The sequence below is a fragment of the Sciurus vulgaris genome (genome assembly GCF_902686455.1).
Source record: "Sciurus vulgaris genome assembly, chromosome: 12".
Lineage (NCBI taxonomy): Eukaryota > Metazoa > Chordata > Mammalia > Rodentia > Sciuridae > Sciurus > Sciurus vulgaris.
Window position 1 is genome coordinate 97,343,729 of NC_136473.1, and position 288,358 is coordinate 97,632,086.

The 288,358-nt window shown below is 39.4% G+C and overlaps 2 protein-coding genes across 3 annotated transcripts; both read left to right on the forward strand.

The window, feature by feature from the left end:
- Nucleotides 1–26,572: 26,572 nt before the first annotated feature.
- Nucleotides 26,573–164,557, forward strand: NIBAN1 (niban apoptosis regulator 1). The gene is made up of 14 exons (XM_079107750.1): nt 26,573–26,784; nt 83,744–83,874; nt 87,053–87,184; nt 90,508–90,622; nt 95,287–95,454; nt 133,817–133,932; nt 140,122–140,226; nt 140,533–140,695; nt 147,001–147,188; nt 149,850–150,011; nt 151,525–151,635; nt 153,471–153,578; nt 157,914–158,025; nt 159,791–164,557. Exons 1-14 carry the CDS (start codon nt 26,730–26,732, stop codon nt 160,888–160,890), a joined length of 2,766 nt encoding a protein of 921 aa, XP_078963876.1. The 5' UTR covers nt 26,573–26,729; the 3' UTR covers nt 160,891–164,557.
- Nucleotides 164,558–199,695: 35,138 nt separating this feature from the next.
- On the forward strand, nt 199,696–270,024 carry EDEM3 (ER degradation enhancing alpha-mannosidase like protein 3). 2 transcript variants are annotated; one of them, XM_079108022.1, is made up of 20 exons: nt 199,696–200,077; nt 204,906–204,951; nt 219,290–219,390; nt 219,923–219,962; nt 224,319–224,431; nt 225,349–225,502; nt 230,520–230,654; nt 233,297–233,402; nt 241,180–241,277; nt 242,888–243,013; nt 243,502–243,585; nt 245,141–245,224; nt 245,591–245,715; nt 249,977–250,142; nt 250,366–250,520; nt 251,454–251,610; nt 253,801–253,992; nt 255,214–255,379; nt 258,536–258,721; nt 268,361–270,024. In XM_079108022.1, the coding sequence occupies exons 1-20, from the start codon at nt 199,917–199,919 to the stop codon at nt 268,768–268,770; spliced, it is 2,805 nt and encodes a 934-aa protein (XP_078964148.1). In that variant the 5' UTR covers nt 199,696–199,916; the 3' UTR covers nt 268,771–270,024. The 2 variants fall into 2 exon arrangements, with proteins under 2 accessions (XP_078964148.1, XP_078964149.1); XM_079108023.1 differs by having other exon boundaries at nt 251,457–251,610.
- The last annotated feature ends 18,334 nt before the right edge of the window (nt 270,025–288,358 follow it).

Consider the following 288,358-nt stretch of genomic DNA (forward strand, 5'->3'; position numbering starts at 1 on the left):
TATGAATTTAAATGAAGAATGAGCAGCAGGAGCAAAAGAACTCTGCCAAAAGCCAAGCACTTCATCTAATTTAATTTTCTTCTGCCTTTTTATATATGTTATTTCATAAAGTTGCATATATCTGCTTAAATCCCACAGTTTCAGGGTCAATGATGAGTAATGACAAAAAGAAAAATTTATTTATTTAGTTATTTTTTAAAATTTTTAGTTGTAGATGGACACAATACCTTTATTTTATTTATTTTTTTAAATGTGGTGCTGAGAATTGAACCCAGTGCCCCCAAGCACTATCACTGGGCTGCACCCCCAGCCCAAAGGAAAAATTTAAAAGAAGAAGCAAGATATCATGTTGACATTCTGTACAGAGGCAAGAATGAGTTCAAGTTACAGAAAATTCAACAATAATAAATATATACTATTGAGGCAGACTCTGATTTAAATAAACAATTAAGCTCTTTGGACTGCAGTCTAACTTTTGATGAACTGCTGTGGTAATGTAGGTGTCATTTGACAAGGGGGAGGCAGAAGGTTGAGATAGAGAACGAACTTTGCATCAAACAGCTATTTTGAATCCCTACTCTGCTATTCATGAGTCACTGCCTTAGGCAGGCCAGTTAATCCCCTCTGAACCTCAGTTTCATTAATTATAAAATTAGGATAAATTTGGAATGTTTTCCTGGTTAATGAACTCATATGGCCATAACTTTTACCTCTCTCTTTCTCTTTTTAATGGTGCTGGGGGTGGAACCCAGTGCCTCGTGCATGCCGGGCAAGCATTCCACCCCTGAGCTACATCCCCGGCCCTCAAAGGAGCCTTTAATCAGCATCACATTCATTGGTCATCACATTCCTTTTGACAGGTCAGTGCCTACTCTGGACTAGTTATCATACATTTGAATATCATCCGTGTCAGGATAGGCTCTTCTACTTTAACAGACACATGAGGACGTCTCATTTCATCAATGATGAAATTGTATTTCTCACGCTCGTAGACTGCAGTATAGGTCTGGCAGCTTTCCTTCCTTTTGTGGATAATGGCTTCCAAACCAAGAGCATTCTAGAAGAAGAAGGGAAGGATGAAGGAGGCACACCAGCTTTGTACTTGGAGATCCCAGACACATGTCATTTCTATTCACGGACCAGTGGCTAGAACTGGTCACATGGCCTCAGCTATCTGTAAAGGAGACCAGGAAGTGGAGTGGAAGTTATGGAGTCATTGGTAAGTTGAATCTGCCCCTGCCACATCACCTCTGGTGTTTTGAGGATTAGTCGGGACAGCTTACAAAAGGAATTTACAATTGTATTGGCTGAGTGAGGTTAGACCACAGAGGCTTAAGGAGTCATGTGAAGGATGGCTTAGTTGAGATTATTTTCCTTTTCACCTGGAACCAGTAAAGAAGTGAAAGAAAAGGTGCCCATGAAGTTGATCAAGGATTCAGGTAGCACGTGTTGAATGAGGCATCCCACAGCCTCGGCCTGCCTGGTTCCTACTGAAGCATGTCTCAGATTCAGCAGTCTCAGCAGCCCATGTCGGGAAGGAATATGCCAGGTAGGTTCTAGAGTCTGGAACAAGTGCACTGCCTTTCAACAATCGAGGGTTGGATGGCGGCAACACAAGAAGAAGGAGAAAATTAACAGGTAAGGGTGTGCACTGTTGCCATAAATACATTTCCTGTAGAGTCAAAGTTGCCCATCACACATTTATTCCTTAGTGTATCTTTGGGACTGAATTAGTAGGCATGATTTGAGTTCATACTTTATGCCCATGGTAGAATTTTGCTGAGTGCTATAGGGTATGCTAAAGAAAAACAAAATATAACTTTCTCATAAGGAATTTTTTTTTAACCAATTAGTTATAGCCCCAACCCCTTTTGATTTTTTATTTTGAGATAGGGTCTTGCTAAGTTGCGTATAGCCTCGTTAAGCTGGCCTCAAACTTGAGATTCTCTTGCCTCACACTCCCCACTTACTGGGATTAAAGGCATTGCCACTGTGCCCAGTTTCATAAGGAATTTATAATAGGGAGATGAAGTCAAGTAAATGTGTTAGTCAGTTTCTCATCGCTTAACAAAATACTTGAGACCATCAGCTGATGAAGAGAAAAGGTTTATTTTGGTTCATGGTTTTGGAGATTTTAGGGCATGATTGGTCTTTTTGCTTTGGGCCTGTGGCAGGGCAGTCCATCATGATAAGAGCACATGGCAGAGTAAAACTGCTCACCTCATGAACCAGGGAGCAAAGAGAGGGAGGAGAGGACCAGGATTCCACCATCCCCTACCAGGGCACACCCCCAGTGACCTCCCACTAGGCCCCACCTCTGAAAGAATTCACAGCCTCCTATTAGCCCCACTCTGGGACAAAGCCTGTAATGCATGGGCCCTTTGGGGGCATTGAAGAACTAAACCATAGCAGTAAACCAGTTCACAAATAAGTGGTGAAACTCTACCTACGAAAGAGAGATAACTTAAAAATAGGGTAGTGTAAAACAAGTTATTAATTTTGAGGTACAAATAACCAAAAAAAAAAAAAAAGGAAAGAAAGAAAGAAGAAAATAAAAAGAAAGAAGAGAATTAATTGCCAGGAAAGTTAGTAGAACTCCGGCAGCATTAATTCTCCACGGAAAGTTAAATCACATTTTAGGTTAGATTCAGGTACCACAGTCAAGAAGTACAGAAGTCACATCTGACAGCAGAACTAGCCTTGGAGGCTGAGGGAATTTCAACCCAATTTCTCTGCTCAAGGTGACGTGAGGTGTAGCTCGGGTGTTATGGGAATGGAACGAAGATGAGATATACCCTGAGGCTTCACAGGAAAGTCCCAGGAAGACTAGGAAGGCAGAGCCCAGGGCGTGCCTTACCCAGTGAGGGGCCACGAGAAAGGAAATTGTGCATTGATGTATTCACATCGAGATTATAGGAGGGCTTGCATTCGGTCGATGATTCTAATCATTATCTGTATGTTGTTTAAATCTTTTAAAGATTTTAAAAATGGAATTATACATCTTTATGGGGTACAGAATGATAATTTGATGCTAGTTTAAATTTTAATATTGGATTATGAGCATTTTCTCATATTGTGAAGTAATATTTATAATGTAATTTGTAGCATACAGAGAATAGTGTTTTCAAGTGCTAGAGAATGTGCTGTTTAGCAACACACATTCTTTCATTTAATTCTTAAAAATCCACATGAAGGAGGTGCTATTATTACCACCTTCAGATAAAGCATCACAAAGCTAGGAAAATTTAAAGTCATACAGGAAGTGTCTGATCAGGTCGACGAAACCTTGTTGGTCTGATTTAAAGTTTCTGTTCTTACGGCTTACCTTTCCTTGTATGGCACCATGATGTTCCACCTGCTTATCGAAGGGCTTAAACATTTAAAGCTTTTGATAATATTATTAAATTTTCCAACTGAAAAGTCGTGGCTCAACCAATCGTGTATAAAAGTGCCAGTCGCCCTCAAACCTCCTCTGTAATGGGTACTGTAGCTTTAAAATCTTTTTGGCAAAAATAAGATGGAAAACTGTCAAAAGCTTAGAGTCCCAACAATTGACCAGATTTGTAGTATTCTCTTAGTCTCCTTTGGCATTAGTCTTGAATATAATGTCATGGTTTAGTTATTAGGTGTCCCTCAAAAGCTCATGTGTAAGATGATGCAAGAAGGTTTAGAGGAGAAATGATTGCTTTGTGAGAGTCTTAACCCAGTGAATTAATCTCTCCATGGGATTAACAGAGTGGGACTGAAGGCAGGAAGGGTGTGACTGGAGGAGGTGGCCATTGGGGGCGTGCCTTTGGGGTATATATTTTGCATCTGGCAAGAAAAGTCTCTCTCTGCAGTCTGATTATCATGTGATCCTTTCCCCTCCACCACACTCTTCTGCCAAGATATTCTGCCTCACCTGAAGCCTGAGGAATGGAGCAGACCATCCATGCACTGAGACCTCTGAAACCATGAGCACCCAAATAAACTTTTCCTCCTCTACAATTGTTCTGGCCAGGTCTTTTAGTCATAGCAGTGAAAAAGCTGAATAAAACATACAATAAGAAAATTATATTAATTAATTGTAATTCATTGACATACTTAATATCAGCTCCTCTTGAATCACAGATGCAAATCTATATTTTAAAAAAAGTAAGTCTCTAGGATTTATTTGCTTCAGTTCAGTAGTATTGCTCAGCCAAAGGCTATTACTCTGTCTATTTGGAGATTTTGGCTAATTCATATCTGGATTCTTGCTATAGAGGAGAAAGAAAAAAAATCACTATCCTCTAACTTATTTGTGGACTGAAGTCTTCATGTTCTCCTGCAGCAGTACCAGGTCTGGGTTCATATGTGTATTGGTTTAGAGTGCAATTGTGAAGTACAAGAGAGATTTATGTAAATAAGGTAATAATGAAAATAAAATTTTCTCTACAATAGTAACTATTAAGAAATGAGTTTTAGGCTGGGTGCAGTGGTACACGCCTGTAATTCCAGCAGCTTGGGAGGCCGAGGCAGGAGGATTTCAAGTTCAAAGCCAGCCTCAGCACAAAGTGAGACCCTAAGCAGTCTAAAAAAAAAAAATACAAAATAGGGCTGGGGATGTGGTTCAGTGGTTGAGTGCCTCTGAGTTCAATCCCTGGTACCCCCTCCCCAACAAAAAATGAGTTTTAAACCAGGTGTGGTAGTACAGCCTGTAATCCCAGCTACTCCAGAGGCTTGGAGGCAAGAAGATTGTCAATTTGAGGCCTGCTTGGGCAATTTAGCAAGACCTTGCCTCAAAATAAAAATAATAAGGCCAGGGTAGTCTAGTGGTAGAGCACCCCTGGGTTCAATCCCTTGGCACTACAAAAAAAAAAGTCTTAAAACTATTTTGTATATTATTTTGTTTTGGAGAAAATAAAAACATGCCAGGATTCACTAAATAATGTCTAGAAAATAAGTATTGCTCATTAATTGAAACACAAATAAGGTTATTGTTTGAAAAATAATTTAAGTATTTTCTTGGAAGTATTAAAATTACTTAAAACTAGAAGCACATTCTTTATAAGTAACAAGTCTAAGGTAACCTACTTTGTGTCTTTTTAGCTAAGCCTCAGTATCAATAAGGAAACTTAATTTCTAATTTCAGATAAAAATGCCACAGATGGAGGACTGAGACAGACATCATTACCCTGTACATGTATGATTACAGGAATGAATGGTATGAATCTACATTGTCCATAGAAATAAAAAGTTGTACCCCATTTATGTATAATGAATCAAAATACAGCCTGTAAAAATAAACAAACAAACAAATAAAAAAATACCATGAATGTGAATGTGTATATTAAAATTAAAAGCAGTAGTATATGATAAAATCTTATAGTGTTAAGAACATAGGATAAATGTGTGTGTGTGTGTGTGTATGTGTGTGTGCATGCATGTACATATGTATTTGTGGCACTGCGGATTGAATCTAGGGCCCCAGCCATGCTAGGCAGATACCCTATCACTGAGCTACATTCCTAGCCCAGCAGATTCATATTTTGTTTTTATTTTTTTAGTTGTTGATGGACCTATTTATTTATTTATTTACTTATTTATATGCAGTGCTGAGAATCAAACCCAGTGCCTCACACATGCTAGGCAAGCACTCTCCCACTGAGCTACAACCCCAGCCCAAAAAGACAGATTTTTTTGAATCAGAAAAAAAATTGAAAGTTTTGTCACCGTCTAGCTATTTACTTAGGGGGTGGGCAGGAAGGGACAGTTTTTAGCCTAATTTCCCCAACTATAAATAGGGATGCTAATACCCAACTTGTGGCCAGGTTGTAAGGGTCAAAGGAGACTATGTATCTGAAATGACCAGACATAATAGATGGCTAATAAGTATTACGTACTTCATTATTAAATATGTTCTTGGTAGAGAGATTAGTGACCCATATCTGTAATTATCTAGCTAGTTTGGACTCATCACAACTTGACCTTATAGTAATTTAATTTGCTTAGTTATAACAAGCTGTCATTCTCACTGAGGGTACAATTAGGTGTGAAGTAAACAATCTGTGGCTCATTATTTTAAGCTAACAGTAATCCAAGCCTATCTCCAGGAGACGAATAAAAGAAAATGGAGACAAAAGGTCCCAGGGCAAGAAAATGAAAACCTTTGAAGAATTTTGAGAAAATGAATTGTTTTAAGGCTGACATTTATTTGAAAATGAGAAATAGCATTAGACAAGTGCAGGGAATTTTGTGCTTTGAGTGGACATGGTTTAATGCTAAAGCCTTTAATATATTATTTAATAGCTTCATAGTCTGTTAAATGGCTAAGTGATTTTGTTTTTGTGTATTAATGCAGCAAAATGAAGAGCTGTTAAAGCACTTTTTGATGTGTGAAGTAATATGCTTTTTAATTGCCATTAGTAAGTGTCTTTAATTTAGTGAAATCTCTTCCCTGTCTGTTGAGGGTTTGACTCTCTAAAAGCAGAGAAAATTAGCTTGTTGGTAACCATAGATATTATTATGATCTTTAATAAGCATGGTGATAAAGAATTTGGTAGTAATATGTGAAGGGATAAACATAAAGATTTAGATGAGATTTATAATGTGTAAAAGTGTCTTTACAAGTGGCACCAGAATTTATCTTCAGAAGGAAACTGTCATACTTTAGGAAAGTGCTTGAGGAGATTGCTTGGAGTGGGTGGTGAGACTCTCAGTAGGGCCAGCAGGAAACAGAAGAGGCGGCACAGGTGAGAGAATTCGGGGAAGAAGCGGGTGGAAACACTAGAAATCTTTCATCTTGCCTGGACATTAATCACACTTGCAGAATCTGTCCGAAGTAACCGTTTAGGATGCATAATGCATAAAGATCAAATTTTGCGGTGACACCATCTGAAGGGGTTGGGAACAGGGCTGTAACAGGAGCGCAGTTTTTATATGTTACTGAAATTAAGCTGATCTCAAGTCAAATTAGAGTGTTATAACTTTAGATGTTAAATATAACCCCCTATGGTGACTACAAAGAACGTAGCAATGAAAGACACACAAAAGGAAATTGGGAAGGAATTCAAATGTTTCACTGCAAAAAATCAACAAAGCATAAAAGAAAATAGTAAGGCAAGGCAAGACACGAGGAACCAAAAAAGCTATAAGGCAAACAGAGAATAGCAAAATGACAGAAGACTTTACCATCATCAATTATTTCAAATGTAAATGGATGAAACTTTCTAATCAAAAGACAGAGATTGGTGGAATGGATAAAAAGTGCTATCTGCTGTCATTAAGAGCCTAACATTAGAACCAAAGATACAAATGAGTTGAAAGTGAAGAATGGGAAAGGATATTTCATGCAAATAATAACCAAAAGAGAGCAGGGGTGACTATAATATCAGACAAAATAGATTTTAATTCAGAAAAAAGTTAGAGGAGAAAAAAAATGTTGTTATATGTTAATAAAAGGTTTAATATAGCAAGAAGATGTAATAATTATAAACATTTATATGACTGTGTGCAGTGATGCATACCTGTAACTACGGATACTAGGGAGGCCAAGGCAAGAAGATTGCAAGATCAAGGCCAGCCTGGACAACTTAGAAAGACCCTGTCTTAAAAAAAAAACAAAAAACTTGAGATGGAGCTTGGTGGTTGAGCACTTGACCTGAGTTCAATCTACAGCACCACAAAAAACAAACAAACAAATAAAACCCATTTATACACCTAATAACAGACCAGACCACCAAAATAAATAAAGCAAAAATGGATGGAATCAAAGGAAGAAACAGACAGTTTGAAGATTATAGTTGGAGGCCTCAATACCCTGCTCTCAATTATGGATAGAACAAGACAGAAGATGAACAAGGACTTAGAGGACTTGAACAGCACTGTAAGCCAACTGTATTTCATGGACATATGTAGAGCACTCTACCTAAATACAAAAGGATACATAGTCTTCTTGAGTTCATGTGGGCTTTCCCAAGACAGAGCATATCTTAGACCACAAATTGTCAATATATTTAATTTTTTTTTTATACTGGGAATTGAACCGAGGGGTACTTTACCACTGAGCTACATCCCCAGCTCTTTCTATTTCTTATTTTGAGACCCCACTAAGTTGCTGAGGCTGGCTTCACACTTGTGATCCTTCTGCCTCAGACTCTCAGTTGCTGGAATTGCAGAATATGTCACAATGCCCGACTCAATGTATTTGAAAAGATAGGTATCATATAAAGTATTTTCTATAGCTTTCTGTATTTTCTTTTGCTTTATTCAGCAAAATTAAATTTATAGATTTACAAGCTGGCAAACACATTTACTACAAGGAAACATTACTGTTTGAGGTGGATGGTACTTACTGAGAAACTTCTCAATCAACAGTTTGTTTGAATGGAGGAATATTTGTGATTTTCATCTGTAGAGCATTTAGAAGCTTTTAGAATACTTATTTGGGTCAGAATATGCATTATATCCTCTCAGCTTTTGGGGCATCAGCATGACCATGAGGGCAATGGGGAACATCAGGGGCACCTGACCCTGGCATCAATATTTGGGGACCTTGATCCTATACCTTTTAGTTTGTCTTTTCTTAGATTCATTCCTGTTGTCTCTCCAGCGCCAGCCCCTCTAAACCAAGCTGCCTTGCTCATACAAAGCGTGCATTAGCAGAATCCGGCTTTTGACCTGGGCTTCTGTGATTGCGCTCACTCACTCCGTCTGGATGCTCCTGTTGTCCGGATTAAGCCTGCCCTTCATCCGCTCTGTCCTCCTTTGCTCAATGACCTATTTTCGACGTGTTCTCTGGCCCCTGCTCTTTATTCTCCTTCAGACAGTAACTGTGCACAGGAGTGCCCCTGCACCTCCCTGCACATCTATGCAGGAACTGGACCCTCAAGCCCGTTGCCCACCAGGCCTTCCCAGTACAAAGAAAAATATTGTGTTGGGCTAATTCTTTAGCATGAGTGCAGCTCTGTCTGGTTTTCAGATGAGTATTTATCCAGCCGCCTCCGACTCTCAGATGCCTTTCTGGTCTCCACAGAGTCCTTGGCGCCTGCTTTCAGTTTTCAGTTCTGGCCTCCCAGTTGACCTGTCTCCTTCCTGCCTCCCTGGCAAGCTCCACTGTGTGAGACTTGGACTTAGTCCTGACACACCCACAATGGCTGGTTGCTCTGTTTCTCTTTCCTGATTTTAAAGACACAGTATATAAAAAGGAATGAAGTTCTGATACATGCTACAGTATATATGAGCCTCGAAGACATTATACTAAGTGAAAGAGCCAAACACAAGGGGACAAATAGTATATGATTCTACTTACATGAGCCTACAAATATTATATGATCTCTACATTGAGAAAATTTGCAGAAAAAGAAGGTCGATTAGAAGCTTCCAGTGGTTGGGGTGCGGGGGAGAAATGGGGAGCAATTGTTTGGTGGTTACAAGATTACTACTGTTTGGAGAAATGAAAAAATTTTGGAAATAGTGGTTTTGGTTGCACAACATGAAATATACATTTAAAGATGGTTAAAATGGTAAATTTTAGAATATATATTTAATTTTATATTTCAAATATATTTTTATAATAATAATTTAATAATTATATATATATATATATAATCACAATAAATCAAAAGTAAAAGGCACAATGATACCTCCTTGACCTTTTTTGGTTTCCTGCAGGGCTGTGCCTTTTTACCTGCCTCTCAAACATTAGGGTTCAGCAGTGTTTGACTCCTGTGTTCTTCCTCTGGTCAGTCTCATCTGGTTTGCTAATGATGACTAGTCCTATATTTAGCATCCACTCTCTTCTGAGGGGCAGTCCCAGGCTATTAAGCAATGACTTGGAATCTCCATGTGAGGACTGATGCTCCACTCCTCATCAATCTCAACATCCCCAAGGAGAATCCATTCATTTTTCCCTTCTGTCAATCACCAGTCTTCTCACCAACCTTGGTTTCCCAGACCAGATACTCAGGTGGGCCTCTGCTTCCTTTTCCCACCTCCAGTGTCTCAGAGTCCTGTCTTTCCTCCTTCACCTTCACCAGTGACCCACCATTTACCCTACAGTAAAACCTCGCTGCCGACTTCACCCTCCATTTGACTCTGTGCCTTTGGAAATCCCTCTCTCTGCCTGGGATATTTTAGAATTATCTTCTTTGTTCATGGTGTCATTTTTCTCTTTACCCTCAAGATCTCTGCCTCTTCAACTTCAAGATCTGGGTAGAAGGTTACCTTTTTGATAAGGTTGTTTGTTACCTTCCTCTGCCTTCAGAATAATGGCAGAAGAATCTTTCTGTCCTTCTTACCTAAGGAAGATAGATGTCTTAATCCATTCAGGCTACCATGACAAGGTATCACAGACTAGGTGGATTATAAATGGTAGAAATTTATTTCTCCTAGTTATGGGGCTGAGAGTCCACGATCAGTGTGCCAGCATGCCTGGTTCTGGTGAGAGCCCTCACAAGACTGTAGACCACTGACTTCCGGCGACATCCTCATAGGGTAGAAAAGGGATAGAGAGCTCTCTGAAGTCTCTTTCACAAGGGCACTAATTTCATTAATGAGCTCTCCACGCTTAGGACCTCATCACCTTCCAAAAGTCCCACCTCTGAATAGGATTTTAACAAGAATTTGAAGGATATAAGCATTCAGTTCATGCCTGTGGAAAAGTGTTCTCCTTAATCATTATAAATGGAAGAGTTTTATAAATCATTTTCTTTCAGCCCTCGAATCATTGGGATTGCTTGTTAATTTATGGGATGGTCTCCCCCACCAGATTCTCATTTTTTGGTCATTCTTTTCCAGGATGGAGGCTGTGTCCGGCTCCCAGCGAACACTCTGGTCTGCGGTAGGTTCCCCTTAAAGTCTCCCCGTTTAACCTTGCAGAGATCTAAAAATGTTTCAACACTTGAGGTTCATGTGTTTTTCAGAAAAGTCAATTCATCTTCTGATTTCTCTCTCTTTGCTGTTAGGTGTGCTAATGGATGTTGCCTAACCACCCAGAGCCCTGTTGTAACTGCGGTTCCCTCCAGCATTTTTATTGTGGCTCCAGATGCTTTTCTGATAGTCCTAATTTCCTGTTTCAGTGACTTTAAACCTGCTAGGACAGGCTGGGTTCAGCACATACCTGTAAGTGCCACAACTCGGGAGGTTGAAGAAGGAGGATGGCCAGTTCGAGACCAGCCTGGGCAACTTAGTGAGACCCTGCCTCAAAATACAATTTAAAGGGCTGGGGAGATACCTCAGTGATAGAGCACCCCTGGGTTCAATCCCCAGTACCTAAACCAAACCCAAACAAGGAAACCAAACACACCACCTACACACCTTATTGGGACTCATCTAAAGATAGATATTGCAACACAATCTGGACACAAGCTAAGAACCGGAAAGAAAATCCAAGGGGATCCCTGAAATTAGTGCTTCTGAGGGTATAAAGTTGCAGCACTTTGTCTTCTCCTGATTTAAAGACAACCTCAGTACTTTCATATAGCTATAACTCACAAGGACTTCTAAAATTAAAATGACTCACAATTAATTTTATTTTTAAGATGTTCAATCTATTTGTACTATAATTAGAGTTTGAAAGATTCCAAAGCATATTTCAGATTTACATTTTTGAATAAATGCTGTTAGAGACTCCTATTTGCTTCAATCTTCTTAATACTAGTTTATTTTTGATCTGTTACAAATAATGTAGTTACTGTAGCAGTCAAGAGTTCTCCAGAGAAACTAATAGGCTGTGAGAGTGGGCAACTTCATTTACAAGTCCTGGGACTGGAGAGTCCACGGGAGTGAAACCAGGAGAGAGAAGCAGCTGGAGCAAAAAGAGCTAGGATGTGCAAGAGCGAAGTCTCCAAATAGTGGGGCCAGATAGAGCACCTGCCTATTGTTTCTTTTGCAGTGCTGGGGATTGAACCCAGGGCCTTGTGCTTGCTAGGCAAGCACTCTACCAACTGAGCTTTCTCCCCAGCCCTGCCTCTTTTTTCTGACTGGCCCCATGTTGGTATATTTTCCTCAAATACTTAAAAGATATCACTGCAACTTATGACTAAAAATAAATGACAAAGAAAACCCTTCTGATTATAGAAGGGGTCTGTGAAAAGATGAATGGTTTATGGGATTGCAGGGGTTGGCAAATCTGAAATAGCCAGGCCTGCAAACTGGAGACTCAGGCAAGAGTTGATGTTGCCATCTTGAATCTGAAAATCTGGGGGCAAGCCAGCAGCCTGGAAAAACTCAGGGAAGAATTCTGTATTACAGTCTTGAGGCAGAATTCTTTCTTTTCCAGGAATCCTCAGTTTTGGTATGAAGTCTTGAACTGACTGAATAAAGTCCACCCACAATATTGAGGGGAGTCTCCTTGATTTAAAGTCAATTGATTATAGGTGTTTATCACTTCTACAAAATACCTTCATGTTATTTATTATGTAAGACCCTGTATGTGTGTTGGGGTCCAGGCATGTCATTTCTCTTGTCTGCTAAAAAATTGTTACTCTAATTTAAAAAATATCTTCATACTATCTCAATCAACACATAAAACTGAATCATCACACTCTAGTGGATATATTTATTAGCAGAGGATAACATAAAGCAGTAGTGTATTTATCCAACGTATCTATGCCCACAAAAGTACTGGATGGTAAATCAAAGAGATGTCTAACAAGGTAGGTCCTAGTAGAATTCCTTACTACCTGGGTGCAAGTTAGCTGCAGTAGGAACTTTATAGTGATGTTATTAGAAAAGAGATCAGAAATAAATATAGAACCATTGCTGTGTGAGTTATTTTTACTTTTTCCTGCAATTCAGCCTCGGAATATTTACTTGAGGAAGATTGCACATTTTAAACTTCAGTAGATAGAATTCAGGCTATGGAGAGCTACCATTTCAGTCAGGTTCCTTTTTTTTTTTTTTTTTTTTTTTTTTTTTTTTTTTTTTTTAAATCACTGTGACCAAAAGACCTGGCAAGAACAATGTAGATGAAGAAAAGTTTATCTGGATCTCAGTCCATAGTTGGCTGACTCCAGAGCTCTAGGCCCAAAGTGAGGCAGAACATCATGGTGGAAAGTTATGGCAGAGGAAAGCAGCTCAGGCAGGACGTGGCCACCAGGAAGCACACAGAGAGAGAGAGAGAGAGAGAGAGAGAGAGAGAGAGAGAGAGAAAAAGAGAGAGAGAGAGAGAGAGAGCACCCCCTCACCAGGGACAAAGGTATGGCCCCAGTGACCTACCTCCTCCAGCTACACCCTACTTGCCTACATTTACCATTCAGTTAATCCATTCAAATGGATCCTCTGATTAGCTTTATGCTCTCATATCCCAGTTATTTCTTCTCTAACTTTCTTGCATTGTCTCACACATGAGCTTTTGGGGGATACGTCAAATCTAAACAATAACAGGTATAGACTGAATGTTATGATTTTCTAATTTCCATAATTGAATAGATTGTACGCACACTTTAGAAGATAATTCTTCCTTAGCTATAAAATAGAAATAATCTCTACCTTATATTGTTGAGAATAGAAAATGCATTAAAGTGTCTATACATGCCCAGTACACTGTAGGTACTCAATAAATGTTTCAGTCACCCTTCCTTCAATAGTTCTCAGAAGGGCAGCTGGAGAGAAACCTCAAGCTCATGGAAAGGGTAAACAGATGAACCTCTTTTTGTCTGTGAACTTTCCATGAACCTTCAGTATCTCGTTCTTTCTTTTGTATGTCCATTCATTCATTCATTCATTCATTCATCCATCCATCTATTCATACAATTGTCCTTCACTGATGATATCATGCTTCAGACATGGTGACAGATACTGAGGACACAACTCTGACTGCTCACTGGGGTCCTTGTCCTCAGGGGGCTCACAGAACATGCTAGGTGACCAGGATCACTCACACATAAGACCAGATAGAATGGAAAGGGGTGCCTTCAGGGTTCTAATGGTTTCTCGTGTAATTATCAAAAGGATAATAAAAATCCAGTAGATATAATACAGCTTAAAAATACAGCATGTTAAAGTGAAAAGTAAGAACAGTAGTTGATAAAATGTCTTAATGATAAAATGTGTGTCAGTGATCATTGTTGGTGTTTGTAATATCCGTCCTTATGTTGTAGTAACATGCCTTATCTTTTTCTCTTTCATTGCTGGGGATTGTACCTATTATGTATCATTTTGAATAGCCAACTTGAACAGCTTCTACTTTAAAATTTGTTACTTTGATAATCACACCAAATTAGGAATGGTGATAATTGACATCCTCTGAGTGGAAACTTCTGTCCTTCAGTCCTCGGAATGACTTTAGAATTCTCATCTTGGGAAATGGGAAAACAAAGAGTTTGAAGCAGGAAACCCAATGCCAGAGCCTGTCCTTTTAATCAGTATCTTGTAGGGGAAAAATTTAAATGTCACAACATGCTGAGACCTTACCTTGTGTGTGTGTGTGTGTGTGTGTGTGTGTGTGATCACATTTAATTTAATTTTATTTTTTGCATGTTGCAAAAAAATATGCAATACCCTTATCTGGCTCAAGATTTTAAAGATACAAATGGGTATTCAGTGAAAAAGCTCTGTGTAATAGGTTCTCTACCTACCTGTTCTCCCTCCCCTAGAAAACCAATAAACTTTTATGCATATATTAATTTCTCCAAGTTTTGCACTAATGGTGGGCTACTATGTGACCCTATTCTCTTAAAAAAATGTATCCTAGAGAACTTTCTGTATTTTTAGTTTTTCTACATTATAACACAAAATGCCTCCTCATTATCTTTTCATGTTTGCCTAGTAGTCTATTGTTTGGATGTTAAAATTTACTTACTTGGGCTGTGGTTATGCTCAGTGGTTACAGCTCAGTGGTTATAGCACTTGCCTAATGTATGAGGCACTGGGTTTGATCCTCAGCACCACATAAAAATAAATAAATAAAAATAAAGATATTGTGTCCATCTATAATTTTTAAAAATCCTTTAAAAATTTTACTTACTTAGTCTGTTCACTATTAATGAACGTTTAAGTTTCCAAAAATTTATTTTTACAAAAATAATTTTGTGTTCCTCAGATTGTAAGTATGTAACAACAGATTAGTTTCCTTGTTTAATCTGTACAATGTTTTAAAATTTATGATTTTGAACATATAATACACTTAAATGTTTATAAATATATTCTATAAGAAACTGTACATGTTTTACAAAGATTTTTTTCCCCCTTCTTGTCTGTTCCCCAGCCTTCCTGCTATAGGAAACCAATGTTACTAGTTTCTTGTATATTGTTCCAGAGATATTTCTCCATATCCTCCTCCTTTTTTTTTTTGTTGGTGGTGCTGGGGATTGAACCCAGGGTCTTGTGCATGTTAGGTAGGTACTCTACCAACTGAGCTATATCCCCAGCCCCTATATCCTCCTTTATATAAGTCTTAGCATGCTGTACATATTGCATCTTGCCTTTTAAACTTAATACTAAATCATGAAAGATCTTTCCATAGTAGGACATAAAGGAATTTTTTCTTTCTTTTTTTTTTTTTAAGTAGCTACATAGTATTTATATTCAGTTTTGTGATCACACCAACATTATTTTAACAACATTTTTTTTTTGGTATCTATGCAAAAGTATTTTAATATTGTTAGTTTTCATGATTTTTCTATTCACTTTCCAATTAATCAAACATCATGATATGAAATGATGCAATAATTATATAATTAGATAGCATATAAGTTGGGGATCTCATATATGTGTGGTCTAACTTAAGGCCTCTGATTTCTAACAAGGACACCAGATGATGTTAGTTTCTTGACCATCTGGTTTTATCTGAAGACCATCATTGTTTTTCTTCTTTCTCAGAATGCAACTCAAGGAACTAAAACCATTCTCACTTTATACTTAATTCCAAACACTAACATATCATAGCTTTGATAACTTATATAAGATACTACCATGGACAAGGTTATCAAGCAAAAATATAACAATTTGTATACAGCAACACATAGTATACAGATAACATTCAGATTATTTTTTAAGGATTATTCCAGTGTAATTCACAGAGAAATTTTGCCCATGTTAAATTCTCCATTACAATACACATAAAGAAGAAGAAAAGAAGAAAAGAACCTGAAAGATCTATTTCAACTCCTTTGTTTTGCCATTCAATAAACTTTGGCCAGGAGCTACAACTGGTCTTCTTTTCAGCAAAACCACCAGTGCTAATTTCCACGTTGGTTTGTAGAAAAAGTATTCCAGAAACACTGGGCATAAGAAATCTTCAATGAAATATTTTTGAACTTTCAAATATAAAGAAAGAAGCGCTGACTAAAACAAACAATTCTCTTCATTTTTAAGTCATTGTTTGAAGCTATCTTATACCCTGCCATGTCCTCCCAAGAATGTTTTAACCTGCCCCTTGATGGACTTTTTCCTGGACTTTCAATCTTTGGCTTTTATGAAGAGTGCCACAAAGCATAACCTTGTGCAAGTGCCATTTTACTAGTATACAAATAGCTGCATAGGATACACCCCTAACATGGGCTTGCCACTCTGAGGGGGAAGAGATATTTGTAATGTTGATGAATACCACCAAACTGCCCTTCAGTTGTATCAATTTACACTAGCAACAGTAATGTATGAGAAGACCATTGCCCTAGACTAACTACCCTAGGAGAGGATGTGAACATACTCTCTCAGTGTAGTTTTAAAGTGGCAGTCTCAATTTAAGACTAAGTTGAACATCTTTTTGCATATATAAGAGCTATGTGGTTTTCAATGTACCCAGTCAATATCCTTTAACATTTTCTATTTTGGTGGTTGTGTTTTTTAATAGACTCGAGGGAACTCTGTGTTTGAAAAAATGAGCCCTTCGTCTCTGTTTCAAATCACAACTTTTCCCACTTCATATTTGTCTTTCAACGTGTTATATGTTTTAATGAAGGATTTTTAACGTTTTTTGTCGACGTGCCCATCTTCCTGCATTAGTCAGCTTTGCTTCACTGTGACCAAAATACCTGACAAGAACAACTTAGAGGAGGGAAAGTTTATTCTGGCTTGTGATTCCAGAGATTTAGTTCATGGTTGGTGGAGCCCATTGCTCTGGGCCCGAGTGAGATGGAATGTTATGGTGGAAGTGATGGAGGAGGGGTACTTACCTCATGGCAGACTGGAAGCAGAGAGGGAAGTGGGGAAGGGCCACAGGGAAGAGGCACCCTTCCAGGGTGCCAATGACCCGCCTCCTCCAGCCACGCGCCACCTGCCTACAGTGACCATTCAGTTACTCCATTCAAACTAGAATGGACTGCTGAGGTTACAGCTCTCACCGTCCATTCGTTTCCCCTCTGAACATTCCTGCATTTACATGGGAGTTGTTGGATGCCTCATATCCAAACCACAACACTTCCTTTTTATGGTTTCTACGTTGGTTGGTTTTTGAATATTTTATTATGTTGCTAAGTAAATTGACATCTTTAAAACAAATCAGAGCTCTTAAAAACTTTGCAGGAAGTCAAAAAGAATATGATGGACATAGGTAAGCATGACCTCCCCTCTTCTCTGCCCGTTTTCTCCTCCTTTTATTCTCTTTGAAGTGCTATAGCTGTTTTTCTCTCCATTGAATACATCAAGCTCATTCCCTTCTCAGAAGCTTTGCTCTTGTCTTTGGAATATTCTTCCTCCTACTCTTGCATGGCCATCTCCTTCTCGCTCACCCGCCACTCACATCAGAGTTCTGCACTGGGTAATTTACCTAAATCATGTGGGTCTCCCTCCATCTCCTGTCATTCTCCAGACACCATTCTTCATTAGTATTTTCCTAGCATCGTTTATCAGGACCCCAAATGATCTTATTTTTTTCATTTACATGTTTTGTCGTCGCTAGAATATAAGTCCCTTGAAGACCAGACTTTGCTCTCCAGTATCTCCATTCTCTGAAACATGCCAGATATTTATTAGGTAAGGGGCACCCGATAGATGTTTATTAACTGTCTACCACCTTTATCTCTGTTGTGTGCAGCTGATTTATCTCTTTTGTTCTCCGTTCCTTCACTATTAAGATGAAGAAGCTTGAAAAAAGGTCACTTGAAATTCCCTGTGATTCGATGCCCTTGACTGTGTCCTAGAACCTAGAGCAACTACAGAAAGAATCTTGTTGTGCCAAAGATCTTTATACCTACTGTAGAACACTCATTCATGAAGCACACATTTATTGAGTATTCTGCTGCACATTAGAAATGACCCATATCCATTAAGATAAAATTGCAGCTGTCTCAAAAAACAGACAAAAATCAACCCCCACACACAAACACACACTGACAACTCAGGAGTTTGATGCTATTCTTGCTCTCCAGCAGGTTCTCTGCTGATCCTTTTATGACAATTTTCTCAACATCGCTTAGTTTATGTACACTGGGTTCTAAATTAAAGTTATTATAACTCTTATGGTAGCTCATTTTCAAGAATTTGAAGATTAAGTTGTAAAATCTATATGGCTATAACTTCAATAATACCATGTAAAGCATGGCCATTAATGCTGTAGGTTTTCTGTTAATCTGATTTAATTCTAATCCAAAGTCTGCTATGCTTCTTCATTTAAATGCATCATGACTTGAGCTAAATTTAGAATTATTTGAATCTAATTAGATAAAAGAATAAAATGAGGGTAAGATGGGACTCTATCTATATCTATATATATATCCGCATCATGGTATAAAGCAGGATTCCTAATTATTTTGCCAAAATTCAAGTCAGATGCTTTTAAATCTAAATCGGAATTAGTATATATGGATAGTCAATTATTAATCAAACGCCTAGAATAAGTCCAAACTGACTATAAAGAATGATAAATTACTGAGCAAAGTCAACTGTCATACATAGTAACTGCCATTTGTTGGCATGTGCTGCAAATCATTTATGGAAAATGTCTGCTTTTATTTGCTTTAGTCAACTGTATAAAAATATAATATAGCTATGAAATATCTTAATCTTCATACAAGCAAGCCTTATTTTTGTCAAAATGGTTTTGGTTGGGAAAGAAGACAGAAATCCACTTTAAATTTGCTTAACAAACAAAAGCAAGGAGAATTTATGGTTTCATATAACTGGGTGAGCCAGGACTCAACTAACGAGATGTCATCAGAGAAATCTTTCCTCTCAATGAGACTTTCTCTTTCCAATGGACAAATGTCCACTTAGCAGCTCAAGATTCATATCCTACCAGTTTATCAACCAGGGGAACCCCCGTCTTCTTCAATAGCTGCAATACGGATATCCCGGGCAAGATCCTTGTTGGCCTGGTTTAGAAATAAGCTAGCAGAGTGTGTTTTAAAGGGCCCCAAGCTTCTAGATTACACTTTAAAGGGCCCCATGCTTCTAGATTACATTTTCCTTCTTCTTCTTCAAACATAATTCTGGCTGATCCTAGTTCAATTTTAGGTGGAATGCAATCTGATTACATCGATTCACCTTAAGGTATGCGATATAATTGCTTTATCAGCTGTAAGCTAAATGAATGGAAAATTGGTACAATGTCATAAATGGGAAAAAGAATTTAAGTGGGGTAGATGAAGATAGCTTTAAACAAGTACAGTACAGTAAGTCATGCCAAAGGAGGGGGGCGATATTCTTTCCATACACACGCTGTGAACATCTCTACCCCACTCTCCACACCATTTGGGAGAATAAATATTCAGAGGTATATGGGGGTGGGGAATAATATGGTAAGGGTCTGCCCTCAGGTCAAGAAAAAGGGACACGTGATGGGCCATCAAAAAGCAATAATAAGCTGGATGCATTAGTGCACACCTGTAATCCCTGCTACTCCAGAGGCTGAGGTAGGAGGACGTCAAGTTTGAGGCTAGCCTGGACAACCTAGCAAGACCCTTTCTCAAAATAAAATATAAAAATGGACTGGGGCTGTAGGTCAGTGGTGAAGCAAACCTGGGTTAAATCCTGAGAGAGAGAGGGAGAGAGAGAAGAACAAAAATCGGGCTTTACAAAGTACATTCAAATTCATGTCAAAAAAATTCATGTGAAAATGTGTATTACACACAGTGAGTACAAGTTTGGACTGTAAAAATAGACGTATACCCCAGGAAAAGGTGTGTTCCAGAAGGGCAATTCATTTGAAAAGATTTATTTTAGTACTTGTAAGAAATAGATGAGTAATACTAAGTGACTGATAAACTGAGGGACGTACAGTCAGGCCAATCCGGTTTGGACCCCAGGCGGTGTAATTTACCCTTACTGCCAGGTAGTCTTGGCCCCGCACGGAGTATCACTGGTGGTCCAGCAGGTGGCGCTCTTTCCTAGTACTGTGCACTAGTACTGAACACAGTGTTCTCTCAACCCCCACAGCACAAGGTAGTTCAGAACTTTGCCTCTTAAAGATCCTGTAGAATTCTGGTTGTCTTTGGCAATGATATGGCTATAGTTTTTTACAAAGGCAAGTGTGCTGGTCTTTGACAGATTTGAAGTTGTGTGCCTACACCTTTAAATTTCTCTTTGGTCTAAAATTTGTTACTCTTAGTTCTATGCCTTTATTAGTTTCTACCAAAGCATTTACACTTCTACTTGTGTCTAAGGTCTTATGCAGTGCTAGAGGTCCACATAAAATTGTGAGGATTCATATTTGAAAAGTGCATTGAAGGAGCATTTCTCAACTTCAAAAAAAAAAAACAAAAAACAAAAAACAGATGGCTTCTTTTTTGTTGTTTGTTTTTAGTTATACTAGGAACACAAATGACTTTTTAAAAATAAATCCTGTGCTTATATTCCTAAATGAACTAACATTTGATTATCTACTGTTATATTTTGTATTAATAAATCTCTTTTAATCCTGCAGCAACGTACTTTAGATTTTTTATCTGTACATTACAATTATACATGATAGTGGGATTTGTTGTTCTGAATTCCTCATGCACGTAACAGAATTCGATCAATTTCACCCCCTCATACCTCCTCTTTGTCTCCCCTCCTCCCTTTTCTGGTCCTTTTCCTCAACTGGTCTCTCTTCTATATTCATGAGATCCTTCCCTCTTTTTTCTCGTTAGCTTCTACATATGAGAGAAAACATGATCCTTGACTTTCTGATTCTTGCTTATTTTACTTAATATAAAGTTCTCGAGTTCCGTCCATTTTCCTGCAAATGACATACTTTTGTTCTTCCTTATGGCCGAGTAGATTGTGTGTATACACAATTTCTGTATCCGTTCATCTGCTGACAGATATCTAGGCTATTTCCATAGCATCCTGACTTTAATTCTTTAGGATAAACACCGAGGAGTGGTATAGCTGGGTCATATGTGGTTCCATTCTTAGTCTCCTGAGGAATCTCCATACTGATTTCCATAGTAGTGCAAATTTACAATCCTACCAATAGTGTGAAAGTGTTCCTCCCCCCTACATCCTCTCCAGCATTTATTATTATTCGTATTCTTGATTTTTCAACTCATTTATTTTATTTTTTGTGATATCAGGTGTTATGGTTTGGATGTGAGGTGTCCCTCAAAAGCTCACGTGAGACAATGCAAAGAGGTTTGGAGAAAAAAATGATTGGGTCACAGCCTTAAGCTAATTAGTGAATTAATCCCTGACAGGATTAATTGAGTAGTAGCTGGAGGCAGGTGGGGTGTGACCAGAGGAAGTGGTTTGTTGAGGGTGTGGCTATGGGGTATATATTTGTATCTGGAGAGTGGAGTCTCTCTCTCTGCATCCCAATCACCATGTGAGCTGCTTCTCTCTGCCACACTCTTCCACCATGATGTCCTTGCCTCACTTTGAGGCCTGAGGAATGGAGCCTGCTGTCTGTGGACTGAGCCCTCAAATAAACTTCTCCTCCTCTACAGTTGTTCTGGTCTGAAGAAAACATCAGGGATCAAACCCAGGGTCTCGCACATGTTGGGTGAGTGCTCGACCACTGAGTTACACCCCAGCCCAGTCTGTCCTTTTTTCTAATAAAAGTTTATATCCGCTGGATCTCTTGCAACTTCCTCTCTGAGAATTGTCGATGAGTAGAAGTTGGATTCCATTTTCTACATGTACCCTCTGGAAAAAATTTTATTCAGTTCAGTTTTCTATAGTTTGTACTGTACTGTGAAACAAAATAAAGATTTGAGATAAAAGAAGCACATTCAGGGGTTAAAACAATGAATTCTGGAGCTGGAGCAGACAAGTCCAGGGCTCCAATAACCTTAGATAAATTCCTTACATTTCCTTTTCTTTTTCTTTCTTTCTTTTCTTTTTTCTTTTTTTTCCTTTTGGTACCAGGGATTGAACCCAGGGGCACTTAACCACTGAGCCACATTCCCAGTCCTATTTTGTATTTTATTTAGAGACAGGGTCTCACTGAGTTGCTTAGCACCTCACTATTGCTGAGACTGGCTTTGAACTCTCCATCTTCCTGCCTCTGACTCTCGAGTCACTGGGATTACAAGCCTGCACCACTATGCCCTGAAAATTCCTTACATTTCTTAATCTTGGTTTCCTCATCTGTTAAATAGTAATAATAATGCTTATCTGCATTAGATTTGTAAGATTAAATTACATAACTGATGTAACCTACCACATGTACTTACCAATTAGTCAAGTAAAGAGTTCCTATTCCTTTATTATAGAACAATATGAGGTTCTCAGGGAAGTACAAAGTCTGAGACCATCCCTGCTCTGTAGATGGTTAAATACCCCAAGAAACAGATGTTCCCACTCAAATGAGAACACAGCTAACAAGCTCATAATTCTCCTTGCAAGGGAATCCCCAAATACGTATACTTTAAGGTATTAAATGGCTATTAAACTAATTTTGTCCTTAAAAAGTTTATCTAAATGGGTGAATTTTATGGTATGTGAACTATATGTCAATGCAGATGTTAAAGTCATTATTTTGGTGAATGATATAACCTGAAAAAAGTGGTCATAAGAGTATTTTAATACAAAATATGCTGATACAGTATGGAAATGAACATTGCATAGAAGATTTTCTAAACTAGCTGATTCCAGTCACATGAAATTCAATCTGGTTTCTAAAGTTATTGAATTGCTTGGAGATTCACTTTTAATGTGTGATTAATAAAATGATGCCCACATAGGACTTGCAAATATTAAATACTATGACTAAAATAATGAATTCTTTAATTTTTCCTATAAACCATTGGGAGAAAAGGAATTTTATTTGTTTTGGGAAGAAAACGCAGCAGTTTCTTTCTTAATGCAACACAATGATTTTCAAGATCCAATTAACATTTCACTTTCTCTAGAAAATTGCTTCCTTGGTCACTCCTGCCCTCACTGATGATCATCTTGTGCTCTCAATGCTCCTGGTAGGCATTTTGCAAATTGGATTCTGATCAACAGCTCATGAAGTGTTATTAGTTCCACTTAACTGATGAGGAGACCGAGGTAAGTGCCATGGTTTGGATCTGGGATGTCTCCCAAAGGTTCATGTGTTGAAGGGTTGGTCCCAGATCCACATGTGGTGGAACTCTTAGGAGGTCGGGTCTAATGGAAGGAGGTTGGGTCCTTGGGGGTGTGCCTTTGATGGTAATATTTGGGTCCCAGCACCTTCTTTCTTGTTGCTTCCTGGCAGCCATAGGTGAGCCGCTCCTCTGCCACACACTCCTGCCATGATGTAGTGTGCTTCCACATTCCCAAAGGAATGGAAAGGCAATGGAACCATGAGATCATGGTCTGACACCTCTGAAATTGTGAGCCAAAATAACCTTTCTTTCCTCGAAGTTGATTACCTCAGGTATTTTGTCACAGTGATAGAAAGCTGATTAACACAACAGGCAAGTTAAGCAACTTGTCCAGGTGATGTGGCAAGTTAATTGTTCAAAGTTGGAACTGCCAGGCTATAAACCTGTTAATACTACACCATCCAAATGCTTTCTTGTACCTTATTCTGTATGTCAATGCCAAAATGAGGAAAGAATGGTAGATTGGAATAATCAGTCTTTTCTCAGAGAATTCCTAAAGAAGAGGTGATAAGGTAAAAGTATACTTCTATAGGGAGATCCCAATTCGTTTTCTTCAGCAATAATAATTTTCTGAGACACAATTACAGCAAATTATGTAATGAAAGAGGTTACTTTTATTATATAAAGTGAGAAAATACACTTCATTTTAAGCAAAACTAGAACTTTGACAACATTGACAGAAGAGCTGAACACTGAATAGTTTAAACCATTGAGTAGGTATCTGGACATGCTCTTTATTCATTGAGAACACAGTATTTGATGAGTCCAGAGTTTTTTTTTTTTTTTTTTTTTTCAATTTTTAACATGCTTTTTTTTTTTTTTTGCAGTTTTTTTTTATTGTAAACAAATGGGATACATGTTGTTTCTCTGTTTGTACATGGCGTAAAGGCATTCCATTTGTGTAATCATAAATTTACATAGAGTAATGTTGTTTGATTCATTCTGTTATTTTTTCCCTTCCCCCCTCCCCTCCCACCCCTCTTTACCCTCTATACAGTAGTTCCTTCCTCCATACTTGCCCCCCTCCCTAACCCTAACTCTAACCCTAACACTAACCCTTCCCTCCCCCCATTATGTGTCATCCTCCACTTATTAGCGATATCATTCATCCTTTGGCTTTTTGAGATTGGCTCATCTCACTTAGCATGATATTCTCCAATTTCATCCATTTGCTTGCAAATGCCATAATTTTATCATTCTTTATGGCTGAGTAATATTCCATTGTATATATATACCACAGTTTCTTTATCCACTCATCAATTGAAGGGCATCTAGGTTGGTTCCACAGTCTGGCTATTGTGAATTGAGCAGCTATGAACATTGATGTGGCTGTATCTCTGTAGTACGCTGATTTTAAGTCCTTTGGGTATAGGCCAAGGAGTGGGATAGCTGGGTCAAATGGAGGGTCCATTCCAAGTTTTCTAAGGAATCTCCACACTGGAGTCCAGAGTCTTAATGTTTTATATTTAATTCATTCATTTCTTCAGTGATTATGTATTGAGCACCTACTACATGCCAGGTGCTGATCTAGACATCTGAGATATATCAGAAGACATAATAGACAAAAATATCTGCCCTCAGAGAAAATAAAAATGAAAAAAGAAAACGTGTTTAAAAAAAAACCCAAGAAAGATCAATGACAAAGAAAATTCCTGACTTCATGGAATTTATATATAAATAGGGGAATATATGTTAGATGATGCTAAAAATACGAATAAAAACAAAGGAAAGGCTGTTGTTTAGCCCTGCATTTAGACAGGGAATCAAGGAAAGCCTCTCAGAGATATTAGCATTTAAGTGGAAACTTGCTTGAAGGGAGAGATTTAGAAAGTACCCCGTGGGACTCTCTGGGACAAGATCATTCTAGGCACAGGAAAAGCATGTGCAAAGGCCCTGAGTTTGATGTGTCACAGAAAAAGCTAGAAGGCCCATGTGGCTGGGGCAGAGAGAGGAGGGTGGCAGGTGGTGGTGGGTGAGGTCAGAGAGGAAGCCAGGCCTAGGCTGTGATAAGTGGAGGGCATGGGAATGGTTGGATATTGGACGTATTCTGCAAGTAAGACCAACAGGGTTAGTTGATGGATTGGAAGGAGGGGAGTAAGAGATCTGGTGTGAGATGTGAGAAATATCTGCGTTCAAGTGCTTGCTGATGAACTTCAGAGGCCAGGACGGAGAGCCCCCAGAGTTCTTCTCAGGCTTGGTTGTGGTGTATGCAGACCGTTTGACCTGGAGGTTAAGTCAACAGGAGCTGCTAACATCTGACTGCTAAGTATAGGATGAAGTCCTGGTGACCCTTCTGCCACGCTGATCTGGTTTGGGAGAGGCAGCCAAGTCAAATAGAAGTTGTGGGAAAGAACAAGGGCCCTTTCTAATGACCCACTTTCAATTTGATAAGGAGAGGACCAACCTAAAGGTCTTGTCTAATCTTCCATCTGGTTTTAGGAAGTTTTAGGGCTGGGAGTATAAGCCTCAGCCTTAGTTCTTCCTTAGATTTGAACAGTTCTCTCTCCTTCTCCCCTTTCATGGCCCACCCTATCCTTGGCCCAACTTCTCTGCTGCAGGAGGAGATCCTCACTACAGGTTCTCATGCTCCAGCGTGCAGAGGAACTCCCTGGAGGGCCTACCCCACTGAGCTACACTCCCAACCCCTTCTTTTATTCTGAGGCAGGGTCCAACCAAGTTGTCCAGGTTGACCTCTAACCTGTGGTCCTCCTGCCTCAGCCTCCTGAGTACCTGGGATTACAGGCGTGTGCCACCGTACATGCTTCCTTGGGACAGATCGCGGGGTCCCACTCCCAGAAGTTTTAATTAGAGTGAAGTGTATGTATGTGTTTGGGGGGTGGAGAGGGAGGGTGCTGAGGTTCTCAGGTGGGCCTTGAGAAACGGTGCTTCTACAAGATGGGGTGCAAACAAGGGAATCTTGACTTCCATCTGGTGCGAGGTGAGTGGGGAAGGTTCCAGCTCAGGGAGGTTTACAGTCCACCGGGAAATGACCCTCTAAGATGTCTCCGGGCTGCCCCCAAACTGGTAAAAACGAGTGAAACTCGGGGAGGAGAAGGAGCGGGACTTCTCTCGGGGTTAGACTGGCCGGGAGCTGAGAAGAGAGGCGAGGGCGGGAAGACAGGCCGGGGCCGGCCCCCAGATCCTCAGAGGGCGCGGACCTGGAGGAGGCGCCCCAGAAGGCGACGCCTCTCGGAGGAAGTTTGCCCTTTAATTACAGAGCCCGGTTCCCGTCGCATCAGCCTTCAGAGCAAGCCGTGCGCACCGTCCTGAGCGGCCAGTCCTGTCCCGGGCGCGGGCTGGGAAGTCGCGGCGCTCTGCACGCCCCGCACAGCCACCATGGGCGGCTCGGCCTCCAGCCAGCTGGACGAGGGCAAGTGCGCCTACATCCGAGGTACAACCGCCTGCCGGGGCCCTGGGGCCAGCCGGGTCGCGGCCGCCCACCTGCGCGACGCCATGGGCGCGTCCCCACCGCCCGGCCAGGCTTCCTATTATAGGCACGAGCGCAGCTTCGCGGCGCACGGCCTGGGTGGGGACCCCGGGTGGCGATGGCTTGGGACGCGCCGCAGGACGCTGGGGAGGGACGCAGGTGCAGGATGCCGGGAGGGGATGCCGCTCCCCTGCTCCGCCCGCCTGGGTGTCCGTTCGGTCCCCCGCGAAAACTCCTGGCCTTCTGGTACCTGGAGCTGGATTTAGTTCTGAGCAGTTCTGAACTTGGCCGCAGAGAACAGAGCGGGGATGCCCCTGGCCTCGGAGATTTCCCTGGGGATTCCCGGCCGCCAGGCAGACTTTCCGCCTATGTCACGTTGGCCCGGCTTGGTAAAATGAGGGTCGCCACAGCTTCACTTGAGCTTCATCGGCGCTGGCAGGATCATTTCATCAGAAGCAAAAAAGACAGTGTCGCTAAGTTCCCGGGTTGTAGGGTTCCCTTCCCTTCCCAGAGATGGGGGCAAGCAAATGAGGAACCTGGGCAGGTTTTGTAAGAGTTGCTAAAGTTATTGATGGAGAGGAGCTCATTTGGGGAGATCGTCAGAGATAAAGTGACTCAGTAAAGAGCCAGAGGCAGAAGAAACCAGAAACCAAACTGAACCCAAACGGCAGGAAGTGATGAGTCTTTATCTCCTGGTGTATTTGCCCTCAACCATTACCAAACGTTCGGTGATCTTGTAGATTTAGGGGTGTGTGTGTGGTGGTGGTGGTGGGGAGGTTGTATTTTCTGTCTTCTGAAATTCTTTTAAAAACTAGTTATAACACCCTTAAGTTTTACTTTAATTCTTCCCAATACCTCTGTCTGGTCCTTGAACTTTTTCTTAAGAGAAACACACTTGTTTGGTGTTCTTTTTCCTTATTTGTTTTCTGTGGGCACCACGTTTAAAACCATTTTAAAAGGATATCAGATCAGGGCACTTGAAGGGTAGTGTACTGTAATTGATTTTCCAGATTCCTGCTCTGGCGCTTTTGAAGGTAGAAGATCATCAACGATTGGTACTGTCAGGGAATAAAAAGTGATCACATAACCCTTTGCTATTGTTTATTAAAGGGGGCAAACCATGGGTGTTTTGTTTAGCTAAACTAAGCCCGCCTGGAGAATTTAGCAGCTTGCTTGTTTTCACCAGTATGTAGGGCAGAAAGATGTAGCAGAACTCATAAAGAAGGACTTGTATTTGGCTCTTAGCAACATTATGTTTATGGCATTTATAAGAGTTTGTTTCACTGGCAAGTTTCAAGGCACCTGAAGTTGAAACAAAGCTATGTATACTAATCATCTGAAATTCAGCAATACGAAGATAAACATACTCGAAGACTTCAAGATCATGAGAGCCGCGGTGACTGATGCAGGTATCACACTCATGTAAGAACATATTTCCTCCTTTATTCAGAAATAAATTATTACACATACAAAATGTTCAGGGTGCTTTTGAAGGACTTGTAATGGATGCATTTGGAGGAGTAAAACTGTAACAGATTATGTGACCGCTGGGTTTAATTTTATCTCCTCTTTCTGTATTTGGGAGGGACTTTCAAGGTATGTGTCATGGGGGAGGGGAGAAAAGAGTTAAAGTCAGAATACCTCCAGAGAAAATGAGACATGGCTTCATGTGAGATCACTAGTCTTGCCAAAAGAGAAAGGAACTGGAAAAATGCATGGTGTTGTGAATTGTTCTTGCATGAGCAAATGCAGATCACGGGGCTGGGAGTTCTTGGTGGTTTTGAAGCCTCGGGTCCCTGAACAAAACCATAACCCTGTTTTTACCCCTTTGCCCATCCCGTAGCCTATAAACATTCTCAAGCTTTGATTGAGTTGTAGGCAAAACAATGGGAGGTATGACTGCAAAGTTTAAATACAATTTTATGAACTGTTTCCTCCTAAAAAAGCCACCAGTGAAATATGAATTTGAAAGCTCCTGTAGCCCAGGCAATAACTTTGTTTCAGGCCAGATACATTTTGTTAATATGGAGAATGACTCGTCCACATATTTTGAGTTTTGTTAATTTTAGTTTGAATGTGTTTTAAGCATCTGCACTTCCAATATGCTAATGACTCAATCCGTGTGTTTCCTTTTAGACAAGTCATTTAACAGCTGCAGTTTGCATTGTGTGCCTTAAAACTTTGGGTTCATTGTGACCTGTGTCACGTGATTGTTTTGAAAACACATCTTTTATTCGGATTTAGTCAGTGTCTAGGTAAAGAGATATCAGATGCATTAAGAAGTTACTTCATTTCTGAAAGTCAGTTTTGAAGATGAGGATACCTATTTTTCTTAAAATGGACTAAATTTTAGTATGGTTTCTAAAGACTTTTGGTACCATCCCATGATACGATGTTTCTATTAATAAATAATTCTGAGACCAACTTGTCTTCAAAGTCCTTATTAGCCTTTAGTGATGCTTTTAGCACTAATCTACAAGGATTTTCCTTTTGTGAGGAACAAAGCTCATCCAATCCAGACATTAATGGTCAATTTAAGATGTTTTTCTCTTTTTATTCCTTATTTTTTTCCTTTCAAAACTTTTGACATGGCTAATGTTCAACATCAGCTAAAAACAAAACAAACAAAAACAAAACAAAACAAAATAAAAAACACAGACTCCCAAACTATAATCGGTTTTCCTGTTTAAAGTAATGATTTTATTTCCTTTTAAAAATTACTATTGAATTTTTAATGAATCAGAAAGAAAACAAACCTGAAACTCTCCCATGTAAGAAGTCCTGTAGAAGGTCATGAAAATACTGGAAAATCAGTGTTTCCACTGAGAATGGTGACACACAGGAGCTGGATGGGGCTGGGGGACCCTTTTAGGCCTGCTACCTGCCAGTACTTAGGAAAAATCATTTTTTTTTTCTTTAATTTACTACTCCACAGCCCGGAAAGGGCCCAGGAGCTTATTTTGAAATGTTTATTAATGATTTGACGCTTCTAAAGTAAGAATTGAGTTTCAGCTTAAAAACAGCACACATTTCTCTTGGTGGACTGCTCCCATATTGACACCACCAGTGGTCAGCTTGGGCGGCTTTAAGCTGATAAGTGTCTGAGATGAAGGCTCACCTGGCTAAGTAGAGGATGAGGAGAGCCGTAGCTGTTGTAGTCTACCCAATCTTTATGCTTACTTCTAGGCCACACTTTTGCTGCTTCTTCCATGTAATTTGTTGATGGGAGGTGGGTATAAGAACTGTTCTGATTTATCAAGATAATTCTTATGACAGTGACTGTAGAGTCCGAGTTATCTGACAAGTAGTGGCAGCATGCTGAGATGGAAATGTTAGGATATGGAGTATGGTAGACGCCATATCCCTGCCAGATGCCAACCCAGCCTCCTTTCTCCGTTCCTCTTTCTAACAGAACCCCATTTGGCCGTGTGTTGGAGAGCCTAGCCCCTTTATGGTCCCTGAAGGGTGGGTGCTGCTTGGCTTGGACCTCAGTGCACTTGCATGTGATGTGTGAGCTGCTGTTTTTGTCTCGATGAACGGAAGCCAGCTAGCTTAAAGACAAAGTCATTACTGGACAGAGGTTATACGTGCAGCTCTGCAAAGCTGAGGGAGCTTCTCTGGCTTTTCATAATTGGTCAAAATATTAATTTTATTGTTTCCATTTTTATTGGTGCAGTATCGTTATACATAATGGTGGGAGTCATTGCTACCTATTTGTACACGCCCACAATATAACAGTATAATTTGGTCAATATCATTCCCCAATATTTCCCTTTCCCTTCCCTCCTCCTGAGGGAGCTTCTCAAAGGGAAGCTAGAGTCCCGCATGCTTTGCTCATAGCCTGCTTGTACTACCCCTGGGTTTTTCCTGTTATGTGAGATACCAAACTCCCCCTGAGCTGGGGTAGTAAAGACTGCTGATTATCTTCAGTATTATTCACTCCTGCTGTCTTCTATCATGGAAATTCCACATTTTAACTGACCCCATGAACCCCCATAATAAACTTCCAGGTTCCTTTACAACAGATGGGGTGGACTAACTGAGTTTTGGCCAGTGGGATATAAGCACAAGTGTTGTATCCTATTTCCAGAAAGTTGACATTGAAAGGGACGGGTGTGGCGCCCTTTGTCCTGTCCCCCCGTACTGCTGGCTGGACTGTGAATGTGCCTGCCGCAGCCATCTTGGATCATGAAGCAGCCTTTCACGATGTTTGTGCAGAGTGAAGTTACTGTGCCAAAGCAGGCCAGGTTCCTGTGGAGTTCACTGAGTAGAGCCTCCTTAATGAGTTCTGGAGTACTTACCCCTGACCTTAATAAGAGAGAAATGAGTTTCTGTCTTACTTAAGCCAGTGTTATTTGTATTATTACTGTTTTCCACAGACAAACCTTATCTGTTCTTTGTGGCCAAAAGTATCCTAGCCAGTGCACTAAATGCCACCCTATTTTCTCTTTTAAGAAAAATGAATGCAAAGAAAGTAGAAAGCAAATAATGATTATACCATGAGTTTTTGACTTAGGTCCTAATTTATAGAAGTGAGAGAACTCTTCTGAGAAGCAAGGAATTGAAGCTCTTCTGGTAAGACTTGGGGGTTGGGGGAAGAGGAGGGAGAAGAGTGACCAATATATTACTTATATATATATATATATTTTTTTTTTTTTTAGTTGTTAATGGACCTTTATTTATTTATTTATTTATTTATTTATTTATTTATTTATTTGTGGTGCTGAGGGTCAAACCCAGGGCCTCACACCTGCTAGGCAAGCACTCTACCACTGAGCTACAACCCCAGCCCCAATCACTTTATAATTTTATTTTAAAAATGCCTTCAAGCATGCCAAACTATTGATGAAACTACCAGGAGTTTTGAATAAGGAACACTGCTGCAGATAGGGACTTCCCAGGGTTAGCAATCTCCTTCCTTCAGTCTTCATGAATGGAAACCAAGATTTTGGGAAGGAAAGCTCTTTATGAAGCACCAAATCTAATGTTGGAAAACCATAAAACTTTTTCTGAGAGTTTCTTTTTTCTTTTTTTTTTAATGCAATCAAAAAGAAAGGAAAGACAGCAGACTGAGACAAGTGAATATTTTCTCCCATACTGTGGAGGAAGCAGTGACCTGGGCTCTGTGAATTCTAAGACAACCCTTGGTGAGCCTGGTGGGTCTGAGGCTGAATCAAGACCTGGTCTTGATGGAACACTTCCTTCTGCTACAAACTGACGGCGAAGGGACCACACCTTCAAGGGTACTCTAATAATCCTAACTACTAAGGTGACAATAATAATTTTCATTGCTTTATTTTTGCTGTGGACTACTGAATGGACTGTCGTTTTGCTGTACTGTAATCTTTGGGAAAGTCTGAACTGGAATCACAGGTAGAAGGTATAACAGCAGGAGTGCATTTTAGTAGTAGCAGTAGTTTCTAATTTAATTAAAATAAGTGCACTGTGAATGTTTTATAAAATATACAGTGGGAATTACAATAGTGAATTTTGAACTCTTAATTGGAAATTTAAAATTTTTTTGTCAGGAGAGCTAGAAAGAAGCAAAGTCCAGATAACAATTGGCTCGTGAAATGGGAAATGAAATCATAAGTGAAGATAAAGGATGATGGAAATAAAAGCATCGTCCATCTGCTACAGTTTGTTTAAAGCACTTTCTTAAATCATAGGACACAAAGACTGAAGTTCTAAGTTTCAAACTAAAATGCTCTCACACAACCAAACAAAACCCCAAATGCAATGCAGATTTTTGTCCTTTGAAACTGGAAAATTCATTTAAAAAAGAGACTAGCAAATTGTTGCCAGTAAGAAAATGCAAGCCAGCTTTTAAAAATACCCCTTTTTTGGTACTGTGTGTTTTTTCTCACTTGGAGGAGAGAATAAAAGGTTTAGAGATATGAAAGCAATTTATTCAGTTTCACAAATTGCAAGGTCTAAGACCCAATGAAGCTCATATTTCTGTGCTTGATGTTGTATGGAAGAAGTCTATAGGAGTAGAACAAATGACTGGTTTTTGCTAGTAGCCCAGAAGTGATTTTTTTTTTAAAGCCCATAGTCTGAAGGAATTTTGGAAGAAGAATAAATGTCTCTATGCCAAACCATGTGGATGTTTTTCTTATTCCTTTTTAAAAACTATTATTATTTTAAAATAAAACATTGGATCAGAAAACCACATAGAAAAGATGCATAGCTTAATGGATAATTATAAGGCAAATATCCGTGTAGACATCACTCAGGTCAAGAAATAGAAAGACCCTCAATGGCCATTGCTGAAGCCTCTATGTGTTGTGTCCCATTCCAGTTCTCGTCCCCTTCATCTCTCTAAAAATAAACATTATTTGCAGTATTCTCCTGTGCAGCAAACTACTTTAAAGACACTGGCTCTATCAGCGTATTTATTTGTCCACAAATCTGCTGTCTAGACTGGGTCTATCTGTGTGGTTCTACTATTATTTTTGCTGGTGGTCCATCCTGATTCAGTGGCAGATCAGCTGGAGACTGGACTTAGCTGGGAAGGCTTTCTTTATCTCCATGTAGTCTTTCTACATGGTTTATCTAGTAGATTACCAGACTTTTAAAATAGTGGAACGGTGTTTGCAAGAATGCCAAAGCGGGCTGGGGAGATAGCTCAGCTGGTAGAGTGCTTGCCTCGCAAGCAGAAGGCCCTGAGTTCGATCCCCAGTACTGCAAAAAAAAAAAAAAAAAAAAAAAAGCCAAAGCTTCTGGAAGGTGCTAGGGCTTCTTATGGCCTGGGTCTGGAGGGGCACGACATTACTCTGCCATCTTCCTTTGGGTAAAGCAAGTCTCAGAACCAACCCAGATGCCAGAGGAGGGAACCACACAGAGGCATGAGTACAAGGCGGGTGGTGATTTAGGGGCCACCCTAGTCACAGACTACTCATCCTAGATTTATGATAATAACATCCTCAGAATTCCTACGGCTTTGTCACTTGACCATGCATTTCTAAACACTATAGTCTTATGCTCTTAAAAAACGTGTCTTTCAAGTCTCTCTCAATCTATATATTGTTGAAGGATCTGGGCGGTTTGACATGTGATTTTCCATGATGTAGAGTTTGTTCCTAGTGTGGTTCCACCCATTTCTTCTATATTTTCTACAAATAGAGAGATCCAAATAGTTGACGCCAGACTTGATCCTCAACTTTTTTTTTTTTTTAATCAAGACGACAGGTGTTGCTGTTTTCATTTGATGGCACACAATATTCAGTTGTCTCTTCTTTTGATCTTGGCAGCCATGGATGCTCATTGCCAGGACTTATTAATTCACTGAAGATTGAAAATGATTTTTTTTTGGTACTGGAGTTAAACCCAGGGTTACTTAAACACTGAACCACATTCCAGCCCTTTATTCATGTTTTATTTTGAGACGAGGTTTTGCTAAGTCCTTAGGACCTTGCTAAGTTGCTAAGGTTGTTCTTGAACTTGCTATCCTCCTGTCTTGGTCTCCCAAGTCTCTGGGATTACAAGCATGCACCACCATATCAGGCTCCAAAAATGCTCTATTCTTTAAGTCTCTTTGTAAAAGAAAGAAAGAAGAAAATATCTTTACCAGCCGCCTGGCTAGTAGACGTCCCTGACATCCCGTTGATTAGAGTTAGGCACAAATGTCTTCTCAAACCATTGCTGGCAAGAGTATGGAAGTATCATGATGTGTTAGACCAATCAAAATTCACCTCCTGAATGGGGCTGGGGCCACTTTTCTGAAGCATATGGCTATGGATCATGGATAGCTGAACAAAATCAGGTTCATTTATAAGGAAGAAGCATGAATGGCTATGGGGTAGGTAAGCAACATTACAAATTTTTATAAATGTCAAGAGGGGAATAAAAATGGAATCGAGATAGAAAAATGTTGGTAGAGTGGGAAGATGAGACATATGTAAGATACAGTGTTCCGGAGGGTCATTAGTTGCTCTCTGTGTGAAGAGCAAAGGGAAGGACGCGGTTCCTGACCAATAAATGTTAGTTTAAAAAAGGAGAAAAAGATTTAAAATCTACAATGGATTTCTTACAAAATACAACAAATATTGAGTTGTGAAGCAAGTTCAGGATGTGATGATATGATAATAGAGCAGGAAAGAGTTCTTGCAAATTAAAAATCTGATGCTCAAAATTTTAAAAATATAGTTGGTGCTTTGGAAAATAAAGTTGAGAAACATTTCAAAAAATAGAATACAAGGAAAAAAGATGGAAAATGCACAGGTGTGGTGGTGCATGCTTGTAATTCTAGGGAGTTTGGAGGCTGAGGCAGGAGCAGTGCAGCTTCCGGGTCAGACGGAACAACTTAGTGAGACCCTGTCTTAAAAACTTACCAATAAAAAGGAAGAGGAGGTAGCTCGGTGGTAGGGTGCCCCTGGGTTCAATCTCTAGTCATAAAAAAAGAAAGAAAGAAAAAAGATGGATAATAGAAAAGGCAATATTTAAAAAGAAAATCCAAGAGTCAATTAACAAATTTTAATATCTGACTAAAGAATAAAGATAAGGGAGAAAGTTATGAAAGAAATAATATAAGACCATTTTCTGGAACAGAAGATCATGTGTCTTTGGGTTTATAGGGACAAACAATTCTTGGAACTCAGAGTTGGGAATAGCTCATGCTCCCATCATCCAAAATAGGAAGACCTTGTAACATTGGTCATTGGGCAGAGTCCTCCGTAGTGAGTAGAAATTAACCCTAGACTACGAGGCTTCTCTGGACTCACTCTAATAAAAATTTAAAAGCAAACCTCAAAAGGATCAAACCAATCCCAAGTAACTTAACTGCATGAGTGAACAAAGTCCAAATCTTTATAAGGAATACAACAAAATAAACTTTCAACAATGTAAAATGGACAATGTCCAGCATCTAATTGAAAATGACTATGCAAATGAAAAAAACAGGAAAATATCTATAAGAAAAACACAATAAAAACAGAGCTAGGAATTACAGACTTGATGAATTTAGCAGATAAGGATGATAAAGCAGTAATTACAAATGTGCTTCATATGCTAAAGTAGAGAAGAGAAATGAAAGAAAAATACTTCTAGTCTCCTGTCTTAAGGAAGAGCACTACTGGGACATCTGGAGAGGGGATAGCTGTGCTGACCTACTACCAACATTCTTTAAAAAAAAATTTTTTTTTTTGTATTTGTAGATGGACAGCATGCCTTTATTTTATTTGTTTATTTTTATGTGATGCTAAGGATAAAACCTAATGCCTCATGTGTACTAGGCAAGAGCTCTGCCTCTGAGCTACAGCCCCAGCCCCAACCAACATTCTTAATAGGTCTGGGAGAGGAACTGAACAGCCTGCAGAGAACTCTGTGTAGGCGGAGTTGCTGAGGCACCAGGGCTGGTCTGGGACCACCGCAGATGAGCAGGGGCAATTCAGAAGTAAAGGGAAATTGTGGATGTTTTTGTAAAAAGGAAATCGTTAATAGTGATCATGTCCCCTTAACTCTGGGGCTCACACAGGACAAGTAACAGTTTCTATGATTAGCCCAAAAGAATTCAGGTATTTTCCAAATTCGGACTGAATGTGTTTGTTTAAAAAATTATTTCCTATGTAAGTCATGCTGCATGTGTTAAATGCCTGAATAATTGCCCAAGCAATGCAGACACAGGCTTAGAGTTAGAATAAGGATAAATTTTATTAGCAACATGGCAAATGTGTGATATCTGAGTATAAATATTTAAAATGGTTATGCTGGAGAGAATTAAATGAATAACAATAATTGAAATGCATTGTTTAAACTTAAAGTAAATAAGAATTTTAGAGTATGACTAAGGCCTGTGCAAATCAACTAAGATGTCAGTTCTTAATTACAAATAACTCCTGGCCTGAGGAATGATAATAGCAATAGTAAAAACTAATATTTATTGAATGCCTACCATGTGCCTGGCAAATAAATGTCGCAGAAGAAGGGAACAGGATAATTCCACAAATTCCAAGTCTTTCTTCTAGAAATCCCACATTCACATAGCTTTTTTCTTTAATGGAAAAGGGTATCGACTTGATCAAATTTGAGCAATGTCTTAGCTCTTTCCTCCCTTAAAATGAGCCAAACCTGTTATTTGTCCCTTGGTATAATTTGAAACATTTACTAAACCTTTGATTTCATCTTTTAATTCTAAAAGATCTGGATTTTTTTGAAGTTACTATTTTTCAGCAGATGAGATGGTAGATTATGAACAGCTTAATCCAGAAATTAAAATTCATCTAAGAATATTATGAGATTTTTAAATGATGAAGGCAGCATCGCAGGTCATTTTAACTGTAAAGAAAATGATTCTGTTAGGCAACCTTTTCATTGCAAAGGGAAAATTTATATTTGGGAAGCAAAGCACAAAAGGCTAATTACTGAGGCTTTCAAATTCAAAGAATTTGACAATCTCCTGAGGCCTTGCTGAATCTGAAGTTGGATTCTCCATAGATGTTGCATCTGTGGGCTGGCTGCCTTCAGTTTCTTCTAAGTAAAATGGGCAGGGGCAATGCCCAGTGAGGTAAATGGATCTGAATGAATAAGATAACATAATAAATGTAGTGCGATTCCTAGATTTCCCAGTTCTCCTATTATGCTAATCAATTTGTTTTACGATCAGTAATGGCATCAGGCCTTCGAAGAGTAAATAATTGGCTTTCACATACTGCCAAATAATACCTATCTCACACATTTGTTCTGTAGACTAATTAATGTTTGAGTGTTTAAACACAATGCCTCTACAGAAGCAATGGCATTATAATGTGTTGGGACACTCTAGTATTGTAATTAGTACTAATTAGATTCTTTTCAACAGCTTGTTGAATTTCCAAATTACTGCATGTAAGGTATTCTGCTTTATTTACTCATTATGAAAGAGTCAGACGCAATGGTTTAAACAGAAACCTTTAAGTAACTGTTCTCAAGGTTCTACACCAACCCCTCCCCTAAAGCCAGGAAAAGGCAATAGGAAGACACCTTCCAGGGAATTGTCATGGGGCAGAGACATCCCGGGAGTGTGCCAGGAGCCCTCTCACAGCGGCAGGCTCTGGCCATTCCTTCCTAAGGCAGAGTTCACTGATACCATGTTAGTGGTTGGAACCAGCCATTACACAAGTCCTTTTATCTGTTTATTTTTTTGAGACCCCATTTACCAGCACATCGAGTCCAGTACTCTTCTCTTCAGTGTGTGGAGTTTATTTACAGTGGTAACCAGTGGGCAGTGGGCCAAAGCTGGATTTCAGCTGTACAGTAGTCACAGTGGACTAACAGCTGAAACAGACATCCCTCACATCTCAGTGATCCAATGTGACTTGGGGGGCTTATGCATTGGAAGTGGGTCACGGGGACCCAGACACTTTTTACCTAGTACATTCATTGTGCCGTGGATCCCTTTGGCAGTCTAGGGACACCTATGGACTCTTCTCAGAATAACGTCTTAAAATGAAATTAAAAGCAAAACCAAAAACAACCATAGGACTAAAAGGGGAAACTAATATTACTAAATCATCAAAACGTGTTTAGAAATCTCCGTCAGTGTAAGATGTGCTTCGTGAGGAGTGCACTCAATGACAAGGTCTAGGAGTGGATTGAGCAACTACTGACACTTGTAAGAAGTGCTGTGCTAAGATCTGTAGCAAATGAAATGTACTGTGAAAACATTCCCGAGCTTAGTGGCAAGGTGACAAGTGCAGCTAAGTCCTGTGGTTTGTTGCCTGTATTCATAATTGAGGGAAATGCTGAATTGGAGCAGGAGGTTAATGAAAGTAAAGATGGTATTTTCCTCATTCAACTTTTAAAGACCTGAATTCAATCCAAAGAGCCTCTGAGGGTCCATAGAGCCCAGTTTAAGAGCCCCTGACCTTGGGGCTCTATTACTCAGGGCCACAAAGACCTGAGAGCGACATGTGCATAAACACAGGTAAGGGAAGAAGAGTGGAGGACTGTGTGGGTGGATTTTGTGGACCAGTCAAGGTGGCATGAACCTTTTCTACCTAAACTTCCCATTTCAATATGGCAGCCTCCTTTGGTATCTTTGCACAAGCAATTCTTTAAAAAAAAAAGTCCTATCCCTTTCTCTGTTGGTCACCTCTTTTCTAAGATCACCCTGAACATGTTGAACCTGACCTTTTGATGAATGGTTTTTCTACTTTAAGTGGATTCTTACTTTGAAGGCAGTCTTTTTTATCTTTAGGTAGGAAAAGTTGAAGCCCTCTAAATCTACACTAAGTAACCATCAGATGTCAGTGACTTAAACCCTTGAAATGTGGCATTCCAAATTTAAGATATAAGTTTGAAGATGTAGTGCAAAGATTGTACCAGTCATGAAGATGGAAATTCAAACTATACCAATTTTGAAGATTTAGTACCAAGAAAAGAATGTAAAATACTTTATTATATTATTTAATAGAGATTATATATTGAAGTGATGCTAGATTGGTACTAATGGATTAAATATAATATAGTAACATGAATTTAATCAGTTAAAAAATTTCATATAGCCTCTAGGAAACTTAAAGTTACATTTAAGGCTCACATCTATGTTTTGCACAGTATTTCTTTTACACTGCTCTTCTTGGATAAAGATTCATAGTGCTGCAAGGAATCCCAGAGAGAAGCAGGTACTCCAACCCTTTTATTGAACCCTGAGAGGCTGAATGATCGGTTCCCACCTGCTTAGCGAGTAATGGCAGATACACACCTGGTACAGAGTACACATAGTCCATGATGTCTAATCAAACCAATGCAAAGATTTCTGAGTTTTGAGTTCCAATTTAACCCGAATGTATTCAACAATTCAGTAATAAGCAAGAACCCCAAATATGACAATATATTTTTTTCAATCTATTATATTCTTCATCCATAGATTTAAAATTTAAATATAGCTTCCCTTGCTATTGAAGAATTGCTGGCATAGGCAGGCAGACTGGCTGGTTCTGGACTTCTTTGAACCCACATAAAAGAAGCCCTGAGGTCATTCTCTTTGCTGTTAGTCTCATGCATTTTCCTCTGTTGAATGCTTTAAGCTAACAGACACACACACACACACACACACACACTCTTATCTGTTCTAGATTTGGTCTTATGGGGATGGAAACATGGGGAACCCTAATATTTAACATGACACCTCCTTACTCACAGCCAGGTGGTCGTAGAATGAAAACCATTTAAAATGAATAAATGATGGACTTCATTTTATTTTGGCTCCACACTTTAAAAAAAAAAATTGGCTCTCACTGTAGGCCTTGTAGCCAAATCAAAGCTGTCTGTAATCTTTGCTGACCTTTTTGTTTCAGAATATTCCTTCCCGTGGTGTTTTCCCCGCCTCCAACTCAGTCTTCCTCGGTAACTTTCCAATTTATGTAGGCTCACATTTGAGACTGTTATGGTTTAGCTATGAGGCGTCCCCAAAGGTTCATGTGTGAGACAATGTAAGAGAGTTTAGAGATGAAATGAGTGGGTTATGAGCACCTGAACCTAATCAGTGCATTAATCCACTTGAATGGATTAACTGTGGTAACTGTAGGCAGGTAGGGTGTGGCTGGAGGAGCGAGGCCACTGGGGGATGTCTTTGGGGTTTATATTTTGTTTCTGGTGAGCAGAGCTTTCTCTCTGCTTCCTGGTGGCTGTGTTCTGAGCTGCTTTCCTCTGCTACACCCTTCTGCCATGATGTTATATCTCACCTGGAGCCCAGAGGAACTGAGCCGGCTGTCTATGGACTGAGACCTCTGAAACCGAGAGCCAAAAAATCTTTTCCTCCTCTAATTGTTCGTGTCAAGTCTTTTGGTCCAAGACAAAAAAAAAAAAAAAAAAAAAAAAAGTGGCCTAAAATAGGGCCATTGTGTATTCAGAGGATTTTTAAGATGAAGGCTGAGATAATAATATCCTTATTTTAATGTATTATATTACCAATACAACATTTTCTCCCTCTTAGGAATTTTAAATAATGTAAGTGTTCTTTAAATTGTATATTTTACTGTTGAAATTGAAACAACAGTTACGTTATTCAGCATTCTTTGCAAAAGAGATGTCACTTAGATTCAGGAGTTGTCCCACTTGTTTTTTGCACTTCCAGTTTTCTATGGTCTGTAGAATTCTAAGTTCTGAAATGAGGAGTACCTTCTGACTCTTGATAACTTCAGTGACTCACTGACATGTTTCATGTTTGGCATTTTCTGTCTTTAATATTGCTATTTATCACTTTCATAAGAAACTCTTGAGAACTTCCATAACCAACTACTTGGCTAATTTTAGATCATCACAACCACTGACATCAATGGATGTCTAAGAAAGGAAACACAAACCTTTCCTATCTCCATGTGGATTTCGTAAAACTATACAAATTGAAATATGTTGATAAGTCCAACTCAGCATTTCTCCAGTTATATTTAAAACATTTTGCATTGTTAATTGGGAGAAGAAACAGACACATATGACAATTGCAAATAATTGTGAGCCTCGCTAAGATATGTAATAAAAACTTTCAAAATAATATTTATAATATGTATCTACTCATTTTCAGAAAACTGGACAAAATAAAGTGAGCTTACAGAACAGAAAAATTCTTCTCAAATGTTAGCCATGTAGTGTTCTTGATTCAGCAGTGCCTTGACTTGTGGGCAGATACTCACATTCAGTCACTGACCCCAGCACTTGCTAGCTGAGCAGCCTTTGGCAAGGTAGCGGCCCTCCTCCGACCTTGGTTCCTTCCATTGCGAAATGGGAAAAGACTGTTATTTCGAAAGATTGTTTTGAAGATTCATGACACCAATCCTTGTAAAGCATTTAACACTGTGATAGGGACAGGGACTCTCAACAACAAGTAACTTTTTCTTCCTTCCTTTCAGCAGTACCAGGGTTTGAACCCAGGGGCTTGTGCAAGCCAGGCAAATGCTCTACCCCTGAGCCACATCCCTAGCCAAGTTGCAGCCTTTAGTTTCTTCCTAAAACCCCAAACTTCACAGAACTCATCTATTTCTCACCGTAAGGTGTTCGTGGTGTGTCTTTCATTATGGTCGCCAAATAAAGTATGCCCTGTTTTATGCTAGGCAATGAACAAAACAGGCTGAATCACGGAGGTGGTGGTGAGGAGAAGTAAGATAAAAAGAAATAACAAGCTGGCGTGTGTGATGAGCATTTGGAAGTGAGAAGGCCAGTGTGGTTACAGAGGAATGAGTGATGAGCACTGTGGGCAGGGAGGACAGGGACAGAGGGGAGTCACGTCACAGAGGGGTTTATAGGCCATTGTCAGGCTTGGGCCTGATGTAGTGTGATTTCGCTAACTGCTGTGTGGAGAACAGACTGGAAGTGGGACAAGAGAGGGAGCAGGAAGAAGCTGGAGATACGGTCCAGCTCGGGATTGTGGTGGTTTCCACTCAGGGGTAGCTGGGGGTAGTGAGAAGAAGTTGGGTGATAAATGTATCTTGGAGGTACAGTCGATAGGATTTGTTGAGGGGATGTGTGGTGTATAAGAGACAAGGAAGTGGCTTCAAGGGTGATGCCCAGGTTTACCATATGAAGAGTAGAAAGAATGGAGGTGCCACTCAGTGAAGCAGGGGAGACTGGGGGAACAAATTGAGGGCAGGAATAAAGAGCTCATTTCTGGTCATGTTAAGTTGAAATTCAAGTGGAGATGTCAGGTAGGCAGATAAATGTCTCATCTGAGAGTGACTGTCATGGGTCAAGTGAGGCCCTAAATCACCTGCCAGGCACCCTGTTGAGAACTTCATACAGGTTACCTCATATAGATTCCCACAATAACCTCCTTTTGCAGACAGTGAAACTGAGGCCCAGGGAGATTATCTGTGGTAACACCTGTATGTCTAACACCTAAGGGGGAAGTTCTCCTTGAAGCCAAAGTGCTGCTCCTTCATACATGTTTTTTACTGCAGAGTCAGGAGAGGAAGAGACTGGACTTCAAAGTAACCCAACTGAGTTCATGTTCCTATAAGGAGTTTGCTGTGTGGCTTTATTTCAGTTGTGTTGACTTTTTTTCGTCTTAATACTCGTGGACATATTGAGGGTTATCGAGTTTCAGGTCAGAAATATCATTTGCTCTTTAAGAGCAGAAAGATGATGAAGTCACATATTTATGATCTATTTTAACTTGTGAGGATTGCGAATAATTTTCAGCACCAAATACTATAATTCAAGAGAACAGTAAGAACTGTCATCTGATAAAATTATTGTTTCTAAAGGAAATAAGCTTGGATGCTGATCTGTGTCCATTATTGTCTTCTTTTATAGCTGAATAAGGCATTTGGCCGTGAATTTTCATTTCTCACACATCCTAATCTGAAACCAGCTTCTTATTTGTGATGCTACTGAGCAAGTGAAGTTCTTCCGTCTATATTTCATGATAGCCTTTAGATGAACAAGCAGAAGTATAATCATGATATCCTCATTTGCATAAGCATCTCCCTGACAGGTCATCAGATATTTTTATTGTTCGTGGGTACATTTCATGGGCTGCTGAAGGCATGCATAATCATCTCCAGCAATTCATCTTTTTACCTAGCTTAATGGCCCCTGTTACATATCTGGAGAATGATGGAGTGAAAAGACAGTGTGTCTGGGCTGGTCTGCCTATGAATGTGGAGTAAATTACACTGGGGAATAAATTACATTAACTCTTTCTCATCATTCAGTTATCTTTTAAAAATTTGATCTCACTGAGCTACACAATCCTGGATGACCTGGAAAAAAAGTCAGACACTTTCTCACCAGCCAGTTCAGATTCCTTGTTCCCTGTCAAGATAATAGAGACCGATTCTATTATGTCTTGAGATCAGCTTCTTCTAAATTAATAGGGCTGGTGCATTTACTTGGATTGGGGTGGGGGTGGTTCTTACCTTTTTTTTTTTTGTTTTGTTTTTTCTTTCTTTTTGCTTTACTATTTTGGAGATAAAAGCAGATAAAAATTGATAGAGTTGTTTTTAAATAAACAGTTGATTGAAATTTCTGTTTATTACTTCTTTCTTGGTCTCTACTCAACAAAGATGATGGTAGTGATGGTGGTGGCTATTGACGGTGATTCAGGAGTCTGGTCTGTGGCTGGTCTGTGGCAGAGCAGGAATCCAAACCCTGTAGATAATGATTATCTTCAGTTTCCAAATAGCCTTCATTCAGACCTGTGATTTTTTTTTTTTCATTTGAATATGTGAAATTCATACCTGTGTTAGCATTTTCCTTGTTTAGCTTTTATAGTCTAAAGGAACACAAGATCTTATTCTCACGAGATTCACAATTCTGTGTTCAGAGGGACCTGCTCTGTGTCACCTCTTATCCTTTTTAAAACTTATAGATGGTTGGACCAATGGAAGGGACACATGGGTGGCTATGTGATTCAGTGGGAAGAGTGAACCAAGGATTCATAGCAGCCCGTATTTGGGTCCTATTTGGGTAACCTTACACAAGTTAGTTACTGAGCTTCGGTTCCTTCATATGTAAAATGGGGTACTAACAACTAATTTACATTTAGTTGTGAGGATTCAGCCATGCATGTACGGTGTTCTATTCATAGGGAGTCAATGAAAGATTTTTTTTTTATTATGATAAGCCACTTCTTTGAACAATAATTTTAAAGAAAAGAAACCAGGCAAATCACAAACTCAGGAAGTTAGTAAATCTAAGGGATTTTAAAACAAAATTAGGGGCAAAATATTAAAAACCATCACTTTTATTTAAAGATTTTAAGTCATAATTCTGCCTATAAATTACTACTTGAAACATGAAGGAAAATATCGAGAAAAAAGTAAAATATTCATAATCCCTCAATCCACTGATAATTTATTTCCTTTCTCTTCTCTCTCTACCTGTTTCTCTGTCTCTCTCTCTCTCTCTCTCTCTCTCTCTCTCTCTCTCTCAATATTTCATATAAATTTATTAGTGCACATAAAAAACAAATTTACCTATATACTGCAACTTCACATTATATCACTAAATATTCCCTCATCACTAAATAGTGGTAAGTCCCTTATCACTAAATATTCTTCTGAAGATTGTTTTATTGGCTGTGGAGGATGCTAGCTTTTGTATAGTCTATGATTTATTTAGCTATTCCTCTTTTGTTGGGCATTTAGATCATTTTCAAATTTTTATAATTCTAAATAATATTTTATTGAGCATTTTAATACCTAAATATTTATATACTTCTCTGATTATTCTCCTAGAATTATTTCTTGGTTAGAGTATGAACAGTTTTTAAAATTATAGTGTTTTAAAAAAGGCATAATAGATGCATAATGTATCAGCACACTGAATATCAAACCTTGGAACACAGTAACTAGTCTGAGCTCTCGGTAGCAGAAATTTTATCTCATTCATTTTTCTACCATTTCTTTGTTCCACGTTACCTCTCATCATTCTTTGTTTGTTGAATGAATGAATAGATGAATACACATTTCCTCTGAACAGCCGTGAATTGACTCTAGACCTCTTACAGACAGAAATGTACTTGAATTAGGTCTTCCTAGGTGCCATCTATACCTGAAGGACTCTTGAAAACAAATTCTATAAATTATATAACAATGACTGTTGTATTTGACTGCTCTTATACATAAGGATGCTTTTCTTTTTATTACATATTCTTGAATCTCCTGACTCTGCTTATTCAAGAGTAGGTGGAATAACTAAATCATCTGAGAGTTATTTTTCCATATCCCTTATTTTTCCACTTCACCATTATTTGGGGAGATTTCTGAATGTCTCATAGTTCAAGGGGATTATGGTAAAGGAATAAACATCACCTGCCTGCCCTTTTGGAAGGGAATTTAAAGGTCATTAAAGGTCATCTCATGCTTGAATGCTCTTACCAAGCAGGTGAGCAGCTTTCAATACTTCCAGTAATAGGAAACTCACTATCTCCTCAAGCCAACCGATTCATATCTGGACAGTTATTTTGTTAGTGAGTTATGCCAGGGTGGAATTCTTCCTAGTTCCACCTCTGCCTCTTGGTTGGCACTTAACTCCTGTGCCAAGTCCTCTGCCACCCTTTCTTGCCCAGGATCAGCCAGTTCTTCCTGATCTCTGGCCTCTGATTAGTACCAGGACTCCTGTCTGTTTAGGAAGAAAACTCAAATGACAAGAATCTGGAATTCAAACCCAGGTCTGTCTAATCTCTGGTCACAGCCAGACTCCCCCCGCTTCACCACAAGTTGTGGTAAATTACATGTGACATAATATTTATGCTTCAACCATCTATATGTATGCAATTCAGTGGCATTGAATGCATTCATGACTACTATATAACCATCACCACTATCTGTCCCCCAAAACTTTTTCATAATCCTTGTCATCGCCCATTTTCTGTTGCTATAATAGCATACCAAAGGCTAGTGATGTATGAAGAAAAAATAAAAGGGGTTTATTTAGCTCACAGTTTTGGAGTCTGAAAGTTCAAGATCACATGTTTGACCTCTGGTGAGGGTCTCAGGGTGAACGTCACAAGGACGAGAGCACATGCAGAAGAGATCATGCAATGAGACAGGAAGCCTGGGACACTCAGCGGTCAGGCTCACTCAGAACAGCCCACTCTAGTGGAAGCTAACGGAGCCCCTGGAGAACTAATGAATCCCTCCTGAGTGTGGGACCCCAGTAACTGGATTCCTCACATGGGGCCTCATCTTTAAATATTCAACCACCTCTCGATGCTGCCAGACTGGGGGCCAAGCTTCCAGCACATGAACTTTTGAGGGAAACTCTCAGACCACAGCAAACCCTATGTAAATTGTAAATGCTGAACCTGTTAAATAACGACTGCCTATTCCTCCTCTCCCAACCCAGGTAACGTCTCTTTTACTTTCCATCTCTGACTCTGCCTGTGCTGGGCGCCTTCTGTAAGTGGAATAATGCGATATTTGGACTTGGATGTCTGAATCCAGACCCTTCTCACTGCAGCTCTCAGCCTTCATAGCCCTGTTCTCTGTCACGAATGCATTTTGGCGACTTAATCTTCCTACACTCTTCTGTGTCCAAGAGCTGCCGCACTTCATAGAGATATCACGGGCTTTGACTATGTGTCATGTGATCCAATAGAGAGCAAGGAGAAGACATAATGCATTTCTTTGTTTTCAACTCTACATTGCTTTTTTAGGCAATTTTGCTTCCTGTTGTGCCAGATTCCTTTTTATAAAAATAAGAAGAACGTTCCTACACCCCCATTAGCAGTCATTCTGGTTTTGATCCTGCTTTAAAAAATAAATGTCTCTATTATTTCTCCAAAAAATTTGATAACAACTGTTAGTTTAGAAAGAGATACTACCTAGGGTTGATTAGTTTAAATCATGAAATTGCAAGCCATCCATTAATGTCAACTCCATAATCTTTCCTGGTGTTGAAATTAAGCTCAAAGTCTTAAACATATATAACTAAAAGCCCACTAGTTCCTCTTCTTTTCTTTTTTTGAGAATCAGTTCTCTTCCAGCACCTCTCCCTGTGGGCAATGCTGAGCAATCTTATCTGTAAATTTTCTCAGCACACTGGATTGTAGTTATTTTATAGCACCCAATTGCCCACTTTATTTTAATTAATACATGGTAATTGTACATATAAATGGGTTTCCATGGGATGTTTCCATACATGTATACTGTGTGCATTGATCTCATCTGACCACCCTTCTTCCTCACCCCCTGCCACTGACACTCTTCCCAGTCTCTAGGAATTGCTGTTCTACTTTCAGGTGGACACTTTTAATTTTTTTCTCCACATTTTAGAGAGAACATGTGGTACTTGTGTTTCTGTGTCTGACTTATTTCATTTAACATAATATCCTCCAGTTCCATACATACTGTTGCAAATGACAGGATTTCATCCCGTGTGTGTGTGTGTGTGTGTGTGTGTGTGTGTGTGTGTGTGTATTAGGGATTGAACTCAGGGACACTTAGCCCTTGAGCCACATCCCCAGCCCTTTTTATTTTTTGTTTTGAGGCAGGGTCTCACTAGGTTGCTTACTGCCTTGCTAAGTTGCTTCCAACTTTGATCCTCCTGCCTCAGCCTCCTGTGCTGCTGGGATTACAGGCGTGACCCCCACGCCTGGCTGGGATTTCATTCTTTATGGCTGAATATATTCCACTGTGTATATGTACCATATTTCTTTATCTGTTCTCCTGTTGACGGACGCGTGGGCTGATTCCATGGCTTAGCTCTTGAGAATGGTAAGCACGGGCATGCAGGTTTCCCTTACGTATGGTGACACCCAGGAGTGGGACAGCTGGATCCCACGTTGTTCGACTTTTAGGTTTTTGAGGATCCTCTGTACTGTACTCCACAGTCCATTACCCTCTTTACATCTCTTTTCCAGTCTCGAACTTCCTTTTTCTGCAGTAATATTTAGTTTATTCAGTCTTAAAAGTGTTATTCTCAGAAGAGAAGACAAGAACAAAGGTTAATAGTAAGACAGAGGTCCCTTCGCCTTGTTATTCCAGCCTCCTGTCACTGACTTACCTCTTCCTGGGGTTCCTCCTGTTGTTCTTAAACCTCGTAGGTCTCCACCTGGCCGACACTGTTTTTGGAGAACCCCAGCACTCTATACTCGGCTCTTGAGGAGCCCCTCTCTCTTTTTCATCACAGTCTTTGAAATCAGAGGCAACAATAGAATTACGGAGTGGCTCTCGTACTTCTTCCTTGAATCACAGTCTGGGATTGTGCAGAATCACAATCCCAGAATTTCTGGAATCACAGTCTGGGATTGTGCAGACAGAACTGCAGACTGTTCACTGACGGGTGCACTTGATTCTTTCAGAGTCTCTTGCCCCACAGTCATTATGCTATTTTTGCTGAGCCTTTTGAAATTGGCCTCTCAAGCCCAGGATTTATCACTGTATTTTCTTTTAAAAAATATTTTTTTTAGATGTTGATAGACCTTAATTTTATTCATTTATTTATACGTGGTGCTGGAGCCACAAGCCCAGCCCTTCATTGCATTTTCAGCCGCTGCCTACCTGGCTATCAGAATAGAAACATTCTACCTGTTGCTGTTGGAATGGAGTTGGACAATTAATCAAAAAGATAGTTAAAGTTACAAATTGTAAAAGGTATGTCTTCTATGAATATTTGAATTTTTCTCCTCTCTGTTTTGGCCCACGACTTTGCACGGGTCACAAGCATGCACTCTACCAGTGATCTGTGCCCTGGCAAAGAGTCTGATCTGTGTGTGTGTGTACGACATTCATCCAGGTCCTTGTGCATGCTAAGAACACACTCTACCGCTGAGCTATACTCAGCCTTTGAAAATTTTATTTTAATGTAAAATATATTGAGGAAACATACATGCCACTCACCAATCTTTTGGCATGGGCTAAGATCTTTTTAAGAGAATTTATTTGAGTCCTGTGTTGTTTCATTATCCATGATTTGAATTTTGTAAAAGTTGGGCAACACCTTTTAAAGAAATCTTTGCTGGAGACTCCTTTGAGATCTCTATCTTCACAGTTTTTAAGTTTTCGAGTGACCTTTACAACTGTCTTGCCTATATCTAAATTAACAGATCTTTTAGTAGCTAAGAAAACATTCTAGAATCTTCAACTAAGTTAACAGCTCTTCTTTTTACATTAACATTTAGTCAACTTCTATAATATTTAATATAAATGATTGATTTATCATGTCCAGGGCATCTGGCATGAATAGGTTGAGAGGAAACACAACCGATGGGTAGGCACACAATTTGGCAGGTAGTGCAGATACCAGAGCATAGTCCACAGAACTGGAGTCCTGGCTCCCTGGGCCTCGGCAATATGTTTCCACGAAGACAGTGGAAACCAGCCGAGTGGAGGGGAGCTGAGAGTGCTTCTGCCCGAAGCAGTAACGACGTCACTGACTTCATCCAAGCTTCACTGTTTCACTTCACTACTGGTACCTTTCCAAGTACAGTTCTCCTGGCGACATCCTCTTTCTATAGAGAAAGTTGTCATTCTGTCCGAGCACTAACTTGCCGGACGGTCTGCTTTTCATTTAGTCTCTAATCGAATGTAGTGGAAGTTTCCCATCATGACCATTTCATCCTCGTGCCAGCATTGTAAACTGAGTTACGAACAACATCCATTTCTTCCATTTGGCCGGAGAGTCTGCTAATATCTGTGTCATCAACAGTATGATATTTTTCCCTCTTTTTTCATCCTCATTCAAATGCTCTTTCATTGTCCTTACCACCTAGGTTCATGGGTTTTCACACAGGTGAGTGGTGATACTTCTTCACCTCTCTTCCTTGCTGATATTTCTTTGGAGTACACCCGAATTCCAGCAATTATGATGAGATCGAATCTGTCCTCTTTCTCACAAGTTCCCATGCTCAGTGCTGGTCCCATACAGCTATGAGACTCTTGAGAGTATCATGTTGGGAACTTTTCCCAAAAAGTATAGGAATCTCCTGGCTCCGTCTGCATTATTCTTTTTCCCACAGCTTGATGGTAGACTTCTATGGTAACTGGCTTCATGGTTTTAATCTGCTTTCTTCCCTTCTACATATCCTATTTAAACACCACCTCGTGGTCTCCAAGACTCCTCCCTGTTCTGGTGAAATGTTCTCCCCAAAGCCCATCTGAGTCCTTACTCACCTCGTTACAGCCCACCTAGTATTCCTTTTCCAAAGTCCTGATCCTTGAGAGGAAGAGGCTACAAGAACCCCATGTGTCTCTGGGTCTTTTAGTTTCCAGACAGTGACTTTTTAGGTGCCAGCGATTCTCCCTTTGTCTTCCAGCAGTATGGACACTCCCATGAAAATCTGTCCAAGCACCTGAGGATTGAATTGGGGGTTAGTGACTTATTCTGTCTCAGTAGACTATTCCATTCCGGAACCAGTCACCAGAAGCATGGACAGCAAGTTTGACTGGTCATCTCTTGTCTGTACAGAGTCTCTCATCACCCCCAGTAAGAAGTGGTGAGTACCCCTTCCCTTCTCTTCCAGGGCATTGGCAGGTTTCCTTATACTAGTGATACTTGGATGTCTTTTGGAGGTGATTCCTCGATGCTCTATGTACACAGAGATGGCAATCAGCAATGTCCATACAGGTTGCTATGTAGCTGTTGCCTACAACATGTCAGGGGCTAATGCATACATGACTTTCCTCTATCCTTTTGGAAGAGTGTCCTACTCACCCCACCTCTTTTTTGTGATAAGCTTAACATTCTGAGTCCCCACCCCCCACTTTGGGTTGTGTCACCCACTGTGTCTAGGATAGCATGTGAGTAAATTTGGCATTTAACACATATTTTTAAGTTAATTAACTCATATAAGATCCCACTAACTATAAGAGCAAAGATTTTGAGAGTCATTTTTGAACAACAATTTGCAGTTGCTGAGTTATTGGTGTTAACTTGCTACACTATATTTCCTTAGCACGTTGCAAAATATTGAAGTAGCAAGATCTGTCAACTTCTAAACAAAACGGCTATTTTTTTCCCCCTGTATCATTCAGCATGAACATGTTCTAACTCCATTAACTTGAACTTCCAATATAACCTCATTGCTTCTATCATGAAAATAGACATTTTGTTTTATTTTGAGACAGGGTCTCACCAAGTTGCTGAGGCTAACTTGGAACTTGCAATCTTCCAGCCTCAGCCTCTCCAGTCCCTGGGATTATAGTTGTGCACCACCCAACCAATTTTTTAAAAAAAATATTTTCCAATTTTTTATTATGCTAAAATACCTGTAGCATAAAATTTACCATCCGAACACTTTTAAGTGTAGAGTTTAGTGATACTAAAGAGATCCATAGTGTTGTGCTGTTCTTACCACCATACACCCGCAAAACGCTTTTCATTTTTGTAAAACTGAAACACTGTAGGAGTCATCATTTAAAAAATTGAGGGCTCATGCAAGCTTTCCATGTACTGGGGATTGAACTCAGGGGCACTTGACCACTGAGCCACATCCCCAGCCCTGTTTTGTATTTTACTTAGAGACAGGGTCTCGCTAAATTGCTGAGTCTGGCTTTGAACTCGAGATCCTCCTGCCGTAGCCTCCTGAGGTGCTGGGATTATAGGCAGGTGCCACCTCTCATGGTCTGATCTTTTTTGTTTAAGAATTTTTTTTTTGTGGTAGATGGACACAATACCTTTATTTCATTTATTTATTTTTATGTGGTGCTGAGGATGGAACCCAGTGCTTCACACATGCCAGACAAGCACTGTACCACTGAGCCACAACCCCAGTCCCCATGATCTCCTTTTTAATTTTTTTTAAAAAGTAATTTTAGCTGTAAACGGACACAATATCTTTATTGATTTTTTTATGTGGTGCTGAGAATCAAACCCAGGGCCTCACACATGGTAGGCAAGTGCTCTACCACTGAGCCACAACCCCAGACCCCTGATCTTCTTTTATAAATGAGAATGTGAGGCTTGTTAGCTTCAGAAGGACACTTCACAGACATCTGAATCAAAGTGTCTTGACCTGGCATCAGGGAATTTGAAGTGACCGAATTTTGTGTCTACATAATTTTTATTTTCTGTCTTCAAAGCTTTCAGCAGGCTACTAAAAGGGTCCCATGACCCCAAAACTTAACCGTTTTTCTCTATATTTTAATTTACAAAAAGAGGTATCACTTTCGCTCCAAAATAAGCAAACACATTGTTTATATTCTCTTTGGTGTTCTCATCTTTTTGTGTGACTTCTGTCCTGTCTGGGTTGATTTTTCAAGTCAGACAGGGGTGCCTCTCATCCTTGACCTGACAAGCGAGAGGCGCTGGCTGAAGTGTCCGTGCAGGTAGGTTTGAGTCTGATAGATGCTCTCCCCAGTCGTCCTGGGTGCTGGGTGTGGGCCACCAGTCAGACGTCTCTGCAGACTGTCCAGGAGGGACGGCTCTTGGCACATTGCTACTGCACATGTATCTAAGAACTCTGGCTCTTAAATATGTTGGTCAAGATTTTTTTTTGAAACAGATGATGAAATTCAAGGCTTCTGTCGATTTCATTTGTGTTCTCTCTGCTCTGCTAAATTGTTTTTGTATTTTATAATCTGCAAAATGTACCTCCTCTTTTAAGTTGGAAATAACTAAATGGACGCAAGAAAGGCATCACTTTCATGCAGGAAGTGGGAAGATACCATAATTATTATGTTCTTTTTCTGATCGTTTATTATTGTATTTCTTCGCCTACATAGCTTTCATGACCAACTCCGTTAATTCCCTCAGAAATTTTTCTACAGCTCTGTAATTTGTGTGCATTTGAATAAATAACTCAGGGACCTCAGCAAATTTTAAATTGTTCCACTTATTGCGTGTGTTTTCCTCAAACTCAGGACCAGGCAAACACTCTACCACTGAGCTGTGTCCCAGCCCCTTAATTTGTTTTTGCAAACTGTAGGCCTTCTTATGAGTCTATGCAATATCTTAATATAGTCTTTGTTGTTGAGCTCTGAGTGAGGGGAAGTTGAGGCAAGGTCGATCCTCGATTTTGTCATCACCTGTGTTACACTGTCTCCATATACTTCCCTATAGTTTAAGACTTCCCTCTTCTCCTGGGAACTGTGACCCTCCTTCTCGTGGGAGACACCTTACTCTCTGCACTTCTCTGTTGGAGTAGCTGACACGTTGACCCTGCATGACCTCAAAAACTTCAATGACAGACACTACTCTCTTTATCTGTAGTATTGCATGCCTTTCTCAGTCCTAGAGACACAATTCTTTTTTTTTTTGGTTTGTACTCTTTTTTTAAAAAAAAAAATGTTCTTTTTAGTTACATGTGACAGTAGAGTATATTTTGAACTATCATACATATATGAGGCATAACTTCCCATTCTTGTGGTTGCACATGATGTGGAGTTTCACTGGTTGTGTATTCATATATGAACATAGGAAAGTTAGGCCCGATTTATTCTACTGTTCTTCCCATTCCCATTCTGCCCACCCCAATCCAGTGAACCTCCTCTCCCATCTGCCACCTATTGTGAGTCCGTATTCCAGAGAGAACATATTGGCCTTTGGTTTTGTGGGATTGGCTTATTTCACTTAGCATGATAGAGACACAGTTCTCAATGGGGCTAATACTTTGTGTGTTTCTTAAAGAGAACTGGGAGGATTCGATCTGATGCAGGAGGTTAGAGAGCTTCAGCATGAGTGGTAGAAGAGTTTGTAACCAATTAGGGCAAGTGTGGTCTCTGTCACCTCTGAGAACCTGCTCTATTGCTTAACCCGTCTGGGCATGTTGCAGGAACGTGACAACAGGCACCCATCTGTGATGTCATTTAACATGAACTCAGGGAAGCACTGGTAATTGGTGTAAGCAACCTGAATAAAGCAATGGTAAAATCATGTGCTGAGTTCCCCTTCCCCCTCCCCCAGGGATCTGAATTCGGGAGATTCATGGAATCTCTCCCAGAGTCTCTAAATAAAAGTGTTGACATTTTAGGTATTTAACTTTCCTAACTTAGAATAAAACTTGTTGGAGTTGAGAGGGACAGGAATGCTAAATAGCCCCAACTGGCTTGAGTTTGGGTGTTGTAATTTCTTTTCTCCTTTCTTCACATTCTCCTCTCTCTCTTTCCTCCTTCTGCATATCAGATCTCTGAGTGAGGTTTGGGTATTATTGCAGGTGATAACAAGAGTTGATGAAATGTAGATAAAAATTTCCCACAGCATGGACAAGAAGAGCATGGGACAGCAAGGAGAGAGTGCAGGGTGTCCGATGCCTTTTCTGTTGGCTCTGTATTTGCAGCGGGCTGGCCCTGCAGCCAGCTGAGAGGTGAAGGAGGCCCAGCTGCGAACCCCTCTCCTGCAGAGCGTGTGACAAAGTGTTGATGAGACCACTGTATCTTTTCCGTTCAGATGTAAAAAAAAAAAAAAGGGCCTCCTCACATTTTTACAGGAAGCACATGACCATCAACTGAGAGTCCTAAACATGTGTGAGCATTTTTACTGACAAAACTCATGAGAAAAGAAAAAAATGATTATATAAGTGCTTTGCTTAACTTTCTTGCTAAATATCTGCTTCATTAGTAAGTTAATGGAGGAATCATATTCTTCTGACAAGGTTTTAGGACAACAGTAGTTCTTTCCCTACTCCTACCAAAATAAATTAGGGGGTGCTAATTTACACTACTTTAGGGTACCACCTATTACCACTGCGTTTTCCCCAGAAAAGCATTTAACAGCAAAAAGTCATAAATTGCTTTCTTTCTTATATTTTCAATCCACTTGCCCCTCAGTGGTGTGAGGGAAGTCAGTGGTTTTATACAATTTGAGAAATTTCACACTTTCAGGTCATGGAGGGGCCTGCTAAGTTCATTTGGGGAGATTTATTCACTATCACGCTTCTTTGCTGCCATTCATGATCGCTCATTTCTCCAAAGCCAGCTCTGGCAGTGGGTGTGGAGACTTATTTGTCCTCTGTGGTCCAGCCGCAGTTCTGATGGTGCTGGTCACTAGGGCTGTGGCTGCAGGTTCTCTCATCAGCATGGTCTCTGAATAACCACACTGCCCTCTTTCAGGCTTGGGATGTCCCTCTATAACCCCAGGTTGGCCCAGGACCCAGCCTCTCCATTCACTCCCTCTCGCTCAGTGTCTGGAGACGTGACCTCCTCACTGTTTTCTTGTTTTGGAGAAAAGGCTTCAGTCTAACCCATCTCACCCAGGTCCTCGTCACCGTCTTCACCCTCCCAGCTGAAACACCCTTTCCCTTGGTCTTTGGAGTCATTACCCTCATGAGTACCATCCTTTCCCAACTGTTCTTTAACCACCAAGCTTTTTCAAGATTAGAATTTTATATTCATTACTTTTATCCTTCCTCCTTACCACCCTGTATTCCCACCTCTACCTTCACTTGTCCACACAAAGTGCTTTCAGATCAGTGGTGGCCTCTTTTCATGAAATGTGTTTTTCTCAGTCATCCCTCTCCTTGTCTGCGACATTTGCCACTATTGAGACCACCATTTTTGTTTGAATTGGTTACTTCCTGTGGTTTCCATGATTGAGGCTGACCTACAGTTTTGTTTCTCCTTTACCAACCTGGCCAATCTCCCTTTCCCACCATTCCTGTCTTTTCTTTCTTTTCCAGATAGGGAATTTTGAGATTATTCTAGGCCTGAGCCTTCCTTTCTCCCTTCTTCTTACCATTCTATCTCTTGATGTCACTAGTGTGACAACTCTCAATTGTATACATCCTGGTGGATGGTTTTCTCTTGAGCTCAAATTCTGAATTACCATCCCCTTACTGAATATTTTCTCCTGAAGACTTTCTCAGAGAAACTTCCAGAACCACATGTTGGCTACTGAAATTTGCAAGTGCTGTGCTAGAGTCTGGAGATACCGAGATGAGTGGAATTTATCCCTGTCCACCAGAGATGTACGATCTAGAGTGGAGACAGAGTCCTGAGTGTGTAATAATGACTGTGGCTGGTTCTTCCTGAGCACTGAGCTTGGTGGACACAGTGCTAAGCCCTTGATGTAACTTACACCTTGTCATCCTAGCCAGCCCTGGAGGTACCAGTATCACATTTGCTAGATGAAGAAATCAAAGAACAGAAAAGTTAAATAACTTGCCCCAAGCACTTCAGGTGACAAGTGGCAATATGGGGACTTAAAACCTGGCAATCACTCTTAAATATTAAGTGGTGGATGCATTTAAAAGATGCATTAAGAAGAGGCTTTGGGAATTCCCAAAAGGAAACTTTAAATTTTCCTAAAAAGGTCAGAGAAGGCTTCCTAGAGGAAGCAACCTTTGAATTGAGATCCACAGAAGAAGGAAGGAAGGAAGTTATTTAGGCAAAGGAGCCTGTGCCAAAAGGGACTGCTGTACTGGGAACAGTAAGAAAAGGGGAAAAGACTTGGCCTTGTCACCACCCTCTGTGTTCTTGCTCCTTTGGTTCTCTCTGCCTGAGATTCCTTCTGCCCTGGTCTCTGCCTTTGGTTACTTTGCCCTGAGAGTACAGCTGTCCCTGGGGCTCTGACAGCCGTGTCCATGGCACTTACCTAGTGCCCAGTGCCTTCTGCTCTGTACTAACGTGCTGGGTGTCACCCTGCACCGTGTTCTCCCTTACAATTCTGTGGCATCTAGTACCGTTGCATAGGAGAACAACTCGACACACATTAATCTAGTGTTGAATGGTGTTAATCAGGGCAAGACAAGCAAAATCAGAAAAGTAAGTAAAAATAATCCATAATCCTTCCCAGATGGAATGGTAATCAATTTGCTTCAGGAGTAAATTAGCAAATGGGTATTTGATAATGTAACTTGATTTAGCTGCTGAGCTGGCTTTTAAACATGCAGCTTCTCCTCTGGCCATGGGATATTGGTCATGATTACTGTGGTAAACCCTAAAATCCTACCTTTAAAATTTTGTATATATTTGGCATCTAAGTCCTCTTAGAACTGTATAATTTCTTATGAGTGAGAAATATGCTTTAGCTTTGAATCCCTTCACAATCATTACATGTTCGGAAAGTAAAGATTAACAGGATCTAAAAATACTTTTTGTAGTGTGGCTTCATGAGATCAAAACAACCACTTTAAATCTGAAGAATATGTCCAGCATACTTGTATTGATGTCCTAGTTTGAATTTCTTTTTAGATTCACAAGGATGGATTTGATCTGAAGGAAAGGAAACACACAGAGAACAAGAGAGAGAAAGAGACAGAGAGAGAGAGAGAAAAGAAAGAAAGAGAAAGGTTGGCAGGCTGATTCTCTTAGTTGCTTTGAACGTGTGCAGGTATAACTTGAGAAACTTGGAGTTGTCCTTATCTTTTACTTCTCCATGAACAGCCACAGACAGCTCACCACCAAATAGTAAATTCCAAATCTTAAAGTCCTCTAATATGCCTCTTCTCTTACCCATTTCCATGGTAATGCCAACTTCATGCTTTTAGGAACTTTTGCCAGGATTGTTGCACCAAATTGTAACTGATGTCCCTGATGCTCATTTACGGTGATCTCCAAACCGTCCTTGACGCGTCTGTATGAATCTGAGCATGTGACTTCCCCATTACAATGTTTCCAATGGCTCTCCATGACCAAGTCCTGCTCACCTCTCTGGTCCCATCTTCTGTCCTTCTTTCCAGTCACTTCATGCTTTCAGCCTTTATCTGGACTGGCCTGACACACCTCTACCTGCCTGCCAAGTGCAGTTCAGGTCTTAGGTCTGTCAATCTTCCCCAAGTTCTCTGGCAGCCTCAGAGCTTCTTGAACTGAAACGTCCCACATGCTGAACATCGATTATGCTATTTTGTTCCCACAACCGCCTGTTTAGAGTGGGCCATCTTTATCTTCACACTACATACAGGAAAGAAAACTGAAGCTCAGAGAACTAAAATAATTTGCCAAAGCTCACACTGTAGGAAAGTAAGTGGTAAGCTGGGATTTGAATCCAGTTCACATTGTTCAGTTGCTTTAGCTTCCCCCAGCACCCATATTTCCTCTTACCGTGACGTTTGTCTTTATGTTTGCAGTCCTCCATTTATGCTGCACACATTGAGGGTATCAGCTCTACCTTTCATTTTGGTATCTTCAGGAATTAGTAGATATCTTGCCCATGAGAGTGGTAACATATGAATTAAGCAATAAACAAACAAAATGCAAACCCCACCTGTCTGTGAATAGTGCAACTTGGTATAATAGAAGGTGCATGAACTCCAAAACCACTGTAGGAAGGATTTAAAGATTAGTCACAGGGTGGGGGAGATAGCTCAGTTGGTAGAGTGCCTGCCTTGCATGCATAAGGATCTGGGTTCAATCCCAAGCACTCCACATACACACGCACACACAAAATCAGTTACAAAGAGAAGTTAGGAATGAATACCTAATGATCATTTTATTAAAATATTTTTGAGTATTTGTATTGCCTAATATATGTTGCTTTCTCAGATGAACTTTTAATTAATTACCTATAAAGAAATATTCCTATGTAAAGAGGAAAGAAAGCATAGAAGGATTAGGAAAAGGGTGGAGAAGTCTTCGATCCATATGAGATACTGGGTTTCTTTATCTGAAAATATTTTTATATTAATAGTGGAGATAAATTTTTTTAACAAGGTGCATTAGACTGAAGAATGTTTCCCAAGGATGGTCCTAACCCACGGAACCTGGAAATGTTACCTTATTTTGAAAAGTGTCTTTGCAGATATGATTAAGATAAATATCTTGAGATGAGGCTGTTAAATACAATCACATGGGTCTTCATAAGAGAAAGAGAGGGCAGTTAGACACACACACACACACACACACACACTCTCACTCACTCACTAGAGAATGCAGTGTGAAGACTAAGGCACCATGGAGAAACGTAGCCATAAGCCAAGGAGTGCCTGCAGCCACCAAAGAAGAAAGAGGACAGGAATGGATTCTCCCTAGCACTTCTGGAGGGAGTGTGGCCCTCCAGAGGTTGGTCGGGCTGTTGTCACCTTGATCTCATCCCAGTAATACTGGTTTAGACTATTGGCCTCTAGATCTATGAGGGAATACATTTTTGTTACTTTAAGCAACCACATTGGTGTTAGCATCCACAGGAAACAAACATACATACCGAGAGGGGGCAATATGGGGGTGCAGGTTGAGTGTCCATTATACGAAATGCTTGGGACCAGAAGTATTTAGGATTTCAGGTTTTCTTTAAATGTTGGAATATTTGCAGACACATAATAAGATATCTTGGAACTTTAGACCCAAAGCTAACCACAAAATTCATTTATGTTTCATATATACCTTATACATATAGCCTGAAGGTAATTTTACACAGTATTTTTAAAAAATTATTTTGTGCATGAAATGAATAGAATTTTTTATTCATAGTGCCATGTTGGTGCTCAAAAAGTTTTGCATTTTGAAGGACTTCAGAATTTTGGTTTAGGGATGCCCAACTTAAATGAAAAATATGAAGCCCGAGGAACAGGGAGCTCTTCTTGGCTGGCTCTGTGTCATCCTCCTTTCTCTTGGGACACTGTCTCCTTTCATTCTCCTGGGAATCAGACAGAAAGAGTCTGCCTCGAAAACTATACTCCTGGAGTGGGTGAGCTCTCCTGATGTTCCCTCTCTCAGGATCCTGAGTCCAGCATCCACCACAGGGCAGGCCCGGCACAGATGCATTTTCTCAAGTGAACAGTGTATGGCTTTCCCCATCTGGAAACACAGCTGTATTCAGAGGAGGTCAGTTCTGAGAGTGCAAGCTCATGTTACTTTTAGTTTAGCATAAATGAAAAACTTAAACTAGGCTCTTAGCTTTCCCCTATTTTTGCATCATGGTAAGAATAGGTAGAGTTAGATGATAGCTTTGTCTCTTTCCATCGCTGAAGTTCTGTTACTCCTCTCACTAGTCTGCATTTACTTTCACCTGAGACTATAGCTCTTTCTTATTATGTGACCTTCTACCACCAGGACCAAGTGGAGTTCTCTCTCAGCACATAATTTCCTGGAGGAGATGTATTTTCCATCCTGGATCCTAGGTCAAAGTTTAAAAAAAAAAACAAAAACACCTCAGTTGGTGTCATTGGATTTTGAAATTTATCCAGTTGGGCTCTCTTTTGCCAGGTATCTACCCAAAATTATGACCACAACTTGATCAAGCCAGGCTGAATTCTTGCAAGCTTGTATTCCCTTTTCTACATTTTTTCCTTGTAATCATTTCTCTCATGTTGCTGGCTTCAGATCTTCCAGTCTCAAATCAGTTCCATCGATTATTGCCTCTTTTTTGGAACCCATGATATATCCAGATACATTCTGAAGATCCTTCGCTATTCTCATCCCAGTTTCCAATAAGAGTTCAATTCGCCTCCGCCTCTCATAATGCTCTGGAGGCCTGCTGGTCCTCGGATTCCATGTCTGCAGCGTTCTCAGTCGCCATGGGAACGGAATACCTGGAACACAACTTTCTGACTAAACACACTTTGAGTACCTGCTCTAAACCAGACAGTCTATAGCGAGTGATCAAACTGTATGTCAGACACAAAATCCAGGTCTTATTTTAAAAGTTCATTGTAAAGAGCAAAGGTAAGATAACCACACCAATAATGAGATAAAGTGGGTGTTTCTGTTGATGGCAAGAGCTTCAGATACAAAGTCAGTGGGCCTAAATTATGGTTCCAATTGGGACATTTGCCATGAATGTGAATTTATGATGATTAGTTTTTTTTAATATACTCAGTGCCTCTAGGGGGACCCTACTTTGGAAGGTGTGTGGATTAAATGGTATAAGTGTACTTGAAAGTGTCTGGCACTATCCCTGGTTCATAGGGAATTGGCCAGAGGTTCTAAAATACCTGAGAAGGGGATTCAAAGGAAGGAGAGATCACAGGAGGTCAAGAGGATTCAAAAGGGCTTTGTGGAAGATGTGGCATTGAAGAGAAGCCAGACCGGTGGATTCTCAGGGCAGGCGGCTTCTGTCTTAGATTTTCTATCTTTAATATTCTACACAGACACTGTGATTACCTTTTCCATGACTCATTTCACAATTAGATGTTACGTTTCAATTTTGTGAAAGATAACCCTGCTGTGCAGAAATAGTTGTGGGTATATGGAAATATCTGAAGGGAGAACCATGGAGAGGGCGCTAAAGACAAAATTGACTGTGGCATTTCATTGACTTGAACCTGACCTTAGTTGTAAGTGCACCACTATTTTGTGTCCCATTAAGAATAAAGTGTTGTCAATTATGTTCCATGATTGTCCTGTACTGCACATGAATTGGTCATGCCAGCTTCTCATTGCTTTGACATTTCTTGCATCTGTTCTGAGATATTTGACACTTTGGCCTGCTCTTCTGTATTGCTTGTCATGAGATAGACAATCTTTTGCACATATCTCTGTAGCCAAGTGCAACTCAGCTTCCTTTATCTATTGTTCAGATACCACAAAGCTATTGTTACTTTGCAGTAAAATAATGATGGTGGAATTCTTCCAAAGACAAATATTTTTCCACTGATATTGAATTTATCCATTTTTGTGTCTTTCTATTTACACAATAATTTTTTTGTGTCAAGTTTCAATTGGTGTAATTTTTAAAAGACATGTAAACTGGCAATTGATTGAACACAATTAAACAAAACTCAGTTAAAGTGCCAGCAATACCAACATCTATGACCAAGTTTTGTGCACCTGCAACCATAGTTATCAGGACATATCCTGATAACAACTGGTAGAAGGCAGTTGTAAGACTGCATTGATTATAAAACACACTCCCAATTTATAGATGTTAAAATGGGAATAAAATATGCATTTTATGAACAATGGAATGCACTGACTTTAGAATGTCAGGGGCCCCTCTTCCTTTGCTGAAGCGTTTGCTCCGTCTTTCAAAGACTCGATTGGTTGAACTACAGCACATCCCTTTGTGGCTCTGGTTTCCTGATGTACACTCACACATGTCCTCTAACCATAATTATGTTTGGTGACTGCATTCATCTTACCAAAGGGCTGTGCCAGAAGGGAGGCTGGTGCCCTGAGTGTTCATGCCCTTAAACCCTGTTTCTCCTAAGTGGTGCATTAGGAGGCACCACTGATGCATTGGTTTTTGCTTCCTTTCACCTGTTACATGTATCAGTTAGGAGTTTGTTTAATGGATGATTTCATGATTTTCTTGTTTGTTTACTTCTCGATGGTCCACATTTCATAAATCATGTATTTTCATATTGGAACCACTTCTCCTCTCCTTTAGCCGGTTTCATTCTTACCATTTTGAGCTTGCTCATTTCAGGCATCCCTGTACTACAGAGTGTGCCTACAAACTGAGATGTGGGAAAACTGCCAAAAGAAATCAAACTGTCATTTTCCTTCTCTTCCAGGCGGCAGGTTGATAGATATATCTGTCTGTGTTTTGGCAGCCTTCACTCTGAACTGAGCAGATTTCAAACTTTCCTCTCAGCAGTGTGCCTAGAGCTAATCTCTGAAGACTTACTTCATTGCTCATTTGCAAAATGAATAGATTTGAGTTTTACCCTATCCATTTTCTTCTAGTTGCTTACTGGTAAAAGAAATACTGAGAAGGAAGTTTTGAAAGAGGATAAAGCAAAGCTCAGCAGACTAGATAGTCCTGAACAGTCTTGAAAGAGACTCCCTGGAAGGTAAACATCCTTGGCTTTTGTTCCTGGCAGGCAAGGTCATTGCACGTGAGCAGGACAGGATGGATGGACTGATCCTTTGGAGTTCTCTGGGCCTGGAAGGGTTCTTAATTTGTGCCTTTGGTCTTACTTCTATACTATCTTAAGAGGATTGCTTCTGTTCTAGTCTGCTGGGTGCTGGTTAGATGTCGAAATGTAAGACTTACAATCCTAAGCACCATGTTTAATGAAAGTTATGCAAATCTTTCTGTTATCATTTTGTGATCTACCAGGTATCCTCTAAAATTTTGACTACACATTAGTGGAGCTGAAACAAATAGCCAATTCTTGTTTTATTGTTATATTGTTTGAAAAAAAAATTTCACATTTAAATGTATAATTCATTTGATGGAGAAAAAGATTTCAGAGGGATATTCTTACACAAATGAATTTTATTTCTTAAAAAATTAAGTGTTTTAAAACTTACATTTCTTCTTCTTCTTCTTCTTTCCTCCTCCTCCTCCTCTTCCTTTCTTCTTCAAAGAAAAAAGCCCAGGAAGACCTTTCTTGCACACTTTTAGAAAATCAGACTTACAAAATATCACTTAGTAAGTCAAAGGAAAATACTATTTAGAAGCACTTAAAATACTATTATTCGAGGGTACAAAATATTTAAATAAGAATAAAAGTAAGTTTAGATGGCCTGAATTAGGTTTTTTTTTTTTTCCAATCTGGATTTTCTGGTATGAAAAAATATTTCATATTGTGATCATGTGATGTTTGTACAATTATAAACATTTGTTACAAATCATTGAATTGTACTCTTAAAATTGGTGAGTTTTTTTTTGGTATAAATTTTGGTACTTCATTAGGACTGACCAAAAAAAGTGGTTTGGGACTTGGCAGAGGACTGGATGACATTCCAAGGAAGGGAGTTTCTATGGACAAACTATGACACCAACGTAATAGATGGGAAGAGAGATTATTATTGTCATCCAAATGATTCAGTTTCTGTACTTGTAACTTGACATGCATCCCATAAAAATAAGAAGGATACAGAAGGTAATCAGTGAGGGTCAAGTAGCAGGGAAGGTAGTTCCTTTAACTCTCATGAATTAATTTGCCCTAATTAGGTGCATATAATGAAGATCTCATATATTTCAAAAGGATCATGTTTAAAAATTGTAAAATGAAAGCAAAAATGAGAAGAGAAACAGATGAGCCCATGCTGGTATTATTGTACCATTATTGGTTCTTTAAAATTGGGACTCCAAACTTCAAATAATCATAGTAAGAGTCATAGTTCAGCTAAATCAATTGCTTATTTCAACTCTCTGGTCTCAAAAATGATGGCAGAATTGATGCTATTTTGAGGATTACCATTAAAATTATTAGATTGACTATACCATGCCTGGCAGTTAATAGGCCACCCATTTGCCCTGATTTTTAAGTTAATGATTTGTAGTAGTTTGGTTTGGGCAAATATTGTATGCTTTCTAAGAAGGTTATTACTTTGTACTCTTTCCTTGGAGAAAATTCTTTATACCCATTTAAAAGTAAGCTATGTCTGCAAGGCATATCCCTCTATAAAAATAGAAAGAAAATAATTCATCTATGAGACAATCATTGTTATCATTTTGATGTATTTCCTTTCAATCTTCTTTCTCTGCACGGCAGTTTTTTTCTTTTATTTATTTGTGATCTTTATGAAAGTCTATGGTTTTTTTTTGTTTTACGTTTGATTTTTTTTTTTTTACAAATATCCTTTTTTAAATACTTTCTATTCAGTTGTCAATGGACCTTTATTTTTTATTTACTTATATGCGGTGTTAAGAATCTAACCCAGTGCATCACACATGCTAGGCAAGTGCTTTGCCACTAAGCCACAAGCCCAGCCCACAGATATCCTTTTAATTGTTCCTCAGTTTAAAATACACCATACTTCACTTTCCTAATCTTACTACTTTCTTATGCTGTCTTAAACATAATGAAATCTAGAAACACATTTATTTTTTGTGGGAGAAAACTTTTATTTGCTTCAACTTTATAACTTTAAAGCAGCAAATTACTAAATTTTACAATTACAGTATCTATATGATCAGTCTGTTGAATTTCAAATAGTCGAAGGTAATTGTATATAATCAAAAAAGAGATGATCTTATTCCCTATTTAAGATGTTTCCCTTAGTTTATTATTTGATGGTTTGCATACACTTGATGGTAAATGTTGAAAAGATTTTACACATAATACACCTTCTGTCTTTGTGGTCTCTCTTGTTTATTTTCTTAAAGTCTCCTCAAATAGCCATAAAAGACTAATGGATGTATTTCATATCTTTGTAATAATCCAGTCACAGGCTCTGAGTTTCTTTCTTAAAATGAGCCTTGATTTTCCATTTTTACACATCTTGTGGGTTTCCTATTCCTCAATGCCCTTGAGTTTAAGGCTCAAAATCTCTTCCTTTTTAAAGTTTGCCTCATTTCCTGTCTATTCATTTCCCTGACTTTGGTTGGCAGGTCTTATTTAACAACTAAGATCTATTTTTTTGCTTTCTATCCCTGGATAATAGAGTGAAACAAAGCTTTTCATCTTTTTCCCTTGTAAGGTAATTTCCTTCCACCTGGAGATTGTTTTTGAGTATGTGTGATTAAAAAAATTGGGTGTGGGGGAGTAGTTGGTTATTAGTGTTTGTTCTGTGTATTTACTTGCTTACATGGGGTTATCAAGGAACAGGTGACTGAAAGAAGGCATTGTGCATTCCCATGCACTTTTACACTTATTACCAAGGGTGGCTACTGAACCACCCCCTGAGGTATCCTCCACCGGCTACCATCACCCACAGGTAGACAGAAGCCGCTCATGAAAAATAGCAAGACAAATGGAAAGGTAGCTCACTTCTTTTCTTCTGAATGGTTTTTCTTTTAAAGTTTTTTTCCAAAGTAAATTTGGGTCTTTTTTTTTCCTAGTAAGAAATAATGTCTGATATTCAGACAGTTTAAACTTAATTCTTTTCTTTGCACACTGAGTTGGATTAAACCAACCAAGGTTGTTTTTGTTTGCTTGTTTGTTTGTTTGTGCCACATAAGCACTGTCTTATCTAAATTCTCATCTCAAAGCTTTCTTGGGAAATGTGTAGTTTTGATCCTTTTTCTCTCAGGGGGATAGTGCGCTTCAGAGGGGATTTGGAGAAGAGGAATCAAATGCTCCCTGTGGGAGCTGCCCTCCTGAGTCCCAGGCTGCAGGAAGCAGGTCTGCTTGGTTTACCTCCAGGTCAGAACACTCTCGTTTGGTACCAGATGTTAAAACACTTAAGTTACTGATCATCTTTTTTCCAATTTGTCTCATTCTAAATCCCCATATTTTTAAACTTATTCTTTTAGGATAAGTCTTCCTGACACATTATTATTTATTTGAAATCTTTCTGGTCCTCTAATGAAGAGAAGATAAACTCACAGTATATAAGAAACAGGTTTGGAATGGAGTTTTCCAAAGAATTTCAGAGGTGTACATTCATAAGTGTAAACATTGGTATAAGTGTTCTCTTTGTGTGGCAAATTCATTTTCCATTTGCTTTCCTTTTGAGTCCCACGGTGGAGAAGTTTGGGAGGGTATGCAGGGAAAATGCACTTGATATAAACTAATATTTGCAATTTCAATTCATCAAATGTTTATGGAGGCCTATTATGTGCTGGTACTGACCTCAAGGCTCTTGGGGACAAAGACGAGTAATAATCAATGAGCTATTGTACTGGAGGAAAAGAGCATGTGACTATATCACTATCCTACAGTGTAGAAATGGGCCAAGTTTTGGCGGGGGTGCTGTTCAGGTAAAAGCCTATGTAAACATAGAAAGGGAGCAATTAATTATGACTGAGGGGGTGCGTGAAGTCAGGAGAAGCTTCCGAGTAGATGATCAGTTGACTTTAAAGATCCACAGGAGTTTGCCTGAGTCTGTGGGTTCCAGGAAGAGTGAATGGTAGCAAAGCTGCATTTGAGACATATTTCCAAGGTCAAATGGGCATGGTTTGTTGATTGTTTCACCAAACGGAGGAGAGTAAAGGAAAATTCTTAGACGTTTGCTGCAGGCACCTGGGTGATGGTGAATCTGTTAACTGATAGGGGAACAAATCTGAAGTGCCTGGAACGAGATGAGTGTTTTTTTTCTTTAGAGCTTGAGCAACTTTGTGGGTAAAATCCAGCGGAGAAGGAGATAATGATGATCCGAGAAAAAGGAGGTAATTGATAGGGTAAGTTTGGAAGAAGAACATTAGTATGTTTTCCTTTTGAGAAGGAAGGAAAGTGTAGGTGATGAGATGAACCTGGAACTGGTAGGAGAGAAAGGCCATTTTCAATACCTGTATTTCCTTCAAAAAGGGTTCTTCTGAGAACAAAGTGAGAGTGGAGACCAGGGTTTGTGGATACTTATGAAGATGCAATAGCTTCTTTGAAAAGTGGACTGGTCAGCCATCGGGCATGAGAAAGGTTTGCTGAGTGGTGAGGTCCGGCTGAGGTGGGGCTCATTTGTTGGTAGTGGAATCAGTGCATAGCTTTGCCCAATTTTCCGTATGCCTGGGAAGCCTGCAAGAAGCACCCAGAAAAATGGACAGATGGGTTGATCCAGGGCTATAATTGGTTGGGAAGATTTTGAAGAAAGATAATGAGTGGTAAGAAAATCCAAGTCATTCTTGACTGTGGTATTAAAGGATAAACCACAGAATTCCGGAGGATAGATAGTGAAGGAAATTAAGCCTGAAAAGATCCTAGGGGCCAGGAGAATCACGAAGGGCAAGTGCCAAGAAGGCTGCAGGAGATACTAGTAGAATAGTAGGAAGGAGGAAGGAAGGGAGAGAGGGAGAGAGAATGTTACAGGCAAGGAGGAGTGGTGTTTTCACCCGTATCCAGTTTGTTCATTCATAAATCCATTCCTTTAATAACTAAAACACTTATTTTTATTATATTATTATGAATATAAAATATTTGTATTTTGTTGCATTAAATGGAAACTTGAAAGCAACCTTCAATCTTATCTGGGAAATAAAATATTTTACTTAAAAAAAGCCCTCATTTAAAAGGCTTGGCCACATTATGTATAGTTTATTTGGATATATGTAATGCCTAATATAAATAAATAAATGAATTATATAAGGGATAAAGGGAAGTTAATGCACTTTTTGTTGTTCGTAGTTGGGTTATTTCCTATTTAATTTACTTGCAAAATAAAAGTCAAATACAGTTTTCCTAACATGATCATGTACATGTTCAAATTAAATAAAATGAAAAATTTCAACTCAAGTGAAATTTCCAGCCTAAGCTTCTTTTAGTTTTACATGTAAATAGTTTACTCACCTCTTGCAACTTTCTTTCCCCCTGACTACCATTTTTGTGTTCCCCTGTTTGGGGATCTTTGTTATAACGCAGACCCAATGGTAGCTCTTTCTACTAACCAGATTTGTTTCCTTAATGAGAAGAGCCCACAGAAACATTATTAGCCTGGGATGTTTCTACTCCGTGAGTAATTACCTTTCTCCTGTAGTGTTTTCATCTCTTATTTGGAGAGCTTCATTTACTCTGAAAGAATCCCATTCTGCTCCCTAAAGGAAAGCAGATGAGCAGATGGCTCCCACAGCTGCAAAATGGGAATGTTCCTGGATTTCTGAAACTGTACTGAAGTTTCAGTACTCTCTGTGGAAGTGATCTGATATGCTCCTTGAAACAGCCGCAGATTCAGGGCTGGACTATGCAGGCCATTTGCCAAAAAGCCACACTTTAATCCTATTGAGATCATTCTTTTTCTGTTTCCTGAAGTTAACAACCTGGCATCAAGGAAGCCTTTGCTATGCAGTTTTTCTTTCAGCCTTTGTCTCCTCTGTTTCTCTCTCTTTTATATCTGTTTTTCAGATTGCTTTGAGGGTGCAGTTACACATCGGTCGTTTTCTCTTACCTCTCATTCCCAGTTCCTTCACCAGATTTCAAAAACAATTTACCGTATCAAATTAGGAATAGAGTCAAGATTGTCCCTCATTTAAGCTACTCATCAAGAGAGCCAGGACTTGTATTGCTTTATTCTCCCTTATCACAACAAAACAAAGGAAAACTGATAAAGAGCCTTCTGCACTTTGGAACTTGACAGTGTCCCCTCCCCTGCCCCGCCAGAAGTATGGGACTATTTTTCCAAGAGCTTTGAAGTGGGTATTTTGATACCATGTAAGCAGGTATGTTAACAATTAATACGTCCAGAATACAAGACTTCTTCCTCTGGAATATTCACAGTGGCAGACATCTTGCTAATGCTTAGAAATGCAGGCATCTATACATCAATATGATGCTATGAAATACATTGAACTGGCCTGATCATAAGAATCTCCTGGAGGAACATATTGAAAACAGATTCTCTGTCCTCTACCAGGTAGATTCTGATTCAGTAGATCTGAGGTAGTGAACAGAATTTTCTACTTTTTATCAGGCAGCTGAAGAGACTCTTACAACCAGATAAGTGATCTGTATCCCCGTTTTTAAGATGAAGACCTGGAGGTTTTCTCCAGCTGCACTCCTCAATATGATAGCCACACATCGCTACTAAGATGAAAGTTAACTAAAACTATTAGTTTAAAAGAGTATGTGAGATTTTACATATGTTAACCTGCTTTGCAGATAATACTTATTGAATTAAACAACACTTTTATCAGTACAGGAAGGATGTTTCTGCTTCTGCAAGTAATCACCTTTTTTGTAATGTTTGCATCTTTTATTTGGAGAGCTTACTGTACTCTGAAAGAATCCCATTTTGTTCCCTGAAGGAAAGTAGTTGAGTGGATGGCTCCACAGCTGCAAAATGTGTTCTGGAGATAAAGTAACTTGGCGATGGCTAGGTAACATGGTGGAACTAGCTTAATGGGGATTTGGACCTGCACCTTTCTGGGGTAGAATCCTGTGCCACTCTAAGTTCACCTTTGTTTAGCTGACCGACTCTACTCTGTGCTGAGATTGAGCCAGTCTCTTCAGATGTATCTGAAGCCCCAGAGGTCTCTCATTTGGGGGTACTAGTACTGAAACAGTGGGCCCTCTTGTAGTGGCTTCATGTGAACTGCAATGGTACCATACTTGGGGGAATGCAGACAGATGACAGCTACTAATCTGATTCCAAATAAGTCAAATATGTTTTCATATTTGTAACCTACCTCTGACCTATATCCAATCAACCACAGGAAGTTCACCTAATCCAAGAGAGGATTCACTTTTAAAACATTTCCCTTGGCAAAATGGAAATAACAGTTCCTATTCTCATATCCAGCAGTCCTTCATGTACTCCAAATGTTTGAAATTTAAGTCAGTGGTTTGGATTTTGGAATGCTTTTTCTTGTAGGAATATATTATAAATGCTGGTTTGGTTTCCTGGCTTGTTGTACAAAAATCTGCAAGGTATATGAAAGAAAGCGTGTCCTGAAGTATAATACAGAACAGCAAGTTATATGGAATGGCCATTTACAACTCTTCTTTGGTGAAACTGTACAATATACATTCCAACTCTCAATGCTGGGATGAATTCTCCCCATTCTCTGTTAATTCTTTATAGTTTCATGGAGGACCTAAGCTCAGGTGGGTGGGATGATAGTTCTGGGCTCTTTATTAACTCTCGACGTCTGCATAAAAGAGGAACCTCTCATTGGCAAAAATACAGAAGTTTAGGGACATGCTGCTGGTGAGTCTAGGTATCTCATAGGATACCTGTGGAAGTGCAGAGTGGTCTAATTCCTATGAAAGATAGTTAGTCCGTTTTGTTAAAATTACAGATGCATTTACTCTTTGTCTTAGCATTTGACTTTTGCAAATGTATCTTATTTATAATACACCTTCTCAGGTACAAAAGGCATATATACCTGTAATCCCAGCAGCTCGGGAGGCTGAGGCAGGAGGATTTCAAGTTCAAAACCAGCCTCAGCAAAAGCGAGGTGTAAGAACTCAGTGAGACCCTGTCTCAAAATAAAATACAAAATAGGGCTGGGGATGTAACTCAGTGATTGAGTGCCCCTGTATTCAATTCCCAGTACCAAAAAAAAAAAAAAAAAAAAAGGCATATATAATGTGATTTGTTACAGCATTGATCATATGGGACAAAGCAAATTGCCCAAGTATCTGCTAATAGGGAACTGATTAACCCACTAAGTCCCAAGTACTTTTTTTTCAAATTTTTTTTTGTTTTGTTTTTAGTTGTAGATGGACACAATACCATTATTTTATTTATTTATGTGGTGCTGAGGATCCAACCTAGTGCTTCATGCCTGTGAGGCAAGTGCTCTACCACTGAGTGGCAAACCCAGCCCCCAAGTTTTAATTATGTGACTATGAATTGTGACAATGAAATTGACACAGGTCCATTAAAACAGGTAGTAAACCATAATCTAGGTCTTATTATATATCTTAATATTTCATGTGTATATGAAATATCTATATTTTTTTCAAATGTCCTAATCATCCCAAAAGAATAGAACTCTAAAAACCAAGTATTTATTTCAGAAGTTACCAGAAGTGGTATATGTGTTGTTCAATTTAATTTTCTATAGGTGTCTGACATCTGGGACAATGGGACTTATCAGATTAAACTGGTGTTTCCAAATTGGTGCATCATAATTACTTGGGGGACTTGCTAAAACCCTGATTGCAGGTTGCATTCCCAGACTTTCTTATTCAGTAGGTCTGGGGCTGGAGGGCAAGCAGAGCTAAAATCTAGCCCATGCCGTGTTCTCCATTCAGGTGGGGCTGGCTGTGTCTGCCTGGAGATAGGGATGCCTTTCCCTAGGTGCACGTTTGTGCTATCTGGGCATATAGCAATCCTGGATCAGAAGACTATCATAAAGCTGTCGTCCTCATGACAACTGTAAATCCATTGTTATTCTGATAAAAGGTCAACCTTGTTTACCCACGAGACTTGACATAATTCACCCGAAATTCATGTGGAAGAACATTGGTGAAGCATAGCTAAGAAAATTTGAAGAAGAATCCGGTGGGAAGACTTTCTTCTCCAGATATTGGAAATTACTCTGATGCTCTAAGAACTGAGACAGTAAAGTGTTAATAACAGTCCTGGGATGGACAGAAGACCACTGGAACAGAAGAGAGAGGTCACAACAAACCATTCAAATACATATACTTGATATATGTATCAGAAGTGGCTTACAGTTATCTATATGTAAAAACATACATTTCCAAATCATACTCTACATAAAAATAAACTCCCAGTTGAAAAAGATCTTTTCAAAAAAAAAAAACAAGTTTAGAAGAAAATGTAGGAGGCTATCCTCATGAAGAAAAGAATAAAGGAGGATTTCCTAATACAGACACTAGTTAAATTTGACTTTATTAAACTTGAAAACTTTTTTTTTTTTTTTTTTTTTTTTTGCGGTGCTGGGGATTGAACCCAGGGCCTTGTGCTTGTGAAGTGAGCACTCTACCAACTGAGCTATCTCCCCAGCCCTAAACTTGAAAACTTTTATTCAACAGAACATTATAATTGAAATGAAAATACAAGGCACAGATTGAAAATATGTATTTTTAGTGTTTTTTATCTGAGAAGGTTTCATACCTAACTAAGCAATGCTCACATGTCAGTAAGATAAGTTGTCATGTGGGAAGAGGGTATGGGTTTATCAAGGAAACCTGAATGGCCAGTAAATATATGGAGAGATGCTCAATTTCACTAGTAAATGAAAGTTGATACCTTTTTTTTAATTGCGGTGCTGGGGATTGAACCCGGGGCCTTGTGCTTGCAAGGTGAGCACTCTATCAACTGAGCTATCTCCCCAGACCTTTGATACCATTTTTAATCTGTCAAAATAGACAAAAATGTTAAGTGTGACAATATCCAAGTGTTTCTGAGGATGTGGGAGGAAGGAACCCTGGTCCTCTCCTGCAGGGAAGTAGATTACACACTTTGAAGGGTACTTTGCTCCAGTTTTCTTGAAACACATTCTAGGGAAACTAGAACTAATGTTCATATGAACAGGAGATATATGAACTAATGTTCATATCAGCATTGATTATAAGAGTAAAAACAGAGGAAATAAGTGACAGGCCCACTCACATGGAAGAAAATTGCACTGTTAGAATTATAGAAAGTATTTAAAACAAACTAGAATGAAATATAACATGTGTGTGTGTATGGCGTGTGTATGTGTGTGTGTGTGTGTATACATATATGCATGTCATATGTAGGACGTGGGTCAAAAAAACAAGCTACGGAACGACAGGTAAAGTTTGAAAATATGCATAACAATGCTATTAACTGCATATGGTTACATATATATGTTGTAAGAGTCTAAAATGATTTGTAGGAATAAACACCAGTTTCATGTGGTGGTACCTGGTGATCTTGTGCAGGCAGGGTAGAGGAAGCTAAAAATGTAGCTATAACAATTTGTCTAAAAAATTCTTGAGGCAAATAAGTCATAATGTTGACATTTATTTCGCTGGGCAGCTGGTGCACATATTATTTACTGTATTATTTTGTATTTTTGAAATGTCTCATATTAAAGAAAATACATACACAAAAACCTCATTATTAGTGGTCTGTAGCTCAGCATATCTCATCTCCTGCTTTAAGTTGAATACAGAGCAGAGACCAGAGAAACTTGGTTAAAGGCATTTCAAATAGCATGCAGATGATAGATCTGGTCCATAGTACTACCTCTTAACTTTGATTTCATGGAAAATAAATTCTTAATTGGTAGATAAGAAAATCTACTTAATTAGTGCATTTCCCAGGGAGCTTTATGGCATTAGGCAGCAAAGACTGCCGCTTTAATTGAGACGGTGATGCCACTTAATTGGAACACCTGAATAGGATTAAGGGGTACTCAGCTAAGGTCAACTGGTTTCCCTGGTGTGCAGAGCTCTGCTGGGTCTCTGCCCTCTTGCTGGCAGCCTCTGCCAACTGGATGAAGCTGAGCCAAATGCTTTCACTGCCTTTCATAGATCACTTGATAGAATATTTTAAACACAGATTCCATGTATCTGTGTAACACTGCTGTGCTGCTTCTGATAATTTTTTGAATACATTACATAGAAGCACTAGGGATTTGCTTGTTTTTAACTTGTTATTGTTCCAACAGTTTAATATATGTTAAATGAGATGAATTGATGATTGGGATGGCCCTCAATGTATTTCACTCACTTATATCTATGTAAGTCAAGGTTCTCCAGAGAAACAGTACCAATAGCACATACACATAATGAATATATATAAAAGTATATTCATTGTGAAGATTTGGTTCATGCAGTTATGGGATCTGACAAATCCCAAGATCTACAGTTGGCAGGCTGGACTCCCAGAGGGCTGATATTGTAGTTCTAGTCCAAAAGGTGAAAGACTGGAGATCCATGAAGCACCAATATTTTAGTCTGAGTTCAAAGAGCAACGTCTAAGCTCAAGGCATTCAGCAGTATAAAACTCCCTCTCAGGACTTTTGTTCTGTATGTAGGATTTGAACTGGTTGGATTGAGGTTCCTCTGTCTTAGGAATGACAATCTTTAATCAATTTCAGTCTTCCAATCAAATGTTAATCCCACCCAGAAACAACCTCACAGACACACTCAGAATAGTGTTTGACCAAGCGTCTGGGTGCTTCATGGTTCCGCCAAGTCAACACATCTTTTACCCAAATTTGAAATCATTTCAGAAGGCTTTTTGACAATGTGGTTTTTATTACCACAGTTTACTTACATTCCTTAATTAATAATAAAACATGCTTGGATTCATCCATAAAATCAGTGTTAGATTAGCAAAAAGAGGAAAACTCTTAAAAAGTTGGCACTGGTATTTTTAAAAAAAAAAAAAATTTCATGAATGTTCTATTGCTAACTAGCTTTGTGACTTCAGGACAATTAATTTCTTTATCTAAAAATAGGAGAGCATTGGAGATGGCTATTTTGATTCCATCCAGCTGTAGAGGTCTGTGAACTCTGGTCTTTGTAGCAATAGAGAAGTTGGCATGTGATTGACATTGGCATGTCTGTGCTGCCATCCACATGAACTCAAGAGGCTCACTTTGGTGCATGGAGGAACGTGGTCTCAGTTATTTACAGTGCTACTTCAGACTTAGTCCCTTGGATGCATAGAACGACTAGTTAGGAGTGAGTACATTCCAATGTGAGGCCTAGATTTCTTGCAGAATTAATATTCTGAGGTTGCAGCACATTTATTAAGTGCCATGTGAACTCACTTACAGAAGAGCAATTTTCGTCTGAAAATGAGGTGGCTCTGGAGAACCTACTGCTATCTAAATAGTACTTTTGGAGTCTTTGGTGAGGGTTTTTGTTTGTTTGTTTTCCTTGTCTACTTTTAGAGCATCACATACAATAACTTTTTGGACAGCTTTCCACTCATGTTTATCACTCAGGAATTTTTAAATTTAATGATTAACTGAGCTAGTGAATGGCAATTATTGCATGGCCAAAAAATCAAAACTTGACTATGTGATGAGCTGTATTTTCTACTCTTCTAGGCCAGATTTTATTATTTGCTGTGTATGGATTGTTATCAAGAGGACCATATACAGAGATTTAGTGCCTAATCGGTTCAAGTGGACAGTGGGTTAGAACCGTGTTGGCAGGTCTCAAAATCTTGTAATGATATGCTAACACAAATTTTATTAATGAGAACTCTGTCAACCTTATAAATAGTTTCAAAAAATTCTGTTGGCCTACAGAAATATTGAATAATTTGCAAAGTTTTTCCTAAAGTCTACAAATGCCATCTTTCATTTCATGTGGCCACTCTTTATTGTTACCCATATCCTCAGGTGAGCAGAACATAACCACACCTGGGTCCAAACCACAGTTATCCTGAAGTGCATTTTTCCTATGAGTGGCATAGATTCTTGAGGGAGGAGATGTAGAAAATATAAAGTATTTCAAACAAATATACTTCTGGGTGGAGAGGAGAAAAGTGACATGGAATAAGAAAATGGAAAGGACACGAGAAGACCAAATGTGCCGGAAGGGGAACCCACTCCAATCCCTGCACTTATTGCCTGGTCTATTTTGAGTCTGGCCTGTCTCCTTCTTTTTTTTAACTTTTTGAAGATGTTGATAGACCTTCATTTTATTCATTTATTTGTATGTGGTCCTGAGAATCAAACCCAGTGCCTCACACATGCCAGGCAAGCACTCTCTCACTGAGCCACAACCCCAGCCCCATTGCCTGTCTTCTTTAATGTACATGTTTTGTTCATTTGCATGTGTGCAATCTCTAAGCAAGGAATATTTTCAGGATCTTGGAACAATTTGAAAGTTGATGATAAAAATATGCAGAGAAAAGATTTAATAACTATGATTAGACTCAAAGAGTAAAGGGAATCACATTCTTTGGGAATTTTGGTAATGTGTGGTTCTCAAAACCAAGAGGTTGCCTAATAGGCAAAAAGCATTATTATCTCTCAAATTCATAGTTCTTCTGATACTGTCTGAAAAATCAGCTGTCAGATTAGTTTAATTTTCTATTTCACATTCTTCTCTCTTCTTTTTCATAAAGAACCTATAGCCAATCTGCAGCTTCCTTAGAGGATGTTAACTTAGAAAAGTGGCAAAATAAACAAGATTTATCTTCATCAGTTGTGTCATGAGAGAACGGGAGGCATACCACTGTGAGGTCATGGCAAAATAATCTTGAAAATTTCCAAGCACTTTTTCCCAAATGAAATGAAAGAAAATTCAAAGCTACTTCCATCTAATTATGGCTAAAGAAAGATGTGTGCATAAATGTACTGGCATATTTATTTTTCTAAAATAATAGAAAAAGAGGAGACCAATTAAGTCTTTACAGTTCTAGAAATCTGTCCCAGATTTTTCTAAATCTGAAAAAGGTGACCACAGTGGGGTTTTTATTTTTTTGTAGAATAAGATTGTAGGAATTGAATTTCACAAATGGTAGTATGTTTTTCCTTTCTATGTCTTCTATTTCTGTCTCCTCTTTTTAATTTTTTATTTTTTGCAGTGCTGGAGAATGAACCCAGAGCCTTAGCATATGCTAGATAAAAGCTCTTCACTGAGCAGCACCCTAACCCTTATTTATTTATTTATTTTCAAGGCAGGATCCCACTAAGTTGCCCAGACTGGTCTCCAAATTGAACTGTCCTGCCTCAGCCTCCTGGGCCATTACACCTGGCTTCCCATTTCTCTTACTGATATTAATGAGTGAAGGTATTATTCTACATGTATGTAGAGCAGATGGGACCTTTATTTCAATGACTGTGCTCCTTGGTAGAAAAACTGTTTCTGCTTCTGCTGGTGCTTGCTCTGATCACGTAGCATCGTAAGTACCTTTAAAGGACTGACTGGTGGCCATGTAAAAGATACTGGGTTTGCTTTTTAGAACAGACTTGGGAGAAACTAAGGGTCTCTAGTAGCCTGAGGGCAAGTTCACCATGACCTTTACTCACAGAGTGTAGGATGGCTGTTGAGTGCGAGTTTGGGAAACGAAGAAGGTGTGTTCCATTGTTTGTTCCTAAGCATGTCTGCTTTTCATCCAGATGCTCGCTGAGCCCTGGGAGGGTCCTGGCGTGACTTTAATACATTTAATGTAAGCTCTTGTGAGCGTAAGTGCTGTATGTTTCTCTTTGTGGATTAACATCCAAAGTAAATCATAGAGAGTTTAAGTTGGTTTATAGCTCATATTTTTAACTCAGGGTGGAATTTCCGCAGGGGAGGCTGCCGCTTCAAGTCTGCCCATGAATCACTTTGCCTTTACCTAGTGGAGTCTGTTCAAAAACCTGTCACTTGAGCACCAGTAATAAATGTGCTTTAAAAAATACAAACACACACACACACACACACACACACACACCCTTTAGTTCAATTATGGAGAATCCAATTTGTCCTCATTCTCTAAGGCATTTACTAGAAGAAAAAGAAAGTCCTTGGGCATTATTCTGTGTAATTAGATTTTTGCACCTCTGTATTGTGGATTGGGATTTCCGATTTCCCCACCCTAAGCACTGAGCAACCCGAGATCATGGCTGATCTATCATTCATCAGGCTTCCAAGCATTTATAATTCGAGAAACTCTGGGGAAAATAAACAGTAGTGGACATTGTGCCTTACTTTGTAATTATTAAAAATCTTTTATTTTTCAGAGGCATTTGTCTTGTTTCCTGAAATTAATGTTTCCACCATGGTTTTTAAGAAACAATGCCAAAGGCCTGATTAATCTTCTCTCATGTGTGGATTTGCCTCAGGAAACAGCCATCTTGTTAAAATATGTATATTTTTAAGTTTCTGTATTTTTCTTTTTCATAATACCAATAGAAATGTATCATGTGAAATATCATGATACATCTTTGTGTATCATGATGAAGTATTATGTAAATAAAACTGGATAAAAAATACAATAATCCTGTTTTAAAAAATAAAAAAGAAGGGAATATAGGAAAGATAATGTTTTGATTTTTTTAAATATCTTTTTTGTGCTTATGAGCTCCTTTCCCAAAAGTAATTGAAACAGGAAGGAATGTGTATTGTCCGACATTTTAGAATATATGGTAGTTGTGACACTGGCTTGGGGAACTAGGAATCCTCTACTATAAACAGTATCAAGAAAAATTGTTGAAAAGAGTAGATTTAAGTTACTGCTGTAAGACTGGGAACTAGTTTTAAAAGAACCTTCTAGAATGAGAAACAACACAAATTCAGGTTCTTCAGACTTTATGTAATACTTCCTATGTTTCTAGACTGGTCAAGGAAAACAAACAAACCAAGAAGGGATTTTGTCTGTAAATAATTTCCCACAAATATTTTCATGCTCAAAACTAATTTAAAATCTTAAAAGAAATTAGCTTTTAAGAGTCTGATTTTTTTGTAAGCAAATATGACTTGAGTGTATATTCTTTGTATTTATTTATTTACTTAGCTAGGATTGAACCCAAGGGTTCTTAACCACTGGTCCACATCCCCAGCCCTTTTTTGTACTTTTTAAAATTTAGAGACAGGGTCTTGCTGAGTTGCTAAGTGCTTCGCTAAATTGCTGAGATTGACTTTTGAACTCGAGATCCTCCTGCCTCATTCTCCCGAGTTGCTGGGACTACAGGCATGCAGGACCATGCCCGGCCCTATATTCTTAATAATAAATATTCAAGCTGAAAACTGTACCTTTCTCCTTTCCTGGGAAATTGGCATGGGTTTCATTATTATTATGCATTGTGATTTGCTTTAGTCTTGAATATTTACTCAACCATTCTTTCATTCATTCAACAAATATTTGCAGAGTATATAAATACAGTATGCCCTTGGAGGGGAGATGAGCTATATTTAAACAGCTGTAGCAAAAGCAGCGCACAGTTTTGGAATAATGCAGATGAAGGCTGAAGAGATCCCCAAAGACTTGGGATTGCCCTTTAGGTTCAGAGGGTCTGAAAGTGGCTGCAGGGCTCTTGAGGGCAGAAGGAGGAGAAAAGGGGGTATCCACAGGGTTGGGAAGGTTGAGTGGAAGAGGCAGGAAATAAAGACAGTTGGTACCAGATCCCCTCAGTCCCAGACTGAGGCAACCCCACTCCTCAGGTAATGGGGAACTGCTGAGGGTTTGGTTTTTTTTGTTGTTTTGTTTTCTTTTTAAATGTTGCAGGGGATTGAACTCAGGGCCTTGTGCTTGGGAGGCAAGCACTCTACCAACTGAGCTATATCCCCAGCCCATGCTGAGGGTTTTTACAAAGGTAGTGACATGGTCTGGCACCAGTGTGTCAGGGGAAACTTGGCAGGCCAGAGGATTGCGCCTCCGTGACCAGCGAGGTATGCTCCTTATGTCTTTCGAAGTGGTTCCCTAGTAGCATCAGTGCCACGACTTGGTTCTGAAAGATGGTTCCCCACATTAGCTTCTGACCTTGGTAAATTGTGCCAGTTTCATCTTTAGTAGGACCCACTGGCCAGCTTGGTTGTGGCTTCTTCTATTCTGCCCCATCAGCCCTGGACTCTGGCCCCTCTCAGAAGCTGCCTCTGCCCCACAAACCAAACTTTGGCTTCCTCCCCACAATCCTTCAGGATCTGGGTATCAAGTCCCACTCTGCTTTTGACTTTCTTGTTCCCATTTTAGAGCTGAGAGCTAGTTAGGTTTCTGTGCCCTGCTGTGGTGCTGACTTAGGGCAGATTAAAAGATTTCTTTACAGTTGTTGAGAGATCGTAAAATTTTTATAGAAGGTGCTGTGATTGGGGTGGGGGAGAAGGGATAGATTTAAGAAATACTGTAGGAATGGGATTGACAGCACCTGATGACTAAGTAGAGGAGAAGTCAAAGACTGCTGCATTTGGGGGGCTGCATGCTTTAAGTGGCTTTTTAAAAGGCTAGCAGATAACTTCTCTTATTTTTCCAACGTGGAAGTGAAGCTCCATTTTGTGCATAGAGCTGTGGAAGGGGCTTCTTTACGAGGATCGCCCAAGCAGCTCTGTGGAGTGAACAGTACCCACGCAGTGCTCAGCCCAGGCCCCAGTCATTGAGTAGGATCAGAAGAAATATGCTGTGTCAAAGGGCTGATGTCCCAAAATGTGGAAGAAGCCCTTCCATCTGTCCTCGTCTTTCTATTATCCAACAACCCACCTCCCTTTCCTGGACGACTTGGCAGAGTTTCACAAACAATTTAGGAAAGAGAATGTCATCCTAAATTTGGGGGCAGGGAAATGAGGGAAATTCAATACTCAAGAATCTTAAAACTGTAGAAAACAAGCTGGTTTCAGCTAGTTTATTTGTGTGGTGCCTCTGGACTGATCTACTTATTTGAATGTTTTCATGGAATATTAATAGTAAAAATTTATTGATCAGCTAATGTGTGGTCAGGCACTATTTTAGACACTTTTCTCCCCCTACATGTTGAATGTTTCATTTACTCCTCACAAAACTCTGTGATATGGGCATTTTATCACCATTTTACAGGTGAGAAAATACAGGCTGAGAGAGAGAGAGAGAGAAACTCAATGCAACACTGCTTACTAATGGTGCTTTATGCCCTCAGTTTATTAATGCTAGCATTTTACTTGGATGATTTTAATTCAGGGATGCTGATGTATCTGTGGAAATGTAGGTTATATTTGTTTTGAGCTTTGAAGAGGTGGGGCACCTGTTCTGTCTGCAGCAGGTCAGGATGCCCCCAGATCAAGAGTGCTGTTTGGATCCTTCCTGATTCTTAGTTCAGCCTGAGCACCGTGTCCTGGGACTTGACAGGGGCTCTGTCGTTAGCATCATCTTAGTCTGAATACTTTCTGGGTGCCAGCTTCAGTGCTGAGCTACACCGCTGGATGTAACTATTACAGCACCCTCATAGGTTGCTACGCTAAACTTCATGTAACGCTCATGAGGTCCCACGGTTGGCAAGCAGCAAAGATTGGACCTGAAACCAGTCTATCTACTCCAGAATCCTTCTTTCCCATTACAGTGGCATTTTGCCCAGTATCAGACCTTATTCTCATTTTCAAGATCCCTACACCCCGGGCTCCTTTATTTTGGTTCAAATTTATTTAAACTGAAATCCAGATACATTTGGATAATAGCTTTAGGTTCTTTTCTCCCTAGAACTTAAAAAAAAAAAAAAAAAACAAACTAAGCAAAATATTAGTATATTTAATGAGCTAAGGGCAAAAAGCACGTGTGAGTAGCAGTGTTACCTGGAGTCTCTCCCTGCGCCTCAATTTCTCACCTGTGAAATAGGGATAAGGGGCTCATGTCACGGGTTTGTGAGGAGTAAAGGAAATGTTCAACATGTACAAAAGTACTCAGAACAGGCCCTGACCACACATTTGTTGATCAATATGCTTTTACTATTATTTATATTTCTGAATCCATCATTGGATTAATTACCCAAGTAGGCCGTGGTCCCTGCTATATAAGTGCTACCTGGTAGGTGGTGCTGATGGTACCGTATGCAGATATTCAAATCACAGAAGTGTTGTCCTCCTGTATCGGAAGGGAGCAGTGGCATCGGAGGACTTGAGTAGAAGCAGGGTGGACCTGGGGGTGGATCGGTGATGCGGCAGGTCAGCTTCTGACGCTCTGTAGAGCTCATCGTAAAATGACCACAGCCTCCTTTCATTTCTATCCAAATGAAATGAATTTTTGCAAGAGTGCAAAAATTAGCATCAGCAATGAACAGTCTACACTTTTGATACAGCAAATGTGCTTACTTGGAGCTAAAGGGCAAATTTTGTTAATCTTTTTGTTTTGGTTAAGAGGGACTCATTCTCATTGTGGGAATTCTCAATGATGTCCCACTCCCATGTAAGAAAATTATAGACAAGGATGTAGAATTTTACTATGGATGCACTATAATAAAAGCTAATAAAATAATAACCAATTAGATGGTTATAAAGCTTGAGCATATTAAAGTATTATGCAAATACTGATTAACTGTAATGCCATAAACTCACAGAGCAAGCAAGAACATGCCTGACTGAAATTATAGGAGCTTTTATTTGCATGTCTACAGAATCTATTATTAGTGGGTCTCAAAGGACCTTACAAGAAATAATTGCTGAAGCCCATAAATATGACCAGTAAATGTCATTTTACTAAAGGAATGCAAAAGAAATCTCCTTTATCTCATACATATCCTAAGACTGAAATGCCTGAGCAAAAGGATTCTATCATATGTAGAAGGTATTCATATATTCTGGGTATTTGGGGGTGATGATTTCATAAGTGTACAAACAGGCAGCTGGGGATTCAAGGTTCTCTTATGGAGTTGTATCTCAAAACACTTGGTTAGAATTCTTCACTTATTTCTGCAATATTACATGCAGAATAGCTTTAAACAAATTTTGCCAATAAGTTATATTTTAATAGTTCTCTGTGGACTATAATATCAACTTTGGAAAACAAAAATTATGCCAAGTTCACATGAAGTGTTTAAAAATGTTTTGGAATGTTACATCAGGTTTACTTTTCCTTAAGCCGATATCCTATTTCTTGGACTGACTGTTGGCACAGGCAGAGAAACTTAACATTTCTTTCTTCTGTAGCAAGTACTTGAAATGTTGTGAGGATTTTCTAAACTGCTCCAGAACTCTCCTTCACTCTTTCTCCTCCATTTCTCTCTGCCTCATACTCCCCAAAGCCTAGGAGGGTTTGGGAAAGTTCCCAGTGTCCAACTCTCCCTCCACCTCTGGCCCTTGCACTCTCCACGTGCAGTTGATACTCATTCTGTGTTCAATACAGATTTCCTTTAGCTGCCAGTCACTGTTGTGAGGGAGCTGTACCTCTGTGATTGTGTCTCTGTGTGGACTAGTCAGGGACACTGGAGCCTGGAGAGCTGAATGAGTTGGTTGAGGTCACACAGCTGATTTCTGTCTCACAATTAGATATGGGACCACAATCCAGGTCTCCAGACTCCTAAACCAAAGTTTGCTCCTCCATCTCATGGTGATTATATAATACTATGAGTCTCTCTCTCTCTCTCTCTCTCTCTCTCACACACACACACACACACACAGGCACGCACATAATCTTGAAAATCAGAAGCAGGGGAGCACAACTAGAGGAAACTGTTGGCTTTATCCGGATTGTGGGCTGAAAGTCTAGAGGTGAAGCTTCTGGGAAACTTCTGGGATCTGGAGAAAAATGGAGGGACCTGTATGCAGAGTTGACAGGATGGACAGTGGGACTGTTGGGAGGGAGAAGCTGCAGAGCTGGCGGGACAGGGAAATAAAGAGCAGGGCGAAGGAGAGAGAGCAGGTAGGACGGCCTGAGAAGGGCCAGAAGGACGACTGAGTTTGTGGCCTTGGCTATGGGCACAGTGTAAATGAAGAAGAACCCTCTTGGTTACTGGGTGGGGAGCCCCAGGCCAGAAGGGGAGGGAGAGAGCGAGACACGTGCAGTATGCACATTCTCAGGGAACCCAGACTGAGAACCAGTCCTGGGAAGCCGTGGCATTAGGGAGACTGTTTAGAGAACTGTGTAGATGGACGTCCATCCTGTGAGATAGGCTACATTTCAAAATTATGATTTTCATATTTTTCCAGGGAAAACTGAGGCTGCTATCAAAAACTTCGGTCCATACTACAGTCGCCAGTATTCGGTGGCTTTTGGCAATCATGTGCGCAGTGAAGTAGAACAGCAAAGAGATTTAACGTCACAATTTTTGAAGACCAAGGTAACCATGCATTTGGCTCATGTATTTCTTCCAGTGAAGAATGCTTTATAGCTCATAATATTTTATAAATAAACAACGATTTGAATGGCAGTTAAAAAATCTACTCTGAAATCATTCCATGCTTAAAAATCCTGCTTGCCTAGAAATAAGAATATATATGATTTATTTTTCTGAATTTATTTATTTAAAAATTTTTTTTACTTGTTGATGAACACAATACCTTTATTTCATTTATTTATTTTTATGTGGTGCTGAGGATTGAACCCATTGCCTCACACGTGCTAGGCAAGTGCCCTACCACCAAGCTACAACCCCAGCCCAGCTACGTACGATTCCAGCTCCATATGATTTCTTGCTGATGGTGTAATCCATATAAAAAGAAACTGGCATTATTCCACTTTTTTGGGGGGGACACCAGGGATTGAACTCAGGGGTACACAACCACTGAGTCACATTCCAGTTCTATTATCTATTTTATTTAGACACAGGGTCTCACTGAGTTGCTTAGCACCTCTCTTTTGCTGAGGCCGACTTGGAACTCGAGATCCTCCTGCCTCAGCCTCCTAAGCCACTGGGATTATAGGCATGCACCCAACTTGATTCCACATTTATTATGTGTTTTTTCCACATTGATGCTTTGATATCAGGAAATCTGACTTGCTATAGAAAAGTTCAGTTTTTAAAAAATCGTAATCACAGTGCCTTCTGCTATGGGCATTTTTATTTTGGTCCCTGATCAAATGATTTTCGCTTTGAGCCCCCTTATGTATTCTTATTCCTTTGCTCCATTATTAACTTTAACCTCAACAAATGTTTATTAGCACCTACTTGTTGGACAATTATTTCTGACACAGAGTGCTCATGCATATTGGAACTGGAGATTAAGGCCCATTCTTTACCTTCTGGAGTTTATATTCAAACATAGGAGACAGTCAATAAACAAATAAACAAATATCAGGTGGTGTTAGGTAGTAGAAAATGCCTCAAAGAAAAATAAAGCAGATGTCTTCTTTTGGAGAAGTTGGTGGGGAGGGAAGCCCTCTGTGGAGCTCTGGAATGAATGACAGCTAGGTGAGAGTCCGTGGGAAGAGTATCCAGGTGAGGAGGCTACTGCAGAAGCCCAAGAGAAGGGTGGTGGGGAACTGAACTAGGGAGGCGGTCCTGGTGATAGAGAGAAGAGGTACTTAGAGCCCACCCAGCTTGCTGGGAGGTAATAGCAGGAGAGGTCAGTGCTGAGCTCTTGGCCTATACCTGAGCAAGAAGTGGATAGAGTTGCCCTCGACTCGGGAGTGAATGAGAGGCATGAGTTCATTTTTGCCAAAGGTTGTGATGCTGATTTTATATCCACCTATGGAAATATTGATTAGGCAGTTGGGTGTTCTGATAGGGAGCTCCATAAAGAGATTGGGGCTGGAGAAGAACAATCTGGGGAGTTGTTATCTTATAATCAGGAGGAGAGTCATGGGTTGTAAGCGAGGGAAGAACAGGAGAAGAGGTGCAGAGTAATGGCCCCACCAGCGTTTGGACATCAAGAAGAGGAGAAGGATCCAGACAAAAGGACTAAGAAGAAACAGCCTGTGGAGTAAGAGAAAAAGCAGTAAAGTGTAAGGTGCCAATAAAGACAGGATTTCAAACAGTGGGTGACAAATGGGTGAAATGCCACCGAGAGGCTGTTAGCCAGAGGTTCGGCAGCACGGGTATGGAGGGAGAACCAGTAGGAATCCCTGTAAAGCAGTGGTTTTTAAAATTTAGGGAGCTGGCTTAAAATGCAAATTCTGACCCCGATGGTGGTATATGCCAATCCCAGCATCTGGAGATGGCCAGAGCCTAGGACTTTGAAACCCACCTGTCTCAAAACAAAATGCGATTCTGGTCCACACCCCAGAGAATCTGATTTAGTTAGTCTAGGGTGAGTCCACATTTGTAGCTTAGCGAGTTTATCCACTGATGAAGAGGCCCAGCTTGAGGAAGCTGCATGTGAGAAGGATGGAGTTCCCCTTATACTGGTTTCAGCCTCATCCGAAGGGAGGAGAGAGGAGAGGTCCTCTCTGATCTTTTAACCAGGCAAGATAGCAGGCTGCCTCATTATCCGTCAGGATAGAACTTTAAGCACTGGAATTTGGAAGGGAGTTCATTTCAACCCTTAGATGATTCTTAAATGAAATAGGTCTTCCTATTGTTTCTGTACAGTTCCTGCATGTTTTTGCTTGAAAGCAGAGGGAAATTTTTCTGAGGTATTCCAGTTTTTTTAATAAAGAAAAAATAAATGTAAATTCAATTACTTGTGAAAGATAAGAGGCCTTTTCATATATCTAAAGCTACATTTATATCTATATCTATGTGCTATCAAGATCTACATCCCAGTCCTTTTTATTTTTGGAACAGGGTCTCAGTAAGTTGCTGAGGCTGGCCTCAAACTTGGCGATCCTCCTGCCTCAGCTTCCCAAGTCACTGGGATTATAGGCATGTGCCATTTTGCTGGGCTTTATTTTGAAGTAATATGGGAATGTACAACGAGGCAGGAGGACCTAACTAGGAATCCCTTGGAAATCCCCCTGTACTATGTCTATCACGCAAATTTAATAAGAGATGCCCAACCTTTTAAATCGGAGAGATAGAACTGAGGTTTGCTGGCTTGATGCCTTCCTGTTTTTTAACCCAACATGATATCAAGGAGTGTGGGATGGGTGAAGTGTTTATAGCCTGGGTCCCCATGGCTTCTGGGAAGCCATTGGGTGCTGGCTCTTGAGGTGAGCATGGAGGTGAGGGTCCTTCTGCTTTTCAGGAATTCACTCTGAGACATGTCAGGGAGTTGGAGTCGATGCCCAAGCTTATGCTATCCCAACTCACTTCCTCTCCCCTGCAGTTTATCAAGCATTTATTAAGTGCCACGTGTATGCAAGGCACAACTGTATTATTATAATCCCATCTTCCATGGGCTCCTATTCCTACAGCCTAATCGAAATGAAAATCATAAAAATAACAGTATGACACATATTTGCACTTGGTCAGGAGGAGAAGCAGGGGAGATTGTGAAGGAGGGGGGGAATAGCAGTTTCCCAGGTTCTCTGCACACCGTGATTTCCTCAAATAGGCCTCGAAACCCCAGGAATAGGGTCCTGGTAGACCCGCGTGTCCTCTTTCGTCAAGGTAGCTAACCGTGTCCGTCTTCTTTAAGCCACCTCTGGAACCCGGAACCGTCCTGTACGAAGCGGAGCTCGCACAGTTTGCTGAAGGCATAAGGAAATGGAAGGACAGATACGTTGTGGTTAAAAACGATTTTGCCGTGGAGAGCTATGAGAACAGAGAGGTGAGACATTTCTGTGTGACCCCAGGTTCTTGCCATATTCTTAAACCCTTGGTTGGCTTGACTGGCTTGTCCTCTCCTTTGCCACTGATTCATGCAAGAAGCGCTCATTCAGGGAAGATTTCAATTAATGGATATTTATTGAGTTTTTATTCTGTGCCAAGTGTTACACAAGGTTCTGGTTAAATAGCTGTTGATTAGGCAGATGCTTACAGTCCTGGGGACAAGATAAGCTTCCAGTGAGTGGGAAGTAGAAGGCCGAGAGCAGAGTCCAAGTTCAGGGCAGGAGACTTTCCCACGGTCATTCAGTCTCCAAGTCCTTCCCAGTCACTGGCTTGATACCCCTCCCTCTGCTCCGTCTTCATGTCTTCCCACTCTTAAGCGTGAGTTAGTTATTCACTGAGGTTGTTATTGGATTTGCCTGGGTTCCTGGGAATTTGGAACCCTACGTGTACTTTTTCTACTTCTTTTTTAAAAATATTTTTTACATGTTGATAGACCTTTATTTTATGCATTTATTTATATGTGGTGCTGAGACTAGAACCCAGTGCCTCACACATGCTAGGCAAGCGCTCCACCACTGAGCCACAACCCCAGCCCTATTCTACTTCTTGATTTTTTTTTTTTCATTTTGACTTTTTTCCTGCTTATTTTTCTCTTTTGTGAAGGATAAAGAAAGTGAGATGATGTATGTAAAATATCAAGACCTTGAGAGGACTTCAGTTTTTTTGGTTCCCATTTCTTTCCCCACATAGGAACATAACATGGCAGAGGGGAAAATATACAGGGCAGCGAATTTGGGAAAGTACAGTTTTGGTCGGGTGCCATTAACTGGAAGTGAACTCATGGACAGGTGACTTGCTGTCTCTGGGCCACAAAACTAGAAAATGAGGTGGAATGATCCCAATGGCTCCTTCCAGATCTCAGACTAGGCACAGTTTTATCTACATAAATCCTCAACTCCCCTTTGAAAATGAGTATGATTTGCCAGTTAAAATTCATAACATGTTTAAAATTCTGCAAAGTTCAAGGGTAGTCAGGACAAGCTGCCTGGTCCTCAAGTCATCTGCCTGATGCTAAGCCATAGAAGGAGGCTTCAGGCTGGCAGACTATGTGTTTCCTTCCCATTTCTGGTACAAATTAGGAATAAAATACAGTCCAAACATATTTCACAGGCTACTGGATGAGGTTCAAGTGCTCTCTTCAACATTGGCTAAACTGATACTTTCTCCACTTATCTCTGTTAGGATTTCATTCAACACTTAATTTGTACTCAGAAACAATTTATGAATACGCTTCAAATTGCAATGGTAGTAATAACAGATTGCCTTATTTTTTTTATGGCCCCTCATAATGTCCTTTCAGAGAAGCTTGAGGAGAGGCAGTGTAGCACAATGGTTAGTTAATCGGATAGGCTTTGAGTCACAGCTTTGCCAGTTTCTAGGGATGTGTCCTTGCCTAAATTGTAAATCTCCTTGAATCTCAGTTTTCTCATCCCATAAATGGTGAACATGATCCCTTTGTTGTGAATAATAAAGTAATGTATGGAGGCACTTAGGTCGAGCCCAATGTGGTGCAGATATAATTACTTCTAAGTTGGGAGGAAGCCCTCAAAGGCCTTTTCTTAGGTTTACTAAGTTTTCATTACATTTCACACTAATTGATATTTCTCTTTATATCAAAGTTTGGTGGTTCTTTGTTCTTGGTTTTGAAAACTAGTTCCCTCAACTTGAAATTTGTGCATGATACTGTTTTGTTTTTTTTTTTTTTTGCCCATTACTTTCCACTAACCTGTTCAGGTCATTAAGAGAGACTGACTTTGATAATTACCACATCTTTTTATAAATTCACTTGGATATTTAAAGGAAAAGTTCAGCCATTTGTCATAATTGCTAACAGTTTTAATTTTGAGAGGTGCTTTAAAAAAATAACATCCCAGAATTGCACATTAAGGACCTATAAATTGCCTGTTATCTTATCATGAGTCCAATTCTGGCTGGTAACTAAGCAGGAACACCTGATAAGCCTACTTTCTGTATACTGGCCCTGGGGCTGGACAGACGTGCGGATGAATCCTGGATTTGTCACCTGCTCACTGCTGGGCCTGAGGCTTGTGAGTCAACCCTTTGAGCTACACTTTTTTCACTTATAAAACAGAGATAATACTTAGTCTATTGTGCTGTTTTTAGGATTAAATGATGTAATATTTAGAAAAGTCAATCGTGAGCTTATTAAAACCAATAAGAGTTCACATTTGAGTCCAGTTTGAATCAAATTGCTTCTAAACTTTCCTCAAACCATACACATTAGGTTGTCCTCTGCTATGCTTTGGATCCTGGATGTGTTCAAGCTGTCTGTTGATGGTTCTCACAAGTACGAAAACGAGCTTCTTGACTATCTGAGAATCTGTTTTGTCTGGGTCTCTTCAGTCGCGATCTTATTGATGCAGAATGTGTTATTGTTATTCTGAGTTTGTTGCCTATTGTTATTCTAGTTTGTTGTGTTATTTTAGTTATTCCCAAGAGTACACTTACGAGTTTGGGTCCCACAGTTTCTTGGGTTTCAATGCTCAGCTCGTGTTAAGGTTGCTACTTTCAAGATTCTGCCAGGACGTGGGCATCTCCCATCAGTCACACGTACTTCACCCTATCTGGGTGTCCCCATGGCTGTGACTGCCTAGCTGCTCCAGCCTTGCTCTGTGCTTCTTCTACGTTTCTTACAGCAGGGCTTCCTGTCTGCCAGCCAGAGTAGGTTCTGAGGTCACAGAGCTGCACTCCCATCTCCACCATTCCATGCCCAACAGTCCCATCTGAGGGCCAAGTGGTGGCATATTTTATCATAGCAACGCTCAGTGTTTTGGATGGAAACCCAGGGTGACCATTGTTACAGTCCCTCGTTGCGGAGTCTTGTTAGTCTTCGCCAAGCTTTATGACAAACTTTATAATAAGCTTTATAATAAGCAGCAATAGTGAGGTTATCACCTTTGTGGTTTTCAGAGTGACTCAGGCGTTAGCGTCTGAAATGGTAAATGTGGTGTGGACTCCGTGCCCGTCACTGACGTCATTCTTCCTGTTGGAGAACACACCTGTGAGGAATATTCCCGAGATCAGGGACCCTGATTTGCCATGTTGTGACCATCACACAAATGCACAAGGTGCTACCTTGCGAGCAGTGTATTTTTTGAATAAATGACTGTAACTCAATGACCTAGTGTGGGGATTTCTTCTCTGGGCATGTAAATCTGAGTCCATGTGTTCATTTTTAATATGACTTTCCAAAAATCCAACTGGGGAAGAAAATCATTCTCTTCTGCCTTTTTCTCCCAGGCCTATCAGAAGGGAGCGGCTCCTAAAAGTCGAATTCTTCCAGCTGGCGGCAAGGTGTTAACGTCAGAAGATGAATATAATCTACTCTCTGATAGGCATTTCCCAGACCCCATCGGTAAGTCATTGAGCATCTTTTTCCACGGAAAAAAAGTTTAAACTGGTTGTGTTTAGCTCAAGCAGTGGTCCTTAATGGGAAAGAGAAATTTAACTTTCTAGGGCCATTTATCATTGTCTGCAGATATTTTGGTTGTCGTGGTTGGAAAGCGGGTGCTGCAGGCCAGGGATAGGGGGTAGAGGCCAGGGGGCTGCCCAACATCCTGTAGGGCGCGGGACAGTCTCCAATGATAAAGAGAAAAAAATGGGCACAGTCAAGGTTGAGAAGCCCATGCCCCACAGACAGAGGGAAGACATTGTTTCTCTCGTTCAGCTCATGTTATTCCACTTCTGTTATTCGATAGCCCATTGAGTAACACATGTGCAAGTCAGGTACTGAGTTTCTCACACTTTCAAAGGGTGCTGTTGGTCAAGTATCTGGAAGCTTTTGAATATATTGCAGGCTTTGATAGCACCACCCAGAGCAGTGGAAGCAAATAGGTAGGTCTCGATCTGTGAAGGGAACAATCCCATTCTTTCAATAAGCAAGTCTGGCCCTGTTGGGGGATTATTGTCTTTCTAATTTGGGGGTGATATGCAGTTAAATATCCCAAATTGACAAAAAAGAATTCGAGTATTACAGCAATTCATAGCTACTATGTTAAAAAAAAAATTTAAAAAGGCATCGTGTCAATTCACCTGTCTATAAATAAAGCTGAACCTTGCTGTAGGAATCATGGAGCCAAGAACTGGGAGACCTGGCTTTTATCTGCTGCCCACCGTGTCACTTATCAAATGTTTTAGAGGAGCAGGTTGCCGGACCTCTCTGGTTTCTGTTTCTCCAGTTCTAAAATGGGGCTTTGAACTTGAAAGTCTAGAAGGGTATTTCCAGCCTAAACATTCTTTGATTCTCACTCATTCCTTTTTTTTTTTTCTTTTGGTAGAGAAAGTGATGGATAATGTATAGACTAAATAGGGCAATTCACAGAGATTCATGAACTGTGAATAATGTGATAACTCCATCTGGCTTTGTATAAATCATGCCACATAGTAATTACTTGGCTTCTTGAAGAGAGGCCTGTTTTTTTTTTTATTAATAGGCACAATCATTGCATTATAATTTATGGGAGAAAATGTAATCACTCCATCAATTGTTATTTTGGTACAGAATGCTTAGCATAGTGTTTTTAATAACACAATTATAGGATTAGTATATGGATCATAAACCTAGATTAACAAATTATTACTAAGTAATTCAGGCTAAAACAATACTTTGTGTGCACTGTACATATTATTATATTTATATTTTCTTTCAACATCTATTTATTTGCCATCCTGACTATGGAGCTGTAGCTAGAAATGAGAATACCAACATGTTGACTCTTCAGAATCTCTCCAGGACTTTACCAACGAAATCCTTCAGAACAGACAATATACTTATTGATTTGTTGATGAAATCATATCAGAGGGAGGAAAAGCAATGAAAAACACGAGACTTATGTGACTAATGCCATTGGCCTGGGGCTTCAGATTGGGGCATTTCAATGACTATTTTTTGCCATATGGTGTGGCTTTCTGAGTTTTAAAAATAGAATATTCTATAGTAGGTCATTTGTGATGTCTTTGTAACGCAATTCAGAAACTATGCAGACCGATGGCATCTGGAAAATTATTGTAAAAGGTTAAGTGAGAGAGCTCCAGGCTAATAGGAGTGGATTTTATGGGTCTTGCTGAAGCTTTTAATTGTGAAGGGTCAATGTTGATTTTAGTTGTTTGAACAAAACCGTGACTTGTTGTAAAGGGCAAGAACTGTTTCACAAAACCATGTAAATCAAGAAGACTTACTGTGTGATAGTATTTCCACTGAAAAGAAACTCGGGCACAACAAAGATGGAAGGAACTGACCTTGCTTGATTGAAAAAAGGCACTGGAGCTTATGAACACTAAGGTGATGCATCAGAAATGAGCCTATGTTTTGCTAAAGTGATTGACTTATTTGGCATTTTATTAGTTAGATTCTGGATTGCTGCACAAGAAGAAAAATTCAATTGAATTGAATTCAATTCAAGGTTTTATTATCTTTTTTGGTTCTAATTAGTTCTACATGACAGTAGAATGCATTTTGACTCATCATGCATCAATGGAGTATGACTTCTTATTCTTCTGGTTGTATATGATGTAGGATCACGCTGGTTGTGTAGTCACATATGCACATAGGGTATTAATGTCCAATTCATTCTACTTTCTTGCTGGAAATATTTGGGTCTTAGTCCAGAGCTGGTGTGGCAGATCCAAAAATTCGTCAGGGACAGGCTTTGTCTAGTTTTCTCCTACTTATTTCTAGGTTGAAACTTAGTAGGAGAGTCCAGGATGGCTGCTGGGGCTCCAGCTGTAGCTTTCTCATTCCAGGCAGCAGGAAGGAGAAAAGAGAAGGAGGGGTGTCCATTCCCTTTCTCCAAGGTTGCATCGGCCATTTCAGTTTACATCCCATTGACCAGAAAACTTAGTAGCTGTGGGTCACCAAACTACAAACGTGTGTAGCAGTCTTTATGAAGTCATTCGCGCAACTGAAAATCAGGGTTTTTATTACTGAGAAAGAAGGGCAGAATGGATGCCATGTGACCAGTAGAGGTGTCTATGTCCTGCAGCTGTTCATTCATTGGTTTGTTAACTCACATGGTGATTCATTCTTAGCTATTACGTGCCGGGCATTGTGCTGAGGGCTGGTTTGTGTCCCCAGTGCTTCTAGTCTGTTACCTTCAGATCCCAGGACAGTGGCATAAGGCTTCTGTGTGTGTCCCCAAGAAGTCTGTTTTTTACTCGACTCGATCCTGATTTACTCACTTAAACAGGGAGCAGCCTCCTTCCGGGGCCTTCCTTATGGTAATGACACGTTTCTTGATATGCCCGTGCTCTCTGCGACCCCCGAAGCTCCTCTTTCCTTCCTTCCCGGTTTATTCTGTGCACGGGGAACACAGAACCAACTTTTCCTTCTGTATGTTTTCTGTGACTCTGGAAAGAGGCTGGGACTTTCAGCCGTGTGCAGTGGCTTGAGACAAAAATGCAGGAAAGGAGGCAAGCTGAGGAGGGCTTCTGAAGAGCAGGCCGGTCGAACCTACGTTTCTTGGAATGGATTTGGAGCAAAGAGATAGAAGTCTCATTTTTCAGGGCTTCTAAAATTCCCCAGGCTAACACAGCACATCTGTTGATTGAAAATACTGAAGCTAAAGGTCTCCTGGTTTCCCTGGTGGCACATCAGGCACAGGACACGTGAGATGGGAGTGTCCACCCTCCAGGAGCCCAGGGTGATGGCTCTGCTTCCTGGGAAGGCAACTCTGAGAATCAGTGAGGAAGCTCATCTCGCCATCCACCACTGTCCCCCCGAGTGTGGATGCTGGCATGGCAACAGGTCATTGGTGTTTTGGGAGAACAAGGAAAGGAATACCCAATTCTGTGTCAGGTGGCAGAGGAGGTGCTGGCAAAGGCATCCCAGAGGAGATGGCTTCTGAACCAACTTTTGAAGGAGGAGTGAGAATTTTCTGTGGGAGGGCACAACAGGAAGGGTGGTATGAACTCCAGGAAGGACATAAAATGTCATGGAGTGGATGAGCTCACCTGGGCAGGCGAGATGAGAGTGGAGTGGAAACCAAAGAGGAACAGTGTGAACACTGTCACTTAACATGAGATAGAGGGACAGCAAAGGAACCAATCAGGTGACAGAGGAGAAACAGCTTTTTATTTTTTAAAAACTTTTATTTATTTATTTTCATTAACTTTTTTTGACAGTGATAAATTTTTTTAAAAAAGAATTATTTTCATACATGCACATAGTGCAATAATGTCTGTCTCACAATCTACTATCCTTCCCCACCCCTTTCTCCCCTCTGTATAATCCAAAGTTTCTTCATTCTTTCCTACCCCCACCCCCCACTATGGATCAGTATCCACTTATCAGAGAAAACATTCAGCCTTGGTTTTTTGGGATCGGCTTATTTCACTTAGCATGATAGTCCCCAGTTCCATCCATTTACCCTCAAATGCCGTAATTCCATTCTTCTTTAAGGCTGAGTAATATTCCATTGTGTACATGTACCACATTTTCTTTATCCATCATCTGTTGAAGGACATCTAGATTGGTTCCATAGTTTCGCTATAGTGAGTTGAGCTGCTATAAACATCGATGTGACTGTGTCACTGTAGTATGCTGATTTTAAGCCCTTTCAACTGAGGAGTGGGTGAGCTGGGTCAATTGTTGGTTCCATGCCAAGTTTTCTGAGGAATCTCCATACTGCTTTCCAAAGAGATTGCACTAATCTGTAGTCCCATCAGCAATGTGTGACTGTAACTTAGAAACAGCTTAAAAAAAAAAATGGGGAGAGATGCTCTTGGAAGTGAAGAGGAAAGAATGTTTTCTGAAGAGGTGTCGTTAGCAGCGGCAACTGCTGTAGATCAGACTAGAAGGGCAGGTAAGAGAGAAGAAGCCATGGGCTGGCAGCCAGGATGACGTTGGTGACATCAGCCATGGAGTGAGGCCGGGTGGGCTGGCGGAGGGGTAGAAAGAAGTCCAGGCTGCCATGTTCCCTGCCACTTCTCTCTCATGGCCTGCCCTGGAGTCCCTCCCGGCCTGACGTGCGTATTTGGGATAAAGGACACACGTGTTGAGGTCGCTTTTCGGTATTTCTGCAGCTTCCAGCGAGAAGGAGAACGCGCAGCCCCTCGTGGTCCTGCCCAGGCCGTTCCCCGTGTACCTGTGGCAGCCCTTCCTGCGACACAGCTACTTCTGCTTCCACGAGGCCGCTGACCAGAAGAAGTTCAGCACCCTCCTGAGCGACTGCGTCAGGCACCTGAATCACGGTACGGCACCCCTGCTGTCTTGTCCCCAGTCGGCTGCCTCCCCTGAGTCGTCTTGGTCATTCACGATCCCTAGGAGGAGCCACAGATGGTGTTGCTCCAGGGGAGGGAGGGACGCCCAGCCAGGGATGGCTCTGTACTCTTTCTGACTGTTCAGCTGGGTCTGGGAAGTCCTAGAACGGGGAGCGCTGTCTGGTGGCAGTGTGGCCGCTTGGTGACTGTCATGCCTATCACTGCACGTCTGATTCCTCCTTCTCCTTCTCTTTCCTGATGCTTCTAATCGACAGGCCAGCAAGAGCGTACCAGCGGACCTGGCAGAATTCTAGTCTTTGTGACATCCCTCATTTATTTTCGCCTTTGTTTCTGAACAATGGTGCCACTTCAGATCAGCCGCATGGTTCCCTGTAATTAATATTTGCTCACCAATTAGCAGCCGTGTTGGGCGACTTTCAAAATGTGGCTCAGGCTTGGAGGCTCCAGTCTGTGGTCATGGGCCCGTTGGTTGGGGGCCTGGGGCAGGGCGGCACATCTTGGTGACAGCAGGTGGTGGTGTGGAGCCCCTCACCTTATGGCTGGGAAGCAAAGGGGAGTGAGGAGGGGACCCGGGCCCCATAATCCCCTCCAAAGGCAGACCCTAATCACCTTAAGGCCTCCCAGAGTGCACCACCTTTTAAAGATTCCTCTACCTCCCAGAAGCGCCTAGCTGGGGACCTGTCCTTTACCATGTGGACCTTTGGGGGACACTTTCCCAAACCATGGTAGTGGTTCTCAAAACTTGAGAATCCATAAGGGTCACGGAGAGGACTCAGTTAAAACCCAGGTGTCTGGGTCCACCCTCAGACCTTCCGATTGACGGGGTCTGGGCTGGGCCCTGGATTTTGCTTTTCCTACAAACTGTCACGTGATGCAGATGCTTCTGGTCCTCAAGTGGCACTCAGAGTGGGGTTGCTTCAGACCCCTTTGACTCTAGTATTGATCTGATTAATATCCTAGCTCTAATAAAAAAGGCCTTTCGTTTGATCATGTGGTGTTTTTGACATTTTGATGTGGATGCTGGTTTTCTGGACTCTGTGAAGCCTTCAGTTACAGAGAACTGAATTGTGTTCTTGGGCAGTCAGAAAGGCAGCCCGCCAAACGCCACCGGCCTCAACTCTGCCCAGCTCCTCATGGGCATTAGGAACAGAGGAATGAAGCATGCCAAGTTCTTCTCTCTGGGAGTCTAAATTCAAACAGGGGGAGGGAAAACACGTTCTGATTTGATAGTTATCAAAGTTAATGTGTTGAAGAGTTAACTAGAGGTCACTGCCTAGGGAAGAAGGGGGTACAGATGGTCCCAACTTGGCAGTGTTAGAATTATTGATTTTTCTAATTTATGATGGTGCAAAAGCAAGGCACATCTGGGTTCACGATGACGAGTGTGTTACTTTCTGGGTTCATGATGATGAGTGTGATACTTTCATGAAGCTAGACAGTGGCAGTGAGGGCAGCTCCCAGGCAGCCACATCATCATGAGGGGAAACAACCAATAAATTCCAGTGTACTGTGCTGACAGTTTTCTGGATCTCGTGCTTTGTGTCTTTTCATCCCATTATGTCTGCAAAACACCCACCTCTGTGCATACATGAGGCATTCAACACATAACTATAAAATGGGTTTTACATCAGATGATTTCCTACGTTAGTTAATGCAAATGTGCTGAGCACATTTAAGGAACGCTAGGCAAGCTCTGACATTGCTGGGTTAGGAGCATTTTCAACTTGTGAGGAGTTTATTGGGACTTAACCCTATGGTAGGTCAGGAGGCACCTGTCTAGTATTATAAGTCTACAGCAGTTGACACTGAGCAGAGTTACCTCATCTGAGGGCCTTTACTTCCTACTACGGTTAATTTCACTGTATACTATGAAGTTTGGGGGTTTCCTGAGACCATCAGTTCCACAGAGCAAGTCACTCATGATGTATCTCAGCCACTTCTTGAATTTTAACTTGTGTATCAATAGGAGGCTAAGGGAAAAAGATAATGTCACTCTGTTTTGCTATAGCAGCTCAACATAATATTGACTCCTAACTAGTTAGTCTTTATAAAAATTATTCCCTTATTAATATCTTGCCTTGTGGTTTTGATGTTTCAGAGACAGAGTCGCCCAGCACTGCCTGTTCTATCCAGCTCATTTTTCAATACTCTTAACACCTCTGGGTCTAGTACGAACACGCAGTTGGCGCTGAACACAAGAACTGCAAAGTTTCACTGAACAGAGAATGTTCTCTGCCCAGCCAAGTGGGGCTGGCTGTACTCCCCCTTCCATGTACATAATAGGAATTTCTCTGGGGAGTTTTTGAATGTTATGTAGCCCGCATTTAGACTCCATTTATGGAAGCCTTCAGCAGATTCAAAACCCAAGTCTGCGCTCCAGTATGTTATCAAAGGCACATAAGATAATGAGGTCTAGTTTTATTACCCTGGTTCTGTGGCGCATTCTTCTGTCCAGAAACCATTTGTCCCTCTCACTGAGTCCTGATGCAGAAAATCTGGCATTACTTCCAGTGGCTTCAGCCAAAGTCACAGACCATCATAACATGGTAGGACATGGTGGTTGGCTATTGTGGGCCGGTGAGCTCATGGGTCTTTCCCGTCCTTCTTCCCTTTCTGTTTCTTGATGGCACCGTTTACTGCCCAACTTTACTGAATCACTTTTTCTTTTCCAGTGTCTACCCATTATTCATTGTATGATCTCGAGTAAACAAACAGGTTTTCACAAGCCGTTTGTTAACCACTTTTTCTCCATACCTACCAGAAGAGTTCAGAAGTAGATGTAAAATTATTGCTCTGATAAGGTCCCGAAACCCTGAGGGGCCGCTGGGAGCTCCAGGCCAGCAGCAGGGCTCAGTTTCCTGTTGCGGGGGCTTCATTAGCTCTGAGGCCACCACACAGCTCTGTGAGAACTGAGTCCAAGGCATTCTAGCAGATGATGCTGGGCCACTGTTGATCCCACTCAGGGTTCCCAGGAAACTTGTAGTAGTTCAAAGGCAACTACCATCCATTTGCCCCAGGAGTGTTGGGTCCATGTTGGGCTGTATGTCCGTGTCTATTCACTCTGAATCCCGATCCACTTCTGTTTGTCTTTGTGTGGCAGGTGTGTTTTCTCCTTAACCCTGACGGAGGACCTTATTCTTGGACAACGAGGCTATCGGAAGATAGATAGATAGGCTATCAGGGTATGTAGGGAGGTCTGTGCTTCTCCCTCCTTCAAGAGAGGGCAACCTTTAGATACAACAGAGATCACTTACACGCTTATGAATCATACAGGTGTGCGTGTGTGCACAAATGTGTGTTTTGCTTTGGTTTGATTTTGGCACCTCTTCACTGAGCAGGCCTAAGAAGATCTCTCAGAAAATTAATCCTCAGTAGAACACCTCACTTCAACTTACTGCACTTAATCTTAAGCCCATTGAATGGCATATGCCTAGAACAGCTGCTGCTCCTTGTCCCTTACCCCTGACCAGGAAGGCCAGGGTTCTGAGAGTCAGCTGCCCCCAAATGAGACTCACATAAATCTCAAGATGTTCTGAGTCAAGTGAATCCTATCACCCAAAATTCAGTTCTATTCTTCAGAATTTTAGTTTGCAAAATGTGGTCGTTGTAGATACAGAAGTAGAGTTAAAACTTCTGACAAACGTAGAGGGCTGCACACATGCAATCTGGAATAAGATATTCCTCAGGGCCAGTCTGCTCTTCTGGCTTGGGATCCTCATTCCTTGGCATATGAATTTGCAGGAAAAAGAAGAAATGTTTCTGGCAGGAGGCATAGGATATGTAAGAGCTAGAAGCAAGACAGAGCATGGACCATCCAAGGAACTGAAAGAAGTTCGTTGTGGCTGTTGCTTAGATAGGAGTCAATCAAAGATAGGTAGACAGGCAAGATCTGGGTTATAAGGGACTTTGTGATGTGCCTTAAAAATTTGGATCTTATTCTAACAGCAATAGTGAACCACCCAAAAGTTTTTAGTAGGTAAATGACCTGATCAGACACCCACTTTAGCAAGGTCATAGTGGCTATAGTGCATGTGGACAGTGAGGGTGGGTATAACTTTTTGTGGTGCCAAGAGACCACGTAGGAAGCTTTGGCAGGTAGCAGATGCTGGTAGCTTGCAGAGAGGGATGCAGTGGTGAATGAAGGAATAGGCCAGTATAAAGCCATTGTCCTCTGCCTGAAGGATTGAGCAACAGAAGAGGAGGATGACAGGGGACAGGCATCACTGGATAAACAGCAATTCTTCAGAGGAAGTGGAATGCTGGCAGTTTTGTTCAACAGTGCTGTGTTAGCCAGAAGACAGCTACAATTGCCACTAAGCAAATGCCAGTGTTCACTTCACTATGAGCACTAAGGAAGAGACAGTGGAATATCTAGGAAGCAAGAGGGCAGTTGATTTAAAAATACAAAAGAATAACCCAGAAGATTTTGACAAAAACGATCCCAATGATGTAAAGACACTCTGTAAACCTCTGCAAACAGTTGAGTCACTTGTGACATTTGTCACCTCCAAGGGTCCTTGTGATGGGGTGAGCAGGCTGGATGTGGAGTGGGGAGGGTGGTTGCATTTGGGAGCTGGTTACGCTGTCAGTGTTATACACCTGGGGCTCTTTCTTACCCCAGAGTTCCCAGATGAAACCAGACCCCTTCGTTAGACTTGATTTTGACACTTGGACCTTTTAGGTGTTCAATAAATGTGGCTGAATTAAACTGAATTTTAGAACAACAACAACAAAACATTTATAATTCAAATCAGATACAGCAAATCTTTTTTGGTGTGTTTATTTGAACATGGAGTTTTATGCTTTCCAGCCCTTAGCAGCAGATCTCAGATCTATTTTCACCAACTGAATTTCTACCCAGAGCCCATTTTTACCTATGAAGCAAGTTCATTAGTTGAGGGACTAAGCGTCTGCTGTGGGCATCAAACAATTCTTACTGAAAGTACACAATGAATTTTATTTTGTAATGTATGAAAACGTAATTTAAAATTTTGTGGCACACGCATATATGTATGGAAAAACATATCTATGAGTTGGAAAATTGCTTAGCCTTTTCAGGATGCCTTACTACAAATGAATAATGTATGGAGAAAGTGAAATAAGAATAGAACTTTTGCAAACATCTTTTTTGGATGCTTTTATTTAAGAAATATTTTATAGTATACTTTTGTTGCAATGCATAAAAACTTTTATGCACGCAAACAAAATGCTTGGTAATTACTGTTTTATAAAAACTAGGTACCAATTTTCTGTTTTAGTAGGCTGTGCCAAACTAAAGTCTTTAAAAAGATTTTCTCTGCTTGGATTGCATTCTCTCCTGGAGTTTAGCCTGCGCTCTTTGAGTCACATAGTTAATATTCTACAATTATAAATATTTCTCTTTTTTCCTTTGTGAGTATGTGGTTTTCTCTTAAGAAATCATCACTTCCTCTTTCTGGTCCTTGGTGATTATTCATCAAGCTCTAAATTTAGGAGAGACCTTTGTGGTCACCTATTTGTCTCCTTAGAGTTTATTTGTGATGACGCTCAAATTGGTCATAGCTTATTAGTGTCAGGGGGCAAGTTGTCCTGACATCTTGATACCTGGCCCTTGTCAGATTGATTCTCAGCCTTGCCTTATAAAGCTCATCTCTTGGGAATTTTAAACACGCTACAAATGTTTCAGTTGTTGATGGACCTTTACTTTCTTTATCTATTTATATGCTGTGCTGAGAATCGAACCAAGTGCTTCACACATACTAGGCAAGAGCTCTACCACTGAGCCACAACCCCAGCCCTTAACATGCTACTTTTGAATGGAACCACTCTTGTGATACATTTGCATGATCCAGAGTGAAGCAAATCGGGAGTTATTCATCTGAGGTCATCTGAGAGCTGGGACAGGTTTCTTCATTAGTACTCTGCAAGCTCACCTTGGCATTTTGTCTGCCTGCTAAACAGGACTGTGTCTTTGCATTAGATTGCTCTAGAGAATAAGTAGATGAGCATGTAGCTTATTTTATTATTTTGTGTAGTCTAAAATGCAAATCACATATGACTTTCTACAACTTAAATAAAAACTTTACACCGCTGTGAGCATATGGGTTGGAATAATTTTAAAATAATTGATCTGAAACATGCTTTCATATCTAGACTTCTGGCTCTACTTAAATTACTTGAAATTCTCAAAGAAATTGAAGAGTTGGAGCTGGAGGGACAGGTCTCCACCTGAAACAAGAACAAATAGAACTGCTTTTTCTCGGCCTTTTGTTCACCTTAGATTCATTGTGTTATCATGGAACTACTTTCAAATGCTTCTTTTGGCCTGTCTAACTTGATACTGTTTCATTGAAACCACTGATGTGCACCCCCTTTCCCACTTCTACTAAACCAAATAATTATTTTGGTATGAAGGAGGTCTAAAGAGTGGGTATTCATGGTAGTTAAGGGTGACAAATTGGAGCAACAACAATAAAAAAGATTAAACAAGCAGAGCATTGAAGTTAATTCAAGCAAAAAAAGTCTTTTTTGCCTGTGCTGTTTAGATTGGTTAGCCACCAAAATCACTGGACAGTTTTGGACGTGATTATGATTGACGGTGGCAAAGTTTGAATGGTTTTCAAGTTTTTGTTCCTTTTTTCTTTTTACTTATGGTTGAGATATGTTGAGATTGAAACATACTAATTAAAGTGACAGAGCAAATGTGATGGATGTTTTAATAAATGGTGAGATGATCAACATTTTGAAGGACTCTACTTAGCATCTATCCCTGAATTTCTTTTTAAAAGTCAATATTCAGGCGCTCTTAGAGAAAAATGTTCTGTTGTTCTAGAAAGGTGAGCTATATTTATTCCCTCTCCCCATCACACACCGTGAACAAACTTAGATAAGGAATGTGAGAAGGAAGGGAAGCCTAGGAGCTCTGTGGTTCCTTCCGTTAACTGCTTAGAGTTTTTAAAGATAAATATCTAAGGGCTGGACTTGTGGCTCAGTGGTAGAGCACTTGCCTGGCATGTGTGAGGCCCTGGGTTCAATACTCAGCACCACATATAAATAAATTGGAAGAAAATCAAAAGACTCATTGACAACTAGATATATTTTAAAAAACTATTGAGCGGACATACAAGAATGCTTATGACATATTTAGGAGGTATAAAGAACATCGCTGATCCTTTGGAAATTTCCTCTGTGTTCTTCCCTGATCCTGTTGCTTTCTTTGCTTTTGAGAGAATGCCACCCTGGATTTTGTGCTTTTCTTTTCTTTTTTCTTTTTTTTTTATAGCTTTCTCCCACATGCTGGATCATGTCGCGTGTTTTCAAACTGTATTCATGTGGAATTTGACTACATCTGTTGGCAGGAGGACCCAGTTCCTCTGCTCAGGGGGCAGCTTTTGTGTTTCCACATGACAAGGGTGAGGTTCTCCCAAGTAAGTGACCCAAGACCCAGAAAGCGGGCAGCAGCTCTTCTCTTGGTGACCTCCCCTTGGAAATCACATACCGTCACTTCTGTCTCATCTTGTTCATAAATAAGTCACAGTGTCTGGTCCACATTCAAAAGGAGGAAAATTGGGCTCCCTTGTTGAAGGAAAGGGCACCAAAGAACCATGTGAGTCATCTAACTCGGAAGCGCGTGCTTCTGTCTTGTCAGCCTGGAGATGACTACAGAGTTGGCCATCATGCGGCCCAAGCCTAATGAGAGCCCTCAGGCCAGAAGCGCCTAGCCAAGCTGCTTTGGAGTTTCCCAACCCCCACGATGAGAGATAATGAACATTTGTTACTGTTTTAAACTAGTAACTTTGGGGGTGATTTGTTTTGTAACACTAGAAAACTAAAATACTCATTCACCATCAGTCTTTCTTTTGCTAAAATACAAGTAGTAAAATGCTATCAATTTCACTCTATGAACTATTTTAGCTGATTTCCCCAAGTTTAATATTCTGTATTTTTTTCATCATCATTCAAAGGTTTTCTAATTCATGTAATTTCTTCTTTTACTTATATGCTGCATAAATTGTGCTTCTTAAATTCCAAATATACATTGTTTATTACTGATTTTTAGCTTAATTGCATCATGGACAGACAGTAGGGCCTATATGATAAAGTCTTTTAAAATTTGTTGCACTTTGTTTTGTGGCCCTGTACATGGTCAGTAAGCTTATGGGTCAACACCTACTTTATAGTCATACGTGTCTATTGACTTAATTAAGCATGTCAGCTGTACCCTTCAAACCTATATCCTTACTGATTATTTTTTGCCCAATGGTCAGTTACTGTACGAGGTATGTTCATATCTACCCTGTGATGTGTGGTAGATTCATTTATTTTATTGTTTGCATTTTATTAATTGTTGAATTCTAATTTTAAGGAACATATACAGAAACACACTAGATGGATACTGTTTAATATTGTTCTAGCTTCCTAGTGAGCTGAGTCTTTTATCAGGATAAAATGATACATTATTCTCTATTTACTGTTATTTGCCTTAAATATCTTTTGTCTAATATTAATGTAGCTATGCCAACATTTTTTAAAGCTTGCATAGAAAATCTCCCTAATAAAAACACCTTTTTTTGGTTTTAAATCTATCTTATTGTGTGTTTTCTATACATTCCATCTTTCTGTTTCCTTTTCTCTACTTTCTTGCCTTCTTCTGAATTATTCTTGCTATATAATAAAAATATGTATTTTTTTTTTTTGTTTTGTTAGTGATCCAAGAAAGTTTAGCCTGCAGGATTTAACTTGAATCCAAACATTAATCAACATGTTTAACTACCATCAAAAAGTAGAGAACTTAAAGTACTGTAATTCCTTTAACATACTCCTCCACTTATAGGCTGTTGTGAACCTGAACTTTAATTGTACCTTTTCATTTTAACTCCTCAATATATTGTCAATTGTCATTGTTATTTTAAACAACTTTAATGCATTTTTGCCACTCTAGGGAAAGAAAGATTTTACTCTGCCCTCTTAGATTCTGTTACTGAGATCTATGAATTAAGTTGACCAAAGACAGATTAAGAGAAAAGTCTACAAGTTTTATTTAATGTTGATATTTTTACATGGTATGGGGGTGTCACAAAAAAGAATAGAAAACACCAAAGAAGCAGTTAGACTGGGTAGCAGCACTTGGGGAGGTGGTGAAAAGTGTAGCTTAAGGTCCCTAGATTCTACTAACACCTTCAAAGTGAAAGCTAACTTGAAGGCTTGGCTTCTTGTTTTGGTTTTTGTATTAGTTTGCTAGAGCTGCCATTATAACCAAGTACCCCAAGCTGGGTGACTTAAAAAGTAGAAATTTATAGTCTAGTTCAAAATCAAGACATGGTCAGATTGGTTCTTTCCAAGGGCAGTGAGAGAAGGATCTAATCCAGCCTTCTCTCCTTGGCTAACGGAAGTATCACTATGATCTGGCTGCATCTCAATGTGACATTTTCTCTGTGTGTATATTCGTGTCCAAATTTCCCCTTTTTATGAAGACACGAGTCATATTGGATCAGGGACTTACCCTACTCCAGAATGACCTCATCTTAACAAATTACATCTGCAATAACCCTATTGCCAAATAAGGTCACTTTCTGAGATTCTAGGAATCAGAACTTCAACATATGAATTTGAAGGGTACGCCTTCTATCCATTAAGAAACCCATAAAAAAATCAAAATAAAGTTCCTTACTTTATGGTCAGTTCATGGGTATTTAAAATATTTTTGAAAATATAATTCATCTAGTATAATTTTTTAAACAATATTTTTTAGATGTTGCTGGACCTTTATTTTATTCATTTATTCATATGTGGTGCTGAGAATCAAATCCAGTGCCTCACACATGCTAGGCCAGAGCTCTATCCCTAAGCCCCAACCCCAGCCCCCTCCCCCTTTTTTTTTTAAATGAGAAGATTGTTAAGGTACAGAGAACACCACATGGCTAGATACCACAGAAAAAAAATCAAATGGTGTTGACAAGGTAACTCACTCAGTGTGGATTTCAAAAGGCTATTTCTATCCAGAAGTCCCCATTCATTTGCAGCCATGTTATACCATCCATGAGGTTCAGCAGCTGCACATGTGCCACCTTTGAGGAGAAGACTCAAAAGTTAAACCTGACATTCAGAACTTGAAACTTGAACACGGTTATAGAGCCACAACAGTGCTTCAGGCAGCTCATTAACGAATGCTCTGCAACGATAGCACATGCCATCCATAACAATAATTTAAAAAACGCTATCATCAAGATTAAATTGCATCTTGTATGCTATGTGGATAAAGAAATGAAAGCTGGATGTGGTGGTGGTGCACACCTGTAAATTCCAGCTACTTGGGAAGCTGAGGCAGGAAGATCCTGAGCTTGAGCACAGCCTGGGTCACTTAGTGAGATTATGTCTCGAAATTTAAAAAACTAAGTAGAAAGGGCTGGGGTTGTAGTTCAGTGGTAGAGTACCCCTGGGTTCAATACCCAGAACTGAAAAAGAGAAGAGAAAGGGAGAGGAGTGTGGAATGCATTTTAGGAAGGTTTCCACTAAGAATAGTCCCAGCCTTAATGGAGTAATTCTCAGCTCTCTGAAAACTCTGCTTAATCAGAAGATGATATTCATTTAGGGTAATCTGTAGGTACAGAATTCAGCTGTACATTTCAAAATGTGATCTGTCCACTACTTGCTTCTGAATGAGTTGTGTGCAGTCAGGGTGGAGGGGAAGAAACTTTAAAATTTCAGATTCCCTCACTCTACTCCAGACCTACTGAATTAGAATCTCTGAGGAAGGGAGCCCAAAATCTGTCTTTTAAACAGCATCCCTTAAAGGTAGCAAATGATTGCTGCTTAGGGCTTTTCTCTCAAATGTAAGGTGTTTTGCCTTAAACAACTTAGGTTTTTTTTTTTTTTTTAGATATTTTTTATTGGTGCATTATAATTTTGCATAATAGCAGGGTTCATTGTTATGTGTTTGTACCTGCACATGATAGAACAGTATAAATTGATAAATTTTACTCCTTAGTACTTCCCCTTCCCTCCCTCCCTAAGGCCCCCTGGTCCCCTTTCTCTTCTCTACTGGCATCCCTTCTATTTTCATGAATAAATCACTTAATTTTTATTCCTCTTAAAATATATGACTTGTAAAGAATTCTGATTTTTACCATATTAAACTGGTGTTTGAATTGATATTTAATAATATAGTTAGAAAGTAGTCAATGGGAAAAAAAAGTATTGACTGCCCAAAATGTGTTGAGCACTTATAAGATAAAATTAAATCATTTATCTATTATTTTAGTTAGGGTACCGCATCTGGGCTCTTTATAGGACTTCCTTTCTGAAAATAATCTTAAACTTAACAGCAAGTGCAACAGAGATATATTTTCTTTACTGAGTGTGTCCTTTCCAATATGACCCTTTTTCTTGCATCCTGCATTGTCTAATTCTATGTAATAGAATTCTGTACTTGGAAAACCACCATAAAAGCTCATTTGATTCTCACAGCAATCTGTGAGATGGGCAGTTATTTGCCCTGTCCCTGTTTTTTAGATGAAGATCCTGAAATTGTAGGTAAAACAGGTGAGGATTAGTACAAGATTTTAATCCCAGGCAGTCTGACTTCAAAGCCGTGCTCCAACCCACTGAACCATGTGACTTCCAATCAGCAAGTACTTAGTAAGCACCTGCTGTATGCCCGGGATGTGACTAGCTGCCACCCAAAAAAAAAAAAAAAAAAAAAAAAAAAAAAAAAAAAAATTTGAGTCCAAATCCTTATTTAGGACCACATGATTTGAGGTTGGTCACTTCTTGCTAAACTTGACATGAATAGTTTCTTAATATCTATTTAAGAGGGAAGTGAGTTGCTGTACATCTGTTGAAATTTCGGTGGCAACTGGGATGCAGAAGTTGTCTTTTCTCTGCTCTGAAACATGAAGTTGTGCCTTAACCCAAGTGGGTGTTCCTGTGGTAAATTGTGGACTGTAAAAATGTTTTCCAATGCTAGAATTTTCTTGGCTTGGCCAAATTTACAGCTGAGAATCATTTTGTAGGGTGTTACAAGGGTGGGGTTGAAAAATTGATGGTGCTTATGCATTACCAGTTCTTTATGTTTTCTATAATTAAACTCATTTTATTTTTCCTTTCAGCATCTTCTTATTGTAACTGAATTCCCATATTGGCTTTTGCTGGTGGGAAGTCCCAACTTGACCTGGTTTTTTTTTGAAGCGTTTTCTTTTGAGAACCACAAGTCATGCTTCAGGTCACCAGCATATGGCTGTTAAGGAGACATTCCTATTTAATGGGACTTAGAAAGGAATGGAAAAGAGAAGGAAGCTGGGGAGGAGCAATAGTATCAAAATATCTACTTTCACTTTGGACCACACCAAGCTACTCCCTGCCAAGTTCCTTTCCTGTGGAGATCAGGCATGGTCTATGCCAGTACCAGCTCAGAAAGAAACTGAGACCTCTTATTTTATTTGTACTTCTCGTTCTCTCCAAGCTTCTGTAGGAACTAGAGGACAGCCCAGATGCCCAGTCACCTAGATTGCAATTACCATTTTTCTGCTAGTTTTTTGCATGTACGTAGGGTAAAAATGACACTTTATGTCTCAGGATCAAAGTTGGAATAAAGGAACCTTTTTTAAAGGGTCTGATGTGTGCAGAACATTGTCTTAGATGCAGGGGGCAAAATAAATCAAAAACAAGGTCATGAACAAGACTCCATTTGTAAGCCTAGCCCATTCTACTGATGGTGGAGGGTTAGGGAATTATTTTCTTCTGACAGTTGGGAAAGGTAGAAAGAAAAAGTAAAGTAGATCAGTAACATCATTTCAGTTCATTCTATCTCCTTTCATGTCAACTCTTGGCCAAGCCCAGTGGTTCTGTTCCAGAGAACATGGTAAGTTAGGCCAGATGAGCTCCTAGACCAACACATCTGAACCACAGTCCTGTGCTTAGATCCTTGGTGAGGAGGATGAAAGCTGAAGGTAACCTTCTGGTTTTCTTTTCCAAGTTGTGAGAGTGTGTCTGTGTGTTGGGGAGGGGCCTTGGGGATGGAACCCAGGGCCATAAGCATGCTAGGCAATCATTGTGCCTCTGAGATAAACCCCTAGCCCACTTCCCCAAGTTTTAAGATGGCAGCTTAGATATTTTCAAGTTGAGAATCAAAAACCTTTCCAGAAAGTTCTAGACAGCTTTTGGTAACAGTAATGAGTCATTCTTGCTGAGAACACAGATAGCTTGCATCTTGCACTTCTTGTCTAAAGAGGTTTAACACACACAAAGTTGTATTTCCTGGCACTGTATGCCCTAGTCACAAGCCACAAAATTTTGCAACAAGACTGTTCATTAGCATCCTTCAATATTGCACACCTTTGCTATGCGTGGTGTGTGTGTTGTATGTGATGGGGCTGCACCTCGGCTTCCTGGTTGGCCCTGCGTTTGTGTAGGTACCACTCTTTGTAACTTTTGTGAAGATGCAGGCCTTCATATTTAATGTCTCACTTCAAAATGAAACAGTTTGCTCACTTGCATGTTAATAAATGGACAATAGAGGGGGAAAGAAATATTGGATTCTGTTTGGCTGGAAGAGGTACAGAATTTCCGTTACGTCTTCTACAGGTACCTTGCAAACTAAAAGCCTCCTGGGATTGCCTGGTGAGGTTCTCACTACCACGAGTTTTAAGGCAGGTTGATTGACATTTACAGTTGGGTTTGCTGTGATGAAGTACAGGGACGTTGCCAGCATAGATTCTCATTGGCCAGAGAAGAGGGTCTAAATTTTTTTCATTTCATGAAAAATTTCTCTTCTGAGTTGGGGCTTCACATTTGGTTGTTTTGAATAAACATGGTACTGTTCAGAGTGTACCATTTATCCTTTCACCAGGTCAAGAATCTAAGCAGTTTATGGTCTACTTAAGATGGCGCTGGAAATGTGGATATCACAACTGAAGAGAAGGGAGTAGATTTGAAACTGAAAACCATTAGGGAGCTATAATGGAGTTAGGTGAATTGTTACACATCTTAATTTTAAAATTCTGTTTTTTGTCTTGTGAATTTTCCTCCAAAGAACATCTTTTAGAATTACAATACTATTTTCACTGCCCTTTGCTTCTTTCTGCCTTTGGAACTAAACCTCAGGCCTGTAACTCACTTGGGGGCTCCAGTTTTTCTGAGGGCCTTAGCTCATGTGCCATTTCCTTTGGAAAGCCTTCCTGCTCTGTTGGAGGTAGATATCTGTCCATCTGTCCCTCTCTCCTCTTCATCCTTGCTCCTGTCACCAGGCACAGCACATCATACCATCATCAAGTGTATATTTGTCTGACTCCTAAAAGAAGAGTCTCCTGGAGGCTGGGCCTCTGCCAATCTACTCCTGCATCTCAGCCCTGATACCTGGACTGGGCCACAGTGAGCACACACTCCTTTTCTTTTTCTAACTGCAAGAGTGAGCACAGGGAGTAGGTCATCATTTGAGGAAGTGTCTGGAAACGGTAAGAATGTTAAGGAAGGCCCATTGTGTGGGAGCGTGTTTTATTCTTCCTGTATGGATCGCGAAGGCAAGGGCTTTGGGAGACGGGGGCACTCTGTGACTCCTCAAGCAGTTACTTGCTTTTTCCTGTTTTCCCGAGGCACATAAGCTTTGCAAGCTTTTCTCCTGCTTCTCGTCTCTTTCTGTCATTCCTGTTTAGTCTTCCTTCCTTATATGAAGCACTGTTTGGGGCTTACTATATGCAGAATTCATGGAAACCCATCTGATTAGTCAGATTTCTAGGGCCAGACTGGCGAAGTGAGATGTCTTGCATTAGGCCACAATTTAAATTACTGTTTTCCTGGCTGTGCCCCACAGAACATCCCTTTCTTTTATTTAAAAAATTATTTATTATAATTTATACATATGTTTTCATTTTACACATAATTCTTCACAGTCACATTGGCGATTTAACTTTACCGTTGCTTTAGGATAAGTGACAAAATCAACAACACCAACGTCAAATCCAAACATTTCTTCACATGTGCAGACACTACCCCTCACATTGAAGTGGTTTCTGAACTCCAGGCTCCTCCGTGAGTTTTCCCAGAATAATGGCAGGGAAGATTGTAGCTTCCTTTAAATGCATCCTTGTTCACAGACTACAATAATACATATATAAAATTTTATTGATTACTATGTAGTTCCTAGAGGAAGAAAATAGAAATGAAATGGTTTGTAACTTCTAATTTGTCAGAAATGCAATTGCCAATAATAATGATAAAACACAACTTTGCTACTATTTACTGAGCACTTACTATGTGGCAACCACCTTTGGTTAAGGAGGACAATAATTCTTTTGGTCAGACAGTGCTGTTATGCTGAAGAAACAGGCTTAGAAAGTAAAGGAACTTGCCTAGTGGCCAGCAGTTATCAAGTGTTAGACTCAGAATGTTCACCTGTAAGCTTCTAACAGCTGTGTGTCAAAGAGTCCAGCCCTTCCCTGCCACATTTAATGAGGGATTTTAGAAAGTAGTAATACTAGCAATCCATTATTGAATGTCAGGTAATATACTAATGTACACTTTCAACCCGTATGACAATACCAAGAAGAAATAATTGTATCTGCATTTTGTAGGTAAAGCTGAGGCATGTGGAAATGAAAAAATTTAAAATCCCAAAGCTATTAGATAGCGAAGCCCAATTCATGATTATATCTCCGTTCCTGCTGTTATTCTAGAGTGCGTTCAGACAGGGTAGAATATATGAGGTCTGGAAACCAGGTTACATCCCTGAGAAAACTGGGTGTGTGTTATGGTTTGGATATGAAGTGTCCCTCAAAAGCTCCTGCATTAGTGCAGGAATATTCAGAGGTGAAATGATTGGACTATGGGAGCTGTAACCTCATCAGTCCATCCTAGTTTGAGTGGACTAACTGGGTGGTAACCATAGGCAGGTGGGGCGTGGCTGAAGGAAGAGGGTCCCTGGGGACCTTCTCCACTCTGCTTCTTGGCTGCCATAAGGTGGGCAGCGCTCCTCTACCACACCCTTCTGCCATGATGTTCTGCCTCACCCCCTTGGGCCTGAAGCAATGGAGACTGCCCACCACGTACTAAATCTCTGAAACCACAAGTCAAAATAAACTTTTTCTCCTCTAAGTTATTTTTTTCTTTTTTTAGTTGTTGATGGACCTTTATTTTATTTATTTATATGTGGTGCTGAGAATCGAACCCAGTGCCTCACGCATGCTAGGCATGTGCTCTTCCACTGAGCCACACCCCCAGCCACTCTAAGTTATTCTTGTCAGGTATTTTGGTCATAGAAATTTGTTAACTGAAACAGTATGTTCAGCTTGTCAGTGGTTGAGGGGAAGAAAAGGTCTTCAAATATCTTCTGTCAGGTAGAAGAAGGATCAGACATTTTGTTTTGCTCCAAAAGGTACAAGTGTCTCCTGTATGTCCTTCTCTTTCTGCCCTCTTGGAACCTTAGGAGGCTGTTGGGAACAGGACTCTAAAAGGCAAATTCGTCCGGAAAGCGTGTGCAAGGCCATTTTTGCTGGCTCTAAGTGGGATTTCCAGGACGAAACGGAGCACGCAACACTTCTTAAAATTGAAGGCATTTGTGCCAGAGATGAAGCAATTGTACTCGGGCAAGAGATGTGCTTATGTGTACAAAGCAAAAGATAGCACCCTGACTACTGGTGGCCAACCAGACAAAACCAGAGTAGTCTGGGGAAAGGTCACTCCTCATGCCCGTGGAAACAACAGCTCAACTCTGGTCAAATTCCAAAGCAAGGTTCCTGCTAAGGCTATTGGACACAGAGTTCATGTGATGCTAGGCCCCTCAAGGATTTAAACTAATGAAAATAAATAAAAATTGATTTGCATTTTATAAAAAAATGTGTCTTATAAATGTAGGCAATCTAGATTCTGAAATTGCAATAGCAGTTGCTTGCTTCTAGGAATTTTATTTATTTAAAAATAGAAATTGAATATATAATTCAAAGTTAGGACAAACCAAATCTGAATTCAGTTCAAGCCCCCAGACACCACCTGCTACATGTGCCATCTATTGTATCAGAATGAACGATGCCTTCAGAATATCAGAAGGGGGGCCTCAGGTCAGTTCAGAATCCGCCAGATTGAAAATAAAAGCCATCTTTTAGTTTTCGTCCATCTAGGAATAGGGTGTCTGTTGTTCTGAAGGAAGATGAGGTCACTGAAGGTGTAGCAGGACTTAGTGTTCAGAGCCTCCACAAAGCAGAGAAACCTGGGCAAGTCACCTAATGTTCCTGTCGCAACACCGTGGAGATGGGGTGAGGGAGAGTGGACTGCTACACAGGAAGTGCTTGGCACTCTGTGACCTGGTGAGAAGTGACACACCCATGGGGATGGGGACCAGCAGAGAATCAAGAGACCCAGAGTTAGCTAGTGGCCTCTGATCATGGTGCAGCAGCTGCTGTTAACCAGGCAGGGGAGCATTTGAAGACAGACAAGGCAAGGTCTGCAGGTGCCAGGAAAAGTGGACAGGTGATTTCATAATATATACTTTGGCATGGTCTAATGTTGACTTCAGGCAAGAAAAACGCCAGGTGGAGCTTCTCCTCCTTTTTTTTTTTTTCCTTTGGAGAATAACTGTGGGTGCTCTTGCACCTGTGAAGAAATGGATACAAAAAGATTTTTTTTTTTCTGCTTAGAAGGACATTGAGGCACTTGGTTTCTCATGGTCTCTAAGATTGCACAGTCCCAGTCTCAGAGGTGCTGGGACAGGTGGCTTTTTGATTAATTCCACTTCTGAACACAGAACTAGATTAAGTATGAGTAACTGACTCCTCCCCCTTCCTTTTCTCCCTGTTTCTCTTCTTCCCTCTCCCACTCTTCCTTCCTCACTTCCTTTCTGTCAGTAAATACTTGCTGAGCACCTTTTGCATCCCAAGTACTTGCTAGGTGCTGGGAATCCAGTGCTGTACAGAACAGATATGATTTCTGCCTTCTTAGGGATTACAAACTCTAATCACAATTTTAAAAATTTTAATTACGAATTGAGATGTGCATAGAAGATGCATCAAGAAATTATAGCAGAGAGGTTGGTTTAGATGGATTCAAGGGAAGGATTCTGTGAAGGTATAACACAGCAAATTAGTCTGAAGATCATGTGACCTAGAGTGAGAACTGGCAAACTGGTTCAAAGGCTAAATCTGACCGCCGCCAGTTTCTGTGTGAAACAGAGCCACGTCACTTGCCTGGGTATTCTTGGGTTGCTTTTGCCAGCCAAAGGCAGATCTGAATAGCTGTGACAGAGGCTGTGTGGCCTGCAGTGCCTAGCATACTTACTGTTTTTCTTCTCTCAGAAAAATCTTGCTGACCTCAGCCCTTTTTGAGACAGGTTTTACAAAGTTGCCAGGGCTGGCCTCAAACTTGTGATCCTCCTGCCTCAGCCTCCCAGTCACCAGGATTACAAGTGTGCACCACCTTGCCTGGAATCAGACTATTTTGGATTCAGATCATGACTCTATCACTTAGGGGCTGTGTTATTTATTGTCATTACTTCTCAGATCCTTGTCAGTAAGACAGAGACACTCATACTGCCTGTCCCATATAACCATTGTGAAATTACATGAGATTAACCTAAGGAAGGGATTTAGCATGACTGACATACAGTAAACAATATATACTCATCTTTAGTATTTCGATACAGAACTGTTTTTATCAAATAACCCATCGGTTTTGTAAGTCTTCCATAAACCATGTTCATTATTTTGTTTCACTATCAATCCTAATCTAACAATTTTTTTTCTTTGCAAATTCTCAAGATACACAAAAGCGTTGACTTGTAAGTCAGTATTTTATAAGCTTTTGAAGGTGATTTGGTAATATTTTGAAAATTGAGCATGTTCATGAATTAATCGTTTCCCTCTGGAAGTCTGAGGGGCTTGCCTCCTGGGTCTCCCCTCCGTCCCCCGTGATTGCTCTCAGGGACTCTTCTGACTCAGCTCCCATCTGCTCCCGACAGCCCAAGGTTTCTGCGTCCTCAAATGCCAAGCTGGGCCTGCCTGCCCCTCATCGTTGCCTCTGCCCACAGCCCTGACCTGTGTTCGTCTTACCAGTTCCAGCCCATCCGGCACCGCACTCTCTGTTCGTGGCAGGGACTACTCTTCCATCTTTTCTTCCTTTCTCTTCCTTTGCTATCCACAGTCTTTGCGTTGACCCGACAGCTTTTCCCCATTTCCTTCCCTCCATTCGTTTCTCTGTGAAGTTTGGGCCTTGGCTTCAGACTCCTCTTTGCCCTGCAGAAGTGCAGGGGCTGATGGATGCGATTCTAAAGCCCCGAGGCAGCAGGGGCGAGGGTGGGGGCTGCCTGCCTCGCACCCCCTTGTTGGCTGTCCCCTTCCCTGTTCCAGACCTGGTTCCCTGCTGAGCGATGCCCATCTCATCATGCTGTTCATGTAACTGGCGCCCAGGCCTTCCCTTAAAATGCCTATTTGGTGACCAGCCGTCACTCAGCAGCAGTCTGGTGGCATTGCGGAGCACACCAGCAAACCACAGCGTGTGAGCTTGGCTCATGGCACCATGAAGGTCAGCACCTGCCAGGTCAAGAAAACAAAAATCGGAACAGCTAACACAGAAATCAGGTGGTGGCGTTGTCTTACTCAGCTTTTTCCGCTGCTGTGACTAAATGACTCGACCAGCCCAATTGTGGAGGAAGAAAAGTGTATTTGAGGGTTTCAGAGGTCTTAGGCCATAGAAGGCTGGCTCCATTCCTTGGGGCTCCAGGTGAGGCAGAACATCATGGTGGAAGGGCATGGCAGAGGGAAGCAGCTGAAATCATCAAGAAACAGAGAGAGAGAGAGAGAGAGAGAGAGAGAGAGAGAGAGAGAGAGAGAGACTCTACTCTCTAGATACCCCCAATTCCCACCTCCTCCAGCCACACCGTACCACTTCAGTTAATCCCATCAGGGATTAATTCACTGATTGAGTTAAGACTCTTAAAACCCAATCATTTCTCCTCTGAACCTTCCTGCATCATCTCATATGTGAGCTTTTGGGGGACACCTCATATCCAAACCATAACAGGCCTATACTCTGCTTCTGCTTCTGGATTGCTTTGGGGTTTTTCCATAGACTGCATAGTTGTGGGGAAATAGAAATCAAACTGATATTCTCTGAACCCAGTGATACAGCAAGCCAAGGCATTGAATGATCCTGCCAGAGCTGGAAAGTGCCTTAGAGACTGTGGACTTTGTTGCCATCATTTCGTAGAAGGTCACATGGAGGGAGAGAGGCACTGACAGATGTGAGCTGGCTGATCACATACTTGTAGCAGCAGAGTTTCAATGAGCCAAATGATTTTTTGAGTTTAATGTTGTTCCCTTCCTTTAAATGATTTTTAAACATATATTTTTATAAAACATATATATTTACAAATATGCTGATATTTGAATACATATATGTGTGCACAAACACGTGCATATATACACCGTAATTTTATGTAAAGGTATAGCTTGGATCATATCATGAGTGCTAGTCTGTCTTTGCCTTCTCTCTCCTCCATTCCCTGAATCCCTCCATAAACAGCATTAAGAACCCTGTATGTATCTTCCCATATCTTTTTTCAGATACATAAATACATGGTAGGGTTTTCCTGGTCACTGTTTGAAACAATAGGACCCCGTGATACACGTTTTTCTGCATTTTGCTTTTCCCCCTCACGACCTCATGGAAATTCCTCCAAGGCCACTGGCTTCATTCTAGTTCATTTACGAGCAGATTCATCCCGGGGTCTGCACTCTGCAGTGGTCAGTTCTCCTGTCGGGGCCTTCACTTTCTTTCTCACTTTGCCTCTATAATCCATGATGAAATATGTCCTCGTGTTCTTATTTCTGTGAGACAGTGTCCAGGAAGTGGGGTTGCTGGGTAAATGCATTTATAATTTAATAGATGTTGCCAGATTAATTTCCAGGTGGACTGTCCAGTGTCACATTTCCACCATGTGTGATTGTATGAGAGCACACTTCTAGCTGCATCCTTCCTGGAAAGAGGTCTTTTGGCTCTTTATTTGTTCTGACAAGATGACGACATGGCCTTTCTCTGATGCTGGTCTGAGCAAGTTATCCAATATTGATCAGCGCTTGGATTTACTTTTTGAGAATTGTCCATGGGTGTTCTTGATCCATTTCCATTTTCATTTGTTCACTCTTTCCCTTGTTCTTTTTCTTTGGTAAGAGCTCTGTGAAAACTTACGTATTAACCCTTTTATATATCTCCATTAGAGACATTATGTTGTGTGTGTGTGTTGGGGGTTGAACCCATAGCCTCATGCATGCTGGACTAATATTCTACCACTAAGCCACATCCCTGGCCCAATTAAAGACTTTTAAAACATCATCATCTTTTATCTGTTACCAGCACTGATTATGTTATTATCAGCCTTTAAATTATGATGCATTTTGCCATGCAAGGATGTCTGATTTTTATATAGCCACATATGTCCATCTTTTCCCTTATGACTTTTGGATTTCCTGCCTTTGGTAAGAAGATTTCCCATAATCCTAAATTATATGTGTAATTTCCTCATTTTTTGGAAGTCTTTATATTGCTATTTTTTGAACATTGAAGCCTCTAGTCTGTGTGGAAATCATGTTTATTTATGTTGTATGTCAGTGATCTAACATGTTCCCTTGATGGATAACAGTTGTGCTAGTACTGTTTATGAAATAATCTGACCTTCCCACTGATGATAAAAATGACATATACATCTGTGCACGTATTTATATTATATTATATATATATAATATTATATTATCTAGGTATTTTCTTCTCCATTGGTCCATTTGTTAATTCCCATGTCGATGAAATTTTGATTTGTAGTAGATCACAGATTTTTGTTGTATATTTGTTTACCTGATAAGAAAATTTCCCCCTTACAGTTCATTCATATTATACTTGACATTCATATTATTTCTTGACTTTTTTCATAAATAGGTTCTTATGTGGAACTTCCATTCATTGTTGTTAATTAGCCCCTAATGCCTGCTGGGATTCTAATCACCACCACATTAATTTATGAATTATTCTAGAAAATATCATTGAACTATTACATGTCATATTCCACGGGCGAGCTTAAGAATTCATTTCGGAGACCAGTTCCACGCCTTTGGGGCTGGACTTGGCCTCATCCCGTGTGCTCTCCCTCCTGTGCTGAGCTCTAGGCTGCCGTTGGGACAGAGTGGATGGAAGCCAGGAAGGGAAGTGCTGGTAGCTGTTGAGAACCAAGGGCCAGGCTCTGCTCTGAGACCTTCCCTCACAACCTGTCACCTTAAACAAGATGCCACTTGCAGAAGTGTCCTCAACTGTAGCCCAAGAAATGAAGGTCACACACGGGGGAGCCTGCCGATGTCGGGCCTCTTCCTGTTCTCACGTGCGACAGACACATAGCCAGGTAGAGATGGTGTCTTCCAAATGATGTACCCGAGATGAATTTCACCTTGTAAACCCGCACTATTTACGTATCAGCACTTCCTATCACCAGTACTGATTACAGGTCTGCAGTAATCGATACACCATCACGCTTATTAACGTGTCAGAGCTGCCCTGTTACAGGAAAGTGGTCAGACAGGAGAAGTCCATTCTAGCTCTACGACTCCATGGGTCTCCCCTCATCATAGAAATACCACTAGAAGCTGGGAGTACCCAAGAGGCACTTATAACAAACCCGCCATCATAGGAAACACACGCGTCCATCCAAAAGCTCTGACAACTTCTGACACAAGAATTGAGGATTTGTTTTTATTTTCTCTTTCTCTATTTTGCCATAAGGGAATCAAATCATTGGGCCAATTCTTTCAAATAATTCCATGAAGTAAGTTAATTACATCATGTGATTCAAGTCTGCAGCCTCTACGGGAATTGTCCACAAGTACAGGGGCACCTAAATTCATCAAACGTTTTAGTTTTTTTTATTTTTTTCTTTTTGGCCGAGGGTAGGAGCTGGGTGAACAGTTTCTTGCTATAAATATACCAGGTTGTTGTGAGGCTGTATCCTGTTTGGAAATGATCTCATCTAATGTGTCTGTTGGTGGTTGGCAATTGTCGGCCACACTGAGCAGGAATATTATGCTATGGTGTTGTTGTTAGAGAGTCTCAAATCCAGAGCTGCAGGATTCCTCACTGCCCATAAGGTAGAGTGTGAGTGAGATGGAATTGTCAAGGGGCTTAAGCTTGAACTAGTGTTCATCTGTGCAGGGACTTGTCACAAGCCACTTGATTTCTTATTTTTGTGTATTACTCTAACCCTGGGATCGTTCTAGGAGATGAACTGTGCCTTGTGTATAATGATGATCAGAGAAAAAGTCAGTTCTCTCCCTTCCTTATTGACCTAGAACAGATCCTCTTGGTAATCACGCTGTTTGAACCTGACCAGGTGAGCAGGGACATGCTCTCTTTCATTGCCTTCCTGCTTTGTCTGCCTCTGAAACCACGGGCTGTGGTGTGTTCAGTCAGGCAGCCACTTGGACACGTGCAGAGTCCAAACTGAAATCTAAGTATATGAGGCACACCAGATTCTGAAGACTTATTACTAAAAAGGATGTAAAATATTTCATTAATAATTTGTATACTGATCGATTACATATTTTGGGTATTTGGGGTTAAATGCAATATAGAATTAAAATTAATTTACCTATTTTCATTTTTTGATGTGGCTACTATTAAATTTAAAATTGCAAACACGGCTTTCATCGTATTTCTACTGAACGGCATAAATAGAGTCACTTTGCCCTTCCATTTCTCCTTCTATTACCCTGAGGAAGGTCTTTACATACAGATGAGGAGGAGGAGGAGGAGAAGGAGGAGCTGGGGGTTGAAGCCAGGGGCACTTTACCACTGAGCTATGTCTCAGTCCTTCTTAAGTTTTTAATTTTGAGACAGGGCCTTGCTGAGTTGCTGAAGCTGACCTCAAACGAGATCCTCCTGCCTCAGCCTCCCAAGTCGCTGGAATTACAGACATGAGCCACTGTGCCCGGCTTACAACTAAGTCTAGATTATTTTAGGCAGCTCAGAGAATGAAGTGTGTGCCCAGGTACTTTTGTACATGTGTGTGTCAGGGTGGGGGCCGGGAGAAGGTCCCATGTGAAGCATAAGAGGCAGAGGAAGAGAGAAGAAGCAAGTCGTTGGGGCCACTTGGGCTGAGCTTCCACCCACCTTCGCTTCAAGTAAGGAAGAGGATAGCCCAGCACAAATCAGCACCTGGGAGGGCAGATTTACTTAACATGGGATGAATCACGAGTACATGGGGCTCAGCTGAATTCCAAAGTAAATACACATAAAGCTTCCATAACTTTAGCACAGAAGCAAACAGGAAATTTTAAGATTCATTGCCATTGCTTTCCTCAGTTAACAAGAACAATCAAACACTGACCTGCATTCCAACTGATAGTCCTGATCGGGTCAAAGGGTATATGATGTATTTTGTTCTGCAGCCCTTTATGAAAGAGAAATTTCTGGTTAAGGTAGAATTTCTTAAATGGCCATTGACTTTATATGTAAAAATCCCAAACTAATATGGTACTTTTTCTGATAAATCATGATGTTCTGGTTAAATGTTAAAAAGAATTATCAGGATTTCATCTCACTCCAGTCAGAATAGCAATTATCAAAAATGCAAACAATAATAAGTGTGAGGGTGTGGGGGAAAAGGTACACTCACACATTGCTGGTGGGACTGCAGATTGGTGCAACCACTTTGGAAAGCAGTATGGAGAGTACTAAGAAAACTTGGATGGACCCACCATTTGACCCAGCTATCCCACTCCTCAATTTACACCCAAAGGACTTAAAAACAGCATACTACAGTGACACAGCCACATCAATGATTATAGCAGCTCAACTCACAATAGGTAAATGATAGAATCAACCTAGGTGCCCTTCAACAGATGAATGGATAAAGAAAATGTGGTGCATGTACACAATGGAATATTACTCAGCCTTCAAGGAGAATGAAATTATGGCTTTTACAGGTAAATGGTTGAACTGGAGAATATCATGCTAAGTGGAATAAGCCAATCCCATAAAACCAAAGGCCATATGTTTTCTCTGATAAGCAGATGCTGATCCATAGTGGGGGTGGTAAGGAAGAATGAAGGAACTTTGGATTATGCAGAGGGGAGTGAGGGGAAGGGGGGATGTTGGGGATGGGAAGGAGAGCAGAATGAGACAGACATTATTACCCTATATACAAGTATGAAAAATTTATACGAAGAATATCAGGTAGAGATTCTACTTTTTCAAAGGAAAAAAAAAAAAAAAAAGATATTTTAGAGACCAAGGCCATGTAACCATTTTAGTTAAAGATTTCATGTTTTATTTGTCAGTTTTACTACAGTCTTGTTATGGATCATGAAATGGCAATGCTGAATATTTGCAGTATTTTATTAGCTTAGTTACATAGCCCACGTGGTAAGCCCAGGGATGTCACACCAACAGGAACTGTTGCTCAGGAAAATCAGAGGGCAGAGAGACTCTGGACAAACACTGCCCAGTAGAAGATAAGGAAAGACACTCATGTCATTTAATATTTTCTTATCATTACATGGATCACTTTGTGCAGCTCAGAGAAAGATGAGTATTTGGGAGAGAGAGAGAAGGCTGGATGGCAAGAAAAGGTTACTCTGGCCTTGAAGCGGGAACTATCTGCCCCGGAGCTGGGATACTGTCATGGAAAGCACTATCTGAAGGTTAATAACACAAGCTGTTCTTCAAGATGGTCATAGAAGTAACTATTTCACAGCTGAAAAGGGAGAACCGCCATCAGCATGTCATTTGAAATGAGAAAATTAGGCCCAGAGAAGCAGAGTAACTCACCTCAAACCCCACAGCAAATGTCAGGAGTAGAAATAGCACCCAGTTGTGATTTTCACTGGACCCTGGGCTGTTACCTATAGGGCCAGCCCTTGTCCTCGAGGACATGACTGTGTGATGGGACACAAGTTCATCCAGGCATGTCATGGGTGACCTCCCCACTTTCCAATGCATGTGCTTGTGTGCTGTCCCCACCGTGGCTGAGTTTGGGTGGGAAGCAGAAGATAGTAGTCACACTTGCAAGGACCTTTGGGACAAGTCCCAGGCTACTCTAGGATGTGGGATTTTTTTTCCATCCAATTTTCAAAAGCAAAACACACAGGAAGGAGGCGGTGGAGTTCTGAGTAAACCACACTGAACAGTTTCTGTCAGGTGGAGAGGAAAAGATTGAGCTCTTCCATTGAAATCACATGGAAACCCCTGGTGGAGTGAATGAGGAGCTGGGCTCACACTCGGGAGAGAAACTGCCCTTTACTCAAGACATGCACCTCGTAAGGCTGACTTATCCATGCACATGCGCCCTGAGGGTTGGGGCCGAGGAGCAGGCTGTGGGCTGGCAGCTGCCCTGCCCGTGGGAGCGCTCTCAGGTTCTAAGAGGCAACTGTCCCAGTGGCGTTTTGGCTCTGGAGAGGCAAATATCACCCATGGTCATGTGAGGATAAGTTAAAAAAGTTTCATTAAATCAGCATGGATCTTCCAAAAGATAACTAATAGCATAACATTTACAAGCTTCAAGCCACAAAAACAAAATCCCCCATAACTCGCTTTTCATTTCTTATGTATTTCCTTTCAATCCCTGCTCACATGGGTGTGCATGTCACATAATCAGCACGGATATGTCATTGCATAATGTCATGGCAATTAAAATCATCCCAAACTACTTTTCCATGATATGATATTTCTCTAACTCATCACATGTTATTTTAGTGACAGCGTAATATTCCATTCAGTAACCCTATCTTGTTTTGCTTAAATTTGTTGTTAACTAAGTTACTAAATGGGATGCGTCGTGGCCTTTTCTGAGAATAGCTGTGAATGCTTTGAGTTTCATGATAAAATCACGTTGTTGATCCTAAGTGTAAAACCACATGAATTGAATCCCTTAGTGAAACAACACATGCTGATACACAGTCACAGGCCTTCAATCACCCCAGCAGTGAAATGCTTTCCAAGTATTTTTTGGTCTGAAGCAATTATGCAAAATTGTTGCACATTGCGGACTTCGCTAACACAGAGATTAAAAAGTGCTCCATTGGCAGTACTGCTCCTTCTTGTACTAGGGCAGGAATGTAGACACAGTTTTTATTAGTTCATGACTTCTTGGGCCTCCATTAAAAAAAAAAAAAAAAAAAGATGATCTGGTCTCTAAGAACCTGAGCACTAAATTGTGACTGCCCCTCAAAACCTAAGGAGGGATTGTGTAATCTGCCAACTTCCTCACCTCCCTGATCAGGATAGGTGATGGCTCTCCAGGAGTCTGCAGCCGCCATCCCTACTTCTTACAGAGAGAACGGAGCACAGTTGATTTAATTTTTTTGGTCTTTGGGAAAAAGTTACAAATAAAGAAAGTGAGATATATTACCCTAGACAATAGACTGCTGGAGTTAAGAAGTTTAAAGTCAGGTTAGCTCCTTTTAAAAGTGGAGTCTATATCAGATAAGAAATTTATTTCTGATTATTTTTATCCTTATTTGACAAACTAATAAAATTAGTTTTTTGACATGACCATAAGCAATGACATGTACTTCTTCGTTTTTAGTTTTCCCCTTTTCCTACCTACAATGATCACCTCCGGTTTATCTGTCTCAGGAAATTGCTGCATGAATCAAATGAGATTATGTAAACTGTGCAATCTTCTGACAAGTTCAAGGTTGATGCTGTTGTCCACCATTGGTGGCGATGATGAGTGGAAGATCCTCAGAGAGCATCATTGGACAGTGCTGTACTCTGTGGGCACCATGTGCTAACACGTATGGAGAAGGGATGCCAGTTTGTGCCAGTGATTTGTTCTCTGATGTAAAACCTGGCCAGGTCACTTTATCATCTGTTTTGACTTGTAGAAAGTATGCTGTCATGGGTGTGGGTAAGACCAAGGGGTTGTGGGTTCAGAAGGTAAAGTCAGCCATGGAACCAGTCAGGAAGAAATTCCCTAATACTTCTGTGTGTCAGTGACACTATACATTTGGAAGTTTCCATTTCCAGGAATAAAAGAAAACGCTCTCAAAAATGAAGGACCAGTCTGTGACTAGAAGACGCGTCTTCCCCGTTTGAAAACTCAGGCCTGGTTTCACTGTGCCCAGGTTGTGTGGTGCAGTCTTGCCTGCAGGGTAAGCCACACCACTCCTGCAATTGTCCCTGAGAGGCGCATGATTCAGTTTCTGTGGTCTGAGCTGAAAGAGAACTGAGTGTGTGTGTGTCCACAGCTGCCTGTTAAACTTTACGTGGTAGATGCTTGCAACTCACATTTTAAACAGAGAATTGGATAGTTTTCTGAAGTTTCTGAGTGTAGTCTTTTTTCTCTTCTCCTGAGTACATCTCGGTTGCATCTCCACAGATAGCTACTGGAGGATTGGGAGAGAGTTCTCCACTCACTGACTTAGACTACAAATCTACTCAGATAAAGCCACGTATATTTATTTGTCCTGGGCAGATAGGAAATAACTGATGGTGTCATTATCCCGATGGCCTGATTCTGCCCAGCTAGCTAGGCACGAAGGGCCACAGATTATCTAAGGCCCACGGAAGGCTGGAATGAATCACAGCTTCAGGCACCGGGCATTTTCCTGGTATTCAGAACGAAGCAAATGATGACGATAGCCTTATTTTTTGGAAGAAACAGGAGCATGTCTCGTTTTTATTTCTTTAAGGCTTTGGAAAAAAAAACACGATAAAGGGAACTAGGATCATTTGTGCTAGAGAAAAGGGTGTCGCGTTCAAGATATAGACCATAGAGCCACTGAGTATCCCAAAAGGGAAACTGAGACCAACCAGGGTCGCAGCTGAGATTGATGTCTGGTGATGGGGCTTCGGGGGAGGAGGGCGGCTCTCCTCCGTTGGCAGATCTCTGGTTGTTGGGAATGGTGTGCGAACTGCTGAAAAAGGTCGACTCTTTACCCACATATTTTTTTAATAAAGTTCATCATAATATTATTTTTAAACATGGCTTTGAATTAGGTACAAGGGTTTGTTTGTGTTAAGTAGGTGGAAATTGAAAAAAGGGACTTTTCCTAACCTTAACCTGTTAATGGGGAAGCAAGGTCTTCCAAGACCCTAAGCATTCCAAGGCCCAGTCTTCTACTGTATCTCTTCTGTGAGGTTATTTTTCTCTAGTGGGGTCTTTAAACCACCTGCAACAGCAGCACCTGGAGAGCTTGCTGGGTTGCAGATTCTTGGGCCCCATCCCAGACCTGCTGAACCAGAATCTCTGGGGCAAGATGGAGAATGGAATTAGCAATAAGCACTATGGGGGTTTCCGGTGCTTGGAACCACTCCCTAAGGCTGGGCAGAGGAGGGCTTTCAGTGCGTCCCTAGACCTGCAGCCTCAGCCTTCCTGGAGCTTGTTAGAAAGGCTGACTCTTGGGCCCAGCCCCTGGCCCACTGAGTCACTCTGGGGCTGGGGCTGAGCCTAGGGGATTTGGAGGCTCACCAAGGTCCGAGACACATTGGATAGAGCGCATCAGTTCCCTTGGGGAACTCTTTATAACAGTATGGAAGAGACTCATCGACAGTCTGATTCATTTGGTTTTGTTTGTAACCATGAAATTTCAGATTAAAAGGAGCTTCATAGAAGATTTAATCCACTACTCCCTCTGGTGTTTTAATCCCCGCCCCTTCCTCCCTCCCTGCCTCCCTACCCACCCTCTCTCCTTCTTTCCTTCTTCCCTCCTTCCTTTCTTCTTTGATTAATAAATGCAGCATACCAGGGATTGTACAGTGGTGAACACAAACAGCAGCCCCATCTTCTCTCGAAGCTTGCAGTCGAAGGGAAAAGCGTATTTTTCGTGATTATAGTAATTGTAAAATTATAATTGCTGTAAGCTCCGTGATGGGGGCCATGGGGGGCCATGACAACGTATAATAAAAGAATCTGAGCAAGTCTGTGCACTTTCTACAAGGTTACTTGGCTCCAATGGAGCCCTGTGAAGGGAATGTTTAACACCTTATTGGAACCTCTTTCACTTAAAAAAAAAAAAAAAAGAAGATAAACCTAAATATTAGAAAATTTTCCCCGTATCGAGTTGAAATCTGCCACACTTTGTTCAGACTCTAGCATCTGAACCTACATGGGGCCAACCCGCTGCTCTTGACCATCCAGATCTCCTCATAGATGGAGACCTCCTCTTTCTGCCTCTTTTCTTTCCAAGGCTGTAAGATTCCTCCTAAATTAGTATGTAAATTAGTAAGGGAGGGAGGGAGGAAGGAAGGAGACAGAAAGGAAGGGAGGAAAAAACTCCAACTTTCTCCTATATTTTAAAATATTTGTAAAATATCCTGGTGCTAGCAAAAGCCACAGGCATGGAGCAATAACTCAGGAGAGTGAATCTCAGAATCCTTCTGTGACTCTCCTTACCAGCCACGTTTCCGAGACCCAGCCTCCCCTGCTTTGTGGACACTTGTAATATGTACCTCCAACCTGCACTGATCTCACAGTTACATGAAACCCCGGGGTCTGGGTTTTATTTTTTCTTCAAAATTTGTAACTTTATTCATTCAATGTACTCATCAACCTTTTGCTGCATATCTACTATGTGTTGGGCACATATTGTTCATTATTGTGGTTGTGCTTTTAAATTAAGTGCTACATTTATCTATATTATACTTCATTTTGAATCCTGATTCTGTAATCCAGTAATAGTGAGGAAATTGATGCTAAATACCTTATATTGGTGTGATGTGGTGGCACATACCCGTAATCCTAGCTACTTGGGAGGCTGAGGATGATTGCAAATTCAAGGTCAGCCTGGGCAATTTAATGAGACCTCACCTCAAAATAAAATAGAAAGAAATCATTCAGCCTTTGTTTTTTTTTGGCATTGGTTTATTTCACTTAGCATGATATTTTCCAACTCCATTCATTTACCTGCAGATGCCATAATTTTATTCTTCTTTATGGTTGAATAATATTCCATTGCATATACATACCACAGTTTCTTTATCCATTCATCTGCTGAAGGGGCATCTAGGTTGGTTCCACACTCTAGCTATTGTGAATTGAGCTGCTATAAACATTGATGTGGCTGTGTCACTGTACCATGCTGCTTTTAAGTCCTTTGGGTATAGGACAATGAGTGGGATAGCTGGGTCAAATGGTGGTTCTATTTCAAGTTTTCTAAGGAATCTCCATACTGCTACCCAGAGTGGCTGCACCAATTTGCAACCCCACCAGCAATGTATGAGTGTGCCTTTTCCCCCACATCCTCTCCAACAACTATTGTTGCTTGTATTCTTAATAATAGCCACTCTAATTGGGGTGAGATGAAATCTTAGGATAGTTTTGATTTGCATTTCTCTTATTACTAGAGATGTTGAACATTTTTTTGTGTATCTGTTGATTGCTTATAGATATCAGAGAATGATTTCTCTGATAAGTGGATGATGATACATAATGCGGGGGAGGGGACAGGGAAGAATGGAGGAAGGATGGATTGTGTAGAGGGAAATTAGGGGTGGGGAGGGGGCGGGGGGAAGGAAAGATAATAGAACAAGACAAACATCATTACCCTATGTACATGTATGATTACACACATGGTGTGACTGTACTTTTGTACAACCAGAGAAACAAAAGTTGTACCCCATTTGTGTACAATGAATCAAAAAATAATAATAATATTAAGAATATAAAATCAAAAGGACTGAGCATGTAGCTATGTGGTAGAGCACCAACCTAGCATGTGTGAAGCCCTGGGTTTAATCCCCAGTAGCCCCCCAAAAAAACTTACATATATATATTTTTTTGCTTTGTAAATACCTAACTTCATTACTGATATACAGTAGCAGGTAAATAATATTTGATAACTATAAGAGACACATCTGCATATATCAGATAAATGTAGCTGTAGCTCCTTTTCCAAATAATTGAAAATGTTTTAGGGGAAGTGTCCTACGTCAGTAGCCTCAGCCATTTAACCAACTGCCATCCCTTGGGTTGTATTTTGCTGTTTGCATTATCGGCCAATCTAAACTTCTTCAGCAAGTCAATCAAAATCATGAAAGCATCGATAATTGCCTGGCAAAAAGTCTAGACACAGGATGTCCCCACCACCCTTCTAATCTGCCAATCTGGGACAGTTAGAGGAAACGAGGCCAATCTGTCTTCACTTACTCAGTCATCGCCACTTCCTTTTCTCTGTTGACAAACAGGCTTTTAATTTTTATTGACAAGTCAAGAATTTATGAGATGACTGCTTTGGGCTGGGTGACGCATGTGGTCGTTTTCTGCGTGTTTAACATGTTCTTTCAAAACAAAACCTTCACTCGCAATGCTTTTCTTCTCTTTGTTCGAGGTACCTTTTGTCTCCCACAGGGGAATTCTTGTAACGTGGTATTTTCACCTAGAGCAAACCCACTGTAACTCACCCTCCGGTCCCCGTGTCCCCACGAGGTGGACGTGTTTTCTTGGCATGCTCCTCCACTGTGGCTGGCAGGTCTGTGTGCGCTGACACAAATACTATATAGACAATAGATTAATATTTTACTCAAAGACTTTACAAAGTACTGTTCAGAACCTCTGGAAATTTACCAGCTTCTTCTCAGCACCTGGGGATAGTTCTCATAGAAGTTACCATTTATAATGTAGTTTAAAAAAAAAAAAAAAAAACCTGCTTAGCGTGGTCATGGATAAATAGGTTTTTAAATATAAATTAAAATGTTTATTACCATTTCATTAGAATGGACACCATTCATTATTAATTTCAGGGAGGGGTTTTCATTTGTTTTATTTTTAGTAATGTCGTGTCACATCTGTCTGGCCCTCAGTGGACTCACTTGTAAAGCGAGGAGTTTGGACCAGAGAGTCCCAACTCTGTGATCAACATCTGGAATTAGGCGATTCTAAACTTTGAGAAGGAAAGTCCCTTTTAAAATGACTTTCATGCTCACTTTGGCAGCACATGCACTAAAATTGGAACAGTACAGAGAAGATCAGCATGGCCCCTGCACAAGGGTGACAGGCACATTCGTGAAGCGTTCCATATTTTTATGCCCAAAGAAATTCCGGGCCCAAAGTTAAGTGCTATGTATTAGCTGCTGTTATTGTGCACATACTTCTTTCTTTTTTAAAAGCAAATAAGAATAATGAAGCCAAGAAGCTCCTCAAGACTCTAAAAAATAATATTATAAGAACCACTGCTTTATTTAAATTTGACTGGTGGTTGCAATTTTCAATAAACCATTTAGAAACATAAATAAACAAGCAAATAAATTAATAAAATGACTTTAAAAATTAAACCACAACACATACACACACAGAAGTGCAGGTGACATCTGAAGAAGGTTGAATTGCATAATGTCAACTTCATGGCTGTGCTCTTGTTCTGCAGGGAGGAGACTGGGTAAAGAGTATGTGGGATAGCTCTGAATTACTTTTAACAATCGCATATGAATCTAAAATTATCTCAAAAGGTTCTCTAACGTTAAACTGGAAGTGAGCAGATTTGGAGTTGAGTGAACCTTGCTTGACCACATTCTAACTTAAGCTGTTAACTAAACTATTTGTGTATTCCTGCAACTCTGTGGAGATGTTACTTCCTATCTAACAGGATTGTTGGGATCGTGAGACACATGGTTCCTGCTGCATGGCAGGGACTTCCTCAGTGTTGGTCGCCTTCCCCTGTATGCCTTCTCTTTGGATCTGGAGAAGAAATGGGGTCACGCAGCCTCCATGCAGCTCCCCCAGGAAGGGCTCTGTACAACCTGAAGCCAAAGACGGTTTAGATGTGTACATCAGTGAGAAGAAGCCGTACAGGGTAGTGAGTCATGCTGTTACATAACTGTCACGAATCACCAGGCGGATCAGCTAACATGGCTTGGCACAGTTTACCAATAAAATAAAATAACAAGGCAGCTTCCAAACCTGGTCCTGACACAGCAGCCAGAGTCGCAATCTACAGTGATTCCCCGGGCCTGGGAGCTCTGGCGTTTCGGTTGACTCAGACATGTTATAAATCTGTATGAGTGGAAAAAACCAAAAGTGATGCCTCTCTGGCTGGCCCCTTGGATAACTGTCCCCAAGAGACCTAGAGAAGCTTTCCTTCCCTTGCAAAGTCCTTAATCATGTCTCCCAAATATGAGTTTTCCATGCAGTGGCATAGCTGAGGAAACGGGGAGAGACAAAGGAGAACGTGCATTCCTAGACATTTCTCCATCCTGGGATGTGACTGTTGTGTGAATGGCCAAAATGTGTCTCCCACATGTCTCCCAAAGTACTTACAGTTTCCCAGGGCTCGGTCTATGCCCTGATCTGGGGAATGTTTTATCCGTGATTAGTGACAGAGACAGAGAAGGCAAACGTATCTCGGTATCTAATGATAACCTAGGTGAAAGAAGGTTAGAGGATAGAATTGCAATTTTTAAATGATTTTGGCAGGCTTTGGCTGACTGGGCTGAGCACACAAAGTTGTCATTTGATGGGAATAATGTTAAAATCTATCCCGCAAAGCCAAAAGCAGAAGTGCAAGTTAGGAGAGGCTTAGATTGGCAAGAGTTTTATATGAAAAGGGTGTAAGGATTTTATTGGACTACAGGAAACATATGAGTCAACAATATGTCATACTAAAGAAGAGGTTAGAGATCAAAGAAAGGAAAATAATCTTTCTGCTTTTCCTAATTTGCACTAGTCAGATAGTATCCAGCAACATGGAGTCAGTTCTAGGGGCTAAGTTTAAAAAGATGTTGATAAATTAGAATGTATCACTGAGAGAAGGAAGGAAAAGCAAGGGCCAAACTTTAAAGATCCAAAAGATATGTTGTTTTTAAAGAATGGTTGAAGGAGCCAGGCACAGTGGTGCATGCCTGTAATCCCAGCGGTTGGGGAGGCTGAGGCAGGAGGATTGCGAGTTCAAAGCCAGCAAAAGCAAGGTGCTAAGAGACTCAGAGAGACCCTGCCTAGAAATAAAATACAAAACAGGGCTGGGGATGTGGCTCAGTGGTCAAATGCCCCTGAGTTCAATCCCCAGCACCACCACCCCCCCCAAAAAAAAAGAAAGAATGGTTGAAGGAAAAGAAATAGAATTACCACATTCAAGAGGAATAAACTTGTCCATTTTGCTCTGAAAGTAAGAAGTGGGATTAATGGGACAGAGAGTTCATGGAAACATATTTTGGCTTAATAGAAGGAAAAAATTTCAAATAATTAGAGTAGTTCTGTGAAAGGAAGAGCTATTTCATGAAATTGTGAGCTTTCTGTCATTGAAAATATTCAAGCCAAGGCCAAATGAGTGTTTGGAATTCTGAAGGATCCCAGTGTGGAAGGGGAGCTTGGGGGAGGTGACCTTTAAGATCACTCCCAACTCCCATAGTCCGTGATTTAAGTTAGTGTGAATGCCAAGGCTGCTTATGACACACCAGAGCCACTTTTTCAACTCTTGGCTCCAATACTGACCAGCTGTGTGACCTTCAGCTAAGAAATTAACCATTTTTTGTCCCAGCTTCCTCATCCATAAAATGAAGGAGCAGAGTTTAATGATGTCTAAGTTGCTCCGCAGGACATCTGTCTTCTTGAACAGTCTCATAATTACAGCATGCTAGTCTGATAGCTGCCATTTATTTTTCTAAGTCTGCTTATAAGGAGGAGACCTCAAAATCAAAACCTATTCTTGATTCTGGGGGCTGCTGAACTAAACTCTCAATTTGCTTGTTGGCAAGAGAGTGTGATTATGAACCTGAAATTTTCCCTCGAGATCTGCAGGAGGAAGTTGATCAAATAACTGATAATCTGGTTTCTCTCAAACACCTGTACATTCTGATCGAGTTCAGCAATGCCTTTGCAAACAACTTAAGAGAAATGAAGGTCATATTACCATTGCAGTATAGTTCTGCCTTTTGCAAAGCAAACCTTTGTTCTTTATTTACTTAATGACCTGGCAATTGCCATTGAGCTTTGTGTAAAGCCATTAGAATAGATACTCATAAAGCAACTTAGTGACGGATTTGTTCTAAAAGTTTTGTATGGATAGATTTATTTAATTGACTTATAAGCTGAAAAGCTAATGATAAATCAATAGATTAGATCCTTTTTCCCTTTAGGGAAAACTAGTTAAGATCTAGTTTTAACTATGAAGAACTAGTTTTAATGGTGAAGAGCAGGCAATCTCAGGCTTCATTGCTCAGTGACTGTGATTTCTTTTGTGGTCCATCTGATTACTTATGTTAGGGTGCCTCACTTCCACCTCTATTACATTCTTGCTCTCCCTCTGTTTCTTCTTTGACTTCTCTCCGATGCCCACGTCATTGTCTCCAAATCCCATTCCTTCAGTTATTTTTTCCAGTCTCTTCAGCCACCCAGCCGTCCATGTGAGTGTCATTGTTTGCTTTGATACAGACACAGAAGGGAATGCACAGGATTGACAATATATCCTCCAGTTACTGAGGTCAGCAGGGAAAGAAAGAAGAAAAGTTATGCTTCTTGAAAGGACATGAAGAATTCAAAACTTCATTCCTTGGCCAGGGATTATGGCCATGCTTACTGCATCCAAATACAGTACCACATTTTCTTCCATCTCTTTGTTTCCTTAGGATGGAAATAAAAACAGCTGTTAAAAATAAGAGCACATGAGTCAATCAGGAATTCCAACGTAGTAATTACAGTTTCCATCTCATTCGGTCAAGTCCCTCCCAGTGTACTGAGCCCCTATCAATCCCCTAGTGGGGAGAACACTACCAATGGTGTTGTGTATTTTATAGCAAGACCTTAATTTTCATTTTCTAAACCTCTGAGGTTAAACACTAAATCAGTTGCCAAGCCAAGAAAAATAACAAGGAAGAAAATACTTCAACTCGAAAACTTGGGACATGCCCATTTTCTGATTTTCGATTTTGATGAAATCTTTGTGTTGATATTAGAAATGTCATTTTCCTAGTTCACATTTTTGAAGTTAGAACATCTGGACTTCGTGGTATCCTCTGAAGAACTTTTCCTGAACCCTTGTAGAGGCTGTGCTCTGGAGTGCATTTTCTCTTTTCCAAGTTCCTGAGACATAAGACCTAGTAAGCTGATCTCAAAAGAGTTACCCACAACTTATTAACTGGTTGTCACCTTTTAGAGAAGATAGATTTTCTTTTAGTTCTGCCCAGATGCCCCATCAGCCAGTTCGCTCTGGACTGAGTAGTCCTGCGGTCTAAAACTAGTAAGGTCCCCCAATGAATCAGTACCTTCAACTGACCAATTTCACCTTTCCTGGTAAGTGCAGATTAGATGCTGCTGGCAAGAGAACTTTGTGTGTGCCCTGTGGTGAGAGAGGCAGGAAACTTGTCCCTTTCCCTCACTTCCTTCCCCCTTTCAGAAATTCGATTTACTTACTGTGTGGCCAGACCTTTTCTTTTCTTTTTCTCTTTTTGGTGATGGGGATTAAACCAGGGCCTCATCCATTCTGAGCACTCACTGTACCACTGAGCTACACTTCAACCCTGGTTAGATTATTTTAAAAGTTTGTTTTCCTGCTAAGATTTCTACAACTGTTATCACTGTGTCCTCCAGTGATAGTCTTCTGTGTTGGAAGGGAAGACCCTGGCATGCATGGTGCAATTTGTAAAATTCTAAGATGGACATTTAGCCCCAGCTCCCTCTGTCACATCTAAAATCCTGCCATTGGATATTGCTTTCTTGGTGGCGGGATTACTTCTCAGGTGTAACACCACTGACAGTCCAGTATTTTTGGAAGGAAGCACCCATAAATCTAGTATGTGGAGCAGTGTAGCATATTGGTCAGAAGGAAGCCCAAAGTCAGTCACCCTGACTCTGCCACTTATTAGCTGTAGGACCTTGGGTCATTAATTCATCTTTCTGTGCTTTGGGTCTCTTCATCTATAAAATAATAAGAAATAATACTTTCCTCAAGTTTTTGTCAAATCTCAGTGAAACAGGTGAAGTGCTCCAAAGACCAATGTTCTGCTATATATGTATTAATAATCACTGTTTGATGTTTGCATGAATTAGCATATTACACAGATGTCCTTTTGACAAACTGCTGACATTTGGTCACAAAGAAATTGGAGTTGTGTTTGGGAAACTCAGATACTTTGGACACAAGAGGTGCTGTATGAGAGAGGTGTTATGGTTGGTAAGGCAAAGTCACTGGTGCCTCCGTGGAGAGAGAGAAGCATTTACGAGGAGAGGAAAGGAGATTTTTCACCTGCTTCTGGCTGATGGACTTAATCAGCTAGGATGGTGAACAAGTCCCATGATACACACCTGCCTGTGGACTGAACTGGGCGCTTGCTTTGCTTTTTCTGCGTCTCGTAATTCCATGTCCCGTAAAAGCTAATGCTAGGTCTCAGCCTTCACACTTGAAGAACCATGGAAGAACCGAAAGTAGAGCACTTTACTTTGCTATCCGTCCCTTCCTCTTTCCTCCAGATTACACGAAGCAGACGACGTTTGAAGCCCAAGCCTTTTTAGAAGCTGTGCAGTTCTTCCGACAGGAGAAAGGTCACTATGGATCCTGGGAAATGATCATTGGGGATGAAATTCAGGTAACGCAGGGCTCAGAATTTTGGATCCTCTCTCTGGATGGTAGGAGATCGGGGTCTTTTTAATAAGCAATCAGAAAAGAAGTTGCAAGAATGGAAGATGTAGTTCCAAGGGCCATTTCTCTCTTGACTAGAAGCAGTTGGTCAGTAAGCTATTGTGCACCCACTGCAAGGAAGAGGCCAGGCACTAATAGGGCAGCCCAAAGCACCATAGCCACGGTGGAAAGAGCTGCTCCCACTGTCTTTTATCAAAACACTCTTTCTCCCAAATGACCTCATCCTTCCAGACTAGAAGCAGATGTGAGTAATGGGGTATTGTGCAATGCTTGTATGGGAGGGGGTAGGGTCATTGGGCTTGGATTTAAATCTTGCAAATTATTTAACTTCTTTTAGCCTCTTTTTTCCTCTGGAAAAAATAATTATAATAATGTGCACCTTGCAGTGTTGTGAGAATTAAATGAGATGTTGTTGGAGAAGTATTTGGCACAGGACTTTCTTTATATATTGAATGATATATTTTAATTAATTTTTTGGCAAATTATACATAATAGTGGGATTTATTATGACATATTCATACATACAACATAACAATTTGGTATTGAATGATATATAAATGAAGTAATAAATAGACACAAATTCCAAAAGCATTAGCCAGTTTTCTATGTTTTATTTATCTTTTCTACTTCTCTGCCTCTGTGGTCCCTTATTATTTCCCATGACCCCGGTAAAAATGCCTGTCATGGCCTAAATACCTCTGTGGGCTTGGTCTCGGAGATGGAGTCACAAATCTTCAAAGTAAGCTGTTTTGTGCTCTGACTCCAACCTCCCTGATGACCCCATTCACATGACTGAGCAGCCAACAGGTAGCTAGGTGTGAGCATTATTCAATTATAGGAACCAGTGTCCAAGAATAATATTTATTTATTTATATTTGCCACATCTCCCAGAGAGCCTCTTTTGAAGGCTGCTGAAATTTGTTATCAAGAAACAATATTTGGAAGTTTCCAGATGGTGTTTGCCCTCTGTTTGTTCATTAAACATCTAAAGCCAAAAATTTTCTCATGATAGTGGAACAGTTATTCACTCTTTTGCCTTTGAAACAGAATCTCAATCTCTCTCTCTCTCTCTCTCTCTCTCTCTCTCTCTCTGTCTTTCTGGTAGATTCTAAAGGCATTTATTTCCCAATACTGTATGGCTGGGCATGTAGTTTGGTGGTAGTGCACTTGCCTAGCATGTGTAGGAGCCTGGATTTGATCCCTAGCACCACCCCTCCCCACCCCCACCAAAAAAAAACACACACATACACAATCAAATACTATAAGTGAGGGGGGAAAATCCAGAGGAGGGACAATAAGAAGGACCTGCTAGAAAACAACAGTAGCATTCCATATTCTGTCGACTAAACAAGAGTTATCAAGTGGCTCCACAAAGACCTTGAGTCTCTCTAGTGAAATCGGACTCATAAAACATGAGCGCTGAAAGTGCCTTTCAAGGTATTTGTCCAGCACTCTCGCGGCAAGGAAAAGAACATTCGGGAAGGTTGTCCAAAGCCAGCCTGTGACAGAAATGGGCCTGGAGAAGCTGAAGAAAGTAAATGGCCTGGTGAGGGTTAAGATTCCCATCACCTCTCATACCTGGAATGGAACAGTGAAGCTGTGTTTATCCTAAGACTCAGATAGTAGAGGTCAGGACGCAACCAAACTAGGAGCTAAAGAAAGTGGCAACGTGTAACTGACTTCGAGAATATGATTTCTTTTATCTAAAGCACTAGGTTTATTTGCATTTTTTCTTCGTATCTACTACTAACTTAATCATAATACTGTATGACCCCCAACCCCTGGGGATGGAATCAGAAGATTCTCAGCCTTGTTACATTATCTCTTCAGAGTAGTGACTCACATAGCAAGTATGGCAGGCTTCCAGGGCAATGGTTATTTTAGGCAAGGGTCCAGGCAAAGCAATATCTCAAAATATCTTGCCTGACAGACTGTTAAGGTGAAAATATTTATATATCAATTAAAAAATCAACATAGTTCCTACGTGTCAATATAATGTATCAAGTGAGGTCTTGAGAGAAAGTCTTCTGCAAAATGTAAAGTAGCTACAGTTGGTAGGTTTATTATCTGCCTTTACGTGAGCCAGATGGGCCAGGCCACAGTTCATAATCCCAGAGGTGAGTGATTTCAAGACAAGAAAACTCTCCACCTTTCAGGCCTGGTTCATGCATTCCAGAGTCGTCACCTATTGAATGATTTTGAGAATCTGTATAGATTCTCTCACCCACAGTACTTTGGTAGCACCAGGCATCCGGGGCCAGCAGCCTGGTCAGAACTGGAGCCTGCCTCAGGAAGTGGGCGATGTCCCTGGGCCCCACAGCTTCCTCGAGCTTCGGTGTCTGAAAGGAAGACTGTGGTGTGGCCTTCAGTGAGTGAGCCCAGGTTTGTTGGTTTTGATCAGCCTAATGACATGCTTGATTATATGTGCGATGAAATTTTTAAATCTCAGCATCCCAGTGGTTAGATTTGCCCAGCACTCTCCTGGTTCTTTTTTATTAGATGAGATTACGTTTTTAGGTCCCAATGGTAAAACTCAGTGGATTCTGCTTTGTGCTGAGGAGACTAGAGAACCCTTTTGTTGTTATGATGTATTTATTAGATTAGCTAGAAAAACCCCAGGGCCTCAGGCCCTATTATGGAGAGCACACAGGATAGGAGTGGGCCCTGGAAGGTGAGGGTGGCCTGGGCTGCAGGTCAGAGGAGGCTGGTGTTGGAATGAGACAGGCGTCCGCACTGCACACTGCCTGCCCCCCAGCTCTTCCTCAGCCCCACCCACTTCTACCCCCCTCTTTCTTTTCCCAGACATATTTACTTTTCAACTCCACAGTTGTAAAATAGAACCAAATTTCTTGGAACATTGTGTGGGAAAAACAAAAGAAAACTAAGCCCACCCAAATGGAATGTTCTTTTTTTTCCCCCCTTTGGCCTTGGTATAAAGCATTTGCATCTTTTTCAAATCTACTCACACTCACACTCAAATTCAAATCGATCTCAGCAAAAGGGTGCCTTAGGACTTTTGTTAGGAGTTTTGAGTTCAATATTTGTCAACCAAGATAGTATTTCCTATTGATCAAAAGCTCCGGTGTTAGTTTCTGTGCCTCTTACCTCTCCTTATGGCTCCCTTGGATTGCTAGGTCAGGTAATTTCCAAACAGAAGCTTACTCATCTGAACACGATGAAGCCCTCCCCAGGAATTATTAGTTACCTGCAGAATGTAGTTGTTGGACTTGCTGATTTCCATGGACTTTGCCCATGTCAAGTTCCTATTCAATTCCTCAGAAAATGGTGATTCATCTCTTGACTGCCCCCCATAGAATGGTTAAGAAAGGTAAACAATTCTCCACCATGATCCACCAGGACTAGTGGACATCTTATCCCCCTTCTGCTGTTCATCAGAGTAGGCAGATGCTGGGCAGGTGAGGAATCCCACCTGCTGTGTGGACCTGAGCAGCCTTCTCTCCTGGAAGCCACAAGTACAGTGCGACTGGAGGGCTTGTGTACCCCCACACTGGGAGTGAGCAGAAACCTCACACCCGCTCTAACAGCCCCAGTGAACGGCAACAGCTAGTGAGCTCGCGAGTGTTCCTACCAGTGTGCAGCTGAGCCGTGACCTCAGAGAAAATCTTCTGTAATTCCCAAAGCATCATTTGAATTTTTATGAGAAGCGAGAAGGAGGAGGTCAATTATTTTGGATAAATATTATTTCAACTTCATAGAACAGATGCCTTGAGTGAGTCTCTGTTTTTCTGCCTGTCTTCCCTCCCCACTGTTGCTATGCTTGACCTTTTATAAATCTTTTTCTCCCCCCAATACTAGAGATTGAACCCAGGTCCTCACGCACGCTAGGTAAGTGCTCCACCACTGAGCTAGCTACCCCGCAGATCCCTTTGGTAAATCTTAATCTGCAGCCAGCGTACTGTTGAAAGTTGAGTTGTGAGCCCCAGAAAATTCATGATAAAAGTGAAGCTGAACAGCAAAGCTTCTCCAGTTTGGGGAGTGGGGTGTGGGGTAAAGCAGAGGGGTCAGTGTTAAGGGAGCAATAATGCATGGATGTAGAATCTGCTCAGTTTCAAAGAAACATTTTCACTGATCCAAGCAAAATTTTAGGAGAGATTTAGGAGCACATTTTTTAAAAACACCCTGGCCTCCCCACATTCAGCTTAGCCTACCAATGTCCAATTGTTCCAAAGTATTTCTTACTTCTTTCTTTCTTTTTTTTTTCAAGCTGTGTCCAGATTTATTTAAGATACTTTTCATAAACACTGATAATATTTCAGGCAGGATATGGACAGACAGCGGTATCCAACCACTTTGAAACTCCCTTCTCAGTGGATGACCAGCATCTGAAAGCCACTGTACTACCCAGTGAAGTCTCGGTCCAGTACCCTGAACTGGGAAAGTTCAGAGTGAAGGTCGACACTTCACATTCAGCATGTTGATTAACAACTCTTCATGAACTATCGCTGGCTTTCAAGAAAGGAAAAGAAAATGGTAGAACTATCCGTCCAAAGATCCACTATCTAAAAAGGGAAGCCTTTGAAGGACGATGTCTTAATGGCATCACGGGAAAGTCCAGATGGTCTGATGTAGTGGTAACCAGTTTTGCAAGAGTCAGGTACCAATAGGTCTCTGGGTTTAAGGAAGTGAAGTCTATGTCGAAGGCAGAGAGGGAGAAGAGAACATAAAAACTAATTTTAGTGCTTTCATGCTGCAAGGCATCTGTGCCAAGATGACTGTGTGTCATCGTCAAGGAATCCCTCCTCCTGGGAGCCAAGAGGAAGTCCCTCAAAACTACAAGGGAAAAGTGTTTCCCCCCCAGTGATCCAGCTTTGGAGACTTTTATTTGTGATATGTACTTCTTCCCTCCAGAACAACAACATGTTCTGTGTGCTAACAACATAGCTCTAAAGAAAGTAAAACAAAACTCTGTGTTTTTATAAAACTTGATTTAAAAATAGTATTTAAAGCTGTACAGTCATGAGAAGCATGGAGTCATCGAAACAGCACACACTTCCTCTGGCATTGCCAGCACCTTCAGCCCTCTGTGCCTGGTCTGTCTGGGCATCTCAAATTTAGGAGGGTTCTTACCATTCTTGCTCATGTCCATTTTTCCCTTATGCCCTTTGGGTCCCTTTTCTTCCTTCTTTGCGGGGGCATTTTGGGGCTTGGGCTCAGCATTTGGAGAGCAGTTTAGCTAACAACCTTGAAGATCTTCTCCATAGCTCATCCTTCCCCTTGGCATTAGCAAATCTTTAGCATCCCCTTCAGCCCCCTTCCTTCCTCCCTCCCTCCCTTCCTTCCTTCCTTCCTTCCTTCCTTCCTTCCTTCCTTCCTTCCTTCCTTCCTTCCTTCCTTCCTTCCTTCCTTCCTTCCTTCTTCCTTCCTTCTTTCCTTCCTATGATTCCCAGGATTGAACCCAGAAGCACTTAACCACTGAGCCACATTCCTAGTCCTTTCTATTTTTTAAAAAATTTGAAACAAAGTCTCGCTAAGTTGCTTAAGGCCTTGCTAAGTTGCTGAGGCTAGCCTTGAACTTGTGAGCCTCCTACCTCAGCCTCCTGAGCTGGTGAGATTACAGGTGCGCACACCACATCTGGCCCTTCAGCCTTGCTCTTGGGCGTGGTGGTGGTGCAGGACGTAAGTGGTGGACGGGGAGGGCAGTGGCTCAGGGGCTTCATCCAGTCTGGGGATTGTTTTCAAGCTCTTCCTCACACTGCTCCTCTCTTCTTTTTCTAAATATCAGAGAGGGTGGAGATGGTGTTCTTTCCATTGGGAAATGGCATTGGAGAAAGGTGGGCAGATGGTTCTGTTCCTTGTGAATTTTTAAGCATGTTTATTCCACAAGATTGTCTTAGTTGAGATTTCTGTAACCTCAGAACCAGGAGTAAACCATTAACCTGGGTTTAACTTAGTGGTAGAGTTGGTCTTATTAGCTTGTGTGAGGCCCTGGGTCCCGTCCCATCCCATCCCCAGCTACGCGCGTGCGCGCACACACACACACACACACACACACACACACACACCCATTACCCCAATAGAGTCCACAAAGCCCAGGGTGGAGACATCCACCGAGAGATCTCTAGTAGGCCCGATGCTCAGAACAGCCAGCTGAGCAGGGCCCTCTTCCACTCCACAGATCCTGAGCAACCTGGTGATGGAGGAGCTCCTGCCAACCCTTCAGACCGACCTGCTGCCTAAAATGAAGGGGAAGAAGAATGACAGGAAGAGAGCCTGGCTCGGAGTAAGCAATGGGGTTGCCCTGCAGCCTTCTTCTTGAGATGAACCTTCTCCTCCCTTTTCTTCTCGAGGCATTCGTCGATGTTGATTTTAGATGGTTCAGTCCCTGGGTGGAGAAATGCCCACCTCCAGCCTGCTTAGTCTCACTTACGTGAGGACTGATCCAAACAAACCTGAACTTTAAAAGAAAAATTCAGTTGCGTGCAGTTCTTTCACGTGGGGGGTCTGCGGGGACCCTCCTCCTCCCTCTGCTTGAGCCCCTCCTGTGCTCCGACCTGCAAGCCACGATTCACGTGTCCTTCCCTTCCAGCTCCTGGAGGAGGCTTACAATCTGGTCCAGCACCAAGTTTCGGAAGGATTAAGTGCCTTGAAGGAGGAATGCAGAGCTCTTACCAAGGGCCTGGAGGGAACCATCCGTTCAGACATGGATCAGATTGTGAACTCGAAAAACTTTTTAATTGGGAAGATCAAAGGTCAGTGGAGACAATCCATGCTCCTATTAATTAAATAAGCTGCACGTTTAGGGATTCATTTATAGTTAGATCCCTAACTAGTTGACTGTATCTGCTATTTTCACATTGGTGGATTCAGACAGCCTCGGATCAAAAATGCTTTTTAAAAAATTGCATTGACCATGTACAGATTTCTTTACTTGAAGATTATTTCCTAAACAATAACAATGTAACAACTATTTATGTATTTATTTATTCAAGATTTTTTAGTTGTAGATAGACACAATACCTTTATTTCATTTATTTATTTTTATGTGGTGCTGAGGAGCAAACCCAGTGCCTCATGTGTGCTAGGCAAGCGCTCTACCACTGAGCCCCAGCCCTGTAACAACTATTTACACAGCTTTTTTTTTTTTTATTTTTTTTATTTTTTTAAGTGTATGATTATACAAATGTCATGCCTTTACTCTATATACAAACAGAGAAACAACATGTATCCCATTTGTTTACAATAAAAATAAATTTAAAAAAACACAAGAAAATATTGCAAACCATATCTGTAATGCAGAATATAAAAAGAATGTTTACAATACAGTAGTGAAAAGACAAATATATATTTGCTTAAAAATGAACAAAGTATATGAGCCTTATTATCCAAAGAAGATATACAAATGGCCAGTAAGCACAAGATAACACAACATCTTATCAATCAGGGAAATGCAAATAAAAAGCACAGGAAGATAACACTTCACACCCATTAAGGAAGGTTATAACTTTAAAAATGACATATAATAAAGATAATAACAAATGCTAGCTGGTGAAGGTGTGGAGAAATCACAACTTTTATACAGTATTTACACAGCTTTTATGTTTATTAGGTATTATAAGAAATCTAGAAATGACTTAAAGTGCATGAAGTTTACAGTTAGGTGCATAAGTAAAACACAAATACTGTGCTATTTTATATCAGGGACTTAAGTACCTTTGGATTTTGGTGTTCTCAGGGTTTTGGGGGTAGAGGGATCTTGGAATCAATTGCCCCAAGTATTGAGTGATGACGGTTCATGATTTTAGAGAATTAAAATAGGGGAGGTAATAATAGTTATAACAGAAGCCTGCTATATGTATTATGCAGGGTCTGAATCTTTCCTTGGAAGCCTCATGGACATAGGTGGAGAAAACTTTACTTCATGCCTTGTGGTGTTACCTGTATATTCTGATGCTGCCTGTGCTGGCCTAGTGATAGGACTTCTTACATGGACTTACAGTGGCTTCTGTCCACCTTGGTTGTGCTGTAAATTCTCAAAGACCAGAGCCATATTGCCTTGGTTTGCTCAAGTAATTATATATATATATATTTTTTTTATATATATATATAAAATATATATATATATATATTTTTTTTTAGTTGTTGAAGGATCTTTATTTTATATACCTATATGTGGTGCTGAGGATCAAACCCAGTGCCTCACATGTGCTAGGCAAGTGCTCTGCCACTGAACCACAGCCCCAGCCACTCAAGTACATTCTTGCCTAGTACCATGCCCAGCATAGATGGACTCTCAGCAAATAGTTAAGCCAATGAATAATGGATTTGCTTTTGACAGAAAAACCTACAATTTTGGCTAAGAGTCAATAAATCCGGGTTTCTAGCTCCGACTCCAACATTGGCCAATCATAGTACTCGGGAGGTCATTTGAACGCTATTTGCCTCAGTGTCCCCCTCTGAAATCTGGAGGGATGGGCAAGCTGTGGCCCACCACCTGATTTTGTAAATGATGTTCTATGGGGGACACAGTTGTGCCCATTAATTTACATATTGTCGGTAGCTGCTTTGTGCTTTAACACTAGAATCGAGTAGTTGGAACTGAGTCCTTATGGACTGTGAGATTCCAAAATTGACCCTCTGGCCCCTGATGGAAAAGTTTGCTTCAGTGACTTTGAAGGAATCCCACAGGATAAATTCTAAGGTTCTGCATTCTCTCTGGGGCCCCCATAACCCCATGAACACACCACACCTAATGTCACTTCAGAGGAAGAGCATGTAGGCTCATCTGTGATTGTCAACAATCTTTTTAGGTAGTTAGTTCTCAGATGTGATTCGCTCATTAAAATATGTTTGCCACTGGCCTCCTGAGCAACGTGGAGCTTGAGCAGTGCACACGGAGGGCCTGGTTCCTGGACTCCCAGGTGTGCGGTCTCATGGGATTGTTGGCTTGGCGGATTCTCCTCTGCAGTTCAGGCCTCTTCGTTCTCAGCTCAGCTTGCTTCCGGCTCTCGGGATAGGTCCTACCGAGAGGAGATGAGAAGGGGTACAACACAGCAAGCGCGTGGTGTCTGTGTCTGGTCTGTCCACACCATGCCTTCCAAAGCCAGATGCAGATCAGCTCCAGAGCACTGTCCCTTTGCTGCCATCCAGTCTCATTGCTCCTTGAGCACGATGATCTAGTGTTGACTATACGTTGAAACACTCCGTACAGCTTCAACACTAACACCAGCTCTCATGCCAACTTTCTGCCCTTGGGGGCTGAGCTGGGCCCAACCACGGTCATTCTCATGGCTGAAATTAAAATGTTCTCTCCCCTAACTCTGCGGCTCTATGTGTCCTCATAAAACGGAAGAAGAGTCTTCTCTGGACTATTAGTTATTTTCTGAAAGAAACCTTAGAAAGTCGGGCGTAGTGGTGCACACCTAAAATCCCAGTGGCTTGAGAGGCTGAGGCAGGAGGATTGCAAGTTCAAAGCCAGTTTCAGTCAACTTAGTGAGGCCTCAGCAACTCAACTGAGACCCTGTCTCTAAATAAAATATAAAAAAGGGCTGAGGTTGCGGTTCATGGTTAAGTGCCCCGAAGAAAAAGAAAGAGAGAAAAAGAAACCTTAAAAGGAAGTAATCCTGAAGTCATTTTAAAACAAAATATCAGAAACACGTTTTAACCAGGCCTCTGGTTTTCTGCCTTTTAAATAAGGAGAGAAACTTCAGACTGCATTGATAAAGGGCCTTGGATTTCAAGCAATAACAACTTTGGGAGTAGTGAGCAGTATTCTCTCTACTTGAGTTCTGCTCCACAGTTATTTTTTTCATTTAATCAGCATTTATTCTGCTTCTGCTGGATACAGGGGCAGCGAGAATTAAAAGACAACATGATTTTACAAGTAGAAGAGAATGTCACAGATACTGGAATAGGAGGAAGACTCTGAGAGATGCCCCAAGAGGTTGGGACAAAAGCTTAGTGATTCGCAGTCAGGACTCAGAGCCCATTTCAACTTCAAAACTGCAGTGCCCCTCAATGAGGGTGCTGTTTGAGTGCTGGGCAATTAGAAAGAATGATGATGCCAACAGGTACAACAACAGTCAACAGGAACTGCGTGCTTCCAGGCTCCTTGTCTGCTCTAAGCACTTTGCAAATCATAAACTCATTTAATCCTCATCGTAACCCTGGGAAGTAATTACTCTTATGAGCTCCATTTTACAGATAATAAAACTGAGGCAGAGATTAAGGAACTCGGCCCAGGTTCCATAGTTAGTGTGTGGCAGTCAGGCTCAGAATCCCTCCTGCCCCAGCTGTCCGGCTCCATGGTCTGCTCAGGGCTTTTGGCCAGCTGTAATAACTCGAGCAAGCCTTATGAACTAACATGTCACAAGACCATATTCATCACAGCCGCATCTTCGCAGGCTTGAGAAAATAGCAGAGCATACGTGTGTGGGATGTGGAATTTAATCAGCCCATGAGCAACACCTGCAGGCCACAGTTCTGGAAGCTGAGTGGTGATTCCAGGGCATTAGGCTGGGTGGCAGTTGAACTGGGCCTTGAAGACATGCGTAAGATGTTTATGAGTAAAAATGGAAGAAGGAAGGCCCAGGTGTAAGAAGGGTGAAAGAAGGCCTGGAGAGCAGGAGGGAGCACTCTGTGTGAATGGGGAGCAGGAGGGAGCACCCTGGTGAATGGGGAGCAGGAGGGAGCACTCTGTGTGAATGGGGAGCAGGAGGGAGCACCCTGGTGAATGGGGAGCAGGAGGGAGCACTCGTGGAGAATGGGGAGCAGAGGGACCACACTATGGGGAATGGGGAGCAGAGGGAGCACACTGTGGGGAATGGGGAGCAGGAGGGAGCACTCTGGTGAATGGGGAGCAGGAGGGAGCACTCTATGGGGAATGGGAGCAGGAGGGAGCACGCTGTGGGGAATGGGGAGCAGGAGAGAGCACTCTGTGGGGAATGGGAGGAGGGAGCATGCTGTGGGGAATGGGAAGCAGGAGGGAGCACTCTGTGGGGAATGGGAGCAGGAGGGAGCACTCTGGTGAATGGGGAGCAGGAGGGAGCACTCTGTGGGGAATAGGGAGCAGGAGGGAGCACTCTGGTGAATGGGGAGCAGAGGGAGCACACTGTGGGGAATGGGAGGAGGGAGCATGCTGTGGGGAATGGGGAGCAGGAGGGAGCACTCTGTGGGGAATGGGGAGCAGGAGAGAGCACTCTGCGGAATGGGAGGAGGGAGCGCTCTACGGGGAATGGGAGCAAGAGGGAGCACACTGTGAGGAATGGGAGCAGGAGGGAGCACTCTGTGGGGAATGGGGAACAGAGGGAGCACTCTGTGGGGAATGAGAGCAGGAGGGAGCACACTGTGGGGAATGGGAGCAGGAGGGAGCAAGCTGTGGGGAATGGGGAGCAGGAGGGAGCACTCTGTGGGGAATGGGAGCAGGAGGGAGCATGCTGTGGGGAATGGGGAGCAGGAGGGAGCACGCTGTGGGGAATGGGGAGCAGGAGGGGGCACGCTGTGGGGAATGGGGAACGGAGGGAGCACTCTGTGGGGAATGAGAGCAGGAGGGAGCACACTGTGGGGAATGGGAGCAGGAGGTAGCATGCTGTGGGGAATGGGGAACAGAGGGAGCACTCTTGGGGGATGGGGAGCAGGCTGGAACAAGTGCCCCGAGGCTTCGCCCACCCGCCCTCCAGAGCCATCTCCACCCCAGGCTGCAGGAAGTCAGCCAACTCTGCCCAATCATGACTGCATGTTGCAGGATTATTCCAAATTTTCAATTAGATTCTTTTCAAGTAGTTCCTCTCACAGTTAATTAACTAATGATTAATTTATTCTCCTGGCAATTTTGCATTTTAATATCAAAACAAGTCATTTTTACAAGTCATAGATTATTTCATGTGTAAATCATACAGTCAAAATGGGTTTTTTCCCTAATCGGTCTACGACCTGTTTAATATTTACATCCCAAATATTTTTAGGACCAGTCATTTCACATTCTCAGAATCAGAGGACCCCCCTAATCCTCCAGAACTCTGACTTGCTTCTGTAAACCCAAACCGTTCATCTCACTGTAAGCAAGTGATCTGCCAATAAGAACTTTAAAAACACACTTGAGTTTAGTCCCTTTGCAAATTAGGGTGTGACCTTGGCCGAGTCACCTCACACGGTCAGGCCTCTTTTTTCCCATCTGTAAAATGGAGGTGGGACACCCTGGGGGGTTTGTGCTTCCCCCTTCAGTTCTGGGATCCTGTGACGAGGCTGTGTGGCCTGCCCAGCTCCACAGAACAAGCTCAGCTTGTCCCCTCCCTCCTGCTCCCGACACTGGCTGACCCTGAGAATCCCCTGCGCTAGCTGCCACAGGCTCCCCTGCCCTGCCCTGTCACACCCAGACCTGTGATCTTCCTCCTCCAAATCAAAGCTAGTGTCTGTCTCCAGGGAGAGGAATTATGATGACATTTTTAATCCCACTTTATGATTTTCTGTACCTACCTGTTGCGAAGCCTGTCGTCCTTATCAGGAAAATACATTGGGGTCTTGTCTGGATTTGCTTTAATTACACATGGGGACAGAAGGCAGGCAAGGTGGCAAACTGAAGGGAAGTTCGTTTCATTTGGCTGAGGAAAGATTGTCGCTGACACTTTAAAAAAGTCTCTGGGTGCGAGAGGGCGATGGAATTATATTCGTTCTCCTAGAGAAATAAATGAAAACAATAAATTATGTTTATAGGGAAAAAAAACTGCATTTGTGAGGAGAGTAATGGATAGGAGGAGGTGGGCTCCCTGCACTTTCGTAGTATCAGGCATTTTGTGTCCAGAGACCAGGCAACGAACTGCTTCCATCCCAGGCAGAGGGGATTCGGGCAGGGGGAGCCTGTCTGCCCGCTTCTTGGATCAGCCATTGGTGTTCCTTTCTGAGCGCTGGCCCTGGACTATTGTGCCCGTCTGTCTTGCCCCTTCGAACCTGCCTAGGCTGCCCAGTGGCTCCATGGGGCACCATCCGGCCCTGACCTGGCTCCAGGGCCTGGACCTAATCTTACCCACAGTCACACTTTTCCGGCTCTTTCCTACCTCAGAGTTGGTGGCCCAGCCAGCCGAGAAAAGCTGCGGGGAGAGCGTGCAGCCTTTCCTGGCGTCCATTCTGGAGGAGCTCATGGGGCCGGTGAGCTCAGGGTTCAGCGAGGTGCGCTCGCTCTTTGAAAAGGAAGTGGATGAACTCAGCCAGAGCTTCCGGGCCGCCAAAGACAGCGTCCAGCTGAAGCAGGTAGGATGCCAGCTGAGGAGCCGCGCAGGTGGGCTCTGGGGCTGCGCTCTGCACTGGGCTCATCCGCCTGCTGCCTGCCTCCTCCTCCTCTCTCGCCTTGTCCTTCCATCCATTCATCTGGCCTTTCTTCCAACCGTCCATTCTTCCATCCATCCTCCTAATTGTCTTATTAAAGGTTGTCAAGGTGCAGAACTAATAATCTGTTTGTATAAGTGAAACAGAATACTCAGTGCATGTATACCCAATATTCATACAGGCAAAATCAGTCATCACCGATCGGCACTGATCCAGTCTACCCCAACCCCTAGCCACCTTCCCTCCCTGCTCTCTGAATTAGCTAACATAAATCACTCCATATATTTTCCTGTGCTTTGTCTTTGTTCATACAAATACATAAGCATTTATCCTCATCTAAAGAACTTTCGTTGATTTGTTTATTTTCAAAACTATACACTTGTGATATAGAACAGGGTTTTGCCAAAGTGGGGGTCCTGGTCAGCAGTGTCACCTAAAAATTATCACCTAAAAATGCAAATCCTGAGGGGCTGGGTTTGTGGCTCAGTGGTAGCAACTTGCCTAGCATGTGTGAGGCACTGAATTTGATTCTCAGCACTGCATATAAATAAATGAATAAAAAGTCCATCAACATCTTAAAAAACATTTTAAAATAATGCAAATCCTCAGGCCCCCCCCCCCATCAGATCAGGAACTCTGGGGATGGGACCCTGATGTCTCTTTTAGCAAGACTTTCAGCGGATTTGGTGCAACCTAAAGTTGAGAATTACTGGCATGTACGTAACTTGGCACCTTGGTTTTATACTTGACATATCATGATGAACATCCTTACAAGTCAGGAGGTTAAACCAGATGCCCCTGGTTCTTTTTCTTCCCTCCCTCCCTCCTTCCCTCCTTCCTTTTTGGCCTCTTTCCCTCCTTCCCTCCTCCCTTCCTTCCATCATTCGAAGCTAATAGCTATATTTTCTTTTTAATTGTACATATTTATGGGATACAGCGTGCTAATTTGATATATATATAGCGCATAATTATTTACATATTTACTCCCCTTTCTCCCACACACCACCCACCTCCCCTCAAATAACTAGTATCACTCTGACTTAGCTGGTGCCACCCTGAGCTTCTCCACATGCTTATGTAGTATAGAAACACACACATTCATAAGCTATTTTCTTATAGTTTGCTTTTAGAAAAATGGAATTATATTCTATACACTACCCTGCTTATCAGTTTTCTCATTCAAAAATACTTCATGAAACGGTTTCCACGGTAACTGTTCTAGTTCTAAATCATTCTTTGTGATGGCTGCATACTATTTCCTATATGGAAGCACCATGATTTTTTTCAATCATCCCCAAATTGCTGGCACCATGAATGAAGCTGCAGTAAATAACCTGTACATATATCCCTCTATCCTGATGGTTTTAGTTCCGTGGGATAGACTGCTGGTTTGAAAGGTGTATTTCTCATGTTAACAGATGTTTCCATTGTATTTTTTTAGAAAAGGTTTAAGTTTTACATTCCATTAATTGTGTCTGGCAGGGACTTTCTCCCCTGTTTTGCCATCCGTGGTAGGTGGCATTGCTCGTTTGAACTGTGACAGTTTGATAAGAGCAAAGTGACAACCGACTTTTCCTCTCCTGCCTGCTTCATCAACATATTTTTTCAATGACACATTCCTTAATTGTGCAACAAGGGGCACATTTGACAGTGTGCTTTTGATCATTCCTTCCACTTCAGTGCCCCAGTCCACAATTCTCTTCTTAAAGAGAGTAATTTTTCCCTCTAAAGAGCAATGGCAATGGGCCCTTTTACAGTCCCTGACGTTCAACCTGCCTCTCTCCCATTCTCCCTGGAGTCCCCCTTCTTAGCAACCTTCTTTCTGTCTTCTTCTCCACCCCCCCTCCTTTTTATTTTAAAACTCCATTCTTCAGTTTAAAAAATATTTTAAAATAAACTTTGAAAATAGAATGCCTTCTTCTGCAGCAACATCAGCAGCCTGAGAGCGGGTTGATAATACTGGAGGGCTTCCGCAGCTGGTCTCTTATGGGAGGAAGCTCTGTGGCCTCATCGGATGCGTGGGTAGCTGTCCAAACTGAGTGGGAGAGAGCCCTGCTTTAAAAGCTAGATGTCTGTGGTCCAGCCTCTTCTTCCCATCCACTGCCCATCACTAGCACTTTGGAGTGGTCTTCAGAGGGAACCCCTGTGGGCCCTGCAGAGCCTCAGAGGAGCGTGAGGAGTCCTGCTTCCCCCCCAGAGGGTGCCCTCCAGGGAGCATCCTCACCTCCCTGGGGTTTAGAAGAGGGCTGTCACTCCTTCCAGGAAGTTTTGCTGATTCTGTTTGCCAGAGAACCCACCTGCCTGGTTCTTGAGCTTTAAGTTGGAACTTGGAGTCCATCAAGAACTTAAGACAGGAGTCCCTTTGAGCACATCCCTGGGTCTTCCATCACCCAGTTGGTTCGGACCTGGGTTTCTGGCCTAGCAATAGAATTGCCCCAGGGACCCACTGAAGAATGAAAATAAAACAGCCGAAGATGTCCCAGATGTAGTCGTCCACGTAGTGATCCACTCTACCCATGTCACACGTATGAAACCGCAAGTCTCCACATCTGAAGGTCTTTAATTTTTTCCTTCACCAAAACACAGCATCTAGACCAGCTTATGACTCTCCCTCTGGATTCCGTGAAGATGGAACCTTGTTATACTAAAGTCAACCTGCTTCCAGACCGCCTGCAGGAACTCCAGAGCCGCTTCAGATGCCCCCACGTGGATCTGGTGGTCCAGAGGACGCAGAACTACATGCAAGAGGTAGGAGCAGCAGGCGGCCGAGATGGCTGAGGATGGAGAGAGGGCCAAGAAATGTGCTGGCAGGAGAGGCCTGTCCTGGTGCCGCTCGGGGAGACGGGCACGATTCCTCAGTCCTGCTGTCTTCAGTCAACAGGCTTCTCCTCCCTTCCATGTTGATGATCATCATAGAGAAGAAATAGCTGAGGGACTAGAGTCGCATTAATTGATTATTACTTGGTTGGTCTAGTGCTCTTCACCTCACCTGCCTTTAGCAACACCTGGGGAGATTTTAAGACATACTGATTCAGTGATTCTGAATAAATATCAATGTATATAAGTAGGTGGATAGATATTTCATATATATAATTCATATAAATATTAATTTATATATGTGAATATTTATAATCTGTATAATATGTCGAATTTTTAAAAGAACTTCCCCTACCTGCCTTCCCAGTTTCTAATACATAGGTGGGATTGAGAACTACTGGCTTAAGTGAATTCCCTAACTTGAGGAAGAGTAAACCAACTAATCAATCATGGTTTCATATTTTAATTTCTTGTGTGTCTATTGATAGGTTTTTTTTTTTTAACCACAAGGAATTTTTTTTTCCCCAGGACCAGGAATGAATACCAAACCCTTTCCATATTATGGTATTTCCTAAATGAAGAAAGGTGTGAGCAGACACAATTCTATTTCACAGGTGTTCTTTGGGGAGCTTACTCTGGGCTGAACACTGTGCCAGATCCCATTTCACAGACCAGTAGTGAGACAAATTCTTAGATAAATTCACTACAGAATTGGAAGTAGGTGGAATGATGTGGGATCAATCACAGGTATGGGAAAGAAAGGAGTGTTTTTTTCTTAATAGTTTTGGGTAGGATTGATCAATATATCTTATTACCTAACTTCTGAATCATGAGGGATTAAAGATGGACAAGGAAGAAAACTGGGCGACAGTTTAACAGCAGTCTAGATAACAGTGCACTGGAGGACTGGATACAGGCACAACTGCAGAGAATAAGACGCTATCTGAACCATCTCCACTTCCGGAGCCTCACCCTGTCTCCATTACCAGCCTTGCAGAGAAAGGAAGGCTGTGAGGTGGTGGGATGGAAAGCAGAGAGGTGTGCCGTGCAGTCGTAGGTGCAGCATATTCATGGTTGGCCAAGGCTCCCGCCTCGTCTTGTCAATCTGTGGTTGCAGCACCAGAAGATGGAGGAGGGGAATCTCAGCCCCCCAGCCCTGAGTTTTCCAGATCAGGGATGATGGAGAACAGATGAGGAAATAAAAAGACCACGTGCATGCAGACCTGCATACATACCCTCTAACCTCTCAGATTCCACCGTGGCCATGTGGCTGTTGGTTTCACAGCCCAAGTAGTGGGAAGGGACCTGTTGCCCTGGGTCATCTCCCAGAACAGCAGGACTCTGTGGGCTCATCTCCTCCCTCCTCTCCAAGCCCAGATGCACGTCGCTGGGCTGGCCATCCCAGCCTCTGACATGCTCTTTCTGTGTCGGTTCTGGTTTCTAGCTAATGCAGAATGCAGTATTCACTTTTGAGCAGTTGCTTTCCCCACATCTCCAAGGAGACGCCTCCAAAATTGCAGCTGCCATTGAGAAGGTCAAGCTCCGAGTCCTGAAGGTACAGGCTTTGTCTCATTCGTGGAAGCATAAAACAAGAAAACCCCTGTTTCTTTTGTTGGGTGGAAATACCTTGTCCTCCCTTTCAAGCTTCTCTTCCCCCTCTCCTTCCTCTCCTGTGACTGTCATCCAGCTGCAAGTCCCCCAGTGGCTTTCATGCCTCTTCTGCCATCTAGTGGATACTTTAGATACTACAGTTACTCAGCATCATTACCCACAGTCAGAAGTTGTGACCGAGCTTACTTTCACAGCAATTGGATTTGACAGATATTATTGGCTGTCCCCACAAGCGTTGTGACAGGTATTGCATGATATATAAAAACAGGCAAGGGGGCTGGGGCTGTGGCTCAGTGGTAGAGCACTTGCCTCGCACGTGTGAGGCACTGGGTTTGATCTTCAGCACCACATAAAAAGAAAGAAAGATGTTGTGTCCACCTACAACTAAAAACATTTTTTTAGAAAACAGGCAAGGCACAGCCTCTCTCTTCAAAGAGTTTACAACGTAGTAAAATCCATTAAATTGGCCAACATTTTTAAGGAAAATCAAAATCTGAAGGCAATCTGAAATGCAAGGAAAAGATATCTGCCATATGAAATTTTCCTAAATTGGCTTCGCATGTAAGTGCACAGTGAATGGCTGCAATAATAAGAGCTTGCACAAGTATGCTATGTTGTTAAAGTTTTACTTAGAGCCTGTTTCATTTGATTCTCACAGGAAGTTGGGAGATGATTAGAATGTATCTCCAATGTACAGACGAGGAAACTGATCCTAAGAAAGATAGTGATTTACTGAAATTCAAGGAGCTAGTCAGTGGTGATTGGCTAATTTTTTTTACGAACTCCTGTTTCCCCTAAACAATGCTTTTAGAAGGTCAAAGTCCCACAAAGCCTGGAAGTGGTTCCTGAATTTTAGACCTGATCTTGATGCCTCATAGGCCAGAGGAAACTCTAGCAACCAAATCATTGCAATTAAAAACCATGTTGAGCCTAATAATAATTCTCTAGCAATTAACCTGAAAGGAAAGATGGTGCCACTATCACGTGCTCCCATGGCACTTGATAAATGCCCTCATCTAACCGTGCTTCAGTTGGCCTGACCAGTCTGCTCATATGCCTGTGACAGTTCTCCATATTGTCTGTGATCACCTTGAAGTGACATTGAAAATCAGTCCTGGTCTCCAAGTCTGGATGTTCAATTCAGAACAGAGAGAACCATCATCTTTCTCGTTCTAGATATTGAATTTCTTTGGTTAATAGGTTGCAGAGTGGACGGTGCTATGAGCCAAGCCCTCTCTTCTCTTGTGCAAATCATTGCAACCCACGGACCCTGCCTGCAGGACCCAGAGAAATAGCCAATGGTGGCTCCCCTGGACCTACCCAGATGGGGTGATGAACTGCAAACTCACCCCCTATTTCTATCCCCAACTTCTCAATAGCACAGATGGCACTTCTCTGTTTTTGTTGTTATTGTTGTTTTATGGACAGAATACCTTGATTTTATTTATTTATTTATATGTGGTGCTGAGGATCGAACCCAGTGCCTCACACATGCCAGGCAGGCTCTCTACCACTGAGCCACAACCCCAGCCCCCACTTCTCTGTTTTGATCTTGCCTCAGTTTCCATTTCTGTAAGAGGGGCTGGTGAGATGGGTCATCATGTCACAACCTACACCTGGAGTGTGCAGGAGTAACACAGAAAGACCTCTGAGACCTTGGAAATGCGAGTATCCTCGGAAGTTGGGGCTGGGGAAGGGAGATGACGTGGGCGTCTGAGTTTTTTGTTTAAGTTGACAGATGGTGGTGTTCCTATTTAACGCATGTTTCTGCGCCGACAGCAATATGACTATGATAGCAGCACCGTCCGGAAGAAGATCTTTCAGGAGGCGCTGGTTCAGATCACACTTCCCACCATGCAGAAGGCGCTGGCGTCCACCTGCAAACCAGTAAGGGACTGGGTGACTCTAAGGAGCCCGCTCTCACTGCCTCTGAAGTGCAGCTGGGCTCTTTCCCTGCACTGTGCTGGCAAACAGCTGACTGCGCCTGGGGGGGCTGACAAACGTTTTGATACATAGTAAATATTTTAAGCTTCATGGGCCAGTTTATCATTTCTGTTGTGACCGCTCAACTCTGCTATTGTAGCACAAAAGCAGCCAGAGACAGTGCCCAAGCAGATAAGTCTGTGTTCCAATAAGCTTTATTTACAACAACAGAAAGCTGCCAGGATTTGCTCACCCCTGGACTAGAGGAAATCTCAAAGGGTAATTATCTGAGCTGGAGCCAAGCGAAGGGTTGGTATAGAACACCTAAGGGGACGAGGTGTCCCCTGTTACAGCACAACGCCGAGGTCCAGCGTGTGCTCGGAAACATCCAGAACTCTCCAGTAACATGATTACAGAAGGGTGTTTGTTCTGTTACCTCCAGTAATATTTGTGTACTGAAATCAATGACGTCATGTAAGGTGCTGCACACACATCCAGCACACGAGGACAACCAGGATTACAGAGGGGTGACTGGGGTCTGCAGGGAAGGGGAGTGGGCAAGTGGAGTCTTAGGGCTGGTTCCGAACCAGCGTTCAAATCCCAGGTCCTCCTGTTTCTGCTCTTGGGCCCTGGGCAAATCTCTTTTGGTCTAGAGTTCATCTTTTTAAAAATGCAGTTCATAATATTTTGCAGTGACTTTTTTAAGACTGAGAAGACTAGAACGATACCATTAACCTTGGATGAGCCTTACCACGCAGTAGGCCATCCACATTTTGCATGAATTATTACAATAAATTTCGCAACAGTCCTTTGAGGAGGTCCTGTTTATATCCTCATTGTGCAAATGAGGAAATCTGAGAGGTTAAGTAACAAGCCCAAAGTCAAGAGCAGGTTCCCACCTGAATTTAAACAGTCCACACTCACCTGTACCGTGGTGGGTGCTTGGTCCGTGGCCTCAGCACCACTGCTGCTAATCTGTCACCACTTCTACATTTCAAAAATGACTTGCAAGCCTGGACATTTGCAAGGCTTGCTCTCTCTTGGAGTAAAGATAAAGAGCTTCTTTATCTCAAAAAAGCGCTCTTCGGCAGCTTGGAGAGTCTCCAAGCAATGAAATGTTAAAATTCTTGTATGAGTTATTTCACTGTGGAATTTTCTTTGGTCATTTTTATATCCTGTAAGTGCCATTTTTCTTCAAATCGTCATGGTGTATCTCGTATTGGGATTTATTTCTGGGGGTATATTTGTTTAGTAGAAAAGGATTTGATTAAGCTAAAGGAGAAAGAGTTGGTCTGTATGACTGTCCCCTTGGTCTTACATGCAGAACAGTGTAGGTGCCGAAGTCACCCCTGAGTCCACCTCTAAACGCGTCTGCTCTCAGACATCTCTTGGGATTTTTCTCTTTATCAATCCCAAGGGTAGTTTGAAGGTCTCATGGCCACCTCCTCCCAGACGAGGGAAGGATGAAGGCAGGTTCCCTCTTGTCTGCACACTCTTGCAAGCTTCAGAGAGTGAACTGGGTTCAGTCTAAAAGAGACAACTCAATCAAGACAAACTGCTTTCAGAAAAGCAACCCGTGACCCCGAGTTTTCAAGAAGAGGGATGTTGTGTCAGTGTCGTGAGCTTTAAAAGCTCTGTATTTACAGAATGGGTAAATCAGGGGATTATCTGCTTCATAGGAGTCTTTATTTCACTGTCACGTGTTTTCCTTGGTTCTTGGGAACTTCCTAGATCTGTGGCACTCAACCCTACCCTAGCTGCTATTAGAATCGCCTGGGGAGCTTTTTAGAAAAAAGCACTCCCAAGACTCACCCTTAGGATTCCAACTTAATTGGTGCAGAGAATTAAGTATATGATGCAGTTCAATCAATTTAACGTAGAAGACCTGTTTTGTAAAGTTGGCACGTCACAACAATACAAATGTCTCTCCCTCATTCCCTCCCTCAGAATTACTCTGTTGGTCGGAAACTTAAAGGCTCTCAATCTATTCAGTAAACAGGTATTAAAATGCATCAAATGTGATCAGGACATTCCACCACACCTGTGTCCCTGATGTCCTGGAGTTCACAAGGCAGAAGCAGAAGACAGGCATGTGGGATGCCCCGTGGGGAGCACAACAGGGGCCCCATGAAGGAGGATTCCAGGGACCGTGCTGGATCCCGCTTTTAGGATCTGGGAGAAACTTGCCAGAGTCTTGCCTTCAGCTCATCTCAGGGATGAATCGCAGAGTCAGGGAAGATGGAAGGGTGATCCGTGCATGAGCCTGTGCCCCTCATTTAGCAGAGGAAAGGACAGAGGCTCTGAGTGGTGACATGGCTTACCCAGGATCCAGTGGCAAGTCCAGGGCAGTGTCCGGTCTCCTGAGCAGTGATCTGCACATCAGTCTGGTCTCATAGACTCTCTAGGGGTCATTGCAGTTCATACCTCTTCAAGCCTTTGGCTTTCTTCTCGGGTGGTTGTGAAGGGACCCCATCATTGCCTACTGGCAACACAGTCCTGGGCCACAGCACCCCCGAGTCTTGGCACTGAAATTTGTTTGAATATTGTAACTTCCACTCACCTGCTCTAATCTTGTCCATCCGGGCAGAAGGCATCGAATCCCACTCCAGTTCTCTAAGAGCCAGCCGGTACCGTCAGGTGCAAAGGTGGCTGGGTCGGGTCAGTCACTGGAACATGATCTGGTACATTCTGATCCCTGTCCTGTGCTCCTGCGGATCACAGGCAGCCATTTGGAAATCCTTAGAAAGCAGAAAAGGTTAAGGGATTTTGCATCCTGCCTGGGCTATCTTAGAAGGAGTCAGTGAATGTCAGGGTCAGTGGGAGGAAAGGAGGAGAATGTTCCTGAAGAATCCTCAAATGACTCCTCAACCAGAAAAGGGGTCTCTGAAGTTAAATGTGTATCTACCTCCTGACCCAGCAACCTCACTTCTAGATATAGGTCCAAGATAAAGTCCTTAAGCCCTCAAAAAAAACCAAAAAACCTTCAAAAATGTTCAGAGCAGGGAGATTATTAGAGAAGGAGAAAGGGATAGAGGGAGGGGAGAGCAGGAGACAACAACAGAGGATGCAAATAATCAAAACCTGTGGTGCACATGTACGAGTATGTCACAAGGAAACCATGATTCTGTATAATTAGTATGCACCAATAACGTGGCAGTTCCAACAGTCAAAAAGTGGAAAAATCTCCATGTCAAAGGAGTGTAGATAAATAACTAGTTTATCCATATGGTAAACGTTATTTATGGGTGGAAAGGAATGAGCTACCTATATATGCAGAGACACAAAAAAAATTGAAAAGGAAACACAAATGAATACATAATTTTGTTTATTCATGAACAAGCAAAAACAAATCTATCATGACATATGTCAGACAGGTGCTTCTCTGGTGGAGGGCTGGGGGCTGGAGAGGGGTGATGGGAGTATTTTTCATCCTGATCTGGGGTGGTTACAGAGGTTTTTTTTTTTTTTTTTTTTTTTTTTTTTTTTTTTTTTTTTTTTTGCGATGCTGGGGATTGAACCCAGTGCCTTGTGCTGGTGAGGCAAGCACTCTACCAACTGAGCTATATTCCCAGCCCATAGAGGTATATTTATATATTTAACATCATTGGACACTACTTTTAAAATCTGTGTCTTTTAAATCATTATTTTTAAAAACTTTTTTTTAGTTGCGGACAGACACACAATACCTTGATTTTATTTATTTATTTTTATGTGGTGCTGAGGATCGAACCCAGTGCCTCACACGTGCTAAGTGAGCACTCTGCCACCCAGCCACAACCCAGCCCCAATCTGTTTTTTTTTTTTTTTCAATATATAATATACCTTGATAAAATACTGTTAGCATTAAATAAAAAAAGGAAGGAGGAAATACATTGGTTATGATAGAAAACAAGGAGGCCCAACTCACTCATAGGCCTTGAGAGGATAAGAAATCTCTCTGTTTTTCCTGGTGAAGCTTCTAGAATGTGTGCCCAGTAGGAGGGAGGGGAGTGGAACCACCAATGGCCGAGCACCGCCCTGTCGTGGGCAGTTAGCAGACAGTGACATGCATCCGTGGTGCTTAGTAGTGTCTTGGATTGAAGTCAAAGATTGCTGGGCTGAGTTGTTATCTAAGCATCTTTTTTGCCTGTGGGCCAACATGGCCCTCGTCCCTCCCACGTGCTCCCAGGAGAGGATCACAAGTGGACTCATCCTTTCCTTATCTCCCCTGAGCCCAGGTATCTCGTGGCTCTTCCTCTTTATCTTATCTCTCTCTCTCTCTCTCTCTCTCTCTCTCTCTCTCTCTCTCTCTCTCTCCAGGAGCTTCAGAAATACGAGCAGTTCATCTTTGCAGATCATACCAATATGATCCACGTGGAAAATGTCTACGAGGAGATTTTACATCAGACCCTCCTTGATGAGACTCTGAAAGGTAAGAGGGCCGCACCTCTGAAGTGGGACTTAGGGAGACTGGAAGGTGAGAAAGGGGAGGAGAACATTGGTCTTGGTGTGGGGAAAAGACAAGGAGGAAGGAGGGGAGGAAGGAGGGAGATGGTGACCTTGACCAAGCACCCCTGGGGTGGTGCGCGCCGGCCTTTCGGAGCTCATCCTCTGTCAGCACAAATATGAACCCTGGAGGTGGGAATGTTCAGCTTCCGTTAACAGAGGAGAAAATCAAGGCTTAGGGGGATTAAATGAGGGTCTCTTGTGAAGAGCCGTCTCCATGCACTGTGCAGACAGAAGGGGAAAGAGCTCCCGGGCACAGGCCCAGGGCCCTCCGGGAGCAGGGCAGAGATGACTCCAGCCACAGGCTTGACAGAAGCTCGCTCAGCACATTCCTCACCTCCACTAGGCCAGACAGAAAAAAAGACACAGAGCGGGGACACGGTGCCTTGGGAGGCTTGCTAGGGTTCTGGCACCCCGTGTGCTGTGGGATTGGAGTGCCTTGCCCGGGATTGGAGCGTGAATGGGGACACTTGGATAAAAATATGCTGGAGAGGGCCACCATCAAACCACAGGCCCAAAGGGCATCTGGTCTCCATGGTGGAGACCTTGAATGTCCCCAAACACCTCCACATAGAAATCTGGCCCACATGTGTCAAGGAGCTAATCACAGAGATGGAGATGAGGAATGTAAAGGGACCAGCATGGTGTCCACACCAAGGAAGGCCCTGTCAAGGCCACAGGCAGCTACCATGGCCACCTCTGGTTGAACTGGAAGAAACCTCCTTTCCTCTGGACACTTGGCTGCACAAGATCAGGAAATGGTCCCAATACACTTCAAAAACTTAATTCTATCAGTATTTCCCTAAGTGTGTTTTTTGATGAAAATACAAAGAAATTTTTAAAAAAGAAAATTGTCACAACACACTTTAAAAATTCAGTCTGTAATATTTCCCCGTTTTTAAAAAAAAATCATGTAAATTTTTTAAAAAATAAGAAAATGGTCACAATCTCCCAGTTTTGTTAGATCAGTGGGTCTACTGCAAGCTGGTGAAAAATTACACCGAAGGCACAAATCTACCCGCCTCCCAGAGGAATGCCCCCCCACCCCACCCCTGAAGGTGGCATTGTCGCCTGGAGGCCTGTGGCCAGGAACAGCTGCTGCTGGTTTCCTCATTGCTGCCTTTGCTCCCTCCCAAGGCCTTCGAGGCTGGGCTCCATGAGCACAGATCTCCATTTTGGACACTACAAAACAACGAGGCTCTGTCCGCCGCATGGTCAGAACTGACTCCCCAGTACACACTCTGAGAAAGAGCAGAGGTGTATAAGGGCCACCCCTGTCCTGGCAGGAGAGCCACTCTAGGTGGACAGAGCTACACATATTAGCCTGAGATGCGATACGACCTCTCTGAACGAGACCCTGTTGTAGCTGGTGACCGTGAGCCATCCGACAGCGAAGGCCTACCTAATTCACCTCTAGCTGCCCTCTGCTGGTTCCATGTTGACGCCACACAGCTGTTTGCAGTTTGAATAAGTGACTGAATGAATGCTGCTGGGGTTGAGTCTGGACAGACATTTGTAGTCACTGGTCATCAGGGAAGGGACCTGGAAGAGGAAGGACATAAGCTGGGTCTTGAAATGGAGGCTGTGGATATACAGAAAGGGTGATGGGGGAGTTTGGCTTCTGGATAAAAATCATTCAGGTTTGCCAAGCAGAGTGTTAATGGGGTGTTTTGTTTTCCGGTGTGTCTCAGTGATAAAGGAGGCTGCGATCCTGAAGAAGCACAACTTATTTGAAGACAATATGGCCTTGCCCAGTGAAAGCGTGTCTAGCTTAACAGATCTGAAAACTCCCATGGGGTCCAACCAGGCCAGCCCTGCCAGGAGAGTGTCTGCCCTGGTTCCCCTGGGAGTTCCAGATGGCGAGACCCCGGGCTGCAGCGAGGTGTTCCTGGAGTCAGAGGAGCGGCAGCGGCAGCCTGGGGCAGGAGAAAGCCTTTCTTTCCCTGGGCCCAGCCCTCTCCCCAGTGGGGATGAGCAGGGGCTTCACAACCCTGCTGTCAGAGCTGTGGCTGCTGCAGAGGACACTGGAGGAGCCCCGAGCACACATTCATCAGAGCTGAAGTCTGGGGATGAAGAACCCACCCTGGAGAAGTCAGAGTCCATTGCTGCCTCGGGATCCTTGAAGGAGCTCAGAGAGTTGTTGACCGTGAGTGTGGAAGTGCCGGTGGAGTCAGCCCCAGGGATTGGAAAAGACACAAATGAGACACTGGTTCCCCAAGAAAATGAAAAAGAAGAAGAGAAACCCCAAGTCTACACAGAGGGCAGTCCGGCAACTGCCCCCCAGGACAACTCTGAGGAAAACCCAGTTTGCGAGAGGGAGGCCCATCCTCCCCTTCCACAGGCTGAGGCCCCCAGGGTGGAGGCTGGGGTATTTCCAGAGGCCAGCAGCCCTGCTTCTCAGCCAGCCAGTGGGGGGTTCAGCCAGGATGCCAGCTGCCCAGGCTCTGCAGAGGGGCCAGCAGAGGCTGTGGAGCCCCCTGAGAGGGAGCCGGGAGTAGGGACGTCTACACTGGAGGCCCGTGAAGGAGAGGCTGTGTGGCAGGAGGATGACACTGTAGGTGCTGTCCCCGGCTGCCCCAGGGAGAGCCAGGTTTCTGAGGAAGGCGAAGCAATGGGAGGGGACGGCGGCACCGCCCTGGCTGTGGGCAGCGTGGATACCCAGGTTAAGGCTGCCCGTGTTCATGAGTGTCAGTGGGTGGTCGAGAGTGCCCCGAGCACCCAGGTCCTCGATGGTGGGAAGGAGTGGGAGGCTTGTCAGGAGAGCTCCCCGGAGCAGCCCTCAGAGGAGTGAGAGCCATAATTGGGCCATAGTCTTTCTCCAAACCGAGTCAGTTAAAGGGTTCTAGTTACGGGGATACGTAGGAGTTGCTACCAAAAAAAATCATGAACTATTTCCAGAGGAAACGCACACAGGCCGTGGACACCGAGGCAGACCTTTGTGGGACTGGACTGCTCCACCAGGAGTGACTGCTTCAGCATTTGAATAGGCATCACCGAGGCACTGCAGGGCTGGGGTGAGAGGTAGCTGAGTTCAGGAGAGGGCGCTCAGGCCTGGTATTCTCAGCACAGGGCACGGTGCTGTGTTCCTCTTGCACTTTAAGGCTTTTTAATTTTGAGTAAGAATGCAAACATAGACTGCAAGTCCAGCCTCACCATCGCCTGAAGACTCAGCAATTGTCCACAGTCAGGGTGCAACGAAGGGAAGGTCAGGAACCCAGTGGCCGCTGCTGGGCGCAGCCCCAGGGGGCTGGGCATGCCTGTCCCTGGAGAAGTTGGAGAGAAACTGAGGCAGGAAGGTTGTGGTTGGTGGGACTGTCTGCACCTGTTACTAATTCTGCTATCAATTTGTTAATGAATCTTGTTGATTCTTATCAGTTAATCACCTTGTAAGGAAATTCAGAGGAGGCAAGGAAATCTCACTGGCTTGTATAAGCCTGAAAGCATTTCAAATTAGCCTTGGACTGTGCAAAGAACTCATCTACATTATGGAACTTAAAGCCTACTAGTTAAACAAAACATTATTTGCACAGCTACTGCATGCCACATACAGTGTTAGGCATAGTAATAAAGAAAAGATAAGATGCTTTGTCTTGTACTTAAATTAAAAGGCCCATGAGAATTTAGTCTAGAAGAAAAAGAAGTACCAATTTCCAAACCATGGCAGTTTTCTCTATTTTCATTCAAATAGTCCTGACTCATTCACAGAAGGGAACAAAATGAATGAATGAATAAAGACAGAAGCCAAGGTTTGTATAATCAAGTTCCAAAAATATTGCCTTACCAAAAAGCAGAAATCATTTGGCCATACAGCAAGTTAATTGAGTCCCTGGGAGGTATAAACCACTGAAGATACCACCATGAAAAAGCTTCTGTTCCTTCTTCTTGGAGGGAAATAGAAACAAATACATCTTCTAAATGGAGCATAGCCTGTAACCATTAATGTTAAAGACAGAATGGACTTACTTGCAAGAAATTAAGATTTGTAGGGAACGCCAGATCGTTCCCTACAAACTTCAGTCCCAGGTACTACATCATGAAGGTTCAGTCCACAGACATCAATATTAGATTTCAACATATTGTCCTAAAGCCTGTTCTGATTATCACCTTCAAGTACTTTTATATCAGTTCTTCAGAGAATTGGTTTCCACAGTTCAGTCTAACCAGGAATTAAAATATTTCCCTTCCTTACCTCCCCCCATTAAGAATTTCTTGGACCTCTAGATCATAAAGGATGAATAAGAGTATCTGAATGGTCTCCTGCTAAATTTCTTCAGCTTTTCTTAAGAGTGTGAGACTCTTGTGTCTATGAGGGACCCCGTCATAGGTGAGGAAGGCAGAGGCCACGTTGCCCTTAGTCCCTGCCCATCCACTGCTCCCTCCCTGGGATCCTGGCCTTCAGTGCAGTGTATTGAAATGATGTTTACTTCCTGCCTCTCCCAGAAGCTCTCTTCAAGGACAGAAACTCGGGGTTAGTCATCCTATGTGCTTCCAGATGGAAACCCACAACCCTGAATAATGGCTTCCTGCATGTGCAGTAACCTTAACATCCCTAGTGCGTAGTACAGGAACTGGCATGTGCTCACGCTGCTCAGGAAACGTGGGACCTGAACACCCGGCTTGCTGCTGCTGTGCAGGGGCAGTTTGGGGCTCGCTGTTAGGAAGGGAACTGTGTGAATCAGGCTTTCTGCCCTTGGTGAGTCTTCCCTTAAATAAAGTTCAGAGTCCAAGGGGCTGATAGCCAGATGGCCAGAAGCACTGCCCAGTAAGGCAGGGAGCAAAAGAGCAGTGCCCAGCCCCACAAAGACTGCCCTCTCCATGGAGAATCATGGTGAAATGCAGTCCCAGAGCTTCCCAGCGTCCTCCCTTTGCTCACCTTTAAAAGACCTAAGAGCTTTTCCAACCCTAAAAAAGAATTCATTTCACTGTGTCAGACGGAGCAGAGTCAGTGACCTTCCTTTATCCATCCTGGAGGCCGGGAAGGACGAGGCACCAAGGGGCAGGACATGCTGGAAGGTGCAGTCGAGGAACTTTTCTTCACACACTTCACCAAGACAAGTTCTCACAAATGAGCAGGGTGCTTCTTCCACACGAAGATGGAACAGGAAATGGAAACGCATTAAGATCTGCATCCGTGTTAACAGTTGGAAGGGAAGAACTTCACGTGACCAGGTGTTTGTCTTGCTGCTCAGGCAGGTTTTGTGTGTGTTGCTTCGGTGGTTTTCCTGGTGGGCACAAGGCTGCTGTGATCTGAATGAGCAGCATGGAAGGCCTCTGCGTGCTGCCCTGCGGGTCTCTGCAATGGGCAAAGCATTAGAAATGCACGAAATCTCAAGACATGGTTTTTGGCAAAAATGATGACATTAAACCAGTTATGTTACTGTTGACCTGTCACAAAGAGCATATTTTCCTTGGGGAAAAAAATGGGCTCATCATTTTTTCCTATGTAGTTCGGAGGACAGACAGTAGTGCCTTGCATTATCTGGAGTGAACTTTCCTAACCAAAAAAAGAAAGGAAAAAACTCTCCTTGTGACTATAAGGATAAGATTCCAATTTTTCCAAAAGCTTTAAAAAGAGACTGAGCATGAAGAACAGCAGTTTTTAGGTCTGACCTGTACGTGATTATCAAGATTCTCAAGGTTGGTTTTGTAATTCTCCAGATCAGAGCCAGTGATTTCAGACTTCTACAATTCTCCCAGACAAAAGTGACTTTCCGCCCTTATAAAAAGTCCTGTTAGGTGCTACGTAGCAATTTTAGGATGGGGAAAGGGAGGACACTGCTGACTTAACAGCACAGTTTCACTACGTGAAAAAGTTGGCAACTCCTGTCTTCTTACTTTTCCATAAACGAATGGCTTTGGGGGTTTGACTTCAGAAATCTGCAACTTCAAGAAGAAAAAAAAATCTACACTGTGGTTTTATTTTTATGGTCACTATATGAAGCAAATAAACTCAAAACACTTTGTAGCCATGCATTTACTCTGCCAAGTGCCTATATTCCAATAAAATCCTCATCCTTGAAGAGCTGTCCAGATGTCATTTATTTGGAATAGGGCTGGTTTCATCTTTTAAGCAAATGTCATACTTGAGCTGGAAGGAACAGAAATGAAAGTGACTCACTCTTGCTGCACCAAGGAACTTTTACTTTTTTGTTGTCTGGAAAGACTCTGCAGGGAAGCCACTTAATGCCAGGTGAAATTATGCTTTGATAATACATATGCTTATTTTTCTAGAAATTGGATCACATCCATAGTACAGAAATGCGCAGTTACTCAGTGCATTGAATGGCTGTTCAAACTTAAATATATTTTTGAAATTGGATCACATCCGTAGTACAGAAATGGGCAGTTACTCAGTGCATTGAATGGCTGTTCAAACTTAAATATATTTTCAGTGGGTAACATTGAGCAAAACATTCACTCTTTCTATAATTATAAATAAAATCGTATTTATTCACTGACATTCAAAGTTGCTCATTTATCCATTAATTCACTCATCCAAAAAATTAATGATTGTGTATCTGTAATATACAGGCGTTATAGTGGGTGATGGAGAAATAGAAGCAAACACAATAGATGTGATCCTGATGTCAGCAAACTCAAATTCTCAGGGTGGACAGGGCCAGAATGTCCTTGACATGAACCTAGAATGGAAATTTGCTTCCTCGTCTGACATAACCTTGTCTGTTACCTCAGCTTTCATGCTACACCAACGACTCAGGCAGGAGAGAGAGACATTGGAAAACTCAAGTCTAGTAGTGATGTGGATGCTCGGTATACTTTACGTTCCTTCTCCTCCTTCCATGCTAAACGCATTATGAAAATATCACTCCCAGAGTGGTCCCTTTGGATCTTCTATTTAGGGTCAATAATCAAATTGGAATTGGGAATGAGGGCGTTGATTTGAAACTGTGCAGAGTTTTTTAAAATATTTTTTTAGTTGTCGATGGACCTTTATTTCATTCATTCATCTGTATGTAGTGCTGAAGACGGAACCCAGGGCCTCACACACGCCAGGCAAGCACTCTACCACTGAGCCACAACCCCAGCCCGAGTTTCTTCCTCAGTCAAGTGTATGTAGCTTAGGACAGAAGGAGGCCTTGGGAGGAGTCATCTAAAGTGACTCTCTCCTTATCACACTCAGCGAGGCCGCTTCTTGAGCATCTCTAAATCTTTGCCATATTCTTCACTTTACCCAAAGCATCCAGCTCTCCCTTTCTATCTGGCAAGTTCCCTCTTTTACTGAAAGTCAGGACACGTCAGGACAACCCTCCCGCCCCCACACCCAGAGACATTTTCTGATCTGGCCATCCTCTCTCACTTTACTGCCACCATCTACCTTTCCTCTGCCTTTGAGGCGTGTACTGCCTTCGATCTTCGTGTCCCTAGCACAGCGACAGTCCTTATATATAGCAAATGCTCAATATGTGTTGAATAAATGAAGAAGTAAACGTCACCCATTCCAGATGTTGGAGAAAAATAGAGCTGATGACCCTTGAGCACATTACAGGGGTGTTTGCTGGTAACTCTACTCAGCCTGGTGCTCTGTTTTTGCTGATGAAACTTGACCATGAGTTTAGGCACACCCATACTTTCAGGAGGGAATTTCAGAGCCAAGTAACACCCAAATCAGGCTGGCTACTATGAACCACCTCCTGGTTGTCAGGATAGTGGCTTCTACTGGACCTTCCCAAGGTCCCTATGATATAAACTATGCAAAAAGATTAAGAAATTCACCTTGCTTTGCTCTCTAGTGTGCAAAACCCACCAATGCTCATAGACAGCCTCTGCCTTCTGGCCATTTCTCCTCTTGTTGGGCAAGAAGCAGGGAAGATGTGGTCCCTGCTTTCTAGAAAGCTCAGTCTAGTTGGGAAGACCTAGGAACACATGGGAGTTCTGCAAGAAGAGGAGGAGGGTCCTGAGAACACAAACGAGGGTCACCACTGACTGTTCAACCAAGTTCGTTTAGTTATTGAACCTATTCAGCCTGCCCTCTTCTTGCCTCTTTTAAGCCCTGAAGGAAACTTGGTAATTACCAAGATCCCTTTATCACACTCCTGTAAGCTCTTTCCAGGAATCTCGAGTCCTCTGTGGGTGCTGTTCTAGATTCTGCAGGCCTGGTGTGTCTTCCGTCTGGTCTACACAAAGCAGCTCTCTTTGGGTTACCAATCCCATACCGGGTGGAAGGCAAGGCACAATTGGGCACAAGTGTGTTTGTGTGCTGAAGAATTCTAGAAGCCACTGGGGTGACTTTGGAACCAAGAGGTGACTTCTCCCAACATGACTTCAGCTCCTGCCTTCTACACTCCCATTCCGTGGGGAAGTGATTTTTTTTTTTTTTTTTTTTTTTTTAAACATAGATTTGGGGCTGGGGAGATAGCTCAGTTGGTAGAGTGCTAGAGTGCTTGCCCTGTAAGCACAAGGCCCTGGGTTCAATCCCCAACATCCAAAAAAAAAAAAAAAAAAGAGTCCAGTGAAATGGATTTGAATTAAATTCCAAATGAAAACTGTAAGAAAACTAAACATAGATTTGGTAGATATCATGTGGGGAAAAAGGAAGGTGTTTTTATTTCTATCTATGAGAGGCTTCAAGTTTTTGAGTGCTTGGATTTTTCTATTTGGCCTTAGATGATGCTTTTAGTGTACCATTATTCCATCAGGATTCATTCATGAATTGATTCTTTCATAAAAACCTTATTGATATCTACTCCTGTGTTGCTTTTTTTGCTAGGCCCTGGGAATAGTGTGGTAAGCAAAACAATCCTTGTCCTCATTCCATCCAAACTTGTGAGTTATCTTTTCTGTTCTGAAATTTTCAATTATTTAACCTTAGGGAAAAACTCAATAAAAATAAAACTCTCCCCTTTTCAAATCACATTTGGGAACTCCGTTTTAGTCAGTATTTGCTTGCTGTAACAAACACCTGAGAAAAACAACTCTAGGGAGGAAAGGTATCTGGGGGTCATGATTGCAGAGGTTTCTGTATATGGTCAGCGGGCTCCGTTGCTTTGGGTCGGATGTGAGGCAGAACATCATGGAGGAAGGGCATGATGGCAAAAGCTGCTCACTCATGACAGCCAGGAAGCAGAGAGAAAGAGAGGGACCGGGGACAAGAAATTATCTTCAAGGGCATCCTCCCATTGACCTACTTCCTCCAATTACATCCTGCTTCCCAGTAGACTATTCAACGATCAGTGGATTAATCCACTGATGAGTCTAGAGCCCTGAGGATCCAATCACTTCCCAAAAGTTTCACCTCTGATCTTGCTGAACTGGAGACCAAGCCTTCAACACTTTAGTCTTTGTAGGTCACTTATGCTAAACCATAATAAATTCATTAAGTCTGCCTATAAATTTGGTTTACTCTGTTTGAGGTCCTTTATGAGAATGTTGCGTGATTGTCAGTTCACTGCTATAACTTGGGCTAATCACTTTCCTTCTTAAAATGGGAATATATCACAAGATTGTTGTGGGGATTAAGAGATAATGCACAATAGAAAAGTAAGCCCAGATGAATAAAATAGGCTCAGAGGAGTTAAGCAATTTCTTGAAGGTTACATAGCTAGTGACCAGTTAAACAGGTGTATCATGCAGCAATCATTACAAAACAAACCTCTCCAACACTCAGTAGCTTAAAACGTTCTTGAGCTGAAGACTATTGGTTGAGCGTCAGGCAGATAGTTCTCTGAACTTGGCTGGCTCTCTCAATGAGTGGGGGAGTTGGCTGGCTAGAGGCTGGTCTAGTCTAGCCACCTCTGGGACAACTGGGACTCCATGTGTCCTCCCGGCTGTCAGCAGTCTAGTCCAGGCTTATTCTTCAGGTAGAAGCAAGGTAAATAGAGGGACAGAGGGAGACGGAAGGAGAGGCAGCAGAAGGCTTTTAAGTCCTGGGTCAGAACTGGCTGACCATCACTTCCACCCTATTCTGTTGGCTAAAGCAAGTCACAAGACTGGCCACATTTCAAAGGATAGGAGAGCTGCAAAGTCACACCACTTTGGGCATTAATCCAAGGATGCCATTAACTGGGGGCTATCAATGCAATCTGTCTACCTCACCAAGATTCAGATGACTCCTGTTTGTCTCTAAAGCCCACACTCTGGCCTCCAGGTGCACTAACTATAAATACTCTCTCTTAGCCGACCTAAGTCACTGTCACACACTCTCCCAATGTCTGTCACAGCTAAAGCCAGACTTGCAATTGGGTGAACAAACATAATCATTCCCAACTCCAAAGAACCTTGATTTTGCATTGGTTTTGAGAATGAATCTTCTATTAAAAAGATCTTTTAGAATTCACAAACCTTGTAAGAAAAAAGATCTAAAGAAGATTTTACCACTAATTTAGCACAAAGAAAATTTACATTGTTGAGATCTCACTTAGGTTAATTATAACAAGTTCAATGGTGAGCGTTAACATGTTATTTAAAGACAGTGCCAAAATGTCACATGTGACACAGTTTGTAACTTTATGTGGCAAGCACAATTCTTTTCTCCAAAATGTTAATAACTTATGCATTTTTTCTATAACAAATTATCAGTCTCTATAAATGGTTAAATTCCTTAGGGGAATAACATGTACCCACTTTTGAAGGAAGCTCTTTCCTTTCTTCCAATTAAATCAAACAAACAAATAAATAAAACACTGGCTAGAAACTCAATTTCCTGCCACCAAACCATCAAATAAGGAACTTATGTATAATTTTATCCTCCTTGGTTATTCATATTCTTTATTCCTTATAACCCTAAGGTGACTGATTTAATGAACATTACTCATTACCCCTCTCCTGTACCTGTTAAAATATGAGCCCCTGGATACAACATTCTTCAAAATACTTGCAGCAGATTTTGCCCTTGCAGTTTTCTCATTAGAATATTGTTGTGCTGAGTGACCTACAGTTTTCCTTCAAAATTTCAATGAAAGGTGAATAAAACATTTTGAGGCTTATGACAATTTTATTCCACTTCTTGCACGTGCCAGCTCATCAGAAGTGCTTCCTTTTCCACAGAACCACGTCATTCTAAGACTCCTTCCGACGAGTTCCCTTGGTTAGTATTGCTAACAGTATTGATTTGGGTATTTCACTATGTGCCACCAAGAAATTTTTAATGATTTCTCATGTGTTTTGACTCATAACCAGTCAGTAAGCTTTTGGAAGAGAGAGAATTTGTGCTCAATGTCTAGACACTCAGTATATTCATAGAATCATTAACGCTTAAGGTGGGAAAAGACTCCACGTTCATCCGTGCAAGTGCATCCGTTGTGCTTGCATTTCCTTTTAAAAACCTTCCTGCCGCATGGTCATCTGCCAGGGAGGAGCACATGCCATTTCCAGAAAACTGTAACCATGATAGAGTAAAAAATATTGCCCTCCCATTTCTCCCTTCTTGTTTCAGAAAGCCGGTGTTTATTCTTTTTCTTGACTACATTGTATTCCATTCTCTTTTTAATGCGACATGACTTTGAGTTTCTATGTTGTCTTTTTACAAATGAATTTCTTGTGCTTTCCTTTTTTCTTAGAAGCAGATTTATCAAAATGCTCCTCACCTCCCTCAACAGCCTCTACCTCACAATCCTGTCCCCAAACCTGACACAGAAAAAGGCACCTCTTTTCACTGTCTACCCTACTTATTATTTTCAAAGGAATGCAAGGAATAACTCTTTTTTTTTCCCATTTAATGTGAAAGCTTTTGCTTCCAAGAACTGCAGAAATACAAATGGGATAAAAATAATAAAAACTCTAAAATTATAAAAAATGGAAAGATTTTTATGCTTAAGTTTTCAGGCCTACCATTTTTAACTCCTTCTGAGGTGGTGAAAGAAAGACTTGATGGTTGTCAACCCTCAACTTATTTCTTAACATGAAGGTCACCAACATACTCTTTCTACTTCTGATCCCAGCTTGGAGAAGGCCATCAGAATCCTTTCCAGAAAACGTCTCCTCCCAGCATGCAGTTTGGGAAAAACAAGTGCTTCCATGGTTACTGTTGTCTGAAAGAGCTTCCAGACTCTAAGAAATTGCCACTAGATTTGTCTTAGCAAATCATGTCTCCAATTTGATGGGTCTTGTTAATTTCCTTTTGACATTTTATTATTCCTCCTTGAGACCTCTTTGTGGTCTTCTGAGCATTTATTGATCACATATTTCTACTCCCACAAAATGGATATATAGAACAAGAGCCCCCAAAATGTCAAGGCTAGAATTTGAGAGCCAAAGGCATGCATGGTAGTTCCAGCTATGAGAGTGGATAGAATACCTCCCTGGGAATCTGCAGAAAAGTGAGCTAGGTGACTTAGGCAGCATCTGCACGTGTGGGAAAAGGGGGAAGAAAGTCAGAAAGGGAGTAAGAAAAAAATGTAAGAGTAATAATGAGAAACTAGGGAAGACACCCTGCAGGAGCGGGTGGTCAATGTGTCAGCTGCTGCAGAAAAGGTCAGGTGGGATGAGGCATGAAATGTGTCCACTGGCTTATTTATTTATTTTTTTTAAGTCATCAGTACCTTGGTAAGCTACAAAACTGATTTGATGGGAGGTGGAGGCGGACACACTCCAGCTTGTCTTTGCCTGCTTTGGGGTGTGTTACACCAAACTCAACCTGATATTCTAAGCATGGTCTGCAGCCTGACTGATGGAGCAAACTAGAATTATCTTCCCACTTTGAATAATCCACTCTGTCTGTCAATGAGCTTCTGGCCACATTAAGGTATTTTTTGTTTTGTTTTTTATTATGTTTTGGCAGTCCCACTTCTTCACCACTCCAATGACCCGTATGAAATGTCATCTGCTTACACCTTAAGCTGCTTCCACATGTGGCAGAAGAAATTCTGACTTCAAGTTCTGTGCTTATGCAGTTGAGTCATAAAATAAAGTTCAAAATTACATTGAAGCCAGGTGCGGTGGTGCATGCCTATAATCCCAGTGGCTCAGGAGGCTGAGGCAGGAGGATCAAAAGTTCAAAGTCAGCCTCTGCAAAAGTGAGGCACGAAGCAACTCAGTGAGACCCTGTCTCGAAATAAAATACAAAATAGGGCTGGGGTGTGGCTCAGTGGTCGAGTGCCCCTGAGTTCAATCCCTGGTACCCACCCCCACACAAAAAAAAAATCCATTCAGTTACAGTTTGTGTTGTTAGTTTAAGTTCTTTGCTCCAACCGTCAACTAATATATTTTCCTTCTGGCTTTTTAACTCTTTTAATTTTTTGTGGTGCTGGGGATTGAACCCAGGATTTTGTGCTTGTGAGGCAAGCACTCTACCAACTGAGCTATATCCCCAGTCCCCTCATATGGCTTTATATCATCCATAAATTTGCTTTATACGCCATCAGTGTTTCCATCCACGCTATCCATAATGTGAAGTCACAGGCATTCAGGTAAGGCGGGCTGAAAACTGGAAGCCATGGCTGGGTTTGAAGCCAAAAACAAATGTCAAAATTCTGACACTAGCGGGTCTGAAGACAGAGGAACCAGTGTGTTTGATACTAAGGATGTTAAGGAAGGGATGGGAAATGGACACCAAATGGTGTAGAATCAGGAACTGAGCCAAATCACAAGGTACATGAGCAAATTCGATACAAATGATAAATATAGAAGTCAGAGAAATTAATGGAACACTCAAAGTCACTGTGGCTTTTACTTCCTCTCCTCCATATACATGGCTATTTGAACAGGTCTTCCAACTCTTTTCTAAGGAACTTTTCCCATGTGCAACTGGTCTGGGTTGGCCAGGTAGCCAACGACTAATTCACCTAAGTACTAGTATCTATGTCATTAATATTTTCTTCCTAACTCCAAGGAGATGAAATTGTGTTAGGAAAGTTGGGGGAACAGGGAAAGAGCATGATTTTTCACTGAGGTTGTAAACACAATTTTGTATCACACAATTTTGTTTTCCATCCTGAAATTTCATTGAGGATCAGCATCAATATTAATTTTAACACATCTTCATAGATGAATTGTTTTTAAAAACTGAGTACCGGTGAGGATGCAACAGAGACCCTCAGTCATTGCTGGTGGCAATGCAAAATGGCATGATCCCGTTGGAAAACGGTTCGGCAGTATTTTCTAAAGTTAAATAATACTATCCCTAGCTGTTCACTGAAGAGAAATGAAAACTGTGGTTCACACAAAAACCCATAGGCAAATGAGCATGTTTACTATCTTTATATTTGTCAAAACCCAGAAACCAAATGCCCATCAGCCGGTTGATGGATAGGCAAGCTATGGTACATTCATATGGTGGAACACTACTCAATAATAAAAGGTCTTGCTCTGCTGAGATGTACAATAACACAAATGATTCTCAAAAAACTGGGCAGAGTAGAAAACACTAGACTTGAAGAGCCTAGATGATTCTTCTTATCTGACACTCTGGGAAAAGGAAACACTATAAGAACAAAAATAAATCAGTGGCACATGACGCAATTTTGGGGGGAGATGGAACCATCCTGTATCTTGATTATAGTGGTTTCTCCATGACTGTATACTTTTGTCAATACTCACAAAACCATCCACCAAAAAGGAAAACAGTATAAAAGAGTCAATATTTCTTGTATGTAAATGATACCTCATAGCTAAGCCTGATTTTAAAAAAATTCCCTAAATGGCCCAACAATAAAGGAATCATTAACTATATTATGAAATATTTATGTAACAAATAAATATACAACTTATATACTATGAAACACTTATGTAATCTAGCATTGCATAGTTGTATTGAACACTTCTTGTCTGTCCAGAAGCTTATGTGTAATCTTCCCCTATGGGAGAGGTTTTTCACCTTGTAAGAATACCTGTTCTTAAATTAGGAGTCACCAACTTAACTTTTCCACTCTGCTTTCCAGCTGGGGTGTGGGTGTGTGATGTATGCTCTACCAGTCAGGCTCATTACGCAATTACAATGCAAAAGACTGATAAGAGTAAGGAGGTGCCTATGGAAAATCCATTCTGCTGAGTGTGGCAGATCGGCAGAGAGATGCCCAGCCTTCAGAGTGGTAGTGACAGAGGTCCCCAGCAGCAGGGTTCCCTTCCAGAGTCACAGGTGGAGATTCTCCAAGCCAGGTCCCTGGGCCTTCCAAGAGAAGAACACATTAATGTAAAGATTAACTTCTTCCAGCAAGAATATTGTTTGCATCCAAGAACTGGGACTGATAGAATCATCATTAAAAGTTGTTTTTACACCAGATCATTAGCAAAGTGGGCTACCGCTGCGTCATGAGTGTGGTGACGTGTCGCTGGTGCTCGGTGATGACTTCTGCGTCACCAAAGCATGAAGGCGACGGATGCCATCATCTCCAGCCAGACACAGCCGCCTCACTCATCCAGTGAACCGGATTCAGTCTCCACTGAGACAAGCCAGAAGGAGAGAAAGGACAGGTAGCTGTCTTCTCTAACTGCCGGCCTCCAAACTCACAGCTGGAATAAACTTCAAAACATTCAAGTCATTTGCATCTTTCTGCAAAATTTATTTTCAATATATCTGGGTGTAGCAACTCTGAAAAGAGTTGTTTACAAGCCATAGTAATGCGGGGAAGGCTTAGTTAAGGGTTGCATAGTCACCAGAAGATTAAATATATATGCACAGGCAAAAGAGTTTCAGAGGCAACTGTTGAAACGGAAGGAGTAGTTTGGACCAGTGAAATCATTTTCATGTTTCACAATGAAGATGGATTACTACCAAATTGGGAAAAATGAATGTTTAAAAATAATTTAATTAGGATTTAAATTTAGCAAAAGGGTTCTTCAATTTCCCAGAATCCCACAAATTAAGGGATTTTTTGTGCTTTTACTCCTGCCTTGAAGCCCTTTAACAGCAGTGTATAACTAGGAGTGATGTATAAGCTAAAGGGAAAAAGCCACGAGAAATCTTTAAGTTAAAATTGGTTTTCTAAAATCACCATTTGAGCTCAGTTATCCTACTCCTTGGTTTATACCCAAAGGACTTAAAATCAGCATACTACAGTAACGCGGTCACATCAATGTTTATCACAGCTTAACTCAAAATAGCTAAACTATGGATCCAACCTAAGTGCCCTTCAACAGATGAATGGATAAAGAAATTGCAGTGTATATATACACATGGATTATAACTCAGCCTTAAAGAAGAATGAAATTATAGCATTTACTGGTAAATGGATGGAATTAGAGAATATCATGCTAAGTGAAATAAGCCAGTTCCAAAGAATCAGAGGCCAAATGTTTCCTCTGATACATGTGGATCGTAGTTCGCAATAAGGGGGTGGGGCTAGGGAAGAAGAGAGGTACTTTGGATGAGACCAAAGGGAGCGAAAGGAGGGGAGGGGAGAGGATGTGGAGGTAGGAATGATGGGACATTATCACCCTGTGTGCCTATATGATGACATGACCGGTGTAAGGCTACACCATGTACAACCTGAAGAATGAGAAGTCATACTCCATTTATGTATGGTGTGTCCAAGTGCATTCTACTGTCACGTAGAACTAATTAGAACAAATATAAAAAATAAAGTCACCATTTGACAACAACGGTTCTGAAGGGTTCTTCTGATCTTTGAAGTTCTGATCTCGACTCAGCTCTTCTCCATCAGAATTTCTGTGGTGACACCTGATATTTTCCAGGCCACTTTGCTGGCACTTTCTTGCCGTCATAGGAAGCCAAGCACTGGGCATGGCGAGTTGAATGCCTGGCCGGATGGGAGTTAGGAACTCCCAGGTTATACCTTCAGCTGGGTGCTGCTGAGGAATCCCCCAGAGTTCTAACATGAAAGACGACTTGATTTAGTTAAGGCCATTTCCATTTGCTTGATGTGCCTTAAGAAATTACAAACATGAAAGCGATCGCACTCATTAAAGGCAACATGCCCGGCCGTGAAAAGCACAACATATGGTTATTTGAAATCTGAAAATCCTACTGAGTTTTCACTTTTTCACCTGAACATCCTTTGATGTATAAACGGGCTTTTGTTTGTTTGTTTTTGTTTTGCAGAATAATGCTTTCTAGATCAAAAGCACAGACAGAAACTCTCTTGGTGGGGGAAAAAAAAAAAAAAACCACCTGACAATAAAGTTAATAGACTCCATTAGGGAGGAGAGACTAAACACAGGACCACAAACTGTTTTCAGCACATCTTGGACAGAACAAGCTCACGATTATTCTTTTTTTAATTACTTAATTAATTTATCTATTGTCATACCAAGAATTGAACCCAGGGGCACTCTACCCTGAGTATATCACCAGTCTTTTTTTTTTTTTTTTGAGATAGGGTCTTGCTAGGTTGTGCATGCTAGTCTTGAACTTGGAATTCTCCTACCTCGGCCTCCTGGCTATTGGAATTATAGGTGTGCACTACAGCAGCAGGCTCATGATTAATCTTTAAAATTTAGTAAACCATAAAATTGGAGAACTTTCTCGAAATATTTTTCCTCCTAGTTACATAATACTTGCCATGGAAGCAGTGACTTTGTTCCACCTAATTAAAACTGATGACCCTTCATAAATTATACATTGCTGTTACCAAGAATCCACTTTGAAAAATATTTGCTCAGGATCGGCAATGTGGTAGCAAAATTATGCATTAAAGTCTTGATTCATTGATTCCAACAATTCTGTTGATTCTTTCATCTAACATTTTCTAACAAATATTCATAGGATTAGCTAAAAACAAGGGATCAGGGCCAAAATTTGGAAAGGATAATGTTAAACACAAAAACTAAAGACTGAAAGATAAATGCATAGATTAATATTGCCCCATGGGGTCAGTCTTCTGCGGAGTTAATAACCTGAAGGAGGTGAGAAAATATAAGGATAAAGTTCTCAAGTCAGGAACGACCTTGGTGTACTCAGGGCAAGGTCACAGCAAACAGAATGTGTGGTTAGAAGACATAAAAAGAAGAGTTGAAGGACAGAGGTTAGAGAGATAAGAGAGTAGGGTGAGGTAGGTTATGAAAGTAGTGATCATTTCATCTGAATCAGGTTACCTAAGGCGTCTACTGCTATATACTAAACCATCCCAGAATTTAATGACTCAAAATAACAACTTCAACATTTCTCATAATCCAAGGTCAACTATTGGCTGCAATCATCAGGCATCTTAACTGAGGTTGGATGACCAAAGTGGCCTCATCCTCCGGTGCTGGTGTTGTGTTTTGGCTGGACCCCTTTTTCTGTGTGGTCACTCAACAACCATCCTGCAGACTGGCTTAGACCTCCTTGACCATAGCAGGTGCATTTCAAAAAGCCCAAGGTGAAAGCTATAAGGAATTGGGCCCGAGCTCTGAGACTTCCATGTTGCCATTTCCAATATATACTTTTTTAAAAAAAATCTTATTATTTATTTATTTTTAAAATATCTTACAGACTACATTTTGATTCATTGTACACAAATGGGTGCATCATTTAGTTTCCATGGTTGTACATGATGTAGATTCATACCATTTGTGTAATCGTACATGTACATGGGGTAAGGATGTCTCACTCCACCATTTTTCATATCCCTCCTCCCTCTCATCTCCTTCTACAAAATCCAAAGTTCCTCCATTCTTTTCTCACTCCCCACACTCCAATATATTCTATGGACCAAAGCAAATCTTGAGGTCAGGTCAGATTCAAAGGGAGGGAATGAGACCTCCACCCTTTAATTGAAAATATTAGAGTCATGTTTTTTAACCTCACAAATGTGCTTTGTTTCGTTTATAAAGAAAACTTTTCCTGGAACTAATCATTTGATGGAATCATATGAGACAATTCACATCATGTGAATTTTGTCACACCATTATAAAAATCATCCTTTAGATTTCATCTCTTTTCCCGGCTTGCTTTTCCATCCTTTGGTATTTAAATCACTCTCTTTGAAAGAATCTATTGTATCCTAACAAGGCTGGTGTGAAAGTGATATTTGGGTGCAGGCTAATTTCTTAAGCTCAGTTCATTAGTGACTATTTTCATCTTATAATGACTTGCTTTCTTCCACAAACTTGTATTTGCAGAGCTTAGAATGAATTTTCTGATAAAAGAATTTTTATTGATATGAGAATTTGTCAAACAAGTAAGAGACAGCAGGGAATGTTGTTTGCCCTGGGGAGGAACAGACTGGACCTGGGGAAGGGAGAGGGGCTGATAGCTGTTGACAGCTTTTCATGCACTATCTTGTACTTTTAAAATCAACTAAATAGAAAAACTCACAAGGCAAGAATTGGGTTTATTTTTATTATGGCAAAGGGAAAAGTTTCAGAAGCTGAAAGTACAGAGAACCGAATTTCTTCCCAATTGAATCTGACAGAATTCACAAGTAGAAAATATCATTATGCAGACTAGCAAAACATTCACCATTATACACTACTCAACCCAAAACCAGCAACCCTATATACTCTGTAAGTGGTCTTGCATTGACTTGGAATGTGAATGAATTTGGGGTGGAGAGGTTGTTGGTTTAGACTTCCACAACCTTTGGGTTAAGGCAAAGTAGTATGAAATAGGTTAATTCAAGCTTGGAAAAGAACATCTACCTTTTTCTCTTATCCAACAGATATAAATTCAATATAATTTAAAATTTAATTAATAGAAAAAGCAAAAAAGGGCTGGGAGTGTAGCTCAGAGGTACGAAGCCCTGGGTTCAATCCTCAGTACCCACAGCTGCATGAGTACGTGAGCATGTGAGCACGAAAGCACACAAGATCACACACACACACACACACACACACACACACACACACAGGCAAAAAGAAAAAGGTGAAATTAGTGATTGCAGTCCACTTACCAATCTAGCTAAAAATCCATTTAAATTTATTTAATCAATGTTTAAAAATCATCATTTCACATATTTTAACAAGTCTCTGAAATCTGTTATGTTAGAAGAAAATCCAAGTCTGTTTACACTTAGGAACGAACCCTGTTTCATATGCTCCAGGGCCATGTGACTGGTGGACTTCACAGTTTGAGCACCTGCCATTAGTGAAATCACTAATCAGATGTCTGTAGGTGAAAGAAAAAAAAAAAAAAAACCTTCATAAATGCATAAAAGAATTGTTTCTAAAAATCTAGGTTTCTTGGAATCTTGGAAGAATGGAGGTGATACAGACTTTTGTTTACCTGCTACATTCTCACTTCCTTGACTGTTATTTCTCATATTTTCCCTGCTTTCTCACCAAAATCCAATATAAAGTAAATCAAATAAGTTTGCAAACCACTAACCTTTCTTATCAACTTCTGACAGGCTCCACCTCTCCAAAAATGGAACAAGAAGTAACATCCCTCTAGTGCTTTTATGTTAATGCTACTATATTCAATTATTTATTCTTTAATTCTAGGTGCTCTTCCAATTGCTGGTATTCTAGCTTTTACTGTTTACTAGCTACATCTCTCATCACCCTGGGATTTAAGTACTCACAAGGGAAGCTACCTTGCAGTATTTCCAGTAACATATTATCTCTAGGCATCTTATACTGAGGGGAAAGGAGAAGGAATGTCGAAATGATAAGTTGGGCTACCTTTGCAACTATAAAGATTCCCCAAGGCTCAGTCAAATAATGAAGTTTTCAAGCACCTTTTTGAAGACATAACTTATTTACAGTAGTAAGGGTTTCAGTAGATAAAGTATAGATAACAATAAAAATTAAAATTAAACTGGGATTGATTTTCCATAGCTAACCCATTTTAGAAATCTTTGCTTTAAAAATTCACGCTTGCATCTTCACTATTAGTATAATAATGACTTATATAAAGATACCAAAGCAAGGATCTGGCACGACTGCCAAGCATCTCCCAATATTTGTTATTCCCTTCTCCTTTCTAGTTATTGAATCCCTGGAGTTTAAGCTAGGCACATGGCTGCTCAGAGAAAATAAGTCTCAGCCTTATAGCCAGGTGTGGCCAACAGATCAGCTCCTTCCCCATAAGATGAGTAAAGGGAGTCTTTCAACTTCCATGCTACATCTTTACAAAGGAAGGTGACTGCTGTCCCCTCTCTTTCTACCATTAGGAAGGCTGGAGCCTTTCTATGATGCTGGTGAACCAGTTTCTACCCTAGAGACACCTGTCAACTGACAGAATAGCAACCTGAGCTCCTGAATGACCATGGCATATATAGGCCATCAGCCCTGATTATCCACATGCCTGAGAAAAATACCTCCCATGTTTGACACGCCATTGTATTTGGGGTCACTTTCTTCCAGCACCTTGGCTTATTCCACAACATCATTTTCATTGTCACTTGTACTACTATGCTCAAAACTTCTTTCTTTAAAAAAAAAAAAAAAGTACACACACACACACACACACACACACACACACACACACACACACACAAAGCCAGCTTAATGTGGCCAGCCTTCCAGGAAACATGATCCAGGTCACATGCACCTACTTTCATAATAATTAGCCTTTCAGTATAGCAATCAGTGGGGAAGGTGAAGCTTAGAGACACACATATTTTCAAATACTTCATGGAAGCTGCTGCCTACTTTTTTAAAAATATTTTTTTAGTTGCTAATGGACCATTTATTTATTTATTTGTTTGTTTATTGTGCTGAGAATTGAACCCAGTGCTTCACACATGCTAGTGACCACTGAACTACAACCCAGCCTAGCTGGTGCCTCCTTTAACTGTGTATAAAGTTGGCTCTAATTATTTGGGAGATTGATTCAGTTCACCATCTAGAAGAAACTTTATAAAATGACCTAATAAAGTTCCGTTGTCTAATCTCATATATGTTTAATTTATTAATGTAAAGGCAAATATACTTAAACCTGTCATTAGCATATCATTTTATTAATTTCATTTTTTTGTTTTGCTCTTCCCAAATTATTTAATAGCCCTAATGTTTTTCTACTAACATTAACTGCATTAACTAAGTATACAGAATCCACCCCTGGAGGAATGTGCACATAAGATAAGACCTTTCTGATGTTAGTTGATCTTTCTGCAGAATGAACACCACTGGCCACACCCTCCTTGAAACTTTCTCATCCTTTGAATTATTACTCTTTTCCATGGTTTCCTTCTAAATTTTCTGGCCTTTAAAAAAAAAAAAAATTGCACCAGAGATTGAACCCATGGCCCTTTAACACTTAGTTGAGTCCCCAGCCCTTCTTCAAAGTTTGAGACAGGGTCTTACTAAGTTGCCTAAGGCTTTGCTAAATTGCTGAGGCTGGCGATCCTCTTGACTCGGCTTTGCAAGTCCCTGGGATTATAGGCATGTACCGCCAAACCCAGATCTGGTTTTTTGTTGTTGTTTTTTTTTTCAATCATTTTCTTCTCTTTCTTACTCTTTGGACAGCCTCAAATATTTCTCATTTAACTTTCTCTTTCCACAATTATTTTTAGCCCTTTTTAAGAGTCACAGACATCCTGGAGATTGTGGTAAAAATTCAGGAAACTTCACTGGGGGTTAGGGGGAAGAAGGCATGTCGAATAAAATATTAGGATGATGTGGACATCCTGAAGCAACTGGTAGACCTCCTAAGGGTCCTTACCCCTCAGGTTAAGAGCCACTTTTATATGACTGTAACTCCACCTATAGTGGCTGGTGACTTTCACGTTTTTTTATATTTAGCTTCTATGCTTATTGTGTGCCTTCACTTGAATGTTGCACAGGCACCTCAAATTGTCCCAACCAAACTCATCAGTCCCTCTCTTCCTAATGGTTCTTCATCTTGTGGTTTCCATTGTGTTGAGTGGTACAACCATTCAACCACTTGCCCAAGTTATATACAAATAAAGGCATCTACCCAAACTACTACTTAAGGACAAATGTCTATTGAATGACTAAACTAGTGAATGAATGAAAGGATAGATCAAATGTGACGAAGACAATAGGGGGTAACAAGACTGGTGTTTTTCTTTGAATCTGTCTGAAAAAGGAATGCTCTTTGAGTAAATTCTCTTTCAATGCATCCGAGAGATGTGTGTCTCAGTTCCCACAATTGACTGATAAATCTAATTCTGCACCAAAGGTGTGATTTTCATATTATATCTAATGTGGTAAAATATGAGCACAAAAGTCCCCCTGCTTAGTATTCTGAAATAAGTATAAATGGAAATAGTTAACACAATCAATAAATGGGCTAAGGAACTGAGCAGTTCCATTTAACAGTATTTCCAGGAAACTGAGGAACACAGTTTGTCAGAAGAGTAGTCAGAGGATTTCAAGTAAGATAATGATTAAATTCAATCAATCTTAACTTATAACCAAGAAATGCTAAATTATCAATAGCTTTTCTAGGGTCTTGCTCCTCATTATGACACCTTCAAAGATTTCATCATAGTTTATACATAGTAGCTATTACAAAGGACACTCAAGATAAGATACTCTTTGGGGCTTTAGGTCAGTAAATTTGGCAGCTTTACTTTCCCTGAACTTCCTTAACTCTTTATCTGCATTTCTCTGGTGGCATTTATTTACTTCTTCATTTTATGATTTCTGTGCTTATTCTATGTCTCCCCTAAGAGAGGGTTTCTTTTTTTTTTTTCTTACAGACTCTGTGTCTTATACCTGGGAAGGGTAAATTATTCATTATTGATTAATGAATGTTTGTTATTACTTAAAAACTCATTTAGAGGCAATGTGAATGTCCTATAAGTCAAGTAAATGTTACAAATGGTATAAATTGTATATTCTTTTCAAATTGAGAGCAACAGACTACTAATAAATTCTAGACTTTTGCTTTAATCGGGAAGGCAGCAGGGAAGGCACTAACTCACCTTAAGTCACTTGCGAGGCCAGGTGCTGGCTGGTCAAATGCTGCCTCTGAGGTCAGGTGGCTTGGGTTTGACACCTGGCTTCGCCATTTAATGGCCGGGAAACCGACGACCACTTGGTGCCTCATTTTTCTCTTTTGGAGAATGAGATTCCTAATACTACTTACCTCTACGAATGTTAAGAGGATGAAAAAAAAAAAATACATACACAAAGCACCCTGAATGATGTTAAGAACTCATTTAGAAACCAACCATCAATATTTCACTATCCTATCGAGGTCAGAGGCTGAGGGTAGAGGGTGAGGGTAGTGCTCATTTATTAGATTAGGAAATAATGGGATTTTCTTCCTTGGAAAATGTGATAAAACACAAAAATTCTCCTATCTTCCTAGCTCAAAATACTACCACGACCCCCACCCTCTCTGAGACACCATGAAGAAAGAGTTCGACATGTTTTACTATGAATTTTGACAAGGTTTCTGCATGCTACTCATCTACAGTGCTGAACCTTTGAAAGACAGAATCGTCTTTACTCACATCTCTGTCTTTCAGGGATTCTACTTATTTATTCAATAAATATTTATTAAATACTTGGTATACACTGAGTATTGATTTAGCAAACAACTAAAAGCTTAATTTTTCACAACTATTTACAAAAAAAGAGTCTGCCCTAAAGTAATCTCTTTATACAAAAAAATTTTTTTAAACATTTTATGGTGAGTTTTGATCCTTTGAAATGAATAATAAACCGATAAGAAACAAATTTATTAGAAAATGTTTTCTACTTCTTGGTCCTTAGAAAGGATGCTTATTATGGAAGACTTGCAATTTAGAATCAACTGGGTATAAGTTTCACACAAATAATGCTCTTTTTTTTTTTTTTTTAAGTATTCCCTACTTAATGCACTTATTTCCCCTTCCAGACCATGGTAAACAATTTTAATTTGTCCTAATCAATTTTAATTTGTCCTCCCCTTGACACACACACCTCGGAAAAACACCTTTCTAGAATTGAACCAAATCTAAAGTACAAAGCAAAAAAAAAAAAAAAAAAAAAAAAAAAAATCGACTATAATCACAGAATTCCAGGTTGTCTTGCTGGGCTTACTGGCCTCTGAATGCTCTAATCCTGCTATTGCTGCCAGTCACCCACTGTTGGTAAGACCACTGACAACGTCAGAGAAGAGAAGAAAATGTCAGTGGCTGTAACTTAACCTTAGTGCAGAAGCTCCAACAAATAGTAAACATCAGAGAGGGGCCCAGGGAAAACAATGGAACAATACCCTCTAACTAAGCAGAGTCAACCAGTGACGGGTTGATGGGTGACAGAGGGCTGCCTCGCCTCACACAATAGCACTTTTTATTTCTAGAAGCCAGCTCACTGCTGGGTATTAGGGCCGGCATCACATCTCTTCCACAGTGAACCCTCAGATGAGAAAGACCAGCATTTCTCAACCCATGCACATGGACTCACAGCTGTCTTTGTCATTTCAGGAAAAGGTATTCTTGTGGTCAGGAATTTTGAATCTGCCTGAAAAAGGAATGCTCTTTGAGTAAATTCTCTTTCAATGCATCTAAGAGATGAGTGTCTCAGTTCCCACAATTGACTGATAAATCTAATTCTGCACCAAAGGTGTGATTTTCATATTATATCTAATGTGGTAAAATATGAGCACAAAAGTCCCCCTACTTAGTGTTCTGAAATAAGTATAAATGGAAATAGTTAACCCAATCAATAAATGGGCTAAGGAACTGAGCAGACACTTCACAGAAGAAATACAATTGATTGACAAATATATGAAAAAAATGTTCAATATCTTTAGCAATTAGAGAAATGCAAATCAAAACTATTCTAAGATTTCATCTCACCCCAGTCAGAATGGCAACTGTCAAGAATACAAACAATAATAAATGTTGGTGAGGATGTGGGGGAAAAGGTTCCACTCATACACTGCTGGTGAGATTGCAAATTGGTGCAACCACTTTGGAAATCAGTATGGAGATTCCTAAGGAAACTTAGAATGGAACCACCATTTGACCCAGCTATCCCACTCCTTGGTTTATATCCAAAAAATCAGCATACTACAGTGACTTAGCCACATCAATGTTTATAGCAGCTCAATTCACAATAGTTAAACTATGGAACCAATCTAGGTACCTTTCAATAGATGAATGGATAAAGAAAAATGTGGTATATATATACATAATGGAATATTACTCAGCCTTAAAGAAGAATAAAACTATGGCATGTGCTGATAAATGGATGGAGCTGGAGATTATCATGTTAAGGGAAATAAGTCAATCCTAAAAAACCAAAAACTGAATGTTTTCTCTGATATGTGGATGCTAATTCAAAATAGGGGAGCCTAGGGAAGAACAGAATTACTTTGTTTATTTAGTTTTTCCAAATTTTATTTCTTTATTCAAAAATAAAATACGGTGCTGGTTTATTTTATGGAGAAAAATCATTTTTCTCCTGAGTGGCAGAGAATATGTCTTTCGCATCACTCCAAACCATAATTTTTTTGATAATTTATCTATATTCTCTCAAACTGTTCATGATCAAGGACATAAATTTGAGATCAGGTAAACTCTGGTTAAAAGCCATAGGACTAAGTACAGTTTAATGACCTGCCTAGAGACTACGTGAAGACCTTGGTCTTACCTGCATGGAATCATGCCAAGAGCAACAACTAAAAACTGAGAGTTTCCTATTTTGTTTCTACAAATTGCACTGATTATCAATTGCCAATGAAATGGTTGATTCTTCCCTAAACTATAGATGTCATTTTTATGAATTGTTCATCAACAACTTTGAAGAAAATTATAGTATGTGATGCGAAATATTTTTATTATATTTCCTGAGATCAATGAGTTTAACATTAACTCCTACTACATTTTGAACTGCTGCAGATGGTGTAGGTGGCAAATATTACACATTTGGTTAGAAAACATCATGGATATAAATACCCTTGTCTTTTTTCCCTCAGATCAGTGGAGAGTTTTTTTTTTTTTTTTTTTTTTTTTTTTACATGGCGTAAAGGCATACCATTTGTGTAATCATAAATTTACATACAGTAATGTTTCATTCATTTGTTATTTTTTCCCTTCCCCCCACCCCTCCCACCCCTCTTTTCCCTCTATACATTCGTTTCTTCCTCCATTCTTACCACCCTCCTTTATCCCTAACCCTAAACCTAACCCTAACCCTAACACTAACCTCTCCTACCCCCCATTATATGTCATCATCCACTTATTAGCGATATCATTCGTCCTTTGGCTTTCTGAGATTGGCTTATCTCACTTAGCATGATATTCTCCAATTTCATCCATTTGCCTGCAAATGCCATAATTTTATCATTCTTTATGGCTGAGTAATATTCCATTGTATAAATATACCACAGTTTCTTTATCCATTCATCAATTGAAGGACATCTAGGTTGGTTCCACAGTCTGGCTATTGTGAATTGAGCAGCTATGAACATTGATGTGGCTGTATCTCTGTAGTATGCTGATTTTAAGTCCTTTGGGTATAGGCCAAGGAGTGGGATAGCTGGGTCAAATGGTGGTTCCATTCCAAGTTTTCTAAGGAATCTCCACACTGCTTTCCAGAGTGGCTGCACTAATTTGCAGCCCCACCAGCAATGTATGAGTGTACCTTTCTCCCCACATCCTCGCCAACACCTGTTGTTGCTTGTATTCTTGATAATCGCCATTCTAATTGGGGTGAGATGGAACCTTAGGGTGGTTTTGATTTGCATTTCTCTTATTACTAGAGATGTGGAACATTTTTCCATATGTTTGTTGTTTCTTCTGTGAAGTGTCTATTCATTTCCTTAGCCCATTTGTCCACTGGATTATTTGAACTCTTGGAGTAGAGTTTTTTAAGTTCTTTATAGATTCTGGAGATTAGTGCTCTATCTGAAGTATGATTGGCAAAGATATTCTCCCACTCTGTACGCTCTTTCTTCGCATTGCTGATAGTTTCCTTTGCTGAGAGAAAGCTTTTTAGTTTGAATCTATCCCAGTTATTGATTCTTGCTTTTATTTCTTGTGCTATGGGAGTCCTGTTAAGGAAGTCTGGTCCTAAGCCGACATGTTGAAGATCTGGACCTACTTTTTCTTCTATAATCTGCAGGGTCTCTGGTCTGATTCCGAGGTCCTTAATCCATTTTGAGTTTAGTTTCGTGCATGGTGAGAGATATGGGTTTAGTTTCATTCTGTTGCATATGGATTTCCAATTCTCCCAGCACCATTTGTTGAAGAGGCTATCTTTTCTCCATTGCATATTTTTGGCACCTTTGTCTAGTATGAGAAAATTGTATTTATTTGGGTTTGTGTCCGTGTCCTCTATTCTGTACCATTGATCTACCTTTCTATTTTGGTACCAATACCATGCCGTTTTTGTTACTATTGCTTTGTAGTAGAGTTGAAGATCTGGTATTGCAATACCCCCTGTTTCTCTCTTCCTGCTAAGGATTGCTTTAGCTATTCTGGGTTTCTTATTCTTCCAGATGAATTTCATAATTGCTTGCTCTATTTCTGTAAGGTACATCATTGGGATTTTAATTGGAATTGCATTGAATTTGTATAGCACTTTAGGTAGTATGGCCATTTTGACAATATTAATTCTTCCTATCCAAGAACATGGGAGATCTTTCCATCTTCTAAGGTGTTCTTTAATTTCTTTCTTTAGTGTTCTGTAGTTCTCATTGTAGAGGTCTTTCACCTCTTTTGTGAGATTGATTCCCAAGTATTTTATTTTTTTCTAGGCTATTGTGAATGGGATAGTTTTCCTAATTTCTCCTTCTGAAGATTCATCACTTATGTATAAAAATGCATTGGATTTATGAGCATTGATCTTGTAACCTGCTACTTTACTGAATTCACTTATGAGTTCTAAGAGTTTTCTGGTGGAATTTCCAGGTTCCTCTAAATATATAATCATGTCATCAGCGAACAGGGATAGTTTGAGTTCTTCTTTTCCAATTCGTATCCCTTTAATTTCTTTGGTTTGTCTAATTGCTCTGGCTAGAGTCTCAAGAACGATGTTGAATAGAAGTGGTGAAAGAGGGCATCCCTGCCTTGTTCCAGTTTTTAGGGAGAATGCTTTCAGTTTTTCTCCATTTAGAATGATATTAGCCATGGACTTAGCATAAATGGCCTTTACAATGTTAAGGAATGTTCCCACTATCCCTATTTTTTCTAGTGTTTTGAGCATGAAGGGATGCTGTTTTTATCAAATGATTTTTCTGCATCTATTGAAATAATCATGTGATTCTTGACTTTAAGTCTATTGATATGGTGAATGACATTTATTGATTTCCGAATGTTGAACCAACCTTGCATCCCTGGGATGAAACCCACTTGATCATGGTGCACTATCTTTTTAATATGTTTTTGTATGCGATTTGCTAAAATTTTGTTGAGAATTTTTGCGTCAATGTTCATTAAGGATATTGGTCTGAAATTTCCTTTTCTTGATGAGTCTCTGTCTGGTTTAGGTATCAGGGTGATATTGGCTTCATAGAATGAGTTTGGGAGGGTTCCCTCCTCTTCTATTTTATGGAATACTTTGAGAAGTATTGGAATGAGCTCTTCTTTAAAGGTTTTGTAGAACTCGGCTGAGAACCCATCTGGTCCTGGACTTTTCTTTGTTGGTAGGCTTTTGATGACTTCTTCTATTTCAGTACTTGAAATTGGTCTATTTAAATTGTGTATGTCCTCCTCATTCAGTTTAGGCAATTCGTATGTCTCTAGAAACCTGTTGATGTCTTCGAAATTTTCTATTTTGTTGGAGTATAGATTTTCAAAATAGCTTCTAATTATGTTTTGTATTTCAATCCTGTCTGTTGTGATATTTCCTTGTTCATTCCGAATTTTAGTGATTTGGGTTTTCTCTCGTCTTCTCTTTGTTAGTGTGGCTAAAGGTTTATCAATTTTGTTTATTTTTTCGAAGAACCAACTATTTATTTTGTCAATTTTTTGTATTGTTTCTTTTGTTCCAATTTCATTGATTTCAGCTCTGAGTTTAACTATTTCCTGTCTTCTACTACTTTTTGTGCTGTTCTGTTCTTCTTTTTCTAGGGCTTTGAGCTGTAGTGTTATGTCGTTTATTTGTTGAGTTTTACTTCTTTTATTAAATGCGCTCCATGAGATAAATTTCCCTCTAAGTACTGCTTTCATAGTGTCCCAGAGATTTTGATATGATGTTTCTTTGTTCTCATTTACCTATAAGAATTTTTTAATTTCCTTCCTAATATCTTCTGTTATCCATTCATCATATAATAGCATATTGTTTAATCTCCAGATGTTGGAATAGTTTCTGTGTTTTACTCTTTCATTTATTTCTAACTTCAATCCATTATGATCTGATAGAATACAAGGCAGTGTCTCTATCTTCTTGTATTTGCTAACATTAGCTTTGTGGCATAATATATGGTCTATTTTAGAGAAGGATCCATGTGCTGCTGAGAAGAAAGTGTATTCGCTCTTGGTTGGATGGTATATTCTATAAATGTCCGTTAAGTCTAAATTATTGATTGTGTTATTGAGATCTATGGTTTCTTTGTTCAATTTTTGTCTGGAAGATCTGTCCAGTGGTGAGAGAGGTGTGTTAAAATCACCTAGTATTATTGTGTTATGGTCTATTTGGTTTCTGAAATTGAGAAGGATTTGTTTGACATACATAGATGAGCCACTGTTTGGGGCATAGATGTTTATGATTGTTATATCTTGCTGATTTATGCTTCCCTTAAGCAGTATGAAATGACCTTCTTTATCCCTTCTGACTAACTTTGGCTTGAAGTCCACATTATCTGAAATGAGGATGGAGACTCCAGTGTGCATGGTATGTTTTTCCCCATCCCTTCACCTTTAGTCTATGGGTATCTTTTTCTATGAGGTGAGTCTCTTGTAGGCAACATATTGTTGGATGCTTCTTTTTAATCCAATCTGCCAGTCTATGTCTTTTGATTGATGAATTCAGGCCATTAACATTCAGGGTTATTATTGAGATATGATCTGTATTCCCGGTCATATGGTTCATTTTTAAATTTTATTTATTTATTTGACACAACTTGTTTCCTCCTTTATTTGACAATTCCTTTAGGATAATTCCTCCCTTTGCTGATTTGCTTCTTTGTTTTTCATCTCTTGCTCATGGAATATTTTGCTGAGAATGTTCTGTAATGCTGGCTTTCTTTTTGTAAATTCTTTTAGCTTTTGTTTATCATGGAAGGATTTTATTTCATCATCAAATTTGAAGGTAAGTTTTGCTGGGTATAAGATTCTTGGTTGGCATCCATTTTCTTTCAGGGCTTGAAAAATGTTGTTCCAGGCCCTTCTAGCTTTTAGGGTCTGGATTGAAAAATCTGCTGATATCCGTATTGGTTTCCCCCTGAATGGAATTTGGTTCTTTTCTCTCACAGCCTTTAAAATTCTGTCTTTATTTTGTATGTTAGGTATTTTCATTATAATGTGCCTTGGTGTGGGTCTGTTGTAATTTTGTGTATTTGGAGTCCTATAAGCCTCTTGAACTTGATTTTCCATTTCATTCTTCAGATTTGGGAAATTTTCTGATATTATTTCATTGAATAGATTGTTCATTCCTTTGATTTGTTTCTCTAGGCCTTCCTCAATCCCAATAATTCTTAAATTTGGCCTTTTCATGATATCCCATAGTTCTTGTAGATTCTGTTCATGATTTCTTACCATCTTCTCTGTTTGTTCAACTTTGTTTTCAAGGTTAAATATTTTGTCTTCAATGTCTGAGGTTCTGTCTTCCAGGTGTCCTATCCTATTGGATATGCTTTCTATGGAGTTCTTAATTTGGTTTATTGTTTCCTTCATATCAAGGATTTCTGTTTGTTTTTTTTTCAATATCTCTAACTCTTTATTGAAATGATCTTTTGCTTCCTGTATTTGCTCTTTTAACTGTCGATTGGTGCGATCATTCAATGCCTGCATTTGCTCTTTCATCTCATCGTTTGCTTTTCTGATCATTTTAATTATGTACATTCTGAACTCCTTTTCTGTCATTTCTTCTGCCATGATGTCATTGGGTTTTATTGATGTAACATCTAGATTTGTTTGCGGCATTTTCTTTCCTTGTTTTCTCATATTATTCAGGTATCAGTGGACCGCTGAGATATTGCAGATTTCCTCTATTGACTTACAATGTCCTTGAAGATTTCTGTATATATCCCCTCTTAGCCTTCAGTAGGCTGAAGTCTTGGAGGAAGTTGATAATGCGGTGCTCCACAAGGAAGCTGCCTCTCTAGGAGTGGTGGCCTTCAGGTGGGGTATATTCCCTTCTAGTGGGCAGAGGTGCCTCCACTTGTTGACCAATGGTCGTCTAAAGGGGAACTAGGCTGCGGGCTGAGGCAAGCCCTGTTTGGGCCTGTGTCTCTGGTTTTACCGTCCTTGTGGGGAAACCTCACCCGCCAGGGAAGACTCACCTGGTGGGGCAGTCTTGCTGTTCAGTTCCCTCCTAGAGGTTCCCCTCAATTTACAGCTACCACCTGGGCTGCACTGCCTTCCTCTGTAAAGTTTCCAGGGGCCCGGCCCTACCTCCTGGGCCTGGGAGCCTCACCCTTCGCAGATGAATCTCCTTAGGCTTCCCTCCTCAGAGAATCTGCCCGCAGGCCTGGAGCCTTTGCTCCGCCCTAAGTGTGTCTCTGTGCGGCTCTTCCACCAAGAAGCCTCCTAGATCCTGGGACCCTGTTCTGCACCTAATCGCCTGGCTGTGCGGCCCCTCCTCAGAGCAGCCACCTGGGGGCCCGTACAATTGCTCTGCGTCCCAGAGACCCGCCACACGCCTTTTCCTCCAGACAGCTGCCCAGTATTCTGGTGCGGTCACTACGAGTCCAAGCAACTCACTGCGTGCCTCCTCCTCCCACCGACCACCCGTAGCCCTAGGCAATCAATCACTCCGAGTCGAAGTGACCCTCCCTGTTCCTCCTCCTCCTCCAGGTAACCCCCCGGGTGTTCAGGAGCGGTCGCTCTGAGTGGCTCTGAATCCACGTGACCCTCTGCACGCCTCCTCTGGGCAGCCGCCTGGACCTCTGGTGCGGCCACTCGAGACCAAGCGACCCACCACACTCCTCCTCCAGGCAGCCCCCCTGTGTTCAGGAGCTGTCACTTTAAGTCCAAACAACTCACCACTCGCCTCCTCCTCTGAGCAGCCACCTGGAGCTCTAATGCAGTCACTGCGAGTCCAAATGACCCGCCGCGCTCCTCCTCCTCCTCCTCCTACTCCTCCGGGCAGGCCCCGGTGTTCAGAAGTGGTCTGAGTCCAAACACCTCGCCACGCAGCCCCTCCTCTGGCAACCGCCTGTAGCTCTGGTGTAGTCACTCTGAATCCAAGCGGCCGCGCTCCTCCTCCTCCTCCTCGTCCTCAGGGCAGGCCGCGGTGTTCTGAGTCCACACAGCTCTCCTCTCCACTCCTCCCCTGGGCAGCCGCCGGAGCCCCAGTGGTTGCTCCGAGTCCCAGCGCTGTGCTGAGCGGCCTCCTCTCCGATGCTCCCAGTTGTCCGAGTTCACTGCTCCAGTGGGGGTCAGGGTGTCTCGCCGGCAGCTCTACTTCACAAAGTTCCCTGCGTTCCCGGACTACCACCCCATCCGGGACGCCTCCCCAATGGGAGAGACTCACCCGGCTGCTTTGAGTTGGTTCCAAGTCTCTCAATATCTCCTCTTTTGACTCCTGAGTCTTGGAGCAACATGAAATGCAGCCACCCTCTAGGCCGCCATCTTGAAACCCCCCAGAATTACTTTAGATTAAATAAAGGGGAATGAAAGGAAGGGAGGGGGTATGGGGGTAGGAAGGAAAGTAGAATGAATCAGACATTATTACCCCATGTACATATATGATTACATGATTGGTGATAGTCCACATCATGTATAACCAGAAGAACGATAAATTATACTCTAATATATATTATGTATCAAAGTGCATTCTACTGTCATGTATAACTAATTAAAACAAAATTTAAAAACCTTAAAAAATTGGAAACAGCATTAAATTTAGTATGCATATTCTTGGGCAAACATGATTGAAAATACAGTTTAATTTCAATACTAGTCTTGTTCTTCTTCCTAAAATCTTCATCGCATTTTATAATAGGTTATTTGACTTGTTCAATTTCTTGGTGACTCATTATTATATCTTTCTTAGTAATAGACTTGTTTTTTCCTGTTAGCCAGACTTTCTTTGCCTTAATTTGTTCCACCTAATTATATTGTTTACCCCATTTTTATTCAAAATAGTGTGGCAGGGACAAGAGGATGGGCCAAGAATACTTGCTATGGGTTGTTCATACATCTGATAGAGTATGACACCGTTGAGGGATGGAGATATTTGAGCTTTGGATGCAATGTAGTATAATTTGAGTGATGAAGTTATTTACTGCTTTAATTGGGGCTTTTTTTTTTTTTTTTGTAATGGAGGAAGTTTATTTGAAGGCTCATGGTTTCAGAGGTCTTAGTCCATAAAAGGCTGGCTCCATTCCTTGGGACTCAAGGTGAGGCAGGACATCATGGCAAAAGAGTGTGGCAGAGTGAAGCAGCTCACTTAATGATCAGAAAGCAGAAAGAGAGACTCCACTCTCCAGATATGAAATACATACCCTGTAACCATACCCCCAGTGCCCACCTCCTCCAGCCACACCCGACCCACCTCCAGTTACCACTCAATGAAAGGAGGCAATAATCAGACAGTACACCAGGAGCAATGATGTAAATGAAGACTATCACAGGCGTCACAATTTATAGACATGTAATGTGGTAGAAATGGTCTGGACTTCATAAGTTGTGACTATTATTTAACCCGTAGAAAGTGATATAATGTCTCTGGACTTAATTTTCTACATCTATAAAACAAGGACAATAATTTGCACATGGGAGGAAGAAAGTACTTGACAGATAGTATATCCCTCATGTATACAATCATGATGATGAATGCATATATACCTTTAAATTCTTCAGCATACAGTATGATATTATGTATGGATTAGGTTGACGCTCAAGGTGCAGTTGCCCTTATCAGAAACACATTCTGGGATGGCAGCTAGTGGTCTCATCAGGCAGAATCCCAATAGAGGTGAGTACTGTATCTTTCAATCTTATCTTGATTAATACCAAAGATCATTCTATTTTATATATCAAATGTCAAAAATGAATCTTAATGGCTAAAATTAGTGGTTTGTTAATCATCATAATGGATGTTAGGAATAGGTTCTCATTGACAGTAATTTCCAAATATGTGGACTGGCAAGCGATTTGAGAGGCATCCCCAACCCTGCATGAAGAATTTGCAGAGAGCTGGACTACCAGGAATGTTGTTGTGGGTGGAGGACTCCCAGTTGCCTGAAGCCTCCTGTAAGGGTGACAGAATCCTGGCTCTGCAATATTGTTCCATCATCCTCCAGTGAATCTTTCATGTAAGGCTGCAGGTGCAGAATCTAAAAGGAGAGACCTGTGATTTAATCAAACTCCCAGAATAAGTGGTATGCATTACCTTGTTTCTGCTTGGTAACAAATATTTAGTATATGTATGTGTGACAACAACTGACCTGAGACTTGGTTTAGTTGTTCACTGGTTATGAGGTGGTTGAGGAATAGTTCATTTTCATCCAACTCCTATCATTCGGCTGCTATAACTATTTACTGAAAACAAGCCAGTAGTTTTACATGATGAAACATCATACAGTTATCTCCCCCTTTTAAACCATGAAGCTGATTTCACATCTGGAACCACCAGTCACTTCTGACCACTAGACACTACAGTGGGGGAGCCTGGGAACCTATGTAAGGTGCTAACATTGGATGCAAAGCCCAGGAGAAGAGTAGGGAAGGTTCAGAAAACAGTATTTGCTTAAGAGATAGTTCTGTAAATAATAATAAAGTCCATCAGTCATCAGCAGTGGACTAACAATAGGACATTTTCATGCGCAGTGCAACTGCGTTCACCTCACTGTTTGATGCCAAGAAAAATATGGTGAGCATTAAGAGGGTGGTGAGGTCTAGAACCATCTCTCTCTAAGTGTTAAGTGCAAAGCATTATTTGAAGGTTGTACATCAACTTTAAAACATCATGAAGAGATCAATCCACAAAGAAACTAAGAACATTTTATGCTATTTTTTGACCATGACAAATCTTCCCTACCCCTAGGTTATCACCTAAACTACTAAATAAAGCACTATTTTCATACAACTTTAAGCAGGAGAAGAAAGTCAGGAAATATTTAATTTCAAATATTGAAGGGCTGTTGACACTAATTTCATTGAAAGCACACCACTGAGGGTAACAAACAAGGAGCTTTGACAAATTTGGATCTCTCTGAAGCTTATGAAATAGGAGGAAGTCTGACAAGTGGAATTAAAGGTGTGTCTGTATTTACATATGTAAGTATGTATGTATGTAAATATAGACACACATAACGCACGTTATATTTTATTCATACACATGCAGAAAGAGTCTCTAGGAAATAAGAATGTTGAATTTAGATAATAAGAAATGTTAGGGGCTAGGGATGTAGCTCTGGCACAGTACTTGCCTAGTGTATGAGAGACCCTGGGTTCAATCCCCAGCACTACCAAAACAAAGAAAGAAATGTTAGGATTACTATATAGCTTATTTTAATTATTATTAATTTCTTTTTTTTTTTTTTTTTTTGAACACCAGGAATTGAACTCAGGGGCACTCAACCACTGAGCCAGCCCTATTTTGTATTTTATTTCGAGACAGGGTCTTACTGAGTTGCTTAGTGCCTTACTTTTGGTGAGGCTGGCTTTGAACTCACAATCCTCCTGTCTCAGCCTCCGGAGCTGCGGGATGACAGGTGTGTGCCACCGTGCCCAGCCTAGTTTTAATTCTTAAGTGTCCAAATGCTAGGTTTCTCGGTCTAATGCTTTTTGACATGATCAACAGTGTATCTTTCAATTTCATATACAATTAGATAACTTATAAAACTATCTTACTAAATCCTACAGAGGATGGAAATTAAGATGAGTTTTGAAAATACAGAGTGAAACTGAGTAAAGTTACACAAACAAAAAGGTGACAAGATTACCTGACAGCTTTACTCCACAACCTCTCCAACGTCAAATGCTTACAGATGAGGCCACTTTTAATTTTGAGAGGGAGAAAAGCACCTTGTGTTTGTGTATTTACTCCAAGGCAGGAATGAGGATCCAGGGCTCATGCAAGGTCTTTGCAGCAGGAAGCCTGTGGGAATTCAATGGTATCCTGAGTGGCACGCAGTGTTTGCATGGGAGCCTGCAGTGACAGCACGAAGGCATGACGTCAGCAAACCAAGGAAGGGGACAAGAGTCAGGGCTGCCATGAGAAGCTGGGCTCTGAGTGCTGGGGAGCAGCTGTGGCCACACTTGAATCCTACTCTCAACGATGGAAACTTCCTTTCTACCCCATAATAATAATATGGATAACTACCATTATTGAGCTCGCTGAGAATGTTCTAAATATTCTGCATACATCATATCATTATCTCTACAACATCCTTAGAAGGAAGGTATAAATAAGTTAAACTGCTTAATCTTCCTAAAAATGCTGAGACATAGGCCTCATTTTACAATGAGGAGACGAAAGCACAGGAATATTAGTAATTAGCTTAAGTTAACATGGCTAATAGGTAGCATAGCTGGTTCAGAGCCATTGTTCCTGGACTCTCTGATGCCTGTGTGGGATGCTGTTTAATTAAAACCTTGTGAACACACCGAACTGGTATTCAGGCACTGCAGCGGTGGTGCAAAATGGGGGTTTAACAACAGGACCAGAGGAAGAGACGTGAAGATCTGGCTTTGACTCTGTTACACAAAATAAATGGGAAATGGTCACTCAATGAGCCCCAGCCACATGAGTGAGGGTAACATCATAATGCACCAGCATAATCTCTTGCTTGAGAGACCTAGAACTGGCTTCAGTGACAGAAATCAGATAATAATCTGAAGCTGAATTGGTTTTGAAGATCTTGATTCATGACTGAGAAATAGAAAAAGCCCTGGGGACATCGTTGGGGTAGCAAATCATCTGAATTCTTGGTTCTCTCTTGGAATTTGGATAAGCAGGAGGGACATGCGGGGAGTCAGTCCACAACACTTACTATTTTTTTCATCATATACTCCTTGGGTCTTAAAGTCCTCAGCTGTACAAGTAGAATAAGCACTGTCTTGAGTTCATGATTGCAAGACTGGGTTCTCAAGAACAGAAGTGTTCTGGAAATTCCACACACTCACAAATAATGGGAAAAGCGATATGAAGAATGAGAAAGCCACCACTCCCAAATTCCATGCTAGAATTTTAAGAGTAATTGGATTTGTAACATTGAAGAATTCACTTAGGGGCAAGGGCTGCTGTGTAACCAGTCTCACACAGCTGGTCTAAGCCTCCAAGACTCTTTTGGAGCCATAATGTTAGAGCGGAGCCTCTCTCTTATGTTTGTGAATCCATATGGTTGTGTCTAAGCTCTTACTCCTTCCCAACAGATACAGAACATAGATATTACATAAGATACAAGGCTGTGCAAACAAACTCTTAGCTGGTTAAAGGGCACTTTATAAATGGCTCTTATTGTTTCTTCTTCTTCTTCTTTTTTTTGTACTAGGGATTGAATCTAGGGGTACTTTACCACTGAGTCACATTCCCAGTCCTTTTTATTTTTTATTTTGAGACAGTGTCTTGTTAACTTAGGGCCTTGCTAGGTTGCTGAGGCTGACCTGAGACTTGTGATCCTCCTGCCTCAGCCTCCGGAGCCACTGGGATTACAGACCTGTGCCACCATACCCAGCTATTTATTATTTCTAATGGGCTTTACACATCTAAAAGCTGATCCATATTCTTTAAAGTCCTTATTCCTTATTCTTCTTAAGGGCTTTTTATCAGTGTTTTCTCCCCTGTACAACACTAAGCTCTGTCAATTAACTCCTATATCCTTTTAATCACTAGTATATTGGGCTATAAAACAAAGAACACAAAGTTTTCCTAGGATCCCAAACTGCCAATTAGCTAAGAATTCCTACTATTTTCATTAAGGTGTTAAAATACATCCTCCTTTTAAATTATTATTTTCTTTTTTGGTCTCACACATGCTAGGCAAGCACTCTACCACTGAGCTGTACTATGCAGCCCTAAATGAGTCTTTTTTTTTTTTTTTCCGGCTGGGGATTGAACCTAGGGCCTTGTGCTTGTGAGGCAAGCACTCTACCAACTGAGCTATATCCCCAGCCTGGGTTCTCTTTTGAAATGTACTTTGTAAATAAATGTTTGTTTCACTTCCATGGGGTCCACCTTAGATTATGATACATTTCAATACTTTTAAGGCCACATCAGCTTCTCTACTTAGCAGTCTGCAGGTTAGTGAAAAATGGACTCACCCATTGGCTAAAATGAGAATTATAGTAAGGAAGATGCTTATTATTTAGCAAGTCAACAAAAAATATGTTCTCAATGATGCCATTTAAAAATGCAGTGTTAGCCTGAAAACAAACAAAAATGCAGATAATGTTAAATACTAAAAGTCAATATCTTTCCTTTTTAGTATGCTGCTTCTTAATGATAGTTAATAGTCAATTTGGACTTCTTACGAAGACTTGAGCAGCAGGAAGGTAAAGAAATCTGTCACTGACAATAATCTGTTTTGATTTGATTACATTTCCATTAACTCAAAGTCATTGACTGTTTTTTGATGTTCTTTGTTCTTAGTTTTCAAATACTGGGTGAGTGGTGTTGACCTTTAATGTGTCATGTTCTCTATGCCAGAGCCAAGATCAACTCACAGGTATTTATTGATTTAGCTAACTTCATCATTAAGTTTGCCAGAGAGGATCCAGGATTGAACCAATGTAGGATTGTAAGTTCATTAAAAGAGAAAATTAAAACTGTTCAGAAATGACCTCATGTGATTTACAGTATCCCTCTAAGTACATAAAAACTATATTATATCCATTTTATAGGTGAGGAAACTAAGGAAAACAAGAATGCTCAACATTTAGCAAGAGCACCTATAGCAGGAGAGGCACAGGTAGGAGTTTTGGCAGTAAAAATAAATAAACAAGTCACTACCCTTCAAGTGGTCACAGTCTAATAGACATGACAGACTGTGAGATATGCAATAATAAAGACACAGGCTACAGTGGAGGAAAAGGAGAGAGGGTGACTTGTACTGATTGGAAGATAATGGTTTTGTGAAGACAGACTCTGGGCCAACCCTTAAAGAGTTATGAGTATTCTACAGACAAAGATGGCCAGGTAGAAGAGGGGACAGTATGAGCAAAGGCACAGAAAGGATGTAAGATGATACTTTAGTTACTGCTTAAGATTTGAGGACAGGGCAGGAGAGAAGGAAGAATATGTTCAGAGCTTTTGCAGATGTCCTTAATGCCAACTCTGTTAGCAATGTGAAAAGGAACAGAATGGCAGAGAGATCACCAGGAAGTCATTGCAATGGGTCAGGAAAGAGGTAATGGAGGCTCAAACTAAGCAGAAGTGGGAGAGGAAAGGCAATAATCTGAAAGATACCAGAGGTAGAATCTATGTAATTTGGTACCCGACTGGACACCAAGTACAAAGGAAGAGGATAAGGTGAAGATGATTCTAATACATTAATTTTACATTTGAGCTACCCTTGGACCAGACATAAGTGAATTATTAGGGAGGGTGGGTCTAATGATCAGGGCAGATACTGATCTAGAAATCAACCAAGAGACAGAGTTGACCCCATATAAGAAATCATCAAGGAATAATCTGAGTATGAAGAGAAAAAGAACGGAAAGAAAACCTTAAGGGAACATCTGCATTTTTAAGAAAAAATAAAGATGGGGAGTGAAGGAGGAGGCGTCACTGTTGGAGCCTGAATGGTTAGTCAGAGAGGTAAGTGGTAAGATTGCAGAAGCCCAGGAAGTTTCCAGAGAGCTGAACGCTGCTGAGGGGACAAATAAGCAGTCCACTGTGGTCAGAGAGGTGACATCCGCGCTCCTCCACTTTGCACCTACTCACTGAAATACCACAAAAGAAAAGCAACGTGCTTTTTTCAAGAGGAACCTACTGCTCATTTAACCTTGCATCCAACTTTCTAGACAACTAGTATCAATCATAACCTAGGCCTTATGGACCCTCTTTCATCTTTGTGGTTCTGTCCAGGGCCAAATGCAACGACTTCCGAATCAGAGGCTGGCAGCAGTGCAATCCAGCAGGGCGAGAAGGGTTTGCTAACGAATTCCTCTAGCCTCGATTTCCTCGTGTGCAAAGGAGGAATGGTGGGTACTCACATAGTAGAGTCAAGAAGAGTGTATGAAATAATGCAAGTAACACTGGCGCGCACGCCGTCAAAGGCTTAATTCATTTTGCTGTTTTCGTGTTTTGTCACCTCCCTGGGGGCAGAGGAGGGCTCTGACACTGGTCCCTAAGCGCCGACCTAGGTACAGTGCTCCTGGTCTTGTCAGCCTCCAGGGAAACCTCCCTCGAAGGAAGAGGGATCAACAGCGGACCCGCTCCCGGGACCCGCTCCCGGCACCCGCAGCCCGCCCAGGGAGGCTGCAGCGGGGCGCCGGGATCTCTGCCGGGCTCCCCGAGCCGCGCGCGGCCCCGCGAAGACCACAGGTCCCAGGGTGCCGCGCGCCACCCAGGGCCGCGATTTACAGAGGAGGCGCGAGCAGGGCTGCGAGGTGCGGGCGCCACAGCGCACGCTGGGACTGGTAGTCCCCAGGTGGCGACTCGGCGGGTCGGAGGAGGGTCGCCGCGGCGGATGCCGCCCCCGTCCCGCCTTTCGTCCACGTCTCCCTTCTCGGGGCCAATGCGCTCGCCCGTCTCCGGCGCCCGCCCTCTCCGAGGCGGTCGCCATTGGCCCCGCGGCCCGGCGCCCGGGCTCCACCCGGAAGTCGCGTTGGGGGAGGCGGTTTCCTAGACTACGACACCGGAAAGCTGGGGGAGGCGCTCCGGGCCGCTGAGGGCGGAGGGCGGTGGCAGCGCTGGCGCTGGGGACCGGCTCGGTGGCTTCAGCAAACAGTTTGGCGCCGGCGGCTGCCCGCCTCACTCCACATCCCGCCCGCGGCACGGCTTGCAGCCCACTCGCCTCTGGCGTCCGGCGATGTGTCCCACCGACCGGGCATAGCAGCTGCGCGTGCGCGGAACCGCGGGGCCATGAGCGAAGCCGGCGGCGGCCGGGGCTGTGGGTCCCCGGTCCCCCAGCGAGCGCCATGGAGCCTGGTGGCGGCGACGGCCGCGCTCTGCCTGGTGTCGGCCACGTCCGTGGGGACGGCGGTGGCCGCGCCCATGAGTAGGGAGGAGAAACAGAAGCTTGGGTAAGGGTGCTTGGCAGCCTGGGGTGGGTTTCCTGGTGAGGCTGACCACGGGCGAGGTGCCTGTCATTGCGACCCGGGCGCGCAGTGGCTTCTCCTGTCGCGAGTGGAACAGCTGCTGCCGCGCGAGGACCTCGGAGGGGTGGACAGGGGTCCGGAAAAGTGGGAGCCGCCGCCCGCGACGTGACCTCGAGAGGCTGTCGAGGTGTTGCCCGGGCCGTCGGTGACATGTGCGGGCTCCGTGAGTCCAGCCGTGGTGTGTCAACACAGCTGCCATGTCAGTGGCCCGTGAAGGGGGCTGCAGGCCGTGCAGCCGCGTGCGAGAGCCCTCGGTTGCCCGTGGACAGAGGCGTGGTTAGATTTCTCGCCCAGATGAGCTCCCAGCTGGGAAATGTTGCTGATCTCGCCTGAGCTAAGGCTTACACCTGTTAGGGAGAAGGGGCGTTCATTGGAACTTGAACTTTACAATTTTACTGTTGCCTTGTAATGTTTTCTGCACTGACAGTATTATTCAAAAGTCCTAATTGAGTGTACCTGCTCAGCTTTACTCAGAGTCGTTTTGTCAGTCTTGAAAGTGTCATAAAACTATCAGTTGTATTTACAGCATTTAGTTTAGACTCAGTAATATTAATATGCACGAGATTCCACGTAAAAAAGCGGACAACCAATAGAAAATGGGCAAGAGTATGAACAGTTAAGTCACAGAAGAGGAGCTGCAAATGGTCAATAAGCATGAAAAGTTACTCAACCACGTAAATGTAAGAGATACAGATTAAAACAAAATGGGTAAATACACAACACATGGATACTGAACTGGCTAGTTATGACGTGGAAAAAAACCTGGTGGTAGTATAAATGTGACTTACAGACCGTATCTCCTAAAATTAAAATCGTGCATGCTGTTTGATTCATCAGTCCTTTCTCTGGGAATCTGTCCTGCAGAAATAAAAGCGCTGAGATTGATGTACATTTTAAGAGAACTGTTCCTTGGAGGACATGCTTGAATATGTTGCATCTGTATTTTGGAGTAATATTCATACGTTGAGGAGAAGTAGGTGCATCCTTAGAAGGCTGTTCACAATGTATTCTGGACACACACACACACAAGCAATTTGTGGAATAATGTATGTATAGTACCATATTTTTAAAAGAAAAAATATTGTCCACGGTTTGAAAAAGCAAAAAGATAATTATTTTATAGCATTAGATGGGAGATGGAACCGTCAGGTTTTAATTTATACACTTCTTAAATGATTGCAAGAATCTTATGTTTTAAATAAAATAGCAATAAAGGTCTCAGTGGAAAAAAGATAAAAGTATTAAGCATCAAAACAAAATTGCCAGTAAACTCTAATTAATTAAATTTTCTCAGGGAATTTAATGTTTCATTGATAACTTTTATGGAATACTCCATTTTGTTAGTACTTGACATATGTTATCTCTAATACTATTGCTGCATGAGGTGGTTGGGATTCTCACTTTGTAAGTGAAGAAACTGAGATTTAAGGCTCACTTGTTCACAGTTGCAAAGCTAGTAATTGGTGGAACCAGTTTTTGAACCCAAGTCTGTCTGACCTAGAACCCAAACTTAGACATATGAAGTTCATTAAGATCCACAGGTATTTTATTTGACCATCGTTCTTTCTCCTAAAAAAAAAAAAAAAAGAAAAGAAAGAAAGAAAAAAGAAATTATTTGAAAAAGTCTTTGGCTAACTCATTTTTTATCAGAATTAATTTTCAACTGGAAAAATCCAACCAAATGGACTTGAGATTTCAGTTCAGAATATGAGATCATTTGCAAAAGTGAATTATAGGACTGGGGATATAGCTTAGTAGATATATAGTAGAGTGCTTGCCTTGCAAGCACAAGGCCCTAGGTTCAATCCCCAGCACCACAAAAAAAAAAAAAAAAAAAAAAAAAAAAAAAAAAAAAAAAAATTACAGTTATTTAGGAATTTTAATTTAGATTGTCCTAGAGTAAGAGTAGAATAAGACTAGAGCTACAAACCACAATACATGATGACTTTCCCCTTTGGAAATGTTCAGAATATGAACTCTGGTTATTAGGTTTACCTGTGTGATTTTTTTTTTTAAAGTCCAAATAATGATTTTTGATAAAAAGACAATGTCCTCCCCTTTTCCCTGCACCCCAAACCAATCAAAATAAAAACTGGAATTGTTATGAATAGTAAGCAGTTGCTTAGTTGCTTGCAGTTTGTGGATTATTTACCTAAGCATGTGTAGTCTTATCTTTCATGGAATACATTGTTGTTTATTTTTGTTTCCATATGTTAGGGCAGCTTTTACTAATGCTATCTTTTTATTTAAAAATGACTATAAAACAATTCATCTACCATAGATGTTGGCAGGCAATGTAACTTTAAAAGTAGCTGACTTAGAGAAATTATCTAAAATGAAAAAAGTCATAATTTTTAAACTGGAGATATAATTTCCAATACATTTTTATACAGTTGTTGAACAGATATAAAATCTTACAGAAACTTTTTTTTTCTAATATAGTAATTATTATTTTGTATTTAAATATGTCTTTCTCAGGACTTATAAGTAAGAGAGCAGCTAGATAGTAAATATGTCCACTTTGAAGTATGTTTTGTGAAGTTTGCTCATCATATGCTGGGTAAATGAAAAGATTGGGAAATAGTGTGTCTTGTAAGCAATCATAATTTACTCATAATTTTGAAAATTCAGTGCTTGCAGAATTGAGTTAGCAAGTTAAAGTCTGTCATTTGGAACACTCCAGCCTAGGCACTACCATTGCCAGTAATAGGAATTTCTACTTCTTGGTTTTACTTTTTTTAAAAAAAATATTTTTAGTTATAGATGGACATGGTACCTTTATTTTACGTGTTTGTTTTTTATGTGATGCTGAGGATCGAATCCAGTGCCTCACATGTGCTAGGCAAGTGCTCTACCCCTGAGCCACAACCACAGCCCCTTGGTTTTACTCTTGTATTAATTCCATTTCAGGGAAGGAAAAAGAGAGCTTCCCTATTCCTTTATTGACATCAGTTATTGAAAGAGTCACTGTAACTTCCATGTGTGGTTATACTTTTTTTTTTAACCTTATGTGACTAGTTTGAAAGATCTTTATCATCTGCAATATAATGACTATTTATAAAGAAGTTTTTTAAGATACTCCACAATTTTCTGAGGTGATTTGATCCATATTGTATCATACCTGTATAAATTTATAAAGAATGAATGTTTTAACAAAGTGGATAAAATATTTTTTAATGATGAGGTGTTGTTTACCTTCAGTACTGAGGATTGAACTCAGCTATATCCCCAACTCTTTTTGTTCCTGAGATAGGCTCTTGCTAAGTTGCCCAGCTAGCCTTGAACTTTGAATCCTCTCTCCTACTTCAGCTTCCTTAGTAGGTGGAATTATAGACCTGCACCTGGCTTGAATGATTAGGTATTTAGAAATTATTATTATTGTTTTAAAGTTTTCAGGGTTTATTCAGATCACAAGTTTGAATGTACTTGATTCTGCTGGTCATTATAGCCAGGGTCTAGAAATTAGGTATTTTCTGTCTGCTTACTATCAGTATTTCATCATCCATGATTACAATTTCCAAAATAACAGTTGCAGTGTTACAGGAAGCAAAATAAAAATACAACCAACTACTTCTTTATACTTTTTCAGTTCTTGCTACTAGTAATTGGAATTTGAGAGTTAATAAAAGATCATTTAGCTGTTGTCCTTTGTTAATTATTGAGAGATTTGACCTTGTCTGGCCATAACATATACTTCTGTGGTTTTTCTAATAGCATTCAAGCAGCCTCTGAACATTGAGAGATTGATTCCTTTACCCCAACCTTATAACTTTTTTTTGTTTGTTTGTTTTGTTTTTGTTTTTAATTTAATTTTATTTTTCCAGTACTGGGGATGAACCCATGGATGACTTACCATTGAGCTATGTCCCTGGTGCTTTTTGTATTTTGGGACAGGATTTCACTCAGTTGCCCAGGCTGGCTTTGAACTTGCAGTCTCCTGCCTCAGCCTCCCAAGTTGCTGGGATTACAGGCGTGTGCCACCACCCCTGGTTCATAGGTTTTGATTTAGTAAGTCTAGTGTGGGGTTCTCAAATCTCCTATTTAAACAGACATCTTGATGATCTTGAGGGACATATTAGCTAAAACATACTGATTTTTTTTTTTTTTTTTTTTTTTGCGCCTTAGATTTCTCACTTTACAGGTGAATACTATTTTTGAAGATTTTTTTTTGTGGGAACAGAATACATCATAAAATACATCTTTTGAAAATGTTACAAACCATAAATTTGTACTTAAATTAGGCATTAGTGGTTTTCAGTTTATCTGGAAGACATTGGCTTGATTAAATATTATTTCATATCACTACACACCCCCCACATCTCTCTCTTTTAGTAGAACATATAGAATAAGCAATGAATGGTACCAATAATTATTTCTTTGGGAGCTCTCCAGTAGTATGCCCCCTTCAAGACATATATTAAATAATTATGTTAAGAGATATAGTAATTGGTTTTCATCATCAGGTTTCCTTCCCTCTGTTCATAGCACAGATCATTTGCAATTTTTTTTAGGAAAAATTATAAGAAATGAACTTCCTTTTTATTACCAGGAATAGTAAGAGTTTGGCCCAGCTCTTTGCAGTGAGTTTATGAAAACCTATTTACCGATTAGTGTATTTCCTGACTCTTTATGTCCCCTTCTAATTAAATTTTATTTTGTTTTTGGTTGGTACACTTAGGGAGAATTAACTTTTTGAAACACGATAAATATAATATACTTAACTTTTCTCCATTTCTGTTTTTTTCAAAATTAGGAATCAAGTACTGGAAATGTTTGATCATGCTTATGGTAACTATATGGTAAGTAGAAAGCTTATCTTTCCGTTTATATAAGCTGATTATTATATAGGCACCATCAGTGGAATTTTGAAACACATTACTAGCACATTTTTTAAAGAAAGTTTTTATTGTATGCATGAACAAATATTTAACAGTGAGTTCCATGTTTATGTACAATTATAATGTACTAATTAACAAAATATGGAAAAAATTTTTAAAGATTTTAAAAACGTCTGGGCAAACATAAGCTAACAGAATATTCCTGGTGATGGTTCTAATTGAACCAATATATCATGTAGGTAAGAATAGATTGAAAGTTGATTATGAAACTTTGTGTTTAAAGTTTTCTTGGAACCTGGTTCGGTGGCACACACCTATAGTCCCGGAGGCTTGGGAGGTTGAAGCAGGAGGATCCTAAGTTCAAAGTCAGCCTCAGCAACTTAGTGAACCCCTAAGCAACTCAGTGAGACCCTGTCTCTAAATGAAATACAAAAAATGGCTGGAGATGTGGCTCATCGGTAAAGCACCCCTGGGTTCAATCCCTGGTACCAATGAATAAAGAAATAAAAAAGGTTCCTTGACATTTTCAACAGTGTCATTGATTGCTTTATATAAACTAAATATTTTGGATGAAAGCATGAAAAAGATGTTATCTTTGACTTTAAGGGAAATTCTCAATTAAAAAAACTTTGTAATATTACTTTATATACTCTTTGAAGAAAACTATTAAAAGAGATGAACTGTATCACCTAGCTCCCATTCACATTATATCCTTGCGAACTCTGAATTGAACACATTTTACTTTCTGCTGTACTAATCTGTATATCTATACTGTTTTAAAATGTTTTAGAGCTCTCTTATATGGGTTCAGTTTTACAAGATGAAAGTTCTTGAGATCTATTCTACAAACCTAGAGCAGATTTTAGAGTTAAAAAGATAGTTTTGCATATAAATTTGTGTAATTTTGAAAAGTGTTTAATGAAATTATCTTGAGAATTACTTTTTTTTTTTTTTTTTTGTGGTGCTGAGGATCAAACCCAGGGCCTCAGGCATCCTAGGCAAGCAACTCTACCACTAACCTACATCCCCAAGAATTACTTATGACCTTGTTATACTATAACATCTTAAAACTATGTGCCAGGCATGGTGGCACATGCCTGTAATCCCAATTGCTGGGGAGGCTGAAGCAGGAAGATCACGTCTGAGGTTAGCCTCAGCAACTTAGCGAGTCCCTAAGCAACTTAGTGAGACCCTGTCTCAAAATAAAAAAGTGGGCTAGGGATGTGGCTTAGTGTTTGAGCATCCCTGGATTCAATCCCTGGTACCAAAAATTAAAAAAATATATATATGATTTTATGATTACAGACTTTAAAATGTAGTTGGCAAAAGTTTGGCAGGGAGCTAAGTATAATTTTGTCTTCAACTTTTTAAAAAGGTATAGTTCTTTGAATCCATTTTCATTATGTATCAATGAAATATCTTCATACATCAATATTATCATTGGTGAACATCTGAGTGTATATATATACTTTTTGTCTACTTCAAACATGTTTTACATTTGATAATTTTTGTTCCCTTTTATAGTACTCATTTGGTAAGAGCACATTTTGACTTCTTAATAGTTTAGAATGTGATAGTAATTAAGTTTTGGATATAAACATTAAAAACAAGAATTTTAAGTTTATTTCAAAAGACTTCAACCATTCCCTTAATATTTCTTTGCAAATTATTTATACTTGCTTAATTCAGTTTGGGTAAAACATAGTTTAACAAATCTAGGCTACTATTTTTGAGATGGCCAGCTGGATTCATGCTGTTCCCCCCATATCCTAGTCATCTCATAAATGTATACTTTTGGTTACAAAGTTGATCAAAATAGTATATAATTGGGTAAGTTCACTACTTCTTGCTCTGAATAGGAGCCTTGCTTTATAAAGCATGATATCGTTAATTTCTTGTGTCTCTTAAACAACAAAATTAGACATTTTTCCCCCCACCATAGCGTGCGATACTTAAATAATAGATTTGTGACAAGCAAGTACTGCGGGCAGCCCTCAGAGAACTTTTGGCCCAGTTCCTTTTGTAACCTAACCAGATAACTTTCTGCTACAACTCCTTATGAGATCTAAGCTAGAGAGATTTCAGCTCTAAAGACTGAGAACTTCTGAAAGCAGCAGCCTCCTCCATATTTCCTATCTATAAACCACTGCAGTGCATATTTTTAAACGTTCTAATATTTTATAGTCCGTGCGATTCTTGCATTGTTAGTCTCAATTTGTATGAGGTATGTAACCCAAGATTTAGTCTAGTTTATCCGTCCCTCTTTTAAGTTTTCAACTGACATGACACAATTCTAAAGTATTAAAGATAATCCAGGTGACTTTTATTTGTTATTTGAAGTTACTTGAAAAGTTTTTCTAGTTTCTATATTCAGAAACACTGTTAGCTTGTTACAGAGCAAAAGTGTATTAGTTTTAGGGTTAGATCGTTATGAGTTCAATTCCTGATTGCTATGAGTTCAGCTCTTCACTAGTTTCAATCCTCAACCAATCAGTTAGCCCTTTGGAGCAGTGTCTTAGTGATGTAAAATGGAGTTGATTACAAAGTGCTATCTTATTGTAAACAATAAGATTTTTGAGAACAGAGACTCTTTTCTTTATTTTAAAATTTTCTGTGTTCTGTGCATTATACCTGGAACATAAATGCTTATTATTTTTTTTTTTAAGGAATCAAATTGAATTTTTGGTAAAGATAAAATGAAATCTATATTTTTTGTATTTGAGTATTGCACTACATATTTGCCTTTTTCAAATAAATAATTTATAACTTTTTAAAAAATGCAATTTTTTTTTGGCCAGGTGAAGTGGTGACCCCTGTAAGCCCAGTGACTTAGGAGGCTGAGGCAAGAGGATCGAAAGTTTGAGGCTAGCCTCGGCAACTTAGCTGAGGAAGCCCTAAGCAACTTAGTGAAACCCTGTCTCAAAATAAAAAATAAGGACTGGGGATGCGGCTCAGTTAAATACCCGTTGCCAAATGAATAAATAAAAATACAAGTTAATGGGATTGGGGATGTGGCTTAGTGATAGAGTGTTTGCCTGGCATGCTTGAAGTCCTGAGTTTGATCCCCAGTACTATACACACACACACACACACACACACACACACACACACACACACACGTTTATGGTATATTGCGGGGGGGGGGGGGGGGGGTCTTAAATCTCCTTACTTTGTAATTGTCAGTTGCTTACTCTGCTAAAATGTAAAACGTCTGGTTGCTTGGTGGGCTTTTAATAAAAAATGTTGATAACTTTTCCTCATTTCACAGTTTTTCTAATATTCTTTGGCCCAGTCTGCAGTTAGAACAGTTCCTTTAACCTTCTTAGTTCCCAGGAAAACAATGGCATTTTCCAAAGTCAGGCAACATAATGTAATTAAGAGCAAAAACTCTGAACTTGGAACAGGATACCCTGAGGTGGCTCTGCCACCTACCAGCTGGGTTACAATGGAAAAGTTACCTAATCTCCCTGAGCCTGTTTCCTCATTTCTGAAGTGGAGACAATGGTTTGCAAGCCTCATAGTGACAGGAAGTGCTATGTAAAGAATGACTCCTCCTAACTGCTGCCCATACAAGAGACTAGCGCTCCCTAGGAATCCACATCTCCTCCTAACCCTACCCATGCTAGAGACTAGCGCTCCCTAGGAATCCACATCTCCTCCTAACCCTACCCATGCTAGAGACTAGCGCTCGCTAGGAATCCACGACTTCTTCTAACTGCTACTAATAACTACTATTATTATTATGTGTCCTCTGCCTGAGATTGAAATTCATTTAAACTTTAATTCTGAGCTTTTTCTCCAGATTGTACAGAGAACTTCCTTAAAATATACACACTCTTTCCTGTTCTGGGCATGTGCCCTTTGAGTTTATTTTTTTCTTTCTGGTCATGAAATAAAAGGTTTTCTTCATCTTCATAAAAATGTCCCACCAGCTCTAGGTAGATTGCTATATCTCTGCTATCCCTGGAGTGACATTCAGGCATTTTCTGATCTCATCCGTTATTGGCATAACCATTAACGTTAAATGATTGACCAATCTCTAACCCCAATCAGACTGCAGTTTACCCACAGTGAGTTGCACAGATGGCTTTCTCTTTTCCCAAAATAACATGAAATTTGATGTTTATTTTGGCAAATCTTGTGTAACCTTACTTAACCCCAGACCACAGTCACTTTAGGGCTTCTAGTGTTTTTGAATCTTTATGCTAATTCAGTTCACAGATTAGCGTAGAACAAAATGACATGTATTTGGGACACACAAGTGCAGAACCTTTTTGGAACTTAGCTCTAAAACATGGTATTAATTTCCCAGTGTTTTTCCTGACTACTGTAGACAACTGAAACTCTTTAAAACAAAAACTATACCTTGATAGAGCCGTAAGTACTACAGATAGACTTGAAAGAATTGGTAAGCACAGTGTCCTTAAATAGTAAAATCATACCTAATGCTGTAACCACTTTTAAGTTTGATTTCATAAAAGAAATAGTCAATTAGTGTTTATCATTGAACCCAAGAAACTATTTTAAGTGTACAGTTCTGTGGCATTGTTCCTTCACATTGTTGTACATCCACCTGGAATTTTTTTCATCTTCTTCATCAGAGACTGTACCTAATGTTTCTTTGTAACAGTTTGTTTATTAAAAATAACAGTCTGACCAGGCATGGTTATACCTGTAATCCTGGTGGGAGGCTGAGGCAAAAAGATAGCAATTTTGAGGCCAATTTCAGCAATTTAGTGAGGCCTTAAGCAATTTAGCAAGACCCTATCTCAAAATGAAAAACAGAAAGGTCTGGAGAGGGCTGAGACATAAAATAAAGGTGCATTGACAACTAAAAAATACTTTTAAAACAAAAAAGAGAAGACTTTTGCTGTTGTTGTTGAGCTGGGGATCGAACCCAGGGCCTTGTGCATGCGAGGCAAGCACTCTACCAACCGAGCTATAGTGGAATGAAACAGACAGTATTACCCTATGTATATGTGTGATTACATGAATGGTGTGAATCTACATTGTGTACAACCATAGAAATGAAAAGTTGTACCCCTTTTGTGTACAATGAATCAAAATGAAATCTGTAAAATTAAAAAAGATTTTAATAAACCACAAAAAACAAAAAAGAGGACTGGGAGCTGGGCGAGGTGGCATACGCTTGTAATCTCAGCAACTGGGGAGGCTGAGGCAGGAGTTCAAAGCCAGCTTCAGCAGATTAGCGAGGCACATAGCAACTCAGCAAGACCCTGTCTTTAAGTAAAATACAAAAAAGGACTGGGAATGTGCCTCAGTTCAATCCATGGTACTGGGAAAAACAAAACAAAAAAACACCTGTAAAAAAAAGTTTTTTAGAGATGCTACTAACTGGGGGAATATAAATTTGTATTTATCTCTTTCTGTATAACCCACTGTGGGACTGTCATGTATTAGTTGTTCCTTGACCTCTACTTTTAGAGAATCCTAAAACTCCACCAAGCCTACACAAGAATGTGATCATATGAACTCATGTTGTTTTTAATCACACTCTGGTACTCCAAATAGAATTTTAATTCAGTAGAACCAGATCTTTCTGTTTAATTAACATTATTGAGGTATGATTTATGAGCAATGAAGTTCCAATTTTAAGTGCACAATTCTTAGTTTGACATTTGAATATAATTATTTAATCATGATATAAAACATTTCTGTCAACCCCCCCACCCAATTTCTTTGTGCTCCTCTGAAGTAAATTCCTTTACCTCACTTTTGACCCTTACAGATATTGCTTTGTTTTTCTGTCACAGTAGTTTCTCATTTTCTAGAATTTCACCTTGTCATACAATATGTAGTCTTTTGATTCAGGTTCCTTTGATTAGCATGATGCTTTTGAGATTTATTGAAACTGGGGATACATCATAGTGTCTCTTTATTGCTCAGTAATGTTCAGTTGATTTTGGTAGAACACTATTCATTGATGATTATTTAACTTGTTTCTCATATTGTAAAACTGCTATGAACCTGTGTGTGCGAGTTTTTCTGTGGACATATGTTTTCATATATTTTCTACCTAGGAATAGAATTACTAGGTCATATGGTAAGAGTAAGTCTAACTTTATAAGAAACTTCCATATTTTCTAAAGTGGCTGCAACATTTTGTGTTTGCTACTGGCAATGTATGAATTTCAGTTACTACATATCTTCTGAAATACTTGGTATTTTCAGTCTTTTTAATTTTAGCCATTCTAGTGGGTGTGTAGTGGTATTTCATTGTGACTTTAATTTGATTTTTCCTGATAACTAATGATGTTGAATATCTTCCTGCCTATTTGCTATTCATATATCTTTAAAAAAATTTTTTCTAGTTGTAGATGGTTACAATACCTTTATTTATTTAGTTTTATGTGGTTCTGAGGATTGAACCCAATGCCTTATTATGCATGTAGGCAAGTGCTCTACCACCGAGCTACAACCCCAACCCCTCAAGTATGTTTTTTGATAAAGTATTTGTTCAAATTTTTTTTTTTTTCATTTCAAAATCAGGTCATTTGTTCTGTTATTACTAAGTATAAAAGTTATCAAGTCCAATTTATTATTTTTTCTTTTATAATTCATGCCTTTAATATCTAAAAAATATTTGTCTAACCCAAGGCCACAGTTTTTCTTTTCTTCTTATAGAAGAAAATTTTATAATTTTAAGTTGTTCATCTAGATTTATGTCCATTTTGAGTTAATTTTTGTATATGATATGAGGTAAAGGGATTTACATTTTTTTCCTATGTGGATATCCAATTTTTCTGTCACCATATGTTAAAATTAATATTCTTTCTCTACTAAATTACTTTGATACCTGTGGGGGTAGACAATCCATAGACCATTGTATGCATGTGTGGGTCTCTTTCTAGACTCTGTATCTTGTTCTAGTGATCTAAATATCCTTATATTGATATCTCATTGTTTTAATCCTCGTAGCTTTATGTTGAGTTCTAAACTCAAGCAGTGTTGATCTGTCATTTTGTTGTTCATTTTCAAGATGGTTTTGACTATTTTAGGTCCTTTGCATTTTCATGTAAATTTTAGAATTACATTGTCAATTTCTATTTAAAAAGATCTTTTGAGCTTTTGTGTACAGTCAGGTTGAATTCCTAAATCAATTTAGAGAGATTGATTTCTTAACAGCATTGTCTTAATCCATGAATATAATGTCCTGGCCATATTTTGTAGTTTTAAATGTACAGATCTTTGCACAGCTTTTGCTAAACTTATCCATAAGTATTTCATACTTTTGATGCTATTATAAATGACAGTTTTTCTAATTTTAATTTTGACTTTCCCATTAATATTACTCAGAAATACAGTAACTTTTGTTTTTTGACGGACTCGATTGTTGTTTCTAGTAGTTTTTTGGTAGATTCCTTAGGATTTTCCATGTGATCAATCATGCCATCTGCAGAGAGACTCCCTTCTTCCTTTCCAGTCTCTGTCTTTTAACTGTTCTTCTTGCCTGTGGCAGTGACTTGGACCTCCAGTAGTATGTTGAAGAGAAATGGTGAGATCCTTGCCTAGTTCCTAAATTTAGGGAAAAGATCTTTCACTATTGAGTACAAGTTTCGATGTTGGTTTTTCATTGCTGCCCTTTATCAGCTTAAATTCTCTTCTCTTCCTAGAATGAGAAATTTTATCATGCATTTTGCCAAATGCTTTTTCTACATCTATTGCTATAATCTTGTTATTTAAAAAATGTGCTAATAGCAAGACTTTATTTCATTATAACATATTGTCATTTATTATTTTTTAATGTAACATTATTTCATCAGTTTGATTTATTTTATTGACCAAAATCAAATTGTCTAAGATATATTGAAGAATTTGGAGACTTTTATTCTCATCTAAATTTGAATACAAACTTAAAATATACTAACTCTACTCTGTAGTGATTAATTTAAAATCATACAAGACAACTCCATTTTTAGTGCTTATTTCTTCTCAGTACTGACAAACATTTCATAAAATAGAATACCTTAAAGGACAATAAATGTTTAGTGTAGGAAGTGAGTCAAATAATTTAGGTAAGTGGACTTCTAAACACCTTAAATTTTTGATAAGTGAAAATAAATGATAGAGTAGAAAAATTTGGTGTGGGAATTGAAAAGATAACTAGTAAATTGTACAGGCACAGTCAGTAGCTAGTATATTTTATCAGTATATTTGTTAGTTTTTTAAATTTATTTTTGTTTTTTTATTTTAAGAAGGAGTATCTTAGCTTCCTCAAGGAGGAAGATATTTAATAATGAGGATCTGGAATAAAACATTAAAAAGTATATGTAACTTATATGGAAAATAAGCATATTTCTAAGAACTTTAAAAAATTTTTTTTTAGTTGTTGATGGACCTTTATTTAATTTATTTATTTATATGCAGTGCTGAGAATTGAACCCAGTGCCTCACACATGCTCGGCAAGCACTGTACCACTGAGCCACAACCCTAGCCCCCAAGAACTTTTTAATGATTTTTCAAATTACTGTTTATAGTTAAAATCTTTTCCTCTTACCTAATTTTAGAATCGATTTTACTATGAAGTGAATTTTTGATGTTGCTTTGACTTTGACTATTTTCATAGATCAGCTTGTCACCTCCAGGTCCTAGTAAATTTATAGTATGATGTGGAGATTCTAGTCTCCTTTTAATTTACTTTTGCTCTTTTGCTTTAGCTAGGCACATGTTCTACTTAATTTGTCTAGGACTCTATTTTAGGACTTGTATTTTATTTCTGAGTGGCTAGTATTAAATGTTTTTGTGGCTTTCAGTCATGCCCGAAAGCATGCTGTGAAGAGGAGATACTACTGTACTTGGGACAGCCAGGATGTTTGAAGTCTCTGTTTATTTGCCACGTATGCATTACTCTCTGGAACCCTCTCTAGTTTACTCTGTGGTTAACCCAAAGGAAAGGCTGTGGTTTTATTTTTATCCTTAATCTTGAAACAAAAGAACATAAAGTATTTTCATATGTGGTTCAAAACTCCTTTATTTGATTGTTCTGCTTTGTTTGCTAGTAAGATTTTTATTAGGTAATTTCAGGGTTTGGATTTTCATATTTAATTTGGAGTTTGAATTTTTATTTAATTTCAGACAGGTGTTTGTGTCTGTTTTATGAAACCTTAAAAATAGTAGTGTGAAGTTTTCTAAGCAGTGATTTATAATAGTAAGGAAATTTTAACAACCATATTAGCATTTGAATGAGCTTTTTATAGAGTGACTTTTGAAATACATCAGCAACTTTTAAAATTTTACTCTTCCTGACTTCTGTTACTTATATGTTAAATATTAAACTTTTAAAGCAGTGAAATATGTGCATTCTGGGAAATCAGTTCTACTAGAATTGACACATGAAAAAGTAATTAGGAATTTGACACATGTAAAAGTAATTAGAAATTTATGCTGAAAAAATTACTGAGTACTGTATTGAATCAGAATTTGGTAGCTGTATGTGGATTCTAATTATATCAAAACATCTGTTGCCTGGAATCCTTTCCTCAGGGAATGAATCACAGAGCACTCAGTTTTTCTGAATACTTGAAGAGGTTTCAGGCGTGGATGCTTTTTTGTATTCTTCAACCAACTTTAAAAGTTTGGGGTGTTTTGTTTGGTTGATTTTGGTTTTTGTCTTTGCCTTTCTGTTGACTGTATGTGTGGTCTCTATTTTACTTCTGCATAATGTACTTTGAGTGTAGAATCCAGATGAGTGAGAAAGTTGGACATGTAATTGGGAGTATTTTTGCTGAACTTTTAAGATTGAAGATTCATGGGCATTCAAGTAATAAAAACAAGTCACATACAGTGTGTAAAAGATGGAACTCTTAGAAACTTTCACAGCAGTACTCAGTGAATGCAAGAAGGGTGTGGAGATATATCTTCAAATTTCTGAAGGAAAGATGTCTCAAGGATCCATGACCATTCAGATTGTTGTCCCAGGGAATTCAGAAGAATATAATTACCATGATACCTTTTAAAACAAGCTAATATGGGCTGCGGTTGTAGCTCAGTGGTAGAGCACTTGCCAAGCATGTGTGAGGCACTGGGTTCGATTCTCAGCACCACATGAAAATAAACAAATAAAATAAAGGTACTTTTTGTGTCCATCTACAACTAAAAAAAATATTTTTTAAATAAGCTAATATGAATAAACTATTTAGTCAAACTAAAAACTCAAGAAGGGAGAAGCCATAGCAAAAGGGTCTCATCAACTCTCCTCGCATAGAAGAGTTCTAACATTAGCAATGCTGGGAATTGAGGTTCCACACTAGAATGCAAATGCTCCAAGCCTCAGAAAAAATCCTTGTCAAAACCTTAAAGTCTCTTTCTGATGGTTATAAATATAGAGACAAATGGAAAAAATAGCAAAATGATATTTAGTATACCGCAATTAAAAATATTAAAAATATTGAAAAATGAGTTGTTTTTCTTTGCAAAATACTTAAGAAAGCAGTCTGAATAGTGCTTCTTTGCTTGTGGCCTCTCATCGTATCCCTTAGGATAGGGGCAAGTATCTTTTCTATACTTGGTGAATTGTCACACTGCTTTTAAGTTTGGATCACTTCTGACATTTTATCCTTTGCTCTTTTAGTGTCTAGGAGTTCCTTAAATAAGAATGCTTTTCCAGGCCTCACTTCTTCTGTGATGTCTTCATCCTTTCCCAACCACTTTCTTAAGTTATGTTGATAACTTGGCTTTCACTGAGTTTCTCTGGCTGCATATCTGGATTTTCTCGAAAGGTGCAGTGTTAACATTTCTCGGTGAGCCATTTTTTCTCTAAATTCATTTATTTTCAATTTGAATTTCACTTCCAACATTCTCACTATCCTTTTTTCTTTCTTTTTCTTTCCTGAATTTTCATCTTTGTTGACTAATTCTCTTTGATTATCCATTTTTGCAAACTGTCACATAGGATGATTATCACTGAGAAAAGAAGACAATGCATCACACACTTGCTGTCTGTGTGTGAACTTAAGCACATGGACGTGAACATACAGAGCAATCAGTTACTGTCCAAAATTGAAGGAAATAATGCGATTGATCGCTAATCAGGATAAACTTCTGTTATTTATGTAGTGGTTTGTGGGCTGAAGAGCTAGCATCAAAATTTGTATTTTATGCAGTTACTCATAGTTACTATGTGATGGTAACTGATATTTGAACAGTGTTGTTGGGTGTTTAAGTTGTAGTGATTGTGACTTATGCAAAGTGAGACTGTGCAAAAAGAAGACTGTAATAACCTAACTGACAAAAATGCTATATTAAGTGGAAAAGAGAGCATGGTAATCCTATTATTCTTGGCAGGAAGTTAATAAATGTTATCTTAAATTGAAACATGTAGTTAAAACAATGTTCTAACCTCTAAATGCTTCTGATACATTATTAATCTTAGGGGAATCTTTCATGACTCTCCCTTGGTGAAGAAAATATAAAGTTCAGCAGGTGTCGCTTGTTTCTCTCCTTTTCTATTAAGTTCCATGACCAAAGCGTAGGAAATATTTCAGTCCAGTTTCAAAGAAACATCACTAACTAGAGAGCCTGGTTCTGGCTTACAGCCACATGTGCAGGGCCAGCAGCATCTGCTCCAGTACCCTTTGGGCATTACAGTGACTTCCACTAAAGCCTTTTTTTTTTTACTAATACTTGTGTTGTAGTCAAGCAGCTTTTATCTTCTATACTCTGCTATTTACTTTTGGTACTTGAATATTTCTTTCTTTATTCTCAAACTCAGCTGTGTATTAAAAACTTTTGAAGGGGCTGGGGCTGTAGCTCAGTGACAGAGCAGCTTGCCGCGCATATGTGAGGCACTGGGTTCGATCCTTAGCACCACATAAAAATAAATAAAAGCGTTCTGTCCATCTACAACTACAAAAAGGAGTTTAAAAAAACTATTGAAAACATTTATTTAGCATTTTGTTATGTTTATAGTAGATAGGAAAAAAGATTTTTGCATGTATTTTATCACCATCTAAATTGGAAATGAACTATCATGTCATTCTTAAAAAAAATCTCAGTAATCCAAACTGTAAAGTACCTGTTAATGAATATTAGAAATATGTGTATATATAATTATAATGGTCTAATAAAAATTATGTGAGAACTATAAGAAGGAACTTAATTCATAAAAAAAGATTTGAATCAATATGGTAATATATTCCTAGATAGGAAGAATCAGTTGGTAAAGACATCCGTTTTCTCCAAATTAGGTTCTTCTAATTAAAACTTAAGCATATGAAGGAGATTTTAAAATTATCCAGAATCAATGTGAGAATGCATGGTACAAAGATAGAATAATTAAGATTATGGTTTTGGAGTAGGAATAGGCAAATATGTCCACAGAACGGATTGGAGACTACTGAAATGTGTGTTTGTGGGCAGTGCATTTCTGTACATTTTAATAATTTAATTATTGCAACAAAAATTCATTGTGGGCCAGGTGTGGTGGTGCATGCCTGTAATCCCAGTGACTTGGGAGTCCAGGGCAGGAGGATCTTGAATTCTTAGCCAGCCTCAACAAAAGCAAGGTGCTAAGCAACTCAGTGAGATCCTGTCTCTAAATACAAAATAGGGCTGTGGATGTGGCTCAGTGGTCCAGTGCCCCTGAGTTCAATCCCTGGTACCAACCCCCCCCACTCAAAACAAAATTCATTGTGGGAATGAATTTTTAAAAGAGTGACATTTATAAAATTGACTATTTGTAGGGAACAAATGCTGTTACAGTCAACATTTTTTTTTTTTTTTTTTTTTTTTTTTTTGTGGTGCTGGGGATTTGAACCCAGGGCCTTGTGTTCGTGAGGCAAGCACTCTACCAACTGAGCCATATCCCCAGCCCACAAATGCTGTTAAATTCCCTATTTCACATTATAAACACAAAGTAGATTCTAGGTAAATATCTAAATGTAAAAAAAAATACCATTGTAAGAGTACAATTTTCAGAGGCCCAGGGTAGTCTTGTAAAAGTATGCTGAAAAGGAAGAGACTATAGATGCATGTTTAAAGCATAAAGTGAAAACACTATAAACAAAAGACAAAAGTAGGAGAAAAATATTTATATAGCAAATATAATAAGCCTCTTTGTCCCCCCAAAAAGCCCCCAGAAAAATAGAAAAAAGTATAATCAGACATTTCAAAAAGGTAATAGCAATGACTAATATAAAAAAGGTGCTTATCCTCATTAAGACTAAATTTGAGATAGTTTTTTAATCCAGATTGGCAAAATATAAAGCATTGATCATCTCCTATGTTAGAGTATAATAAATTATAAATTGCTGCCATCAGTTTGGTAATATCTATCTAAAATTAATTATGCCCTTGACTCTGGGTTGTTTTCTTTACACAGAAAATTCACAGAAATACTAGCATATATATAAGAGACATAGCTGCAAATTACAGCATTGTTTGTATGGTAAAATATTGAAATCACCCTACATATTCATCAGTGGAGAAATAAATAAATTTTGGCTTGTCTGTACTGTGAATACTGTGAGAACTGCAGGTACCAAGGTTCTGGAGTCAGATTATGTTGCTTTGAATTCTGGATCCATCATTTGCTAACTGCATGACCTAGGCTTACTAAATTTCTCTAAGGCCCAGTTTTCTCCTCTGTGAAATGAAGATAATTGAATCTACTGCAGAAGGTTGTTGCAATAAATTATTAAAATGTATAGAATAGTGCTTAGAATATAAGTACTCAATAAATATTAGCTAATATTAAATGATCCCTTTGCAGTTATTAGAATGAAGTACATCCAAAACATTGAATCATGGGGCGAGGGGTGGGGGGACCCAATTCAGATAAACAAATTTTAGAGTAGTATGTGGGTACTAGTGGACGCACTAGTATCCATAGTGTGTGTGGAAGAATTTGTAAGATAAATGCCAGTCTTAACAGTAGTAGCCTTGGGGGAATGAGATTAGTGGAGGGAAGTCAGATTGTGGGGGGAGTTTTTGTTTGGATAGGTTATATGTGCTTGTTGTTTGTTTTGTTTTGTTTGCAACACTGGGGATTGCACCTAGGAGCTCACACATGCTGAGCAAGTGCTCTACCACTGAGTTATGCCCCCAGCCCTAGTTATCAGCTTTTTAAAGGAATATTTTTGTATTGTTTGACTTTTTTTTCAAGCATGTATTACATTAGTAATTATAATTTAAAATTTTCCAGACTGTAAAGATAGAACAACTTTTGACTAAATCTTATTTTCCTTTTTTTTTTTTTTTAACTGTGGAAAGGTCATATTTGCAAAAAGATTTGTGCTTTCTCTTATCTGCCTTAGTGACTTAGTAAGCTTTTCTTTGCAGGAACATGCCTACCCAGCTGATGAACTCATGCCTTTAACCTGTAGAGGTCGAGTGAGAGGCCAGGAGCCAAGCCGGGGTGACGTGGATGATGCCTTGGGAAAGTGAGTAGAGGGCAAGGCCTGGCTGGCATCCCAGTCCCCACCCAGTCACAGGCTTTCTAGAGGCAGTCTCACTTCCAGGAATTTGCTGAATTATGAAGACCACTTTACGTATTACATTAAGTACCTTCGTTCCTTTCTATTATCTTTGTAAAAAAAAAAATTGATCAATTTACCTCTTAGATTGGAGAAAAATTAGCTTGTTAAAACTATATGCAATTTTAAAAATACAATTTTTATGTAACTTTTAAAATGTGCATAAAATCATTAACATTATAAAGTGTTTTGCTTTTATATTTTCATTTGTTTTAAAAATTGTCTCTGTGTATCTTCAAGGATGTGTAGATGTTAAGACTTTTCAGATTCATTCAGTGCTTTCTGTGCTATATTGCAAGATAGATACATGGAAGCACTAGTTAATAGAAGCTACCAGTCATTGGATGTGGTTAAGTCATTGGATGTATAATGTTTATACATTCATGAATAAAATACTTAGAATGCTAATGTTTTGTGTCTTGTAATACTTCTTTCTTAGATTTTCCCTGACACTGATTGATTCTTTGGACACTCTTGTGGTAGGTTGATGCTTTTGGGATTACTTATTTTATATATTTCATAATGTGCACACTCAAGTATTGTAAATATAATCAATATGGCATAAAATAAAAGCCTTCAGAATTTAAGATATTCAGATGTTTGCTTCTAAATAAATCATACTGTAGAGTGTCAAGTGAATGTCAAGTGAAATTATGCAGAATTATAGAGATACCCAAATAATTTATGGGGTTGTCACCTTATGTGATGACATCTTACGGAGGTCCTCCCAACCTTTGGATAAGGTAGGTTGAAGCTATTAGAAAAAAATACTTTTGGAAAATGTCACTGATATTTTGTTCCATAATAATATGTCACAGTAACACTGAAATTGTTAAACTAGAATCTTTTCATATTGTGTTCATAAACAAAAATTTATTTTCTGAACAGTGATTTTTAGCATTAATGACTTCTTGGCTCTCCTTTTCAACCTCATGTGATGCAGAGTTGTTTGTAATTGCACAGGGGAAAGATTGAGTTCCAGATGTTGTGATTTCAAGTAGTGTCTTTCTAGTGTCTTACTTTTAGATCTTATGGTAAAAAAGTGGACTCATTTAAGGATTTTCCTTAGACATAATGTTAATATCCCAAGTACTGATTAGTATTCAAAAAACACAAGACAGAATTTCTTCAGGGTAGCAGAAAATTTTCAGAACCAAACTTTGCTTCCTGATAGTTTCTATATTCTTTTTTTACCAAGTTATTTTTTATTTTTAGAACAAAGATTCTCAGTTCTAATAGAAACCTATGAAAATCACCTGTGAAGTTAAAAAAAAAAATTCCTGCTTAAGATATTCTGATTTAATTATTCTGGCTGAGGCTGGGTATTACTGTTTATTTTTTCCTCTTTTTAAAATTTATTAGAGCTTTATAGTTATACATAGTTGGGTCTCTTCAGTTTTAAAATGCATCCATGCTTGAGAAAAACATGGTTGTTTAGATCTTAACTGGGTCAGAGTTTCGAAAGTCAGTTTCCTTTTTTAAGAGATCAATGGAATGTGCAAGCCACATTACAATAACCGTGAAAAAGAGAATGTGTATCTTTTTCTCTTCTGCTATTTGATGCCTAATTTTTGGTTCAGTTGTCCTAGGTATTCAGCATAAAATAGGGGAAGAGGAAAAGATTCACAAAATATCCTGGAAAGCACAGTGACCATCTGGGAGAAACTCTGGTGTTTTTTATTGCTACCTGTACCCGTATCTGATGCACATCAGGTCTACTTTGGTATGGGGGAGTAGGTGAGGAGCAGGTGAGGAGCAGAAGCTTTGTGTTAGGAAAGACCATAGTTTCTCATTTTTTGTCTTGGCTTTATTTCTTTATGTAGCAAGTTCCCTATCATTTCTCTAAGTTTTTAGTTGATTTTCATGAATATGAACTTTAGATAACATATGTGTTTTATAAAATATTATCAGAATTTGAAAGAGTAGTTTCAGACTGTATAACTTTCCTGTTCTTAGATATCTGTTGGCCTCTCTAATGGGGAAGCCATTAATTATGAAGGTTATATTCTTCAGGTTATACCTATTACACACTTTGGGATTGGTTCTCAAAATAAGATCCCTGGATCAGTAGCATCAGCATTACCAGCGATCTAGTTAGAAATGCAGATTCTCTAACTGTATCCCAGATGTACTGAATCAGAAACTCTGGGAGAGAGGTCCAGCACTCTTTTAAATAAGTTTCCAGATGATTCTGATGTATATAGTACATTTTAAACTTGAATGTAGTATAAGTTGCCTAGGAATCTTGCTAACATACGAACTCTGATCCAGTAGGCCACCCTTTGAGTAAGGAGACTGTACTGTAAGTTGTGTCCTCGTATCTAGTAGCAGGGAGTAACAAGAAGTGATTAATGATACTTGGTCAAATTATTTAACTTCTCTGGACCCCTGTTTTTACTATAGGAGGGTCTAGAATAGGTGTTGGTCCCTAGGAGCTATATTACTTCTCACTGATCTTTGGTTTAGAATTAGATAAGTAACGCCTAGTTGTTGAAGGTGTCTTAAGAGGAGTCAAGCACAAAGATCAGTAAAGTCTTATAAACACTTAAAAACTTACTACATGAAATCTTTAAATTTCAGTCTTTTCAAGAGGTAGTAACCAAAGTAACTTATACATATTAAAACTTTGAAATATACAAATTCATTTTGAATTTTTATTAGTATCTTAACATTTTCTTCTGAGTTTAAACAAAAAAAAAATTAGAAGAAATTAAAGCATTTGAAATGTTTGCTACATTTAACAGGAATGCTGTGTCAGACATTTTGTCAATACAAATATTAATATTTCTGATTAACTTTGCTTTTATTTTGTGATTGATTTTTTATTTGAAAATATTAACAGGATATATTACTTAGTGTATACAACTGTACCATTTTTATATTTGTCATACCATAATATGTTAAGTAGAATTTTTATTGCCATAGTTCGATCTTCAAATTTAAACTATTCAAAATACCAGCTATCTAGTTTCTATTGATTGTCATGGAGTCCAGCAGTGAGACTTTAATTGTTCCTTTAAATTCAACATTACCATGAAATCTCTAGAAAAAAATTGAAACATTAAAGATGATGGGGAAAGGATGAGATCTGGCTTTGTTCTTTGTTATCAGCTAGGAGATTAAGAAACATTAATTTTGGAGCTGTTTTAGAATGGATTTTCTAGCCAATTTTATACAGAGATAACTTCGCCCCCTTTCATTCTCCTTTGAAACAAATGATATTGGTCCTATTGGTTAATTTGATGTTGGAAAGAAGGGGGGGAAAGTCATTATTCAGTTAGAGAATACATGTGGAAGGAAATTTATAGTTAAAGAGAGAAAAAAATCTCAGGAGATAGACTAGGGAGAAGGGGGGAGGAGGTTAACAGAGTGACACTAAAATGTCTGTGTTTGGAAGATGGGGAGGGTGGAACTGTTGCCTTCCTTTCCAGAAGTGATGGGACCAGGGCCACTGGCGTTTGTGTTTATTGCTGCAGTGTTTACGTGGATTTTGAGATCGAGAAGAGGAAGCAGTCAGTTTAAAGTCAGGACTCTTAATATATTTTGCTTAGAACCAGCCCTGAATTTACTTTTACTTGAAATTAGGCCCATAATCTTATGGAATGTCTTAAACCTAAATTAGAATTTTTAGTGCAAGTATCAGGTCAAGTTAAGAAAAATTCTCTCAAACAAAAAGATGAACAGTCAAGTGAAGGAAGAACACTCCTAATGCATCTAGTCTCTGAATAACATTTAATCATGCAGCCTTAATGTAGATTGGAAGATCAAAACAGCAGCCCTGTGATGGAGCTCATGCAAGAATCCCCAGAGTCGAGTGTAGTCAGAATTCTAGACCTGCATGGTAATAATAGTAATGAGGATAAATACTTGATGTTAGGACTTAGTATTCAGACACTCTGCTAAAAGCAGTTGATACACTTTCTCTCATTTAAGAAAGCAACCCTATAAGAGTAGGCATTTCTTCTTTTTCTAGGTGAAGGAACAGGCTTAGAGGTTAAAGGAACTTGGACCACAGGTAGTGAGTGAAAGAACCAGAATTCTGGTCAGGACCTGTGCTCGCTGTGTTCATGACCATAACATTGCACGCCTACCTTAGTGGACAGGACATCGGTGGGATAAAGATGGCAGGTACATCCCTTAGGTTCAGTCAGTTGAAGGAAGCACTTTCTTCTGAGAGTGAGCGATTGTTAAGATGGTGCTTGTTGGTTTGTTTGGTTTTGATTTGGAAACCAAATTCCAGTAAAGCTCACCTCATGAGGTCCGAGGTTGTTCATGTGTGTGTATGCACACATGGAGAGGGAGGATGAACACATATGTATGGGGGTGGTTCCTGAAATGCATGGGACCCCAGAGTGTTACAGATTTCAGTTTTTGGTTTTTGGTATACTGTCAAAGCCTTTACTTTTTAGAATCCCTAATCCAAAAAATCTGAAATGCTCCAAAATCAGAAACATTTTTGAGTAATGCCCAGATAGCACTGAAAACTCAAACTTGCTCAGATTTAGAGCATTTCAGACTTTTAAATTTTGGCTTAGAGATGCTCAACATGTATTAAGAAGCCAGTATCAGTTCTTCTAATGATTGTTTTAAAGTTCTGAAGATGCTTCAGTGTGTATGAAAAAGAAGTGTATAAAGATGCTATGTAATTAGGCACTTAATTTTTTCCAGCTTGAGACATTACATTTTTATAATATACTTTAGGGAAATATTAATTAATTTGTATGTCACTTTTTTGCATTTTAAAGTATTCTAAGTTACTCTTAGTAACTCATTCTGAGGATATTTGTCCTTGACTTTGTAGAAAAGAACTTCACTTTGAAATTTTCTTCTTCTAGGTATTAAATAAAACTAAAGAATTTGAGGAGGCTGTGAGAAAAGTTTTAAGAGATGTTAATTTAGATAATGATGTCGTTGTATCTGTCTTTGAAACAAACATCAGAGTTCTGGGGTGAGTATGTAAACCACCAACATTTTAATTTTAATAACAGAAGCTTAGGACATACTGCTTATGGATCAAAGGTAAGAAAGAACTTTCTTATGTTCAAAAACTGGGGTATTATCCCACAGAGTTAGGAAAATCTTGCTTTACATCAGTCACAGACATAGTTGGCTTTGGAGTGGTAGATGTAAATCAGAAGTACTCCCCATGTAAAAAGCAGCAATAGTTTGGACGTAGGTTGGATTAGCTACATCACAGGTTTTTTCACTAGCTTCTGTAGTTAGTTATCCTTAGCTGTGCCCCTCTCAGAGAAGCCAAATAAAATGGAGTTTATAGGATTGCCTTTCAACTAAATAATGTGAAATGATCTTGAAGTACTTAAAAATGTGTAATTACAAGGTTTAGTCATTCATTTCAACATTAGTAAATTTTTATATTTAATGATTATTTTTGAGTTTTTATACCTCATTTCCTTTTGTCCAAGTACATCTACTCTTCAATTAAATATAAGAAAGAGTAATGTAGCTTTTCAGAGTTTATGAATCTATTACACTTACTGGAGTAGGAAGTTTTTATTTTTAAAATACTATGGCGATAAATTTTTAAGTTTGCAATGTTAAGATTTATTTATCACATTTGTTAAAATAAATGCAATGTCTAGGATGTTCTTTGTTTTAAGAAAATTTAGTGTATTTAAAAATGCCAAACACTTTACGGTAACGTAGAATATCTGATTCGTTAAAAATATGTTGGCTATATAATTCTAATAGTTTGCCAAAAACCTGAGTAGCCAGTGAAAAATTAAGATCTTCTGTGGTCTTTCCTTACTTATGCTTACTTGTCAATAACAGAATACTCACACATTTTTAGGTGGTACTTTTACATGTCTGTAAGATGTGGATAATGTTTTGTCTTTGTGATCACAGGGGTCTTTTGGGTGGACACTCACTGGCAATCATGCTGAAAGAAAAAGGTGAATATATGCAGTGGTACAATGATGAACTTCTGCAAATGGCAAAGCAGTTGGGCTACAAACTTTTACCAGCTTTCAATACTACCAGTGGCCTTCCTTACCCAAGAGTAAGTAATTCTAAAAATGTATGACAGTCTTTATATATTTCCCTTGTTCTTTTACAAAATGTTTTTTTGTGTGTGTCTGTGATCAGAGCTATTGTATCTCAAAGGTTTGAGGCTGGGAAAAAAGTACTTCAAAGCTATATAACAAACTTATATTGACATTTCAATTAACTTACATTAGAGTGATGTGTAAATTAGTTTAGTTTAAGCTTTGCTGTGTATCTGTATAACAATTTAGATTATGCTGCAGGAGAAAGAAATAGATGCTAGACTATACCTTGAGCCAGAATTGTTTGTGCCGAAGTCATAGGTGAAGCTCTGAGAGCAGGTAGGTGTCATTCTCCAAAGGAGAAGATACAGAGAGAAGAGGGGACAGACAGAGGCACCTCATGCTGGTGAGGTGGTAGAGCTGGTGAAAAGTATTATAAATATATAAATATAAATAGTATTATAAAATCCAAAAATGAGAACTTAAAAAGGAAATGTTCACCAATCATGATGGAAACACACCTGTAACCCCAGATAATGCTATTTGGGAGGCTGAACCAGGAGGATCCCAGGTTCAAGGCCAGTCTGGGCAAATTAATAAGACAGTGTCTCCAATTAAAAAAAAAGAGGTGGGGGACTGAAAATGTAGCTCAGTGTTAGAGCATTTGCCCGGCATGTGTGAAGCATCCGGGGTTAAGTTCCTAGTACCACACACACAGAAAAAGAGGGGCCATCCTGGAAAACTTGAGGCGAAGACAACAAACAGGCAAACCGAGCCTTGAAGGTTGTAGTAGAGTAGATTAAAGGGGGAAGAAGAACCCAAAGTAGGTGGAAGGTAGGCATGGATCACTTATTTGGGGGTTTCTTCAGTGTCAGTAGTTAAAGGAAAGTTGGCAACAGAGTCATTGTGGGAATTTTTTATATGATTTTTCCTCCAAGAAAATTTTATATTTAAAGCACAGGGAAGGTCATTGAAAATAAAAAGAGCTGTCTCTTCTGATATTTTTCATTCTTTATTAGCACTGGTCTTCTCTTCCTCTTATCAAAGTCAAGACACCTCAGACAAGCTCTATCACTTTTTTCCTTTTCTTATTGCAGCTATGTTTTTGAAGCAAATATTGTGTTTTAAATTTTCTTTTATCTATAAAAATTTTAATAGGTAAATGACAATGCTAACCCTTCTGTTTCCTTAGGTTATTCCCAGTTACCATGCTTGATATTTATTTTTTTTTATTATTTGTTCTATTTAGTTAGATATGACAGCAGAATGCATTTTGATTCATTGTATGCAAATGGAGTACAACTTTTCATTTCTCTGGTTGTATATGATGTGGAGTCACACCATTTGTGTAATCATACATGTACATAGGGTAATGACATTTGTCTCACTCCACCATCTTTCCATCCCCTGCCCCCTCCCTCCTCTCATTTCCTTCTATACATTCCAAAGTTCCTCCATCCTTTACCCCTCTGCACCCCCGATCACGTATCAGCATCCACTTATCAGAGAAAACATTTGTCTTTTGGTTTTGGGGGATTGGCTTATCTCATTTAGCATGATATTCTCCAACTCCATCCATTAACCTACAAATGCCATAATTTTATTCTTCTTTATGGATGAGTAATATTCCTTTATGAATATATACCACAGTTTATTTATCTATTCATCTATTGAAGGGCATCTAGATTGGTTCCACAGTCTAGCTATTGTGAATTGAACTGCTATGAACCTTGATGTGGCTGTGTCACTGTAGTATGCTGATTTTAAGTCCTTTGGGTATAAATCGAGGAGTGGGATAGCTGGGTCAAATGGTGGATTGTCAGGGTCTTAAGCCTCGCTGCTCTTCTCGACCAGTGACAAGGGAAGGAGCACTCCCCAACAAGGCCAGACCAGGATAGGTAGGGCCGACTGACCGCCCACTTCCAGCCCTCTGGGCAGAGGACAATCAGACGCACGTCAGGGAGACCAGTCACAGCAGGAACTCGTTTATTGAGGAAGTCATACAGCTTTTATGTAGGGTGGAGGCTAGGCAGGAACCAATCAGCTTAAAGGTCAGCAAGGCACGGGGGTTCATGCAGGTGAGAGTCCCATAAGACTATATGGCAAGCACAAGCTGATCACGTTCGCGGAACTATTGTTAACCAATCCCTGACGGTGGTCCGATTTATTGTCATTAACTATTGAAAATGCCTTTAAGGCCTTGATCTTGCTCACTTGCCAGGTCATAAGGAGTCAGCCTGAGTTAGTTAACGTGTCATTAGTCCCAACAGTGGATGCATTCCAAGTTTTCTGAGAAATCTCCATACTACTTTCCAGAGTGGCTGCACCAATTTACAACCCCAACAGGAATGTATGGGTATGCCTTTTTCCCTACATCCACGCCAGCACCTATTGTTACTTGTATTCTTGATAATAGCCATTCTAATTGGAGTGAGATGAAATCTTAGGGTAGTTCTGATTTACATTTCTCTACTTACTAAAGATGTTGGAACATTTTTTCATATATTTGTTGATCAGTTGTATTCTTCTGTGAAGTGTCTGTTCAGTTCCTTAGCCCATTTATTGATTGGGTTATTTGTATTTTTGGTGTTAAGTTTTTTGAGTTCTTTATAAATTTTGGAGATTGGTGCTCTATCTGAAGTGCTTGTGGTAAAGATTTTCTCCCACTTTGTAGGCACTCTCTTCCCATTGATTTTTTCCTTTGCTGAGAAAAAGCTTTTTAGTTGGAATCCATCCCATTTATTGATTCTTTTATTTGTTGCACTTTGGGAGTCTTGTTAAGGAAATCTGGTCCTAGGCTGACATGATAAAGATTTGGGCCTACTTTTTCTTCTATTTGGTGCAGAATCTCTCTTCTAATTCCTAGGAATTTATTTCATAAACTTCTGTAAATACCTGTCTTACTCTTTTATCTCTGGTTTATGAACCAAAGCACTTGAAAAATTAACATTACTAAAGCATAACTTGGACAGGTTTTACTCATTCATCATCCCTGTTGTATTGTGTTCTATAACATTTAGAACTCATCATAGTTGGACAGATTTTCTAGCATTCTCTTATAGTACCATACCCCAGTGAAATCATTTCTTCATCTCAGCCAAAGCAGTCTAGGTTCCCCTGAAACACCTGGGTTTTTTTTCAGTCTATGCTTTTCGGCCTACTGTATCTATTACTTGGCATAACTTCTCTACCAGTATAAATCAGCACAGTTATTTCCTCCATCAAGAAGTCATCTGACTAAGTAGACATCAAGCACAATGAAGGCTAGTGCTTTTCAAATTGAAAAACACATCCCATTATTTACCCATTAATTTTAGTGGGTCAAGATCAGCCGTTTTCCTTTAATGAAACATCTTAGAAATAAGCCCCTATTTAAGTTTCTAGTTTTGATATTTTAAATAGCTTTCCTGTGAACATTTTTACATGTGTAAAAACCTTCTTAAATCTGTTAAAAAAAAAAAGTTTCTTATTTCTTCTTTAAGATAAATTACTCAAAAGTAGTCAGTGTAGGGAATGCTTTCTAAGACTCCAAGTACTTAATTGCCCAGTGTCTCCAGAAAGATTCTTTTGTACTCTTTCAGTGTTACATAAAAGTGCATGTGCCATGGTGCTGTTGCCAACACTGTACATTATCATTCTTTTACCAATTTAATGAGGAAAAAATGGAATGTCTTTAATGTGTATCTGTTTGCTTAAATAGTCAAATTTCTTTGTTGATCACTTTTCCCTTTTTAAAATTAGAAGCAATTTTAAACTTTTTAAAATAATATATGGACATTTACTTAATTAAATTTACTTTTAGTAATTATTTTTAGTTTTTGTTATAAACAGAGGTGCTGAATTTTGAGGAATCTAGCATTTCTTTACTTTTATCATAACGTGAAACACAGGCATGGAATTGAAACAGAAGATACTATGAGCATTATAGTAAACAAACATTATTTTCTTATCCTTTGAAATGTCAAGATTTTTTAAATTATTTTTTAAAAAGAGGCTACAGAAGAAAATGTCTTCCCATCCTTCCTTATACATACTTAGTAAATAACTGCTTTTGCCCATGAAAATTTGCGTAACCATTCTTAGATATCATACATAATTGATACAATTTGTGTTGCTGATTTTTAACCCAGAAGAATTTGCTAGACAATACATGCTGTTGTAAAAACTAATGGACATTTTTTAAACTCCCATATAAAGCTTGTCCACTATGTATTGCCAGTTCTTTCTTTCTTTCTTTCTTTCTTTCTTTTTTTTTTTTTTGTGGTGCTAGGGATTGAACCCCAGGGCCTTGTGCATGTGGGGCAAGCACTCTCTTACCAACTGAGCTATAGCCCCAGCCCCATCATTTCTAAGGTCTAACTCCTAGGGTTGAGTAGATGATTGTATCCTAAAATATAGGGTTAATAGAAATTGTTATGATTTACACATATTTTAAGGATTTTCCAGGGTAGAAAATAGATAATGTAGGTAAATTTAGTGTAGGTAATTAAATTTTTTACTTTTCAATAAGAAAGTATTCTTTTTAAAAACCACTTTGTGATTCTCCGGAACCCAAGATCAGGAAGAACCAGATACAGATTCCTTCCAAGTATGAAAGTTTATTAATACTTTTATATCTTTTTGCCTTAAGCCTTTCAAGTAAGTAGGACAATAAGTTTTTTGTTTCTGACATCTACAGTAATAAAAGGACACCATTACCAGTGCTCACTCTACATCCAGGCATTGGAGGCCTAGTCAGAAGGACAGAAGCCTACCAACTTCTAGATCAAATGTCAACAATAGGATTCCCAGAAGCCAAAAAAGAATAAAGGAAAGATTGAATCCTTCTTGCTTATCTTGTAGAAAGTGGTATATGAATATTAAGTGCTTAGAATATATTTCCCTAATTAGGAAGTCATAAAGATCATCAGATTAAATCTCAGTTATCAGGTATATCATGAATTATTTTTGATGATTTGATAAAAAATAATTTCTTATCAGAAATCTAATATCTCTTGACAATTGCTGACAATAGTCTTTGTTTCTACTTAGATCAATTTAAAGTTTGGCATCAGAAAACCGGAAGCTCGCACAGGAACTGAGACAGATACCTGTACAGCATGTGCGGGTACCTTGATCCTTGAGTTTGCTGCTTTAAGTCGATTCACAGGAGCAACAATATTTGAGGTTTGCTTTTCATGGTCTTTGATTTCCTGGGTATTGGGTATAGCTCATTTCATATTTGTTTTCCATTGGTTAAGTTTTAGGATTATCAGTTGGAGGATTATTGTTATTTTGATGAACTTTTCAACTGCATTCCATTACATAGGTTTTAATTGTCAAAAGCATAGAAGTCATTATGAAGCAGTTATGTTAAATACCACTCTATTTTGTTCACAAATTATAAAGTGAAATTTTAGTTTTATTTTTAGAAGATTGTTTAGCTCTATTATATATATTTGATGGCTCCTAGATATAAATATCTTATAAGAAATGCTGTGTCTGTTTTGTGAGCCTTCTGAACAGTCAATTGCATTGCTGAACCATTTTCTACTCTGCTAAAACAGTGAAATTTTTGCATTGATAAGTCTTGATTGAGAGTCTAATCTGTAAATGTATTTCCTACAAGGGAAATGTTACTCATTATCTAGAAGACTGAACATCCCCCACATAGTTAGTTGTGGTCTAACTATATATTTTTTAAAGCTAAGTATGTAAACCTGTCATTGGAGTGCAATAGTTTTTACATAAAGTATCCTCTTTTTCAAACATATGACTTAGGTGAATTTTTAAAAATTCAGCAAATGGTACATATCAACAGAGCAGAAATAGGAAATGCATACTAGGATTACAGACATTGAATCAGACTACAAATAAGACAAGTGAAATGGTCTTTGTGTATATATGTGTTTGTATGTTCAGATGTGTTAAGGACAAGTTTTATCATGTTGGAACAGTTAATCTTTTAAACTCGTATTCCATACCTTGTTGATTAATGTTTTCCCTTCATTAAAAAGTATAGATACTATTGCATACTTTTAAATATGAGCTACAAACTCAGAGATGTTGATGAATTTGTAGGTAAGGAAAATGAGACTCAGGATAAGAGACCTACAGAGTTAGTGGGTGAATGAGTACAGTTGGAATTAGAATCCATCTCTTTCTGAATTCAAAGTTCATACTCTTTCCAGTGGGCTTATTTGAGTTTAAAACTGAATCTATTGAAAATCATGATTTTTCTTAAACTTCTTGAATATACAGTAATTGATTTTCAGAGAAGCAACCTGATGCAATTGATGGACAGAACATTGATCTAATAGGTAAACTGGTCTATGGACCAAATCTAACCACTACCTGCTTTTTTTTTTTTTTTTTTTTCCTTTCAATAATGGTATTGAAGATTGAATCCCGAGTCTAGCACATGCTCATCAAGTGCTCTACCACTGAGCTACCTGCCCAACCCTCCTGCCTATTTTTGTATTAAAAAAAAAGTTTTATTAGAACACATTCATAAACACATTCAATTATTTTTACCTATGATTGCTTTGTGCTACAGTAACAGAGTTGAGAATTGTGACCACTGACAACATAACCTAAAATGCCTGAAATATTTACTGTCAAGCCCTTGTCAGAAAAAGTTTGCCAACCTTGATCTAACACATACAGAGGTCTGAATTCTTGTATTAGTGGTCCCTGAACTCAGTTTTAAACTTGGGTTAAGTTTGATGTCACTGTCACTGGGTCTACATTTTTCTTTTTCCTTTTCTTTCTTTCTTTTTTTTTTTTTTTTTTTGCTATAAAATAAGAATAGGGAAATAAGATTTTTTGACTCTGAAATTCTACCAAAGTTATAATCTGTTTTGTTTGAAAAAAAAATCAGCATAAATAGGTTAAGTCAAGGATTAAAACTATTTTGCACTCTGTTCAAAGTGGCAGATTTGTTTCATACTTTTTTTCTTTATGGTGGTACTTCTGTTACGCTAAACAGGCTTGTGCTCTGAAATTTCTTCACCTATACATGCCCTCTGCTTTTATATTTTCTAACATATTTTTATCCCAAGTCAAGAATTTAATTAGAAATCATTTTAATTTTCATGTTCAATAGGTAAAAATTAATGAAAAAAAGAAAAAGTTATCATAAGGTTATAAGTTTGGTAACATCAAATATTCAGAAGCCTAGTTGATTTACTAACTTTTTACTAACCAAGTTATGTGTCATTTAAAGTAGGATCTAGCAGAGTACTATGGTACATACCTCTAATCCAGGCAGAGGTAGGAGGATCTCAAGTTGGGCGCAGCCTGGGCAACTTGGCAAGACCCTGTCTCAAAATAAAAAGAACCAGGGATGTAGTTCAGTGGTAGAGCACCCCTGGGTTCAGTCCCCAGTACTCCCTAGCCCCCCCAAAAGAATGAAGTTCTGAAATGACTATTTCAAAGACAGCATTCCAACTTTGAAGTTCTCTTTCAGTAGAGTATCTAAGGAGGTTAGATACTCCTTAGATCACTTAAGTGACAGAAATTAAGTGCATTTAATATGTTGGCAGTTAATATAATTTAATGATACATGTGTATTGGGAAAGTGTACTACAAGAATAGATGAAAATGGATGATCTCAAAGTGAGATCACTGCCACTAAATAGCATTTTCAGAGTCCTTATCTAGACTGACTGAAAAAGAGCCAAGATATGACTTTAAAGAAGTTTATATTATAAATGGTTAGCTTAGGAATTTTACTTAATTCTTAAAATATCCTGTGGGTCTTTGATTTTTGTTTCCTTTTTTCCAAAGGCGTGCAGTTCTTCAAGTTTGCTTTCCTTTTTAAATTTTAGGAATACGCAAGAAAAGCTCTTGATTTTCTCTGGGAAAAAAGACAGCGAAGCAGTAATTTAGTGGGTGTGACTATCAACATTCATACTGGAGACTGGGTGCGGAAAGGTAGGTAACCTGGGCTTTTAAAAATCAAAGTTTCATGTCCTCAGAATGGTTGAGAAATAAAGGATTTAATTTTTTCAAATAATCTTTGGATAATATTCTGTTTCATGCCTTAATGGGTATTGTATTGTAGGTATAGGGTATAGGTGAAACACTAGAATTAATTTATTTGAGGACTACAGCCATCTTATATCAAGGTATATTTAATGTTGTTATTAATCCTTCATAGGGTTTTTTCCCTACCTCTGGAAATAAAGTGTAGCATAAGAGCATAAAGTGTAGCTAAGAGCATAGATTCTGGAGCCATATTATTGGAATTGAGACTGTGTAATCTTAAGCAAGTTATTTAACTTCTGTGTGCCTCTCCATATTAACATCCCCATATCTGTAAAATGGGGATAATAATAGCACTTTATAGATTGATCGTGAGGACTAAATGGTTAGTATAAAGCATTTAGAATAGTGCCTGTCAAGGAAATAGTTAAACTCAGAGCTGAAATCAATGAAATTGAAACAAAAGAAACAATACAAAAAATTGACAAAATAAATAGTTGGTTCTTCGAAAAAATAAACAAAATTGATAAACCTTTAGCCACACTAACAAAGAGAAGACGAGAGAAAACCCAAATCACTAAAATTCGTAATGAACAAAGAAATATCACAACAGACACGATTGAAATACAAAACATAATTAGAAGCTATTTTGAAAATCTATACTCCAACAAAATAGAAAATTTCGAAGACATCAACAGGTTTCTAGAGACATATGAATTGCCTAAACTGAACGAGGAGGACATACACAATTTAAATAGACCAGTTTCAAGTACTGAAATAGAAGAAGTCATCAAAAGCCTACCAACAAAGAAAAGTCCGGGACCAGATGGGTTCTCAGCCGAGTTCTACAAAACCTTTAAAGAAGAGCTCATTCCAATACTTCTCAAAGTATTCCATGAAATAGAAGAGGAGGGAACCCTCCCAAACTCATTCTATGAAGCCAATATCACCCTGATACCTAAATCAGACAGAGACTCATCAAGGAAAGAAAATTTCAGACCAATATCCTTAATGAACATTGACGCAAAAATTCTCAACAAAATTTTAGCAAATTGCATACAAAAACATATTAAAAAGATAGTGCACCATGATCAAGTGGGTTTCATCCCAGGGATGCAAGGTTGGTTCAACATCCGGAAATCAATAAATGTCATTCACCATATCAATAGACTTAAAGTCAAGAATCACATGATTATTTCAATAGATGCAGAAAAATCATTTGATAAAAACAGCATCCCTTCATGCTCAAAACACTAGAAAAAATAGGGATAGTGGGAACATTCCTTAACATTGTAAAGGCCATCTATGCTAAGCCCATGGCTAATATCTTTCTAAATGGAGAAAAACTGAAAGCATTCCCCCTAAAAACTGGAACAAGGCAGGGATGCCCTCTTTCACCACTTCTATTCAACATTGTTCTTAAGACTCTAGCCAGAGCAATTAGACAAACCAAAGAAATTAAAGGGATACGAATTGGAAAAGAAGAACTCAAACTATCCCTGTTCGCTGATGACATGATTATATATTTAGAGGAACCTGGAAATTCCACCAGAAAACTCTTAGAACTCATAAGTGAATTCAGTAAAGTAGCAGGTTATAAGATCAATGCTCATAAATCCAATGCATTTTTATACATAAGTGATGAATCTTCAGAAAGAGAAATTAGGAAAACTACCCCATTCACAATAGCCTCGAAAAGAATAAAATACTTGGGAATCAATCTCACAAAAGAGGTGAAAGACCTCTACAATGAGAACTACAGAACACTAAAGAAAGAAATTAAAGAACACCTTAGAAGATGGAAAGATCTTCCATGTTCTTGGATAGGAAGAATTAATATTGTCAAAATGGCCATACTACCTAAAGTGCTATACAAATTCAATGCAATTCCAATTAAAATCCCAATGACGTACCTTACAGAAATAGAGCGAGCAATTATGAAATTCATCTGGAAGAATAAGAAACCCAGAATAGCTAAAGCAATCCTTAGCAGGAAGAGTGAAACAGGGGGTATTGCAATACCAGATCTTCAACTCTACTACAAAGCAATAGTAACAAAAACGGCATGGTATTGGTACCAAAATAGAAAGGTAGATTAATGGTACAGAATAGAGGACACGGACACAAACCCAAGTAAATACAATTTTCTCATACTAGACAAAGGTGCCAAAAATATGCAATGGAGAAAAGATAGCCTCTTCAACAAATGGTGCTGGGAGAATTGGAAATCCATATGCAACAGAATGAAACTAAACCCATATCTCTCACCATGCACGAAACTAAACTCAAAATGGATTAAGGACCTCGGAATCAGACCAGAGACCCTGCAGATTATAGAAGAAAAAGTAGGTCCAGATCTTCAACATGTCGGCTTAGGACCAGACTTCCTCAACAGGACTCCCATAGCACAAGAAATAAAAGCAAGAATCAATAACTGGGATAGATTCAAACTAAAAAGCTTTCTCTCAGCAAAGGAAACTATCAGCAATGCGAAGAAAGAGCCTACAGAGTGGGGGAATATCTTTGCCAATCATACTTCAGATAGAGCGCTAATCTCCAGAATCTATAAAGAACTCAAAAAACTCTACTCCAAGAATACAAATCATCCAGTCGACAAATGGGCTAAGGAAATGAATAGACACTTCACAGAAGAAGATCTACAAGCAATCAACAAACATATGGAAAAATGTTCCACATCTCTAGTAATAAGAGAAATGCAAATCAAAACCACCCTAAGGTTCCATCTCACCCCAATTAGAATGGCGATTATCAAGAATATAAGCAACAACAGGTGTTGGCGAGGATGTGGGGAGAAAGGTACACTCATACATTGCTGGTGGGGCTGCAAATTAGTGCAGCCACTCTGGAAAGCAGTGTGGAGATTCCTTAGAAAACTTGGAATGGAACCACCATTTGACCCACCTATCCCACTCCTTGGCCTATACCCAAAGGACTTAAAATCAGCATACTACAGAGATACAGCCACATCAATGTTCATAGCTGCTCCATTCACAGTAGCCAGACTGTGGAACCAACCTAGATGTCCTTCAATTGATGAATGGATAAAGAAACTGTGGTGTATATATATACAATGGAATATTACTCAGCCATAAAGAATGATAAAATTATGGCATTTGCAGGCAAATGGATGAAATTGGAGAATATCATGCTAAGTGAGATAAGCCAATCTCAAAAAGCCAAAGGACTAATGATATCGCTAATAAGTGGATGATGACACATAATGGGGGGAGGGAAGGGTTAGTGTTAGGGTTAGAGTTAGGGTTAGGGAGGGGGGCAATTATGGAGGAAGGAAGGACTGTATAGAGGGAAAAGAGGGGTGGGAGGGGTGGGGGGAAGGGAAAAAATAACAGAATGAATCAAACAACATTACTGTATGTAAATTTATGATTACACAAATGGTATGCCTTTACGCCATGTACAAACAGAAACAACATGTATCCCATTTGTTTACAATAAAAAAAAATACATTATAAAAGAAAAAAAAAAGAATAGTGCCTGTCATGCTACATTTCGTATGAAGTGCTCATTAATGTGATGTTAGTCCTTTTGATTAATAATTTTACTTCTTTAATTTAGCATAAAACAAACTATAGACAATTGTTTGTTCCCAAAGGTGTTCATTGTATAGTTACTTGTAATACTGGAAAACTGTAAATAACCACTAATAAAAGAATAACTAACAATTATTTTTACATGAACATGGGAGTATTAAGTTATTAAAATGGATTGGAAGTAAGGAAAGAAACATAGCAATGCTCTGTGGGCACACAGGATATAATTGTATAAAGAATATAATTTTATGTTTATAAAATAGCCCGTGGAAGTAGAAGGATGACCACTAGGGTGGCGGCAGGGGGAGGGCAGGGTAGGGGTGTATTGGGTAGTGAAATTAACCAACTCGTGTTTTTATGTATGTGCTGATATGTCACAGTGAAACCCACCATTCTGTGTAGATGAGATACACCAATAAGAAAATAAAGTTAAATGAAAAAATGCCCCTATAAAAGCAATCATCAAAGAATGGAAATATGCTAGAATATTCCTTATGAGGTTATCTTTTTTATATAGTTCTCTCTGTTCCATGGGGCTTATCTTGTTTCTGTATAAAATAAAAAACATTTTTCTATATTTAAATAAATAAAATTGTGTTATATACTTGTTTATTTGAACATAGTAAAATAAAACTATTGTGTCTTTTTAGTATCGTAAAAGTTTTCCTAAGTTTTGTCTAAATGGTTCCTGAAAGAATTCTGAATACTGGCTTCAAAATTCTGCATTTTTTTACCTTTTTTTTTTTTCTTTTAAACCCACTTTGGACCTCATGAGTAAATTAATCATAATTAATTTTGAATTGTTCTTAATCCTTGACTTATGACATGACTCTCTTATCATTGGTCCATACATGACCCATTTTATTTAATCATTTTATTATAAGGAGTGCCCACTAATGAGCCTTTGCAACAGCAACCTACTTGATAATATACTAGTGTGCATGGTCCTTGATTCTCTCCACCTTTGTAACTCCACACCTTTGCCTCCTCCCACCCGAAGTAATCGTCAACTCTCCGTTGATTGTTCTCTTACTTTCCTTTTAATAAAATTGTATTGTATCTATACATATTCTTAAAAATATGTATTTTGTTTTATTTTAAATTTTTATTAAAGGGTATCACATTTGATGTCCCCTTTGAGACTTTTTTACTTAACACATTACTCAGACTTGTGCATATTGTTGCATGGAGTTATAATTAATTTTTTGATTGCTGTTTGATATTTTATGGAATTAATAAATCCATCATGGGCATTTGTAGAATTTTACTATTGTGAACAATAGTGTTGTGAATATTTTTGTAATTTTCTCCAGTTGTACATGTCTATGAGTTTCTCTTGGCTATGTACAGGGAGTGGAATTTTTAAGTCAGAGGATAAGTTAATAATGTTCAGATTCAGGAGAATAATGTCCAATTGTTTTCCTAAGTTATATCATAACTTTATACTGTAAGATCACTTGTGGGTTGACTTCCTCTCCAACATTGTATATTGTTAAAGTATTGCCAAACAAATGAGTTTCTAAATAACATCCTATTATGGTTTGGTTTTTATTTTCTTGATCACTAATGATGTTGAATACTTCTTCATTTATTGGTCATGTATGTTTCCTTATTTTTTTAATTATATGTTTTTGTATTTTTCCCATTTGCTATTGGGTTCATGTGACTTTTTAAAAATTACTTGTAAAAAGTCTTTATATATTCTTAATACTAATTCTTTGTCAGTTGTATGTATCACATATATCTTCTTCCAGTTTATGACTCACCCTTTGACTCCAAGTTCTTTTAAATTTTTAATGTAGTTGAATTTATCAATCTGTGCTCTTGTGATCAATACTTTTTTGTCTTGTTTAGGAATCTCTTACTAAACAGAGGTCCATAAGATATTTCAATATCTTTTTAAGTTTTGTTATTGATATTGAAATTCTTAAGCCATCTGGAGTTGAATTGTGTTTGTAATGTGAGGTAAAACTAGTTCTCACAGATTTCTCCTTTCTTAGAATTTTTAGCAGTGTTTTCCACTTTACAAATATGAGGAGATTAAAAAACGTTATAATTTTACAATTCAGTGATCTATATGCTATGCGTATGATGTTTATGGTCTGTGTGACATCTATCCTTTGAAATTTGTTGAAGTGTTCATTTTGGCCCAAAACATAGTCAGTTTTTATAAATGTTCCATCTATGCCTAAGAAAAATTGTAATTTTTCCAATTGTCAGATTAGAATCCTATGTACATACGTTTGCTCAATTATTAATAATATCATATAGGTCCTGGGGATCTTCTGTTTGCTTGATCTATTAATAGTTAAGAAAAGTAGATGAAATTTTCAATGATGCTCTTTTTATAGTTCTGGTTTTTGCTTTATGTATTTTGTTGAGTGCATTCATTTAAAATTTCTGTCTCTTCTTAGTTGAACATTTTGACATTATGTTGCGGCTCTGTCCATTTCTAATAATACTCTCTCTGAAAGTATATTTTATAACTGCATCAGCTTCATCTTGCGTAGCATTTTTCCATCCTTTTATGTTCAGTCTTTGCATGTGCTTATGCTTTTAAGTGTGCCTTTGGTAAAATTTATATGTCTTTAAATCCGTTTTTTCTTTGTCTTTTAATGTTAATTTTAGTCCACTTACAATCTTTTAATATTTTAATATATTTGTAGTTCTTTATACTATATTAATGTTATTTCAGTGTGTCCCCTTTTTCTGTTTCATTTGAATCCTTTTGTTTTTCATTGATACCTGTATCTACCTCCTAAAAACATAAATTTTAGTATGTTCTCTCATCCCTTTGTCTCTTTTTTTCTTTTAATCTTAGAGTTCTTTCTCCTTCTCTCCCTATCAAATCTGAGTTTGTTCCTTTTCTTATTTAAGTAGAGTCAGCTTTCCTCATCTGTGCTTTCTGCCTTCACAGATTCAACCAATTATGGATTGAAATATTTGGGTAAAAAAATTGTATCTATACCAAGCATGTACAGTCTTCTTTTTCTTGACATCATTCCCTAAACAATATACTATAACAACCATTTTCTTAATATTTATATCCAGTTAGGTATTATAAGTAATCTAAAGACTAAAGTAAATAGAAGGAGGGGCATAAGTTGTATGTAAATACCATACCATTTTATATAAGGTACTTGGGCATCCTTGGATTTGGTATCCACAGGGAGTCCTGAAGCCAGTCTCCTCTAGATACCAAGGAGATACCAAGTTTCAACCCAAACTCTTGTCAGTAGTGTTTAATAACTGCTGAGGGCCTAGGGCTAACAATATCTTTATTGTGCTTTTATGTTTGAATGAAGTCTTGAAAAAATATAGCTCTATTGTCTTTTTTTTTAAACTGGGATTGAAATGTTTATTATTATTTCACTTAGAAACGCTTTAATACTATATGTACACAAAGAATTGGGAAAACTGGATATTGTTTATTTAAAATAGGGAACACTTCACCATTCAATTTTAGTATATGTACTACTGAAGTAAGCACTCTATTGTCTTCTTACACCAGTCTTTAAAATATGATAGCAAGTGCTTAGTCTGTAGCTCAGTGGTTGAATACTTGCCTAGCGTGTGCAGGACCCTGGGTTCCATCCCTAGTATCACCCTGCCAAGAAAATAATATCATTCTTATTTCAGTGCCCTTATATGTGGTCTTCTCTTTCTTTGTAGAGGAGTATGAATATCAAAGACAAGGAGAAATTTCTAAGAGAATTACTTTAATTTTAGGTATAGGTTTTCCTGTATATCTCTCCTTTTTATATTATGTGGGCTCTTTCATTTTAAAATCTTTTAATTGATAAAAATTGATACTTAGTTTTTTAGGTATTTTATCCTTTTCATCTTTATCTCTTTGCAATTCCTCTTATCTAAATCACTGTTGCTTCTATTTCCATCTTCCATATATTTTATCTTTTTTAATATCTTCATAAGACCTTTGTAACCAGTTTTGCAAAGTGATTAAAAAAAAACTATTATCAACAAAGGAACTATTTTTCATATAGTAGGGTTAATATTTCTGTAAATGTATAATCTTTAAACAGTTTCATATTTAGAGTAATTTTTCATTCTTGATGTACTAGTTCACTCATTTGTACTCTAAAGAATTTTTAAGACTTGTTTAATGAAGGATCATTTGTATGTATTTTCTATAGATAGTGGAGTTGGAGCAGGGATTGATTCATATTATGAGTATCTGTTGAAAGCCTATGTCTTGCTTGGAGATGACAGTTTTCTGGAAAGATTTAATACAGTAAGTTGATCCAATTTTGTATTAATTTTATAGCCAATTCACTTGAGTTCAGATTTTGATAGAAACTCAATTGCCTGAGTTACAATCTAAAAAAGTAATTTGTTTTTAAATGTGGTAGTTTTTTGTCAGCATTCCCTGATGATGTTGGACAGGGACAGTGTAAAAGCTATATACATTACAAAAATTAATTTACATAGCAGTTTTATTTTTTAATCTTTTATATGAAATTTTCTAGATTTGCCAATAAGTAATAAAATATGTAGATTTGAGTTTTACCTAATCTTTCATGCAAGGAAGACAGTTATTGGAATAAGTTACAGTTAGCTTTTGCCTTTGGAATCCAATTTTACTTGAATCTTGAAAGTTTGACTTAGTCCTTGATCATACCAAATATACCAGGATTTGGAGAAACTAGTGACTATGCATCTCAGAAGCAGATCTGTAAGTCTCAAAACTGAATCAGTACCACAGGCATAATTTGGGGGAAGTGGGGTGATTGTTGAGCTCAATTTCATTGCCTTTGTAAGTGAAGCAAACTGAAATTAATATAGCAAACTCAACGGCTATATCATTATGTTCTTTTAAACATAGCTTTTACCTTTCTTCTTTTTTTTTGTCCACCCCATCAGTTCACCCACATTACATATGTGAGACAGTATGACATATGATAGAGAGGGTTAAAGTATGTGAGCCATCCTACTTTAAATCTTGATTGTACTGCCTGTTAATTTTGTGACTTTGGGCAAGTTAAATAACCCTGTTGGCCTTTTATTTCTCATTTATGAAATGCAAGTATTAATACTGTTGATAGGGTTATTGCGAGGATTAAATAAGCTTATCTATATGAAGTGATTAGAAGAGTGCCTAACATGTGGCAGGTCATAGTGATTAGTAAGCAACAGACAAGCTAGCAAGTAACAACAAGAACAAAATAACCTATTATATGCCTACTAAATTATCGATTGAATGCTCTAAAAATGCTGTCACGTATATTCTTTGTTACAATAAGATTTTCTTGAGGTGAATTTGGACAGATAACTTCTTGTTGGCTCATTAACACAGCTTGTCCTGTTTTGAAAACTGAGAAATATTAAGAAGACAAAAGGAAGAGAAAAAAAGATGCTACGAGCGTAAAAAGCAAAGATAGAGACCATAAGAATGGTAACAGTGATTAGATATGTTAACTTCAGTAGTCGTGTGCACCAGGTAGCTGAGAAGGCACCAAACTTCCTAGACACAAAAGAAAACTAAATCTGTAACAGAGAAGCCTATGACTGTATTCCAAGGGGAGCTAAGAGCATCATTGGGCCACACAGGCATACTAACCACGGGCTGATCCCGAAGGAGGTAGGGATATTTGGATTTATTCCCCTTGGAATCTCATATTAAATACAGTGTTTAATATTCTGCATCTGAATTAAAGGACATAAGGGAGCATATATGTTTTAGAAAATTTTCCACCTAAAGTATTTCAAGTATTTACACAACAGATGCAAATTTATTTATAAACATAAATTCAGGCTTAATTTCTTCACTGCACTGTTTAGTATGTTTGGAGTGGCCGTATTTTTTCAGTCTACTTTAATGAACACATTATTATAATTTCTTAGCACTATGATGCCATAATGAGGTACATTAGCCAGCCCCCTCTTCTACTTGATGTGCATATCCACAAACCAATGCTGAATGCGCGGACTTGGATGGATGCTTTGCTCGCCTTTTTTCCAGGCTTACAGGTATGGAGAGTACCTTTTTCTTTTTTTTAATTCATTATTGATGTACACAATACAAGGGATCATTTTGACATTATACAAACACGGGATATAATTTGCTCCCAATCATTCCCCATTACTTCCCCCATTCTCGCCCTTCTCTCTCCCCCTGTTCCCTTTACTCCCCTGATCTTTCTTCTATTTATTTATAATTTTTTAAAAATTAGTGCATTGTAGATATACATATAGATGAAAATTCACTGTGATATAGTCATATGTGCAAAAGAAAGGTCAGATTCATTCACCATTCCTCCCTTGTCCCCTCCTAGTACATTTTCTTAATATTAAAATAAAATGATTTTATTTAAGTGCATTTATAATCTCTAAAATTGAATGACAAAATATAGTCACTTTCCAAAGTTGTCTTAATATATACATTTCCATTTACATAATGGTTATATATAAAATTAACTCATATTTTATTAGGTCATATTGTGGTTTTCGACTTCTAGGTTTTAAAGGGGGATATTAGACCTGCTATTGAAACTCATGAAATGCTATATCAGGTGATTAAAAAACACAATTTTCTACCAGAGGTAAGCAAGTAATCTTTGGAATTCTCATTTGTATATATACTATAAATTGCTAGTTTAAAGAAAATGGCATCTCCAAAACATGTTTGCTCTTTTTAATTAATTTTTGGTTTTGTTGTTTATATAGTATTATATGTTTTTGGTTTTTTTCATGTATCAAAAGCTACTTAATTTTAGAATAATGCTGTTATTGTATTCATTTTTTGTAAAAAAAAAAAAAAAAAAAAAAAAAAGAAAAAGAAAAAAAATTCCAACATAGTGTTTCTAAACCTTTTCTAACCCATGCCACTGTGCAATATTGTCAGTTTTTTTTCCTCGTGGTTCTAGAGATTGAACCCGGGGTTTCACACATGCTTAGGCTCTGTACCACTAAGCTGTATCCCCAGCCCTAATGTTTTCTTATTCCAACTTTCATGTATACCTGCCTGCTAGGGAGATCCTGTCATCTTTTATTTTCTGAGACTTGTTTGATGACTGTATACATTAAGTGTACATTAAATGTCACACATGCTTCCTGGAAATTTGGAGAATATCTGGCCTTTGTCATGCTATGAATTACTCTTTTTTTTTTTTAACATTTTATTAGTAATAAGCATACTTACTAGATCTATATGACAAGATTTTAATAGCATGCTTTTGGCTTTCCAGAACTGTACCTTTACAAATTTCCAAATGTTATGTCCATGTTGTGTCCCTTATTATTTACCCTCTGTGAGAGATCTCAGCATTCCTCCAACTTAGAATGCTTCCTGACATGTTTTAGAGAGTATAGTTTTATTAGCCTTCAGGTGAGTAGGACTTGGCAATGGAGAAAGTTCATATTCATGAAGAATCAAATGAGGTTTCAGCAAATATGTCTGTCACATGTGAAAATTTTATTTGGTTCCTATAAAAAAATTTGGTTTCCTTTCCTTTTTCTTTTTTAACCAGTTGTCTGTTATTGAATAAATTTCAAAGAGTAATATTTATTTTTAATTAATTCCCTTGTCCTCTTCCACAAATGATTTGAGGTTGTTAGAAAATATATACTAAAATAATGCTGAAATAAAAATATACTTACTTGAAAATAGCTATGAAAGTAGATTTTAAATGTTTCTCATTACAAAAATATTGATGTTTAGGTAATGTTTAATTTAGCCATTCCACACTGTATATCAAAACATCATATTGTGCACCACATATGACTTTTATTTGTCAACTGAAGAAATTTAAAAGGAAATATGAGAACTAGATAAGTAATAATTAAGAGGAAATGGTGGGGAAAAAAAGGAAAAAAGAAAACACGATGTAAACCATCAGGTTCTATGTATTGGAATTCCTGATTGTCACTTTATTACTGAGTTTTCTTGATTTCTTAAGTGCTCAAATGACTGTTTTCAAAGTAATCCATTTAATTGGAGCAGCCTGGGCAAAAATAAATTGTGATTTTAGCAGTGAAAAATGATGTTTTATAGATGAAAATATATGATAGTTACTTTTATCTGTTGATATATGCCACTTTATATTCTAGAACTACTTGTCCATTCTTTTAATCACATTTTATGTTGTTTTTTTACAGGCATTTACTACAGATTTCAGGGTACATTGGGCTCAACATCCTTTAAGACCAGAATTTGCAGAAAGTACCTACTTCTTATATAAAGTAAGATATTTTACCTTTCTTTGGTTTTTAACCCATTCTCTTTTATAATAGAAATTGGCATTTAATGTTATAATAGTTGGATATATCACAGTTTGTATTCTTCTAGCCCATAGAATTATTGAAATATATCTCTGGAAACTTTTTGTGGCATTAGAAATTTAACCTAAATGCTAAGGTTTACAACTGAGCAACTTTTCAGTTGTTTAAGAAATTCTATGAGGCAGATCCATGGTTTATTGTCAGATCTAGGTTCTGTGTAACAAGTGTTCCAGTGCCTGGTACCTAGAAGGTACTCAATAAATATTTGCTAAATGAATGGGTAATATATAAGCTATATATGTATACATATATTCTCCTTTTTAATAGGCTACAGGAGATCCTTACTACCTTGAAGTAGGGAAAACACTTATTGAAAATTTAAATAAGTATGCTAGAGTGCCTTGTGGATTTGCTGCCATGAAGGATGTTCGGACTGGAAGTCATGAGGACAGGTAAACAATTGCTAACGTCCCCTTTTTTTAGGGTAATTGAAACAGCACAAAATACAGCCACTTGTTAGGATTCAGTTAAGTTTGCTAATGTTTTTATAGAGGGTCCTGGAGGATGCAATTGTGTTTATTTTTTTTAACTCTTGAATAGACACACTTAAAATTTTTCCAAAGGTTTGTATTTTTACCATAGCATGTAATGAATGCTCAAATGAGTTTTAAATAGATGAATGAATAATTGTTAAATATCAGAACCTTGGTTTTAGGAGTGTTAGAAATGTTTTTCCCCTTTTGTTAGCAGTTTTTATGTTGTGTTTGATGTTAGAAATTATCGAGATAATGATGAAAGATCTGAATTATGATTTATGTTCAGTCTAAGATTCTTCAAAAACACATCATGGTTAATGTGTGCACTCTTATCCTGTTCCTGATTTGGAGGGGTAGGGAAGACCCTCAGCGGTAGTTGCTGTTTCACTGGATACTAGGTGACTGTGGATGGCATGAAGTACTCAAGCTATAAAAAGCACACTTTGGTCAATTTGCTGTTAGCCAGCATTCCAGTTATGTATCCAGCTAACTGAACACCAGAACTTGTTTGCTTATTTGGTTATTAGCCAAATGTCCATTCCATAAGTATTTACTGAGGCCTCTTTTGTTTCAGCATTATGGGAGTTTTTAAGGATTAAAGATATGAAGACATGTCCATTCTGTCACTGAGGACAGGCAGATGTACAGACTTTTGTTTTATTTTTTAGATAAAAAGACTTTTAAAACATTACGTAAGTGCTGTGAAACATATGAAAGGGACATGAGTGCAAGTTGGGATGTGATAGTCACTGAAAGATTCCTGCAGGATCCTGAGTCCTGAAGGATGAGCAAGAGTTAGAAGACAAAAGAAGTGAAAGACGTTTCAGGGACTGAAGACATGAGAAACATAGCAGTCATCATCTACTCACAGGACTGTCCCTTAGTCCTTCACTCAGAGTATTGGATAAGCCCTTTACTTGACCATAGCTGGTAAGAAATGGGTAGGTTTCTGGAAGCAGGCTTACAGATAACAGCAAGAAAATGAAGGCAGATCCCCTGGGTAGTCGGCATGTTTATTGACCGACTCCTGAATTCCAGGCAGTCTTCTGAGCACTTTCTGTGTTTAACTCTTTGATCTTACAATTGTCCTCTGAAGCATACTTGTATTATGATCTTCACTTTAAGGATGAAGAAACGAAGGCAAAGAGAAATTAGGAAACTTGCCCTAGGTCATGCAGTTAGCTAAGTAAGAATTCTAGTCAGTGCACATTGGATTTTGACAACTATGCTCTATTGGCATAGAACAATAACTAAGCACCAGCTATCTGCCAGGGACTGCACTTAGGGATGAGAATGAAAGGATAAATTAGAATCAGTCTCTGCCCTCCCATGACTTGTAGTTGGTGAATAAGGTATGGATGGGAAGAAACAACTGGAATCACATGCTATATGCTATAGTAGCAAGGGGAGACAGGTTGTGGTATTATAGAGAAAGATATGGTTTATTAGTTTAGAGGAGTCTTTTTCCCACCAAATATTCCTTTGCTGATATTGTTTCTGGTCCTCTTACAACTGCCTTTGCTCTGTTCTGATTTTATTCCAGCATTAGAATCTCTCTCAAAATATCATGTCCATGGACTGGGGATGTAGCTCAGTGGTGGAGTATTTGCCTAGTAGGTACAAGGCCCTGGGTTTAATACCTAGCATCACAAAAATTGTCTAGAATTAAGACTCAAGATGTGCCTAGCACAGCAGCACTGTAAACATCTGGATTCAGACAAGGGATTGATAATTTTCTGAGAGGCTGACAGGTTTACTCTTTCTATCTAATGAGGATCACTCCTTCACCAATTTACTGTTCCTCAGATACATTTGGCCCCCAGAATGGTCAAGAACTACTAATCTTCATTATACTTACTATTATGCCTGTGTTAGAGTTTTTAGTAGCTTTATTATGTTCAACTCATAGTAAGCTTGTGACTGACCACAGCTGGTCCCAGATGCTTAACCAGAGCCTGCTAACAAATGGATGTTCTCTATGTTCTCTCGAGGCAGCCAATTTCTTTTTTATAGTAAACTTAGAACTTTATATCCAGCTCAGAAAAATTTACTTGTTTTTTTTTTTTTTTTACTTTCTGTTTCTAGGTCAAAAAGAGAGGTTGAATGTCTTCTCAGTCAGTCTCAGTCTCTAAGCTAAACTTAAGAGTTTCAGTGATCTGCAGCTTGCATAAGCATACCTTAAGTTTTTCTCATCCAAATTTTTGGAAATAATTTTGGGTGGGATTGTGATTGGTGCCTCATGCCATGGCACTTGAGAGCTTTCAGTGACAAGCTTTTTGCATTTGGTTGCTTATTCCCCTTTTGGCACTATCCTTCATCTCACTAGCATCCACATGCACCATGAACATGCCTGTGCATGTGTACACACACACAACACACATACACAAATACAGTTTTCAAAATGTATTATTTTCCTAATCCATAATTACTGAAAATAATTTAAGTGGCATAAAAAGAAAACCGTGAAAATCCTTTTAAAGACACTGTCTTCTCCCTGCTTAAGATAGTATTTGTTAGCAATTTGATAGCCTTCTATATATTTTTTTACCAGTGTGTTTGTATTTATGCACCTGTTTATGGCTTTTAAATACAAATTAATCATAGGATATGATACTCAACTTGCTAATTTTACCCAATTCATTAAATTTTAGTGACCTTACCATTTCTTAGTCTTCTAAATGTTTATGTCATGTTTTATAATCTGTTCTCAAATTTGCCAAATATCTTGTTTATTATCTACAGTTCTAAAACTAACATTTGTTCGTGACGGTTAACTGTCAGTCCTTCAGGGTTAAATTATGATGTATATTGCAAGTTGATGGGAAAGTTTTTTGTCTATGCTAATGAGATTAATATCCCAAATGAGCAAAACAATTTTGAAACTTTACAAATGAGTTTTTGTTCCAAAATAAGAATCATTTATATATAAGAAAAGAAGAGCTGCAGCTTTGATCTAATGTATATGCCAAGTGTTGTACTAAATAATCTCATTTAGTCTTTATACCATGTTATGCATTTATTATTATATTCCTTTTACAGAAGAATAAACTGAAACAATAGTTCTCACACAATATCCCAGTGGTCACAGAGCTAGTTGGTGGATGATCTGTTTCTAAAGCCCATGTTCCTTACTATTGTAGTCTGTTGCCCCTCCAGCTTATTTAGTAACATTCTTTAACTTGCATTCAATTTAGTAAATGTTTATTGAGTGCCTATATACCAGGAATTGTGTTTAGCCAGAAGTTTGCTACTGTGCAACCTATGTAGTAAATTATATGTTATTTCTTACCACCCAAACCTTGGAAGGTTTGGAAGTTAATAAATTTGTTGTTATTATAACTCCATCAATGAGCTATGCTCATTTCCTGACAATTTTATTTAAACTTTTCTTTAAAATGTTATTTAAAAAATTATAACATTAGGGACTGGGATTATAGCTTAGTGGTAGAGCACTCACCTAGCACATGTGAGACCCTGGGTTCAATCCTCAGTACCACATAAAAATAAAATAAAATTAAAGGTATTATGTCCACTTGCAACACAAAAAATATTAAAAAACAGAACAAAAAACCCCCCAAAATTATAACATTAACTCATTTGTAAAGGCATATATCCTTTTACCCCCTCCTCATTTTCTTCTTGACAGGTATATAAATATTTACAAAGTTAGAATTATAGTGTATGTGACTTCATGTTGTACTTTCTTCATGTGACTTCTTATAAATGATTTCCTTTACATTTAAAGCCTCCTTATTTATCATTTAAAAGGCTGCATAACAAAATTTATCAAAGTCATATGACTTTATCCTATTCTGTTAATATTAGTTGAAGATTCTTGTATGGGTCTCACTAGTAAAATTCACCTGAGTCACCTCTCTGCTGTTGATCCTTTATAGAAAAAATAGAGAACTTTCCCTCATTGGAGGCCCATGGGAAAACCTTGTCTGCATTATTGACAGGATTTAGTGTGTCTCTGTGTTAGGCAGCTCCTCTGGACTTTTTTCTATTTCCTTAAAATGTCCTTGGAGTCATGGTTATTCTGTCACTGGGGAAAAAATAGATTCTGTAGTTCTTTGGACATTCAAATTGGTGTAGACAAGGTTATCAACCTTGCTATCTTTCAGATAGTTGACATTTAGATGTTTTTAATGTGTTTATTTGTGACTTTTATTTTTAGAATGGATTCTTTCTTCTTGGCTGAAATGTTTAAATATCTTTATCTATTATTTGCTGATAAAGAAGACATAATTTTTGACATAGAAGATTACATCTTTACAACAGAAGCCCATTTGTTGCCTCTTTGGCTCTCTACTACAAATCAAAGCATCTCAAAGAAGAACACAGTGAGTTTTTGGTTTAAGCGTCTTATTATCTTTCATTTCTACATATTTGTTTTATTTTCTAAGTTAAAGGTAATCCATGACTAGAATTTAATAAATACGTGTATGCTAGGAGAAAAAAGTAAATATAATATTTTCTTCTGTTTTGTTAAATGTCTCTTTTTAACAAAGTGTAATGTTAAGTTAAATAATTTTTATTTATATTTAAAATTCTTTTATATTGTAGACCTCAGAATATACAGAACTGGATGACAGTAATTTCGATTGGACTTGTCCAAATACTCAGATTCTCTTCCCTAATGATCCATTGTATGCCCAGAGCATTCGTGAACCCTTGAAAAATGTGGTGGATAAGAGCTGTCCAAGAGGCATCAGCAGAGTGTAAGATGTACAATTTGTGTTTATTAATACCAAAATTAACTCCCCCCCCCCCCCGCTTTTTTTTAGTGCATTATACATACTGATGGGATTTGTTGTTGCGGATCTGTACATGCACACACCAAAGCTTATTCTTAGTAAATGACAGAGAGCTTCAGGAGCATATCCCACCAGCCAAGACATTCACTTAGACCAAAAACATCACTCACTGAAAATTATTAGTAAAGTTAGACAGTAAAACTGAATTTGCAGTAATGTCATATTATTTTGGAAATTTTCAATGAATCTTTTATTTAGTGACCTAAGTAATAGTAGTGGGCACCATGTAACAGTTTTTCATTTCTGTAGCTCATTTTTACATAGAAGAGTTTTATCAGATATATGCATAATAAAATATGTCTGTAGTTTGTGGGTAGTAAAAACACAGGGTTTTGTTGTTTTGCTTTTATTTTTAAAGGTGCCACTTATTCTTGTTTTAAATTGTTTGATTTAATGTGTTCATTTTCTTCCAGATAGTTACATTGGGGAGGTCTGTATAAAAAAGTAAAAAGAAATTTTAAGTGAGCATTATCATTCACTAATAAAAGTATTATTTTGTTTTAAATATTGGGAGAAAAAAATCTGTGTTTTGAGAGAAAGACACCAGTAGTAACAAATCCCCAAGTATACCTACTATGTGTCTTCAAATAGTTTGAATACTGTTGACTAATACTGCCTTAGCTAGATGACATATATGCTTTTATAACTGGAAAATATATTTGAAAGCTGTACATCTTATGAATAACCTAAATTATATGTAGAAAAAAACTTCTAGTTTCCTATTTCACTAGTTCTAAAATTAGCAAATTTATAAATATCTAATATTTTAATTTGTCCTATGTTTTCTCTGTAATTCTAATTCATAGTTTTTTAAGCCTTGCCTGTAATTACTTTTAGCAGAGAGGAGAGTTTCAGGAGTGGAGCTAAACCCCCTCTGAGAGCCAGAGATTTCATGGCCACTAACCCTGAACATTTAGAAATACTGAAGAAGATGGGGGTGAGTTTGATTCACCTCAAAGATGGGAGAGTCCAGTTGGTCCAACATGCAATCCAAGTAAGACTTTGCTATACTAATTAGATACTGTCTCTTCTCTGCCCTTTTTGGTCCAATCCTTAGCTTTAATAAGATAATGGCACTTGACTTTTTTAAAACTTAGAATATATGATTTAGAGAACCAGGATTTTAGAGTTTAGAAGTATCTTGGAAAGTTATCTAATTTCAACCCCTTTGTAGTATAACAATAGTTAAATCAGGTTGGATATTTTGCTTATGTTAATGTAGTCAAATGTAGGACCAGGGCCAGGTGTGGCGCTGCATAATCCCAGGTACTTGGAGACTGAGACAAGTTTGAGACCAGCCTCAGCAACCTAGCGACTCCCTAAGCAACTTAGAACTTTTTTCAAAATAAAAAAATAAAATGGGCTGGGGATGTGGCTCAGTGGTTAAGTGTCCCAGGGTTCAATCCCCAGTACCCCACCACCACCACAAAAAATACAGGACCCAAATCTAATCTTCTATTTCTTGGTCCATTGTCTTTCATTATTTAATTTCAAGCATAATTTTAGAAGTTAGTAATTACTTTTAATATTTATATCTCAGTGTTCCACATCTTACTTTCCAAAGAACTACTGAATCTATTTTATTCATTGTAGAAATCAAAATTTGTATGTATTTACGACTAGGAAAATAACACACATTTTAGGAAAAATTGTATTGATTTTTACTTTAAAAGTTTTCGTAACACAAGACCTTTACATTATTTACCTTATTAAGCATATAGATTCTGATAAAATTCAGTTTGCTGAATAATTTCAAACTGGAGTCATATTCAGTTTTATCTTCATCTCAAATTTGAATGTCCCGTGACCTCCCATTTCCCTCAGATTTTTATTTCATCTGTTTTCTTGCCAACTCCATCCTTCATTAAAGAGGATGTTTTCTTCTTCGTCATTTCACTTTCTCCTCACTAGTAGTGAAAGTGGTACCTCTAATGCTTTAAGTTAGGCCCCCAATGATGAAATTGCCACAGTAGCCTCTTAATCCTTAATGTACTTTAACTTTTCTCTAAGAATTGACTGGTCCCTTCTTAAAACTCTTTCCTTTCTTGGTGTCCAGGACATTCTGGCAACACAGCTTTTTTTGTTCGTTCTCTTTGTTCACTGCTTCATAGATTCCTTTGTAGCTCCCCTTTCTTGGCATACCCCCTCCATGTAGGCGCTACCTAAGAGTCTGGATGACATTCTTTTCTTTCTGTCCTCTTCTTCAACAGTCTTCCTGTTTCTACAAGCTCAGCTCTGATCATTGTACTCCTTAGACATAAGTATGGAGCCCTACTAACTACAGTCCTAAACCCAACTTTAATCTACCTGTCACACATTTCTGCATTTGTCTCAACCTCTCCAGACTCGAATCACCTCTCCCTTCTTTGCTCTCTTCCTACCGCCACTTCAACCCATCTTTGCTTTTTTTGTTCTCCATATTAGTAAACCCTAACATCATCATTCTCTTAAGTCAGCAGCACTGGAAATTTGAGAATAGGCTTGAACTCTGCTCTCAACCCCCCAACTTTCATCATGTCCTATTGGTTTTTCTTGTAAAGTATCAAGAATCAATCATCTTTTTTTGCAATATTTTTTAACTTTTCCTTGGTTAAGACTCAGTTCAAATGTTATTCTAATCTTTTTCAAATACACAAGCAAAATCAGTTGTTGCCTGTGATCCTATTCCACTATCTCACTTGAGATTTTATCATAGTTAATTTTACATGTCTTTCTCCTTTAGAAGTGCACTTAAAGGGCTGTTTCCCCTGTGCCTAGGCAAGTGCTGTGATAGAATAGGTGCCTGATACATGTATTCTGAATCAAACTGAATCTGCTTGTTAGTTCACGATTTTAAGGAGGGAGGATATAGGTCAACATAAGGTTTATTTCTTCAAAGGGGGAAGAATAAGGGAAAATAAGCAAAAGAAGCATTTGGGCAATTGATAGAAGTCCAATTCTCTATCTGCATCAAAAGTTTGAAAGAGACATTGATAAAAAATTACAGATGTTATTTTCAGAAAGTATAATTCCTGGAAATAATGTTTTGAGGACAAGTAAGGCCATAAATATTTAGCAGGGACCTAAAACTAAAAGGAGAAATTGTGGTGAGCAAGCAGCTATATAGTACAATATACTTGGGAAATCAAAGACACAGTGAAAGTTTCCAGGAAGGAAGGATGAAAGGAATTTGTTTCTTCCATAGGCTGCTAGTTCAATTGATGCTGAAGATGGATTGAGGTTCATGCAGGAGATGATTGAATTGTCAAGTCAGCAACAGAAAGAACAGCAGCTGCCTCCACGAGCTGTGCAAATTGTTTCCCACCCATTTTTTGGCAGGGTAGTATTGACCGCTGGACCAGCTCAGTTTGGGCTGGATTTGTCTAAACATAAAGAGGTATGTCCACTTAAAATAGGCTTGTTGAAATTAATTAAATTTAAAATATTCAGTAATGCCTAATTTCTTTGTCTCTAATTTAGTGGTTTTAATTTATTTTTAAAAACCTATAGGGTTGTGATCTTCAACACCCTCCAAAAAAATTAAAATATGAAATAAATAACTAAAAACCTAGGAGTTAGGGTATAGCTCAGTGGTAGAACACATAGGCTTAGCATGCATGAGCCCTTAGGCTCAATCCCCAGCACCACCAAAAATTTTTAAAAAGTCTCCCAGGTTTAATAAAATTAAAGTATATCTTGTCTATAATGTGCTTATAGAATTTTATTTAACATATTTTTCAGAGATGAATAGAGGGAAGGGAGCAGGGGTTGGGGAGAGGAAAGAGAAGGAGAGGTGCCTGGTCTGAATTAGAACAAGATATATTCTATGCTTGTATAATTATGTCAAAATGAATTCTGCTGTCATGTATAACTAAAAAGAACCAATAAAAAATTAATAAATACAATGTTTTTTTAGGGAGTTGGCATGTAGTTCAGGGGTAGAACATACACTTCATGTGCATGAGACCCTAGGTTCAGTTTCCAGCACTTAAAAACTACAAAATAAAATAAAATAAAATAAAATATTGTTCAGATCCTGTGATCTAACTTAGTACCTTAATTTATATAAAAATTATTTTCAGGGGCTGGGATTGCAGCTTAGTGGCAGAGCGCTTTCCTACTACATGTGAGGCTCTGAGTTCAATCCTCAGCACCACATAAAAATAAATAAAGATATTGTCTCCATCTACAACTAAATATATTTAAAAAAAATATTTTCAGATCTTCTGACAACTAGTAGAATCTTTATTTGAGCAAGAATATAACTTAAGAGCTTAATATAAAAGATAGCTAAAACCATTGTATCTTTGAGCAAATTATGTGACTTCAGTCTGAGTTGCTCCATAACAAATGGAAATGTGTGTATTGTTTAACTCAGTCATCCTAACAGATCAGGTTTAGTAATACATGAAAAATGCTTTACAAAATAATGGAATACTGAGTGCTGAGATATACAAAATGTTAAAAACAAAAATTTATGCTAAATGTGTATTAGACATGTTACCATTAGAAAAGAAATGAGTTCTATTTCCATTAAAACTGTAGACTGTATCAGGGTTCAATGACTAGATTGAAATATGAGAAGATAAAAGATGTAAGTTACTTTTATTTCTGACAGACGAGAGGATTTGTGGCAAGCAGTAAACCGTACAATGGCTGTTCAGAGCTTACTAACCCTGAGGCAGTGATGGGAAAAATCGCACTGATACAAAGAGGACAGTGCATGTTTGCAGAGAAGGCTCGCAACATCCAGAACGCTGGCGCCATCGGTGGCATTGTCATTGGTGAGTAAGCCTCAGTGCAGGGGAGATAAGATTTAGAATTCTTGCTTTTATTTTCTAAAGTTTTATTAAAGAGTTGTCATATTATTTTTTTTTAGAACATAAAGCATAGATAATTCAATGACTTAATAATTTCTCAATTTTAATGTCTTTTTTGAAAGCCCAGTTACAGTTTCTGTATGTTAGTATCAGTGAAAATATTTGGGGTAAGGAGCGAGGGTGGTGTAGAAATAGTAAAAATGCTCAGTACTGTGGAAAAGAAAATGTACCCACGAGATCCCCTTAAGGCAGGAATTGTACTTGGCCAACTCCAGTGGGAGCCACAAAGAACTTCCATTCTTTTCTCAGAGCAGCTGGCTTTGGAGTCAGAAACATGTGAACAGAGTTCCTGGCTCTGCCACAAAATCACAGTGTAATGTTGACCCAGATTCAGTTTTCTTAATCTTTTGTTGTTATGTAGAATAATTTTTGAGCTCCAGTAAAAAATGGTAATAAACACCTTTTAGGTCGTTGCAAGGCTTAAAGATAACTTATGTAAAATTTCTGGGCATAACAAAGCATATCAATATCAGTACTAGTTACTAGCAAATTTTTATCCACTTATATATTTTTCTACTGAAATTATAAATTACCTGTTTTTAATCACTTTACCAGTGTATTTCAACCAGTAGGTTTTGTTTTTTTGCCCTTCACAGAAGATCACTTATATCTTGACAAGCAGGCCATGACTACTATCAAGGGAAATACAAATTTTTCTGTTTAAAGCAAATAGGAGCAGGGCAGAGTGGTACATGCCTGTAATCCCGGCAGCTCAGGATGCTGAAGCAAGAGGATCACAAGTTCAAAGCCAGCCTCAGCAACTTAGTGAGTCCCTAAACAACTTAGCAAGATCCTGTTTCAAAATAAAAAATAATGAAAGACTGGGGATATGGCTTAGTGGTAAAGCACCCCTGGGTTCAATCCCCAGTACCAAAAGAAAAAATTTTAAAAAGTAAACAGGAGTTTACATTTAGAAAGAAGTAGAAGAGCTGGGATCATACTATAATCATGAACTTTTCTCACAGAGATAATCCATTTTGGATCTTCTGCTGCCCCCCAGTTAGAATAGATTTCTGAATTCAAGGTAAAGGTCTCGGGGGTTAGTGTAGTAGAAAACCCTGGGTTTGATCACTAGTATCATAGGAGGGAAAAAAAGACGTTTAAAATTAAATATTAGGATTTTTCTCAGTGAAAAATTATTTTCATTTCTTTTGTTTATTCCATATGGGTACTTCAGTGTTGATTTATTAGTTAAGTATTAAGAGAAATTCTATTTAATAAAGCAGCAATTGGCAAACTATCGACTGTGTTAGTCTGCTTTATGTCACTGTGACCAAAATACCCAATAGGACCACCTTAGAGGAAGTAAAGTTTATTATTGACTCATGGTTTTAAAGAGTCAGTCCATGGTCAGCTGACTCCCTTCTCTTTGGTCCCTGGGTGAGGCAGAACACCATGGTGGAAGGACAGGCAGTACAGGAAAGCTGCTCACCTCATGGCAGCCAGAAAGCAGCAGAAAGTGGCAAGAGTCCTGGACAAAACACATCAACTCCAAAGGCACACACTCCCAGTGACCTGACTACCTCCAGCTATTCCCTGTGCCTACAGTTACCATGCAATTAGTCCATTCAAATTATTCATCAGATGGATTAATCCACCTGATTGGTGACAGCCCTCATAATCTAATTATTTCACCTTTTGCATTGACTTGCTGGGTCAACTCATATCCAAACCATACACTAGACCATATAGGCCAAGTCCAGCTCACTGCCTGTTTCTGTTAAAAGTTACATTGGGACATGACCACACAGATTGTTTCTATATTGTCTGATTGCTTTTAGCTACAGAGTTAGGCAGTTACAACAGAGAACTACAAAGTCTAAAATATTTACTATGTATCCCAGAGGTAGCATAGAAACTAAAAGTCACTAGGAACCACCATAGCTAACATTTTTCATATTTCTGTTTCTATCTCCATGTCTGGATCCTCCTGGATTCTCTTCTGGCCTTTTCTTTGTAATTCTGCCTCTCTCCAGCTTCTCACCAGTCCACTCCCTCTTTGTTCATCAATTCCAAAATGTGGTTTCTAAATGACAGCCTCAACCCTGAGTCTGTGCCACTTAACAGGACTACTACTCACCACTAACAGACAACACAGTCTTTCTGTGTTCCACTCCTATGTTCCCCAGGAAAACTGAGTCAGGTGGCATCCTTTGTCTACTAAGAGGGGGTCATATGTTGTATTCTCCATTCAGCACTGACTTATGAGGGCAAGTGCTCTAAGACAGCATAGGCAGTTTCTTCAGAGGCTGGCATGATACTGGGGGTAGTAGACATAATTGACCTGTCTGTTATGACAGTATATTTAACAGTGCTGCTAATGTTATTGAACCAGTGTAAAATAATATTGTGTAATTTGGTTTATAGAGGAAAAATAACTGTAGTCATAATTATTCTTTGTGTTACATAAAAAAGAACCATCAATTTTTAATTTAGTTAAAGACCAATATACAAAATAAATATCCCTTATCCAAAGTGTTTGGGGCCAGAAGTGTTTCAAATTTTAGAGTTTTTTGGATTTGGGAATGTTTTCCTAGACTTTATCAGCTGATAAATTCCTAATCCCCAAATCCATAATTTCAGAGGGTTTTATATTTTCAGATTAAGGATGTTTGACCTGTAATGATGTCATTCAAGGGAAGCTTAAAACAACAACAACTCATTCATAGTTCTAGCACTGTAATCTAGGTCATTACATCTTTCTGTTTCCAGGCTTTTACAGTTATATTCATAGAATTTTGTGTTTGGTGATTCATATTCTATTCTGTTTTTCTGTGTGTCCCATCAAATATTTCATTATCATTTGTTTATGATAGTTTACAATTGTGCACAATTACAGATAATACTCCAGTAAACTTCTTTGGGCACAGAGCTTTTTACTTCTTTTGAATTACTTCTTTACAATAAATTTTAAGGAGAATTAATGGGTCCAAAATGTTTGTTTTTCTGGTTCTTGATACGAAAGGTTAAATCTACCCACAGGTGAAAAAGAGCAGTAACGACTGACAAATCTCTTCAGTGGACAGGCGCCTTGATCTCTCCTGCATTCATTTTGCCTAGATGACAACGAGGGGAGCAGCAGTGATACTGCCCCTCTGTTCCAGATGGCAGGTGATGGGAAGGACACCGATGACATCAAGATCCCCATGCTGTTCTTATTCAGCAAAGAAGGCAGCATCATACTGGATGCCATCCGGGAATACGAAGAGGTCGAAGTGCTCCTGTCTGACAAAGCAAAAGATCGAGGTAAGGGTAAAGATAAAAACTGGGTTTTGTGCAACATAGCATCAATTTTCTAGTTTGACAACAAAATTGAGTTACCAGAAAGTGAGGGGTGTGTGTGTGCGCATGTGCGTGTTTTGGTTCACCGGTAAAGCAAGTAAAATTTTTAGATGATTTCAAGATATATTTTGGTTTGGAAATAAAGAGTAGTAAAGTATTTATTTGCTCTGCTCAATTAGGATGATTTTGCAATTATATTTTTATATATAATTTGCAATTTTTGACATGATTCTGTCCAGGTGATAAATGTATATACAACTTTTTTATGTTCACCAGTTTCACTGATTTCTTTGATGTCTTTTATAAGGAAAAAGAATAGATGGTATAGAATGGTGTGGTCTAACTATGATAGTAGTTGGTCTCACCAACCACTTCTAATCACGTTGTCATTGTCCTGATGTTGGCCATAGAAATCCAGCAGCTTTGTACCTCTGAGGTCTAAGTTTATCATTTGGGTATTTTTAAGAGTTACGGATGACTGTGCCTGAAGAACAAGATGGCATGCCTTAATTGAGGAAAACATATAGTCCTCTTAAGGCCAAAATGTTCATTAGTCATTTGAAAGCTCTTTTAAATCCTACTATATAAAGACAAGGTCTTACTAGTATTCTTTTTTTTTTTTTTTCTTTCAATTTTTTTGTAGTTGTACATGGACAGAATGCCTTTATTTTGTTCATTTTTATGTGCCTCACATGATAGGCAAGTGCTCTGCCAATGAGCACCAGCCCCAACCCACTAGAGTTCTTTTCTAGTTTTGTACCCAGGGATAGGTGAGGGATGAGGGAATGTGAGCCATCAAATCTGTGCTGTGATCCTGCTTGTGGTAGCGGTCTTTCTTACCTGCTGTGGACGCTTGTAGAAATAGCTCTGTGCTTCTCTTCCTGCTTACATGAATGGAGTTGTATAATTTGTATAGGGTTGCTATATCCCCTGTGGTATTTGGTAGATATATAGGAAACTGATTCATTTCAATATAACTTCAAAGTGGGACATCCTTAAAAAATACAAAAAAAACTGTTAGTAATCTAATGTTTGCTTATCATTGTTTTGTCTTCTTTATTGCTTTATCTTTTGAGATTCTTTGCATTGTCAAGTACTTAAGTGCAATTGAGTAAGTGAGTAGGCTGTATGTATGTAAGGACTCATAAATGGAAATAAAATAGAATGCAGAGGTTTTCTTCTTAAATTTTCCTATGTACCTTATTTTCTCCCTTCCCCCAGGCTCCTATTCTAAATTTAGATCTTCTTTTTCTACATACATGCAATTAGACACACTAAACATGGGCAAATTAATATTATTTTATGTAACTCTTTAATGCCTTTGCTTTCCCCCCCATTTTGTGCTGTCATTGGAATTTCAGCAGCAATATTAAAAGGTAAAATGATTCCAAGCTACATTATTAATAGTAGTAAGTATCTTGTATTAATAAACCTTAAATTATATATGTATGTGTGTTGTACAAACACATACATACGTATATGATTTTGTTTCAGTGAATACCATCACAATATCTCATTTAATGTAATTAGATTACTTTCATGCCTAGTCAGCCATCCCATAATAAAGAAATTCTTTGTCAATTGTCGTAACAAATTCTGTGAAGTATACATTCTGTACAATAAGTGAATTCACTAGTTCATGTCCATATAAGAGTCTCAGTGGTGCACACCTGTAATCCCAGCAGCTGGGGATGCTGAGGAGGATCCAGAGTTCAAAGGCAGCCTCAGCAACTTAGTAAGGCCCTAAGTAACTCAGTGAGACCCTGCCTCTAACTAAAATACAACAAAGGGCTGGGGATGTGGCTCAGTGGTTACATACCCCTGAGTTCAATCTCCAGTACCAAAAAAGAAAAGAAAAGAAAAGAAAAAAACTCACTCTTAACAACAGCATTGTTGTTTAGGTATTTATTACTTTGGACCATTTTTCATTTAAATACAAGTAAAATATTCAAAATATTGATTTGTTTTAAAAGCTGACAGTAGATGGCAGGGAGTTGAGGGGCACACATTGGGTTAGGACTACAAAATTACGGAAAAGAATGTACTTCCCATACCAGAGAAAGAGTTTGAGAAAGGATTAAATCTACTAGGAAAAATAAAGTTTGGTGAATGGTATTCTCTTAGGAATTTTACAGTGAAAGCACATTACTTAAGTGATATTTTAAAAAACATTGATCGTCTTTAAATTTATTGAATTGTGATTCTATTACATTGTGATCTTTTGATAAAAGGTCTTGGAAATCCCTTTGTATATATAACAGCTCTTTTGAGAACTGTACAACTATATTAAAACTAAATCAGCAACAAGTTGTAATTATTAATATTTATGATTATGACAAAAATCAGCAATAATAATTTAATGAAATTAACTACTTTATTCACTTAAGATAATTTTCTAAGAAGTTAAGATCTATAGTGTTATCATTCATTTGTCCTGAACTATTCATAACATAGACATGAGTGTTTCCCCCTGCATCAGAGTCAGCTGATGGACTTGTTGAATGTGTGGCCTCTTTAACCTACACCATAGTATTGAATGAGACTCTGCAGATAGGAGTCAGAGGGTGACATTTTAAACATGCATTCCCGGTGACTGTGAAGTAGTAGTTCCTCAGTGACACTTTGAACAACTTGAAACAAGACCCAGAAGGCAGTCCTTCTGTGTCCCCCAGCTGTGTATCTGGCCATTTGGGGCCATTATGGGTAGTAGTTAGGATTGCTTAAATACATCAGATAGTAACAGCCTTAAAATTCAAACAGTAAGATGTCCTCCAAATTGTTCTTTCTAAAAACCTCATTCCACAAATATGTACTTTTTCTATAAAGTCACACCATACTGATTGAGCAGTCCTTTGCATATATAATACAGAAAACAGAAACCCCAAAACAAGCCTGTATTCCCACTCCCATCTTCTTATTCTGGCAAGTTCTAGCAATTAGTGTACACATATCTGAAATAGTCCTGCCTGCTGGCAGCAATTTTCAGGTATCTTATAACCCATTTTTCTTCAGAAGATAAAACATTAGTGATTTATCAAGTGAAAATATTGCTTCCTTGGGCCAAATCAGCAACACTTCTAAAAGTTCTCTGCATTCTATTATGGATCAAAGTGTTTAATACTGTCTCATGTGTCTCATCCTTCTGAAATTTCAGTTTATAAAGATACTTAATAATTCCAATCCCAGTGTCCACAAACCAAAGACAATTTTTGTTACCTTTAGATTCAAATTGAGGCAGTTTACAATTAAGAATCAACTTCTTTTTCCATAGTATTTCTCAAGGGGGATAAAATCAGCATTTGAAGTTCCAGTACATTGTCATGCTTGCAACTTGCAGTGCTATAGACAAACATTTTCAGGGCTACTCCTTTATTTGTGTCGATATGGTAAAAAGGCAGAGAAAATGGGGGAAGAGATTTTTTAAAAATGAATAAGGTCCCATTCTTTGATCTGCTCCCAATTTAAGTCAGGCAGTGCCACTTTTCCTAAGATTATTCCCTTGGTTGGGGTGAATGTGTTCTACACTTGAACTGTAGAACTCAGATTGCTGGTAGAAAAGATTTGACTCCAAGGAGAAAACTCTAGAACATATTCAGATCTGCTCTTTTCCTGGAGAGCAACATCCCCAAAATTGGGAGAACTGCTATTCAGCTTCCCTTCTTTTCTAACTACTGCATGTTTTTGCATGCTCTTTTGCATTTGCACATCTCTTGCCTCTTCCTAGATATGCCTTATAAATCTCTGTCCCCACCCCATGGCCCTTTTCCCCTTTGAGAACCCTTAGCTATCCTAAATATCCAATTCAAATGGCACCTTGGTAAGAAATTTTCTTTTTATTGTCCTAGATAAAAATCTAAGGGTGTCTTTTTAAATATAGTTCTATGATATTTATATTATATTACATTATTCTTTAAGTAATTCTCTATATTCCTTGCTTTGAGTAACAGTGTACAGATGAATCAATGAAGAAAATTCAATTAAGTCTTTACCAAGGTTCCCATCCCCTTTTATTAATACTGATTTTCTTTTCTTTGTATCTTAAGATTTTCTCCTTTCCTTGCTTCCTGTATTTCTGCTATGGTATTCCAGAGTTCAATGTAATAGTTACAATCTTTATTTTCTGTATTTTTTATTGGTGCATTATAATTGTACATAATGGTGGACATGTGCACAATATAAAAATTACACTCTTGAGACTGTGATCGCTGGTGAAAACAAGCATCTCAGAATAAAGATGTATAGCAGTGTGAAGGACCTTAAGTCCAACTGCCATTTTTACTTTCCTGATTGCTGCCTGTGTTTCTTGTGTATAGTTCCATAAGCTTGTTAAAACCAAAATGTTTTCTTCTTTGGATATTGTAACCATCCCACCTTTTACCTTTGAATTTAGTTGGCCCTTTGATGGCTTTCCTTTAGTGCCTCATACAGGGATTATTGCTATCATTTGGAAAACTTTGCTTTTTTAATTTAAATAAAATTTCAACTTGTAACAAGCTCACTCAGAGGTATATTAAAAGTATTTAAATAACCTCTCCTTTTCCTGGGAAAAATGAACCAATATTAAGAGCTTGATATGTGATGTTTTATATTTCCTTTTGTGCTTCATACATTTCAAAGTTACGGATTTTTTTTTCTTTTCACAATAATGGGATATACTAAAAATATCATTCAGTAACTTGCCTTTTACAGTTAAGTCCTTATTAAGTACATTTCCTCCATGCTAGTAGGATAGCAGAACTTATTCTTTTAAAAGCTACTTTACATTTTATAGTATGACTGTACCATGATTTATTTAACCATTTCACTCTTAGTGTCCAAATTAGTTCTAGGACTTTGAATTTGCCACTCTGTACAGCAGTATAGGGAATATCCTATACACATTTTCTTACCTGTTGATACTTTACCTGTGAAGAATTTGAGATTTACTAAAATGGAGTGCTGACAAAAAAGACACTGGTTTTTTACTTTTAATAAATGTTGCAAGTCGCAGTAGCAGTTTCACATCCCTTGCCACAAGAAATGAGAGTGCACATTTCCCTGAATCACGGCAGCAGATTTTCCTTTACAGCTGCATTTCTCATGGAGATTGATCTTGCTTTTTCAGAGATTATGTCTATACTAGAGTCCAAAGATCTGTAACTAGAGCAGACATGTAAATTATGGTTGAAGGAACATCCTAAGAAGACGATGTGATACGTGACGGGTCTAACTAGTGATGCAAGGCAGTACCCAGAAATCTTATGCGTGAGATTAGTAATGAGCTTGGAAGCAAATTGGTAGGTAAAAGCTAGACAGGCCAGGGGAAGGCTTTCAAGACAAGACCAAGAGTAATATGTAGAGTCTAAAGGAATATTTTGTGTATGTTGGTCCAGTGAGTCCAGCATGGGTTAACAGTTTAAAGGAGCCACAAGGGACCAGACCACAGTGACAATGTTATTGTTGATATTAGTAGTATTTATTAACAACACAAATAAAAAACATAAAGGGAGTAACTTGTCTATGCATATGCTTTACCTTCCTTAAATAAGATTGTGTGTCTTTCTACATTATATATAGGACCCATTTTATGTGTTGAAAAGATATATACATACAAAAAACAGTTATAGAGAGAATAGTTATATATTCTTTTCTCAGCCTAGCATCTTTTGACTTTATGATAATTTATTTTATTTAAAATTTTTATGTAATCAGAAATACTGATTAATTCATTTAAGAATCTTGGGTTTCCAGTCTTTCTTCAAAAGATCATACCGTCCTAGTTGTACATATATTTTCCTAAAATTTCTTCTGGGATTTTACCATTTTTTTACATTTTGGTTTTTTTTTTTTTTTTTTTTGGGTGCTGGGGATCAAACCCAGGGCCTTGTGCTTACAAGGCAAGCATTCTACCGCCTGAGCTATATCTCCCCAGCCCCTACATTTTGGTTTTTAATGAATATGGAATTTATTTTTTAAATATAAGTAGGATCCTAACTTTCCACTTATTAAGCAAACCATCCATTTTTCTTTGAATTAAACTACCATCTTTGCTATATATCAAGTATTTTTTATATAGCTGGATCTTTTTCTAGAATTGGACTTTTGTCCTAACTAACTCATTTAATCCTGTACCAATAATAAACTATTTTGTTTTGAATAAACATTAATTTCTGATATAGCTGCTCTCTCCTTACTCTTTTTTTTTTTTTTTTAACCCAGCATTTTTTTTTTTTTTTTCTTTTTGGACAAGTAATATAGCCAAATTTATTTCTATGGTAGAAGCATTTATTATAGTTACAGTTATATAACACCATTTCAAATCAGGGTAAGTAAACAGAAGTGTCCTCTTCTCTTGCTTACCCATACTCAAATGTCAACATGATTTCAAGCCATTTTTAAATTAACAAGGATCAGATAGAATCAAGGTAAGATGTCAGTAGAAGGGTGTGTTAAACTACCTATCAGCCCTGAAAACCAGGATACGCGAAGTGAACTTGTACAACTGTTTCAACTTCAGTGTGCATTAGTCTCACCGCGACTGTGGAAGAAGCACCTTCAGGAAACTGAAGGCAAATCATCAGGTCAAGCATTCTCTGGGCCTCAGAGTAGCAAAGGGACTGAGGATACAAACTGTGTTTCTCACAGTTTCCCCACATTTTTTAATTGGTTTTATTATAGTTGTACATAATAATGGCATTTGTTGTTACCTGTTTGTTCATGCATATAATATACAGTATAACAATATAATTTGGCCAGTATCACTTCCCAGCACGCCCCTTCCACACCTTCCTCTCCTTGATCCCTTTCCTCCACTGATTTCCCTTTGATTTTCAAGAGATCTGCTTCTACCTTTCTTTTCCTTTTTCCTCTCTAGCTTATAAGACCCTTGACCATTTAAGTTTGGTTTATTTCACTTAACAAAATGGTCCCTAGTTTCATCCATTTTCCTGCAAATGACATAATTTTATTTTTCTTTATGGTTGAATAAAACTCCATTGTACATATATACCACATTTTCTTTATCCATTCATTTGTTGATGGACACCTAGGCTAATGATTCCATTTTGGGCTGTTGTGAATTGTGCTGCTATAAACATAGATATGCATGTCTTACTGTGGTATGATGACTTCACTTCAGTATATTCAGTATAAATAACTAAGGAGTGGTCTAGCTGGGTCATACGGAGGTTCCCTGCCTAGTCTTTTGAGGAACTTCATACTGATTTCCAAAGTGGTTGTACTAATTTACAATCCCACCAACAGTGTGAAAGTGTTCCTTTTTTTCCACATTCTCCCCAGAGTTTATTATTATTTGTGTTCTTCATAACTGCCATTCTATCTGGAGTGAGATGAAATATCAATGTAGTTTTGATCAGCATTTCCTTAATTGCTAACGATGTTAAATGTTTTTTCATATATTTATTGGCCATTTGTATATCTTCTTTTGAGAAGTGTCTGTGTAATTCGTTTGCCCATTAATTGGTTATTTGATTTTTTTTATATGAATTTTTTTTTACCTTTACTGATTGATTCTTTTCAGAACTTCCTCACTTTTCTACATATAGTCTTGCATAGGAACTTTAAAATATCTGGTTCCAAAACAAAAACAAATAGAAATGGAATTCTATTTGTAATCACATACTTTAAGTTAGGAAAATCTTAAGTATTAAGACTTTCTATTCAGGAAAATATATGTAAATATAAATTTAATCAGATCTTGTATTATGTTTATTTTTATGATTTTCTAGTATTAAGCAATATGAGCTTTATAACTTTCAAGATAAATTTAGTTTTGTTTTATAGCTTTATTTTGTTTTTATTATGAAAAGAATTTTCTGATTTTTAGCTTGTGATTGCTACTATAGAGAATTTATTGGTATTTGCAGTGATTTTAATCTTTTATTATTTTATTAGCAGTAGTATTTTCTTATTAGAGAAAAGAGAAAAGTTTTACTATATAATTATAATAATTTTATATTTGTTTTCTCTATTTACTGTTCTATTTTCTTATTCTATTACATTAGGTAGATTTCAAAAATAATTTTGTATTATATGTATAGACATAAGCACACTCTTCATTACTAGGCAACACAATCCTGTACCCTTTTCTGTCCTTCTAAACTAGAACAGTACAATCTAGAAAAAAAACTTAAATGTGTTCTTTCTTTTGTTCTTCTTGGAACTTAGGGTAGCCTAGCATAAATAAGCTCTAAGTAAGTAGCCCCCTCCTTTCTTTGGACTCCACCATGATTTCCCTAACTGTTCAATTAAATTTAACCTTTTCCACAGCTCAGAAGACAGAGAAGATGTATACTGACTCCTCCCTCAAAAAAACAAAACAAAATTTAAAAATCCTAAGAACATAATCTTCCTTCTTAAGTTGATCCTTCTTAAGCAGGATGAATCAATTCACACGCTACCTGCCTGCCCACATTTCCTTCAGTTTTTCTGGTTTTTAAATAGGTTCATCTTCCCTTCTTTCTTTGACTAATGAACTCTACTTATCCTTTTAAATCTCAGCTCAAGTGTTATTTTCTGAAGGAACCTCTCATTTCTTTAAAGTTTCCTAACACCACACACCTCTTTAAGAATATGAGTCACAGTTGGAGTTTTTATTTTGTGTTAATTATTTAAATGTCTTTTTCCCCCTTTGGACTATGGGATGCATAAGGGTAGGTATAGTATTTGGTTTTTGGTTTTGTCCCTCTTTTTCTCTCTAGTACCATGCATAGAGAACACTTTGGAGATATCTGCTGACTGCATCACAGAGGCAGAGATTGAGTAGGATGTAGCATGTGGGCATCGATGCTATTTAAGCACTCTTGTAGGAACCCTAAATAAGATGCCTCTAGTGTTTTCATTGTGTATTCATTACAAGAGGTTTGATCTACTCTTCAGCCTTGCAGTGAATTTTAGAATGAGTGTATCTTAAAATTCATAGACATATAATAAAAGTTTTGTAAATGATCACTGTTCTTATCTTTGTAAAAATATTTTATTTGATCTGTTGCATTAATACCTATTCATCCAAAATCTTTCTATATGAATCTTCATGGCTTACTGAGTGGTAATTTCACCTTTCAAAGATATACTATTTTAAAATATAGCAGTGGTGATACGTGCTATTTAAAATTTTATTCTATTTAGTATACTCTCATGTGCAAACTTTCCTGAATTTTTAATAAATTTTAGTTGTGTACTGTGAATTTTTATGCATTTTAATATTGTTGAATGAATTTCTTGGCATTCACTGGTATTCATAGAAATCAGTGTTATTGGTCATTCCTTTCAATTTGGAAGAACATTTCTTTTTTTCGTGGTACTGGGGATTGAACCCAGGGCCTTGTGATGCTAGACAAACACTCTACCAACTGAGCTATATCCCCAGAACATTTATTTTCTAATGCTGGCATATTTTGCAAAATAAATATTCAGAAAATGTGATTCCATTGTTAGAAGACAATCATCTTCTCTTCAGTGCTAATGTTCACTTATGTACATTAATGTGATTATGTTTAACATTTTATTCCTACTTGTATTGCAAAAACCAGCATGGCTTTTCAAGTACAGTATTAAAATTTTTGAGAGAAAAAGTAGTATGAAGTTTGTTTGTCTCTTATACAGATCCTGAATTGGAAAATGAAGAGCAACCATCCTCTGAAAATGATTCTCAGAATCAAAGTGCTGAACAGATTATATCAATTTCTCAGGCAGTTGATTTGGTTGATCAAGAGTCTCCTGAGGAAAGTTCTCTGAACTCTCACCCAGAGTCATTGTCCCCAGCAGATAGTGACGATGCTGCAAGCATTTCCCCTTCTGAACAGACTTCTAATCCCACAGAAGACCATGAGACTACAAGTCTTGATGGTGAATGTACAGATTTAGATAACCAACTTCAGGAACAATCAGAAACTGAGGAAGATTCCAGTCCTAATGTCAGCTGGGGTAAAAAAGTCCAGCCTATAGACTCCATATTAGCAGACTGGAATGAAGATATAGAAGCATTTGAAATGATGGAGAAGGATGAACTATGACTCACTGAAGAATCTTGTGGTAGGTATTTTAAAAGTAAAGGTAAACAGTGGTCATAGACACCCTCATACTGAGCAGGGTCTCCAGTGGGAGGCTTTAAGTATGGTGATGAGCAACCACGTTCTGACTGGGATTGGTAGTTGTCATAGGAATCTGGAGCATGCTGTGTTAGAATTGACCTTGTTAAAACTGTCCCATCAAAAGTGGAAACTCTCAGTCCCCCCCTCAAATGACAGTGTTGCACACCCTGCAGCATGTCAGGCCAGGGAAAGATTACTGGGCATTTCTGGGAACCACAATTCTAGTCTGGATAGACAATAAATACATTCAGTTAATAATGGAGTGGGAATAGGAGTTTGTGTAGCTTTCTGATTAAAGGAAGCTTTGTTTTCCTGGTTTGGGGGTTAAAAGCTCTTTTGGGGAAGATACATGTGGGTCTTGTGGCATTCTGATTATGCTGCCTTCACAAAATCACTCTAAGTGACCTAAGTGGTTATGAAACAAATACATCCATTGTGAAAAGTTTTTGCTCATCGCTTATGCTTACTTTGTTCAGTGACAAAGGATTAAGATGACTTGATTTTTCCCCCCCTCCTAACAATGTTCTTTTCATTTAAGCCAAAGGTTAAACCAATATACTTTCTCAGTGAGTTTTCTACATAAAGACTTATCAGTGGGATGAGGTAAAAAGATCATATGTTATGGCAATTGGTTACTTACTACTTTTGATAAATGGAGGAAGGGAGAAACTATAAGTTGCAATATGAATTTTCATGGGGCCTTCCATAGGGAAAGCTGTGACTACCCTGAAATGGAGCTTAGAGTTATGTCCTTGTGGGGTAGATTATAAATCTTTTCCAGTTCATTTCTCTTGGAGGTGGTTACCTCTAGCCATCAGCCTTACTCCATGTTTAGTATGCAGTTTGAGCCAACAGGCCCCCATAGCCAACCTGATTATGTTCTATCCATTTTTCTAGCTTATGGAGCCATGATAAAAGTGGTAGTGGTCTAAAATTCCCATTTTTCTCCTTTGAAACTTTTGTTTCTAAAGTTACACCTAAGGAATCTGTCACATTTTCTGTTGAATCATGGTTTTTAGGATTTTTTGTTTGTTTTGTTTTAATATATTCTTTCTGATGTGGACTTGAAAATTAGTCTATGGTGATCTGTGTAAACAAATTCACACAGTAGCAACTACATATAGCCATATAGCTTAATGGGAAAAAAATTCTCCCCCCCCCCTTTTTTTTTCCCTCCCGTTTTTTTTTGTTGTTGTTGTTTGTTTTTTTGCTTGGTGGCATGGTGGCAGTCTGGCGCTGGCCACATTTAAATTGTTGAAATTTTGGTGTTGATCTTGGTAGACAGCCCTGTATTGAAATCATGGCTTTACTTATTTTATTTATTTTTTTAACTTATCTTAATCAGTTCTAAAGGAATATTGGAGAGACTTAATTACTTTCTCTTTACCATGACATCATACAATACCCTTTTCCTAAAACATGGTTTTGAGGTACTGAATAACCTACACTATATATGGAGCTGTGGAAGAACAGCAGAGCTGTATTGTACTTGTGTATATTCATGTACAGTGTGTCTTAGATCCCAGGTAAATATATTTTTGTAAAGGGTTAAATACCTACTTTTAAATTCAATCTAAACATAATTGGTCAGTGAGTAAACAAATCTAATAGAGAATTCACTTTGGGGAGGGAAGGGAAAAAATAATAGTATAACAAGAACTTTATTGGCCCTTAATTAAAACTGACACCAAACTGGATATTTTAGTCTCTCTGCATGTGAAATTTGATGTAAGACGATAGAACCATAATACATACAGTATACAGAAGGATAGACATAGTGCTTTGTTTATTTAATTGCAAAGCTGCCAAAATAGCTGAAGCTTAATTACTTGACTTGCCTTGATTTATAGGACTGGGGCTTGGAGAAAAGGAGCAGATGTTCCTCTAAGACTTTGATTACAGAAGCCTTATATACGTTGATTTGATTTTGTATTTGTAGCTCAAAGCCATTGTTGTCTAAATCTAATTCTTCTGCTTTCAAAACCACGTACATTTTTTTCCAACAAGAACTTAATAGCATGGAGGATGCTGTGGCAGGCTCGTAGGGAATAGCCATCTTACTGTCACTCTCCCTTTGGCCATTAGGGGGAGTTGTTGCCTTTCACTGAGATTTAGAAGCAAATCATTCACTTGCTTAGTAAAGTAAATCCTTTCTTAAAAAGAGAGGGGAAATTAAAGTTATACTTAATATCCTGAGTGAATTATATTCAGTTTTTCCCTAGTTAATAAAGATGGTACATATTCAGTTTCAAAAATATCAACATAATTGACTCAGCATTCGTTTACTTATTTGACATACTGCCGTGAAGTCATTTTTTAATTCATCAAAAAATTCAAACAGCATTAGTTTTTTTTTTTTAATGTTTTGTTTGTGAAATACCTTGCATAGATATTTTATTTACTTGCTAAAGATTCAGGGGATTCTATGAGACCTTGAATTTAGAAACATCTGGTCTACCTCAGTTAAATGTTGACTGCTTAGAAATAGAGCTGAAATGACCACCACAGCCATAAAATTGACTAAGAAAGATTTATACAATGTTTACAAACTTGGAATCAAGTAAGGATTTTATCAGAAAGTTAAAAGTTATCTATTAGAGCAAGTATTTAATTCAGGTATTTTCAAGTTTTAAAACTTAACATGTTTACCTACTAAAAATATGTATAGTTTTTGTGCATATAAAAATCCACTGAAATAATATGCTCTAATTTGCAATACTTTCCCCATAAAGTCTTAAGTGTGAAGAATTGAAATTTACTATATATGTTTGGGATGGTACATTTTGTTGGATAAGTTTTCTTTTTAACTGTAATAGGCTTCCCAAAAGAGTATAATTGTTTCAGAACAAATTATTTTGTGACATTTTCCTTTTCCTTTTTTCTTCACAGTATTAGATTTTAAAATGAAAAATTGTACACTTTCTGATTTTAATTTCCCTAATATAATTAATCTCTTGATAACTTTTAGATTTAAATTACTATCACAGAACCCTTTTTATAGCAAAGCCAGCATTTGTTCTCTCACCAAACCCCATGCCAAATTCATCATAAAGAAGGCTCAGCTTAAGTAATTCAAATAGTGCTTATAATTTTAGAGGGGGTCGGTAGAATTTAGTAAATATCCAACTGGTCGTTTTATGCACAAGGCTTCAGTCAGAACATAGAAAAAAACATTCTGTGAATGAAACATTGTATGTTCAGATTTTATAAAAGACATTTTTAAAAGCCCAATTTACAGCCGTATATTTTCTTATGATGTAATTTATGAAAAAGATGTCTGTACTAACAGGTGCTGTAACACTACTGTTGTTGGGTTTCATTGTTTGGTGATAAATGTATACAATATTTCTAAGGGAAACTATGTACTGTGATGTAAAAGTCTGGGCAAAATGTATATAATCCTTGTATATAATTGTGTATTTGATTATAATTACTGATTGTAAAGATTTAATAAAACATGTAAATATTCAGGTCTAGTTTTAATTTGAACTTTTAGAATTATTGTGTGTATCTTTATAGTTTGGATATCTTTATTTTTTTTCATCATTTTGTTCTCTTTTCTTTTCATTTTACCCCAGAGCATTGAATTTTTGGGTTACCTTCAGGGATAGAAATTCAGGCATATGTTGAATAATTCCACAACTCAGATAGTGCCAAGGGTCCTCAGATGAGGGTTAGAAAAATACTAATAATCCACAGTGTCAGTTGTGGTGACATACTTGTGTTTTGAGCTTACTTATATTTAATAAAATCACTGTCCTCTTAATGTTATCATCCAAAGTAACACCAACCCTTCCCTCTTAACTCCAGGGAAGTCATTTCCCCCTATACCCTGGTACTATGATTTTCATCTGTATTGTTCCGGGTTCTGAGCACAGTGATCTCAGAAATCCTCATAATAATTATTATCATTCATACGTGTCTTGAACACCTGCACATCTTTCTCGAAGTGCACATTGAGTGACCGGCCACGGCGGAGCTGTGTGGCCTGAGTCCTGAGGCCCAGCCAGGGCCCTTTCCAGTGCACCACCTTCCCCTGGCTTTCTCAGCCCTCCTCCCTTATTTCAGTCTCTGCTCACCTTTTTCTCAGCCTCTTCTTTCCCGCTTGACCTTTCCGCCTTCTGGGATGGAAGTTGAGAGGTGATAGTATCTATTCTCAGGTTCTCTGGGCAATGAGTCTGGCCTTGGCATGTCCCCATTCCTCCAGGACAATGAATGGACCACTGTTACAGCAAGCATTAATGGACTCGGTAGTGTCTTTTGAAAGATTTCAAAGGGGAGCTTGCTTTTCTTCTCTGGGTAAAGCAAACTTCAGATGTCTATTTACTAAGAAGCTGAGTATTTTAAAGGTCAATGGAGAATAATAAGTCCTAGCATCTGCCTGCTACTAAGGTTTATACCTCTTAAACCTAACTATTGACCTTGTTCTTGGGTTAGGCTAGTTGTTACCATCTACCCTCAATGAAGTAGCAAATGGGAGGCTACTGACGGACTCCTTCAAGATTTTCTGAACCCAGAAAAGAATGCACTTTTGTCATCCCAAATGACAAGGGGACAATCACTGTTCAGAAGTCAGTGGTGTGGTACTGTCAGCACATTGCTACCTTCAGCTTTGGTGATACTATCTAATAACAGCAGCCGGTAATGTTGAGAAAATACCTTGGGTCATAATACTTCTTAAAAAGACTTAAACTTCCTCATGGTTGAGAGAACCAAAGTCCCCAGATTCACCAATCAAAGGAACTTCAAGCTAAAAGACTGATCCACCAGCCAGCTGCTCTGTTACTGGCATTTGAGCGCAACATGGGTTACCCCCACCTTTATTTTTTCTGAACCTCTAAGAAAAGCCAGCTACCTTCAGGCTCAAAGGCAACAGGACTCTCTTGTCTTAACTCTGCTTCCAATTTCCTTCCGGTTTCCTTCACTGGTAGAATAGGTGGAGTTCTCTAGTGAGTCCCAGGTAGCTGCTGCTTCTAGAAATGCTAGCCACTCTCTGCCCCACACAAGAGCTTTCAGCTAATTGTGTTCTAGCCCCGGTTGTCTTACTGCACAATTAAAAACATTTTCAAAGTCTTTAATCATTACTTTCGGTTCTTCCAGTTCAGCTTTGTTCGCTGGGTTGGATAATTCTTCAGGACCCCCTATCCATCACTGCTCCTGGCTTTGCCGCCTGTCTTAGCCAGCATTAGCCTCTTTTCCTCTATTGAACTAACTTGGTACAACCTTAAATACTAAACCCACTGCCCATGGATTGTGCATTAGCTTGAGTAGCTGTTGGAATTGGATGGAATCACCTCCTTTGCTGACTGACCTCACTTTAAATCATGCCTGGAAATCTCAAATGAGATTCACTACTTTCCAAAGTTCCAGGCATATTTCTCTGATTAATTTTTGCACTCTGAAACAATAATTTCAGTCCACTTTTTAGATCTCCCACACGCCTCCCCTGTCACTTGCCTGATGAACTCAGCATTGAGAAAATAAGTGGGACCTCAACTTCCACCAACCCATCTGCCTGCTGGATCCACATTACCTGAACTTGCCCTTAGAAATTTCCCTGCATGTATGCTGCAAGGCTTTTTTTGGAGAGCTGGAACCCCAGACTTCAATCAAATGAATGGAAAGATGGTAGACAGTGGAGATAGGTCTTGTTTCCAAATCAACCACCAGTTTCTCTGGTTTTTGGCTCGAACATTTCATTATCCACAGTCGGAATGGCCTGACGTAGGAGCATTTTGCCTGCCTATCAGTAGACTAGGAGCCTCTTGAGGGAAGGAAAAGTTTGGCCCATCACTTTTGTCACACTAGTACCCAGTTCTTGAAAGGCACTCTCTAAGCACTTGGGTGACTTGAATGAAATAGCTGGTTTGGAATGTATGCATACTTTTTTTTTTTTTTCCAGTTCCCCAAATCCCATTTGTTCTGAAAGAGCTAAGATTTGTGATCACTGAGAAATGTTAAAGAAATGATGTGTAAGGGATCCCACGAAAACCACGCCGGACAAGGGAAATCACATAAGGGAGTTTATTAAGCAAACAGAGTGTCTCCCTGCAGGGTAAGAGAGAAAATGAGAGGAAAAGAGAAAGGAAAGAGAAAGGGCGAACACTAGAGAGAGTGGAAAGCAAGGAGGAGAAAGAAAGTGAGTCGGGGAGAGAAAGGCAAGAGAGAAAAGATGGCGGTGAAGCTATCTGTAAGAATCCCGCCAGGCTAATAGGGGACCAATAATGGAGAAGGATACTTGCAAGCTGACTGATGAACCAATAGCTAGCTAGGATGTTCACAGACTGACAGTAGTTGGGAGGCGGGGAAATGGCTGCAACCGAAAGGGTGGGGAGAGCAGCTTTGTACATTACATGATGTACCCCCAGGCATGATGGTGCACACCTGTAATCCCAGTGACTTGGGAGGCTGAGACAGGAGGATCACAAGTTTGAGGCCAGCCTTAGCAACTTAGTGGGGCCCTTCTCAACTTAGTGAGACCCTGTCTCAAAATTAAAAATCAAAAGGGCTGAGAGGATGTGACTCAATAGTTAACAACACTGGGTTCAATTCCCAGTACAAAAAAAAAAAAAAAAAAAAAAAATTCCAACTTTGAGATAGTTGTATGAAGATAATTCTAAAAATGTTTTTTTGTTGGAAGTAGACATTGAAAAGAATGTACTTCACATAGGGGTCTAAGAATTTTAGAGCTAAAAGATTCTTGAGATCATTCCATCATTGATTCTCTTTTTTGGGCTTCTTGGAAAACAAGGCAGAGGTGAGAAGTGACTTGACCCAGGTCACCCCTGTGCAGGACCAAATATGTCTTTGAGAAGCAAGAAGTTTCGGTGCTTCTGCTTCAAAGTCATGGTTTTGTTAAATCATGGACTCCGTTCATCCATTCCTTTGCAAGTTAACTTTCAGCCAGTGAGGGAATCACTAACTTCAGAGCTGCCCCTGAGGTACTTTTGCAAAACAGCAGGGCTCTATGGAACATAGTTTAACAACAATTGGCTTAGATAATTCATTGTTCATTGTTCAAACTTTCCGCATATTCAAGCAAAAATGTCTTATAATTCCCTGAAAACTGGTTATTCTCATTGGCAACCTTTGTTCTTCTTTTCCCAATGAATAAGAACATTAATGAAATAATACATTTTGTTCTTTCTTTTGTGTTGTTACTTATCTTAATTATCATGTGTGGGGGCTGAACTCCAAGCAGTGAGACCAGGACTCAGATCCTTTGCTGGGTGGTTTCAAATCCAAGGGTCCCCAACCTTTGTGATGGTGGCAGAAATGGGTCCCTTAGTCCTGAATCACTGAATCTAGCATTTCTAAATTTGAGATTCCGGGTAACAGAGAGAGCTGCAGGAAAGAATGATAAACAGCCTGTCTCTCCCTGCCCCTCTCTTTTTTGGTGGAGTGGAACCCAGGTCCTTGCACACGCCAATAAACACATACTCTACCACTGAGCTGTACCCCCAATGGCCCTAACCTGTTTATTCTCTGTCTTAGTAAGGCAATTATGGAAAGTTCTAGATTCATGAACCCAGAGACATCTCATTTCTAGCTAGTTCTTTCTTAACCTCCGTGAAACTTGGTAATACCCTGTAATAATAACGCTCATTTATGGGATGACTACGCTTACCAGATGCTTACAGCCTAAATGTTATTCCCATGTTATGGATGAAAAAACTGAAGCCAAGCGGTTGGTGTTCTTAACCACAACCAGAAACACTCTGGCAGGGTGGGGTGGCGTAGGAAAAGAGGAGACTACTAGAGGGTCCTCGTGGTGGCAGTTGACTTTTTTCTTAATCTCTTATGTGTTATAGACTTTTTCCCTCCATTTATTATATTTAATGTACAAGTTGAGAATCCAGACCCTGGAGCCAGACTGCTGAGGTTAGAAATCCCTGCTCTGCCTCTTCTTCTGTGACCTTGAACTGGTCTCTCAGTTTCTTCATCTATGAAGTGGTCATAATAATAGAACCTATTTGGAAGGATGGCTGTTTTTGGAGAGGTTGGCTCCTACCCAACACGGTCGCTGTGATCAGCCACCGTGCCTTTGAGTTCCCTCCTCTCCACTCCCTGCAGGTGGCCCTCCTTGAGCTTCACCTGTAGGTTCTAACTGTAGGAATCAGCTCTATTTGTTGCTAGTAGCACCGTGGCTGGCTGATATGGCCCTTGATTTAGATGCAGGGAGAGCAGAAACACACCCAACTGCCTCAATCTCTCAAAAGCCAGCAGAAGGGGCTGGGTCATGGCTCAGTGGTAAAGCACTTGCCTAGTGCACATGAGGCCCTGGGTTCAATCCTCAGCACCACATAAAAATAAATAAAAGCATTGTGTCCATTTACAAGTAAAAATATTTTTTAAAAAAGAAGAAGAAGAAATCCCTTGAAATAATAGAAGCTTTCAAAAGTCAGGTGTTTGGGAGAGAATCGGAAAAGAAATGACCTGGATTGATCATGTAGCTCTTGTGCAACTGGAGACTGGGTAATAAATTGAATCTCAGCAGGAAAAAAAAAAAAAAAACAAAAAAGTTAACACAAGGGAGGAGCATCCTCAGGACACCAGGATTTATTTACCACTGTAGTTACTTTCCTGAGAATCTCTAGGAGCAAGCCAGCCAAGCAGGGATGCTAACCAAGGCAGCCTCCAGTAATACTGCAGAGATAAACCCGTGACTGTGCAGAGGGGGTCTCCACCATATAAATGTGTGTTGTAGAGGGTGCTGGGTTCTAGTGCCCAAAGAGCCAGGCTGCACAGTGCCAGTCTCTGCATATTCTCCAAAACCAGAGGAAGAGCGTGAAATTGCCAAAAAGGCTTTCAGGAACAGAGGTGGAAAGGATTTTAAATAAAACAAGGCAGTAATTCCAATAGGACACTAGATTTGGGTGGAGGGGTGGACCAAATTGCTTTCCTGGGCATTGTAGCCTCACTATCAAAAAGGGACATTGTGTGGGGCATGGTGGCATATGCCTGCAATTTCAGCGGCTGGGAAGGCTGAGGCAGAAGGATTATAAGTTCAAAGCCAGCCTCAGCAACTTAGCAAGCAAATTAACAACTTAGCAAGACCCTGTCTCTAAATAAAACATAAAAAGAGCTGGGGATGTGGCTCAGTGGTTAAGCGCTCCTGGGTTCAATCCCTATTACAAAAAGGGGGGACATTGCTCCACTCGCCCCCCTGGAAAATGTAGAGGAAGGCCTCTCCCCTGCAGTGGCCTGTGCTGCACAGCCTTGGTGGTTCTGTGTCTTCTCGTTGCTTTCCCATCAAATTCTCTTTCCTGTTCATTCCAGAAGCCTTAATCCCAGAGCTGGTTTAGGAAGTATTTGATTGTAAATGCAGAACCACATGCCAGCTAGCTGTGTGAGCTGAGCGAGTTACCTGACTCCCTCCATTTCCTCTGTTAGCAGTGCCACCATGGAGATAAGGCTCTTGGACACAGCCTTGCTTTGGCAGCCTCCCTTGAGGCCCGGGAGCAGTCTGATAGTTTCAATTTTGTCAATGAGGTACACATGCCCTGGGCTTTGAGATGGAGCTTTGAATTGGAGGTAGAATCACACTGAATCCCTTCACATGAGATTGGTACTGGGGAATGGATTCAGTCCCCAGAAGCAGTGACATCCAGGTCCAGGGATGCTGGGAAAGACTGGGAGGTCTATGCACAGTGTGTGTGTGTGTGACCTCACATTCGGCATGCTTCCATGAGACACCCCGGCTTGCTCTCCATTCATCGGCTAGCTACCACGTTGCTGAACCTACTTGTCTGCAAGGACTCACTTCCAAATCTACTTTTGACTGCGTAGTAAAGGGAGTTACAGCCTAGCAGGGGAAGGAGTGGATGGATGGGAAGAAGCCTGGTGTTCTTGTTCTCCCAGTGCCTTGGAGGTAAGTCTGCCTAATTTTAAAATGATTGTGTTAGCACTCTTGTATTAGTGCGTACTCCATAGGCTTTTGAAAATTTTCATTTCAATTTTTGAAATGAAAATTTCAAATTTTCGTATGATCACTTATGTTTCAGTCAGCTTTTTTGCTGCTGACTAAAAGATCTTTCCAGAACAATTTTAGGAAAAATTATTTGAGGGCTCATGGTTTCAGAGTTCTTGGTCCACAGAAGGCCAGCTCCATTCCTCAGGGTCAAGGTGAGGCTGAATGAACTTTGCAGCGGAAGAGTGTGGCAGAGGGAAGCAGCTCACATGATGATCAGAAAGCAGAGAGAGAGGTCTCCACTTGCCGGATACAAATATATACCCCAAAGCCACACCCCAATCCCTACCTCTTCCAGCCACACCCTACCCACCTTCGGTTAGCACTCAGTTAATCCCTATCAAGGGATTAATCACTGATTGGGTTAAGACTCTGACAACTTAATCATTTCTCCTCTGAACCTTCTTGCATTGTCTCACAAGTGAGCTTTTGGGGGCACCATATCTAAACCCTAACAACCTTTAATAGCAAAAAGGTCTTAGTAACCTTATACATGGTATCATCTTTAAATGCACAATTATTTAAAGCATAAACATATTTGTCCATGTACCACTTAAAATCATCTTCATACCAGTGGTATGAGTTTTTATTTGGGAAATACTATATATGTTATATTTGTTTGTTTTAACAGATACAGCCTGTTATTGTCCTGAGGTACGGAATGACTGACTACATTGAAATGAACCTTAACCAATATTTATAGTTACATCAAATTAGTAGATTCTCAGTTTAACTATGCAAATTTCACTTTCTCATCATCACTGGAGTGTTCTAATAAGAGTGGAAATCAGGTAGTATGTCTTTCAGTTTTGTTATTTTCAGATTGTTGTTTCAAGATTTGTTATTTTTAATCTTGGTGCCTTTTTTCAGCCTCTTCTAGATCCTCTGCATTTTTGTATAAATTTTAGAATAACCGTGTCAATTACTTCAAAAATTCCTGATTAGGTTTTGCTTGGGATTGTATTGAATCTGGAGATTCAATTTAGGAAGGATGAACATATTCAATAATACCAAGTTCATTCAATGAACATAGTATGTCTGTCCATTTAATTAGGTCTTCTTTATCTTCAATCAGCAATATTTTGAAATTTTCAATGGAGTTTTCATGTGTCTTTTGTTAAATGTATTCCTAAGTATTTTGTGTTTAAAATGGTAGAATTGTTTTCACTTTATTTTCAGATTGTTGGTTAATATATAGACATAAAATTTTTTAAAAATTTTGACCTATTTCATAAACCTTGTTAAATTCACTTGTGCTACTGACCGATTCTTGTCAATTTTAAAGGATTTTCTATATAAATACTCATGCTGTCTGTGAAGAAAAGAGTGTTTTATTTTTTCCTTTTTCAATTTTTATGGATGATTTTATTTCTGGCCTTATAAAACTGGCTAGGACATCTAGCACAATGTTCAATAGAATAGGTGAAAGTAGTCATTCTTGCCTTTTTCGTAAAACTAGGGAGAAACTATTCAAGATTTCATTATTGTATATTGTGATAGCTGCGTGTTTTTCAGAAATGCCCCTTTTTAGGTCAACCTCCAAAATTCCTAATTTGATGAGAATTTTATCATGAATGGATATTGAATTTTGTCAAAAGCTTTTTATGTATCTATTGCATAAATCATGTGACTTTTTTTTCCTTCATATCATTACCACAGTAAATTATGTGGACTTATTTGCAAATATTAAACCAACCTGCAATTCTCAGGGTATAAAACTTACTTGGATATGATGTATATTTTAGATGTAGAAAAAAAAATAACAAAGTCAAAATTGCTCATTGAAAAAATCACATAGCCCCTAACTAGACAATGGACCTGGGGGTCTTCTTGTAAGAAGGTGTAATAGCAAATTCAATTTAAAAAATAGACATCATTATTCAAATTTCCTCTCTTCTTTTATATTGCTGTTTTTTCAAGTAATTTATGCATTTCATTCAAATTGTTGAATTTTTTGATAGAAAGTTGTTCACAATTAATTGCTTATATCCTTTATTGTCGACAAGATCCATAGTGATATCCTCTTCATTCCCAATGTTCGCAGATTGTGCTCCCCTCCCCAGCACTTATCAGTCTAGCCAGGGGCCAAGCAATGTTTTCAAAGAACAGATGTTAGGTTTGTTCTTTTTTTCCTGGAGTTTGTTTACTAACTCATTCATTTCTGTACTTTATTATCTTCTCCTTCAAATTTAATATGCTCATTATTTTTTTCTAGTTTCTTAAGGTGGAGACTTAGTTTTTTAATTTTAAATGTTTCCCTTTCAGTTTCTGCCTACTTTTAGTTATTCTCTGTTGCCTTTCAAATAATTTGGTATACAATTTTGTCCATGGTTTATAATTTTTATCTTCAGATAAGCTATATAAATTATTCTGCTATTACTGAAACTGGAGTTTGGCAGTCCTGTCTTTTAGTCTAAGATCCAAACTTAAAATCTTGGTTAAATATTCTAACCCAGTATAATCTTAGTTAAGTATTCTAACCCAGTGTCAATTTCTTCATCTGTAAAATGGGGTTTACACGATGGCATGTATTTTAGAAGATTGTTTATCATGCAGAGTAAACAAAATAATGCATATGGAAACACTTTTGAAAGAATAACATGATATATAAATTGGTTTTTTGCCTGATGCAACCAAGAGAATCTCCCATAGTACACACCCACATTTCCATTCAGAGTTAAAGCACAACATGAGTAATTTAATTTTGACAGCTGGGCAGATGAGGAAGATAGTCCTTTTTTTTTTTTTTTTTTTTCTTTTCTTTTTTAGTTGTAGATGGACACAATAACTTTGTCTTATTTATTTATTTTTATGTGGTGCTGAAGATCAAAACCAGTGCCTCACACGTGAGAGGCAAGTGCTTTACCACTGAGCGACAACCCCAGGCCTAGGAAGATAGTCTTTTATCCTCTTCCAAGATATTACAAGTAACTTTGTAATGATATGCAGATTCGTTTTCAAGGAATTGATTAAATGCCCATCAGGCATATGTTAAGCACTTTTTTGTGCCTTATCTTATTCAATTTATTTCTCACTTAAAAATGGTGCCCTTTGATATATCAATATGTAACCATGACTTAAAGTTTTTTCACACCTTGATTCTACTCTTAAAATTTATCCTAAGAAAATCATCAGACCTGGCACCTACATTTATGTACAAAATCCTTTCTGCAATCTCCTGCATAATAACAACAACAAAAAAGAAACAACTAAAATAAATGTATGTAAGATATTAGTCAAATTATGATACGTACATATAATACAATGTATTCACTATGTTCCACTATCAGATATTTTCAAATATTATGTGATCACATGATAAAATTTATATAATATAAATAAAATTTATATAAAATTTATATAATATAAAATATAAAGAATAAGACTACTGTTTAAATGTCATGACTGTACTTTTCTTCAAAAATATGAATTAGAAAAAAATAGCTGGAAGGAAATACACCAAAATGTTAATAGCAATTTTCTTTTGGAAGGATAAAATCAGGAAGGAGTTTTTCTTTACATAGTTTGCCAGGGTTCTGATTGTTCACAAGGAATGTGTAATTTTTGTTTTTGTTTTCCCTTTGAACCCTAGAGACACTCAGACTTGAATTAGTCAAGCTCCTTAGTTCAAGGAACATTTTCCTCATAAGTACATGCATTATCTGTTAAGTTTTTTGTTGATTATAACATAATAAATACAAACCTATTGCTGAATTGAAACCTAAGACTCCTACAAAAGTTCATGTATAGCCAGGAATCCTTCCCAAGCTTGTTCATCACTTTTCTCTACCTAAGGCAAACAACATATCAAATCTTATCCTTTAATTTCCTTTTAATGAACCTGTGTCTGATTAATATATAGTCCTAAAAGCATATATTTTAAATTTTGATATGGCTTTAACTTTTTAAGGAGCATAGCCTGCTATATAATCTCTTTGGGGACTTTTTTTTTTTTTTTTTTTTTTTTTACTTCTTTTGTATTGCTAAGATTCATCCACACTCATACATGTGAACGTAGCTCATTTATTTTGATGACTATTTAATATTTCATTGTGTGACTATGTTGCCATTTTTTCTACATTTAGGCTAGTTTCAAGCTTTTGCTGTTACAAACAGTGCTGCAGTAAAACATCTTTGTGCGTGTGGCCCAGTGCCCCTGCGTGACAATTCCTTTTGGATATAAACTCTGGAATGGAAATGCTTTCCACAGTGTATATGAAGGTCCAACTTTAAAAGTGTTCCTTCGTGTGTCTTCTTTTGAGGAATATCTATTCAGTTCCTTTGCCCATTTTTTAATGGGTAGTTTGTTTTCTTGCATTTGAACTGTTTATATTCCTTATATATTTTGAATATTAACCCCTTATCAGACATCTGGTTTGCAAATATTTTCTTCCGGTCCATAGATTGTCTCTTTACCCATTGAATTGTTTCTTTTGCTGGCAGAAGCTTTTAACTTGGATACAATCCCATTAACAGATACATGAAAAATTGCTGGACATCACTAACCATTAGGGAAATGGCAAATGAAAACCATTATGAGATATCAACTCACACTTGTCAGAATGGCTATTATTAGAAAGATAAAAGATTAAGTGTTGGCAAGGATAAATAGAAAAGGGAACCTTAATACACTGTCTATGGGAATGTTATTAGAACAGACATTATGGAAAACAGCATGTGAGTTCCAAAAAAAGAACTAAAACTATAGCACTGCCATGTGATCCAGCCATACTACTACTTCTGGGTACATATCCAAAGGAAATGGATCAGTGTGTCGAAGAGACATCTGCACAGCGGTGATCGTCGCAGCACTGTCCACATTAGCAAAGAGATGGAAACAACCTAAGTGTTCATCAACTGAGGAATGGATGAAGAAAATGTGGTCTAAGCACACAGGGGAAGACGACTCAGTCATAACAAAGAATGGAATCATGTGACAACATGGATGGAGCCAGAGATGATGACATGAAGTGAAATAATTCAGGCACAGAAAGACAAACACCACATGATCTCACTTATGTATGGAATCTAAAACAATCGAACCACAGACCTGAGAGTAGAGCGGAGCAAGAAGGCACTCGCCTGTAATCCCAGCTCCTCGGGAGGCTGAGGCAGGAAGATCACGAGTTCAAAGCCAGCCTCAGCAACTTAGTGAGGCCTAGACAGTTCAGCAAGACCTTGTCTCTAAATAAAGCATAAAAAGGGTGGGGATGTGGCTCAGTGGTTGAGTGCCCCCTGGGTTCAATCCCTGATACCAAAAAAAAAAAAAAAAAAAAAGAAAAGAAATGGAGAATAGAATAGTGGCTACCAAAAACTGGGGGCAGGAGAAATGGGGGAGACGTTGGTTAAAGGGGACAAAGTTTCAAAGTTTCAGTAAGGTGGTGGTGGGGTTCTGTGAGATCTATTGTGCGGCACAGTGACTATATAGTTAATAACCGTGTGTTATATACTTGAAAATTGCTATGAGATTAGATTTTTGTTTTTTCTTTCTTGGTACCGGGGATTGAACCCAGGGGCACTCAACCACTGAGACACCTCCCCAACCCTTCTTTGTATTTTATTTGGAGACAGGGTCTCACTGAGTTGCTTAGGGCCTCACTAATTTTGCTGAGGCTGGCTTTGAACTAGAGATCCTCCTGCTTACTCTTCTGAGCTGCTGGGATTACAGATGTGCCCCACCATGCCTGGTGAGATTAGATTTTTAAATGTTCTCACCACAAAAAATGAGCGTTCGGATGATGGACATGTTAATTCACTTGCTTTAATCATTTCACATTATATACATATATCATTGCATCATGTTATATTCAATAAATATATACAATTATAATAAGTCAATTAATTAAAAGATAGCATCGAACTATTTTTCCAAAGTGGCTTCGTCAACCCATGTATCGCCCGCCCCCAGGAGTGCGTGAGAGATCCTGCGGGTCCACACCCTCATCAGCATTAGGTATCGTCAGGTGCCTCGCTTCCATATTCAGGAAAGGAAGCGTGTCCCTAAAGACAGACAAGCAGCAACAACATTCGAACTGCCTTGTCCTCCTTTCCCATAAATTCTGGGAAAGGTGTGGGGTGCAGGAGGTGATGTTGGCAGAAACCAGCAACTTTGTGAGACTTTCCAGTTCTAGAAAGCCTCTCCTGGCCACCAAGTGGAAGCAGTGCAGGGTGCGAGAAGGGAGGGGACTTCAGGATGTTGTCACAGGAACTTTTTCCAGTGGCCGGGGAGATTATGCTGCAGGTCTGAATTAGAAACCTTTCTCTCAGTCCCTCCCTCTCTCCCTCTCCTCCTCTCTGTCATTCTCCCTCCCAGTCTCTCTCCCTGAAATGCAAACACTGGATCAGCCAGATTTGTATTCTCTGGATGCTCTCTTTGCAGCCGTCTTTGCAGGTATCTAAGAGCTGACCTGCTTACATAGTGTTTTCTATTCTCTGGACAGCAGGGTAAGAACCCGCTGGTTACACTGAGTGGGGTGGCGGGTTCTTGGACAAGCACCAAAGAGAAAAAAAGAAACTCAGTCATAAGAATTGGAAAGAAGTGACTCCCTGCTTGACCAGCCTTTCTAAGTGGAGTCCCAGTTTCTATCCCTTGGCAGTTGCCTGGGGTGTGATTTCGGAGCACCAGATTCACAGGAGGCTGTGTCCGTTCTGAGCAAGGTAGGCAGCAGATTTTAAAATACACAGAAAAGCAGCCACAGAGGTGATCATCTTGAGGACCAGACTGACCGTCAGCTCAGCCTCAGCATGATGGTTCAGCTGGAGGGCGGCCCCAGAGGCTGAGCTCCATGGCAGTGTCGCAGTGTAAATCAGTGCCCCACAGGACTGTAGGTTTAGAAGAATTCTCTCAGGTTTGTGGAGAAAGTAAGAGAGTTAGGGAGGCAGTCAGCATGCCACCCTTTTTTGAATAGAAATGGAGTAGTTTCAAAATAGTTAATTTGACATTATTTGGTTTCCAAGTCAAATATTCTTTGAAGAAAAAAAAATATTCTCTGCTTTAAGCAATTTTGGAAACCAGTAATAGGCTTTAGGACCTTAATAGGGAAAAGGATAGCCTTGGGACAGCAGAGATGTGTAGAATGAGATTTGACGTGGCGTCTTTGTTGCTCAGAGTCAGGCCACCTGATTTCAAAACCAGCCAAGTAGAAAATAAGGTTTGCATCGTTTGATTAAAGTTAGAGCCAAACCCCAAGGCTCTTGCTTCATTATGAAGAGTAATGAGGGCACTATGGTCTGGGTAGGATTTAGTTCAGTCTCTCCAGAGGTTCATGTGAGTGGTAGCCTGCTCCCCAGGGTGGCAGTACTGGGAGGAAGGGGAAACTTTAAAAAGTGAGGCCTAGCACTTCACAATAACCAAGTCGTGGATCCCACCCAGATGCCCATCAACAGATGATTGAATGAAGAAAAGGTGGTCTAGGGACACAATGGAGTTTTACTCGGCCATAAAGAAGAATCAAATTATGTCATGTGCTGGTAAATGGATGGAACTGGAGAACATCATGCTAAGTGAAATAAGCCAGGCTCAGAAGTCAAGGGTTGAATGTTTCTCTCATATGTAGAAACTAGGCCAAAATGAGAGGGAAAAGGAGGGAGGGATTGGATAACATGAAGATATAGGGAAGAGCAGTGGAGTTAGAGAGAGCTATGGAGAGGGAGAGAGGAGGGGCAGGAAGGGGAGGAAATGCAGAATGAATTTAACAAAATCACACTATGTGCATGTATAAATGTACCTGTGGGAAGCCATCCATGTAGCAGAATCAGACTTGGCTGAACCATGGGACGCAGAAGTCTGACTTCCAGGAACTGCAGTCATGAGAGACTGTTTCAGACAGCCTGGGGTGTGTGGCCAAGGAAATGCTAATTCTCCTGGGATGGCCTGCTAAAGCAGATGACTTCCTTAACCCTACCTCATCCTGTTCCTCACAGAAGTTCCTCCTGGTCCCCCTTCATCTGTACCACTATAAATAAAGGGAAGGTGGGCTCTTCCATGTTGTTAGAAGCTGGATCTTAGCATGGCTCAATCCGTCACACCCCCTTCAATTTAAAAAGATAATTGTCTCTTGTCTTTATTCTATTAAATAAGTTTCTTAGTGATTAATCTACAGCTGGCCCCTTCCTCCGACAGAAACCCTCACCCACACTGGATGTGGCAAAACCCCTACATGTACCACTGTGAAGTCCCCCTTTATGTCTACCTATAAAGTACCAACTTAAAAAAATCAATGAATGAAAGGGAGAACAGAAGAGGAAGCAGAATGGGGGAGGGAGGGAGGGAGGGAAAGGGGGCACCAGGGGGTGGGAAATGGAGAAAATCTAATTATGTATACATGTAATACACTCATAGACAGAAAAAAAAAAAAAGAAAAAGAAGCCCGGTAGAAGAGACTTTGAAAGGGCACAGGTTTTTCTCCTGCAACCCTAAGGAGTTTTTGGGTGAGGGTTGTTATAAAAGGAAGCTCTCTGCTTCCTACCTCCAGATGCAATCTCTTTGCTCCTGGTTGAGCATCCGCCATTACTATTTGCCATGAGGAGACAAGGCCAATGGGCAGCCCTTGGCTCAGAGTCTGCAAGATGCTGTTTATGCTTTAAGCCTTGGGAACCATGAGGTAGGTAAACCCATTTCTTATCGAGTTCACCTGTCTCAGGCTCTGTGTTATAGAAATGGAGAGCTGCCTAATACAGAGGGGAACAATGGAGCCGGTTTTGTTCACCATTGTGTTCTTGTGCTTAGCCTGATATGATGTTTAAAAAGAGTTGTTTTAAAAATAAAGAAAAAGGAGACATCCGCCTGTCCACATCATGTGGACAGGGCTAAGAGTCTCTTTTCAAATCATTTTGAGACTCCCCCCTCCCACACAAAATAGCTCCCTACACACAAATGAAATTCCCAAGTTCTCCAGCAGAGAGCACAATAAACAAAAATTCAGAATAATAGTTCACCTACAGAAAAAATGCTATCAAGACACCTGTCACACATCTCCTGTCAAAAAAGACGGCTTCCTTTGAACACTCCTGTGGAAACTGGTTGTGAAATGAACTTCTAGAAACAGAACGAGCAGCCCTGCTGTCTGTAGTTGTAAACATACAATTTTTAGTTTTAGGAACATAAGTCAAAAATGACTTTGGCTAGGCAGTAATTGATCCTCAGCCCTTCTATCTGAAGATAGAGAGGTCAAAACTCCACTGTTGGTCCCTGGCCATCACCTGAGGTCACCATTGCCCAGGAGGGCACTCCCCTTTCCCCATAGCAGGAAGGGCATTCTTTGTAAAGATCAAAAGGGGCTGAAAATCATTAGCATGTATTTTAAAAGATGGGCATGTAGCATGTTCTATTTTGCACTATTCTTTGAAAAAAACGTGTATGTTCAAAAACACCACACAACTCTGAAGGCAGTGTGAAATGCTGCTTGTTCTTTATAAGGATCAGTTATTGATTGGGCTATTATTTTGAGTATAAGCAGCAAACCCCAAAATTCATTTCAATCCATAGAATAAAATGTTGGGGAAAGCTTGACCCAGAAAACAGCAGGTGATTTTGCTTAT

Coding starts and splice junctions, on each gene's coding strand:
- EDEM3 (XM_079108022.1), top strand. CDS start 199,917: ATGAGCGAAGCCGGCGGCGGCCGGGGCTGTGGGTCCCCGGTCCCCCAG. Junction 219,391..219,922: donor GTGGATGATGCCTTGGGAAA/GTGAGTAGAGGG, acceptor CTTCTTTCTTAG/ATTTTCCCTGACACTGATTG. Junction 253,993..255,213: donor ATTTGTCTAAACATAAAGAG/GTATGTCCACTT, acceptor TATTTCTGACAG/ACGAGAGGATTTGTGGCAAG.
- NIBAN1 (XM_079107750.1), top strand. CDS start 26,730: ATGGGCGGCTCGGCCTCCAGCCAGCTGGACGAGGGCAAGTGCGCCTAC. Junction 90,623..95,286: donor GCATTTCCCAGACCCCATCG/GTAAGTCATTGA, acceptor GTATTTCTGCAG/CTTCCAGCGAGAAGGAGAAC. Junction 147,189..149,849: donor ACAGCGTCCAGCTGAAGCAG/GTAGGATGCCAG, acceptor ACCAAAACACAG/CATCTAGACCAGCTTATGAC.